This window comes from Cryptomeria japonica, chromosome 3 (assembly GCF_030272615.1).
Source record: "Cryptomeria japonica chromosome 3, Sugi_1.0, whole genome shotgun sequence".
Taxonomy (NCBI): domain Eukaryota; kingdom Viridiplantae; phylum Streptophyta; class Pinopsida; order Cupressales; family Cupressaceae; genus Cryptomeria; species Cryptomeria japonica.
In genome coordinates, this window is record NC_081407.1 from 175,690,552 (window position 1) to 175,978,909 (window position 288,358).

Genomic DNA, 288,358 nt, shown 5'->3' on the forward strand with positions numbered 1-288,358 from the left:
ATCACCATAACGTGAAGAAATGATGAGCTCGAGAAGCATTTTGTACTCCTTCCCAAAGAGTCAAACTCTGAGACATAAAAAATGTCAATGTAGTCAACAATAATCATTAGATATATCTATGTGCCTAGTGTCCTCTCTACCCTTCCACTGAACACCTCTGAACAACTCTGAACACCTCAAACACCTCTGAACACGCCTTGAAGTAATGTGTTGTATTGAACCCCAATTTTGACAATCCATCGTCTCTATATCTTCAATTTTAAGCTTGTGAAAATCCACTTTAAAAGTGTTATAACCATCCTAACATTATTTAAATTTATTGTCTCTTCTCCTAAAATCAAATCTCGTCGACTGCTAAATAAACGATTCACTAGTTTTTTGTTGTTATGGATGTAGTCCTAGTCATGCAATCATGTTACATTGCAACCCTTGGAAAACCCACTTAGTACCCACCCTTCCCAATGACTTTGATATCAAATATCTTTTGTTGAACAATAGTCCATCAACATAAGTTTTCTTCAACTATCCTCATCTGAGGAATTACCAACAATAGGTCCCAAATTATTTTCCACATGTCTCTTCCACAAAAATTATATTTTTTCCCATTGTTGACGAACAAAATTTTCATTGAACCTATTGCATGTTGGATGAACAACCACAACCAAACAAAGAATATTTTTATGTAAAGGGTTTGCAATAATAACACCTGCATAGTGGCCAATAACATTGTTCTTAAAAGAATTTTTTATGATATTATAGCCTACAACTCCCTCACCAACTATCACCAATAAATGTGATTAACATTTATGTTCTTCTTTATGACCACAAAAACCCACCAATGTATCACTTTTTGCTACCCACCTAACAATCTTTTTCACAATAATCTCATTTTCAACAAGGTACACAAGAATTGGGCCATCTATACAATGTTTAGTTTTATAAGAAGCATAAACTTTTCCTATTGCCTCAAAAATGTAGTTGTGCTCCCTCAAGATGTATGCCAATGACTTTCTAACTTCCCTCAAAGTTGTAGAAATTGAAGGACCATCTAGATTCAAGCTAATAAAGTTATGTAATCTAAGACCTCCCCATAACTTGATCATCTCATAAAGGGATTTAGTGAATGTACTATACCTTCTCCATGCCTTTAGATGCATCAGGTTGTGAAACATATCCTTGACAAAATCCCAAACTGCATCTTTACCTTGTAATTTTACTTGCTTATGTGTCTCACACACATCCATGCATAACCATAAAACATCCTTATTTTATGTCAATTAAAACAAATTCTCCTTTAGGGATCTCATTCTAATAGAGAGTATAGAAACCTTTGTCTTTTACCACCAGAGAGATCTCATTGTTGATCTTTGGCTAGCATTTGAAACCCTAGTAGCTATTCTAAGTTTATTTTGAGTCAAATAGTCTAGTCTTATCCCTCTCTATGTATCCCTCCCATGTCTTTTATTGGCACACCTTGATTCATGATATAAATGCATCCTAAAGTCATCACATTTTGGAATCATCTTGCAATAGTTGCATGCAAATGATTCAAATGGGATCCTTGTCTTAGAAGACTTCTTGCAATGAATATTCATATATGTGCCATCAATATGATATTCATTACCCTCATAACATAGCATCATCTCCGTATGCTTCTTTATGGCCCATAATTTTCCACCCCTCTGATCATCCATGAGGACCTTTGTGTCTAATCTCTCCCCATTTCTATGACTATGGGAATACCAATACCCCCAACATTGCAGCATCAATGGCCATGAATAGCCTTTAATAAGATGATAAAATAAATAATGTATGAATTACAACATATGATATTCAAAATAAATTTAAACTTGTGTAGTTAACACCTAAAGTAGAAGGATCAACACTTGTGAAACCCCTATGTAATACAGATGGTGATGATTGGACCAAGAACCTAGTCAAAATTTGTTGGGACATGTCATTGGTAGGCTTCTTGGGTCTCCCAACTATGCCACTTCTTGAAACAATTGTATCATGTGAAGCCTCATATGTAGTAGTGGTGTGCTTCTTCGATTTCATGTAGAGAACTAACAATATTACCACTTGTTGACACCAAAAAGAACCATTTATTACATCGTGTACATTCCACTCTTACTTTTTTCTTATCCTCATAGCCTGCAAGTGTTGCTTCCACCACCTTGAACAAATTAGGCTCTTGTGTCTTTATGAAATCATCTATAAGTTTAATTGCTTGATTAATCCCAAATCGATCTCTAACTACTGTTGTCTTCTTTTCTATGCTACTTGAATGATTTTCACCATTTCCCTCTATTAAAATGTAACATTGATGGGACATTGTTTTCATATGATTGTTTCTAAAGTTACAAACCATTCATGCTACCATGGAAAGTTCCCCTGTTCCATAATCAATGCCACAACTTTCACAATGGATCTTTATTTTTCGGTCCTCCCTTTTCTGAATATACTTTGAGAGTAAGTTTCTCCTTGACAAATTATTTCATTAAACTATTCACTTTCTGATTACAAGATTCCAATACATTAGGATCAAAAACTATGCTTTGTTCCATTGACTCAGACCCATCTCCAACTCTTGGTTATTTATGCATACCTTCCTCCACACACTCTCTATTGTTTTGAAGGTTTGGTGTACTTTCCACCATATTTCACTCCAACATATCAAGATCCACTATGTCATGTTTCCTCTTAATTCCTATAAGTGTTGTTGTAGATTTCCTTTTTTATTTTTTCTTTATATTTAAAGGATGCCCAAGCCCACTAATAAAATTGAAAGGATATGAACAATGAGTTCATCCACAATTTCATGGCAAATTTCAGCAAGTGTACAACCTTTTCGATAAATGATTGTGCCAACAACAAAATTTTCTTCACCAGTAACAATTACATTTTCCATATCCATCATTGGATCCATTTGCATTTCAATCCACATGTACCTATCAATTGGTTAAGTAATGGATAAGTTTATAATAAAAATTCAAAAGTCTAGTTATAATATTGCTATGAAATGATGTGTATGTTCATCTTGGTGCATCCATAAGTAAATGAAAAAAGAAAGTCAAATTTACACATGCAGGGGTTGATTTGGAAATAGAAAATTTAAGAGTCGATGAAGTTGTTTCTTTTCATTGGCAGTTGTCCCAAGGGATTGTTTTTTTCTTGTTATTCCAACTGGGGTTATCGAGGCATGATTTATGAGATCTTTTGGTTTGACATAAGTGGTAGATAAGTGTAAATCATCAGTTACCTGGAAAGGATGACATGGATTTGCAAGGAACTGCTATTGCATTCTGTAAGATTGTAAATCTACATTTTGGTAGCAAAGTCTACCATCCATGAGGCCACAAAAATGATAAGAAAAAAGACTAAAGTGGAGCTCGATGAGTTGATTTTCTGCCAGAACTGAAAATTAATTGATCGAATTCTCCAATTGTATCTATTTTTATAGTCAAAGGTACAAAATGCAAGTTTGAGCATAACAGGTGGTAGATCGATGAAAGGGTCTTATCCTTTCAAACAAAATTCCCACAATCTGCTTAAATAGACAGCAATAGACTAAAGATTTGAGTGCACATATTAGAAACAAATCCCAAAGAGATATGTTTTGAGATTCGTTTCCATTGTTTGGATACGAAGGCTATAAAGAAGTGATTCCTTCATCAATTTTGTGTACATAAAATGGTGAGCTCCTTTGGTGTTAAGTGTTTGTGTGTATGCATGAACAATCTCAGAGAATCTCTGAATGAGCAAATTGTCCGCCTATTCAATAAAGGGGAGAGGAGGAGAAGATGTTTGTGATAAACATTTTAGGGTTGAATATCTAGACTAATAGGCACATATATGATGAATTTTTTTATCAGAACTCACTCTCCCCCATTGTCCATATTTTGGGATATGTCACTAATGCCTATGGTATTGTGCATTGTACAGTGAAGGAGGAGAGTGTTGAAGGTGTCAGGACTACACTAGAGACCCTTAAGATTGTGTCACAATCTAAGATCATGATTGGTTTTTTTATCTTAATGCAAAAGACAGAAAGACCAAAATGGTTAAAGCATGGAAGTTATTCAAAGTTGGGGCAGGGTATAATTACAACTTGGATGAGTTTGAGACCTTCATGAGGGATAATGGAAATCTATTCTTCGAAGAAATTGCAGATAGGTTGAAAGTGATTGGAAAGAGGATTGGTTATCTATATCATCGATCCCCCTTCATATTATCTATGTACTTATTTTTTGTTTTTTAATATATGGGAGGTGCCCCCTTATGGCAGTATTTATGTAAAGAAAACCTTATAGTTTTCTAATATATTATGTTTTGTGACAGTAACTTTTCTCTATTTTAGGTCTCCATACTCACTCATGGGTTTTTTTTATTGGTATTGTAAACTATAATCAATCTTCAATATCTCTTGGTTACAAATTAGATGATGGTTCTTCATGTGTTATTCATCCTAGTTTACTGATTGTTTTGACAGACGAAATAGCGCTTTCCATGGTTGACATTACTAGGTAAAAATAGATGAATGAGAATAATAGTTCAATGAAGGGGATATATTTTTCTCAATACCTGTATAATTATTGTTCCTCGGTCCTCTTCAATTGTAAATATTGATAATGGCTTGAAGTTGCAGGTTTCCTTCGAGTTCGTTGCTTAGCCACTTCCCACCTTCTAAGTGAACACTATTTGCTTGGAGTGTATTTTATGAAAATCTAAATGAATATTATATAAATTCAAATATGCATTTATTGCATCCAACTTGTCCTCTGTGGTGCCAATCTGTGGCTATGATGAAATTGTTCTCAATTTTTGCCCCTACTTCTAAGTAAAATACACTCAACAAAAGGAATCTCATTGGTGAAATTTTGAGTTCTGGCAAAGTTCAAATCTCATCTTGTCGACTTGATGATGCATACATGGATGCACACATTAGAATGGATGATCGTCAACAAAATCTTGTGTTATAGCTAAAGCTTTTGAAATGCCTAAACGACCCAACGAGAAGGTTGCAAGTGACTTGGTTGTAGAAAGGGAAGCCCACGTAGATGTACACATGAAAAGAGTATATGGTTAAGATGATTCTCAAAATGTCAATGATGATTCTCACGCATTCTAACGACTCAATGATGGAGGAGGTTGTCCGACCATGACATACATGTAAAATCCATGTCACCAAACAATACAAACAAAAGAATGATGTTAGGGGATCGTTGGAAGATATTTTTGACTCTCACAATCCACCGATGATGACACATCTAAAAGTCATGTATCCAGCCCCTACTTCTAACATTTTTTAAATAGAAACTACCTCTTAAAATTTGTATTTCGATGTTAAATGTTGAAATAATGTAGCTTCGGTAAGATAAATGATTGAATGAGAGATAAATGAAGTCTCTCATTCAATCATCTATCCTATCAATAAATCTACATGCTAATGGTAGACATCATAATCATCTTTATAAGCATTTCTATCATCAATTGAGATATGATCATATTTTCGATGCAGTGATTTCATTTATATGTTGTGATTGTAATCGATTTTGTATATCTATTCTAGTTATCATATGACAACACTAATTAGTGTTGGCATATGATAACTACAATAGTTATCGTATTAACATATTTTTTCTCTTATGCCGATCCATAATCGGGTTGCATTTACCATCTATTACCATAAAATAGCATTAAGAATAAACCGATTAGTGATCGGTTAATGATAACTAAAATTGCATTGGAAACTAACTGATTCATTATCGGTTACAATGATAATCAAACCGCATTAAATCACAAACCGATTGGCATCGATTATCATTTGTTATGTATCGACATTTATATTAACCGATAGTTATCGGTTTGCATTATGAAGAGGCACCACCCTTGATCAAGACATGTCTTGATCGAACATGTCATGAGACATGTCCAGTCAAGGCATGCCTTGATCTTACAAGACAATGCCTATATATATGTGTTGTGAAGAATGCGAGAGAAATATCGAAATCAATAAATATTATCTACAGGCACTTGCAAACAAAAGAGTTTCAATTCATAATAAAAAATAACTAGAGAGCATACATTAATAGCACTGAATATTGTCTAAGGAATTAAAAGAAAGACAAAATCCTTAACATTCCACTTTTGAACATAAATTTGAATACTTTTACATGGTATCAGAGCAAGGTTGATTGAACCTAAGGAATTTAAATTTGAGAAGTTCAAATCGAGGATATAGACAACACATTTCCATGGCTAACACTATCAGATTTGAGGATAGACTTGAAGGAGGCGACAATTTCTCAGCATGGAAATTCAGAATTAAGATGATTCTAAAAGAGAATTAAGTTGAATCATTTGTAAGATTTGAATCTAAAGAACCTGAGAATGAACCTGACAAATCGACATGGATCGAGGGAAATTAAAAATCCATGAAGATCATAGTTGATGGAGTGAGAAATCACATTATGCCAATAATAACAAAGCATGAGACTGCCTACCATATGTTCAAAGCACTCAAAAGTGCATTCGAGATAAACAACGCAAGTAGAACTCTGGCTCTAAAAAGGGAAATAAATCATATAAGTATGAACAAAGGAGATTCAATCAATGCATACTTTACGCGGATATCAGCCCTAAGGGATGAACTGGCAATGCTTGGATATGAGATCCAGAGAAAAGAGCTAACGCTCATTGCTCTCGATGGGTTGCCTAGTACATGGGAAACATTCATCCAAGGCATTAGTGCAAGGGCTAAATATCCAAAATTTGATAGGCTAAGAGCAGATTGTCTTCAAAAGGAGTCAAGGTTAAATAAGAAGGGGATCAAGCAAAAGAACATAGATGAAGATCTCCATTTTCTAAATACCAACTCCAACAAGAAAAGCAAGAAGAAAATTTCAAGAAGAGAAAGAACCGACATGAGAAAATTTCATCTAATAAAGACAACTCTCACATTCAATGCTCTAGGTGTGATCAATATGGACACTATGCAACAAGATGTCCAGATAAAATCAAACAACAAGCTACATTTGCAAAAGTGAAAAGGGAAGAATATGACTCTGAGAAGTATGTATTCTACTCTGCCCTCTCTAGCCAAGTATCCAATAAATCTAACACCTGGATCATTGACAATGGGTATTCAAGACACATCACTGGGTATAGAGAATTATTGGATTCCATGTTAGAAGAAACTGATGAAGAAGTAACCATTGGTGATGACTCTGCACATCCAGTGAAAGGTGTCAGTACCTGCACCATTAAGCTGAAGACAGGCATGTCTCTCCAGCTCACTCGATTCCTATTCACTCATGGCATCAAGAGGAACTTAATCTCCATATTTGTACTTGAAGATGATGGGTACAAAATAACCTTCATGAATGGTAAAGTTCTAGTATGGCCACAAAACTCTTCTATCAAGAAGGCTATAACCCTAGGACATAGAAAAGGCTATTTGTATGAGGTATGTACTAAATCTAACCTAGCCCTACTTCATGAGATTGCATATTCTAATGAAATGTAGCATAGAATATTAGGTCATTTAAACTTTCATGCTTTATGTTCAATGGAAAAATTATTAATTGGTTTGCCTAAGATAAAACAATACCATTCTGGTACATGTAAGGGGTATGCCCTAGGCAAAAATACTAAGAGTTCCTTTCATAATAGTTCTAGGAAAACAAGCAATGTTTTGGAACTAGTTCATTCTGACCTATGTGGGCCAATGTCTATACCATAATTAGGAGGGTTCCTTTATTATGTAATATTCATTGATGACTTCTCCAAGAAGACCTAGATCTAATTCCTTAAACGTAAAGAATTTGAAGAGATTCTCAAGAGATTTAAGGAATTCAAATCCCTCTCTGAAAACTCTTCTGGAAAGAAAATCAAAGTCCTAAGAACTGATAATGGGAGGGAATATACCTCAGACATCTTTAGGAAATTTTGTAAAGAATTTGGGATTAAGAGGGAGTTCACTGTTCCTTACAACCCCTAACAAAATGGGGTTGTTGAAAGGAAAAATAGAACCATTGTAGAAGCAGCCAAAACCATGCTCCTTGATTAGAACTTAGAAACTCACCTTTGGGAAGAAGCCTCCAACACTGTTGTTTACATACAAAATAGATGTCCTCATTCCCACATTGAAGACAAGACCCCTAAAAAAGTCTTCACTGGGATAAAGTCAGATATCACCCACGTTAGAATATTTGGCTGCCCTGTTTACTTTCACATACCTAAAGAGAAAAGGACAAAACTAGAACCCTCTGGAAGAAAAAGAATCTTTGTTGGATATAGTGAAACCTCTAAAGATTACAAAATTTTTGTACCTATACATAGCAATATTGAACTTAGTAGATATGTTATATTTGAAGAAGACACAGCCTTCAAAAGGGCTAAATACTCTATTGAGTCTGAAACCTATGCTCCATCTTCAAACCTAGAAGAGGATCCCACTCCTGAGATTCAGAGGGAGTATTCAGAAGAAAATGAAGTACAAATTCCTCCCCAAGAAATCCTTAAGAAAAGACCTCTACGGGCTCACAAAACAATGGAGGATGCAAGGGACTTTGCAGCTCCTTCTGGGACTTTTAGAGAAAGTAAGAGGCCCCGAAGATTTTCTAGCTATGTAGCCCTTATGAATGATCTCTCCAAATCAGAACCCTTTAGTGTACCAGAAGCTCTTAAACATCATGTTTGGAAAGATGCAATGTCTAAAGAATATACATCCATACTTAACAATGATGTGTGGGAAATTGTTCCTAGGCGAAAAGGGAAATCTGTTTTCATCCAAGTGGTTGTTCAAAATCAAACATGTCGCAAATGGTAGCATAGAGAAACACAAAGCCAGATTTGTTGCCCAAGGATTCTCACAGAAAGAAGGGATAAACTATGATGAGACATTTTCTCCAATTGCTAGGTACACCTTAGTCAAAGTAGTACTGGCCATTGCAATAGCCAAAGGTTGGAAAGTCCATCAGATGGATGTGAAAACTGCTTTCTTGAATGGTAAAATTGAGGAGGAAGTCTACTTAGAACAACCAAAAGGGTTTGAGATCCACAATGCATAGACACATGTGTGCAGATTAAAGAAAGCCCTCTATGGTTTAAAACGGGCTCCCAAGGCCTGGTATGAAAAAATTGACAGCTATCTTCTGGGATTGAGATTTTGAAAGAATGATGCAGATCCCAATCTATACTTCAAGAAAGTCAAAGGTGATATGTTGATATTGATCTTATATGTTGATGATCTTCTGATTACAGGAGAAGATCACCTTATTAGACAATGTAAAAAAGACCTTGAAAAGGAGTTTGATATGAAGGATTTAGGCCTTCTAGATTACTTTCTTAGATTGGAAGTTTGGAAAAAATCTGACAGTATTGTGCTTAATCAAGGAAAATACACCTTAGACATATTGAAGAGATTTGGTATGATGAACTATAGACCTATGTCTTCTCCTATGGAGACTAATCTTCACAAACTGAAGGAGGCAGCAACAAATTCCCCATTGGTAGATCCCACTATCTACAGACAGATGATTGGATCATTAATGTACTTGGTCAATACTAGACCTGATAGCTGTTATCCAGTAAATGCCTTGAGCCAGTTCATGTGTGAACCTAAGGAGATACATCTTATGGTTGTGAAACATATTATGAGATACCTTCAAGGTACTCTTAACTATGGACTCAAGTATGAGAAATTTGATTTGGATCTTCATGGGCTCACTGATTCAGATTGGGCTTGAAGTGTGATTGACAGGAAAAGCACCTCAGGATGTTGCTTCAGTTTGGGTTCAGCCATGATATCTTTGATTAGCAGGAAATAGTCTTCAATAGCTTAGAGTTATATAGAGGTTGAATGTATTGCAGCTTTCATGGTTGCATGAGAAGCTATATGGCTTAGAAAACTACTTGTGGGATTATTCGGTGAGCCACTGAAGCCTACTATAATTCATTGTGATAACCAAATTTGTATAAAACTCTCTGTGAACCCTGTATTTCATGATAGATCCAAACACATAGGGATTCCTTACCACTATGTGAGAGATATGGTGGATAGGAATGTGATTCAGTTGCAGTTTATTAGTACAGGAGACCAAACAACAGACATACTTACCAAGCCTCTATCCAAAGTAAAAGTTGAACACTTTAGGAAAGGACTTGGTATGATTGAAATGTAATTTTCTTTATAATCTATACTAATATATAAGATGTTTAATGTGTAAACTTCTTTTTTCGTGTTATGACTTTATGGGCTTCTCCCCCTGTGTCCATTTCTAAGAGTTGACAATCTTTTAGATAATGAACACTTGTACTGAACATTACAAGGTGACGATCTTGTAATGTTGCTATCATGCTGACTTGATATCATCTTGACTCATGGATGTGTCATGATATGTTATGGTAGACATTATGTGACATAATGTCAGTGCACATATCATAACCTGGATATAAGAGAATTCAATATTCTCAAATTATTTTATATCCAAGGTATCACGTGTTATGCGATACTGCCATCACGTGCTATATGATATCTCTATATCACGAGATGATGTGATATATTTTTGTATCACATGTTATGTGATACATCATGTCACGAGCATATGTGACTTGATCTTTTGTATTACGAGGTCATGTAATACATTCTATTATGATAAATGTGATGCTATATTATTAGATGATTATTTCAATGTTTACATAGATCTCCATTTACCTTCCCTAGCTAAGAGGGAGTGTTGAAACAATGTAGCTTCAGTAAGATAAATGATTGAATGAGAGATAAATGAAGTCTCTCATTCAATCATCTATCATATCGATAAATCTACATGCTAATGGTAGACATCATAATCATCTTTATAAGCATTTCTATCATCGATCGAGATATGATCATATTTTCTATGCAGTGATTTCATTTATATGTTGTGATTGTAATCGGTTCTGCATATCTATTCTAGTTGTCATATGACAACACTAATTAGTGTTGTAATATGATAACTACAATAGTTATCGTATGAACATATTTTTTCTCTTATATCGATCCATAATCGGGTTGTATTTACCATCGATTATCATGAAATAGCATTAAGAATAAACCGATTAGTGATCGGTTAATGATAACTAAAATTGCATTAGAAACTAACCAATTCATTATCGGTTACAATGATAATCAAACCGCATTAAATCACAAACTGATTGGCATCGATTATCATTTGTTATGTATCGACATTTATATTAACCGATAGTTATTGGTTTTCATTATGAAGAGGCACCACCCTTGATCAAGACATGTCTTGATCGAACATGTCATGAGACATGTCCAGTCAAGGCATGCCTTGATCTTACAAGGCAATGCATATATATATGTGTCGTGAAGAATGCTAGAGAAATATCAAAATCAATAAATATTATCTATAGCCACCTACAAACAAAGAAGTTTCAGTTCATAATCAAAAATAAGTAGAGAGCATACATTAATAGCATTGAATATTGTCTAAGGAATTAAAAGAAAGACAAAATCCTTAACATTCCACTTTTGAACATAAATTTGAATACTTTTACAACAGTTATCATATTAACATATTTTTTCTCTTATACTGATCCATAATCAGATTGCATTTACCTTCAATTACCATGAAATAGCATTAAGAATAAACAGATTAGTGATCGGTTAATGATAACTAAAATTGCATTAGAAACTAATCGATTCATTATCGGTTACAATGATAATCAAACCGCATTAAATCACAAACCGATTGGCATCGATTATCATTTGTTATGTATCGGCATTTATATTAACCGATAGTTATCGGTTTGCAGTATGAAGATGCACCACCCTTGATCAAGACATGTCTTGATCGGACATGTCATGAGACATGTCCGGTCAAGGCGTGCCTTGATCTTACAAGGCAATGCCTATATATATGTGTCATGAAGAATTCTGGGGAAATGTCAAAATCAATAAATATTATCTACAACCAACTGCAAACAAAGAAGTTTCGGTTCATAATCAGAAATAACTAGAGAGCATACATTAATAGCATTGAATATTGTCTAAGGAATTAAAAGAAAGACAAAATCCTTAACATTCCACTTTTGAACATAAATTTGAATACTTTTACAATAGTTATCATATTAACATATTTTGCCTCTTATACCAATCCATAATCGGGTTGCATTTACCATCGATTACCATGAAATAGCATTAAGAATAAACCGATTAGTGATCGGTTTATGATAACTAAAATTTCATTACAAACTAATCGATTCATTATCGATTACAATGATAATCAAACCACATTAAATCACAAACTAATTGGCATCGATTATCATTTGTTATGTTTCGGCATTTATATTAACCGATAGTTATCCGTTTGCATTATGAAGAGGCACCACCCTTGATCAAGACATGTCTTGGTCAGACATGTCATGAGACATGTCCGTTCAAGGCATGCATTGATCTTACAAGGCAATGCATATATATGTGTCATGAAGAATGCTAGAGAAATATCAAAATTAATAAATATTATCTACAGCCACCTACAAACAAAGAAGTTTTAGTTCATAATCAGAAATAACTAGAGAGCATACATTAATAGCATTGAATATTGTCTAAGGAATTAAAAGAAAGAAAAAATCCTTAGCATTCCACTTTTGAACATAAATTTGAATACTTTTACAATAGTTATCATATTAACATATTTTTTCTCTTATACCGATCCATAATCGGATTGCATTTACCATCGATTACCATGAAATAGCATTAAGAATAAACTGATTAGTGATCGGTTAATGATAACTCAAATTGCATTAGAAACTAACCGATTCATTAACGGTTACATTGATAATCAAACCGCATTAAATCACAAACTGATTGGCATCGATTATCATTTGTTATGTATCGGCATTTATATTAACCGATAGTTATCGGTTTGAATTATGAAGATGCACCACCCTTGATCAAGACATGTCTTGATCGGACATGTCATGAGACATGTCCGATCAAGGCATGCCTTGATCTTACAAGGCAATGCCTATATATATATGTGTGTCGTGAAGAATGCTATAGAAATATCGAAATCAATAAATATTATCTACAACCAGTTGCAAACAAAGAAGTTTCAGTTCATAATCAGAAATAACTAGAGAGCATACATTAATAGAATTGAATATTGTCTAAGAAATTGAAAGAAAGACAAAATCCTTAACATTCCACTTTTGAACATAAATTTGAATAATTTTACATTAAATGTATAAAACCCCTACATCCTTAAATATATTTATAATATATTGTTTTCGATTTTGGGGATATTAAACTCCTTAATATGAACACATGTGTGATATAATATTGCCTAGTCAGTGAAGCCCCTGTGATCTATAGTCATTAGTAAAAGAGAAATAGCTCTTGCAAAATTAAGTTTACAAACAAACCTTTGAAAGGAATCACACCTACTTACCTTTTCAACTACATACTTGAGCAAAGATGGCCACCAAAAATCAACTCTAAAGGTTTTATGTGAATTTTTTTGGCTTTAAAATGGCCTCTATATATTCCCTAATAAAATTTATCAATCATTTGTATTATTCTTGGTTCAAAGACTTAAGTCATACTCTATTTTGGTCTCTACACATTAAGTTGTCATAGATCAACACATACATTTGGGAGAACATTATTATAATACTACTTATCATATGTCCATTAGATGATGCCTTTCAAGGCTCTATATAGATATGATGCTTTATCCTTTCTTGGTTTTGTGATCACTAATAGTGAGTACCTAGAGAAAAATGCATGATTAAGCAAATTCAATAAATTTTAGTATCACTCAAAGAAACTACAAAGATCACAAATTCAACCAAAAATTTATGTCAATAAACATTGAATGAAAATAATGTTCAAAGTAGTAGATATGGTCTCCTTAATGCTACAACCTTATAGATAATCCTCCTCAAAGAAAAGTGGAGCATGGAAATCAAAATCAAGGTTATATGGTCCTTATAGAATCAAATTTCAAGTTGGAAAAGTTACATATGAGTTGGATCTACTAGAAAATAGTAATTCATAATTAATTTAATGTATCTTTTAGAAAGAGTTTTAGGAAGTCAATTCATTCCTTCCTTGGAGCTTCCCCCACTAGATGACCAAGGAAAATTGATTTTGATTATTGAAGTTAATTTTTTTAACGAAGCCAAGGAATAAAACAATGTCAAAATATCTAATTCAATAAAAAGAGCTTCTAGAAGAAGATGCACCCTGGGAGAGTGAGGAATTCCTTTAGCATCCCAGTTTGTGATTACTTGAGTAAAAGCAATTTTGGAAAGGGAAAACAATAATACCCTCCCTAAAATTATGACAAAAATTGAAATCAACAAAGAATTAAAATTAACAAGTTCATAGTAAAATCACCTAGTTTCAAAGGTTGCTAGATGCATAATACAATTTATAAAGGGGCTAATAATTATATATAGGTCACACTAATTACAATAAACACTATGGATATAAGCCCAACTACAAGTCATTGAAGGTTATAAAGGAATCTCTTAAGCAAAAATAATGAATATTGATGCTCTGCAAAAAGGATTGTTAGGATATTGTTAAGACAAACACAAACACACAAGCAACGAACCAAGTGTTGGTGTTAGAAATCACAAATCAAATATTATCCTAAGCAAGCATATCAAGAGAGACACAAAACACAAAATATAAAGCTTAACAAATCTAAGAAATGCAATAAGACATCTCCAAATGCCCTCCACCATGTTTGTAGCTACTCCTCCCTTGTTCCTCTCCTCTCCAAGTTCCCAAATGAGTGTAGCTCTCAGTAGCTTTTTGCACTATTCTGGATGTCTTATGGAGGTTCAAGATTGTAGAATGAAAGCTTATGAGAATGAAAATGTGAACAAACTAAAATGAGATATTATCTAATTATCTAATGTCAATTTTAGCCAAAAAGACAAATGTAGATTATTATGCTAAATTCTCTCTAAATTTCACTATAAATTAGATGCATACAAGATTTCAAGATTATAGATGTGCTTGAAAATGCTTGAGGCTTGAGGATTTGAAAATGAGGAATGTGAGCTCTTATTTATAGGTAAAATAGAGCAATGGAGGGTTGATATTGAGTAATCTCATCAAGGGTCAAGATTGAGGGGTTTATGATCCATGTGAGGGCTTTCAATCCAATCTCAGGATGACAAATGTCAACAAGAGATGGGTTGAGAGGGGAGGGAATAAGCATTAAATGCTTGACATGACTTGAAGGTTAACTTGGGAGGTAAGGTTAATGTTGAGTTGAATGAATAAAGCCATTATCCAATAAATAATGTCTTTTTCCAATGGATAAAGTCTTGTGCAAGAGTTAGTGAGGATAACCATGGTCAAAGCAATAAATGCTTGAAGAGACCCATGAGTCAAATGAGGGTTGAGCTAGAGATAAAGTCTCTAACCATGTGGGTGAGTGGATTTAACCATAAATGGTAATGTAAGAGCCATTAATGGTCATGTAAGAGCCATTAGTGGTTTGGAAGACTTTTAGGGGCTAGCTTGTTGAACACATAAAACAATAAATATTTTTCAAAGAATTTGAAAGTTTTGAGAAGTGACTTAAAGTTGCTTAGGAATGTGACAATATTTAGGAAATAAGATTAGGCTAATTAGGAGTGATTATAAAGTGGTTAGAAGGGTCTAGAAGGGGATTTAGAATTGCAAGTGGGTTTGGTGGGTGAGGGAAAATAGGATTTTAATTAAAATAAAATTAATTTATTTCAATTGTGGTTGCAACTTGCATTTGTAGGAGAATGCAAGTGGGGGGGGGTAGTTTAGTGATTTAAATAAATATTTTAATTATTTATTTAAAAGAGGAAGGGGGCTTAAACTAAATAAATATGATCTATTCATTTAATTGACTTAGAGGTGTGGTTTAATGAATTAATTGAAAATAAATTGAATAATTTATTTAATTAATAGGAGAATGGTTGAGGATGAATTAATTAAATATTAATTTAATTAATTAATTATTGAAGGTTATTAATCAAATAAATAGTAAATATTATTTTAATTAAATGGACAGATTTATGTTACTACATTTGCCCATCTTTGAGACAGTGCAGTTTATCGTGTTGTTTCAAAGAAAGAAAAAAAATAGGCGTGAAGAAATATGCCCCATAAATGTTAATTTAATGGGTGGTATGCCCCCTCGAGAGATGGGCCGATTTTTTTTGAAAAATCGGGCAATCTCTCGAAAAAGAACAAAAAATGGAGGGGAGGTAGAATAGAAGAATTTAGAAATAATGGCGAAAGAATGGGGGTAGATAGGGTGAATACAGAGAAAGAGGGAGCCAGTGAGTACCCTTAGGTCAGGCAAGAGATACGGTGCAAAGGTAGTGTGTGCTTTGGATTGATGCTATACAATTGATCAAAATTGGTTGGACAATCTGGTGCAATTGGTTTAATTGCCTCGGTCGAGTCAAAGCATGACAGTTGATGTCAGATGTTTGCTTGGACAAGATAAAGTCTGAGTAAGTGAATCAAAGTGACCTGTTGGTGACTTAGACAATTGATGTAATTGCCCGATGAAGTCAAGGTATAGGAAGCAAAATACTTGTTGAGACTTAGACAATTGATGTAATTATCTGTTGTGATTGTGTTGGATTGATTGAGCAATTGATAGTGTGTGCATGGGATGGGTGGTTGTGGTGAATCATAGCAGCCCCATTGAGAGTAGGTCATTATGAGAAATGTTTGTTGTATTCTAGGTTTTCCATAATCGATTACCTGTTGATACCCGAGGATACTTGATTAGAGTATCTGTTGATAGTCTAGGTGTGCGTGAGTCAAGGTACCCGTGCAGATAGAGTAACTTGCTTGGCTTATAGGATGACTTAGAATGGGAAATACAACCCCTCTTGTTAAAGATGGATGGTGATGAACGTAGCTTGAGTGAGTTGATGGAAAACAATGAAGGGATTATGATGATGTTGATGATCAAGATAGGGAGGGTGAGGGGGGGATTCAATGTTAGATAGAAGATATGGAGGACCTAGGACTCATTCCTATGGAAGAAGATAAAAAAAAATAGAGTATGCATCTATTGTCATTAATATGTACGAATGATATGCAGCTATTATGAATGTATGGATGGATGGAATGCAACAGAATGCAATATATACATATGAGATGGAATGAAAATCCATAGTGCTTTATTTTTCATCATTGAGCATGGTAGTATCAATCTTGGATGAGGCAGTAGGAACCAAGTTTGGAGAATTGAACCTATAAGAAAGTAGTATAGATAAAGAATATGGACCCTCCATTCTAGTTCATGTGCAGATGGTCAAGGTATACGCTGTAGTCAGTAAGCCATAGTGATCCATGACTAGATTTTTGCATATGATCACGTAGCCTAGTGAACTTCCCACATAGATGTTGGCAAATGCACACTCCAATGAGAAATTGCAGGTGATTGAAGATATTGTCTTTGATGGAAACCTTACAATCATATGATACCGACAGGCACCAGTATCGGCAGACCCTACACCGGCATACAGTTCACCAGCACCGAAAATGAAGATTACTGGCACCCTGGTCGACAAGAATTTTGTATAAATGTATTTTGTATTTAATTGTAAAAACTTTTGTAAGCCAACTTGGAGGATTGTAATATGACTCATATAAGTATGAGATCATTGTAGATCATTTAGAAGAGGAATGGATAGAAGGATTAATGCAGACCTAATATGTGAATTGTAAGGCAGATATTGAATAAGGGTTTATGAATATTGCAGAGCTTAAACCGATACTGAATCTGGCATAGTAGATGCTGATTTGAAGTAGTACAAGACATTGGGTTTGTATAATCCAATTTTTGTAAGTCAATGTGACTTCTTTTGTAACTAAGTAGTGAGCTCTAGGCACTTGGCCTTCCTGCATGTGCAAGCCCCTATTGTAAACAGTAATATTTCCCTTATTGGCCAGTAAGCGAATATTGTGGGTCACAAATCCCACCGAGGTTTTTCTCACACTAGGTTTCCTCGTTAAAATATTGTGTTATGGTGTGTCTCTTATGTTGTGGTTGTTCTTATTTTCTGTATTATTTTTGGTTTACCGGTAGACAATTTTGAAGTGCTTTTCATGTTATAATTCAACTAAATTTTATTACCAGTTAGATATTGATTCACCCCCCCTCTTAGTATCTTTGGGAATCCTAACAATTGGTATCAGAGCCTGGTCCTCTATTTTTAAAAGCCTAACAACTTGAGGAAGATCTTGACACCAGTAAGATGGAAAACTTGAGAAAGCAATTGGAAACAACTCTTTCAGACTATGATGCAGAAAAGGTGAAGAATATCAAACTTGAAGATGATTTGAAGGCTGCATAAGATATTATTCAAGGACTTCAAGAAAATTTCACTATTGCAAGGAATAAGAGAAGAGAATTTTGTGAAAAGATGCAGAATGATGAAGATGAAAAAGAAACTCTTAATGATCTGGTAAACAAACTAAGACAAGAAAACAGTACAATGAAGAATGAGATGCAAGATATGACTATGAGATTTTGTAAAGAAACTAAAAATCGGAAGAAGAATGAAGAGGACTTGGTTAGAAGACTGAATGATGCTGAAAATGAAAATACAAGACTTAGTCATGAAAATGATATGTTGAAGATAGACTTGACGCATACACAAAATGACACAAATGAACTCATGAGACAGAAAGGAATCTTGGATAGTGAATTGCTTGCTACAAATCAACACAAGGAGAAATTCAAGAAAAGTTCATAAGAATTTGTTGACATGCTGAAGAATCAAAAACCTAATGGTGATACAAATGGCCTTGGCTTTGAAGTTGGTGAAAGCTCTGGTACTGCAAACAATCATGATCATAGTAAACCGCTAAGACAACCTAATGCTTACAAATTTAATGGGAAATGCTTTAACTATAACAAGTATGGTCATAAAGAAAATAAGTGTAGATTTAGAAACTATCAGAACACTAATATACCCACCGGTCAATGTTCCAAATGAGACAAAGTTGGTCAGAATTCAGAAAATTGCAGAATGAACGTAAGATGTTATGTTTGTGGAAGATTTGGACACTTATATAATCAATGCAGAACACAAACCAACATAGGATATGGGAAAGCTTTTCAAAAAAACAATGTGACTTGTTATGCTTGTAACAAGATTGGACATATTGCAAAATTTTGTAGAAGCAAGACATCACCGACAAATAACAAAGGACCCAGCTTGAAAGGTAAAGAAAAAGTTGAAGAGGTAAAGCAAGAATTCTCAAAGTAATGGATCAGAATGTTGATGGGAATACTCTTCCACCGGCAGAACAAAGTATCACTCCACCAGCAGGAGACTCTTCATTTAACTGCAAGAAAATCCTTTGGGGGTTTAGCAACAAATGGAAAAACATGCTAACATACCCTCGGTTGATGGTGAGAAGTTGAATTACTTCTTTACCGACATATGAGTTAAGTTGTGACTTAATCAACAAGCATTAAATGTGGTAGTTGGTGAAAATAACATTATAAAGTAAGTGTTTTGGCTCCTTTTTCATTCACCGAGCATTCAAATCTTCGAGAGCACGAAAATTCCCGAGCGAAGGCATCCTTAGTGAAATAGTGAAGCACTCATCCTTAAGGCAGATTGATGTATTTATAACTATGGCTTCCTCATCCACACCTAAATTTCTTTCAAACCCTACTGTGATTGAAGTTATCAAGCGCCCTAGACCTGTATTCAAACTTGTTCCCGAAATTGCGAAGGAGGATGATACCATAGGTGCATTTTCAAAAATACCTAAGGGAGTAGTTTATGCAAAGGATCCTAGGATATACATACATTGTCATATAGAGGAATTAGGAGATGAAGAAATCAAGAACATGTATAGGACTGTGATTTGTGATGTAAATGGCAATATCAAACCGAAACACAAGGTAGTAGAAACCCTAGGTTTTGTGGATATTCTTAGAATTCCTAATTTTCTGGAAGATGTGATAAGAATAGTCCTAAGAAGAGTCCATGTTGAATTCTTTTGGTTGGATTCCATCCATAAGATCACTAAAGAAGCAGTTAGGATAGTAGCAGGCTTACCTTCCACCAATAACAGGCCTGACAAGACTAAAAGGGTCTCAAATGACACTGTGATGGACCTAACCGGCACAACATTTGACAAGAGGTCTCTAAGAGTCAATGATGTAAAGGACATAAATGTTAGATTTGTCAGTATGATCCTTGGCTATAAGGCTACACATGCTAATAGGTTAAACTCGATATCTAGCCTATGTATTAAAAGTGCACATGACAAGGCGAACGACAATGCAAGAATAGATGTGTGTGAATGGCTTAAAGACGAATTGGTAGACAATCTAAAGAAAATCAAAGGTGATAAGAAAGGAACTTTCAGATTTGGAAATTTGCTTGTATGTTTGATGTTGTACATTACTAAGGAAGTACCCGGTATTGGTAGGAAAGACTTTGGCTTTGATATATCGGTAGGAAAGCAACTATTGGACACATTAAACAACATGGGAGAAAACAGAGAAAAAAATATAAAAGAACATTTTCAAGCACTGAAGGCTCGAATGAAGACAAGAATAAGGCTGTCTCAGGCAATTGTAGATAAATATCAAAAAGAAATATGTTTTGTAATTAAGAAAGATGAAATCTGGATGGAGGCAGTTGTCCCTAGGACTATCTGGGTAACTAAAATGGGATATGAAACAAATGATAACATAATTGAAACTTATGCAAAAGCCCTCCTTGAAGCACCAAAGGAACCATCTGAGAAAGTATTTGGCAATGCAGAAACAATTGAGAGTGGCATTCAGTCTAGGAAAATAGTTAAGAAAATTGAACAAACAGTGAGGAAGGGAACTAGACAAGCTAAAGAAATTAAGGAAGATATACTGAGAAAAACTGGTATCAAGGAAAGTGAGCTGGAAGGACTTCAACAGAAAGCTCATCTTTCACCGATTGCAACTTCTTCTGAAAGTGATATACCGACGGTATTCAAAAGGGTAGAAAGGAAAAAAAAACCCTCACCGGCACCCTCACCTACACCCAGGAGGACAAGACAAAAGCAACAAGTTGTTAGGCCTCCAGTTAAGAAGTTAACTCCAAAGAAGAAGAAGGTAAAACAAGTTATTTCTCCACTGGACAAACTTCTAAGTGAAATAACAGAGGATGGTAAACTGAAAAATATTAGCAAATTGTATAACACTTTCTAATGATGATAAAGAAAGCATAGAGAATAGTGTAATCTTACACTTGGACATATACAAGAAACTTTTGATGGAAATTGTTGATGATATACCCAATGATTTATATAGGATACTAGAAGCTAGAAGGGTAGCTATTGTTGAGCTAGACAAAAAGATAAAAATAGAAAACTACTTGTAGATCACCCAGTGAACTCCACTAAAGAGATAGATCAATTAATTAGTGAGGCCAACTGAACAGTATTTTCAACTGACCACCGACATGTAGCACTGATGGTAGGAAGAGTGAATGAAATTTCAGAAGAGACTGCGGATCAATGGGATATATTCTTTGTTGCAAAAGAGGAACAAGAAGAACTTAAAAGATCTAAGACTATCAAAGTTTACCAAAAGGACAAGGATAAAGGGAAAGGTAAGGTAGGTGGACCTCCAAACCTAAAAATAACTGATAACTTACCCCCACCTCCTTCTGATACTCCACTAGTAGAAACCGTTGACACACAACCGGCTACAGAGAGTATGGAGACTCCTCAAGAGGATACAAATCCTGAGTCTAAAATATTATATACTATGAATATAGACATCCAAGAGGTAAACATTGTGGTAGACAAAGAGACCACTGAGTATAAGAAGAAAGATGTGGCTACTGAGCCACTAGCTGCAGATGTTGAGATTAAGGTTAGCACAGAAAAACCTACTCAGATAGAGAAATCGGCAGAGGACACCATTGGGAAACCATCAGAAGCACCGGTAGATAAAACTGAGAAACAATCAGGAAAACCGGCAATGGTCAATGCAAAGGTGAATACAGAGAAGCGGACAGAGCATACTGAGACTACATCAAAAAAATCGGCAGTTGAGAGCACATAGAAACCCTCTGAGGCACAGGTTGAGAAAGAGGAACAGAAATAGGCTGAGGTATAGGTTCAAACCGAGACAGTGCCACCGAAAACAACTGAAAAGCCTAAACCTTTGCTAGTAGAAATGCATATTTGATATTGTTAAGACAAACACAAACACACAAGCAACGAACCAAGTGTTAGTGTTAGAAATCACAAGTCAAATATTATCCTAAACAAGCATATCAAGAGAGACACAAAACACAAAATAGAAAGCTTAACAAATCTAAGAAATGCAATAAGACATCTCCAAATGCCCTCCACCATGTTTGTAGCTACTCCTCCCTTGTTCCTCTCCTCTCCAAGTTCCCAAATGAGTGTAGCTCTCAGTAGCTTTTTGCACTATTCTGGATGTCTTATGGAGGTTCAAGATTGTAGAATGAAAGCTTATGAGAATGAAAATGTGAACAAACTAAAATGAGATATTATCTAATTATCTAATGTCAATTTTAGCCAAAAAGACAAATGTAGATTATTATGCTAAATGCTCTCTAAATTTCACTATAAATTAGATGCATACAAGATTTCAGGATTATAGATGTGCTTGAAAATGCTTGAGGCTTGAGGATTTAAAAATGAGGAATGTGAGCTCTTATTTATAGGTAAAATGGAGCAATGGAGGGTTGAGATTGAGTAATTTCATCAAGGGTTAGGATTGAGGGGTTTATGATCCATGTGAGGGCTTTCCAACCAATCCCAGGATGACAAATGTCAACAAGAGATGGGTTGGAATAAGCATTAAATGTTTGACATGACTTGAAGGTTAACTTGGGAGGTAAGGTTAATGTTGAGTTGAATGAATAAAGCCATTATCCAATAATAATGTCTTTATCCAATGGATAAACTCTTGTGCAAGAGTTAGTGAGGATAACCATGGTCAAATCAATAAATGCTTGAAGAGACCCATGAGTCAAATGAGGGTTGAGTTAGAGGTAAAGTCTCTAACCATGTGGGTGAGTGGATTTAACCATAAATGGATATGTAAGAGTCATTAATGATCATGTAAGAGCCATTAGTGGTTTGGAAAACTTTTAGGGGTTAGCTTGTTGAACACATAAAGCATTAAATGCTTTTCAAAGACTTTGAAGGCTTTGAGAAGTGACTTCAAGTTGCTTAGGAATGTGACAATATTTAGGAAATGGGATTAGGCTAATTAGGAATGATTAGAAAGTGGTTAGAAGGGTCTAGAAGGGGATTTAGGATTGCAAGTGGGTTTGGTGGGTGAGGGAAAATAGGATTTTAATTAAAATAAAATTTATTTATTTCAATTGTGTTTGCAACTTGCATTTGTAGGAGAATGCAAGTGGGGGGGGGGGGGGGGTAGTTTAGTGATTTAAATAAATATTTTAATTATTTATTTAAAAGATGAAAGGGGCTTAAATTAAATAAATATGATTTATTCATTTAATTGACTTAGAGGTGTGGTTTAATGAATTAATTGAAAAAAATTAAATAATTTATTTAATTAATAGGAAAATGGTTGAGGATGAATTAATTAAATATTAATTTAAGTAATTGATTATTGAAGGTTTAGTAATCAAATAAATAGTAAATATTCTTTTAATTAAATGGACAGATTTATGTGACTACAAATACTATAAGAAAACTAAAATTTAATATAATATAATTTTAATCAAAAGCCAAAAGGTATGTGAAAGAAGAATTATGTCCACTAAAGAAAATGTCTATATAAGGAAGATAAATCAAGGGGAAGGAAACATGAATTTTAAAGATATTGTATATTATTATAAGAACCTATATGTGTGTTCCTTAAGAGATCAAGATGAAGAGAATTGCATGGGAATTTTATCTTGTTTGGAAGTGGATAATTAAGCAATCTTTGGGCAAAAGATGCTCCTATAACCGAAGTCCGTAAAGGAGGCACCAAGGAATAACTCTAATGTTTAGGTTTCTTCCTATACTCGAATATTTCTTCCTCTTTAATATACTTCAACTTGAGGCTAAATTTACATAGGATAGTAATATCACTTTCTAATTAATATGTCCCTACTAGTTAGGTGTGATAGGTAGTAAAAGGAAATCAATTGTTATCAAGCCTATTTAATCTAAGGTTTGTGTGTTTGGTTTAGAAAAATATACTCCAACCATGGATTAAATTTTGTATTCAAAATCATCATGTTCTATCTTCATGCAAATGCATGACAATGCTTTGAATGAAATGTGAACTGAAAAAATACTATTTATGTGAGCAACATTATGGCCTTGTTTATTAGATTATTGACAAGTATACGAGACTATAGCTTATTCTCAAGAAAAAGTGAGGTATATTCTTTGGAAACAAGGGTATGATAAACTTGGCTATGACATAGCTACAGTGTTTAGAATTAAGGTCCCTCAACCTTAGCCATTCCAAGCATTGTATTTATTTATTTAATGCCTTAAATGTAATTTCTTGCTCATCATATTTTATCATCTAATGCGACATTGTACAGTGAGTAGTCTTCACATTGGGAGGTGACATGGAAGATGACAAGAATGTGTTTTGTCCTCATATAGGCAAGTAGGTGCCTCACTTTGGTAGATATATTTTTGCCATGTGTCAACATCTTAGAAACCTGTATAAGTCATTAATGTATGACAAATTCTTATGGCAATTTAGACAAGTGTTAGAAGGCATCTTAGGGTATGATGAGTTATAATAGAATTAGTTAATTATAGTCATTTATCACAAATTATCTTACAATTGTATTGTCATATATGATAGTCATAAGGTCCATAAGAGAATGCATCATACCTATTATTAGCAAAAAGAAAATGCCTGAGTTTGGAGGTATGTGAGAGGGGTGAGAAGATGATGTACAAGTGTCATTTTTAATCTTACAAGTGGTTGAAAAATGTGCTAGAAGGATTTGGATGGACCTCTCTTTTGGTTTTGTGAAGAAGCTACTTCAAACTTGTAAATCTTTATAAATTGTATGTCTTTTGAGAGAGGAGTGAGGAAACTATTTCTTTGCAAGGTTATGCTATCATATTTCCCCCAAAAGAGGAATATGTAGGCCCCATGTAAAGGCTATGAACTCCTGCAAGTGTATTCTAACAGTTTGTTGGAAATTAATGCATCGGTTTGATGCTTTAAAGCATGGGGTTTTTCTACCAGAAAGTGTTTTCCCCACAAATATTGGTGTTTCTTCTCTTCTATTTATCTTTCTCATATTCTTCTTCGTTTATATTCTTGAAGTATTGGTTTAAATGATGTTAAACTGTCAAAAATTATTTAGATATGTTAACTACATTATCTTTCATCTAAGGGTTAATGGATGGGAAATTAACTATGCATGTTTCTGCTTTAATGGCTTAGTATGTTGGAGTAAATTATTATTTTACTCACATGCTTAAGTTTACTTAGACAATTTATCTTTTCCTAGGTGATAGGTAAGCTTAATATTATTTTATTAGTTCCTACATCTAGTATTTTGTGTCGGGTGGTTGTACCTACTCTTGCATCTCATTGGTGCTTGCATCCTTTCTCTTTCCTTTATAAGGAGAGCTTATTGTACATTTTATTCATCTCAATATTAGTTATATTTTGGGTGAAATATCATTTCTCTCTATTGTGAAGGTTTATAGTTGTATGTGGTCTTGGAAATTTGATAATTTGTACATAGTAGTATGTGCTTGTATCTTGAGCTAATGAAATCGTATTTAAAGGAGCATACTAGTTTTCAAATGGCTTTATGGGTTCGCCATTCCCTTTCATATAGGTAAGTTAAGGAGACATGGCAACTTGTATCTAATGATGATTCAAAAGTAGGCTAATATGATCTATTAGTGTAAATAATGTTTACTCTTATTAAGTGTGGGTGATTTGGTAGCTCTAAAAATTTACATGATAGGTGATGATTTGGGATGAAGTTCCTTATGAACTCATTTTCCAATTTTTAGCAACTAACAATTGATCTGGTTACATATAATTAGGTACTTTACCTTTATATCATTTGGTAGATAAATGTATGATACAATTTTTTATTGCTACTATACAAAATATTACATACTTAGAAGTAGGATATTGTTTAATCTACAAGATTAAAATAAATCTAAAATACAATGTATGTGTTCAAATACTCCCTTTTTAGATAATTGATTCAATGGACCATATCACTTTATATGTTAGTATTGTTTTCGTATGTGTTGAGTATGGGCCAACTCATGTGGTTTCCATGTGTTAACTATATGTTAGTAATCTAACTTCAAGACCTATAGGACTCTCTATATAAGTTCATGGACCGCTTGATTGTGACACATACCCAAGTACTACACACTAGTATTTGTAAACCCTTGTGATATGTGGGTTACATGAATTCTCTTGTAAGATGGCCCACATTACATAATCAATTCTAAGTTGTGTGTAGATAGTTAGTTACATGTAGGAGGAAAATGTTAGGTGCTATTTTTCATACCTTAAGGATTTTTCAACTTTCACTAATAGCACATGATGCTCTGCAAAATGGAGGATTGTTATAAAAACCTATTTCATTGCTACACACACAAAGAGAAGCACAAGAAACAAGTGTTAGTCATTAGTGTTAGCAAATCAAAGCTTAAACACTATCCTAAGCAAACATATCAAGGAAGACACTACACAACAAATAAAAAGCTTAATGAATCTAAGAGATGCAACTAAACATCTCCAAATGCTCTCTACCATGTTGGTAACTTCTCCTTCATTGTTCCTCTCCTCTCCAAGTTCCAAATGAGTGTAGCTCTCAGCAGCTTTTTGCACTATGGAGGTTCAAGATTGAAAATGATTAACTATGCAAATGCCAATGTAAAACAAACTAATATTAGATGCTATGAAATGAAAATGATTTATTTTAGTCCAACATAACAATATATTAGTGATTTAGGGTAAATGCTCTCTCTAAAATTTTCTCTAAGGTAAATGCATACAAGTTTTTAGGATCTAGATTATGAAGAAATGAGCTCTATTTATAGGTAAAATAGAGCAATGGATGGTTGAGATTGAGTAATCTCAACAAGGGTCAGGATTGAATGGTTTGAGATCCATGTGAGGACTTTCAACCCAATCCCAGGATGATAAGTGTCAACATGAGAGGGGTTGAGGGGAGAGGGAAGAAGCATTAAATGCTTGACATGACCTGAGGGTTAACTTGGGAGGTGAGGTTAAGGTTGAGTTGAGTGAATAAATTCATTATCCATAGAATAATGCTTTTATCCAATGGATAAACTCTTGTGCAAGAGTTAGTAAGGATAACCATGGTCAAAGCAATAAATGCTTGAGAAGACACATGGGTTACATGAGGGTTGAGTTAGAGGTCAAAGTACCTAACCATGGGTGCAAGTGGATTTAACCATAAATGGTTATGTAAGAGCCATTAATGGTCATGTAAGAGCCATTAGTGGTTTGGAAGACTTTAGGGGTTAGCTTGTTGGGCACATAAAGGATTAAATGTTTTTCAAAGACTTTGGAGTCTTTGAGAAGTGACTCCAAGTTGCTTAGGAATGTGACAATATTTAGGAGATGGATTAGGCTAATTAGGAAGGGGTTAGAAAGTGGTTAGAAGGGTCTAGAAGGGGATTTAGGATTGCAAGTGGGTTTGGTGGGTGAGGGAAAATAGGATTTTTATTAAAATAAAATTCATTTATTTCAACAAATAGGTGCAACTTGCATTTTTAGGAGAATGCAAGTGGGGGGATTTAATGATTTAAATAAATGTTTTATTTAATTTATTTAAAAGAGGAAAAGGGGGTTAAAATGAAACAAATAAGATATATTCATTTAATTGATTGTGAATTTAGTTTAATGAATTAATTAAAATAAATTGAATAATTTATTTAATTAATAGGAGAATGTTTGAGGATGAATTAATTAAATGTTAATTTAATTAACTAATGGCTAGTGGGTTTTTAATCAAATAAATATCAAATATTCATTTAATTAAATTGGACAGATTTATGTGACTACATTTGCCCCTCTTTGAGACAGTGTGGTTTATCGCGTTGTTTCAAAGAAAGAAAAATAAGTGTGAAGAAATATGCCTTATAAAATGTTAATTTAATGGGTGGTATGCCCCCTCGAGAGATGAGTCGAAAAGTACAAAAAATCGGGCAATCTCTCGAAAAAGAACGAGAATTGGCGGGGAGGTAGAAGAGAAGAAATTAGCAGTACCGGTGAAAGAATGGAAGAAATTGGAGATAAACGGGAGAAATGGGAGGCGTTGGAAGTTCACGGGGACCACGGCGGTGAGCAGGGTAAAATTAGGTTTAAGGCAAAGGGTATATATGGGGGTGAAGGGGTAAAAACAGGTTCATTTGCATTCATCTCCATAGTGATTTTAGAGCTCTGATAGGGACCGTTTTGAAAGAGTGAGCAGCAGTTAGGATGTCGGTACCGATAGCAGATCATCGGCTAGAGTGAGTTCGTCGATTCTAGCGGCCAAACGATTATGGACCAGCGGTATGTAAATTTAAAATTTCACTTTTCACGCATTTTTGATGTCTTTTTTTAAGTGTCCAAGTTGAGTCAAAACAATAGCGCTAAAACTATGTTTTGGCGTTGTTGTCAACTAAACTAGCGCTATTGTGTTGGCAAATGCACACTCCAATGAGATATTGTAGGTGATTGAAGGTTTTGTCATTGATGGCAACCTTACAATCATATGACACCGACAAGACAATTTACCAACACCGGCAAGGTCAGACTCTACACCGGCACACAGACCACCGGCAGTAAAAGGAAGCATATCGACACAGAAGCCGACATGAATTTTGTTTATAATATATTTTGTAAATTATTGTAAAATCATTGTAAGCCAACTTGGCAAGTTATAAAATGACTCATATATAAGAGATCATTGTAGAACATTTTAGTAATAGATGGAAGGAAATATATAGGCGAAATAAGGCAGACCTATTATGCGAATTATAGGTTAAGGGTTTATGTATGAAGCAGAGCTATAAACCGGTACAAGATCTGGCATAGTAGATGTTATTTTGAAGCAGTACAAGACATTGGATTTATATAATCCATTTTGTAAGTCAGTGAGACTTCCCATTTTGTAATTAAGCAGTGAGCTCTAGGCACTTGGCCTTCCTACATGTGCAGGCCCCTCTTGTAGCAGTAATATTCTCTTATTGGCTAGTAAGTGAATATTGTGGGTCACAAATCCCACCGAGATTTTTCCCACACCGGGTTTCCTCGTTAAACTACTGTGTTATGGTGTGTTTTTCATGTGGTTGTTGTTATCTCTGTTTATTGCATTATTTCTTGTTTACCGGTATACAGTGTTGATATGTTGTACATACTTTAAGTTAAGAAAATCTTATAACCGGTTAGACACTGATTCACACCCCCCCCCCTCTCAGTAACTTTGGGAGTCCTAACAATTGGTATCAGAGCTTGGTCCTCTATTTTCAAAAGCCTAACAGCTTGAGGAAGATCTTGACACTGGTAGAGATGGACAACTTGATGAAGCAATTAGAAGCAACTCTCTCAGACTATGATGCAGAAAAGTTTAAAAAATATCAAACTTGCAGATGATCTAAAGGCTCCACGGGATATTATTCAAGCACTTCAATAAAATCTTACCATTGCAATGAACAAGAGAAGAGAACTTTGTGAAAAGATGCAAAATGAGAATGATGAAAAGGAAAATCTTAGTGATCTGATGAATAAGCTGAAACAAGAAAACATGACAACAAAGAATGAGATGCAGGATATGACTATGAGATTTTGTAAAGAAATTGAAGATAGAAAGAAGAATGAAGAAGACCTGACTAGAAGACTGAATGATGCTGCAAATGAAAACACAAGACTTAGCTATGAAAATGATATGTTGAAGACAGATCTGATGCATGCAAAAAATAACTCAAATGAACTCATGAGACAGAAAGGTATCTTGGAAAGAGAACTAGATACTGTAAATCAGCACAAAAAAAAATTCAAGAAAAGCTCAGAAGAACTTGGTGACTTGTTGAAGAATCAGAAAACTAATGGTGACACTAATGGTCTTGACTTTGAAGCTAGTGAAAGCTTTGGTACTGCAAACACACAGGATGAAGGCAAACCGGTAAGACAACCTACTGCTTATAAATTTAATGGCAAATACTTTAACTGTAACAAGTATGGTCATAGAGCAAATCAATGTAGGTCTAGAAATTATCTGAATACCAATACACCCACCGATCAATGTTCAAAATGCAACAAAGTTGGTCACAATTCAGAGAATTGCAAAATGAATGTAAGATGTTATGTTTGTGGAAGATTTGGACACTTATCTAATCAATGCATAACACAAACTGACATAGGTTATGTAAAAGCTATTCAGAAAAATAATGTGACTTGTTATGCCTATAAAAAGATTGGACATATTGCAAAATTTTGTAGAAGCAAGTCCTCACTGGTAAATAACAAAGGTTCTAGTTTGAAAGATAAAGAAAAGGTTGAAGAAGTAAAGCAAGAATTCTCAAAACAATGGATCAGGAAATCAAATCTAAATGGTGATAGGAACACTCCTCCACCCGCAGAACAGAGTAACACTCCACCGACAAAAGAGAGTAACACTCCACCGGCAGGAGACTCCTCATCTAACTGAAGAAAATTCCCTTGAGGGTTTGGCAATCAAATGTGAAACATGCTATTATTCCCTCGATTGATGGTGAGAAGTTGAAATTACTTCTATACTGGCAGATAAGTTAAGTCATTACTTAACTGACAAGCATTAAATGTGGTGGTTGGCAAAAATAATATTATAAAACAGTGTTTTGGCTCCATTTTATTTCACCGAGCATCCAAACCTTTGAAGAGTGTGAAAATTCCTAAGCAAAGGAATTCCGAGCAAAGAAGTGAAGCAATTCAACAAGCAATCATTCCTAAGGTAGATAAAGGTATCTATAATCATGGCTTCTTCATCTGTTTTTGAATTCATAGAAAACCCTATTGTTGTCAAAGTGATTAAATGCCCTAGACCCGCATTTCAGTTAGTTCCTGAAATTGCCAAGAAAGATGATAATGTTGGTGCTTTTTCTCAAATCCCCAAAGGAGTAGTTTTTGCTGAAGACCCTAGAATGTACATACATTGTCACATAGAAGAATTAGGTGATGAGGAAATCAAGAACATGTATAAATTAGTAATCTGTGATGATTCCAGTAATGTTAAAGTTGAACACAAGATAGTACAAACCCTAGGTTTCACTGAAATTCTCAGTATTCCAGATTTTCCTAAGGATGTTATAAGGATAGTTTTAAGCAGGGTACATGGTGCATTCTTTTGGCTGGAATCAATTCACAAAATCACTAAAGAGGCAGTAAAAGTTGTGATAGGGTTACCTTCCACCGGTAACAGGCCTGATAAAACAAAGAAGGTCTCAAATGACCTAGTGATTAACCTAATCGGTGCAACATCTGACAAGAGATCTTTAAGGGTAAATGATGTAACAGATATCAATGTCAGATTCATCAGTATGATCTTAGGCTACAAAACCACACATGCAAATAGGTTAAACTCAGTCTCTAGCCTATGCATAAAGAGTTCCTATGATATGATTAAAGATAATGCAAAAATAGATTTGTGTGAATGGCTTAAAGATGAGATAATTGACAATTTAGGAAAGATTAAGAAAGACAAAAAGGGGACATTCAGATTTGGAAATCTACTTGTCTGTCTAATGCTACACATAACCAAACAAGTACCCAGTATAGGTAGCAAAAATATTGGGTTTGACATACTGGTAGGCAAACAATTATTAGATTTACTAAACAACATGAGAGAGAACAGAGAAAAGAACATAGATGAGTATTTTCAGGCATTGAAGGCCCAGATGAAGACAAGAGTCAAACTATCACAAGAAATTGTAAATAAGTATAAGGATGAAATCTGTTTTGTTATTAAGAAGGATGAAATTTGGATGGAGGTAGTTATCCCAAGAACCATTTGGGTTACTGAAATGGGGTACTAATGACCACATAATAGAAACATATGCAAAAGCCCTCCTAGAAGCACCCAAAGAACCTAAAGAAGAGGTATTTGGCAATGCAGAGACTATTGAAAACCAAATTCAATCAAAGAAAAGGGTTAAGAGGGTTGAAGCAACAGTTAGAAGAGGATCCAGGCAAGCAAAAGCTATTAAGGATGATGTACTCAAACAAACTGGTATTATTGAAGATGAGTTAGAAACACTTCAACCGGAAACTCACCTTTCATTGGTTGCAACTTCTTCAGAAAGTGATATAACAGTTGAATTTAAAAGAGTTGTGAGAAAAAGGAAACCTTCACCGGTATCTACACCTTCTCCTAGAAGAACCAGACAGAAACAATAGGCAGTAAGGCCCCCAGCTAGGAAGTTAACTCCAAAGAAGAAGTTAACACCCAATAAGAAGACTCAACAAACCATTGCTCCAATTGACAAACTTCTAAATGAAATAACAGAGGATGGAAAGCTGAAAAACATAAATAAATTGTATGATTCATTATCAACTGATGACAAAGAAAAAGTTGAAAACAGTGTAATCCTACACTTGGACATTTACAAGAAATTTCTAATGCAAGTTGTGGATGAATTACCGGCAGAACTGTTCAAAAGACTTGAAGCTAGAAGGCAAGTTGTTGTAGAGCTTGATAAGAAAATAAAAATTGAAAAACTTCTTGATGTATATCCAGTCAACTCAGCAAATGAGATAGATAAACTGATCTCAGAGGCTAACCGGTCAGTATTTTCAACTGCACACCGGCATGTACCACTTATGGTTGGTAGAGTGAATGAGGTTGTAGAGGAAACAGGTAATGCATGGCACATATTCCTTGTAGAAAAGGAAAAGCGGGAAGAATATAGAAACCCTAAACCCATCAAAGTATATCAAAAGGATAAGGATAAGGGAAAAGAAAAGGCTGGTGAACCACCTAGCATAAAAATAACAGATAACTTATCCCCATCGCCTCTTGATACTCCACCGATAATTACCACAGACAATCAACCGACTAATGAGAGTATGGACACACCACAAGAGGACACAAATCCCAATTCTGTGGTGTTATATATAATGAACATTGACACACAGAAAGTCAATATTGTGGTAGATAAGGATTCAACAGGAAAAAAGATGTGGAAAATAAGCCACCGGTAACAAATAGCTCAGAAGTTAAACCGACAAGTGACAACATTGAGAAACAGGCAGAGCAACAAGCTCCTTCAAAAGAACAGGCTCATACAGAGACAGTGCCACCAGCATCAACTAAGCAATCCAAACCTTTGCTTAAAGAAATGGAAACACAAACTGACCTACCAGAGGTCACCACAAGCAAGGAAATTGCTCCCACTGGCGGAATATAGATTGTTGGTTCATCAAATGCAGAATTCAAACCAACTAATGTGACATAAGTTCTTCTCGATTCCATCAAGAAGATAACAGAGTGTAGCTCAAAATCATACAAGGCAATTGATGACACAATTCCAATTTTGAAAATGATAGCACCTAAGTGTAATATAGATAATAAAGATTCTTTAGGTCAACTTGACACTTTGTCTAAGTATATTACTGACAACACTGTGACAGTTGAACAAATAAACGAGGAAGCATTCAAGGAGAGACTAGAGAAAGAAAAACACAAATTCTTTGAGGAGGAAATAAAGAAGTGTACAACACAATTTGACACTCTTTTACCGGAACTGTGTAGTACACTGAAAGAATTTAAAACTTTGTACAGGGATACATGTAAAACTAACTTTTTGACAGTAGATATAGACAAGAAAATCAGCAAGGTACAGGAGGAAATAAATCAACTAGCTGATAACTTCATTAATTCGTCTGATTCATTATCAGTTTTTTAGCAGAAAATAACAGGTTTTGAGGAAGAACTACTAAAGTTGGAAAGAGAGAAGGAAAGAATAAAAGGAAAGTCTAAAGATCTAAAATGGAGACTTAGTCCAAAATTGGACTACCTCGCCTCCTTAAGAAAAGAAATGTCTGATGCCTTGATTCAAGGACAGAAAACACCAGTAGAGCAAATGCAACACCTCACCGATACAATTCAGAGGACTGAGGCCGTAATAAAAGATAGCAAAAAGTTCATTGAGAGCTTGAATCTGGTTTTGGCAAATCTTTTTCAGATTGTAACCAACCGGTTACAAGGATGAAACAGGAAACCACACTCATTGACACTTTGACAACCTTTGTCATTGATGCCAAAGGGGGAGTAGTGGAATGAGAAAAATAACCAGCAAATGACTCATCAGCTCAGGGTGAGCACATATTCTTTTAGTACACAAATTTTTGGTAAGACAATTCTGGAAGACTCTTTTGGATAACAATTTTTGGATTTTTCTCATGAGTGTTGCCATCAATGCCAAAGGGGGAGATTGTTGGCAAATGCGCACTCCAATGAGATATTGTAGGTGATTGAAGATTTTGTCATTGATGGCAACCTTACAATCATATGACACTGGCAAGACAATTTACCGGCACTGGCAAGGTCAGACTCTACACCAGCACACAAACCACCAACAGTAAAAGGAAGCATATCAGCACAGAAGCCGACATGAATTTTGTTTATAATATATTTTGTAAATTATTGTAAAATCATTGTAAGCTGACTTGGCAAGTTGTAAAATTACTCATATATATAAGAGATCATTGTAGAACATTTTAGTAATAGATGGAAGGAAATATATAAGAGAAATAAGGCAAACCTATTATGCGAATTATAGGTTAAGGGTTTATGTATGAAGCAGAGCTATAAACCGGTACTGGATCTGGCATAGTAGATGCTATTTTGAAGCAGTACAAGACATTGGATTTATATAATCCATTTTTTAAGTCAGTGAGACTTCCCATTTTGTAATTGAGCAGTGAGCTCTAGGCACTTGGCCTTCCTACATGTGCAGGCCCCTCTTGTAGCAATAATATTCTCTTATTGGCCAGTAAGTGAAAATTGTGGGTCACAAATCCCACCGAGGTTTTTCCCACACCGGGTTACCTCATTAAACTACTATGTTATGGTGTGTTTTTTATGTGGTTGTTGTTATCTCTATTTATTGCATTATTTCTTGTTTATCGGTATACAGTGTTGATATGCTCTACATGCTTTAAATTAAGAAAATCTTCTAACTGGTTAAATACTTATTCACCCCCCCCCCTCTCAATATCTTTGGGAATCCTAACATATTGTGTCGCTATAGCACTATCGCATAGTGGTTTTAGCGCTTTTGCAAGTGGTAGTGCAATTGAGTAGTTGTTTTAGCGCTAATGCAGTTTGAGCGCTATTGAGTCCTTGTAGCACTATTGTTTTAAAATGGCGCTTTTGTGTAGTTGTTCTAGCGCTATTGTTTGTTTAGCGCTAATGTGTAGTTGTTGTAGCGTGATTGTTAGTAGAATAGCACTATTGTGAGGAGAGTAGTGCTATTGTCTAGAAAAATAGATGCCCCAGTGTTTTTAGAAAAAGAATCTCCTAATGCCAAGGATGAATGGATGGAGAGGTTAGTTGTTTTGAACCATAGAAGATCTGTTGAGACTTAGGTCATTAGGATAAATTTTTGGTGTAGTCTAGGTGTGCCATGATTGCTTACCTATTGAGACCCGAAGATACTTGATCAAAGTATCTGTTGATAGTCTAGGTTTAAACTTAAGAAAGTTTGAAACAAAACAACTGATGATGATGGTTGATGTGCATATGTAGGAGGATCTTCACGTCTTACAAATGCGAGAGAGGCATCCAGCCACACAACAGCTGAAAGATCGACTAACAGAGGCTGAGGTTGATTGCAATGTAGCGACAGGCCTGTACGATGTGATGTATATGCCCTTGATTCGGACAAATCATGGTTTGATGATAGCATTGGCAGAGCGGTGGCACAGTGCGACTTGTACATTTCACCTAGCACAGGGGGAGATGACTGTGACACTGGAGGATGTATGGCGTATCCTACTCATCCCTATCCGAGGGGGTTTGGTGACATATGACTGGCTGGGGGACAGCAGCGGTGCAACGATTTTTTGATGAGGATGTGTTTATTCACGATGGGTCGATAGCATGGGAGGATATAGCTACGTTATATGAGCCACTACCTGCTATATTATCAGATACTGTTGGGGGCCTACTATGCCCGGATCAACGATCTCATGGATTGGCTGTGGGTTGGAGCTAGGTGATAGAGCAGATGATGACTAAGGGGAACTGCTTTACATGGGGACTGTGTGTGTTGTCTCACCTATATTGAAGCTGCATGAGGTAGTATACTGAGAGATGAGCTCACTGGGAGTGGGGATCACTCTTCTACATATCTGGGTATAGGTGTACTTACCTGTGACCCGATCGGTTAGTCCGAGATTTAGGGCAGTGGATCAGTCCTATGTGTATATGCATGGCAGTATGATGATTCAGCCCCACCTAGGGAAGTTAGAGTGGTGGTGGTGGGTGCTCGACGATTTGGACATAGTGATCTGGAGGCCCTATATTGAGTATGAGCCTTGGGAGGATGATGCAGAGGCCTTGTCATATGTATTTATGACACCGTACTTGATTGGTAGGACAACCTACAATGTGGAGAGATAGGTACCTGGTAGAGTGTTGAGATACTTCGAACGGAGGCAGGGATTGTCAAGTGGGTCTGGAGAGTATGCACGGGTGGTATGAGAAAGGTTGCAGTTGGGGCCAATATTACCCTATGATCAGGCTTTAGCAGAGTTTTGAACTCTACAGGCGAGACAATGGCAGATGAGGTCGGGGATTGTAGATGCAGGGGTGACAGATGAGTACACTCAATACATTGCAGCACATCATATTCCTTGCATATCAGATCCGTCAGAGTCGATTCCATTCTTCAAGGAGGATAGGAGACAGAGATGGAGGAGGAGAGGAGGTCGAGGAGTCATAATAGGGGGACGAGGGAGAGGTGACGAAGGAGGAGGGGATGGAGGAGGTGGTAATGGAGGAGGAGGAGGTAGAGGTGGTGGATTTGGAGGAGGTGGGGGATTTGGAAGTGGAGGTGGACGGTTATAGCGGAGAGGGAGAGGCGGGTAGCCATTATGACTGTCATAGGGGTCGTTGATGCAAGGAGGAGTTAGATTAGGTGGCAGGGATATGGGGGAGGGAGAGGCACCTATGGATACAGGCGAGGGAGCCACTGGAGGAGAGGGAGCTATAGGTGGAGGAGATGATCCGATAGGGAGGGGAGTAGGAGATCTGCGGGATCAGATGATATAAGTTTTGTAGAGTCAACCGGAGGATATGGAGGCAGAGGTTGCAACTAGAGATGTTCAGCTATTTGCACGAGAGTCAGAGTTGACTGTAGTGTTACAGGAGAGAGATGATGCAGTGGAGAGATTGACGGAGCTGTAGGAGAGAGTACGGGTTGGGGTAGGAGTACAGGGTCCTACTGGGGAGGTGATGAGGGAGATTCGGCGAGCACAGGCAGAGATAGAGTATTGGCGGGGTTTATATGAGCAGGTGGTGTCATCTAGTCAGTGAGCACTGAGCTATTCACAAATGCATTAGGCGAGATCAGAGCAGTCTCAGAGGATGCAGAGTAGTGGTGGTGTGATGGGTTCTCCACAATGAGGTAGTGCAGGTGGTGCAAGTGGTAGTGGGGGAGAAGGTGGTGATAGTGGTACAGATGGTGCAGGTGGTGATGGTGGTACAGGTGGTGATGGTGATGCAGCATTTGGCCAGAGTGGCATTTGAGAGAGTTTTTATGTATTTTATTACATTTGTCATTTTGGACTGTGACTTGGATGGCTCTTGGTAGCCGATATTTTTGACATCATTGTACTTTGATACATGTATGTTTTTGCGAGATGATATGATGTGATATATGAGGAGATCCCCTATTTTGTGACGATATGCATGTTGATGATATGTATGGATTTATGCAGGATGATGATCTATGATTTATGCTTAGATGGATACTTGTACTTTCTATATGTATGTTTTTATGAGATGATTCCTATATGCATGTTTTATAAATGTGATACTAACATGTGAATGCAGGTTTATATATGCATGATGTGTTGGTATAATGCTTTATGTATGTAATATCATGATGATGATGTATGCATAATGAAATGATGCTAATGATGAAATGATGATATGTAGTGATGTTTGATATTTTGAAATGCAATGAATTGAATGATTTATGTAAATGCATCTAGATGGTTAAAATGAATGCAATATGCATAAACAAATGTATAGTACTAATGTTTATGTGATGATGTCTCAATGAATGCATGTGTAAAATGTATAAACCAATGTTGAGACAAATGGCTTTGTTATGATTCTAAATGTTGATAAAATATGATTAAGTGAAGTGATAATGTGATGATAATGCAACTCATGGGTAATGAACAACTGCACCTTAATGCAATTTAAAAGGACAAGGAAGGCATATTAATGAATCCTAAATGAAATAGTTTGTAAGATGAAAATGAATGAGTATATTCTTATTCTAGATGGATAGATGAATGCACTTAACTAATGGATAGATAAATAAATGCATGCAACTAAGGAAATCTAAACAAATGCATGGTAATCAAGCTTAAATGATGGTGAATGATGATTTTAGATGAAACTAAATGAATACACAGTAATGGCTAATAATGCATAGTGATTGTAAATGATAATGAACTATATGTATGTAAATGCAACTAAATGATTTTAAATGCACTTTAATGAATATCTAAGAATGAAGTTAATAAACCTATATGCAGGTACATGATAATGAGCTATATGTATGCAAATGCAATTAAATGTAATGAAATGATGATGTGTTCATGATAGATGAATGCAAGGTCGATTAGACTTTCCATGATTGTACTGATGATGTATCGGAGAACTTTGTCATGATTGTATCTAGGACCAATATGTTTTTCAAATAACTTCACATATTTAAACGTGTTCACACTTGCATACAAAACCATGAATATGAATAATCAATGATCAAATGGATGGGTGATGTGCAACAGAATGCAATATAAATAGATGAGATGAAATGATGATCCATAGTGCTTTATTTTCATCATTGAGCAAGGGTGGTATCAATCTTGGACGAGGCATTAGGAACCAAGTTTGGAGCATTGTACCTGCAAAAAAGCAGCATAAATAAAAGAATATGGACCCTCCATATGTTGGCATTACAGTAAGTGTAAAGCGAAAAATCGCGATCGAACCCTAAGTGTTCCCCCCACCACTCCAAGGAGAGAGAAAGGAGGTCACTAGGGTTGACGGTTTTCACTTAGGGGAGACTTTACATTCAAAAGAGGGGTTGAAACCTACAAGATCCAATCCCACACAATGCAAGATTGGATTCTAAATGAGTTTCAAGGGTTGTGACAGCAAGGCTACCCTCTTTTGCAAAGAATGTAGATAGAAGGATTGAGCTAGGAATGCATGTAAAGTGAGAAAGATTCACTTATAAACAGATATAGGAATATAGGATGAAGCTGCAGACCTGGAATTAGCAGTAAAATGTCGAGACGATGCTGTCCTACAAATTTGAGCGAAAGTTGACGGGACGATGGCACCCGGCGTGCACACGGTCCTCCGAAAAATCCGCGAAACGAAGGGGGATCTGTTCGTCTCTGCACAAGGATTCTAGATCTTCAATTACAGCCACGTACCTACAACCTACACACAGAAAAGAGAGGATGATTGTGGGGTTAGGGATTAGGGGTTTGCCCTTAGGTCAAACCCCAATTTTGGAATTAACCAAGAAATGAGAATGCTGTAAACGTAAATAATTGTAATGTAATAAAGTACTAATACCTTGTTGTAAGAATGTTTGTGTTCTTACATGCGAAGGTGTAAATGTTGTTGTATGTTGTATGTTGTAAGTGATCTCCTCTTCAATGGTTGAATCCTTGTCTTGAATGCAACACTTAGCCTTGAATGGAGACTTAGAATGCTCAATTTCTTGAAGGAATGCTTGAATGTTCGAATATCGCTTCCGCGTCTTGTACACATATGTCCTTCCTTCTCAAAATGGGAGAGGAAATGTAGTTTATATACTTGCCAATTAGGGTTGAAAGACTGATTTTTCCGACCTTGGGCTGACATAGCAACCTTATATTCCAATTTGCAAACTTAAAGACCCGAAGCCCCATAAGAGACCGGGCCCAAAATAGGGCCAGGGACCAGGGCACTGGGTGCCATGGTCCCACCTCTAGGGACAGCAGGGTGCAAGGAGGATCAGGCCAGGGTGCTGAAAAATGCAGTTTTTGATGTCATGAACAAGTTTCGGGGTCTCCATTCAGGTTCAATGTTGCGTCGCCATCATGAAGACCCAAATGCAGTCGAAATTGCAAGTGTCGCAATTTTAGGATGCTACATTTAGCCCCCACTTTAGTGGGAGTATAAGCGTACGCCCATACTTCTGGTAAAGTACAAGGAAACAACATTGAAAGACTTTCACCACGTCAAGGAGGCAAGACACACCAAGCCCCCAGTGGACTAAGGATCTTACAACTTCGATTGACAAAGTAAAAGGGAAGATCACGAGGGAGAACCATGACTGTCAGTAGTAAGGTTCCCTCACTATGAGTCATGCAAGAGAAATACCAAAAATTTTCAAGGCAAAGCTAAGTTCGCCAATAAATTTTCAAGTATCCTGAAGGGATAGACGGCGTGTATGCCCCCCTACGTTAAAGTGATCGCACACGCCTCAACGGGGGTGATTGCTTTAAGGTAGTGATACACATAAGAAATGAGAAGGGAAAGGAGCATGTTATCACAAATATTTAGCCCCCAAGTGTGAGATAAAGCCAAGGATAATAGACACAAAACATGAATCACGAGGTGACTTCGCTTTCCTCAAGGTCAGTATGATGTATGATAATTCATGTATATCATATGTATGTATGCATAATTGTTCTTCCTTCCCCAATCAAGGAAGGTCACCTAGAAGAAGGGAACACATGTGTCTTTTGAGTCAACATGAGAGAGACCAAAAAAGATCTCAATGCTTTGCATCGTCCTCAAGTAGACAACACTAAGGACAACAAATAGAAGAATGAGAATAACACATAGAAGAAGTAACAAAAGAGAGGAGGAGAGAGTCTGCTATGCTAATGAAACTAGTCTATCATGTCATCCACCCCCTGATCTTGCTGATCAATATTTTGGGAAGGCAGGAAACACGCTAGAGGAGGAACATCCAACACAGCAGATGGAGCTATCACAAGATCCAAACAAGGGCTATGTTCATGTTCCAAGCCACGTTGTTCTTGTCTAGGAGCTAGGATAAGTGCTTTAGAAAATTCATTAGATAAATGGTTATCAACATCAACATATTCATATTCACTATCAGAATGAAAAGAAGTAACATTTTCATCATGAATAACATTTTCATCTATATCATCATCAAGATTTATAAAAATAGGATCTTTAACTCGCATAGGATCAAGACCATCATGCATCTTATGTTTAGGATATTTTGGCTCAATTTCTGGTTGAGGAGAAAATGGAATAATGCTTGCTGAAGTTGTTTTTAGAGATTGCAAAGTTTGAGAAGCAGCTGCCTGAGCTCTAAGATGATGCTTTCATCGGCGTTCACGTGCAGAATGATTTCGTCTAGTCTTAGTAGGAAGTGGAGAAGATTGAGGAGGAGGAATGTTCTCATCCTTATCACTTGGGTGTTTAGGTTGTGGTCTCTTAGGCTGGATAATAGGAGAAGAGGAAGGTCTCTTCTCTTTATAAAAGGAAAGAGGAGGAACTGCTCCATATAAAGGAGGAATATTTGGTTTAGGAAGGAGACCAAGTCCATCATGACGAGGAGGTATAGGCCTACTTTTAGAAAGTTTATTAGACATAGACATAGTCACATCCATAGGAATGGGTTGGGAATCTTCTTGAGGAAAGACATTAGTTTTATCTTTCAAAGGAAGAACTTCCTTCTCAAGAACGATAGGAATATCAAGTTTGGGTGTTCTAGGTTCACTTAGAGATAGGATCATATGTGTTTTCCACTTTTGATAAGATTTGAAACGATGATCACTTCACGGTAGAAGAGATTGGAATTGTTTAGGCCAAAAATAATCAATAGGAACGCTAGAAGTTCTTTCAGCTAGTTTAAAGAGACTATGATTGATAGTAACAACTTCACCATTATGGGGAAATTTCAAACACTTGTGAATAGGAGAAGCAATAGCTTTCATGGAAGATAGCCAAGGATAGCCTAGCTTCACACGAAATTGTTCAGATGAAGGAATAATAGCAAAGTTCAAATCAAGGGATTTGTTATGGACCTTAATAGGTAATGTAATAGAACCAATTGCAGGAGAAGAAAATGCATCAAATAATTTCACAATCACATCTGTTTTGTCATAGATCACTTGATTCAATTGCAAAGTAAAAAGAAATTCTTCAGTAATAACATTAACCATGCAAGCAGGATGAATAAGCACTCCACGACAAGGTGTATTCTTGACTTTTGCAACTATATATAAAGGACCATCAGGTGCCCTGATAGTTTCATTAGAATCAAATGTGATGGAAGGTTCTTTAGGGATTTTCTGCTGCTCTACAAAGTTAATCACATTCGGAGTCATAGACGCAAGACCATCAGATGAGAAAGAGGAATCATTAGTCTTAATCACATTAGAGGTATGAGAAGGTAATGGATCAGTAAAAATCTTAAGATTTTGGTTAGGAGGAGCTACAGATGTGTTGCCTTTATCATCCATACCAGAAACAGAGATAGTATTATTATCAATCAAATCTTGAATTTTACCCTTTAAAGCAAAACATTTTTCAATATCATGCCCAGGTTGACGATGAAATTGACAAAAAGATTTGTTATCAAAATAGGGTGAATTAATCTTTGTAGGATCGATTTGCTTTACAAGAGGGAGAGTAAGCACATTTTGTTCCAATAACTTATTCATAATACTATGCAATGATTCATTCAAAGGAGTAAACTTTCTTTCTTTCTTGAAAAACTTAGAAATAGGAGGCACACCTGATGCTGCATTCACATTGTTGTTGATGATGTTTTCATTAATGAACCCTCTGTTCGGTTTAAACTTCCCAAATGGTTGTTGACTACTATCACCCTTATCACTCAGAGCCATAGGATTTGCTTGTTCCATTTGACTCACAGTCAGTTGATAATTGTGAAGAGTTGCACACAACTGTTGGAAAGAAGTAAACTCAGAAAATAGAAGTTTTTCTCTAATATCTTTTTGTAAATTAGAAATAAAGATTCTTTGAATATCATTGTCAGGCACTGGAAAAGAGATTTGAGCATACAAATGCTTATATCTACCAATGAAATCAGTCACTTTTTCTTTAACACCTTGTTTAGAATGCATTAAATCAATCAAAGTAACTTTAGGACTTATATTGTTTTGAAATTGTTGAATGAAAGCATTTGCAAGTTGTTTGAAAGAAGTAATAGAATAAGAAGGCAACGAGCAATACCATTGTAGGGCCTTATCTCTTAATGTCCTAGTAAACAGTTTTGCAAGCAACCTTTGGTCATAAGCAAAATCGATACATATTGTTTGAAAAGTCTTAACATGTGTTAGAGGATCACCTTTACCATTATAAAGCTCCAAATGCGGGATTTCAACATGTTCAGGAGGAATAGCTCGAATAATGTCAAGAGAAAGTGGGCTCGTGACATCAAATGTGGGCACACTAAACTTAGATTGATTCATAGAGGCAATTTGTTGCTGTAAAGAAGAGACAGTTTGTGCAAGATTGTTAATGGTCGCTTCAGTTGAAGAATTCATATTAGATGTGTTAGATTGTGATGGAGGTATTATGTTATTGAAAGAAGGTATTGATTGAGAGCAAGGTGGCGGGACATTATGATAGTTAGTCATAGGAGATGATTGGAAAAGAGGAACACTACAAGGAGGAATGGAATGGTTAAATGAATTGCCCCCTTGTGTCATGTTCATTTGTGGAGATATAATAGGAACACTTATTGAAGGAATGAATGAAGAAGTTGGATTGAATGAAGGAAGAGGGTTAATTGAAGAGGAAGGATTGCCCCCATGACTGGTGATCATAGGCGGAATGTCTTGTATAGAAGTAGTCATTATGTTTGATGTAAAGGTAGGTATACTAGCAATAGAAGTTGTCAAAGGGATAGAATGATTGACTTGAGTAGGAGGTTGTGTATAACCCAAAGTTTCGGCACAACTCTTCATAGGCATCACATTCGAATCCACAATGTGTGCAATACCATGCAAAATATCAATTCCATTCTTATCACTTTGAACCATACGTTTTAGACCCTCAATTAATGAAAGAGCTTGACTATCGGGATACTCTTGAGACATCCATTGCTGAAAATCATCAAATTGGTTATCCAATTTTGAAAGTTGTTCTACAGAAACCTCATGGAAAACTTCTTCATCATTAGGAGGATTAGAGGAATTACCCGTTTCCTCGTTAAAAAGGCTATTCAAATTAGGTTCCATCTCCTCAGTAATTAAACCTTGGAAAGACTTAATTCTACGGCTTCGTCTAACGGGAATAGTGTAAGTAGGGTTTATTGTTGTAAAACTCATGCACTAGAGAGAGAGAGAGAAGATTTTGAATTTAGAGGTAGCAAATTTCAATAAAATCAGCCAATCTCCTAGATTTAAGCTGTTAAATGCAATCACGACAATCTCCTGAAATTTTGGAAAAAATGTCAGGGACCGTGGCGAACGGAGTGCACACGGTCCTCGCAACTTCTTTTGAAATTTTCAGAGATGAAAGTTATGATGATTTTAAAGCTAATCTGAAAAAATTGAGTGATTTTACGATCTGTAGATAGGCCAAATTAAAGTTGCAATCTCAAAATTGAATCCTACCAAGATTGTTGAAAAATGCAAAATTTGAATTTTGAAAAAGAGAGGGAAACTAAAATTTTGAATTTTATGATTTTAGAGGGAATACTAAGAGCAATGCAAGATTTGAAATTTAAAAGTTGACTCAATTTCACGCAGAATTCAATTTTGAAAGCGGAAATCAAAGTTGGTATAATTAAACACTTAATTTCAAAAGTCACAAATTGCAAGAATTTGAATAAAGCACTGAAATTTCGAATGAATGCCGACACACTTTTCAGATTTAGGACAGTAAGAACACAATTTTGCCACAAAATTTCAATTTCAACAATTTTTGAATGATTAGGAGCCTTAATCCAAGCAATCACTAGACCAACTTTGACTTTAATTTTGAAAGTGTTGTAATTGATAAAATCAGCAAAAATTCTGGATTTTAGCAAAAAAATACAGTAAGATCTAACTCCCGAAATTTCAGAAAAAATGTCGGGGACGATGGCGCTCAGGGTGCACACGGTCCTCGCAACTTTTTTCCAAATTTTCAGGGATGAAAGATATTATGATTTTGTTTCGGAATCCAAAGTTACAGCTGATTTGGAGATGTTTTGATCAGTGAAATCATCGGTCAAAGGTTGAATCAAGAGGGTTTTAAAAATTAGGGTTTTGACACTTAACCACTTAATTTTCATAATTAAAGCACAAATATGAATTGATAGTTTACAATAGAAGGGTAGATCTAAAACAAGCATTAACAATTAAACATTTCACAAGCTCAATTACTAAAAAGAAAATTTAGGGTTTTTATGCAATTAACCTCTAAAATTTGCAAAAGATCAAACATGGAAATGTAATCAAGGCATCCAATTTTCAGATATAACCATGAATAATCAACAAGGATGTTCACGTCGGGTTCACCAAAATGTAAAGCGGAAAATCGCGATCGAACCCTAAGTGTTCCCCCCACCACTCCAAGGAGAGAGAAAGGAGGTCACTAGGGTTGACGGTTTTCACTTAGGGGAGACTTTACATTCAAAAGAGGGGTTGAAACCCACAAGATCCAATCCCACACAATGAAAGATTGGATTCTAAATGAGTTTCAAGGGTTGTGACAGCAAGGCTACCCTCTTTTGCAAAGAATGTAGATAGAAGGATTGAGCTAGGAATGCATGTAAAGTGAGAAAGATTCACTTATAAACAGAGATAGGAATATAGGATGAAGTTGCGGACCTGGAATTAGCAGTAAAATGTCGAGACGATGCTATCCTGCAAATTTGAGCGAAAGTTGACGGGACGATGGTGCCCGGCGTGCACACGGTCCTCCAAAAAATCCGTGAAACGAAGGGGGATCTGTTCGTCTCTGCACAAGGATTCCAGATCTTCAATTACAGCCGCGTACCTACAACCTACACACAAAAAAGAGAGGACGATTGGGGGGTTAGGGATTAGGGGTTTGCCCTTAGGTCAAACCCCGGTTTTGGAATTAACCAAGAAATGAGAATGTTGTAAATGTAAATAATTGTAATGTAATAAAGTACTAATACCTTGTTGTAAGAATGTTTGTATTCTTACATGCGAAGGTGTAAATGTTGTTGTATGTTGTATGTTGTAAGTGATCTCCTCTTCAATGGTTGAATCCTTGTCTTGAATGCAACACTTAGCCTTGAATGGAGACTTAGAATGCTCAATTTCTTGAAGGAATGCTTGAATGCTTAAATGTTCGAATATCGCTTCCGCGTCTTGTACACATATGTCCTTCCTCCTCAAAATGGGAGAGGAAATGTAGTTATATACTTGCCAATTAGGGTTGAAAGACTGATTTTTCTGACCTTGGGCCGACATAGAAACCTTATTTTCCAATTTGCAAACTTAAAGACCCGAAGCCCCATAAGAGACCGGGCCCAAAATAGGGCTAGGGACCAGGGCGCTGGGCGCCATGGTCCCACCTCCAAGGATAGCAGGGTGCAAGGAGGATTAGGCCAAGGTGCTGAAAAATGTAGTTTTTGATGTCATGAACAAGTTTCGGGGTCTCCATTCAGGTTCAGTGTTGCGTCGCCATCGTGAAGACCCAAATACAGTCAAAATTGCAAGTGTCACAATTTTAAGACGCTACAGTAAGAAAGATTGTTTGCATTTCAATATCAGGAGATTGTTGATATTCAGTAAGGATATTGAGAAGGTTGTTGAAGATTATTGATATAACTGAAGAAGGATAATAACTATCTTTATAACATTATTTTGTCATTGATGTCAAGAGATTGATTATCTGATTCAGTATGATGTTGCCATATCTTGAGAAGATTGATTTGAAGAGAATTAAGATGTCAGTAAAAGACACAGAAAGAATGTGATGAATAAGAGGAGAAATAAGTTATTCAATGGGCAATTGTTACCGAGTTAGACAATGATGAGATCATGATGTTTAGATTGTTTTGATATCCTACATATGTTGTTGATTGTTAGGTTAATACTATACTATGTCACCGAGCAAAGAACCTAGTCGGTAAACCCTAAGGTTATCGATATCGGTTAATGAAGGCGAAATGTCTACCAAGTAAAGTTTAGTATTTACCGGGTTGCTACCGAGTTATGACAGTGCGCATGGGATGGATAAAAGCATTATTTAATGAAGGACAATGATTAGCTGGAGATGTATAAATGATTGGTATGTCATGCATGAAGTTTGTTATGGATCTATGGCAAAGGAAAATCGGCAGGAAGATCTACAGCGCAGATTGAACCACAATAACCTTGTGCAAGTTCCAAGAAAGGACTGCAAGTCCCAAGGCAAGGTAAAACGTTTTCAAATCGAAAGGATATATTGAACCTAGTCAAGTTTGAAGATTTGATGGCTAAGATTGATCATGGGAAATGTGATCAAGGAGATTAAGCGGTTAGCAATTGTTTATAAATAAGGAATTGTTGATAAACAATGGATGCGGGCAAGTGTATGCATAGGGATGCTACATAGTGATTACCGAGCACAGAAACTTGAAGACCTGTCTGAATAACAGAGTAGAAAGCCCAGTAGAGGGACAGATAAGTCTTATGACTAGATTGTTTTGAGCAAATAAGAATCTGCTTTAGCATTTTAGATGTGAAGTTGCAGATAGATTTATATTACTGTTATTTTGTAAGTGACAAAAAATCTCTTAACCGAGTGGACTTAACAGTCTTATATGTAAACCCTCTAGCAAGGTAACATTCTAGATGAGTGTTTGAAATCCTTTAACAAGGTCACTTCTAACAAAGTGAAGATCCTAACAGATCTGAGGGAAATCCCTTAACCGGGTCACATCTAGCAATGTGTTTGTAATCTTTAACAGGATTTGCTTTTAACCGAGCATACTCTAGAAGGGTATATTTCTTAGTGGATCTAAAATCCCACAGTGGTTTTTCCCTATTTGGGTTTCCACGTTAAATCTGGTGTTATGAGTGTTATGATGATTATATGCTTATGAGTTTGCATGTTTAGCAGTTTTGGTTATACTGCTGAAGTATAAGTTACCGAGGTTGAATCTGTTGTTTTTATGGAAGATTAAGTTTGTATGATTCACCCCCCCTCTCATCTTGTTAGCTATTGGCATCTGTACTTACATTAAGTATCAGAACTATCACCATAATGGTTCATGCTCATATGGTTGAGGTATACATTGTAGTCAGCAAGCCATAGTGATCCATGACTGTATTTTGCATAAGATCATGTAGCTTAGTGAACTTCCCACATAGACACCATCAGTACATGCCCCAGAACTTCATTGGAATAATTCACAGAAGACATACAAACAATTCTTAGGAACCATCATGGCCACTCTAATCACTTGTGGATATCTCGGAGTAGCGTAGGAACCTGATATAAATGAATAAATAAATAACAAACCGACCAAGTACTTGATAGCTTAAACAAAATTTTCTTGTCAAAGAAAATGTTATCATGTCTTTGGTTTGGGTAAGGAAGGATGTATCCTTGTTTAAGACAGTTGTGTGTCGATGTTGATTGTTTGGTCGATGTTTGAGTATTTCAAAATGTTTGTTTGGTATCTGCTTGGACACGTATATACAAAGTGTTGCCATGTTTTTGATTGATTTTTTATGTTTTATGATGTTTTTTGGATTTTGTGAGTGTTTTGGAATGTTTTTGGTATTTTGTGAGACAGTTTTGAATGTTTTTGGCATTTTGTGAGATATTTTTGAATGAAGAACACAATAAATCACAAGTAATGCAGAATCCACTTCCATCAAATAGGTTAAGGGCATTGCCCCCAGTTTAGACATGACTATGAAAAAGCGGGATGCAAGACGAATGAAGTACTATCCTTGATTGCAGATCAATAACAAGCCATGATTTTGACTGATGGATGTGTGGATGCAATGAATGTGATCGTAACAAGTCTTAAAGACAATGGAGCTATAGCTTTTATGAGTAGCCCCTATTTGCCAGGTTTTCACCATCGCACTTACCCAAGGTGCCACCGGAGTGGTTGTTCACTATTTGGATGCATGAATTTTTCTTGACTATTTTGATATTTTTTGTGTTTTCTTCAGGACATTTATCTGAATTTTTTTGGTGTTTTTCTAATATGTATGGGAGTCTGATGCTCTGTACAGCTTATGTATAAAACCGTTTGAGGTGCATGTTGTTGATTGGATCTGCTAGCAGTTCTCCTTCTGGGGTAGCCAATTGATATGCCCCAGACCCAAATACAATAGTGATTACATATGGACCCAGCCAGTTTGATTCAAACTTTCCCTAATGTTCTCTATTTGGTTGGTTATGAGGATTCTCTTGAAGAACAAGATCACCTACCTCAAATGCACGAGGTCTAACTCAATGATTATAGCTTCTGCTCATTCTTTGTTGATAGGCTTTGAGGTGATTATATGCAGCTTGTCATTTCTCATCAAGTAGTTCCAAGTCTGGAAGACATGATACTCTGTATGCTTCATCATTTATGAGATTATGCAAGGAAACTCGTACAGATGGTATCTCGACCTCAATAGGTAAGATAGCTTCTGCTCCATAGACTAGTGAGTAGGGAGTTGTGTCTGTAGGGGTTCGAATGCTAGTTCAATACGCCCATAGTGTTGGATTTAATTGAACATGCCAATCACGGCCGACATCATTGACTGTCTTCTTTAGAATTCTCAATATGTTTTTGTTTGATGCTTTGGTCTGACCATTGCCTTGTGGGTAGTAGGGAGTGGGAAAGTGGTGTTGGATGTGAAACTTCTCACAGAGGTCATAGACATCCTGATTTTTGAAAGGAAGTCTATTATCTATGATGATGGACATGGGTACACCATACCGGAAGATGATGTAATTAAGGATGAATGAGGCGATATGCTTGTTGGTGACTTGGGTAAGTGGAACAGCTTCAATCCACTTTGTGAAGTATTCGGTGGCAATAATAATGAATTTGTGGCCATTGGATGAAGATGGATGGATTTTACCCACAAGGTCAAGTCCCCATTGACAAAAAGGCCATGGTGTTGTGATTGGTTGCAATTCCTGTGTTGGTGCATGTATCAAGTCCCCATGAATTTGGCATTTCTTGCATTTTCTGACAAAATAATAGGAGTCCTTTTCCATGGATGGCCAATAGTATCCAGTGTGCAAGACCTTCTTTGCTAAGGAAGGATTGCTTGCGTGAGTCCCACAAATTCCTTCATGTACCTCTTCCAAGGCCTTTGTTATCTCATCCTCTTCCAAACATCAAAGGAGGGTACCATCAAGACTGCGTCGGTATAGGGTTTCAACAATTATTGTATATCGAGCGGTTTGGCGAATGAAAGTTTTACGTTGGTTATTCGATTGGTTAGGAGGAATTGTGTGATCGCGGAGGTAGGTTTAAAACTCACCATACCATGGGGATTCAGAACCAACAAGGTGACATATCATCTCAGATTCGAGGATATCATAAGTGGGAATTCAAAGTTGTTCTACCAAGTACTCATAGCGTGTCGAATTCTGTGGAAGATCTAGGAGAGATGCAATGGTAGCCATAGCGTCAGCGGCTCGATTTTGATCTCTAGGAATCTACTCAAAGGTGATAGTAGTAAATGATGTTTTTAACTGTCCACCATTTGCTTGTACGGCAAGATTTTATCATCCTTGGTCTGATATTCATCGGTTACTTGTCGAATGACCAGTTGGGAGTCACCATATATCTGTAACTCTTTCAATTTTCATTGTATGGCTAGTCTGAGTCCTGTGATCAAGGCCTCATATTCGACTATGTTGTTTGTACATGGAAATGTGAGCCTGTAAGACTTTGGGATGTTGTCACCTTGAGGTGTGATAAACAGAATGCATGCCCCCAAGCCATGCCTAGTGTATGAACCATCAAAGTATAGTTTCCATGGTTGTGTTGTTGTGATCACAAATATCTCTTCTTCTGGAAAATTGGAAATGAGAGGATGATCGCCTATAAGAGGTGCATCGGCCAACTGATCCGCAATAACTTGACCCTTGATAGCCTTACGGTCCACATACTCGATGTCAAATTCACTTAGAATCATCACCCATTTGGCTAAGCGGGCTGCCAATGTTTCTTTGTTGAGTAAGTACTTTAGTGGATCTATCCTTGCAATGAGTTGTACTTTATGTGTTAGCAGATAATGCCTCAGTTTAGTGGTTGCCAAGATTACTGCTAGGCAAGCTCATTCAATAGGTGTGTAATTGAGTTCATAGCCAACTAGTGTGTGAGAGATGTAGTAAACAACACACTCTTTCCCTTCTACATTGTGTTGAGCCAATAGCACTCCCAATGTTGTATTTGTTGCTGAAAAATAGAGCAAGAGAGGTCTACTTGGATCTAGTGGGATCGGCAATGGTGTATTCATGAGATAGTCCTTAAGCATCTGGAATGCTTGTTGGCATCTGGCATCCCATTGAAAGCAAATGTTTTTGTCTAACAGGTGTGTAAAGGGGTGACACTTATCTACTAGTTGTGCATTGAATCTTCGAATGGATTGTAACCGCCCTTGTAATGTCCTTAGCTAACTGATGTTTCATAGAGGTGGAATGTCCATGATTGCTTTGACCTTTGCAGGATCAACCTTAATGCCTTTTCTTGAGACAATGTATCCTAGAAGCTTCCCTGAGGTTACTCCAAAGACACATTTCTTTCGGTTGATTCGAACATGATATTGTTCTAGTCTGTCAAAGATTTTCTCTAATGTTAATAGATGACCTTATATTGTTAATGATTTTGACAATAAATCATCAACATAATATTCCATTATGGTATGCATCATATCATGAAAGATGGTGGTCATTGCTCTTTGATAGGTCACCCCTGCATTCTTTAGACCAAAAGGTATTATATTCCAACAGTATGTTCCCCATGGACATGTGAAGGCAGTTTTATGTTGATCCTTCGGAGCTATCTTTATCTAGTTGTACCCTAAAAAGCCATCCATGAGAGAAAGCATGGCATGTCCTATTGTTAGGTCCACGATCATGTCAATGTTTGGTAGAGGGAAGTCATCTTTACGACATGCCTTGTTTAGATCACTGAAGTCACTACAGATACGGATGCCCCCTTTTGGTTTGCCAACAGGTACAATATTGGATATCCAATCTACATGATCAATTGGTCTAATAAAACCAACATCTAGGAGTTTCTTGAGTTTTGCTTTGACGAGTACCGCAATCTGAGGGTGCATCTTGCAAAGCTTTTGTTTGATAAACTTAGCTCCTTCTGCTACGGTGAGGTGATGCATGACTAAATCAGGATCAAGACCAAGCATGTCAGCATATGACCATGCAAAGTTTATCTGACACTTCTGAAAGAATTCGACAAACTTAGGTTGTTCTTCTAGAGTTAAAAGAGATGCCAGATGTATGTGGTGAGGAGTTTCAAGGGTCCCCATGTTGAATTCTTTTGTCTCCTTGATGAGGATTGTTGATTGTTCCTGATTTGCATTGGAAGGGAGAATGTCAAACCTTTCATCCTCAAGTGCCTCAGAGAGGTTTTCACCATTGGATATGCTCTTTCTTTTTACTTTTGTGGGATCAAACAGTGCCACAATGTAGTTTTCACTGGAAGATCCATGTTTTATTGTTATATTTTTGCAACTAAAAGGTTTGGCATTCACCCCAAAGTATGTTGCGATATTAAGTTCAATGGCGAATCCAACTTTGTGATCCCCGCTTGGTATGTTATCCCGTAGTTCCAAAAAGTCAATGATCGCCTCATCATTTTGGAAATGGTCAAGACATGGGGGATTAGGTTGGTTCCATTCTATGAGTTCAAGATGGATAATGGGCATTACCTCATTGATTAGGTAAAGTTCATAAGATGTATTAGTGAGGGTTAAGATGTTGTGGTGAAAGTCATTGATGGTACTCTCCCTGTCAAAATCAGGCGTAGCATGTGACATAGGGTCTGTGGAAGGTGTTTCCAGTTCAGGAACCCAAGAGGTTTTAATCTGTGCTTCTCCGTAAACAGGGATTTCTTTGTGAGGTGGAGGGGGTGATGTGTCTTCCTCATATGAAGTATTGAGCTAGACGGAATCAAATTCCCACTCATGTGAGTCGGTCTCTGAGTTGCTTTCCAATATCTGATTACTATACCAAACTGGGATATCCTTTGAGTTAAACATTGCAAGTGTAATCGACCTATGTACCTTTGGAGATGGAATGATTGGTGCTGCAGGAAGGATTATGGGGATCAGTGAATCTAATACGAGGAGTATCGACGTTGTTGAATCTACTGCTTCTGATGAAATTGTCGGTGTTGTCGATACTACTGGGGTTTCTGATACTGATAATGGTGCTATTGATGCAGTTGTTGTTGTTGATGGGGTCGTTGGTTTGATTGGTGGGATGATTGGTGTTGTGGATGATATTGCTGGGATTTTTTGCCTCAGTGGGGCAGTTGGTATGGTGCTTGGTGTTGTTGATATAATCAAAGGTGGCCTCTTTAGAGTTTTAGGCTGATATAGAGGTTTGTTGGGTTTTCCTTTGAATCGAAGCTTAGGAAGAGTCTCCTTTTGAAAGCCTAATCCAGTGTTATCTTTAGGCTTTAATTCCGGCTATAGCGGCTCATGTTGTCCTTGCTTGCAAGGTCCCAAAGAACTCTGACCATCATAGCCCATTCTTTGCATAATGAGAAGGCCTTTCCCATATTGATCTATGGGAAGCTTAGCTTGTGGGATGTACGTGGTGATAGGGTCTTTATAGATCCATTTTGCTAAGTCCTCATCTCTGGTCTCTTCTTCTTGACTCTTTCCAAGGATAAAAGGCGTCAAAGTGCATGCTAGTTTGACTAGTGGTGTTTTAAGTAACCTTTGTAGTTTACCATGAGTTCTAGATGAAGTTGGAAGTTGCCTAACACAAAAGAGTTGGTTGAGATTGTACTCCCTAGGACCTTCCTCTACCATTTTAATTTGTAGCTTCTCTTGCTTGGGTATAGTGGTGTTTGAACTAGAAAGAGAGGCTAGATTTACATATAATGTGGATGAGATAGCTTCTCTGTTGTTGGGAACGGTAATCTCTGGTTGATGATTTATATTATTACAATATGCGAATGGATTTGCATCACCCAGGATTGTAATTTCTACACCATTATACGGGAACTTGATACACTGGTGATAGGTGGATGGAACGGCTTGCATGGTGTGTATCTAAGGTCTTCCTAACAACAAATTATACGGTAGAGGAAGGTCCAAAACTTGACATATGATGTGCTTCACCACTGGGCCTACTCGGATTGGTAACACAACTGCTCCTTTTGATGAACGCTTTGCATCATCATAAACTTTTATTGTTATTTTTTTGTGGGGATCCACTTATTCAACTACATATCCCAATGTTGTGACCAATTGTAGTGTATAGATATTTAGGCCTGCTCCATTATCAATCAAGACTTGCTTGATCCTGTGTTGGTTGATAAAGCCTTCAATATGGAGTGAGGCATTATGAGGTTTCTAGAAGGATGTATTGTCACTTTCCGAGAAAGTGAGACATGGTGATGACCTCAGACTACCAACCATAGCTTGAAATTGATCTATGTTTAGATTGGCAGGGACTACCACCTCTTGAAGAGATTGATCCAAGATTATTTTATGAGATGGGGATAGGCGCAACAACTCTAAGATGGATATAAGTGCAGGTGTTTTATCTAATTGTTCCACAAGGTTGTACTACTTTGGGATGGAGGTGGTGCCTTGTGGAGCTTCTTTAATGGTGATCTTGCTACGACACGTAACAACATTGCAAGTAGAGCTTGGTTTTTTTATGGTAATGGTTGCAATTTGTTCATTGGCATCATATAGGTGATTCACAGTGTAATTATAAGCAACTCGTGTATAATCATTGGTATCTGTGTTTCATCCCGACGTGGAAGGACCCCTTTGATCTTCTGGTGGAAGTGGTTTTTTAAACATAAGATGATCATTATTTGTGGTTTTTGGGTCATATCCTTCAATTTCAATCTCTCCTTGGTCAATAAGATCCTAAACAAGATTTTTCAATCTATGACAATTACTTGTTCTATTCCCTTTCCCTTGATGGAATTCGCAATGTTCATTATCCCTCCACCATGGAGGTTTGACCTGAGGTTCGTAATTAGATGTTTTGGGTAAGGTCACTAGATTTGACGTTTTGGTTTATAATTTTGTTGTCTTTGCCTTAGGTGTATGTACGTTTTGGTTTATAATTTTGTTGTCTTTGCCTTAGTTCTTCTTGCTGGACATTGCATCCTTAATTTGGTGGGGGAGGAACCGTGTTGGTCTTAGGAGGGGGGTTTTGCCCCACAAATCGGACCACAGGTTGTGCACTCTTGATAGTCCTTGCATCTACAACCCCATCATTGACAATGTTTTTGTTTTTATTCCAAAAGTTAGGTTTATCATTGTTAAAGCGCGAGCGAGGGGCATCTTTTGGTTCATTGTATATTTTGATAAGCCCCTTTTTCATGAGGGCCCTTTCACATTTTAAACCATGTGTGATCATGTCATTAAAAGACTTTGTGCCTTTCATGTCTAAATAAAATTCCATTTCTTCATTCAAGTTGGAAATAAATATTTCCACTAGCTCTCTTTCAGGTAGCTGAAGGGAACGCCTGCTAGACATTTGTCGCCATCATTGCAGGAAACCAGAAAATAGCTCCCCTTGTTTTTGCTTGGTGTTACACAGGTTTGCCATGGTGACATCATGCTCTATGTTGTGGGAATAATGTGCAATGAGTTTTTGGACCAGTTCTTCGAACGTCCTAATGCTGCCTGTGAGTCAGGAAACCCATTGTGTGGTTGTCCCTACCAAACTCTAAGGAAAGAGACGTATTAGGTATGTGTCTTCATATGCCTCTTCTAGGCAAGCAAAATGAAATTCTCTAACATGATCCCGAGGGTCTCCTTTTCCTCGATACTTTTCGAACTTAGGTGTTTCAAACCCTTGTGGAAAAGGTGGCATATGTGGATTCCTATCAAAGGGATAGGGACAAATATCATTAAGTGAAAACTGGTTTGTTTTCACACCACTGTGGAGTTGTTGGGCGAGATTCTCGACTTGTTACCGCAACATGTCAATGTCATTTGGAGGTGGAGGAGGTGGGGGATTTCCTTGATGAAGGTTGCATTTGATGTGATCTCGGCCTCTTCCATCCTCATTACGACTCTGGTGTTCTGATGCTTGTCGTAATTGTGTTGTATCAAAATCAGAGGGTAGTTTGGCTCCCTCTTAGGCAAGTCTTAAAAAGTGAGCATCTGCATTGTTTCTGAGGATCTCATCAAAAAGTCAATTGAAGAGGGGGTTGTGTTGTGCCCTTTCGATTGCTTTAAGAGTGCGAGTATGAGGATTTTCATCATTTGTGTTTCCTCCAAGAGCTTCTTGGAATTCATTGAGATTTTCCTCTTCTTCCTCTTCAATTTCTTGTTGTCTAGTCTTTGATCTGGTTTGAGCCATTTTGTTTGAAACTTTTTGTTTGAAGTTTGATGAAAATGATGATGAGTTGATGATGAAATGAGAGATAAATTTTTGGTGAAGTGTTTAGCATATGGATCTCTAGCACTAAAGGTTTGATGTTACCAAAGTCCTTTTATGAATTGCTTGTTGTGTTTGTTTGACAATGTTTGATATGATAAGGTTTACAGAGGCCTAAGATGTGTTATAGACCCAACTACCTAGTAATGAGAGGATGCACTCATAGACTAGTTTTAACCTGTGTAGAAATGCCTCTTAGGATGAGTTTATCCTAGATGTAGAGACACTCTAAAAGTGATGTGTTTGTTTGTTATTCAAGCAATTACTAAAAAGAACTTAGGACAAGACCTTCTTATGTTTCAAGAGTTGGAATGGCTTGATGATGTGTGAATGTGAGAATGGATGAAATGTTAATTTCAATAAAAACTTTGTGTTACAAATGGGATAAATTCTTCCTCTTCTCTTTCGAGGGTTGATGGTTCTTCCCTAGCTGAGTTATATGTGATGCAAATGTCTGGAAAGAAAGCAGGATTGATTTTGCCTCCTTTTTTTTAATGATAACTCAAAGCTCTATATTGAGTAAAAGCTTTGCGGTTTAAAGACTCTTGATCAAACTCATTAGATTTTCCTTGAAGACATAGACGTATGTGATGTAAGAAAGTTCTATGTGAGACAAAGATTTATCTATTGAGATAGAAAAATCTTCTTCTTTTGATGAAAGCCTTTGAGCTCAATGGTCTTTTCTTCAAATTAATATGTTGATGAAGATTCTTCCGTCTCAAAATGTGAAGGATGGTCATATAGTTTTGATACCTCTGTTTGTTTCTTTGGTTTTTTGTTTGTTTGCCAAAGGTTGTTGTTTTGAAAATTTTGTGTTGGATGAATACTTGTTTTTGGAATTGGTTTTTCTTTTGATTTTTATTTGACAAGAAAGCAAAGCAAGCACACAAACACAAGAGTGTTGCCTCAAAATGCACAAATAAGTGTGGGTCTAAATCAACCCAATCTTTGAACTTTTTGACCCCTTTTTCCAAATGTTTTTGAGTATGTTTTCCAAAAAAAAGCCTGAAGTCGGCTCAGTTTATCACTGGTCTTGACACAAAACGAAGACACTTCAAACACACTTTATCCCTAAGGTCAAATGGCCAGTTGCGGTAATTTCAGCCCACATCTTGATATTTCTTCAACTTTGGTACTACATACCTTATGAATCCCGTCGTGGGAAGTAAGGATGTGATATACTAAGTCTTGCGCAAGCATAACAAATAGATGATCCCTACGATGAGGGAATCACCACTTTTATCAAGCTACAAGTAGCCTTTCAAAAAGCTATGTTTCTACTCAAGAAAGTATGTATGGTGAGTATCTTGGGAGCAAAACCATCTATGCTGTTGCACTGAACTTCTCACAAATATCCTCAATCAATAGAACGGGTGAGCTTCTACATAAAGGTGTTTAGTAACTTTCAATGTTTTCAAACATAAGGTCATCCTGCAGTGACTCACTTAAAAGCCTTGTAGCTTGTGGTTGGGCCCATTTGTCCTTTCGGCAAGTTACACTATAGGAACAGCTATACCCAAGGCTACAGCTTTCGCTCACACCTGATTTCTATAGCAGCTCAAAGGATTTACCGCGCGAGGTCGTTCCCAAGAGTGATGTGTCTCTTGGCATGCCTCTCTTAAAAAGATAAACTTTGAGTGTTGCTAACACTTTTCTCTTGCACCTAGGACCACGAAAACTAAGGGAGAGGATAGTGTGTGGTAGAAGTAGGACCACTCGACAAACTTTGCACAAGTGTGCCAATCACAAAAATAACTTGTTCTTTTTAACCATTTTTCATCGCAATGTGATCTAACTATTTGGAGATGTTGCTCCAACAATCATGGTGTTGTTTTTAACTTCAAAGGCAAAATGTTTGGTAAACTAGGAATTTAAAATCCCGGTCAACTGAATTTGAAACACGTTTGCTTGAAGTAAATCACTTTTGGAAACAAAAAAACTTTTGACAAGTTGATTGTTCTTTTTACCTTTACAAAAAAGGAAGTGTTGATTGTGGATTTTAACTTTGATGCAAGAAATAAAGTTTGTGTTATCTTGTTTTAAAACCCAAAATACAAATGAATCCTAACTTGCAAAGAAAGCAAATTTGTGGGTTTTGAGTTTGTTGTTCTTTTTATTTTTGCACAATGAGGTTCTTTTTAAGCCCAATCTGAAAAGTGTGATTAATTTTAGAACCCATAATGAAGTGTGAAGTTCAATTTTTAAGCCAAAAAGAAAGTGAATTTAATTTATCCAACTTTGAAAAAAAACAAAGTTAAAGAAATAAACTCAAATGCTTTCTAATCTAACTCCTTCAATCCAGCACAAACAACCAAATATGTGGTCAAAAAATAAAAAAATAAAATGAGGTACCGGTGGGCTTCCACAAGCCTAAGTTATGATTTGCGGTTACAAAGTAAAAAAAATTATAACTTTCTGTTACAATAGTGCCACTCTGTGGAAACACAGAAGTGCTATTTAACCCGAAAGCACTAATTCCCTGACAGATGCGCTAAAATCATTACAAATGCATTAAACTATGGTCAATAGTGCTACAAGAGTCTATCAGACAGAAATAAATTCTATCAAACAGGGAGCACAAATGTGCTAAACTAATGACAAAAACGCTACTCTAAATGCAAAAGCGCTAAACTGCGATCAATAGTGCCATTTTCCAAACAATAGCGCTATTCTGGTGAACAAAAGTGCTAACTAAGGAAGTTTCGCAAGCGCTAAAACGCATTCAAAAGAACTAAAGCGCAACCTGTGTGGCAATTTAAACAAAAAAGTTGATAGTTTTGGAAATCTTGGTGTTGGATTCACGTCGGGTTCACCAAATGATGCTCTGCAAAATGAAGGATTGTTAGGAAAAACATGTTTGATTGCACAAGAAACAAGTGTTAGTCATTAGTGTTAGTAAATCAAAGATTAAACACTATCCTAAGCGAGCATATCAAGGAAGACACTACACAACAAATAAAAAGCTTAATGAATCTAAGAGATGCAACTAAACATCTCCAAATGCTCTCTACCATGTTGGTAGCTTCTCCTTCCTTGTTCCTCTCCTCTCCAAGTTCCAAATGAGTGTAGCTCTCAGCAGCTTTTTGCACTATGGAGGTTCAAGATTGAAAATGATTAACTATGCAAATGCCAATGCCAATGTAAAACAAACTAATATTAGATGTTGTGAAATGAAAATGATTTATTTTAGTCCAACATAACAATATATTAGTGATTTAGGGTAAATGCTCTCTCTAAAATTTGCTATAAGGTAAATGCATACAAGTTTTCAGGATCTAGATTATGAAGAAATGAGCTTTATTTATAGGTAAAATAGAGCAATGGATGGTTGAGATTGAGTAATCTCAACAAGGGTCAGGATTGAATGGTTTGAGATCCATGTGAGGACTTTCAACCCAATCCCAGGATGACAAGTGTCTGCATGAGAGGGGTTGAGGGGAGAGGGAAGAAGCATTAAATGCTTGACATGACCTGAGGGTTAACTTGGGAGGTAAGGTTAAGGTTGAGTTGAGTAAATAAATTCATTATCCAAAGAATAATGCTTTTATCCAATGGAGAAACTCTTGTGCAAGAGTTAGTAAGGATAACCATGGTCAAAGCAATAAATGTTTGAGGAGACACATGGGTTACATGAGGGTTGAGTTAGGGGTCAAAGTCCCTAACCATGGGTGTAAGTGGATTTAACCATAAATGGTTATGTAAGAGCCATTAATGATCATGTAAGAACCATTAGTGGTTTGGAAGACTTTAGGGATTAGCTTGTTGGGCACATATAGCATTAAATGCTTTTCAAAGACTTTGGAGTCTTTGAGAAGTGACTCCAAGTTGCTTAGGAATGTGACAATATTTAGGAGATGGTCTAGGCTAATTAGGAAGGGGTTAGAAAGTGGTTAGAAGGGTCTAGAAGGGGATTTAGGATTGCAAGTGGGTTTGGTGGGTGAGGGAAAATAGGATTTTTATTAAAATAAAATTCATTTATTTCAACAAATAGGTGCAACTTGCATTTTTAGGAGAATGCAAGTGGGGGGATTTAATGATTTAAATAAATGTTTTATTTAATTTATTTAAAAGAGGAAAGGGGGGTTAAAATGAAATAAATAAGATTTATTCATTTAATTGATTGTGAATTTAGTTTAATGAATCAATTAAAATAAATTAAATAATTTATTTAATTAATAGAAGAATGTTTGAGGATGAATTAATTAAATGTTAATTTAATTAACCGATGGCTGGTGGGTTTTTAATCAAATAAATATCAAATATTCATTTAATTAAATTGGACAGATTTATGTGACTATAACACATATTTGAAGATTCCTAGAGCTATACATGTTATCATATAGGATCATGTAGTGAATTGTCAAAGTACTATGCAAGTGACAAACGATAGAGCTAATCACTATATCTTAGGGTCTCATTATTTGTTGCTAGTAGTACAAAGGTAATGAATACAAGGATCACCGATATGATGAAGGGGTTAGTCAAATTTTTGTCAAGGTGACATAGTGATACATATCATGTATTGCCTTCTTCTAGGTTTGATACACTTATATGTAGCCTCCTTGAGGCAACAAATGTTTCAATCTATTAACTTGATAGTTCATAGGACTATGATAATATAATAATAACCTTATGTGATGTCTTTTCTTGCACCTACACTTTATCTAGTGATGATCAAAAGTAGTATATGATGTTTACCTATTATCATGATAAGTGTACAAAATCCAAGAAAAGGATAGCACCCATAATGTAGTTGTAGAGGGGAAAAGGTGAACCACTTTGACAGGCGGGTGACCACCTATCATGGACTCACTAATCAACATCTCCACTTGGGATGTGGTACATATTCTAGGATTGTCAAATCCCCTTAGATGACATTGAACATGTCACCAAGGATCTCTAACGTAACCTAGTGACACTCTATCTGAGGAAGCATGTGTGTCTCATAAGATGAAAGCCCAACGTGTTGGCATCCTATTTATGGACAAAGTCACAAAGTCCATACAAAAAACGTAATATGATGGAACATGCCCAAATAATAAAACTACATGAAATAACAGTACAAAAAGTAAGTACAACTAACTATCAAATAACAAAAAAGGAAAAGGGAAGAGGTATGATCTCACAGTCGGTCCACGCTTGAAGTCTCCAGCTAGCTCCCCAAATTTTCCCAACAACCTACACACAATGTGAATGAAGATGAAAAGGGTGTGGTTGTGTTTTAGAGGCTTGCCACAGTCAGACCCCCATTTTGGTATTTTCGCCTCCACAGAAAACTAAGATAAATCAATGAAATGATAGATATAAGATGCAACAAAAATATCTCAACGAATATGTTATGGAGATAATGAAAGATAGAGGAAGAAGAAGACTCCCCTTCCACACGCAGAGCAAGAAGCTTGTCGGATAAAGAAGAAAAATAAGTCGGTCTTCTTCAAAGCATAGTAACAATGCTAGAAGTACCTGAGAGCCAAGAGCACAACAAGAGAGCTTCAAAGTGAGTGGATGAACAAGCGTGTGAGTGAGTAGAAATAACAAAGATCGAATACAATTCCAAGGAGAGAGCTAGAGGCAAAAATGAGGCCAAAAGGGGAGGATAAACATGTTGGGATGAAAATGGGCATTAGTGATCATGGAGAAGCATTACAAGCATCTTGCAAGCACGAGTATAACATTGAAACGAACACCTTCAAACTATCAAATTCGCGGGGCGCTAGGGCAATGCACGGACATCTTTGCGGTGCGCTAGTGCCTACAAGTCAAACAATCAACATGGTCAGGAAAAGGAAAATGTGGAGGCTAACAAGGCAAGCAAGATGGGTAAAAAGAAAAAGCAGTCAAGAAGTCCAATCGGCGTAATGCAGAGGTGCTTATGTAATAAATAATTACACGAGGTGCAATTTATGACACTACAATAGCATGTGATGCATTGACATTTCTTTATCTAGCTAGGATACACTAAAAGGGTAGGTGTTAATGAGCTAAGTAATGGGAAGATGCATGCAATAATGTTGCATCCACTTCTTATTGATGGTTGATCATTATGTATGTGTTAGTCAATCATTATGTGTTTATGTAAACTACCTTAAGTATTATGTGTGTTGCTATACTTATGCCTTGCCAATAGTGACAAGTAGCATTGGATGCTTCATTATCATCATAGATGATAGTAGACTGAAAATAAGATGGGATCCATGGTGTAATATGGAATGTACTATAATTCATTTTTTAGATGGGATCCAAGTTTGGGCTTATGTGTTAGTGAACTACTAATGGGATGGTACATAGAGTAGGTCATATTCACTTCTACTTTTCTAGTTGATATTTATTTGAACATTTGATGTTTGAGTTATTTATAATGTGTATGTGATGGGTGCAATAGTTAGTCACACTATATATATGTTGCATATACAAGTTATCATATTTTTTATATGTGATTAATGTGTGAATCATTCACACTACATATATATGGCATATACTAATGTTAGTCATTATTTGTCAACGTGATGTGTATGAGCTAGTCACCTTATGTATAAGTGTATACTTGAGTCTATCACTATCTAAACATGGGATGTTGGAATTATATGATCTCCACGTGGCTTTGTGTGTTCATGTACACTAATGATTTGTATGACAAATTGGAAGGTGTTCATTATCATTCTATTGTAATTGAACTAATTTGAAAGCATAAGCTTAAAGAGTAAATTATGATTTTAAAATGAGATCAAATATATCATATTAAGAGATGATGAATTCTCTCTATCATTGATTTACGAATAGTGAATCCCCTAATTCCCATAAGGTATAAGAAGGTAGGGTCATCACATATGAACCATTGACAATTAGGTCTAAGTCTAGGAATGAACCTAATATTGGGAGCTTACCACTTTTTATTATAAGCATATAAGTGGTGGCATGGATTTGTCACCATGAATGTGGTTAGAAAAATTATGAAGATGCTTGGTCAATTAGTTAGTAGTTCTTGTGAATTGAATCAAGAAAAAACGTATCTAAGGGATATTTGTTAAAGTAGGTGATTTTCATAGTAACTTTCCTACTAGCCTATTAAAGTAAGCCTTTGTTGTAATCATGTTTGTCTAAGGACTTATTACCAACTTAGGAATAAGGAGTATAAATAATCAAGTAGATGAGTTTTGGCATTTCACAAACATAAAAGGTTATAATATAAAATAAAACAGGATACATATGTGTTTTGAATGATTAATTTCAAGGGAAGTTGAAAAAGAATTGTCTAAAAATTTTGGAGAACAAAGATTTCAACATTTAAATCATAAAAAATAATAGTTATTAAAAGGTTGAAGTTTAATTTTAAAATTATATGAAAAATATATATTAATTTATATTAAATTTAAAATATATATAAATTTATATTGAATTTGAATTAGTTAAGTTAGGTGAATAGTAGACTTTAAAGAGAATTAGGATAAAGCATTCATGGAAACTTTTGTTTAACAAATTTACATGCAAACTAAAAATAAAAGATCATGTTTTAGGATCTTGTTGAATAATTTTTAATTAATTAAATCTAAAACTAATATTAAATTTTGAAATTAAATTAGAAAAAAAGAGATTCAAATTTTAGTTAGAAGAATTTAAATTCTAAAATAAGAAATCGGATTACTTTGAACTTCTTGTTTTTTAGCTCAATAAGTAAAAAACAGTCGCATCTTCTCCATCAAATATAATAGTTCCTATCTAGTAGTCGGATAAACCCTTTGGCAAACCCATACTAAACATACTGTGCAGATAACCCCAGACCAAAACAACGAAACAGCTAAACCATACGTCTTACATACCCAAAAAGTGGACAAGCTACGAAAACTCAGGACATAATAGCTTTTTCTTTATCATTCGGCGATGGCGCCCATTCAGCTGCAGCTACCAAGTCACCAGCTTCTTCACCTTGGGTCGACGTTTTGCCAATTTGTAATGTACGCTCCCACCTCTTCTTCATCAAACCCCTTCGTCTTCCTCTCTTTCGCTTCAAGGAACAGCCAGAGGATTTTGATGTTGTCTGCTTCTCATAGACCCCACTTCAACAATTCGTCCTAAATGGCCTACATTTCCGGAGATTTCAGAAAGGCCTTCGTCCCATGCATACTGATTCTTGCAGTGGCCCTTCTAACTTCTTAATTTTTGTTCGCTCTCCATAAGAAGTGAGGCCGCAGGTGAGGGGTGAACTCGCTCACATGTAGCCATTCACCACCTGGGCATACAAAGCCCTTGCCATCTCTTGACATCCCTAGGAAACTTTCCAACCCCCCACACCATTCTTCATACACGCAATTGGTGAAAATTCACATCACCACCTCTTTGGGTTCCAACTCCAGACACCATGCCAGGAATAGGGATGCTATATCTCCATCCGTTCCGTATTGAAAGCTTGTCCTCATGAACTCATCCCTAAAGACTATTTTCACCCACATAAGGAAAGTCTTCTCTGTAATTTTGAAAATGTCTGTTAAACGTTCATCTGACACAGGGCCCCAAAACGCCACCATCGGTCTGGTTGCACGCAATGAGAAATTGTCTTTCATTGTGCACTGCGAAAAGACGCCTTTCAATCTGTATTTTCTCCCTCCACACATTGTACAGACACCCAAAGCACGTCTTTTATAAATGCCCACAAAGGTGAGTTTAGAACCGCAAGACAATAACTCCAAGTTTAGTCTGTCTTGTTCCACAAGCCAAAAACCAGCGTGCTTCAAACTATCAAGTATTCGGACTCATTAATTATCCTGACACTTTGAAAGCTAGAAAACATTTCCTTACCACCTCAAGTATGTCCTGTACTAGTACAGAAGATGAAAATCCGTTGCTAACTCATCCAAACAACACTTCGCATAGGAAGTATTATGCGCTACACTCATCCTGGAAAGATTTGAATCTTTCAAATGTTGTTCACCTGCCTTCGGCATTAACTCACCTGATATGCATTCAACATTCACACGTGCGCCACTCCATTGATGCATCGGCTCCGCGTTGGCATATGAGGACGTCACCTCACCCACCACTACCAAAGGTCCAAGCTAACAGCTAGTGGAGATTCAAATTATGAAACACATATTGGTGGGTCACTGAACTAATTTCAAATCGATTTCACCTCCATCAAGATCAAAAGCCTGATTAGCACAACTATCTGCCTCTTGGTTGCCTTCTCTCCTGACATGAGAGATTTGTAATTCTCGTATGTTGACTAGATCATTCTTGATGTTTATGATATCCCTATCAAGCTTCTAGTTGTCTGCCTTACCCTCAAGGTGTAGTCTCTCCACCCTCAAGCTTTTTGCCAATTGCACTGCTAGGAGTGTCGCTTTCACTTCCGTCTCATTGTTAGAACCTACTCCAAGTCTTTGACATGTAGTGGCAATGGTTTTACCGCGACAATCTCTCGCAATGCAGCCTGCGTTAAGAGACCCGGAATCAGTAAGTTTTAAAGTTTAATTGATTTGGAGGATTAACCCTCGAAAGGCCATTAACGGGCTTGGGTTGAAGTCTTACCATTCAATTATTTGAAATTTATATTATTACAAAGTTTAAAAAAACTATAACAAAAAACAATTGATTCTTCTATTTTCTCGGAATTAATTGTAGTTTGTGTTTTAAATGCATTAAAAAAATTGTTTTATTGTTTCCTTTTTTGGTTGGTTCTATTTAATTTTGGGATTGAATAGGAACTTGTAGGAATCCTATTGTAATGCCCAAGTTTGACACTTTTTACCTTTGTAATATCTTTGATATTATATATTTTGCCCAACTCTAATACTAGCGTCTATTATAGTGTCCTTACCTAAAACTAGTGTTTTGTATTAAGCATCTTTGGATTGTGTATTGGTAATATTAACTTTTTTATTTGCTAGATTTGAAAAATGTATACTTTTAATCAAGTCTACCATAAAACAACTAATGCTTCTTTTATAAAATAAAATGTTTAAATAAATGAGACATAAGCTTAATTGATTATCAACCTTTCCCCAAACTCCTAATATGTTTTTCAGTTCTGAGTTTTAAGAAACTTATGATTTTGTACACCCCATGTGAGTGTATGAGTCCTACATAGGAAGGAAATCCTTGTGCGACAACCACATCTATTGTGTGTGGTTCAGTTGCCTCGTAAAAACTAAAAGGTCTTGTTACCCACACATACTAAGCTATGAGATTATTTATCCCTCTTGATACACCATGTCACATGAAGATATAATTGATAGAAAGTCATAGACATGTTTTTACATTATCACATTTTTTTTCACTCCCTCTCACAAATGCCTCCAAATTGTAAAATCTTGAGTCATTTGTTATGGAGTACATCTTAATGATCAATGTAAAGTCCTACTAGTATATTTTGTGTTATAATATTGTTGTACAATGAGAAGTATTCAAAGTGTTAATAAAAAATGCTCAATTTGATTATCCTATGAAATGGTGTGCTAGCAACTTAGAAGGTAAATTAATTCTGAAGTCTTATCTTTAAAAATGGATGATATTATAATTTAAGTTAATTCCTAGTATTTTGTGTTTTATGGTATTGTCTTGCATTCATATTATTTTGTAGTTGTGTGTATTATGTTGTTAATGTTTTCTTATCTTCTATTGATGTGAATGCATACATTGAATTTATGTGTATTCTTTGTTGTATATTTTAATTCTATATTTTGTGTATTTTTGTTGTATCTTTTTTTTTGTATGTATTTTGTGATTAGTATTTAATATTCATGTATAGTGGAATAGCATTGTATAGATAATATGAAATCATATCTTATTATTAAGAATTTGTCATACGGGATACATTATATTCTACCTTGAGCTCAATGAAATAATTAATATATATTATTGAAAAGTAAATACATTTGTACTATGTGATGTGTGCAATGTTTATTTAGTTGAAGTGTAGATTTAGTAATCTATGTTTCGTTGTCTACGATTGTAACATCCAAGTTAAATATAATTTAAGAGTTTCATAATATCTTTATTCTAATACTAATCCAAAAATGTCAACATATCTTAGAGGATGTAAATGGTATTGACAGATTTATCTCTTGATACAAAATGTTAGGCTTAAAAAAAATCTTAAATTTTTATAATATAAAATGTCTAGGCTTAAGAAAAATCTTTTATTTTTTAACACCTTTTTTTAGGACAAGAATTTATTTTTCATATATATGTTATCAAGATTCAAGATCTATAAATATTCAATATCTATAACCATATATTTATTTCCTTCCATCTGAAAATTTCTAGATCAAAAAAGAAATCAACGCATATTCAGATGCAAAAGTATATATAAAATTAATAGTATACCTGATTTTGGAATTTGCAATACTGGAAAATTTTGGCATTTGCCTTTGACTTATTGTGCTAGCTTGGTTATATTAGGATTCCACCTTGTATTGCTTTCTTTTAACTGGTTTTGGATCAATTTATTGACATAACTTAACATCCAAGAAATCTTTGTATTTGTTTTGTTTTCGTTTTTGTTTTTTTTCAAAAGGCCGAAGCCTGTAAGATTCCTTCAACTTGTAGGTAGAATTATATTCCTTGGCATTAGCATTAATAGCTTTCAACAAAATATATTTTTGTAATTTCTATGCTATCAAATATTTAAGTTTTTCAAATGTGCAATCTGAATTTGACGTCTGCTTTTCGGAAACAATGTATTCTTTTGCCCATTGACCCAACTGACAAAGTAAAGAATTCAAATAGAATCTCTTCATTGCTTCATTATTTTATAATCTTGCAGTAAATAGATATTTTCAGAAACCAAAACATACTTATGTAATAAACCTAAATTTTTTAACTTAAGACTATATACAAATTGTTTTTCCGGCTTTATTTTTTGTGGCTATATAAAATTCATCAATCATTTTGAATTTCAAACATTCAAATCTAGTTTGAACAATATCTTCCTTTTTCCCAAATCCAGATTCTTAACAGTTGCAGCTTTATCTTCATCTATTGCAATGGGTTTTCCATGTTCAGGTAGTCCTTCCACCAATCTCTTAGTTTCCCAAAAAATAATCTGACGATCTCGCTAACCTTTTGCCCATCGTTCCCATATGTTCTAGTATTATGAAAAATTTGTAACGCATCATACCATATACAAATTGCATCATATGAATCTATCAATTCATTTATATTTAGGATATAACCATTTGTAGCACTTGGTTTGGGTTGTTCTAGATGGACGTTATAAGATAATGGTCTTTGTTCAACTGTGCTCTCATCAAAACGTATTTTTGCATAATTTTTCTAGTTTTCTTCTTCATAACTTGAATTTCAAAAATAGATTCCATTGATTTTGTTTCTCATTTTCATGATTCAGAATTTTCCATTTCTGATTCTATTTTTGGAATAGATTCATTCTGAGTCTGGTTCTTTTCTGCAAAATGAAGCAGAACAACTTACTGAGTTTTCCCAAGACGAGTAAAGTTGCAGCAGATTGAATCTCAAACTTCAACTCAATTGCCAAATACTCAAAACTAAAGTCATTTGCAAGACTTCAAAACAAATTTTATTAACATTTGCCAGGAAGAACTAACACAAGTCTGCTACAGACATCATAATGTTGGGAACTTATTTCTTTTTGTACTTAGGTCTACTCTATATTTCCTTCACAAATGAAGAATTCATTTCTTTTCTGCACATACACCATTCAATTATACCTTTGTATTCTATTTCTACATTGAAGTTTGCTCAATTTTCTTTCTCCTACACACCACGATGGCATTGACTTCTTCCAGACTTTATAATAATAAAGGTTTCAAAAGCTTTTTGATGCTACCATACTCTCTCTTCACCTATTCCAATGCTGCTGATTGGTTTTCCAGCTTGTCACGCCTCCAATTTCTTAGTCCTCTACACAGTGACCTCCTCCTTTGTTCCTGCGCAACTTTGTTCCCACACTCCGTTCTGGTCTTCTTTCTTCACGTAACAGGTGTCTCTTCTCACCTTCTTCGCACTTCCTTCTCCTTTACCTGCTTTCCACTTTTCTTGCACAGGGTTGGGAGTCTTTTCCCCTTCCAACTACACATCTTTCCCCCTTCCAACTACACATCTTTCCCAAAAAAATTCACGCAGCAGTTTCAAAAGTTGAACGATATATTTTTTATTTTATTTCTTGTTTCCTTTCACATTTAATTCAGCCCACCCGTATAAGATTTATTTTATTTTGAACGTATGAATTTTTGATATCACCAATACCTCCTATGAAAATAAACGTTGGACAAAGTTTTAGTCCTAGCAACAAAACAACAACATCAGATTGAAAATAAAATCAAACCCAAACAACTGCAAAACAAAAACAAATTTATTTGGTTGATGCAGATTGTCAATTTACTCGGATGCTCCAGCATCACGCCATGGCTACGAAACTCATGAGCATAGCTCACAAAACGGAGTTGAGTGATAGAATCCCTCTTCCAAGTTCAAAATAAACTGTAGCGAACTCCACTGCTAGAAATATTTCCTCCTCTTCCAGCACTTGACAGGTGCAATTCCCCTCTTCTTCTGCCAAACCTTCTCTTGACGACTTCTTATTCTTGCAAGCCTATGCCCACCATTGATGGGTAGCCTCCTCCAAAATATATTAGCCCATTCTAATTTGTCTCTACATACAATCGACTTCATGAAAATTTAAGATTTTCATTTTCTCACCTGTATTCCAGTTTTTAACTCTCCAAACTTTTTTTCCTTTCACCATATCAATGAAATACAACTCATCATCAAATTCATTACAACATTCAAGAAAATTAGCATTCACCTCTTAACTATTTAGTCTTTACATTCACCTACTTTTCTTCTCCACATTGTTTTGCTCCCTCATTTTTAAAGTCTAAACATTAGCTCGTTCTCCTCCACTGCTATAACCTCTTTTTGTGTCACTACTGAAACGTCTTCACTACTGGTTGCTCTTGCCAATATATTCACGTCCTCCAAAGGGCTCTCAACCTCAATTACAGTTTCATGTCCTTATCCTTGATTATTTACACAATGTCATCTATAAATAATCTATTATGAGAAGAAAGATCTCTGCGTGGCTAGCCTACCAAAGAAAGATCTTAACTGCAGAAAAGTTTACAAAAATGGGGTATGAAGGACCTTCAAGGTGCATTATGTGTATAGCCCAGGCAGAGACAGTGGATCATCTCCTACTGAACTACCCCTTTGCATCCAAATGCTCGCGATGGCTCTGTGCTAAACTGGGGCTGATCACAGTCCTGCCAAATGACATTAAATCCCTTTTTCAAAGCTGGCCTTCTCCAACTAAGGAGAGCACCTTGAGCATAATTATGGAAGTGTCCCCATCATGTTTAGTCTGGGAAATTTGGAAGGAGAGGAACCGCAGGTTACTTGATGACAAATCCAGAAGGTTAGAATCAATCCTAAATTCAATTGAATCGGTAATAGTGGATACAGTCAATTGCAAAATAGCTTTTTCTTTGGAACCGCCTAAAGTTTTCTCCTCATGGGATGAAAGCATTAGGAATAATTGGCATGGAATCAAGATTCCTTCTTGTTTTGGGCAAAAAATCAACTCCAGGAAGGCTGCTACCTGGTCCCCTCCAAATCCTAGCTGGCTAAAACTAAATTTTGATGGTGCTTCTAGAGGCAATCCAAGCCGTTCTGGCATAGGATATGTAATCAGAGATCACTCAGGATCAATTATAGGGAAAATGGCAAAGCTGATTCCACCGGACACTAACAATATAGCAGAATTCAAAGCATTGCAGCTTGGATTGATAGACTACATAAAGCATGGTTTAAAAAACATTTCAGTGGAGGGTGATTCAGAGATAGCAATAAATGCAAACAAGAGGAAAAAAACTACAAATTGGAGATTGCAAGGAATTTTAGACAGCATAATAGAAAACTTGGATAGAATTGAGCACTATGAAGCTAAGCATATCTACAGAGAAACAAATTCAGAGGCAGATGCCCTTTCAAAAATTGCAGCCCAAGGAACCTTCATTTATTGGTGGGATCAGGGAACCCTGCCTCTTGGCTTAGCAGATCAGGTTAATCAGCAGGAAAATGCCTCTAAGGTCCTTCAAGCTTAAACGCAAGAGACAAATTTCAGATAGGCGAGAAAGTCAGTTAATAATGCTTCCCATCCCAAAGCAAACATTTAATGTCCTTCTTTGGCAGTCTAGTGAAAACGGCTAGTTCTCTTTTTAAAATTCAAACTTCACTTTCCTTTGGGTAGAAGTGGGCCCAGACCCAGTGATGTCATCTAAAACGCACCATTGAGCTAAGCCTTTCCTGAATTTGCTTCCCGAGACCTAGCTGGCAAAGTTGTCAAATCGAATTAAGGTTTGCGTAGCCCGAAAGGCAGATTTGGCATGTCGGGGACAAATATCCTCTACCACCTTAGCTGGCGAATTAAATGCAATTCTGCCCCTCATAATTTGGCGTTAAAGAGAGTGCACGATTATTTCTCCTTAGCGTATTCTGCAAGTCGTTATCATCCTTTTCTTGCCATATTCATTACAAAGCTCTGTTTGCCTCATTCCCTTTCTTGTCTGATAGCCCTTCAATTGCTAATCATGTCAACAGAGCCTCCATTCGAGTTTATTATGAATGTCTACCCAAGGCCCACCTTCTATTTTGGTGCAGACACTCCAATTTCCCTCTCGGCCTCGACGCGCCACGTTTCTTTCAAAAAGATAACAGACCTGAGACTGAAGCGCCTCCTTCTCCACTCGGAATTCCCTGTTATATTGGCAGTCAAAATGATTCTGGGTAGTGGGCACTTGAACAAGGAGGAATATCCCCAAGATAACACTAGCATTTCCTCCAAGTTCGTAGCTTCTCTGAAGGATTTAAAACTAGCTAAGCAAGTTGTATGGAGTCTTACAAAGAAGCTATTCCCAGAAGAGATTCTCCAGGAGTTCCAAGAAATTCTAAACAAGGCTCTCCATGATTCAGGGGCTCCTCGGCCAGGTGATAGAATTATGTTTAATGCCCATGGCGAGCCTATCAACTACTACTCTTTCTTGCTAGACCTGAAAGGGAAGGATTTGGATAGACACAGAGTGTTTGCTGGAGTAGGTCTCGGATACCTTAAATGGCGGTTCTTGGGGGAAAACTCGGAAGACCAGGGCAGGGAGGATGATCTTCTTCAATTTGCAAGACTTAACGGTCTCCTACCTATGAAAGCAGAAGATGAGAGGCCCTAGGTTGAGCAGGTTTGCAGGGGTGGTGCTAGAAGGGTTCGTCGTGGGTCTGGTCGTGGCCGTGGCCGTCCTCCGAGCAGAGGTCGTGGGATAGCGAGAAATGCTACTTCTCAACTTGAAATCTCCAATGATACTGCGAGCTAGGTTTCTAATTTAGCTCTATTTAAAGATACTTGCTGCTTTTTTAGACTCTCGTAAGATCAATTTTGGCTTTTATTTAGTAAAATCTCTGTTAATCTGGCAGTAGAGAATCTGCCACCCAGACTTTCTATAGTTTTTTAATGATCTTAGATTGCATAATTGATAGATTTTGGAAGCATACAATATGTTGTTTATGGTCTGCTTGTCTGGTTGCTCTCCTTCTCGAATTTTGAGAAAGGTTACAAAAGCACCCAACAAGCTTTTTGATAATTTATCAACTAGCTATATCAATACTGTAATTATGCATAACTAATATAAATTTGGCTCTGCCTTTCCTGATCAAAAAAAAAACTATTATGAGAAGAATAATGTGACTCAACATTACCCATTGTTGATCTTCATCGTCATTCTCTATCTAAACTATTGCAAGGTTTGGAATAAGTGTAAAGCATGCATCCTCCTACTCTAACTCCTTCATAAATGCCTTTCCGAAAACCAAACACCCTTCAAGTTATCTTCATTCTCTTCATCCCTATTCTTCAACGGATTCAAAGTGTATTCTTTACCATCTCTCTTCATTGTGTATGTGTTCAATTCACCATTATGAACAACTTGTTTCTTGAATTGTCATGGTCTTCCCAAAAGTAAATGACATGTATCAATCGTCATCACATCACACATAATCTCATCTTTGTAACTGCCAATCTGAAAACTTATCAAACATTGCTCATTCACCATCAAATGATGCTCTTTTTGCAACCATAAACTCGGTATGGCCTGGGGTGTTTGATTCTTTTCAATTTCAACTTATTTACCATCTCTTCTGATACTATGTTGTTGGTACTATCGATGTCCACAATGACTACACAATATTTCCCATTCACTTTACAACTTGTTTGGAATAGACTTCTTCCTTGGCTTGGTTCTAATTTCTTCTTATCCAGATTTAACCAAATTCTTCGCATCATATATGATTCTCCATCTTCAGGGTGTTCTCCATGCTTTGGTGAATTCTCCTTTTCATTTCCATCTTGTGCTATATGCACTCTTGCCTCTTTTCCTTCTCCTCCATCATATTGGATCTGTGGATATTCAGATGTCTAATGTCCCATTTCCCACATTGGAAACATGTACCGCTGAAACCTCTTCCCCTAACTCTTCCAAATGACTTCCTTCCACAAGAGAAGCGTCCCCTTCCTCTAGGGAAGTCTCCTCTTTATTTGCCTTTTAATGCACTTCTATGAGATGTGCCTTCTTTCTCTTGCTTGTATTGGTTACCTCTACCGCTACTTGCGTGTTCTCTTCCATGTGAAAATCTACCTCTAATTGGGAATTGTTTGGCTGTCTTCTATTCAAATTTTTTTTCCACCTTCAAATCATATTGATATGCTTCTTCTACACAATGCATATTGAAAATAGTCCTCAACATTACTCTCCTTTTGCTTCAAATTTTGGAATTCCCTGAACAAATTGATTTGATAGTTCGCTGACAAGAACTTTGATTTAATACCGATAAAAAAAAAGAACTTTCATTTCATTTTTCTCACCATTTGATCCCACGATCTGATTTTATCCTTTCCTCTCTGTTGCCTATCTGTTTGCAGGTGATCCCACCATAAGGATGTGTGCCCCTTCAAATTGGTGCATGCATATTTGACCTTTTGATCGTCTTCAGTGTTTTGATTGTATAACCAAATTCCAAATAGAATTTAATGTTATTTTGTAAGAAAAATAGCAGGAAAAATAAATCTCAAGTTATTGTTGATGCAATAAACTAGAACCTCAAGAAATTCAAATTCAGATGGAATAATTTTATAAGGTGCTTCTAATGTAAGGCACACCATTGTAAAGGTAGCATATATGACTTAAATTTGCTTTAGATATTAGATGGTAAGTAATCCTTCTGTTTCTTTTGATAAATGGAAAGAATTACTTCATTTCATTGTTTATACTCTATTTGACAAGCAGGTCCACTACAAGGACTAGAATAAAAGTGAAATCGCCATTTAACGGCGGCACTTTTTCAGATTAACCCAAGACTAGCAGTTCTTTGAAAAATGGAGTAAGAGTTTTAAATAAATTCCCTTTAAACACATTAAGGCTAAATGTTGACATTAAATCTTTCAGGATTTCTAGGAAGATAATTGTACAGCTAAAAGCCATGGAACAAAGAGGCAAATCTAATTAACTAAATTCAGAAACAACGGATAATGACCATGCAAAACATTTGTTTTCTCAATAACATACTAAACAAATAGATTATAATCCAATATAAATTCTGTTCACTCACAATTTACGATTTTATGTCAAGCTTGTAACTATTTGGGCAGAATGAATGTTATTGCAATAGACACTTCTTATTCATCATTAATCAATTGAAAGATGTTTATTCACTTTCATATGAAAATCAAGTCCTATGCACTATACAAACTGTATTGATCAGTTTGTACATGTACTAAAATAGATAACCTGACAATAAAATGAATCTTTTGGAGCCCTAACAATACAATGAATTCAAAAAATAATTAGCCTTCCTTAAGCCTCAGGGAAGCTTCTAATATTAAAATAGCACATTTTGAACTTGTAATCCAAAATTGACAATGTTAATAACTTAATGTCAATTGGGTTTTAAATATCTGAACTGGAGCAAAATCGACCCACCTTCCAGAAAGCGACAAAACAATCTCTCTTGTAAAAAGAATCCAGGCTCTTCTCAACCTATTATTCTCTTTGATTACGCAGAAGCCCAATTACTTTGTTCTAGTGATCACTTTTTTAGTGAGATCTACCAATGCTTTCCTGCATACTTTAACATTTTCTATATCAGATGCTGGGAAAGAATCAACTGCTGATGCTGCTCGATCTGCATGTTCAGCTGCCAGTTGCTTTGCTTTCCTTATTCCTTGACTTTTGCCAAGAATTTCAAGGGCCTGCAAAATTATCAGCCACTGTCAGTAATTACAAAAAGACTTGCTTTACAGAAACGCATCCCTTACAAGAACAGACTGACAAAGAAAACCCCTTAAAGATTAGGTTCAGATATATAATTAGAGCATGAACAAGACGTATAGATTTACAAAGGAACTTTTTTAAAATATATATAAAAATGAAAGCATTAATGGTCATAAAACTTCAAAAACTCCAGACTTCACGGCTTTAAAGGAAAATGCTTTGGAAGATTAGGAGCCCAAAAAGACAGAAGACTAGACACATTAAAAGTAACACAGTGAAACTAAAAAAGAGCTATTGGAATTTGGGGCATAAAGCATGGAATCATCAAATGTTATCTACTTTTACAATGTGAGAAGGATTGCACCATTTGTTAAACACGGATGTGTCCCACCCCTCAAACCCTGACCCCGTCCCCTGAGGTGTTTCAGGGATGGGGGCCATTAGAGGAACCCTTGTTCCCTAGCCATCCTCCCAATATGAGAAAATCCAGAAATGTCCCTGAACAAAAAATCGGGGATGGCAGGAAAAGTATATGGGATACCTGGCCATCCCCAAGGTGGTTGGGGACATTTAAGATGTTCCCTGACTGTCCCAGGGACGGCCAGGTGTCCCCTGCAGAATAGCAATTTTTTATGATGTCAAAAAAAAAAGTTCATAATATTTAAAAAACAGATTGTTAAATATATCATAACAGCATTATAACAGCAGTATAACATGACAGCATTTTTAACAGCAGCAATAAATATATCATTACAGCAGTGACAGCAACGACTGTAGTATAACAGCAATAAATTATAAATATATCATAATTCAAATTCATAGTTGACGATATATGTTATATAATAGTTAACACTAACAGCAATAATTTGAATTTCTGATTTCATTGTTCAAAAAAGTCACAAATATCAAAATTCTTAATATGGTATTACAGATGAATTTGCTATAGTCTGGTATAGTGCAGTATTATGTGTGTGCGCGTGTCCATATGCATGTGCGTGTGTGCAATGCCCCAGTGGAGTCAAGGGGCAGCACCAAAAGAAGCCCCTTAAAACCACATAGACTTCCATGGCGCACAACATTTTCATTATTTTTTTGTACATCTTAGATGGGCATAAACCAAACAAACATCGAACGGTTGTAAGTTTTTTCCTTTTTTTTCTAACTAACTAAAATGTGACTGCATACACTAGGGGACGGCTTGTGCGTGTGTGTGTGTATTTGGAGGCAACACCCCAGTTGAGTCAAGGGGCAGCACCAAATGAAGCCCCTTAAAACCACAAACTTCCATGGTGCACAACAATTTCATTAATTTTTGTACATCTTAGATGGGCATGTTATAAACCAAACAAACATTGAACAGTTGCAAGTTTTTTCCTTCTTTTTTTAAGTAACTAAAATATGCTTGCGTACACTAGAGGGCAACTAGTGCATGTGTTTGTATTTGAAGGCAATGCCCCAGTGAAGTCAAGGGGCAGCACCAAATGAAACCCCTTAAAACCACATAGATTTCCATGGCGCACAACATTTTCATTATTTTGTACATTTTAGATGGGCATGTTATCAACCAAACAAACATTGAACAGTTGTAAATTTTTTCCTTCTTTTTTAAGTAACTAAAATGTGCCTGTTTACACTAGGGGGTGGCTAGCCTGCAAATTTTTTAATATATTGGGGACGTTTCCGAAATTTGAGAAAAGAGGGGAGTGATGGGGACATTTCCAACCCATACCCACATCCATCAAACATCCCCTATAAGGGAGAGGATCATTTTGGGCAAGGACGCATCCCCAGGGAAGCATAGGTCATTGCAAGTGTAAAGCCAACTGGAGCATCGTTTTGCTGAACATTATTTCTTCTTCCTGGAGCAAATCTTCAAGGCCAAAGCGCATTAACAGCCAGCCCATTGTGGTCGTTTAGTTGGCATAAGGACCCCACATAAAGAACAACATGCTGGCTGTTTACTTTCAACCTTTCAAAGAGGCTGCACTTTCAAGTATTTGCATTTGCAATACCTCTCACCCCTTTTGCAGCTCTCGATGGTGATCAATTACTCCTAGGAATTATGACAATTATCATTTGGGTTTCAAGAGCAAGAAACTTTATGTGAAAAAAGATTTTAAAATTTCTGTAATGATGACACGGGAGCTGGTGTAATCTCTGGCCTAGTGTCAAATAGAAAAGGCACGTCCAAGGAAATCTCTTCAAAAAGGTCTTTCCAGAGCAATAAGGACTGTTTTAAATTTTGATCACTTCGACATTTAGTAGACTTGCCACAGTGTACAGAGTAAATAAGTGCATCATCCCCCTCGTCATTGAGCAATACCAAAAACCCATGAAACATTAAGCCTTGTCTGTTCACGATCATTCCCCTGGGGATTTTCCATCATATGTTGATGTGGCTGGTTGGAAGAATGACATAAATCTGCATCTTGCATATTTAGCTGTCGCCATCCAATCTTTGACCACTTAACAGCATTTAACCCTTGAGAATGACTCTTGGGGAAAACATCAAGCATTCAAAGCAGTGCCACTTGATTTTGAGATTAGACACTAAGTTTGAGCTATGAAACAAATCTATTACATCCTCTAACTGTTTGTTATTTAAAGCCATCAACTTTACAGGGTTTGCAAAATAGGATTGAACCATTATGAGTCCCATGCTTTCCATAAGTGTGTCTTGGGTGTTAAGCTCATGTTACAAAGTTGTGATAGTGTTGTGACCTTTTCACACATCGCCCCACTGCAAATGGGGACCCCCTCTTTTCCTACTTTCTATGTTGGTTAGTTTAGGGTTTTGGCAGCATAGTGGGCAATTTTTAGTTCTTGTGCCCGAGTCTCGGAATTTTGATCATGCCTAATTGTCATTTAAGGTTTTGAAGTTATAGGATCAAGTGCGTAAAAGTTTAGAGTTTAAATAATCCTAATTTTGTCTAAGTGTAGACCTTTTGAGCATAAGCGTGTTTTTGAACGCCCTCGTCGGTGATATTTAAGTGCCTAAGTGTTTTAAAACCTTTATGAGTTATTTTATCGCTCCTAGGAAGTTATTCAAGTTGATTTTGTACTTTATCCCCATAAGTTTCCTTGTGTTTCGCTCAAATTTTGGTAAAGTTGCCCAAGTCCTGATGCGTTTTATTGAAAATTCTAAGTGTCTAAATGATTTTGAGTGGTTGAATTGTTAAATTCCTGATGAAAATCCGTATTTTAAGGGTCAAAATGTCAAAATTCTTGATGGGAGGTGCCTTTCCCCCCACATTTCCGATGACCCATGACTTTCCCCCACTCAATCTTGATGGGAAAAGAATTTCCACTAGATTTCCAATGGACCTCTTTTTTCTCTGATTCAAATTCCTAATGCAAGGCGATTTTCCACCAGGAGGCAAAAATTTGACTAAGTGTTGGGAAATCCTCCTGATGACCCACGAATTCCCCCATGGGAATGCGGATGACTTTGGATGATGACTAGAGTGATGATTCTTGATGCCAATCAATTTTCCACTAGAGCTTTTCATGACAAGATTTTAAGAATTTTTATGCAAATAGTGATTCCAGACATGAGGTGAATTCCCACCAATGCAAGATTGATGATTTTGAGTCCAGATAACTATCCAGATAGGCTAAGTCACCTCATTCGGCGAATTTGATCCATGAGATTCGAAATTCAACGAACTTTAAAAAACCCTAAAAAATTCGTTTAAGTTCATCTTAAATTTGTACGGTAGATGGGTTAGGGTTTTTAATAAAAAATGTATTTTAAAAACCGTAAGCTTCCTTCACGGGTTTATTTATTCACAAACGTCCAATGTTGGAGAAGCTACAAGCACGAACAAAGGTGTCCAACACGACCAAGCAACGTCCTGCAAATCTGAACGGTTGCAAGTTCAACGCCCAACACGACCAAGCGACGCCTTGCAAGTTCGACGCTAAAAACCCGATGCCCTACAATTCCCACGTGAAAAACCGGATGCCCTTCAAGCTTGGCGTGACCCAACAAGTTCGATGTCGTCACAAGTCGCGTGAATAGAATTTCATTGTTTAAGTTTTTATTTAGGTTTTTATGTTCATTTAAAGTACTTATTCCTTTACGTTTTTCTTCTGTTGTTTTAATTCTATTAACATTTAAAAGATATGTTCTCACAACTTCTATATTTAATTTAAAAAGACTTGGATGTCAATAATATTATTTATGTTAAATTTTTATAAAAAAATTAATATTTAACTATAATAAATTTAAATTTAGCATCTTTCTTCTTTAAAAAATAATAGTTAAACTAATTTAATAGTTTATTGGATATATTATTTATATATAAAAAATTATATAAGCCGAATTTAATTTGAATTTTATAGATTTCAAATTTTTTCCTTGTTGAACTTCATTCAAATTTCAAAGGTGTCAAACTTCGAATTCGAATTCAAACCTAGTGACTTAGCAGATAGGGGTCGATTTTCCCCAGTGTGATTTTTTTTGAGCATAAGTGGCGATGTAAGTTGGATTTTTGACTCCAGACATGGATCGACTTTCCTCTGGAGGCTTTTTTCATGCATGAGGAAATTTTGTTGGGATTTTTATCCCAATAGGGGCGATTTTCCCCTAGAGGTCAATTTTGATCCAAATTTTGAAATATTTTAAATAAATTGACCCAAATTTAATTGTTTTTACATGTGTTGACAATTATTTAAACTTTAAAAACAATTATTTAATGACTTGCAATTAAAAAATAAAAAATAAAATATTCCCAGGCAAGTCGATTTTCCAACACAAGTGTAAAAGTGCAAATGTTTTATCCCACATTGCTTGTGTGGTGAAAACTCAAGGTGAAAACATGTTTAAAGAGGGGTGACCAGCATTAAAATATCATTATATTTGCTGAGTGTGATTGCTAAGTTGCTGATTTGGGCGATTTTCTCTAGCTGGGCGATTTTGGTGAACTGTCTCCTTGACACATTTGGAACTGAAAGTTAGTTTTGTTGTTCATCTTCTGCCTATTCCCAGCTGGGCGATATTTTTTTGGTGGCCATTGGAGCGAGTTTTGAAGAGAATTTTTCGATTTGGGTGATTTTGGAGGTGGCGCCACTTCTCCAAGTGGGGCGATTTTATTTGGGAGACCATTCTTCGCCATTTTTGGTGCATTTCCTCCATAGTTGTGGGCTGTCATAGTTGCTCCTTGCTCATATAATTTTCAGACCTGAGTTTTCCTCCATTGCTGAAGATTATTTGACCTACACGATTGACTGGGAGCACAATTTTCAGAATTATTCTTCATTGCCCAGCTCTTCCACACTTAGGCGATTTTGCTTGGAGGTGATTTTGTGAAGTTTTTGGAGCATTTTCAGACCTTATAGTCACTGTTGCAGGTCTGAGACATCATTGCTAAGGGCTGTCCTCAGAAAATTCTTCATTTCCAGCCACTTGCCAACTTGGAAAATTTCACTTGGAAGTCATTTATGTATCATTTTGTGGCCATTTTTTGAGTTTGCCACCATTGTTAGAGGTGCTGGTAAGTCTGAAACCTTCATTTTCAGGCTTGTCTTCAAACTGAAAAATTCATTTCCAGCACTATTTTTGTGCTCAGATTTGCCCATTTTTGCCTTGGGAAAATTGTTTTTATTCCACATTTGCATTTCACATGATTGCAACATGATTTAAGTGACTAATTTGTAGAGTTGCAAGTTGTCTTCAGATTTACTAGCAGTCATTGTTATCTTGGGAAAGGTGTTTTCAGACATTTTTTGAGTGAAAATCCTACTTTTCACACTTTTCCTAAGTCATTTCCAAATCCGGTATACTCCTTTGCACTCTAATTTTGATGAAATTTCTAAGTATAAAGAGGTGTCTTTAGACTTTGTTAAGTCTGAAAATTGATGATTTTAATGAATATCATGAGGGTTTCATACCCTAATCTTGTCATATTTTTGTTCTATTTTCAGAATTTGTTTAAAATATGTATAAAGTTCTTGATTTCCATCTCTAAAATTGTCTAAATCATTAGAAATCAGAACTTTTCCAATAATGCAATAGTTATCAGGAAGATTTTCTGAGGTTGTTAACTTCCAACTTTGTACAGGTGCAATGTCGAAGTCTGGAATTAGCATTCAAAAGGAACAACAAAAGATAGTTGAAAGTGGATTCTATCTAGAATCCAAGATGTCATCCAGATGGAAGGAGATTACAGACACGAATATGCATTTCCTAAACATGGGCCAGATGCGGCAGTGGATGTTCGGAATTCAAAACCAGATTCTTTCTCCTACTTATGCAAACATCATTAAGAGTGGTATCTACCAGGCTGCTGGATTTCCACAATCCATACAGTGCAGCGAGCTAGTCTTGGAGTGTGCAAGATGTTATGAACCCTGCTCTCAAATGATCAAGACTCCCAAAGGGGTCACCATTGCTTTCCTTGTTGAGGATGCGATTGCTGAGGTGTTCAGAATTCCACGTGGTGCAGACATGAAAGACAAGACAAAAGATGAGTATGAAGCAAAGTATAAATTGACAATGGATGCATGCAAAACTGTAGTAAACAAGGAATGGATGATCGAACCTAGGGCTCATCATTCCAAGGCTCCCAAGACACTCATGTGCACAGATTTGAAAGAGGAATATAGCGATTTGGTATTCCTACTTAATCGAGTGATGGGTATGTCGCAAGGTGCATTATATCATGGATGGATATTCTATTTTATCTAGGATTGTCTAAGAGGAACATTGATCAATTGGTCAAAAATCATAAGTGACGATCTGGATTTTCAATTGAGGAATGTGGAGAGATCCAAATCATTCGCCATGACTTCCTACCTCGTGTATACAATTGCACAATTTGTCACTTATAAAGGATTAATATGCAGAGGTGAAGTCGAGAATGGGCAAGGGCAGTACAAGAGTTATGAATGCTATCCACAATTGAACATGTATAGAATTGAAGACTACAAGAGAGTGAATGATGCATTCACTATGTATATCACACGGATGTTGCAGGGCGGAATCCACAAGAGGTTGTCTAAGGAGGCAACAGAGTTGATTGAGCAGTACGGATCATGGTACATACAATTTCCCAACTTCATATATCTAAGGATTCATGGATTTCAATCCGAACCTTACATGCTTCCTAGGTATCCTCAGACAAAATAATATTACTTGAGGTGGTGAGACAGCTTCTGGAATATGATTCCATCCAAAAGGACAAGCATCAAACCGGGATGACATTTCCTATTTCGGTAGGGAAGACATTGGAGGTTTGTCATTCTGCCACTACAGCTAACACAGTAATTGAGGAACTTGCATTCTACCAACTTGCGACATACAAGAAGAGAGCAAGGTTTGATCTGCATAAAAAAGTTGGAAGGATCAGGGAAGATAAGTTTGTACACAAGGTAGACGTAGAGGACTATTGGGCCAACCTAATGGATGAACAAGCCGTGAAAACAAGAATGTGGTACAAAATGTCTGTAGATTTCATGAGGAGGTGTGAACTTTTCCTCATTCTTGATCAGATATTGGATGACAAGGTTCATACACATCTACAATATGAGAATGAACTGAAGAAGGCGATTTTATTGCCTAATTAGTCAAAACAAGAAGTGACAGATTTAAATGTATTGATGAGAGAAGTCTTGAGTTTCTCCCGAGGATGGGTAGACAATCAGATGAACAAGTTAGTTGATATGGGTGTTACCTTCACATATGAAAAGATGAAACAAGAGGAATCCTCTTCCAAAGATGATCAAAGGACTATCAATGACGTAAGGATTCATGCGGATGAGGAGAGTCAAGCCTCCAAGTGAAGGAAGAACACACCAGGAGAAGTCAAGGGTAGAGGGAAGAAGATCGAGGTTAAGAAGAAGAAGCAAAAGTTTATCAATCCTTCGCCTATCATTCCTTCAACTCCCCTCAGTGTCTCATCAATCAAGGAAATTGAAATGCCAGAACAGAACAAGGAGTTTGAACAATGTTCCAACACAATGATATTACTAGAGAGTGTCCAGGACTTGTGTGCCACAGCTACATCTGCTCCACCTAATGAAGATAATGATCAACCGAGATCTCCTACTGTCTTTTTGGAGGTTAGTTTGGGGAAGAACGTATATGATTTGACTAAGGATAATCCTGATGATGATGATGATATTATCTCGACATTGAGGGAACTTGATCGAGAGATGTGTCTTGATGATGGTATGGAGATGGCCACTATTCCTGATTGGTTGATGAGGAGTATGGAGAAAAGTAGGAAGATGGTAGAGGTGCAGCCAATTGATGACATTGATGATTACTTAGCTAGGAGCAACAAGGAAAAAGAACCAAAGAAAGCTGAGATTTTGTCACGTATAACTAGAGATGAGAATAGCATGCAGATTGCATAGGTGGTCGTTCCTATTGGAGATGTGACGAAAGATGTTGCTACTCCCATGGATTTCCAAATTACTTCAATTGCCCTTGGTCGTTCTACAAAAGAACGGGATTTCTAAGAAGTTGGTGATACTCTCAAGGCAATCAATGCAAGGTTGGATACGGAGATAGAGAAGAAAGAGAAATATAAGGAAGAAAATATCAAACTTAGAGAGTACATTGCAGGGATAAGGCGTGAGAATCCCACCCTTATTTCCCCTATTGCAATTGATCGTGGACTACTACATGCAGATTATGAAGCAGCGAGAGATACACTCTCGAAATTGGAGAAATGGATTGAAGATACGAAGAAATGGGCGGATGATTTCCTTACTCACTTTGTCCAGGCTTTTGACAGGACAACCGTGCCCATATTCAGGATACAGTATCTAGAGGGAGTTTGGGAGAAATTCCGACCTATTCAGGAGAAGACTATTCCACGCCTTAAGAGTATTGAAGAGAATTCCTATGTCCATATTGATCAGGGAGAGTATTGTGCATAATGGAGACAGATATGATTTCCAGGTTGGTATTGTTCATTAGCCACGAAGAAATCTATTTATGAGCACGCACAAAAGGATTGTGCAGAGATGGAAGGATCAATTCATGAGATCCTGTCGAAGATCCTTGCCTCAATTGAGGAATTATTGGGAGTGGATGTCAACGAAGCCAGTGGTTTACACTTAGCAGAATTGAGAGACAAGATGAAGTTCATCTACTTCAATCAGTAGGACTCTTTGAAGAAGAATTAGATGGATGACTTAGTTTCTTTGTTGATCCATGTCCACAATCTGCAGAGGCTCATGCCAGATTGGGAGAACACCTTGGATGCTTGCCCGGATGCATTGAACGTGATTGATTTGCAACAGGATGCCTTACCCAGCATTTCCATGGAAGAATTAGATTTTGTATTAGCTAGATTCTTGGAATATGTTGTGAGAAAGAGATGCAAGACGGAATCTTCTAGAAGATTCCTTATTTGATGATTGGGTGTCTTTCTATTGGACCATATGTTGGTGGCTCCATTTTTTATGTAAACCCTAATTAGGGCAACTCTAGGGTTTTGTTGGCATGATCTTGGCTCTTGATTTTGGTTAGATCTTGGCCATTCATTTTGTTTGAGACTCTATATAAACCCCATTGCCTCTCATTTGTAAGAGAGAGATTTTTGAGAATTGTTGGTATATGCTACAAATTTGAATATAAATCATTGTTCAAATTGATGGTAATTTTGTTTAAGTGTTGTCTTGCATTCAAGGTTCTCAATTCCTCCAAGATAGATTAGAATTTTAGATTAGAATTTGCTTTCAAGTATTGTTAGATTGAATGAAGAGATTTGTTGAATGCATTTGTGTGGAATCCATTTAATCCATACCACTAGCTTCTTGCTGATTGTAAGTGTGCCTTGCGTGGTCAGCTAGAAATTTATATGAGCTTAACTTCAATTATTATACATCCATTGTTATGCATTAATTTGAATGGTATCAATGTTTGATAGTAAAAACTTGAACATCTTTGAGATATTCCTGAGATGATTGCACTGAGTTTGTGTCAAGTTGTTCGACTTGATGGTGAGACCTTGCCTAGTTTGATTCCACTGAATTTGTTCATCACTTCTTGCATTCTAGGCTTTAGAATAGAATTCCTTAACCCTATTCCTTTTGCCCCACATTATTAAATCCTAAGTTACCAGCACACCTATTCTATGTTCATGATAAGCAAAGTTGATATGAACAATTGCGTAAGTCCCCAAGTGAAAACAGCAATTCACATCGACCATTGAGTTACCCACTCGTCAAGACCTGACTGTAGAAACCTTGGAATCATTTTAGTTGATCTTAGGTGATTTTGTACAAGAGAGGGTAAAGTACTTTGGTATTTTATTCCGATGCTTGCATGTGCATAAAACACACATCAACAAATAGGCTGATATTATCATTACTTTCTAATGCTTCCCAATTTTTGATTTTTTAGTACCAGTATATTTAGGACAAAATAGTTGATGATTTTATGTGGAAAGAAGGAGATATACTTAAAATGCAAAAGCTTGAGATCCTTCTAAACTAACCCTTTTGACATTGGAAAGTGAGAAATGCCAACAGCTATGATGCTACATACTACATGGATGGTAACAACTTTGATGTCTATAAAAGGGGGTTCAACAAGTCTTTTCAGGAGTTAAGATTTCCAACTCGGAGAGGTCACAATGGAACAACACAAAGGAAAGGAAAATAATGAACTAAAATCAACAACAATAGATTAATGCTACTCTTGAAAGGAAAATGGCAATCTCTATATTAGAAAAACTGCTTATAATCTAACCCAAAAAGACTAGAGAAAACCTAGATCTCATTGATAAAATTTGTGAACTTTATTACAAAAAATTGTAAGTGGATACAATTTTTTGTGATATGAGCTGCTGCTCCAAGTACCTAGAATGACAACAAATTTCACGACGATAGTCTTCATGCTAGCTAGTATGAGAATAAGAAAGGTACAATGATGTTATTCTCAATATGCTTGAACATAGAAGTGATGCACCCACCTACTTCAGATTTTCCGCCATATTGTCCGATTTGGTTTCTACAAGTGATTCTAGCCCCAATTCAAATTGGGGCCTTAACCAATGAGTGTCTTGATTGTTTACAATATTCCTCTTTCAATCTTGACACTCCACCTCATCCAATTGCTTTAACTCTGATGTACGATCATGTTTATAGGACTTGCAAAAATTCACCTAGACTCAATAACCCTTGAAGCAAGCAACCCTTGGCAAATACCAAAGATCCAGACTCGATAAAGACTCAACTCTCTTTGCAACTGGTAAAAACCCTAAAAACTTCTCTTTCCTTCTATCTACAACTAGCCTAACAAATCACCATTCCCTCTACCCGCAACTAGAAATGATGCCCTTCCCATGTAAACATGCCAAACACTGTTGTAAAAAACACGACCATTAAAAATGAGTGCCAAGTTTGAGTCAAAAAGCAATCAAATGAGTCTATGTCAAGTTTGGGTCTTGAAAATATGTGTAGGACATTACCTGGTTCTTGTTTCCATAAAGGTGTCAATTTTTCAATGGTCACCTTTTACCTTTTTCTAGCCCCTTTATGGATGGAGAGATGGAAACTTAGGTGACCTTGACTTTGCACTTTGCCAATACTTATAAAGTTGGTATGTGAGAAGATCCCCATTAAGCATTTGGCTGGTTAGGATTGAATACGTGTGATTAAAACATGCAATAACTATCTTACGAATAATAAGATTATATCAGATTCCAGAATAATGTATTTAAAACAGAGAAGCAAAAGACAAGAAAAAATAGCAACTAATTGTGAATTGTCTGGCTCAAGATTTATTCCCCTTGAAAAATGCCTTTTTTGCAGAATCACAACGATTTTTACTGTTTGCTTGTCATGTAATTGCATGTAAATTGTGTGTGTGTATACAAACATACATATATATGTATATGTATATGTATACATACATACATACGCATACACATACATACATACATATGTGTGTGTGTGTCTGTGTGTGACCCCACACTTGAATCTAGCAAAATAAAGTGTCATATTGCATACCCAAACCTTGAACCCATACCCAAACCCAATACCTGAACTACCAACTCAGGTTTAAACTTCTACACTTTATTGTTTCATTTGGTTTGAACATATTTTTCCATGTCTACATTTGTTTGGAAATGGCAACTTCAAGTTTTATGTCATGTCCCTTCCTTGATCATTATATATAACCTAAATGAAGTAATTATTATTAATTAATTTAATAATTATCAACAAATGATTAATTGAAATCATTAAATATTTATTTATTTATTAAATATTAATTAATATTCTTGAAATATTTAAATAAAATAAATTAATATTATATTTGAAAATATTATAAATAAATGTGATATTTAAATGTTTGATCAATAACAGTGTGTAACTGTAATTGATCAATAATAAATATATAAGTAAACATTCATTCTCACAACAAAGTAATTAGAAACAACTATATTAATAATTAAATTCAGAAAACACATAAAAATTTATCAACTCACCAGATTCTTTGAGCTTGAGTACTGCTGCTATGTATAAGTGTTCAGCATATATTTGTGGCAGACCAGATCTGACGCATGTCAGAATGATCTCCCTTGCAACAAAATAAAGTCCTTCCAAACTCTTTAAAAATGAGATACGAACCACACCATGAGCCCTTTGAAAGAATGATTTTATTGACGTCCACGAGACTAAACAGCCTATGGGACCAAGAAAAACACCAACACTAAACCTCCTGAATATAATTTTCCATGTCTGATCTCTTGTTATGAATCTTGACCAGGAAGCTTGCCATTTGGTTGATCTTGTCCTCGTCAAATAATTGATGCATGTTGTCGGCCTTCAGAATGATCTCATACTGAGCCCGAATATCATCATACGTTGTGCATTCAGTAAGAAAGTGCCATTCCATCTCCACTGCTCCCATCCCACAAAACAAACAAGTTCTCTCTTCCCATATCTCCTTGGGCCTTTGCCACCTACCCATTTCACACCTGAGATGATGCAAACCAGTCCTCAATTGTGCCACAAGCAGCCTAGCTTTCCCTTTAATGACTGCCCCTAAATATGCTTTCTCACCATGTTCCCCAGTTGGGTTAAATTCTTTAATATAGTACGCCTTTTTGCGTCCAATGTGGTTATTCCACATGGTGGATTGAAACTTTTCAATGACAAACTTCTTTATTTCCTTGTTGGTATTATAGGATAATCGTGCAGTTATTCAACCACTTTGAAAATATGGAATAGAGAATCATTCAATTAAAGACAAGGTGTAAATAGCCTCGATCTATCTAAAGAAGGCACGATTAATATCTATAGTAGTAAAAAGATTCAAAACGACTTGAGGGGATAATTATGAAAAACCACATAAACCAACTATCTCGTTAACGAAAGAAAGAATGCGATTAAGTTAGATCTTTGTTATGAAGAGGAGTGGTTGGAAGGGATATGTCTCTTCCGTATCCAAAGGTTGCAAACCTTCCACTCAGCAAGATATAACTAGGCAAATCGTATACATCAGAAAGGGGATTTTATCTTACGTTCTTATTAGTAACCGTTACGGGGTCTTCAATGGGAATCGATAATAAGAAGGGAAGAGGAAATAAACAAGAGGAAAGTATTGTCAGCAAGAGCACATTGGAATTTTCTTCTACTCTACCAAGGACATGTAAGGAGTTACGTTCTTGGCCCAGCCAAGAACACAATAACTAACTTCAATCAGGATATTAATTATTGCTTTAGGAAACAATATTAAAATATTAAATATGAAATATTTATATATGTATTTATTAAATATGCTAGTTCTGATATATATTGTCTGTATTTATTTATGTATGTATTTATTAAATATTTATTTACTGTCTGTACATGACTGGGACAGCATGACTGATATATGTTACCGTTTATATATGACTGGGACAGCACGACTGATATATATTGCTATTTGTATATGACCGAGATAGCATGACTGTTATATGTACTGTAAATTCCAATTAAAATTATTGCTGTCTATCAATTAGTAATTAGAATACTGTTGCATGTAACTGGGTGAATATATGTGATAATTCATTTAGGTTACTGCTGCACATCAATTAATAGTTAGAGTATTGTTTTCAACTATATCTTGGAGAGAGCACTGGACATGGTAATCAGTAGCAACGAGGGGCTATTATGTGGTCAGAGACCCATGAAGTCAAGATGCCAGTTGCTATCTCCCTGCCAGTCTTTTCAAGACAGAGAGGTTATTTGTGTGACTGAAAGTATTATGGTTTAGAAGGAAAGCATAGGGAGACTACCCATCTAGCAAGGGGGTTAGAAGCAACCAGCCCTTGGATTTGGTAGACAAGCAGTCCCTTGCTCTCCTCTTTAACCTATGATACTTTCTTGCTATCTGCATGTTAGTGCTGATGGTTTGGGCTAATCAGTAATATGTATATGTTTGTAGATATTGTGTCTCTATCCTTGTGATTGCAGGGCTATCCCTAATCAAGCAATCGAGTGCAGGCTTAAGGCACTGTACCGGTAGGGGACATTACATTTTAACAACTATATTCCTTCAAACTTTAGCTCCTTCAGATTTCAAGTTCAAAATTTGTGCTTGTTATAGCAGGTTTCACCATAAACTTTGGATTAAATAGGCTGAATCAATTTTGGTTCCTAATTAAACCTAAATATACAAAAATGTGTAGAGTCTAACCAAATACTTTGCTCACAAAAGAAATCAATATTACCAGTTAACAACCTATAGGAGACTTTCAGAATTGATGTGAAATAAGATTTCCATTTCACACATCCTTACTAGTTAAAAAACAATCTTAACAGTTAATAAACTGGAGGGGACGCTCTGAACATTACCAGTTAATAAAGGGTAGTTTATAATATTACAATGTTGCCATCTTACACATCCCCATTTATGAACTCAAAATTCTTATTGCATATGCCACAATTCCAATGCAATGTTATGTTATCAGCAATATGAACATAAATGAGAAAATCTATATTCCACAATTCATGGACTAAAATCTCATTTTTATTCTCTCTATATCTGTATGCTATTTAAATGCCTTTAATTTTTTTAAAACAGCAGGTTTTTCTCTTTTTCTTTTTGTAGTTTTCTACTTATTTAAAAACTTGAATTTTTCCTAATTGTTTGAAAAAATCTTGTACTTTTTGCTTGCAGATTTTTTCTACTATGATTTAAATAATAGTAACTAATAAAAAATATTTTATAAGTTCAGTAGATTGATGATCTTAGGAAACTGTAAAAACCATCAAAATAGTTTGTCATGAAGATTATGTATGGAGTAGATTTAATATTAGTTCTCTTATTTGTACATATATGACCAAGTATATGTATGTCTTTGAAGAGTAATGGAGAGTTGTCTCCCCAAATTGTGTTTTATATGAGGAGATAATGTACATTAAATAAGATGTTGCAAGAAATCTTATATAGAAAAGTACAGATGCATCCATCGACCATGATAGGAATCTCCTAAATGTTTCCTATCACTTATCCAGATAGAGTGAAATATTTGATAGAAAATTCTAATAAGGCAGACACTGGACTTTACAGTCAAGCATTCCAATGTAACCATGGACCGACAAGCATTGAAAGAAATTTGCCTTCTCAATTGAACTTGACCACAATCTATAGAATAGCCAATCGACATTATTTAGCTTCATTACCAGAGATTATAACAAACCAGGGTTGCAAGATTCCATTGTTAAATCAGGGTGCACCATCCATGAACCCAATAATTTTCTGAAGTTGTTAATCAATGTGTAATTGCATCTAGCAAAATGTGCCTTTAGAACACACTTTTCTATAACTATAGGATGCAAACTAAAAACATATATTCATATACATTAGACAAGTACCAGCCAGGTTAATCAGGTAAGAATTTAAAAGAAAAGAAATAAATTTTTCCCATCATCTATAATTAATTTTCCTTTGAGACAGATAAGCATGGCACCCTCTTCTAGAATTAGAAATATATTAGACAACAGCAACAGAAAACATTAAAATATAAAAACAGACACATATCTTTTCTTAAATGTCCAAAAAGAAATAAGCAGGATGAATGAAACTCTTCAGACCGAGAAATGTAGAGAACTCACATAGTCAACATCTCCAGACTTCTTGAACCTTCGACCAATTACACCATGCAATTCTGGAAATTCCTCCAAAGCATACAGCATTGGAGCTGTCACAATTCCCTGATAATAAATGGAAGCATCCATGTGTGTTATAATATGAAATAAAGCAGTAAAATATTTTGATATATTTCCATGCATTGTGCAATTGTATACTGTTAGAAGGAATGCTAGCAAGATTCAAATATGGCATTTGCAATGTAAATCTTCAAAACAGATAGATCAGTATACAATTATGTCCACATGACCAACAAATGGGAAAGACTTAAAATCGTATCTAGAGTTTGGTTGACAGGTGCAACCTGACTTGGCCTGATGCTCAAGGTGCATATACTCGACAGAGAAGGCACAAATTGGAGATGAATGGAGTATGTACACCTCATTGAACGATATATAAGGTAAATGGAAAATCCCTTAAGATTCCAAAAGGAGGGTCTCATACAAAAATTGGTATCTTGCTTGGCAGTGACCTATAAACTATCTTTACCTTCACCTTCTCTAAACCTCTAGAACCAACATATTCTTGAAATTATTGCCATACATTATTTTATATTTATTGCACGCAAGGAAAAGTGTCAATTGATATTTGTGTGGGATGATTTCCCTTGTTACAAAAGTATTGCAGCAAGTTGTTATAACTTGCTACTATGATTATGTGGTTGTAATTATTATGCATGCACCTGTGCTCACAATGTACCTATGATGAGAGACTGGCATTCATATAAATAATTTGGCAATGGGATGACCACGTCTACTCAACTTTGTTAGGATATTTAGGGTAAGTGTGTTGTATGACTTGAAAGACTTCTAATATTTTAAATTGTTGTAATATTTGGCCTCTCATTAAATGAGTTGCCAACCAGGATTCTATGGGATTCCTTGTATAAAACAAAATACACTTCGAAGGTTGGATATGACATGGAGGCTACTTTGTAAGATCATGATGAAGGGAGTTACAAAAAAAGGGAGTTAATGAAAGTTGGAGATATGGAAGTTGAAGGTTCACAACTTGAGAATTCATTTTCAGACACTTGGGCATCTAGAATTAAAGCTCCTCCTCTATTTATTAAGAGCTCATTTTGGTTAAGAAAGTCAGAAGATTGTGCAGGGAGATATTGTCAAAACACTCTGCTAGAACTCCTTCATAATCTAGGTGTAGAACTTTCAGGTGCATAAATTAACATTTAATTTACTATTTACAATCTTTGGATTGAGCTAATATGGTGACACTGATTTTCTTGGTGAGATTTCAACTCAAAAGGATTTTTACCAGAATAAATACGTTGTTTTGTGTTGACACCAATTTCTGAGTTTCCTATTCATTGTTTTAATTTGGAGGCCTTGTGATCTTCCAAATTTATTCCAGACCATCTGACATTGCACTTTGATGATTTTGAAGGTGTTTTGATGATGTTCATAGTGATGTACCTACCGTGCCAGCTCGATGACACACCTGTACAGGTCTGATTTCAGTTATCAGATTGTTAAATGCTCTTTCCTGAATGATTTGGTTAAATTCAAGCATGTTTTGAAGAGGCTGTGTTGTGTGAGTGTTGGCAAGATTTTTTGGGTATCTTCCTTGCTGACCAGACTTGTTGCAGCGCATTCCAATGCATTATCACACCTGTACCAGCGCACTCTTCATCATTACTAAGGTATATTGTTGTTATTACTAGCTGGGTGGGTTTGTTCATCATTTTTGGCATCACTTGTGGTGTGTAACAGCAGCTTGTTTGCATAAGCATCTGATCCTCTTTATAATGCTTTATGATGCAAATGTACTAACATTCTAATGCTTCAGATGGTCATACCACCAAAAGCTATCTTTTCATGCATTCTATATTTTGAAAAACTGGATGGCATCACCACCAATGAGTTGCTCTTGTTATTTGCTGATGCTTACACCATTGAACAAGTGGTATTTCATCATCACTCTATCAGAGAACAGAACGAATATAATATATGCACACCATCTATTCAATACATTCTGCAAATATATAGGCAGAAATGCGGTGAACCATGTGCCTTAAAAATAGCACTCATGCTTCAACAAATAATGAACAATATCCTAAGTTGTTCTAACAAACAACATACGTTTACAAGAAAACTAAAACAAATAAAACAAACTTCTATGGGGAGTAAATGATGGAATACCCAACATTCCCCCCCTTATTACATCAGTTCTTCAAAGTACTAATAAGAGAATCTTGAAAACTTTCAAACTTCACGCATGCAAGAGGTTTGGTGAAGATATCAGCATGTTGTTCTAGTGTAGAGCAGAATTGAAGCTGAATGTTGTTCTGCTGAACATGTTCTTGTATGCCTATGCATACTTTTAGTTCTGAATACTGCTATCTGGATCTTGTTGCACATAATTATCTACATACAAGAACTTATCCTGCTTTCACTTCCAATGAACTTATCACCGGCCGACCATACTTCCAAGAAGTCTGACAGTTAGAGGATCTCTATAGTCAGCTGCTCTCCTATACAACTATTTACAATATCGATGATGTCCATATTCTCCACCTTAGCTCTTCCAACTACAATAAGCCAACTCTTTTGGATCATGATCTTGATTTAAACGAAAGGCACATCTCATCAACCTTTCATGGTTTTCACACAAGTTTACCACAAACCTAGACACGAACATGAACATACTCATATGTTCACCTCATATGGTTTTTTGGATCACCACAAACCTTTTCAAGATCTATGAACTGCATTACTCTACTGCTTTTGTTCATTGCAATGTTTTACACTAGGAGATTACAAAAGGAAATCACACACACAAGAATATAAATACCCATTGTTGTTGATCGTGCCACTGGATCTTCAACAACATAAAAAACTTATCACTGCCACATACTAGAAAATAAAATGCCACCAAAGCTGATGAGCGGCCCCGTCGTTGGTGACTGACAAGAGGACGTTGAATGTCCTCCAACCTCTTGTGCCTCCATCCTCCAATACATTTGCTACTAACTTAGCAAATTTGGCTTTTGAGGATCAGTTTTAAAATATCCCCCTCAATATGGATGTTGCGTACAAGCTATAATGCATCCATTTACAATTGGAACAATTTTATAATTTTGTCACTATTGAGGACTATTAAAGACTTGTGAAAATAGACCCTATTCACAACTTTGACTTTTAAACAACAAATAAAATATTTTTATAAGAACTAATACAAATTTTTGAAACACTCAATCTACAGGCATGGGCTTTAAGAGACCAAACAAAAGACAAAACATTTCCTCATATTAAGATATGAGAGAACTTGACTTTCTTGAACACAACAAGATGACCAAAACAACTTTAAATTCCACCACTAGCTCTTCATCAATACGCATTTGCTTCCAATGCTCACTCAACAATAAATCTAAACACATATACATTCCTCTTAACTTGTGCTGCTACATACTCTAATGTGCATCTCCAAAGGGCGCAATGTGAGCATCGAGAGGAGGAGAGTAGGATGACATTAAAAAAAGCATCTAGAAGATATTGGGCTGACCAATGGAGATGAATCGATATCAGATCCTCTCCTTGAAAACAGACTCACATACAAGTGATTTACCACAACACTCTATCCACTGGTTCAAAACATATGGGTACACCAAATCTCTTTATAACTACCTTTTCTGTGTGCTTTGTTTTTCCTCAATTGAACAGAGGTCAAGCCAAGGGCGATGTCTGGACAAATGCATAGAAATATGAGCAAGCAATTGCAAAATCGTAGCAAACAATTGTATCAGCAAACGTACAAGTATGATCTCCATTGTTTCTAAAATCAGACCCTCTTCTCCACAGAATTGTCACAGTAATGGAGCTCAATTATCAATAGCGCCTCTTCAAAGCCCTAGTCAAGAGGATGTTTATACAAAAAATTGATGTTGTATAAATTGAGGAAAACAACCGATGGCATAAATGCTGCCAATCACACAAGACAAAGAACACCGACTAGCGGATACATAGCAGGTAGATGCACTGGCTAGACAAAGAACCTCAGTCAAAAATCAGTATATGGGTCCTCTACAACAAATCACCAGTGCACTGCACAATACGCAATGCTCTCACATGAGTTATGAACTTACAAGCTTTGGCACGAGCTAACCAATTACAATATAGAACAGTGAGCCAAAGATAAAATCCACTGATCTAATATGGAATCTCTCGACAAATACAGATGGTATACAAGTCTACAGACAGAGGGAGACCCCAATTGGAGAAATGACCTCTCCAAACAAAGCTGACTTAACATTAAAACCCAACTTGCAAGCCTATGACAGTGAACCCAATCAAAGTATGGGTAAATCTTCTCGCCATTACAAAAGAGTTGATCCACGAGGCCTGCAATTAAGTTTGGCCAATCTAGCCAAGGATCTCAAATTGGCTCTGATACCATATAAACAATTTTGAGCAAAGATATAGAAGCATAGAACAATTTTGCACACAAAATAATAGGCTTCAATATCTCACATTCGTTCAATGGATTACATATTTATAGGAGTTTGGGTTCCTACATTATAGGAACGACTCACTAATTAATTGAGTTGTTTTAACAACTCAAACAAACATACAATTGTACAACAATATAATTCTACATATGATTAACAAGCCCAACAGCTAATTTAATATTACTAACAAACATAATTACTACGTGAGTTATTACTTTACCTCACACACTCTATCCCATGCGAATGCTAACATGAATTCCTAACACACTCACCATTGAATAAGCGGAAGAGTTGTTTATATTTGTACTCATTCACCACTGAATAGGTGGAAGTTGTGTTTTCAATTTCATTATTGCAAAAGCTTTCCCATTAAATAAGTGGAAGTGCCCCTATAATTCCTACTGAATAACTGGATGTTTACTTCTTTCAATAATGTGTATGCACCCCACTGAATAAGTGGTATTGGCTGGCTTACTGCCTGGTGCTTTCCTTTCAGTTGCTGCATTTCAGTTAATTGCAATCATGGACAGTATATGCTCTTATCTTGCCCATTCCGACATTTAGGTGATCAAAAACTGAGAGGAAGTCACTTGGATATCTATTTCAGTTGATAATATTTCCGAAAAAAATTAGGGGTGTATATTACAGTCAACAAGCACTTCATAAATGACATAGAGGTCCTTGAATGGCCAATCTGTCCTACTTCCTATTGTCTACTAAATTGCTTCATCTTCTTTTCATGTCAAGTCCTTAAATGGCAATCCATTCTTGTGGTGATTGAAGTTGAAAGACTTAACATTGGGCTGGCTTCAAGTGTAATTTCAAAAAAACCAAAAATCAGTTGTGAGAACTGGAGAAAGAAAACAATGAAATCAATTTCTTTGTTGTAATCAGCATTTTCCACACATCCCCTATCATGTACCTAAATACACACACAAGATTTGTGTTTGCAAAGTCCCAACTGAAGAACATGCAAGCAATACTGAGGGGGGGGTGAATCAGTATTGCAGATTTTTGAACTTTTTAAAACATGAGAAAGCAAACATCAAAACACATACACCAGATTTCTCGTGGAAAACCCTTTCGAGTAAAAATCCACGGCATCAAATAGCTTTCATTACCAGAAACGGGCACCAACCCAATGGACACCAACACAAATTACATATGTGAGCACCAACTCATAACAAGCACCAACACAGATCAGCTGAAGCACCAACTTCAGTAAAGAGCACCAACTCTTGGACAACAGAATCAATTAAATTTCTCAGAACTGATACAACAATGCATACATTGTAAATCTCTTTCATAAAATGTTCAATCATCAAACTTTTTCTTCAAGCAAACGATACAGCCACAAAAATTCACACAGCAATGAAGAGATTGTCCAACGTATCAATACAAAAGGCAAATCTCCAATACTGACATCTTCAAAAATTCAACTCAGGAACCGTAAGCATAAATGAAGAGAAATATTTTTGAGCCACCATCATCCAACAAATTTCAATACGGCCAAGATATCTGCTCTATACGAATTAACACTACAGGCTGCTACGCTCATAATCCATATCTCTCCAAAAATTTACGCCCAAATTTAAAGCTATGAACACTGCCACTAAAAAGAAGTCACACCCGATAATTCAACGAACAAAACTATCACGCTCCTTTTTCACTTCTTCACAATAACACAAGCGAATCTTTTGACTTAGCGTTTTTTTTTGTTTTGTTTTTTTAAAAAACATCACACAAACGCTCCACATCTTTTATTACCTAGCCCATTCTGCAGAAGAATTTATATGCCGTTAAAGAAAAACAACCTACATTGGTACACGTCCAGCTCCACGTATTCCATATCGGCACACCCCTTCCGCTCCAGCCTATATTCAACACACAAAAAGATGTGTTTGCAGAGTTCGTAAATTTTGTGTCAACATCCAACATCCACCAAGTCACGAAAATACGGATTTAAAAGAAACAGCTCCCAAAAGAAAAAAAGGTAATGTAAATCTCCAATCAAATATCAGCATGCTAAAAAATTTCAGGCAGACTCAGCTCATTCAAAACTGACACATCCACCTTTATCAATTATGGTTTTAACAAATCAATCATGGCATGACCACGTAGCTCCTCCACAAACAATTTAAATCCTCACATTTTCCATATTTATCGTTACGTTTGACCATCACATAACACTCCTCAAAAAGGTATGTACAGCCCAAATAAATAACAGCAGCCTTCAATTAAATTTGCTTGCATATTAAAAACTTGATTCTTTTGATTATTCAAGGCTGACAAGGCACATAAATCTGACATAGCTGCTGACTTGTTGACAAGTAAGCACACAGGCTGCTGATGTAGTTCCTGATGTAGACACTCAAGCACCTCAAGCACGTCAACCAGTTCAACCAAAATTGAAAAGATCTAATGAATAAACAGCAGCTCGAAAAGCACTTCAAACTCAACCCAATGTTACTTTGAGTAATCCTCTAGCTTGAATAGCACAAGCTTGAAAAAAACCACTTGACATCAATGACAAAATGTCTAACACCAATATCTATTCATATCCTTGTTTTTAGCTCCTTTGGGCTGTGTCACAAAAATGTCAACCAAACATCTTAAAGTTCTTCCAGTCTCACAGAGAATTATGCACAATAGCTCTTAAATGATGGACAAATATGACCTCAAATACAATTCTTGCAAAGAATTTCAACCCAATTAATTTCAAATTTGAGAAAGTAATTGTCCTCACATCAACATGCATGCATTCACATCTTTAAAAAAAGATGAAATCGGTTCGAAATGGATACCTATTGTCTTTGTTCATCAAAACAAATTCCTCATTTATATTAGATCTATTAAAATTATCATACTTTAGATATTTTTCTTACCCAAGGAATCAGCAGATTAGGGAAATTTTGGTGCAGAATTGATACCGAATTACCAATTCTTATTTTTGACTCTTGCATACAATACTAATTCATTGAGCATTGCTTACTATTGAAGAATATTGTTAATATGGACCACAGTATGGATAGAGATGTACTATACAATGTTGAACTTGAACAAAACAATAGAGATGCACATTCTCTATTAGAGGAATTTAGCATTCTATTGGCGGCATTATTGTACACGGGAATAACATTAGTTAATTATGTGTAATTGTTTTGGTTAGTTGGCAACCGAGGGGTGGAAGTTGCAGTGCGACGGTTGGCGCTCGCACCCCCTCGGTACCCTTCTATACTTCGGAATGTAACTTGTAAAATACACTTATTATGAATAGAACATCTGATATACTTTGTCTGATATTTACGGCATTATTCTGCATTATGTTCTTTATGCCTTAAGTTATTCACCCGAGAGGGCAAACATTTGGCGCCGTTGCCTAGACGTACTCGGGAACGGAAGACACGGATGGCACACAGACACAATGGACCTACCCGTTGGTGAAATAAACCCAGAGGCTGACGACGCACGGACAGAACTTTACACAGGAGAAGACACGGCAACGCGAGAATTTTCAATTTCGCTCCAAGTAGCCATTCAGACCTACATCCGACGAGAGGCGGCGGAGGCAGAAATCCCACCAAGTGCCGTGTGGACAGCGCTAGAGGTTAGCCCGACAGTAAACCGGTTAATGAACCACCTCCCCTGGCTGCTTGCACAGGCATCGCTGGCACAGCAGGCCCACCTAGAGGAGATTGCCCAGGAAGAGCGACGACAACAAATCCTGCAACGCTACGAAGAGAACAGCCGACAGGAAACGGAAAGACATGGCGCCAGGCCAAGAGGGAATTGAACCATGAACTTCTTATTTTCAAATAAAAGTGTCATTGACACGAGTTGTACTTGAGCAAATGAATTAATAAAGACATGTTTTGATTTATAGTTATGGAAATGTGCGACAATTAATGCCAAACCTATTGAATAAAGATAGAAATAAAAAACCAGAAACGAACGAGTGGGAGGCCGCGTAGAGGGCTTTGATTCTGGAGCAGCAAGCAGAACATAGACGGAGGCTGAGGCAACTTGCCGAAGGACGACCTGCCGAAGGGGGGCCCGAGGGGAACCAAGGAGGTGTCACGGAGGGTTCAGAGGCCAACGAAAATTTCTACGCGTCGCCAGATCATCGTAGGACGCGGAGCCATGAAGAATTTCTAGAAGAAACAAGGTTACGACGAAATCTAATTGAGGAGACTCGAGATCAGTTTAGAAACTTATCCCTTACGCCACGGAGTGAAGATCACCAACGGGAAGCAAGAGTAGGCGCGTGTGAGAGCGAAGGGGAGGGCAACAATACGGGTGTAGGTGCCACACACGACAAGCAAAACACCGTACCTCCAGGACACACCACCAACACCACCGGAGGAAGCAGCGCAGGGCCACAGACACAGACACAACTGCCCCCAAGAAGACGACCAGGGATGGCGAGTAAACAAAAATTGCCAAAGTTCACAGGGGACGGCAAGGAAGACCCCTTACGGCACTGCCGTACATGTGAAACCATTTGGTCTGCCAACGGAGTGACAGACCAAAATGACTGGGTACAGCAGTTCCCAGCCACGTTACATGGAGTTGCCATCGATTGGTACTCCGATGTAGATAAGCAAAAAGTGGCCACGTGGGCCAACCTACAGAAGGAATTCACGGAGGAGTTTCGGTTGCTCCGTGATGACAACGAAATTGTAACGGAGATATACAGTACCAAACAAGGTACCAAGGAGACAGTACGGGCATACAGTAGGACATTGAAGGAATTGTTGGGTAAAATGGAAAGCCAACCGGCTGAGGGCTTGAAAAAACGATGGTTCGTGGAAGGATTGAAATCCTCCCTAAGGAAAAAAATGAAGATTGTACCCCCGACGTCATATGATGACACCTATAACAAGGCGATGGATCTAGAAAGCGAATATAAAACATCAAGGAAGAAGAAAAGTAATAAATATTCATCTGACGATGATGAAGATTCTGACGGGGAGAGCAGTAGCGGTGGCGAATCGAGTAAAAAGGTACACGCGCTCCAAAAGGACATGGAACGAATGATGAAAGAATTCAAAGCCATGAAAGGGAGTACAAGTAAGACGGAAGAAAATGAAGTGTGGTGTATCGACTGTAGGAGTGACAGACACACCAAGGGGTCCTGTCCCAAGAAGGCTTTCTGCGACATTTGCTAGATTGTAGGACATTTGACAAAGGAATGTCCCTACAATATGAAAACCAGGAACCAACAAGTTCTCTTCACGCAAGAGCAGCCCGCCGCCGGAACGTCGCAAACCGCCAACAATAATGCATCATCTGGCGGATATCGGAACAATCGACGAGGGGGGAGGGCCAATAATAATAATAGGAGCCGAATCCAATATGATGCAAAGGGACGGTCAATGATCCAGTACCGAGCCTGCAATCAATGGGGCCACTTTGCTAGAGAATGCACCTCAGAAGAAACTCCACAAAAGTTATGCAAATGGTGTGGGCCTGGAAACCACGATGATGGAACGTGCCCAAAGTCTGGAGTAAACCTGCTCAACGTCAACAGGACGGAGGAACGGATATTGGCAATCACACGGTCGCAGGCAAAGAAGGCCACATACCCGGAACCTTGCACGAAGAAGCAGCGGGTGCTGGAGGCTAAGGCGGAAGTGGCGAAGGAAATGTTGGCACAAAGGAGCACCCAGGAAGCCGTAAGTACCTCCCAATTTGAGGCGGAGGAGAATATCCTGAAGCAAATGCTGCAGATGGAAGTGCCGGTGAAAATGAAGGACCTCCTGGAAACGATGCCGCAATTACGTACGGCACTCCTACGTACGGTCCAAGTAACCCCGCACAGTCAGGCAACCCGGAATACGGATGGTACCGGCAGAACACCTATAGACCCATTGGTCCTGACACTATACAGTGGCCGACACCCAGCGGTGGTAGAAATGGGAATACTGGGAACATTCTGACTGACACTATCATCGACGGCGGGTCCGGAGTGAATGTGCTTTCGGAAGAAACCTGGAAGCAGCTTGGCAAACCAACACTATGGCCGTCAACCTTTAACTTACTGGGAGCGGATCAACATGGTATCAAACCCCTTGGAACGCTCATGGCGCAACAAGTGACCATCGGGACACAACCATTTGTCCTCAACTTCGTGGTGATTCCGCTAGCCAAGAAAGGATACGACGCCATTCTGGGCAGAGGGTGGTTGGTGGCAGCCAGAGTAAATCACAACTGGAAGTGTAACACGTTGTCAATGGAAAAAGCCGGGAGAAAATTTATTATCAACCTGAAGACACAACTTGTGAGTGAAGAACTCGCGTTAGAGTCGGAATCAGACGGCGAAGGCGGAGTTGACGGAGGAAGGTACGGAAGGGAACCGAATGAGGAAGGCGTTCTCGAAATCCAAGGATGTTCTGAGGACGAGACCGATTCCCTTAATGGGCTTTTTCACTGGCAAATGGAGGACTATGAGTTGTTGTATGGGTGTAACATGTTGCAGGTAGACGAGAATCGGGACGAGAACGAATTTCTGCCGACATACAGGGAATACACCGAAGGGGATGCCCCAGTCAACGAAGTACCAACACACAGTTTCAACATGACAAAACCAATCCGGTACGAAAAATCGGTAAAACCTACAAACCTTGGCACGGAAGCAGAGCCAAGAAACATCCTGGTTGGCGACGATTGGAACCTAGTCCTAAAAGTCGCGGCGTTTAAAATATTCATGGAATACAAGGATGTATTCGCTTGGACGTATAAGGGCCTCAAAGGGGTACTGCCAGAACTGTGCGTACACAAAATTTCACTTGTACCTGGGGTCGTACCTGTACGGAAGAGGCCATACAGAATGAATAAAAACTATGCGGCAAGAGTGAATGATGAAATTGAACGTATGCTCGAAGCCGGGATTATTTTTAAAGTGCAGACCAGCGAGTGGGTATCGCCCATAGTGATATCCCTTAAAAAAGAGGCAAACCAGATACGAATCTGCGTGGATTTCAGATGCCTTAACACGGTCACCATAAAAGACCCATTTCCAATACCATTCACGGATAGCATCTTGGAAGAAGTGGCCGGTCATGAAATTTATTCATTCATGGATGGATTTTCTGGGTATAACCAAATATCCATCGCCGATGAAGACAAATTAAAAACTACCTTCATAGTGGAGGATGGCGTGTACACGTATAATCGAATGTCGTTCGGATTATGCAACGCACCAGCGACCTTTCAACGGATAATCCTTCACATATTTGAAAAGATGTCAGTAGGGAACTTCAGGGCATTCCTGGACAACTGGTCCATCTATAGCAACCAAAATACACATTTGGCCGCATTTGGCGAATGCATGTAGAGATGCAAGCGAGCTCGCCTAGCACTCAACCCCAAAAAATGCAAATTCATGGTGCCTCAAGGGAAGCTGTTAGGACACATAGTGTGTAAGGCTGGACTCAAGACTGACCCAGACAAGATTCGGGTGATAGTAGAAATGGAGGCACCCACAGATGTCACGGGAGTCAAATCCTTCCTAGGACATATAGGGTATTACAGGCGATTTATCAAAAATTTTGCTGGAGTATCCTGCCCTTTGGACAAGCTAACAAGGAAAGGTGAACGGTATATATGGGGGACGGCTCAGGAGGAGGCCTTCCAAGGACTGAAGTCACGGTTGGTGGGTGCGCCAATCCTAACATATCCTGACTGGGACAAAGAGTTCCACGTACACGTTGACACATCCAACTTTGCCATAGGGGCCACACTGGCGCAGGTTGGCGACCACGGGCTAGATCACCCGGTCTACTTTGCAAGCAGACTCCTGTTGAAGGCAGAGAAAAATTATAGCACCACAGAAAGGGAAGCCCTCGGGATGGTGTACTCCGTCCAGAAATTTCGACATTACTTGCTCACCACCCCATTCGCATTTTATGTGGACCACCAGGCTTTAATGTATCTGGTAAACAAGCCAATTATCCAAGGACGAATCAGCCGATGGCTGCTACTGCTACAGGAACTTACATTCAACATTATAGTAAGACCTGGGAAGAGCCACGTGATAGCCAACCAGCTGTCGAGAATTCAGTCAGGAGAACCAACCGAAGGAGTGAACAAAGATTTTCCAGACGCTCACTTATTTTGCATCGCGGTTCTCTCCGCTTGGTACGCAAGCGTGGGGGAATATTTGTCGACATCACATTTCCCGAGGGAGATGCCACCAGGAGAAAGAAGGAAACTAGTACTGAGGAGCAGGACATTCCAACTCATTAATGGCCTATTGTATAAAATGGGGCCCGATCAAATCCTACGGCGATGCGTCCTAGAAGAGGAAATTCCAGGCGTCTTGAAAGAAGCACATGAAGGGCCCGCAGGTGGACACATGGGGCCCGACACCACAGTGAGGAAAGTCCTGTTGGCAGGACTGTGGTGGCCGACACTACATAATGACGCCAAGGAGTGGATAACAAGCTGTGATACATGCCAACGGGCCGGGCGGCCATTAAAAAGGGATTTTATGCCCCTCAACCCATCGAATGCCCAGGAACTGTTTGAGAGATGGGGATTGGATTTCGTCGGACCATTAAAACCAAGTAGAGCTCGACGATGCAGATACATTGTAGTGGCAACAGAATACTTGACCAAGTGGGTGGAGGCACGGGCCTTACCCGCCAATTCGGCGGTCAACACAACAAAATTCATCTATGAACACATCATTACGCGGTATGGGATTCCAATCCAACTGACGAGTGACAGAGGAGGCCATTTTGTAAATCACATAATCCGACTGTTAACAACGGAGTTTAAAATCTTCCACTCCTTATCAAGCCCCTACTATCCACAGGCGAACGGACAGGCCGAGGCAACCAATAAAATAATAATGTCGGTGATATATAAGTCTTGCGGAGTGGAGAAGGATGACTGGGAGGAGCGCCTACCGTCGGTACTTTGGGCATACCGAACAACTTACAAGGTAACTACTAGACAGACTCCCTTCCAGCTAATGTATGGACAAGAAGCCATGGTGCCAGTTGAATTCATGGTGCCGAGTCTACGGATTGCCATCGATAATCGACTTGGCGACATGGAAAGCCTGAGGGAGAGACTGTACGCTTTGAACAAATTGGACGAACGAAGGATGATGGCTCAGTGGGCAACAGAAACAGCCCAACAAAGACGGAAGGTGTGGCACGACAAGCATCTCCGGCGAATGAAATTTACTCCCGGACAGCTGGTTTTGAAATTCAACGGGAAGAACAAAATTCAACTCGGAAAATTCAAAGTCCGATGGTTAGGGCCCTTCCGGATACGCGAGGTCAATACGAACGGGGCGATTAAGTTGTGGACGCTGGACGGGAAGGAGATACCAAACGCAGTCAACGGGTCAAAATTAAAGGTCTATCACGAACAGAGGGAACCAAGACCCTCCAGTCAGTCAGTCCGCTATAAATTAATTAATTAATTAATTAATTAAAAAAAAAAAATTAATTAAATTTAAAAAAACAACTGCAAAAAATTTTTTTAAAAAAAAAAAAGAGAAGAAGAAGAAAGAAAGAAAGAAAGAAAGTGGCCACCGTACGGTGAGACCACCAAAGGTGGCATCACCGTGCGGTGGAACCACTGACAGTGGGACCACCGTGCGGTGGTCACACCGACGGTGGGGCCACCGAAGGTGGAACCACCGTGCGGTGGTCACACCGACGGTGGGGCCACCGAAGGTGGTCACCGCAAGCAGCCCGCAGAAGATTAAAACACCGCCGGCGAACAATAAAACACCTCCCCGCCTTGGCAATAAAACCCCTCGAGCAACAAGAAGACGCCGCACACCGCACATCCGACCACCACGCGACACGAGGGAAGAAGAAGACGCCGCACACCGCACAGCCCGACCACCACGCGATGCGAGGGAAGAGGAAGACGCACACGCCGCACAGCGCCCCACGCCCGCACTCGCGTAACACTAAAACGCACAGCAAGGAAAAGGAAGCACGCCGCACAACAAGGGAAGAGAACACCACGCAGGCCACGCACAGGGGAAGAAGCAGCCCGCACAGGGGCAGCCATACACAAAAGAAGAGGGTCGTTACGAAGGTGTACGATTTTTATTTTTTTAACAGGCAATCAGTTATATAGAGATTGATGGATTCAGCAGGGAAAAGAAGTTGGAAGAAACAGCTACACGCTTCTTCCAGTAGCAGCCAGAGGGATAGGGATAGCAATATCAGGATTTTAGCATCAGGAGTACGTGTTGCAGGCAGCACCATGGATGCCAGCGCCCGACAAAAGCAAAAACAGAAGGCACCACAGGCTGCCATAAGTGCGAAAAACACAGTGACGCCACAGAATGTTACTTTTGAAGGCCTGAATGGATTGGAATGCCGGAAATGGTGGCAGGACACCCCCGATAATGACCTGATAAAGCAAAACCTCCGTAAGGCACAAGTAGAGTGGGTTGTTCGGATGCCCGTGTTCCCTATCCGAGAGTACGAGGGTGCCCTACGCTTCATGGTGGACACCTTCGACAGGCATACATGCACCAACACATTTGAATACCTCCGGAGGGATGTTACTATATCCTTCAAAGCAAGGGATTTCACGAGGGTATTCGGCATTCCGGGCAGCCAGGGCAAGAAAATAGACTTGAAGGCCAAAAAGATGACACAGGAGGAGCAGCAGTGGATTAAATTAGTCTCCCGGAACTTGACGACAGCAGAGTTGGACAGTGTCGCTAGAGCCACGAAGGGTCGCGGAATCCGTAAGACTTTTATTGCAGAGGGCCACTAGAGATGCATTATGGATGTCATCAATAGCAGATTGACAGGGTCGAGTAGGGCGTCGGACATTGCCCTCCCTCAAATTATGCTGATGAATGGGCTGATGAATGGCATCGTATATGACTGGGCCGCGTTACTGGCAGAGCGTATGTATGAGTTTTTGACGCTCCAGCATCGCACATTCTATATGTCTCACTACGCCATAGGGTTATTCCTGGAGGCCATGCGGGAAGCAGTGCCGGAGGACGAGTTGGAGGTACGGCCGCAGGGACCGTTGACAGCAGGAGAACCTCCAATAATGTATTGGAGGCACTTGGACATTGGGCACTCTTCTGCGAAGCGGAAACGGGCGGTAGATAGGGCCTCGGCCTCAGGGGAGCCTGATAGCGGGAGGGATTCCAGCAGCGCAGAGGATTCAGAGGCGGAAGATGAGGAGGACGATAGCAGCCAGGAGACGGAGGAGCCTGTACGAGTCCTATTTGTCCCACCCCTGTTATCGATGGGCATGCCTGTGCCATCATCTGGAGTGGGCGGCACCTATATTCCGGCCTTCAGGCAGAGCCATACGCCTGTTACACTTGGTCCCCTCCAGCACGAGCAACAGGGAGCATCATCGGGCCCAACCACGGCGGCACTTACCGAGGACATGGCAGAGTCAGGAACGAAGGAGTCACCGCATCGGGTAGTGGTTGCTGAGGAGCAGGGGCTGACGGAGGTGGAGGATACCGAGCCTCACGTACGGTTGGACGTCATGGGTAGTGATGCCGTGGTGACTGTTTCTGCTTCCTTGTTGGAGGAGCCGACGACAGCGAACCATCCCCCAGTCACGGAGATGCGTGCTGACCTCGAGGCTATGCAGAGCTGGCTCACACAGCAGTTTCAAATGACATTGGCACAGTCGGAGGGAGCGGTTGTATTCTCACCATGTCGAGAGACTAGAGCGGAGGTAGTCGACTTGGATGACTCGTCAGGGGAGGCACATGGACTCACAGTTGGGAACGAGGCAGGGGAGGTCGCCTCTGCTGAGCAGGCACCAGGAGATGGTGCACCTTCGGTGGCCGAGGCGGTACCTTCACAACAGGATACAGTCGTGGCCGTTCCACCAAGGACTTCACAGCCCTCGGTGCAGACGGGGGAGGATGTTGAGACCTATCTAGCTGACATGGCTGATATGGTAATGAGGGGTAGGCGGGTGGTGGCCGCTGCCCAGACGCAAGCATTGCAGCAGGTGGTGGTGGAGCTAGAGAAGGTCTTACAGTTTATGCGGGTGGGCTGCCCGGCAGCCTTTGCTACCTGCTTTGAGTCTCAGGGGTGGCCGACTACGGAGACAGAGGAGATGCTCCAGGCTTGGAGGCTGCATCAGCCCGTTGTGGAGAGTCGGGTGATGGCAGTTGTCCACGAGATCAAGCAGGTCTACCAGGATGCCTATTATACATTGAGGCATACACAGCAGGAGTCTGCAGTCAGGGAGGCTGCCCGAGTAGCGTTGGAGAAGGAGGTGGCCAGTCAGCAGGCCTCATGGGCAGCCAAGAGGGCGCAGTTGTTGGCACAGCTAGAGATGGCCCGCACAGAGACGACTGAGACCCGGGCAGCGAAGGCCGAGGTAGAGACTCGTCTGGCAGCCAAGCAGACTCGGTTGGTCTATGCGACGGAGGCAGTGGATACAAAAGAGAAGGAGTTGCTGGAAGCCGCACACATGGTGAAGACAGCTTTAGAGATAGTATTGGTGGCAGAACGGGATGTGGTTGCACGCACTTAGCAGGTGTATGAGCTCCGCGCCCGCTTGGCGGCCCAGACACCGACATCTCACCCTTCTGCTTCAGGGACACTTTCTCAGCCCCCTCCCTAGTCTTTCAGATATGTATATTGTATAGGTTGCATTATCTCCATTTTTGTAAGTCGCCTGGAGACGACTTTTCTTTTTGGGGGGATGATGTTGGCGGCATTATTGTACACGGGAATAACATTAGTTAATTATGTGTAATTGTTTTGGTTAGTTGGCAACCGAGGGGTGGAAGTTGCGGTGCGACAGTTGGCGCTCGCACCCCCTCGGTACTCTTTTATACTTCGGAATGTAACTTGTAAAATACACTTATTATGAATAGAACATCTGATATACTTTGTCTGATATTTACGGCATTATTCTGCATTATGTTCTTTATGCCTTAAGTTATTCACCCGAGAGGGCAAACACATTCTTTGCTTGACATGTAGGTAGTGCACTTTGAATTTATGATTCCATTCACTCCCAAGAATAAGTTTTCCAAAACTAGCCCACCCAAAGGATAGCAAACAAATGTTTTTCTAATGACCTGACCATAATTATTTTAGCAAAAGACTTAAAAATCACTATCACCAGTTTTTGTATCCCTACATAAACCAAACATTTTATGGCAAAAAAAATGAGAAATAATAATTTGATATGGCACTATTTTTTTCTCCTTAAATCAAACCAAACATTTTATGGAGAAAAATATGAAAAATAACGATTTGATACAGCCAGCAAATTCTGGGCTGCATTAAATAAATGACTTGAAAAGAAATTTTGTGAGAAATACTCAACTCTGCTCTATGATATTAGTCAACATCCTTAAATACAATTAAAAAATCATGGATTGAACTCAGTATTTTAAGTTTGAATAATTTCAGAATGACGCACTCCGGTCCTTAAAAGTTAAATTCATTAACACCGTCAAGACAAAAATCTTATGAGATACAAACAAATATTTTGCAAATGGAAGCAATAGTATTACAAAAGAGTTTATCATATATGCACTAACAAAGAGGAGAGAGCAACCTGCCGTATGTCAGATAGGGGCCCCTTGCCAAGGGAAGCAGTTGTGCCAGTGTAATCAAGAACATCATCAACCAACTGATATGCTAAACCCTGGAAAAGAATAGGACAATCCCCAAGGTCAAGCATGCAGGAAGTTACACAAATCGAAAACTAGAAAAACAAGAAGCTGAAAACACAGAAGATGCTTAACCAGCCAATACATATAAAGCACCATTTACAATTGTCAAAGGATTTTAACTAGCAAAGACAGTTGAAAACTATAATACCATTACCACATAGTAAATCACTTCCATAAAAGATATGAAAATGGCATAGACTGGGAAAAACGTTAGATGGTATCAAATATATGATGTTTTGAATCCATGTTTTCACTTAAGAGGCTGAATATTTAGAAATAACGAAAGATATAATCATGAGTAATCTACCTTTTTGCAACCTTGGATATAAGCTGCCACCAAAATAATTTTACTTGATAGTCATATGCCATTTAGAAATAACCTAAGATATAATCAATAGTAGTCTATTTTTTGCAAACTTGGATGTAAGCTGCAACCAAAAGAGTTCTACTTGGTAGTTATATGCTAAAGCCAAAAAATTTCCAAGCAGGCATACATTACAAAATAAACAGCTAAATGCTGGTATATATATAGCTGAATAAAAGGCATTTTACTCAAAAAAATGATATCAAAGTGCAAGAATTAGAAAACAGTATGGAAAATGCAAAAAACATAATTAAGTTTCAGTTATTCATTCAAAAGCATATATTATATCTTTCAAATGGGATGAGCTCAAATGGTAAATTATTGGAATTTTATGGACCAGCGTACAATCCCCAGCGATGTGTTACGATACACATTAAAAAATGTACAAATGATGAAATTTGAATTGCATATGTTTAATTCTGCATGTGGCATAACACAACAGAAGATACCAAATGCAACTCCTAGATGAGTTTGACATAAGAGACACCCCTTGAATGTAGCATTTAAGCCAAAAGGTCACCCCACAAGGAAACATATTAAGCCTATCACAAAAACATATACTATCTCTGATCATATATTCATCTAGACTTATGGACTGCAAGGATATCATAATTATCTAGTTTCATTTATTACAAAGTGCAGTGGCATAGAGAATCCCTAACATCCTATCATAATCATCACTAGTGTTAATAAATTCAAATTTCTTGCTGTCATCAACATTGATCGAATCTATTGAATTTCATCAATTAAGAAGCATTAACGCAATAAGAAAACTACATAGGCATCAATAAAAATCATACTTACACCATATTGGAGGTACACTGCAGGTACAAAGACTACAAAACTATTGAAATATAGGATGAAAACAACTTCACAAAAAATAAGAGTTACGTTTGTACATGCATAGACATAATTTTATCCACAGTTAACTCATACATTCAAAATTTATGCAAAACAGAAACTCAAATTTTTGAATACAAGAAAATACACATTAGAGATGATTCAAGTGAATAGGACGAATATTTTATCAAGTATAAAGATGTCGTATGCCTATCAGTTAATTTACAATTTATAATCAACGGTTGTTAAGACATTTCATCATACTTCATGGCTACAAATTTGACTGACCCATCTGTATAGTATGTAGCAGTAATGCCACTCAATATAATTGTAGAACATTTGGGCAACACATTTAAGACCATCCAAAAAATATGAGCTGCTACTATGTAAATGCTGATCATTGGAAAACTCAATGAGGAAAAATGATGATTAACAAAATGCAGAGAAATGCTGGTGAAATTTTGGGCATGAAATTTAATCAGAATGCAATAAAATGGACCTTCATGGCAAAGAACTCAAAGGGAAGTATAAGACGTATCATACAGAGATAAGGAATAAACCTAATAATCAGATATTAATCAGTAAAATTCAATCATATTTAGCCACATGGTCTGTCACTCTGTATGAACAGGGGGTTACTTCTGAAGACTTGTGTTTGATTATCATACACAATTATAACTCATACCATAACCTCATGCAATCTCTCCCAATGGATAGAGCTCTCTAATAGCTTTCTAACACTGCAAACAGAAGCAGAATGAAATTCATAGGATTGAATTAAGTTCTTGGGAGGTTTGCCACAATAATTCTGCCATAACATGTCACCTATACATCAGTGACGGATTTGGACCCAACTGAATATGACACTTATGTATAAGTGATAGGCATGGTCCAGAGTCAGCAAACCATAGTCATAGGACTCTCCTTAACTCATCAAGTCCTGAGCTAATTACATCCAAATGAGGCCAGCAGACTCATGAGCCAAGTACCTGGTGACTCTGGTCAGATTCACCAAGTCTGTAAAACTTGGCAATCTTTATATACCATAAAAATGTTGTTTCCTTCAACTCAAATTCACTTTTGTACTCATTTGATCAATGTGATCAAAGCAGCTTCTAATTCTAAGTGATAATTTTATTATGTCTTTGAAGTTGATATATTGAAGGAGTGCATGGTAAAAGCTTTAAATTCTTAAAAATTCTCTACGTTTCATGGTTTTTCAAATTGCAGAGTCTAGGTGCCTAAAAAGCAAAAATTATATTTAGTAGAGTGTATGGGCAGACAGATCTGTCATGGGCCAGATCTGGTCTGCCACTATATAAGAAGTTAAGAATGACTATCATACGTGTTGCAGTCTTGTTAAGTTCTGCATTCAAACATTAATAGACTTCCTACGTTAAGCATACGTGTTTCCTCCTTTCCTGTCGTGGCATTTCTTTTTCTTCCTATTTCCCCCACACGTATGCCCCCTTCAAATGATTATTGATGTCATTTATTATCAATGCTGAGATTGGAGGAGTGGTGACTCTACATCACACCCTTAATATAAAACTCTTCTTCGCACTCCTTATGGTTAACTATTCAATAATTTGTTAGACGTTGATCTTAGATCTCTCTTTGGCGGCGATATTGGTATTTGCTTAGTTGAGTTGATCGACTAAGACTTAACTAATGATTTAATCATTCTTTATAACATGATATGTAATATGCTTACTTGCTGATCGCCGTAACATTTACTTGTAGCGATTATGATTGTTTGTTGTCGATTGGTAAGTATATCACTGCAGACATTGAATCCACATCATGATATCGATAAGGTCATTTTTGCCACTAAGGATTACTTCTTGTAGTCTTTGACCATGAATTGCTGACAATAAATTTAAACAAATAATCGCATAAGTCACATGGGGGTGTCGATGTTCTGGTATGGGCCTCATAATATGATCGTTATTCCAGAATTGATTATTTAGAAAACATAATCCCTAAATTTTCTTTGATTACTGACTATGATAATTGCGTAGCTTGTTTATAGAATCAGTCCTACTTAGTAGACATTGACTTCTTCCAAATTAGTGCCACTGTGGTCATGGTTTAGTCATGAATATCTATCTTCAGAATATTATCATTAATAAATATTAAATAATAATATTAATAAACAAACAAGTATTTAATAATTTCAATTAATCTTTCATTAATAAATATTATATTAATTAGTAATTTAAGTTTTATATATATAATGATTAGGGAGGGGACATGACACTCTACATGCTTCGTTTTGTCATGAAATACTGGATTGACTGAAAGCTTCACACAGCTTTGGTTATCACAATGTATGGTAGTAGGCTCCAATGATTGTCCAAACAATCCTGCAAGGAGCTTACGAAGCCACACTGCTTCGCGAGTTGCCACACGCTGCAATGTATTCTGCCTCTGCAGTGCTCAGAGCTACTGAAGACTGCTTCCTGCTACACCAGGAAATCATAGCAGATCCCAAGCTAAAACAACAACCAGAGGTACTCTTCCGATCAGTAACACTTCCTGCCCAATCAGAATCAGGTCCACACTGGAAGAGTATTTCAAACCATATTCAACTGTGTCATGCAAGTATCTCAAGATATGCTTGGCTGCAACTAGATGTATCGTCTAGGTTCACTCATGAACTGGCTAAGCGCACTCACTGCATAGCAAATATCTGGTCTAGTGTTAACTAGATACATCAAGGACCTAATCAATTGCCTGTACATAGTAGGGTCCACAAGATCTGAACTAGCTGTAGCTTCCCTCAATTTCTTCAAGTTAGTTTCCATTGGTGTGGACATAGATTTAGAATCTCATTCCAAATCTCTTCAAGATATCGATGGTGTATTTTCCTTGACTTAGGATAATCCCATTGGGCCTCTGCCAAACTTCCAACCCTAGAAAGAAGTGCATGAGTCTTAAGAAGTCCATCTCGAATTCGGAAGTCAACTCCTCCTTACATCTATCAATGAGATGATCTTCTCCGGTAACAAATAGGTCATCAACATAAAGTACCAAGATCAACATATCACCATTGAATACCTTGAAGTAAAGGTTTCGATCAGCATCATTCTTGCAGAAACCCAAACCCACTAAGTATCTGTCAATTCTTTCATACCAAACCCGATGAGCCTGTTTACGACCATATAGGGCTTTCTTCAATCTACACACATGAGACTCTTTCCCATGAATCACAAACCCCTCAGGTTGCTCGATGTAGACTTCTTCAATCACACCATTGAGAAAGGTAGTCTTCACATCCATCTGATGCAACTTCCATCCCTTAGTTGCTGCAATAGCAATGATGGTTCTAATAAAAGTATAGCGAGCAACAGGAGCAAATGTTTCTTCGTAGTCTATTCCCTCTTGTTGGGAAAATCCACGAGCCACAAATCTAGCCTTGTACTTTTCAATGCTGCCATCAGCTGCATGTTTTATCTTGTACAACCACTTGGAAGATACAACAGACTTCCCTTTTGGTCTAGGCACAATATCCCACACATTGTTCTTGAGAATGGATTGATACTCCTCATCCATTGCATCTTTCCAAACTTGTTGCTTTGCAGCTTCCTCTACACTAGAAGGTTCAAACTCAATAAGATTACACATTAATGCAACATAACCAGAAAACCTTTGTGGTCTTTTGCTTTCTCTATTGTGCCTCTAGGAGCGGCAAACTGTTCTGCTTCCTGCATAGTGTTTCGCGCCCAAAGAGGTCTCTTTCGAGACACAACAATATCTCTAGGCCCATCAGTGGGATCCAAAGGTTCAATTGCATCATTACTCATATCAGGTTTTGTAGTCTCCCTCTGAATCTCAGGAGTATGATCAACATCCATGTCTTGAGGGGTCTCATCATCTATCTCCATGCACGAGCCCTTTGATTTCCTTGTGACATCCCTACTAACTTCTATTTGCTTCTGACCAGGAATGTAAATACAGTAGGCTTTGGAGGTTTCACTGTAGCCCACAAATATTCCTCTTGCCAGAAGGTTCCAACTTGGTTCTCTTGTCCTTGGGAATATGAACATACACAAGACAACCAAATATTCTCAGGTGGCTGATATCAGGCTTGATACCTGAAAAAGCTTCTTCAGGAGTCATATTTTGTAATATCCGGTGAGGACATCTATTCTGCACATACACTGTTGTTCTAGAGGCTTCTGCCCATAGAAAAATCTGAAGGTCTTGATCATGAATCATAGCTTTTGCAGCTTCAATAATAGATTTGTTCTTCCTTTCAGCAACCCCATTTTGATGAGGGTTGTAAGGAACACAGAACTCCCTCTTGATCTCTGCCTCATTACAGAAATCACGAAAGCTACCCGAGGTATACTCAGCTCCATTATCAGACCTTAAAATTTTAATTTTTTTTCCAAATAAATTTTCTACAAGAGCTTTAAACTCTTTAAACCTACCGAGGACTTCATCAGACTCTTTAGACCTTAAGAAATAAATCCAAGTCTTCCTAGAGTAGTCATCTATAAAAGTTACATAATACAAACATCTACTTAGGGATGGAATTGACATTGGACCACATAAATCTGAATGTATAAGATCTAGTATTTCTTTAGACCTACTTTCACTGCTATGAAAAGGACTTTTAGTATTTTTGCCCATAGCAAAACCTTTACAAGTACCATCATTTACATGAATAAGTTTAGGAATACCTTTTACCATCTTCTCCAATGATGGAAGAGCCCTAAAGTGAAGATGTCCAAGTCTTTTGTGCCAGAGTTCGCTAAAACTGGAAGAATCATGAATAAGAGCTTGAAGAGGGAGAGTTGAGAGTTTGTATAAACTCTCATGTCGATTTCCGATCACACGAACAATCTTGATGCTGGAGTTCTTAGGCCAAGCAAGTACTCTTCCTTCAGAAAATGCAATTTGATAGCCCTTATCCTCCAAGGCTGAAATAGATAGCCCTTATCCTCCAAGGCTGAAATAGACACAAGGTTTCTCTTGATCCCCGGCACGAACAATACATCACTTAGGTGTAGAGAAACTCCAAGTTCAAGTTTTAGAGATGTAGCACCAACTCCTTTTACAGCATAGCGTGCATCATCCCCAATAATAACTTGAAGATGTGACTCTTTCTCCACTAGATCAAAAAGGTGCTCCCGATGACCGGTGATATGTCGAGAGGCTCCACTATCAATTAACCATGTATCATTGTCCATAGGAACATTGCTTGATAATGCTGATATGAAAAGAAAACCATTGGGGTTATCTTCAACCTCTTTCTGAGATGAGACTTCATTGAGGTTTGCTCCTTGATGATTAGGTCTTGTCAAACAATCCTTTGCAAAGTGACCAAACTTGTCACACCTAAAACACTCGATGGGAGAGAGATCTTTCTTCCTCTTCCTAGAATCAGGTGCAGAATCTAATTTGAAATCTCTATTCTTTTTGAAGTTGCCCTTCTTCCAATACTTATGTTTCTTGGTAGATTGAGTAGCAAGAACATGAGTATCTTCATTTTGATTTCTTGGTAGATTGAGTAGCAAGAACATGAGTATCTTCATTTTGAGAACTCTTGATAATTCCTCTAGCGGTCAATCTTGATTCTTCTTGAATACAATCTGCACGGAGTCGATCAAACTTAGGTAATTTGGATCTTCCACTTATGCTTTGGATAAATGGCCCCCAAGAATGAGGTAGGTCATTCAAGGCTAGCATGACAAGGTCTTTATCAATCACTTGATCCCCAATTGCGCTTAGTTGATCTCTCAATTCTGAAATTTTCATGAAGTAGGTGATTACCGAATCTCCTTTTGCCATCTTCACTTGGTGGAGTTGCTGCCTCAGAGCAAGAGCCCTACTCACATTGTTAATCTCATATAAATCTTCCAAGGTTTTGAACATATCTCTTGCAGTTGTCATCTTGGATATGAGAGGCAACAAGTGTTCCCTCACGGAGACGATTAATATCTTCTTTGCTTTGATGGCATTTTTCTTGAATTGAAGCTTCTCCTCCTGATCTTCAGGTTCGGATGGATCCTTTTCCTCCACAAATTGAAGAACATTTTCTTCAAGTGCAATGAGCACTCTAAACTTCCATGAGGTGAAGTTAGATGCGCCTTCAAGCCTATCTTCGACTTTAAGACCCTTCACCATTTTTGAGACTTAGAGATGCTGCTTGACGGAGAGAGAGGAGAGAATACTTAGAAGTTGTAGGGAATCTGATCACGATCTTCTTTCACCCTGGCTCTGATACCATGTTAAATTTCTATGATCAGATTAATAGCAATTAGGCAGTGAACAATAAATACACCAAGATACCCTAGGAAAACCTTCCTCTTGAAGGTAAAAAACCCAGCAACAAAAATTTTGATTATATTTATCAAATCTGGATATGATATTACAAGATGGCTTCATTACTTGAAGCTATATGAACACATCAATTCACCATACACGGCTGTATGTGAAATCCAAACTGCACTAGGGTATACGAACTGTGCAATCTGCTGATGCAATGACCCGATCTGCTATAGAATGACTTCACTATGCTGAGATATAAATTTGCTCTTGCAGAAAGATGTTCGATCTACTTGTAGTAATTTGATTTGCCACAGAATGTATTCGGTCTGCCACAAATGATGGATTCAGTCTGTTATGTAAGGATGTCGATCTGCTTATTGTATATATATATATATATATTAAATTGTCATGTTGGAATGTGAGGCGAACTGAACTATATATCGATATCAAACAGCACGACTTCTTCAAAGTCGGCTCTTCCCAAACAACACATATTTCCTCAATGCTTAACCAGCACATCTTTTCATTAAGACGAGTTCGGTATAAGTTATATATATTAATAAACCACTTTATTAATCTGCCTGTATCAATCAAATGTCGGCATCATAGAATTCGAACTATGTATTAAATGCGTAAGGCCGATTAGGCCATTCACGCATTTGATGACAAGTCGGCCCTGTAGGATCCGACCGATGCTATACAACAACAGTATATTTATTTGCTGAATCAGGTATGTGTTAGGCTTCTATAGTTCTATGATTTTTTTATTTTTTGCAAGTGTATTGAAGATATTTTGTTAGTGTCAACCGTCAAGAAGCTTCACAATTTTTTATTTTTTTTTAAATGTTAATAACTGTCAAGAGCTGTAAAGAAAAAAAAAAATCTCCTGTTACTTTCCTTTTATCAAGCTTTATTTCTATTTTCCAAAAAAAACATGGCATTCCGAATCTCCAACTACAAATAGGAGTATTGCTAAGCCTAGGAAGCTTGTTGGAAACATGGGAAAGATGGTACAAAGAAAAGAATAATTATTTGCAACTATTGTACTAAAGATATGAGAAGGCATAAATTATTAAATTGTCTATAATATCACCTTGCACAGACCTATTGCCAAGACGTAGAGTCAAGTACAAAAGCAAATCTGGAGGTTGAGGATGGGCAAAAGCTCTCCTTTAAGTATTTGGACAAAAAAGAATGAAAGAAAGAAAGAAAGAGGGCAACAGAAGAAATGGGAGCCCAACCTCATTTCTCTGTTGGGTTTTTTCTTCCATTGAGGCATGGATACAAGGATTAGGCAATGTGGGCACCTACACTTTTAGTTCTCTTGTTGCTTGGAAACTCTTAGTGTGCAAACTTTATTGGAAGGTACTACGTGGATAGGAAATTGCATAATAAAGCAAATTTGGCATATGTCAAATTTTGGTACTACAACATTGTATTTAATGTTGCCTCAACTTCTCATTGGGAATAGTTGGTTAATAATTTGACTACGGCAAGGCAGGGGTTCATAGGGATATTGAAGAGAGTATTCTTATCTGGGAAGATTACATCCCCATTTTGGGAATAATAAAAGCTATCAGTGAAAATGAATTGCTTTGAGCAGCTATAGTGGATAAGGCAAATAAGGATATGCCTAGAGAATGGTTAAAGGCCATCACAATGATAGTCTACGCATTTAAAAAGTCAAAAGAAAAAAATATTGCAGAATCATGAGGTTGCAACCAAAGTTTTGAAGAGAATAGAGAAATTTATTGGAGCACTCAAAATAGAGTTCAAAGCCTTGAGCCATCATAACTTGAGTGGCTCAATATTACAAGATGAGGTCCAAAACACAAATAAGCTAGTAGAAGAGCAAAAACAGATATGGGAAAGGAAAGCCTGCAGCAATTCATCTAACAGGTGGATAGATGGTCAAAATGAGGCACTCATTAACTTTTAAGTGCCTTTAGGAGGATGATATGTCTTTCTGAAGTCGATGATTCTAATGAAATAAAAATGCTGAAAAATTTTGTAGTTTGTTCAATGAGGTGGTGATGAAGGTGGGAGTCAAAAATGTTATCTAGATAGAGATAACATTTTTATGCAGTAGCTAGTAGACTTCAAAAGGTAAGGAACCCTAGAAAGTTTTGGAGCCCTTGTGCTGCCCACTAACTTGACTATCTCCCTGAAAAAAAAAGGATACTAAGCTAAGTGAAGAAAATGGCAGAAGATGCAAGGAATGTCATTAAATACATCTGCAACCACACATGGATCCCATATCTCATGAGAGAGCACACTAATGGCAATCAGCTTGTGCATACAAAAGTCCATGCTTAGCCACTAATTTCCTCGCAATACAGAGTATAGCTCAGTATGCTCACAATATGCATGTTTAAGAATGTTTCATCGTGTGATACCAGATCATTTATATACCAACAAGAAACACAAATATATATAGTAACTTTTGAAAATCACACACTAAACAAAACATCAAAATCAACGAGCATCTAGAATAGACAAACATGCTCAAAGCATCCTCATGCACAATCATCTAGGTATAAAATGGCTAATTCTTCTAACCAAGGAGCATTTAGAAAGCAGAACTTTTTTTAAATATTTAAGTAATGAAGAAAGCGATATGTAAATCTAAACAGTGCACCCTGAGAAAGGTTCATATTTAATCTTTTATTAAGAAGATAACAAACTCACTCAAATAAACAAAATAGCCCACATCATAATCATAAAGAGTTCAGGTAACTAATATAGCAATAGCCCAGACCTTAATTATAAAGAGTTCAAGTAACTAACACAGCAATAGCCCAGAACTTATTGACATAATACAACTTAACAACATCCCTAAATAAGAAGTTAGAACTCTAAGTAAAGTGATGTTTCCATCATTAAGTAGAAAAGGTTTGAAAAGTAGAACAACAGATCAATAACAGCAGAAAGATATATGCTATATGCCTGTATCTCTAGAGCCAAGAGCAAGGAAATATACCAGATTCCGTCCATAATCATATGCCAGCATGGCAACTTCTCTTGGCTGACCTGCGAGAAGAGCAATAGCCTTGCAGCTATTTGCCATCAATGATGCTGTTTTGCAAAATGTTTTTTGCATGTAGTACTCCATGCTGCAGACAGCCATATATGAATCATTACAAAGAGTAAATTCTTTCTTTCTTTGCAAAGAATAAACATTTTAATATGAAATCGAATTACAAAAAAATTCCAACATAAAGTCATCTAGACTAAAAAAGCGAGAGTTAAAAAAGGCACTCGGCTTGAATTGTGGCTGCAAGCCCCTTCTTGACCTTGTACTGGTAAGCAGCTGTTCAATGGTCTTCATCATAGTCAGCAGGTTTTGTTGAATCTATTGCAGTAGACAGAAACATTTGGCCTGATGGGTGAGAAAGATTTGAATTGAATGTTGTTCTCTTTGAGATAGTGAATGTTGTGAAACAGCAGACTTAAGTTTCTGCTGAGAAATCCACTTTTGGGTTTTCCTTTGATAACATTTATGAGAACACATATGTGTGGATTTAAATATGCTAGAGCAATGAAAGGATGCTTTATTGAGTTTCACCTTTCCCTCAGTGGTCCAGATATTAGACTTGAAGACAGAATCACTTGGTCGTTTTGAGTTTGGGCTTTTCAGTGCTATCATTTCCCAGGTAAAGGTGAAAGACTGGAAGACTTGAAGCAAACAAGGTGAAGAAGTGTTACATCAAAGGGAAGAACATTGGAAGGAATGGACTTGATTCTAAGAGGGGAAATCAGTAAAGCGAGTATTTGCATTTCTGAAACACATGTCAGTAATACAATCGATTTAATGGGTTGATTGACATAGCTGGTCCAGTTTGGCTTGACAGGTGGAAAAAGCAGAGAGATAGAGTTATTGTATTTTGCATTTGGATTGCAATGAGCTACATCTTTTAAGATAGGAAAAGGGCAGGGATTGCTTTTACCCTGTATAGCAAAAGCAAGTCCTCCTAAGATAATGATTTGTTGGGCACCATTAGGTTTGAACCTCCATAGCAGTGTTGTTGGGTCTAGCCAAGGTTGTGAACCTCCATAGCAGTGCTGTTGGATCTAGCCATCTTACAGTAATATGATTTCAGAGGAAACCTACATAGTTGGATACATAAATATCTACAGTAACAAACAGTTCTTTTGTACATTGAGCTAAAAGGCAGGTACTATTTATCATGTTCATTGTTAATACAATTTGAGTAGCAAGAGATAGATAGTTGATTTGAAGTAACCTAGAGAAATTCTTGCATTTAATGCATGTTGCCTGATGCAAACAGTCCTGTTGTGTCAAATGAAGAGCAGAATCGATATCTCTGTGTTTATCCATAGCTACCAAATCTGGCTGGATCCAGATATTTTCGGCAGGCATGGAATTTTCAATTTTTATAATATTTTACTGATTTTTTTTATTTTGAAAATTCTGGATTCCTGAATTTTTTGACCTCCTGAACAAATCCATTTTCTCAAAACTGGTAACTATGCTTTTTTTTAACTGAAACAAGTCTGTCCATATAGGATCTAGGAAGACTACAACAAAATCATAGCCCTGATGGCAGTATGGAAATGACATTGTGAACGGTGTAAATAAGAACATCTTCATTTTCTGCCTTTGCTTATTCCCATGTTGCATTGACTGTAAGATGGGAATGGTCAAGGGGAATATTACGTGCAATGAGGGACTGACAATGTGACATATGCGCTTGCATGCCATGAATGTTTGCCCCAAGTCAAAAATATTCTTTTCCATCTAATGAACCTAATCTTGTCACTGCTGGTAATAATAATATTGTAGTCGGTTGCCACCTAAGGAAGGGTCATAAATGCCATTGCTTCTTTTTCATACATTTGTCTATCTATCTCCAGTTGTCTTCAGTTGTTGATAGTGTTAATAATATTGTCATACTCATATTATTTAAGGTAAGGGCACATGGATTTCCGATTTACCCATGTGGTTCACTGCCACGTCCTTGGCATTAAACTTGAAAAATAAATTGAATGAATGATTCAATAATTGGATGATTACATTGAACGATACACACACGTATATATAGAGGTTACAAAACGATGTTCTATAATTAGAACATAACGTTAAAGTAAAAGATTAAAGAGCTAAAAGCTAAATTAAGCTTAAAAGCTAATTAACTATAAAGAAAAAGCTAAATGCTAAATAAAGTTTAAAAGCTAATTAACTAAAAAGCTAAATGACCATTAAAAAAGGAACTAAATATAGGTGACTAAAATATAATTAAATATTCTAATGCCCTCCCTTAATGGTCATTCTATCTACTAACTACCCTATAGAAGACACTGCAGATCTTTTGATCACAAATGAAAAGAACACTCTACTGCAGTGGAGACCCTCCCTGGATCTGAAAAGTGTTAATGACCAAGAATACCAGAATCCATCCAGCCTAATGTTGGGTAACCAAACTAAAAACTAAAACTATGATTTTGAGGAAAATCGGCAAACCCTTTTGCAAAAGAGTATCAACTCCAAAACTGACTGCAAGATACCACGGTTGCAGATGTTTGCCCTGGCAGGTGCGACCCAAACTAACTGCAACAAAGCACGATTTTGAGGAAAAAACCGTCAAACCTTGAAACAGGAACCCTCGAAAAGAGAATTTACGATTTTGAGGAGAAAATCGAAAAACCAAGAAATCTGAGGTTACAAATCATCGTTTTTGTGGAAAAAAACGGTAAAACCCAGATAATTAAAATCTTACGCGAATATCGCAGATTAGAAGTGAGATAATTTTTAAGGGTAAATTATAAACCCTGCGAACAATTTTTGAGGAAAAAATCGTGAAAACCCTCCCATGATTTTTTGTGGAAAAAATCAGAAAACCGACAATTTTTCAGGAAAAAATCGTGAAAACCCTAGGACCTGTAAGACGAGGTCTGGCCTAAATCAATCTGATCAAGGCAACGATATTCAGATATCATGAAGATGCACTGTTTCTAGGTGTTGTGGCAGCTGTTGAACTTTTGTCTGTGTTCCAACATGATGTTGGTCAAAGATGCCATCATAGAAAGTGAGGTTGAATGTGGTCAACCTAGTGAAGGCACAAAAAATGAGACAGAAGATTCTGATTAAAAATCAAAATAGAAGCAGCTGCACAAAAAATCTGAAACCCTGGAGGGAAGAAACCCAGAAATTAAAAATTTTCTGCAAACTTAAAACCTGAAATTTTTCTTGAAAATAATCAGAAAAAATAATAATTTGCAGAAAATAAAAAAATACCCATGATTTTTTTTTTTTTGTAAAAAAAATAGAAAAATATTGACGATTTTTTTTCCAAAAAAAACGCAAAAAAATAGGGCAGAAACCCTAGGTCGTATGTACAGCATAAACAGCGCCCACAGAATTAGCAGAAATCGCTGACTATTTTTAAATGCCAAGACAAATTTGAGGCACGGAAAATGAGGCAACCAGAAAAATCTGAGATCAACTCAGAAAAGCTCTCGAAAAACCCACCAAGAATTTAAAATCAAAATACAAATCCGATGGCTCAAAAATCGAGGCATGGAAAACGATGCACCCAGAAAAATCTGACGACGACCCAGTTGAGGTCTCAAAAAACCCACCAAGAATCTGTAACCAGAATAAAATTTCGACTTGAACTGAATGGTTAAAACCCTAGTTGAAAATTGCAGAAACCCTAGGAAAATTTTCAATCTGCAAAAAAACCTCCAGGTTGCAGGCCCGAAAATCTCCAGAACTCTAAAAAAAACAAGAACTGCTGCCCAGCACAATGAAATTCGTCCACGAACCAGAAATCCTCGAAACCCTAGGAAAATTTTCAATCTGCAAAAAAACCTCCAGGTTGCAGGCCCGAAAATCTCCAGAACTCTAAAAAAAACAAGAACTGCTGCCCAGCACAATGAAATTCGTCCACGAACCAGAAATCCTCGAAACCCTCAAAAAGTCTTCAAAAAAGTAAAATCGTTTTTTTATAAAAAAACAATAAAAAAAAATCTGGAAAATATTCCAGAAAGAAGGCCATGAATTTTTATTAAAAAATTCGCTAGACTTTAAAGAATCCCATTGACCCGCTCTGATACCATGAAAAATAAATTGAATGAATGATTCAATAATCAGATGATTACATTGAACGATACACACACGTATATATAGAGGTTACAAGACGATGTTGTATAATTAGAACATAACATTAAAGTAAAAGATTAAAGAGCTAAAAGCTAAATTAAGCTTAAAAGCTAATTAACTAAAAAGCTAAATGACCATTAAACAAGGAACTAAATATAGGTGACTAAAATATAATTAAATATTCTAATAAAACTCATGGATTGGGAAGGTTCAAAAGTGCCCAAACTTTAGTTGTTTTAAATCAACAGTTTTTGTGTGAATGTCTTCTCTCTTTTTTCAGATTTTAAGAATTTGACTTGCTGACTGACAAGACCATTGGATGCAAAGCTGAGAAGATGTTTAGAGTCCCATGGTTATAAAACCAGCTTGAGACTCAGCCAGACTCACAAAGTCACATAAGAGGCATCCCCTGGCGAGTTTCTAAGGTCAACACAAAGAATTGCCAGGTTCTGGTGAGGAACTTAAAATCTAGACAGGTTAGGAAGAATGTCCCAAATCATAAGTCCCCCACCTAGGCTTGATTCCATCAATATGCCCAGAATCACAAGTCTCACACCTAGACTCCAAGATTCTACAAGACCACCAGCATTAACCAAAAAAACACTTAAAATCGTGAAAATATCACTCACTAGCTAAGCTGCCATTAACACACTAAAATCCTCTTTGACCATCGTAATTATATTTTGACTTCCTCATTTGCTTTCAGTCTTTTCCCCCTTGCTCTCCTTGTTTTTCCATTCTCTTCAAAGAGCTCTTTTCTTGTGCAGGGAGCTGATACAGTTGGATTGAAAGTTAATATGTTTAAACAGGGAGCTGATGTATGGAGTTGGAACGCATTTCAACTTTCAACTTAAGTGAGGAACTGATGCATTAAGATAAAAGTAAGTTGAAATGTGCAAACGAGGAGCTGATGCATTAAGTTAAAAGTAAATTGAAATTCTTTGTTCTTTATCTCATTCTTTTTCTCCTCCATTCTTCTTCATCTTTAATATTTGTAATTTAATTTTCATTCATTCTAAATTCAAAATCTAAACTTTTAATCTTTCTTCTTCTTTTCTCATTTTTCTCCTTGTATTTCTGTTAGCTTTTTATCTTGCATTTTTACTTTTGTCTTCAGAATTTACAATCTACATTCTTAATCATCCCTTCCATTTTTTTGGTCCATCCATGACAAAGGATTTGTATCTTAATATGTCATAACCACAAAGGAAAGACCTTTCCTAGTAGCATGGCACACTAGGTAGGAAGAAAAATTGTTTGCCTTACAATTATTGTTGTTTGGAATTTCTGGGAGGCATTATTGTCTCAAATACCACCTTACCTGCATATTTCGACATGATGTGTCATTCTGCAAAACTGTTGAGCCTGAGGATGTGAGGGAGATCATAGTGCAATTGAAAACCTTTCAAAAATGAAGGAAAAAGGGATAAAAGCAAAACCCACAGATAGTTAACACTTTGCTTCTTCAATGCTCAGAATAAGTTCTAATAGCGTTTGAACTAGAGTACATAATTGGAAGAATTGGTTTGTGCCATGCAGTGTTTACAGTTACCGACCATCATTGCAAAGCACAAGTAGAAATAAAACTAAGTTACTAGGACACCCTCTCGAGGTCCCCGTTTTTCTAGATCACCTTTGAATTCAGACTCCACAACAATCCCTTTTATTCTTCCTATGTATCCCAAAACAGTCTTTTTAATTTTCTCACCACCTTCCCAAATGGTGGAATCCTTTTCCTTTATTCTTTGCTTCCTAATTCCTATTCATGGCAGTGTTTTCCCTCTTTGGTTTCAAAAAGCCATCTCCACTCTTTTCCAACTTCTTAGTTACCTTCTGACTAGTTTGGCTTCTATGTTGCCAGACATTATCTAATAATATGGTCATATTCATAGCATTCTCTGCATCTGAAAGGAATACTCTCATAGTCTAGGGTCTGGATTCATTTGACTCAGTGAAACACAGGGACATGTTCCCGCCCCCAACCCCCATGTTTTCGGGACGGGGACGTCTCCAAGATGCAGGGACAGGGACAGGGTATCCCCCTGCCATCCCGCCACTGCCACCAAGATGTCCGGAGACACCGAGGACGTCTAGACGTATCCAGGATGTCTCAGGGATACCCAGGCATCCCTTTGGCCTGCACTAAGGACAGGGGTCATGGGAGCATTATGGAGAATGGAACTGGGGTAAGGGTTGTCAGGTGGTGTGGAAAAGCTAATTGAAAAGCCATTGCTTTCTGTTTCACACCTTACTTTCCGTACATGCACTGTCTGTGGAGTCAATCTGATTCCAAACACTTCGCTGTCCACCTGTGAGTGTGGGAAACAAATTAGTTTGTTTATTCCATCAAATTCCCGCCTCAATTGACGGGTAGACCCTGCCCAGGACTTTTGTTCACACAGCTGGGCATCCCTTGAGCGTCTTGGGGACAACTGGAAGTCTCCCGTTGTTGGGCTTGAGGAAAAGTCATTTTTTTTTTTTGTTTTATGCCCCCCTTCACTACATTTTGACATTTTGTACTTATTTTCATATCATGCTACTCATTGTAATCATCTTTATGATATTTTCATGCTACTCATTGTAATCATCTTTATGATATTTTTGGTATAATAGAAATCTCCAATTTGACAATATCATTTGTCAAATTTTATTTAGTATTCAAGTATTTAAAATAAAATAGAAATCTTAGTATTTAGTAATTGCAATTTTGCTATTTTACTAATTCGCCAAAGTTTCATTTGAAATGTAATTCTTATACATCTTTTCATAACAAGTTTTTCAAGTACTATATGTATATCAGCAAAGCCGTCGTCCCCAGACTTAGGCCCTTTGTCCCCCCGTCCCCGAAACCTGTCCCCCCATATCAAAACTCCATGGAACAAAGATTTGACTTCACCTCTTTGCAGAGCGAGGCTTTGGGAAGGCAGGAGAAGAGATCCAGCTCCTCATAGATCCTAGCATAAACTAGATGAACTTCGCCATTAAAAGGTCAAGACATATCAATTAACACCCCCAAAGATTTTGCTATCATTTTGAAACACAATGTGACCGAAATTCCTTGGGAGAGCATATAAACGAATCCAAACCAATGTCATTGAGGGTTTTCTACTGTAGTAAGGAAGAAAATGTATCAGTGCTTCACAAAAAGGCTCATATTTTTGAAGATATAGGGACCTCCATAAGTAACTCCATCACAGTTACATTCATTAGCAAAAGTTCCAGTGAAATATCCTTTAGCACCCAATGAAATCTCATTCTCTCCATTTGTTTTCAAATTTCTTCGAGTCTAGAAGTAGAGATCTTTAAGGGGGATCTAAGCCTCAAACTCCTTTTATGTAAGGATGAAACATTTCTCCTAAATTCCAGAACATCGAGATTAATGATTGGAGATTCCTCCAGGCTAGTGTACACAGATGTGATCCCTTTATCATCTAACCAATCTTCTTCTTCCCTCCTGCAACCATTAATCCATCAATTCCTTCTCTCAAGGGACAGGCCAGATCCTGCCAACAAATCTCTAAAAGAATCACCAAGAAGGGGCTGAAACCTCCCCCACCCATGGCCCATAACTGAAGAACCAGTAAATGAAAGGATTTCAAAGATCACAAACCACAGAAGAAACACCATCAGAACTAGCTTTCAAGAAACCCTAGCAGAGCTCATTTTTTTTCCTCTCAATAACTTAACTGTTGCATGTTAAATTGAAATTACATCGTTTAAAAAACAAGTAAATTAAGAATTTTAGATACACGGATTAAACAAATGGAGGTCTATTTTAGCGTGCATAATGTAAGTGGGATACAAAGACATTTTTTGCACGTCTCAAAATATCCAGTCATGCTCTTGTATGGTGGGAAAAATATTTAACGTATTTGACTGTTGTTTTAAGCAAAAAATATTACATGGTAGAGATAGACCAAAGTAGATAACATTGCTACTGATGAGAAAAAGTGAAGGCAAGATGTCTACTGCAATGCTTCAGAAATTCAGACTAAAGATCTATTTTATACGTTTGCCCTTGATACTTGTAAATAATATCTCCAACTTGCCTGGTGGTGAAGTGGCAAGGCATAGGGCAAAGTGAATCTACAGCTATAAGAAGTATCATAAAGACTGAAAACACAGGTAAAATTTAAGAACACTAAATTTTGAGAGGTGAGATAAGTTCAAACTTCAAACAATAATAGCAATGACCCCAGTATCTGAAAAAATGAAGTTCTCCTTGCACCAAAAGCCACAATTGTTTGTAAATATAATGTAAAGAAATCTCTTAATTCTACGGTGCCAGCCTGCCAGACATGGTCCATTTTCCTTTCCTTGCCAATATTACATGATATCTCAGGTCTAATATCAACTTTTTTATGTATTTGCTAAAAGTCATCATCCAAAAATCTACTCACCTTTACGGGGAAAATTATCTAATAGGCATTTGGTCCCTTCTTGAAAAGCATTGATATTGTATTAAAGTAATATTCGTATATTGCTATAATGGTCATTTAGCCTTTTAATTAGTTTAGTAAGTTTCTTTTTACTGCTTTAGTTCACGATTGTTTCTATTTTAGAAACATCATTTGTAATCTCTATTTAAGGAGTCTTTCGTCTCCATTGTTTAATCGAACATTTAATTATCATTTCATGGTATTAGAGCAGCGAAAGATTTTTTGGCAGAAAAATCGTGGTGTTGTTACTTAAAAGATTTTTTAGAAGTTTTGACGATTTTTTAAATAAAGTGGATTTTTTACATCTCAAAATCATGGATCTTTTAAGGTGAAAAATCAAGGGCATCCTTTGGTGGAAATGCAGGCTCCTCCGTTTTTGTTTTTTTCAGAAATTGCGGATTTTCACAAGGAAAAGTCGTGCGAGGGTTTCTGAGCTTCACGGATTGTTTTCCAAGGTTTTTTGGAATTTTTTTGTGCCACAGGCCACATCAGGTTTCTTTCTACTGCAAAGATTTCTTTCCTGAGATAGCGCAACGAGTTTGAAGGTCGGATTTCTTTTGAAGATTGCATGACGGGTCTGATTCTTCTCACACGACAACCTTTTCTCTCATGATGGCCCTGCAAGCTTGCGACTGGGATTTCCTGGTCACGCAAATAACTTCTTGCTGAGCTTTTGACGACTTATAAATCCAAAGCTAGGATTTTTTGGCCGTTTTCTAATCACAACGGGTTTGATGATTTTTCGTGTGATGGGTCTGGTGAAGGGTTTTCTTTATACCACATGAAGGCTTCTTTTTTTGCACGATTTTTCTGATAAAAAATCATGGGTTTTCTGTTTTCCACGGCTAGGGTTTTAGCACGCAAAGATTCCTTGTTTTTGATGATTTTTCACAAAAATCATGTGAGATTTCTGTTAGCACCTTTTTTTGCCTAATTTTTTACAAATCAAAGGATTTTCATTTTCTGAGCAGCACCTAGGGATTATGTCAAGTCTTATGTGGGGTAGTCGAATGACCATTAAGGGAGGGTAAAATAGTCATATTGTTATATTGCTATAATGGTCATTTAATATTTTAATTAGTTTAGTAAGTTTCTTTTTACTACTTTAGTTCACGACTGTTTCTGTTTTAGAAACATCGTTTGTAATATCTATTTAAGGACTCTTTCATCTCCTTTAATTGAACATTTAATTATCATTTTAATATGCAGTTTATATGCACATAGACATCCAACCTTTTTCCAAAAAACTTTGTGAAGGCATTACACATTATTTCTATCCTAGCAGATTTTATAAAGAAAAATGGACCAAGTACACACATGCACAAAAACACCCTTTATTGAAATACAAGAGGCAATACAACATACCTACAGCATTGTTCTGATGATGTTGTCATCTGCATTATCTCACCAGTGACAAGATGTTCCAGTACCTTTGACAATAGTTCAACAACCTACATGAAGTTATAAGTTAGAGATGGCAGTTCACATCAACAATTGTGCAAATTTAACTATCACCAATCTAGTTCCCCAATTGTTGAAAGTCAAAACAGTTTGTTTGATGTCAACTATTATCCAATATGTAAGCAGCTTCTGTATTGTTTGCTATATTGTAAGAAAGAAATCAAAACAAATGTGAAAATGAGACTTCCAAACAAAAGAATGTTTGCATATGTAACATCTTACTTCTCAACATTAAATGTAATGTCCCCTAATTGGATCACTCTTTATTTTGCCCTAAATTCAAATGGAACAAAGAATATGATATAGTTAGGAACTAGGGATACATTTCTTTACTTAAAATATTGAGATGGGTTAATTTCTGATTATAAAACCTGCAAGCATTTAAGTAATACTGTAGTCACAACTTATGAAATGAATTTATGACGAGAGCAAGAAATTATACATTCAACTAATCAACATTAAGTGTGAGTCTCAGACATAGAAGGATGGGCAAGGGAAGGCATGGCAGGATGCCCGAGGTCAGCTATTCTCCCTTCATGCACTGCTCTTCCCATCTTATATGGCTGAGGATGTCTAGTTGTTTAACCATAGTCCCTTAACGCAGGTGTTGGGGAAGGTCTTACATTAGGGTGCCCTTAGCAGTTCTCCCTCTCACAGTGCAGTGGTTGTGCCATCTTCGCAGTTCTGTCCACTTTTCACTGCAAAAGGGTGCCCTTGGCGGTTCTCCCTTAAATGCAAACTTCTCTCCCCACTCCTTAGTGACAGACTATGGTAGCTTGTATTCATGTTTTAATGTTTATTTACATTCAACAGAAATACACCATGTATTGATATATTAAACTAACATAATTAAGCAATACCACAGTATATGTATCGATACTAAGATATGTTAATGATATAGCATCCATAGAAATCCTACAGGCCGACTCAGCAAGATCAAATGTGTGAATGGCCTATTGGCCTTACACATTTGATGAATCTATCAACTTATATTAATCCTTTAATATCTTTATTAAGTCACATATGCATTATCAAGTTTAATGATTAAACATACATTATCGAGTTTGACTTATCGGATTTGTTTCAAAGCGGCCGACTTTTGGTTAAAGTCCGCCACCCCTCATTTGAAGGCATGTGATGCTTCATGAAGGTCGTGGTTCCTTGATGAGAGCCGACTCTTGGATATCTCCTTTCGATGGATATATATGGACGTGGTCTTCCCTCTTTGGAACAGAGATAAGACAGCAAGTTCGATCATAATCAGGCAGATTGAATTCATGTACAAGCAGATCAATTGATGGTGAGTAATTTATGTAGCGTGCTCGAGGGTGACGATAAGAGCTTATCGTCTATAGTTGGGAAGGCAACAGATCTGATGTTTGCCTGTGGTTAACGAGAACTACCTTAAAATCAACATGGTATCAAAGCAGGTTCCTTCTATAGAGCCTAATCGCTTGAAGGTAGATTCTGTGCTCTCAAGGGAAATTCAATCACAAACAATTGCAATTTAAGATCTCTTCCAGATCGAAAGGCGACTACAGAGGATAATGCAGCGATTACACTCGCTGACCTTCACCATTCACAATGGTGTCGGTCAGGCGTCTAAACAAATTAGGTAGCAATCAGGGGATCGAGCCTCCCCAAGCCTCGAGAACAAGTATGATGGCCCAAAATCCTTTGCGTCTGAAGTTCCGTGGGGAAACACAGACAACAACCTGTGCAAAAAGTTGCTTGTTGCCCAGTCACAGGATTTCGCCCAAGATTTCAAAGCTCGGCATTGTCAGTGTTGAAAGATGTCAGCTTATGACTCGAACTCGGGCTGCTGTGGCTGGAGAGGTTTTTGTGCTCGATACAAATTCTTTGAAGTAGAAGAAAGGGCTAGAGACGGAGCCCGCAGCCCTGTGGAATCGGTACTTGGATTGGCTTTATCAACACAAGGAGCTCGAATTGTATATCGATGTCAGCCAAATGGGGTTTACGAATGAATTCGTGGAGGCGATGGAACCCAAGTTTCAAAGCGCTTTTAAGGCCTTGGAAGAGCTTGAGGCTAGTTCGATTGCCAATCGAGACGAGGGCCGCATGGTCAGGCATTATTGGCTCAATAAGTCTAATATTGCTCCCAATCCTAATTTGCAGCAGCAGATTGATAGAACGCTTGACGCTATCTGCAAGTTTGCTGATGATGTAATCAACGTCAAGGACAACCTCTCTGCTCAGAGCATCGCCCGATTCTTGTTGTCAGCTTCCTTGTGTGAATTCACTTTGAATTTGGTTTTGGAAGAGTTGCAGAAGGATCCGTGGGCGGCGCAAACGGATGCAAGAGCTGCATGTTGCACTGGCACTGCTCTCAGCATGGTCGTGGGGCTGGTTGGGGCTTGTGTGCCTAGCACTACTGCCAAAATTATGCTTTTCATTAGCGGTCCCTCTACCCAAGGTTCAGGTACTAACGAATCTCTATTCAAGGAAGGAAGATTGCTTGCATTTCTTCGCAGAGGAAGAATCGACATTCAAAGGGACTCTAACATATTGTCAGAAGTAACCTTGGACGAAGAGGTCAGAAGGTTGATATTTGCTTCAGAGGGAGCTTGTTTTTCAGCTTCAAAGGGAGCTTGACATTTCAGCTTCAGAGGGAGCCACGTCATCATGAAGATTTGGTTAATGCATTTTTCTCTGTGATGGAGAAATTTGAGGTGAAAGCCCTTGTTAATGAGTTCTTCTTTGAGAGAGAAAAGTTTGAGGTGCAATCCCTTGTTAATGAGTTCTTCTCTGTGAGAGAGAAGTTCGAGGTGCAATCCCTTGTTAATGAGTTCTTCTCTGAGAGAGAGAAGTTCAAGGTGAAATCCCTTGTTAATGAGTTCTTTTCTGAGAGAAGTTTTAGGTGAAAGCCCTCGATCCACCCTCTGCGAGTAGGTATGGTGGATCCACCCTCTGCGAGTAGGCATGGTGGAGATGCATTCTTCTCTGTGAGAGAAGTTTGACGTATCAGCCCTTGTTGTGCATTCTTCTCTGTGAGAGAAGTTTGAGGTATCAGCCCTTGTTGTGCATTCTTCTCTGTGAGAGAAGTTTGAGGTTTCAGCCCTTGTTGTGCATTCTTCTCTGTGAGAGAAGTTTGAGGTTTCAGCCCTTGTTGTGCATTCTTCTTTGTGAGAGAAGTTTGAGGTATCAACCCTTGTTATGCATTCTTCTCTGTGAGAGAAGTTTGAGATTTCAGCCCTTGTTATGCATCCTTCTCTGTGAGAGAAGTTTGAGGTATCAACCCTTGTTGTGCATTCTTCTCTGTGAGAGATGTTTGAGGTATTGTTGTGACGTTTTCACACATCGCCCCATTGCAAATGGGGACCCATGTTTTTTTTTTGCTTTTTAGGGTTTGTTCTTTGGTTTTTTTTAGGGTTTTGCTAGTTAGCCTTTGCATTTTGAATGTCGCCCAGGGGATCAATAGGATAGCAATTCTGGCTAAGTCTGGAATGTCCTGATCCTGAAATTTGACTAAGTCTGGAAACTGAAAAAACCTCAAAAAAACTAGATTTTGCAATATAACTCCTGGAGGTCTGAAACCACTCTCAAACATCCTGAAAGTATATATGGAATATAACTTAAAGTTTTCTTCTTTCTTATACTTAAATGTTATATTCCATAAAATTTATCCTGATAGAGAGTTCGAAAAGTCAAATTTCGCTCGTGTCCTTCTCCAAGGGTCCAGAGCGAAAAGCGCTCCTGTCCCTCTCCAAGGGACCAAGGCGAATCGCTCGTGTCCCTCACCAAGGGACCAGAGCGAAAATGCTTAGTTGAGCCATTCCTGACCTTGTTTGGACGAATCGAGACATCAAAGGCATGGTGAAGGACGAAATGAGCATGATAGAGCATCCAGACTTGATCAAAAACAACGAAATGATGAAGTTTTTGCCTAGAGGGTCAAATTCGCTCCTGTCCCTCACTGAAGGACCAGAGCGAAATTCTTCATAAGGTACGATCTGGGCAAAGATCAAGTCAAGTTTATGTTTGAAGGCAAGGAAGGAGGTGAAATGAACTCATTGAAGATAAATTGAAGATTACCAAATGCCATCAAAGGACCAAAATGCTTAAGTTCGCTCCTGTCCCTCAGGAAGGGACCAGAGCGATTTTTGTTATAGATGATTTTCTTGCTAAATTGCAACCGGCCTAAAGGCATAGATGAATGGAATGGAACATGACGAATCCGTTGAATATAAATTTTGGAGATGACGAAGTGAAATAAGGCCTACAGAGCTAGAATCGCTCCTGTCCCTCTCCAAGGGACCAGGGCGATATGATGGTTATATTGCTTCTTATTCAAGTTCAAGGCATTCCAAGACGAGGAACAAGGTGGCAAAGGCGTTTAAAGGCATTTCAATCAAGCACGAAGTTACAAAGGTCGTCACGTTGAAGGAATTTGCACTCAAATCCCCAGTTCGCTCCTGTCCCTCAGGAAGGGACCAGAGCGAAATTTGTATAAGGCTCTAAATTTTGAAAGTTTATCAAACATCAAGTATCCAAGGGGATCAAAGGGACTTCATTCTACGCGATGAAAGTGATGGCAAGTTAGTGAACGCAAGCATAAGCTCAAAGTGTTGAAGTTCGCTCCTGTCCCTCTCCAAGGGACCAGAGCGATGTTTATTATATTGGCCAATTCATGCAAAAATCACGTGGGGTCAAGGTTTTGCAAGGTCGTAAGAGGTCTAAGGTGTCCTTCGAGGGTGATATACAAGGACTTCAAACGTAAAATGATCATCAAAGTGAACACAGAGGCTATATCGCTCCTGTCCCTCTCCAAGGGACCAGGGCGATTTGCTTAGGATCCTTCATTTTTCTTCAAATTCATGCCAAGTCAAGGTTTTTCGGGATTACACAAGGTCTAAGGTGTCCTTCGAAGGTGATATACCAAAGGCTTCAAACGTCAAACGATCACCAATTTGTATAAAGAGCCTATATCGCTCCTGTCCTTTGGACAAGGACCAAAGCGATTTTCATCAAAACACTCATGTCCCGTCAAAACCAAGACAAGGCAAGGATAGGCAAGGTCAAGGACGTCCTTTGGAAGGCAATGAACGAAGAACGAAGATCAAAAGTTTGCAAATTTGAGCCAGGACACTAGGATCGCTCCTGTCCCTCAGGAAGGGACCAGGGCGATATTTGCCAAAGCACTCACTTTCCTTCGGAGATCATGACAAAACAAACTTGCAAAGGGTTCAAAGCGTTGTTTGAAAGGTAATAAAGGAGAAGTTGATATCAAGGACGGAGAATTTCAAGTAAAAATTGATGGATCGCTCCTATCCCTCTCCAAGGGACCAGGGCGATAATAGTCATGAGATGCATTCATTCGCACAAACAAGTCAATTAAGCTCAAAGATCCTAGCAAAAATGTCTAATTCAACGTGGAAATAAATACTTTGGACGTCGAAATTGCAAGAATCAAGACCCAGTTGATGGATCGCTCCTGTCCCTCTCCAAGGGACCAGGGCGATGAGGTACGTATCTTTCCATCTTCAAAATATTTTGGCGCTCAAACACATTTTTGAATTTATTTAAATGCTAGAAAATTCGATAAGATTGAAAATTTAATTAAAAATAGCATTTAAATATTGCATTTAAATATTAATTAATTTTTGCCTTGTAAAAAAAAATCGAAGTTTATTAATTAAAAACGATGGCAAATTAATTAATTATTATAGAGCGCTTGGTATTTTTTTTATGAAGGTCGGCCTTTCTTATTTATTAAAAATCATTTATAATTGCTTTATTTTTACAAAAGTCGGCCTAAATAATGATGAGAGGTAAGCACTTATAAAGGAGGGTGGTGAAGATCATTATTTTCACATGTTATTTTATCATCTCAAGTGCGATTTAAGGAAGACAAAGAGGTGCGAATTATATTCAAAAGGGGTGCGAACTTGTCAAAGGCTTGAAGATCACGTCAAAAACTTGAAAGGTGGCGAAATTGCTATTTTGAAGGGAGATCACGTTGAAGACCATCTTATTTCAAATTTTGCCTAGGCGAATTCCTTTATTTTTAGAATTAAGCTCTCAAGTAAGGTATGGCAAGATCTCTTGTTTTAATTTCGAATTTTTGATCATCATTGCCTTAATTTTGAATTCATAGCTCAATAGTCGTTTTTAGGAAATGATTAATAAAGGACTTATCATTAAGTTTCCTAAAATTTGCTCTCTAATTTATGTTATGTATTGCAAAATCATGGTACTAATTTTGAAATGTTGTGTAGGCATCAAATGGAGATCTCTTCAAGGAAAATCAAGCCGGATCCAGGACGGTCTTCGCCAGGACGATCAAGTAAGGACAAGGGCGACCTCTTTCAATCCAGCGTTCCAAGGCGAGGTACATCATCTTCCTGCACATCAAGGACACAAGGAGTTAGAATAAAGGGCTCGTTGAAGAAGCAAATAATTCCAGATGAATTAATTAAAGCAAGCTTCTCAACAACATCAAGTTGAATATCTACCAAGTTACAAGTGTCAAATGAGGTGGCATCCTAGTCATCACGTCTCCAATCAGTGAGGTCCATCTCAGCATGTCCAGATTCAATGTACTTAACTCATGGAAGTTGGCACAAACTCCGATGTACCTACCCTGGCTATCCATTGGTCGATTTTTCTAGAAGGGACATGTGTCCAAGCAATACAATTTTATCATTGGTCAGGCATTAAATGTTATGTAATGGTTGTAACAAACCCTAATTAGGGTTTTCATTGTAAAATCTTGGCCATTGATCTTGAATTGATCTAAGCCATCAAATTGTATTGTGGGCACTATATAAGCCCAGGCATTTCATTTGTAAAGGCTAATTAGCAATAAGTTAGAGATAGTATGTAAATAGTTGGAAGAGTTAGAATATAGTTGATAGAATAGCAATTAGAGTAGAATAGGAGGACAAGGCAAAAAATTGTTGCCATTGATTGTAAACAAACTCCATTTTCATTGAAGTAATGGTGAAGTGTGTCGTTTCTTGCAATTTGCATGGTTTCTTGTTGAGTCTTCAATCCTAGATGGTAGATGATTAGATGAATGGAGGAAATGTGATTAATTGATGGTGGAATTCGTATATCCATACTACTAGCAGTTTGTTGATTGCAGACTTGCCTTGTGTAGTCAACTGGAATCGTTCAGCTTAAGCTCAATTTCAATTTGTTGCCTCTTCATTGATATGCATCAACTTGGATGGTATCTATGCCTGCGGTGATGATTTGAACATCATAAAGCTTCCCTTAGAAGATCGCACTAGCCTTGTGTAGATGTTCCATTGATGTCAAAACAAGATCTAGTTAGAGTTTCATCAAAAATCAAATCATTGCTCCTACATTCTTAGTATTAGGATTAGATCCTCTCTTCGCCCTTATCCTTTTTTCATTTTTTTTCAAATCCAAGTTAGTCAGAGCCTGTGTCCAGCAAAGCAGATCGGAAGTTCAAACATCAGATGTAAGTCCCCTTGTGATCCCAGCAAATCACATCACACCACGAAGAGCTTATCCACACGTAGAGACCCTACCAAAAGAACCTTGGAGTCTACCTAACTGATCCTTTGTGCAGATCTTCAGCAGTTAGAGACTATTTTCTCAAGAGAGGATAAGATGCCTATTGGTATTTTATTCTGTGTATGATTGTGTATAAAATACACGTCAACAGGTATCAACTCTTGTTGTGCATTCTTCTCTATGAGAGAAGTTTGAGGTTCCAACCCTTGTTCCACCCTCTGCAAGTAGGCATGGTGGATCCACCCTCTGCGAGTAGGTATGGTGGATGTCATGTGAGAGACTCCATGACTTACCATTTGTGTGTATTCACCCTCTGAGAGTAGCCATTGTGGTCAAACATCACGATTAGGTGATATTCTATTACAATGAGGTGATAAGCTTCTTTCATTCACATGAGTGTAGTCATTATGTTGGTCATCACGATGAGGTGATGTGACTTGTAGAGATTAAGAAGGATTCCTCCGTAGCTAAGAGAGAGTGTTGATGATATAGCGTCGGTAGAAATCCTACAGGCCGACTCAGCAAGATCAAATGTGTGAATGGCCTATTGGCCTTACACATTTGATGAGTCTATCAACTTATATTAATCCTTTAATATCTTTATAAGTCACATATGCATTATCAGGTTTAATGATTAAACATACATTATCGAGTTTGACTTATCGGATTTGTTTCAAAGGGGCCGACTTTTGGTTAAAGTCTGCCACCCCTCATTTGAAGGCATGTGATGCTTCATGAAGTTCGTGCCTCCTTGATGAGAGCCGACTCTTGGATATCTCCTTTCGACGGATATATATGGACGTGGTCTTCCCTCTTTGGAACAGAGATAAGACAGCAAGTTCGATCATAATCAGGCAGATCGAATTCATGTACAAGCAGATCAATTGATGGTGAGAAATTTATGTAGCGTGCTCGGGGGTGACGATAAGAGCTTATCGTCTATGGTTGGGAAGGCAACAGATCTGATGTTTGCCTGTGGTGAACGAGCACTACCTTAAAATCAACAAGATAAACTCAGATTTGTTGATTAACTGCAGACTTAAGTACTCAGAATTTATCACTTTGTTCTCAGGGTACTGGCAGATGGTTTTTTTATTTATTATTTGATGAAGTTTCTGATATTATATTCATTAATTAATTCTTTCTGGATGCCTTTCCCAGTGGTTTTTCCTTCCCTTTATATCCTCAAATGAGGAGAAGACACACCTTTTTATGGAGTCTATTGCCTTTGCAAGGGTTGCAACCCTTCATACTTAATCGCTGCCCTGCTGTGTTATTTCCTAACTAATCTTCTCATTCTTTATTAATCACTACCCATGCTGCATCTAATATGATTGTAATCGCTGCATACAAATGCCTTTGTTTTAGTTTATTATCTGATATGGATTGCTACCATTATGATTAAACCACTGACTTCAATGCTTTCTCTCCATATCGACCACCTTTGTATAGTTGGCTATTATATCTTAAACATAGAATTTAGCAGTCAGAATATCGAAAGTACTGGCTGTGTATTCGTTAGACTTGCACCCTTTTCACATGAGCAATTAATATGTATTTGTATCTATCTTATACTTACGCACCAAGGTAAGGCTAGCCAGAATTAATCTTCGTTAGTTATCATGCATAGTAAGAAGGGTGGTCAGTCAAGATAGGAGTAATTCATCTTCCCTTTAGATAAAGCAATGCTTTTCTTCTTTGTCTTATTGATCTCATAATCTTTGGCTTCCTACAGAAAATCAAAATCATGAATTCTTATAAATAAGACGATTATCTGGGCAATTATAATATATTTATATATATTCCTGAATTTTGTTTATTACTTTAACTTATTTCTGATTTCATGAACATGTAAATGAATATTATTATTATATTTATTTGACTAATTTCATTGTAACATGATCAGGGGCATCACATTAAAATAGCAAAATGTGACATGGAACATATGTTAGCAGAAGACAACACATGTCCCAACATCAAAAACTCTCAGACAAACATTGAATCATGAATTCTCCTCAAGCTTAGATAAAGTGAGTCCATGAAACAAATATGAATGAAAATATCAACTACTGTGTAATAAAACTGAATTTTTTCTTCACAACGCCATAGATAGACATGCAAACATTTAAATTTTTCTGTCCATATCACCAAGCAAACTAAAAGCAACTGACTACTAACATTAAGGCATGAACCCAAAAGACTCAATTAATATTGCATATCACACAGACATTCAAATCAACAGGTATAAATTTCAGGAAGCCTGCCTGAGATCTTCAAATAATAAATTCCAACTATAACTTGGCATTAGCTACCAGACATGTCACACATGAAATAAAGCAGAAAACATTAATTCTATAACTCAGAACAAAGGACTATTGTGAATTCTACATCTTAAATATGAATTGGTTTAGACAAAAATGCCTCAGGCATACATTAAAAAATATTAAAAAAAAAACAATTTAAAAACAATATAAATGCGCATACTCACAAGAAAGTGGCCAAGAAACATAAAGGAATGAACCCAACGGCCTTGCAGTATGTCTAGCCATATTTGTCACATTAGTAAATATAAGCAATTGCAATATGATCGTGAAATATTTGGTTGTTCTGGGTTGCATCCATGATTGAGGAATACACACATTTGAACCCAAAATATAATAGAGTTTCTAAACAAATCATATTGGTTGACTATTTGGAATTGATGTTAAATGTGATTTTATGATTGGTCACCTGATGAGTTTTTGACATAAGTGTGTATAATGGGTAGTATAGAGAAACTATTAGGATGATTCAAAGCACTGATAAAAAATGTTACCCTGCTTCAGGCTATAAGGGAACAATTCATAAAATAAAGGAGGGAATTACAACAAAACAAAGAATGAATGCCCTACACAGGATTTTGGCTGAATGATTTGAATTCCACTAGATAGAAAATTTGATACCACTGTAGATGCAGAACAAAATGGAATGGAAGCAAGAAATAACAGCTACTTAAAGACAACACAGCTCATTGAATTACTGCTCTATTTGATTATGATTCTTTTACTAGGAAAAATAGCTATTTTCTACACCCATTTAAAGCAATCACTAGTGCTGAGAGTATTGAGAAGTAATCATATTAATTCCTCCTCTGAAGGTTAACCATTCTTGAGGTGGTTCAGAAATGAAATATGGTAATTCTGACCCCAAGGTTAACCATTGTTGAGGTGGTTCAGAAATTAGATATGGGCATGGTTACCAGAAAACTGAAATAAACATCCCATCCCCATAGCTACATTTTTTTGGTGAATGATGTATACATGTGTTGATGTGTCTTTTGTACACGACCAAACACAAAATAAAATACCCAGAGGTATCTTATCCTCTCTTGAATAAAGCTCCCTGAATGCTGAAGATTTCGCAGAAGGATCAATCGGAGTAGCTCCAAGGTTGTAATTGGAGGTTCTCTACGTGTGGATAAGTTCTTGCAGTATGATGTGATTTTTCTAGAATCACAAGGGGACTTACTTTCGACGACCTGAACGTCTGATTTGCTTTGGATATTATTGGAATGTGGAATTTCACTGGCCCTTGATTTTGAAAAAAGGAAAAAAGGGTTAAGGGTTGGAACAGGATCTATTTCTAACGCTAAGAACGTAAGAGCAATGAATGACCTTTGATGAAATTCTAACTAAGTCTTGCTTTGACATCCTAGGATCATCTCCACAAGATTAGTGCGATCTTCTGAGGAAAGCTTTATGACGTTTAGATTACCGCTACAAGCATAGATACCGTCAGGTTGATGCATATCAATGAAGAAGCGATAATTGAAGTTAAGCTTAAGCTGAATGATTCCAGTTGACTACACAAGGCAAGTTTGCAATCGACAAACTGCTAGTAGTATGGATATACAAATTTCACCATCGATCATACACAATTCTTCCACTAATAACATGAAATCAAATTTGAGAAGTATAGAGACCATGCAAATTGTTGAATCGACACATAGAATTCACCATTCCTTCAATGAAGTTTACATGTCTTTTACAACAATGTCTTGGCAACAATCTTTGCCTACTCTTTCTACTCTACTCTAACTATTTCCTACTCTATTCACTATTAGCTAACTATTAACCTTTACAAATGAGGAGCCAAGGCTTTATATAGAGAGCCCTTTACAATTCAATGGCTCTGATTGATTTACAATCAATGGCTAGGATTAAAGGATAGAAACCCTAATTAGGGTTTGTTATAACAAACTTCCTTAGCCAATGAGAAAATTACATTCCAGGAGTGAGGACCAATAGGAAGGAGGGGTAGGTACACCGAAGTTTGTGCCATCCCCGATGAGTCAGGTACATTGAATCTGGACATGTTGAGGTGGACCAATCTGACTGGAGGAGCAGTGACCGGGATGCCACTTTGTCTGACGTCTGTGCCTTGGTTGATCTTCCTTCATCCTTGATGTACTTTGATGAAAAGCATACCTCCTTGACTCCCATATGCCTGATGAGGCTTCCTTATTGTCAAGTCTTCCTTCTCCAATAGCATATCTTGCCCTGAAGTGCTGGCAACTCCTTTCTTTGTCATCATGTGGTTCCTTAGTGTGGTGAAGTGAAGGTTTTGGCAACTTCTTGAACACTTGTAGTCTTCAAACGCTTTAGAACACCTTGAGTCCACCTTTATGCTTTTGGAATGCCCTTGATGAGGATGGATTGGAATAGGTCGTTTTTGTCCTGTTTGGTCTCCTCCCATCTGCAAAATAAACCAAAAGATGATTAAGGACACATGATATATTTATCCCGATCATAGCATTTCTTACCTTAAATCATCAACAAAAAGGCATTAGAATGAAATCCGCTCAAGATCCTCCCCAGGGACAGGCCCTATAAGAATTTCGCTCTGGACCCTTTGGAAGGTCAGGAGCGAAATTTGCATTTTAGGACAAAATCTTCACATTTTGTGACCACAACTTGCTCAAATGCATGTCTAAGGATGCCTTTAATCTCAATCAACACTAGGCTTGATGCGAAATTGGAGCAAAAAAGAGGTTTTAAGAATTTCGCTCTGGACCCTTTGGAAGGGTCAGGAGCGAAATTCACATTCTAGGACAAATTTTATCATTTCTCTACTCCAAAATGCCTTCCAAGGCAAGCATACACTAGTCTTCTCTCCACCAAGGCCTAGGAATCCATCTCTTGACCTTCATCATGAGCAAATTAGGTGAAATTGAGAATTTTGTTCTGGACCCTTTGGAAGGGTCAGGACCGAAATTCTTGACTTGCTTGTTTTCCTTCACCAAGGTCTATCCTTTTCACTCTCTATACTTGGACTCTCATCTTTGGATCCCTCTCCCATACATGCAACACTTGCTTGACCCTCAAAATGGCTAGAAAGGAGAATTTCGCTAAAAATCATGGCCAGGGACAGGACCTATTTAGGATTTTGCCCTGGACCCTTTGGAAGGGTCAGGAGCGAAATCCTTGTCCTAGCTCCAAATCTTGGCCATTGGTGGACACAATCCATTCCAAGGCATGCCTAGGGGTCCTTCCAAGATCAATCTACCTTGATCCACACTTAGCTTGACACAAAAATGAATGGAAATGGTGGATTTTAAGAATTTCGCTCTGGACCCTTTGGAAGGGTCAGGAGCAAAATTCTAGTTTTGAGCACATTTCTTCATTTTTCAACCCCAATCCACCTCAAAAGGCAAGGACACATCATCTCACTTCCATCCACGCCATAAAAACCAAGGATTTGACCTTCTCCAAGGGAAAAATAGGTGTTTGCAAGAATCTTGTTCTGGACCCTTTGGAAGGGTCAGGAGCAAAATTCAAGATTGAGGCTTGATTCTTCATTCCCTTCGCCCTCATTCACTTCCTAAGGCAAAACCATGTTGATTTACTTCCAAATATGCCCAAGGGACTAAGATCTTGATCCAAACAAGGAAGAAAGGGGTGTCTTCGTGGAATTTCGCTCTAGACCCTTTAGAAGGGTCAAGAGCGAAATTTGCATTTTAGGACAAATTCTATCATGTCTCTCACTTCAACTCACCTCAAAGGTCAAGGAAACGTTGCTCCATTCTTCCCTAAGCCATAAAAACCAAAATTTTGACTTGATTTGCAAGGGAAATAGGTGATCTTAGGAATTTCGCTCTAGACCCTTTGAAAGGGTTGAGCGAAATCCTAGTTTTTGCTCAATTCCTTCAAATTTATTGATCACTAGCAACTCAAAGTCACGCCTAAAGACATCTCCAATCCTAATTCATCCTAACCCGCACTTGACTTGGCACAAAATTGAGAGAAAAGAGTGGTTATGGGGATTTTCGCTCTGGACCCTTTGGAAGGGTCAGGAGCGAAATCTTCATTCTAGGCTTGACTCTTCATGTTTTCAACTCCAATCTTCTTTGCAAGGCAAAAATACATCACTCTTCGCCCAAGGAACAAGGTTTGTAGCCTAAGCAAGGAAGCAAATGAGGTTTATAAAGAATTTCGCTCTGAACCCTTTGGAAGGGTCAGGAGCGAAATTCATCCTTTAGGCAAAATCTTCATCTTTTAATGCCTTCAATCACCTCCCAAGGCAAGAACATACCAATTCACCTTCTCACATGCCTTAGAAACCAACACTTGGCCAAAACAAGGAAGAAAATGAGAGTTATGGAGATTTTCGCTCTGGACCCTTTAGAAGGGTCAGGAGCGAAATCCTCATTCTTGGCTTGATTTTCTACTTCATTCCTCCAATTCTTCCTCAAACGTAATCAATTCAACTTCCTTCCATCCCAATCAAGGAAATCCACCATCAAACTAGCTCCAAACATGGCCAACCTAGGGCTTAAGGCAAAAAAAAGGAGGTCAAATGGAGGATTTCGCTCTAGACCCTTTGGAAGGGTCAGGAGTGAAATTCTCCTTCCAGGTTGATTTCCATCATTTTATCACCTCGAACCTCCTTTCAAAGGCTAGAACACCTCAAGGTCACTCCAACCATGCCTTAGAAGTCCAAAACTTGGTCATAACAAGGAAGAAAATGAAGGTTATGTGAATTTCGCTCTGGACCCTTTGGAAGGGTCGAGAGCGAAATTCTTACTTGGGCTCATTTCTCACCTTTTTCCTCCCTTTCTCGGCTTGAATATAACTTCTTAGGCCTCCTCCTATCATCATCAAGTCAAATTGCTCTCAAAGTGGCATTTATTTCAAGGTCTTAGTGAGGAAATAAGGTCATTCAAGAATTTTGCTCTGGACCCTTTGGAAGGGTCAGGAGCGAAATTCCTGATTCTAGGCTTCATTCACTTTGGAATTAACTTGACTTTTCTCTAGACACAACCCTTGGTGCATATCCTTCCATATCCTTGCCAATTCGCTCAACCACTGTTTGACGTAGGTGAAATCTTGGGTCCTTGGTGAAATTTCGCTCTAGACCCTTTGGAAGGGTTAGGAGGGAAATTTAAGTCTAGCTCAAGCTTCTTGACCATTTCATCAAATCATCATGCCTAGACTTGGCCAAGGCGTCTCCAAAGGACAGATAGGTCAACTACTCATCAATCAACGCCCAAGATTTCATCACTCACCATTTTGACCTAACTCAGACCTTCAAAAATGATATTCACTCACCAAGCTTCATTGACCTCTTCAAAAACAAGACACAATTAGCAACCATAGCAAAACTTCGCCCTAAGGAAGACTTTCAAAGATGACCCTAACCCTGAGCATCCACTGACTCACCCTAGCTAAAACAGAGCTTTCTATCTTAACGATCCCCCTGACGACACTCAAAATGCAAAAGGCTAAAAGACAAGATCCTAAAAGACCTAGAAAACAAACCCTAGAAAGCAAAAAGGTAGGGGTCCCCATTTGCAATGGGGCGATGTGTGAATACGTCACAACAACATGATATAGCCATAACTTTAATCAATTACTCTTGTTTTCTAATCTTAATGGCATCCCCATCCCTATCATGCTACCTTCATCCACGTCTCCAGGTAACTATGGATATAAGACAACATTCACATTGGATTTAACCAACATCATATGTCGGGATCAACCTTCAGTACTTTCTTCACAAAGCAGATGAAATTGTGAATAGCATAGTTAAGGCAGTTCTAATGATAATGGCAGATAGAATTGTGCAAAATTCTGATTTAGTGTACACATTCAGGCTATTCAAGCTGTGTGAAATGCTTGGCAGGCATACATTCATCCTTGTAGTTGTAGGAAAGGTAATGACTTCAACCACAGTCTCAAATGGTCCAGAAGAGACGATTCATGCTAAGGTATGGCTTCATATTCCAGGAAAGCATACATACAAAGGTCAAAATGATTAAGTCAATTATATTTTTAAAATTGAAATGAAATTCAAAAGATTGGTAGGATGTTGGAAAACAGATACACCTGATGCATTGGTTGTTAGGACAGATAGCACAGGTTGTAGTAGATGAAAATAACGAGGATGAAGATCAGTATCAAAATCATGCATAATAAGTTTGAGGCTAATTATATACAGAGAAATCATCAGCAATGAAGAATCAATTCATATTCAAGCATCAATTCTTGGTTTCTAGAATAGCTTTGCTTATTGTAGTTTTTGTTCAGCATAATGCTTATTCGAAACTTTTCTTTTTACAGAGCTTATTATTAATGAGAATAAATTATTTACATTAGAATTTCAGTGTATCTAACAGTTTTATTTATCAAACTAGGTGTTTTCCCCCAGACTATCCTGGACTCCAGATCAAATATGAGTGTCTTAAGTAAAAGGATTAACATAACAGTAAATAATAAAACTGAAAGGATTATAAGACGCAATAAGTTTAGCCATCAATGTGCAATAACAACCCAAAATAGCCCTATACAAAAAAACATAAGAGAATAAAAGGATTAAAGATAACTCAATCTACTTTGAAAGCAATGAGTGAAAGAAACCTGTAACCCAATCTCAAAGGTAAAAAGAAAATCCACAATGGCAACCAAATAGGGGAATGGTTCCAACATTTTTATCTACGGCTATAGTCAAAATACTATGTTCTCAATAATAACATGATGGAAAATGCTAAAAGAATTAGGCATACAAGGCCAACCTACTCCAAGAAATTGTAGTTTGTTGACACCAAACCCCTTTTCAACAATTAGATCCTAACTTCCTATGCAAAAATCAGCTATGATATTGTTTTTGATTTAGTAAGCAGGTATTTTGAAAAGGCCCAGACACATTTACAAGCAAAAAGATTTAGCAATAAGAATGGCAAGACAGCAAAAGACAGCCAAGGAACAACAAACAAACTACACAAGACAGGTCACCACAAAACCTTTCAAAATACCAACCCAAGATCAGGGTGGTTTATAGAATTGTTCCAATGACTTTTGTTCAACCACAGTAAAAGGATCCTTCTCCTCTAAAATTATTTTCTTGGAACGAAAAAAATTCATAAGACCACAGGCAGAAAAAAGCAGGACTTTTGTTTGAGACATGAGAGGGCAAGCAAAGTTGTACCAAGCAAAGTGTTGGCAGGAAAAAGGCAGGACATGTACAGTCAAGGCAGACCATAAAGCGATTCACCACAAGGAGCTTGCAAAGCCCCTAATTGAAAAGACCTCATCTAGACTAGGACTAGTATAAATGGGTCACGTCCCATTAGATAAATATTTGTATAAGTAAAGATGTAATGTAACAGAGTATGGTATGTTGGGAGAAAAAAATATAGATAGATAGATAGAGATAAAGAATATAATGTGCAAGAAGATATAAGGATATCGTAAAGGCAAAGCCCTGCATATCATGTGTTATGGTTTGTGAGTACTCCATTTTCTCTATTTCGGTTAACTGATTAAGGTACAGTGCGGATTAACTCCTTGCTCCCTTTGTGTGTCTAAATCGGGTATAAATACAACATCCAAAAATTACTTGGGGCTCAACTTCGGTCTATGTTCCCCCTTTTTCTTGCTAACACAAAGTAAGGAGGATTCAACTGTTCTATGTTATGCCCTTAGTATTCATCTTCTGAAGGGTAATAAGGTTAAACATTGCTACTTCATAATTTATTGGTAATTTCGGTATCATTGTTCCACTTCTTATAATTTAATTTATAATTTTGATGTTATACACACACACACTCTCTCTCTCAAATCCTGTACCCGTACCCAAGGAAAAAATTTGTCCCGGCATTGTATCGAATTCTGGTACCCATACTCGAACCAGCAATTGAGCTTTCCACAGGATATTTCCCTTTATTGTCTTCCTCAAAGGAAGTAATAGACTCCTCAATAGTAGCAGGAGTATGATCCCTTTTCCTCGAAACAAAATGAATTTCCAGTTGTTCAAAGTTCAAACAACTCATAGTATAGCCCACTTTAAAATAGTTCTCTATGTAATAAATAAATGATGAGTTCCTTACATTTCCATTTATTAGTGTTGCACTTCTAGAAAACCGACACTTATATTGAAAGGGGGGGTGAATCAGTATACAAGAATTTTCACTTACTTAAACATTAGCAATCTCAAAGCATTAATCAAAAGCATCCGCACAAGTATATCTCACAGTAGTGAATACAAAATACACAGGATTTACGTGGAAACCCTTACAGGAGAAAACCATGGCAATATATTGCTTTTATATATATATCTTCTTGCAAGCTTCATAGGCACCAACACACAGGAGACACCAATCCCCTTATCACCGGACTCCAATACAATAAGAGACTCAAATCTCTTTCACAATAACAGTCCAACCTTTGATTACTTACAATAGAAGGCTCCAGCCTTTAAATAGAATATGAATGAGGGCAAGCTTCTTGATCAAATAAAGCTTCACAAATCTGCTCAAAATCTTCTTTAAATCTTCACAATCAATCTTACATAACTTGCATAAATTCGCCTTCAAGATGAGATTAAATTAACCTCATAAATCTCCTCACATAAATGATATATATCTGCTATAATTCTTCTTTATTCTGTCCTTACAGCTGAAAATCTGATTCACAATCTTGATCAAGCCCTCAAAATACCTCTCACAATAAAGCATAAGTTTGCCTTGAATATCTTCACAAAAATGAGATCAAAAGGATCTCATAAATCTGCTCAAACATATAACATATATCTGCTATAATAAGCCTTAATTTCTGCCCTTCATACACTTAAGATCTGCTTCTTATTCCTTTACATATATATCTGCATTATATTGCTTTAGATCTGCTCTTCCTAGAATTGATATATCACTGTATATTTTCATAAATTTGATGCAATTATTTTCATATATTTTTCTTCTCCAATTTCCATATACACCCCTTGACAAATCTGCTCATAATCCATCAATCTATTCTTAGACTATTCCTTAACCTCATTTACTCCTATCTGCTGTAATAAGCCTGCTCTGCTCAAAATCTGAATAATATTATTTTTCATTCGCACACCCTTTTCATATTCCACAAACTCTGCCTATATATACTTGGAGAGAGGCAACATATTTCAAATGACGCACCTTATCATGAAGGAGGCAATCATTATTTATAGAGGCACCTTTTCACAACCATTTAAGTGGGATTGCTGCCATGAAAGGGGTCGCCCTGCATTAGCAATATATTTTATTTGAAATCCCCTATAATGTGCAACTGCTCCAAGAGTTGACCAGGAAGAATATAATAAAGATATAAATTATAATACATACTTCTACAAGGCCGGCCATGAACAGAATATATTTAATTTAATTTATTTTAACTTCTGTAGTAGGCAACTACTCTCCAAGAAGTTGGCCACAAGATGATAATGATTATGAAATTTTTCTGTTTCAGCAAACTTTTAACAGTGAATAAGCCAGTCTAGATTCTCTTCATGCAATTCCTTTCTTTCAAAATCTACAACAGCAAGTATTGCTTTAACAGTAGTTTCATGTAAATGTTCAACTGAAATCTTTGATTTACCAGGCCTGCCAACATGTAACTGACATCATGCTCAAGACCTTGAGCAGTTATTTTGATTCCCTATGCAACCTTCAGCTCCTTATGATATCGATACACGCCGATATAGATAAATATAGGAATCAAATGTAAATGTCAACTCATTCACCTTGTCACCGAGTCTCAACCCATCTATTTCCCCTCACTAAGCAAATTTCATTTCCTCCTCTTCTCGCTTGTTAGTGTAACTTTTATCATCATGCCAATCCGTTTCCCAAAGGCTGAGTTGTGTTGTTTCTCCTTTGACATCAAAGACAGTTTTCAACGATCTTGTCTATTTACTTTGACATCAATGACAACTTCCAACAGCACTAGTAATTTTTACTATATCATATTTGTAAGAAAATTAAGAATATAAAGATAATATGAAGAGTTTGACAAGCAGCACTACCCCACAAAAAACCATTAGAACAAAGAAAATTGGGAAAATGAATTCACCTCTGTGTCTTTCAGTGAAGCAAGTGCTACAGATGCTCTGGAAAGAAGAAAATCCCCAGCTAATACAGCAAGCTGTATCACAGACAAATAAAGAATGTATCAAAAATAACAACTTGTCTGAAATAAATAGATAGTTCCAGGAAAACCTATCATATCATCAGCAGTCATAAGTTATTAGTCAAATCATCAGCATTTATAATTAGTTCAGTGGTAAAAAAAGGTTAAAAGAAAACCTGAGAAATCCACATAGAAAAAACCAACTAATTGGAAAAAAAATTGACACACACTTGCAGGAAAGTTCCAAAATGAAAACTTCCCTATCTTGGAAAAAAAATTAAAACAATTGCATAGTTAGAATATAGATTTACAGACTTCAACTACCCCAGAGAAAGCCATATTTGAAACAGCAAAGAAAAATATGCAGTCACATTTACATGTGGCAAATTAATTGTACATCCACTTCTCAGGTACATGAACAGTTATACATTAACAACCATTTTAGATGAAGCAAGTGCAAAACCCCACTAGTTTCTCCATGTCAATATCTGCTAATGAAATTTTCTTAAACAATGACCCATCAAATAACAAGTGGCATTAATCTGAGGAGGACTTCGCCCAAAGATGAATCCAAAATCCCAAATTGAAATGTAAATTATCACACTATGCCATAATCTGCACATATATATAACCAAATCTTTTTACCCAAGCTATCTGTGGCTAAATCCTTGAATTTCATAACCAGACGGTTTCCTCAAAGAAAAGCAAACCTACACTAAAAATTGTCCTTCAATGCATTATTTTTCCTAAATCACAGGCATTGCTTGTCATTTTTGGCTTGTCCATCCAGTCATTTATCACATACAGACAGAACTCCCAAAGCATATTTGGTATGCACATTTCCTATTACAATAATTTATAAAACCAATCAGTACAGATGAAAAACTATCTATAAACCAAATTAATAAAATTACCCCAAATCATATAACTTTAGTTAAAAATCTCTTACGACTATCAGGATTTCATTAATAAATAATGAACTGGAATGCAACTCTGCGTTGCCATAAATGAATCATGACCAATCACATTTTTGGAAAACAAGAAATTTTATTAATGTCAATGGTGTAAACTTTCCTCTAGTATATCCAGCTTACACAGGAAAAATCCTGCAGCACATTAGTTGTATGACAGCACGAAAGTCCAAAAAGCAAGAATTGCAACCTTACTAAACTGCAATTTTTAACACGAAGTGGAATCAAGAAGTGAAGAAAATGGCTAGATCAGCCTAGAGATGAAGGTCCACTAGAGAGAAACAATACTAGAATTGGTCCCGGAATAGATGATAAAGCGACAAGAAAACGTGGCTAAACAAGAAGCAACCCTTTCATAAAGAGCAGCCCAAGCATGATAAAGGCAAAGCAAGGTAAAAGATTTTGATCATTCTCTTTTCAAAGTTGAAATACATGTTAAAACAAATATTTTTGGAAGGCACGCAAACGCTCGATTGGTAGTTTATGATTGAAGCAAATGGAAGTGTACTTTAATGTGCATGCAGTTAGTGAGACATGAATGTAAGTCTACTAAACAGTTCTCACCAATTAAAACCAAAAGTTGTTATTATGGCAACTGTGGTTTGACTAAGAAGATAGAAGTTGTAATTTGTTGAAACCAAATATGTTATTTTGGCAGCTGTCGTTGATTAATAAAACTAGAATTCTTTTTCAAAAAAAAAGGTTTAACTACTAAAAAAGGAGTACCTTATTCCCCATCATAAAGTTCAATGAACTGATACCACGACGGGTCTCTGCATCATCCAATACATCATCGTGAAGAAGGCTTGCTACCTGCAAATAAAAGTACCACTGAACTTTGTCATACCAAAATCAAAAATTGGAACCCTTAAGTTTAAACCCATTACCAAGAAGCTTTAAATATCATATGTAATCAAAAAATCAAAATCAATAGAAATTGAAATCAACAACCATAAATATCATGATAGGCTATACCATAGGCATTATTAAAGATAAAGCTAATGCTGCAGAAAGGACAATGGCATTGTAGAAAAGAGACAAACATGGATCATCTCTGTAATCTCTGCAATGCGCTGTTGTCGCAATCGTAGCTCCTTTGCGAAGCCTTCATGCAAAGAGTTTGCTGCCATTTCAGGTACTGCCATAGTCAATGATGATGCCATCAGCAATAAGACCTGATAGCCATATTTCATTTAAAACATGCAAACATTAACTTTCCTGCACTCACTACGACAACCACTGTAAATCTACTAAAGGATGTGTAAAAGAAATGAAATTGTACTTGTAAATTTTTGACATAGAAATTGTGTTTTGCACAAAGTGACAAAACCAAAGAACAAAATCAATGTAAAATAATTGCCTAACAAACTATTGGAAGCCTATATGTATTATAAAATAAAATAGGATTTTAGCAAAACAGCAAGTTACAATTAAAAGAAGACATACTTTCTCTCCAAAACCATGCTGATTCCTACTCAATCAAAATGTATAAGTATATCCTAAAGAGTAGTTGTACACATTCAGACCAGAAGCATAATTTGCAAGATCTAAAATTAGAGAATTATTTTTTATAAATAAGGTCAATATAAATTACCTAAGAGAGAGTGTTAAAATGCACAAGCATACCCTAAATTGAATCGTTTGTCTTCTTGCCAAGCCCAGGTGTCAATTTTTACAAAAATCTCAGTCAGACCAACTATTTCACTTGCCACTCCAAAAAAGGTGCAAAAAACACAAAAAAATATGTGGGTAAGACACAGCATTTTTGTTGGGAAATGTATTGTTAATGTTAACATAATGTGAGTTGTGTAACTCACGTAGCTATTTACAGATGGGAGATTAATTATTTGTTGAGGTTTGTTTGCTTGTTGAGTTGTTAAAAGTAAAACAACTCATCAAAATAGATAATTTGTTATACGAGTTCCTCCTGTAAAGTAGGAGATGTACTCCTATATATTTGTACTATCTCATTGAAGAAAGCAATGAATAGAAGCAAAATGTTGGACGTATGTTAAATTTCATTATTCTCCCAAATCTCTGTCGTGGTATCAGAGCCTATATGCATATCTTGCGAAGTGGATTGTGCAGAAGAATGAAATATGGATGAGTTTGTCATCTCTATATTTCAACGACTCCATCCTCTCAATATTGCTACCAAAGTAAGTCATTGCTGTTGATTCATCACTGCTGGTGATGCGTCAGGAGTCAGTCAGTCACAGCCTGGGCCACAATATTAACCCTCGTAGTCGTAGCAGGAGTCAGAGTTGAATAAAAGAAGTGAGAAAAGATCTTTGAGCCCTATCGATAGTGGTTCCCCTGTACACCATAGTCAAATCTCCATTGCCGTAGCCATTGTGCGTCTCTTCAAATATGAATTCCTAAATCTTGATAGATAATTATTCTGTGACATAGAGATATTATTAGCACTGATCTTTGACACACGTTTTTGGTGTGTGGATAGGATGATATGGTGGGTGGATGAGATTATTGAAATTGCAGTTCCCTCTTGACTCTTCATGGTTTGCAGATCAGTCATTTTTGCAGTTGGCGTTTTGTGATTTTAACTTGCATTGAGGTTATATCTCTAAGCTGATCTAGAGTGATTCAACCTTTGGCTTGTGGATTTGCTTGTGAAGTATCAGTTCGTTTTGTTTTTGCACGTAGAAATCACATTTATTTGACATCCCTTGACTAATATAATATCGGTTTCCAAGGAGTTTTGATTGACCGGAAATTGGATGCACTGTGGTTGCATAACCTGTGGTTTTTTTCTTTGTTACAAGTGCAGTCATGTATAATAAGAAAGAGTATCCAGGAACTATAATTGTACAGCTGAAAAAACAGTTTCAGCATTATTTGTTCATTTATATCTCCTTTTTCAGTTTACGCCTGTTGCATGAATTCAGGGTTAGGTTTGGGATTTTTTGCCACTTTTGTGTCGTAATATCTGTTAAAGTTTTAACTGGAGAAAGACGAGATTCAGAAATCTGAAACTCAGAAAACTCACAAGTACACAATACACAAAAATTATCCTGGGAAAACCCTCCACCTGAGGGTGAAAAACCCAGCCACACCAAAATGAACCTTTCATTATGATCACAAATCTGATACAAAGATTATGTAAGCTCAGAACTAAACATGATTGTTATCATATAACAATCCACAGTATAATCTGAGACTGTTCAAGAGTGACTGAATCTACTACAAAACAAATAGCATAGAAATTACGAGAAACTCCTCGTATCAAAGACTGCAGATACAAAAGAACAAAATGTTCTCACTGAATAACTTTATGTCTTCAATCTAAAGACATTTGCAGCACTCCAAGAAATACCACAGAAAAAGACAGAAAATGATGTAAGATCGCAGCATAATATGATCTCCAACAAAAGATCGAACATCACACAGGATGATAGAACAAGCACCAAAAGAATCAACATGTTCACATACCCCGCAAACTGACAATACTTCCCGAGAAAATCAAACGCCGCGCATGAAGAAGAAGATCGGTTACACAACCGACACGGGAGGGAAGGACAACGGACATACTCCACAACGAAAAAGAAACGGCTGCCAACACAAAATAACTCCACATAAGCAAACGAAGCTTGCCAACGGCTGGAGACATGTGAAGATTCGCATGAAGAAATTGAGGCTTGAACGAAGCATGAAAAAATCTATCTCGAAGCTATAAAACTTCAACAATATCTAGTGCATTTGTTGCACTTTAATATAAGTTCAGAATGACATTTTAATATGGAAACATAATCTAAAAATGCATTTTAAAACCCTAAACTGACTTAAAGTCTCCATAAGCCCCTCATTTGATAAACACGACACAAAAACATCTATTACCATTCCAACTTCACATTTTTCATTGTTGAATCTTGCTGGTTTCTATTTATGGTGAAGGATTGAAAAGGCTTAAAGTGTGGTTGTTTAGTCCTATGGGAAACAAGCAACTTGCACAATGGAGATTTGTCAATCAAAAGTATGATTATTTTGAATCTTTTTAAATGAATCTTTTAAGTCTTTTTAGACTTTTTAAAATTTCTTCCAAGCTTGCTAGTTTTTTTTAGGAACACTTTGAATGTTGTTTTTAAACTGGTATTCCTTTTTATTACTTTTCAACTATGTTCCACAAAATGTCCATAGTGCGAATGGCAGACTCTTTTCTAGGATGGCAAGGAACAGGACCTTTTTAAGCAAATGGCAGGGGACAACAATTAGAAGAATAGGGAAAATTTTAATAGCATAGGAAGTTTCAATTATTCATATGTGAGGCATTCATCATATACATATAGAACCATATTGCATGACATTAGAGCTGAATTGAGAATCCACATGAGACTAGACAGACAATTTCAAAAATTCATTTTCATTGTCAATGTACATATATTCTATAAAAATTACTATAGAGGGAAGATACACAAAACAGGAAGTTAATCAAGTTGATCAATATGAGAATAGCCTTAATAAAAATGATAATCTTATCTTGAGTGAATAATATAAGTCTACAGTCCATCTAATTATGAAGAACAGAAATGTTCAAAATGTCTAAAATTGAAAATTGTTGAATATTTGGAACTTTTTATAGGAATGGTTGATTTATATTTATATTTTTATTACATGATAAGAACACTATATCATTATTACTGAGAAAGAGAATTACATACTGGCAGCAGTCCTGTAAACCTAATCACCTTCTAAATTTTAATCTGAGACAGCATTAGAATCACTGAAACGATACTAGTTGTCAATATAAAATGCTTATCACCATAGCTGATAACACATAGAACGCAATTTATCTCTCTATGATCATCTTCAATAAAATAAGCAAAAAAATGCTCAAGTGCTACAGACATCTGTAAGATCACAGTTTAATATTTATAGTGAGTCTCTATATATTCATTACAAAACTCTCAAAAGGCCACCACCACAAAAGATCCATATCCAAACCTCATGATTAAAGTTTGTTACAGTCCATTACCAATTCATATCATCCAAAATTCTTGTGATACTAGATACCTATTTAAGTTTAAGAAATTGGAGATTTCTTTATAATTTATATTCACTCTGCCAGTCTGCCTTAATAAATATAAAACTCAAAGAGATCCTCTCTTTTGATCAAGAGGTGTGCAACCTATCATCCTCTTTTTTATGGATCATGGACGAACCAAATGTTTTTTGTTGAGGAAATTATGATTGGTGTTGATTGAAAAGAAGAAATGGTGCCAAAATGCTTCTTACACTAACCTTTACAGGAAGCTGTGCAAAACAAAAAAAAACCTTACAGAAAAGAATACACAAAGAGAATTATACCATGGCAACATGATTTACTTGAAGAAAACCCTTACGAGAGAAATCACCATATTGAGCAATTTTATTATTCAGCAACTAAGCATTTACAATACAAATCTTCAGCTATGCTTTATAGGAGTATCACCAACATTCAGATTCTGGAGTAATTTTAGCAACTTAACATTACCTTCAAGTGAACTATACAACTCATACAATACTCCATCCTAAAACATCAACAAAAAAGCAAAATTAAAAATGCAAATGAAAAGTGGATTACTAAAAACATGAGTCAATATAATGAGCTAAAATGGTGTCGTAATTGGCCCAAATTCCAATGCCCAGGTTAGTCGAGATTTCCTCTACTAAAAATAGAAGATGCTCTTACAGCTGTCATAACTCATCACAATGTCTGCAATAGTTGACTCCTCAACTTGGGCACTCCACTTGGCATATTCAAACCCATTTAAAGATGTCTTATGATCCAAAAAAGATCAAGGACCACTTGGATGGCATTTGGATAATCAAATCTAGGAATTATCAAAAATCTGTTTTCTAAATCTCTGTAATCTGCATTATCAGTGTTGTTCGAAGTATTCTTGTGCTCAGATGGTACAAGAGGTGTGTCATTTTCAACTAATCTTCTTTGCACCTCTGCTTAGGTGTGGCATTTGGATAATTAAATCTAGGAATTATCAAAAATCTGTTTTCTAAATCTCTGTAATCTGCATTATCAGTGTGTTCAAAGTATTCTTGTGCTCAGATGGTACAAGAGGTGTATCATTTTCAACTAATCTTCTTTGCACCTCTGCTTAGGTTTTTCAAGTTCTTACTAACATATCCAACAACTTTGATTTAGGATAAACAGGCTAGGAATTATGAACCCACCAATTTGGGGTACCAAATATAGATATTTTTGTGATTTAAATTGAAAAATTTGAACATTAGTATGCAAAGTTGATATTTTTCCAACACTCTCCCACTTATTAAATTCATTGCCAAAGAGCAAAGGTGAACTCAAAGACTGCAATCTAACTACAAAGGGGCATGAGGCCCATAGACTCACTACACCACTTGGGCTTCTCCACGTTCATTGGCTTCATCAATGAATCTACAACATTCTCGAAGTATCAACCTTCTCCCCCATCACACTCCCATTGTCCACCATGTCACAAACAAAATGATATTGGATTTTTATGTGCTACCTAAAAAATAAATTGAATGAATGATTCAATAATCGGATGATTACATTGACCAATATACACACGTATATATAGAGGTTACAAGACGATGTTCTATAATTAAAACATAACGTTAAAGTAAAAGATTAAAGACTTAAACGCTAAATAAAGCTTAAAAGACAATTAACTAAAAAGAAAAAGCTAAATGCTAAATAAAGCTTAAAAGCTAATTAACTAAAAGGAAAAGCTAAAAGCTAAATAAAGCTTAAAAGCTAATTAACTAAAAAGCTAAATGACCATTAAACAAGGAACTAAATAAAGGTGACTAAAATATAATTAAATATTCTAATACCCTCCCTTAATGGTCATTCTATCTACTAACTACCCTACAGAAGACACTGCAGATCTTTTGATCACAAATGAAAATAACACTCTGCCGCAGTGGAGACCCTCCCTGAATCTGAAAAGTGTTAATGACCAAGAATACCAAAATCCATCCAACCTGACATTGGGCAACCAAACTGAAACCTGAAACCATGATTTTGAGGGAAATCGGCAAACCCTCTAAAACTGAAGATACAAATCATCATTTTTGTGGAAAAAATGGTAAAAAATCCTAAATCGATTTTTGCGGAAAAAATCGAACAAAACCCTGAAACTTCACATGGCAAAACCCTGATTTTTGAGGAAAAAATCAAGCAAAACCCTCCCATGATTTTTTATGGTGAAAAATCGGAAAACCCACGCAAGCTTTGCAGATGACAGATAATAATTTTTAAGGAAAAAATTCTAAACCCTGCGAACAATTTTTGAGGAAAAAAAATGTGAAAACCCTGGGACCTGTAGGATGAGGTATGGCCTAAATCAATCTGATCAAGGCAACGATATTCAGTTATCGTGAACATGCACTGTTTCCAGGGGTTGTGGCAGCTGTTGAACTTTTGATTGTGTTCCAACATGATGTTGGTCAAAGATGCCATCACAAAAATGGAGGTTGAACGAGGTCAACCTAGTGAAAGCATGAGACAGAAGAATCTGATTCAAAAATAAGAATAGAAGCAGCTGTACAAAAAATTTGAAACCCTGGAGGAGAATTCTAGCACGAATTCTAGGGCACGAATTTCGAGGTTTGGAAGAAACCCAGAAATTAAAATTTTCTGCACACTTAAAACAGCATAAATGATGCCCAAAAAACAGCAAAAATCCCAACATCCACAGAAATAGCAAAAATTGTGAACTGTTTTTAAATTCCAAGGCAAATTCGTTGGCACAAAATTTGAGGCATGGAAAACGAGGCACCCAGAAAAATATGAGACAAACCCAGAAAAGCTCTCAAAAAACCCACCAAGAATCTGAAATCAAAATGCAGATCTGACGGCTCACAAATCGAGGCACAAAAAACGATGCACCCAAAAAATCTAACGATGACCCAGTTGAGGTCTCCAAAAACCCACCAAGAATCTGCAACGAAAATAAAATTGACTTGAACTGAAGGGTTAAAACCCTAGTCGAAAATTGCAGAAACCCTAAGAAAATACTCCAGGTTGCAGGCCCGAAAATCTCCAGAACCCTAAAAAAAACATGAACTGCTGCCCAACACAAAAATTTGCCCACGAACAAGAAACCCTTGAAACCCACAAAAAGCCTTCAAAAAAGCAAAATTGTTTTATTTATAAAAAAACAATTAAAAAAAATCTGGAAAATATTCCAGAAAGAAGGCCATGATTTTTATTAAAAAATTCGCCAAACTTTAAAGAATCCCATCAACCCGCTCTGATACCATGAAAAATAAATTGAATGAATGATTCAATAATCGGATGATTACATTGAACGATATACACACATATATATAGAGGTTACGAGACGATGTTCTATAATTAGAACATAATGTTAAAGTAAAAGATTAAAGAGCTAAACACTAAATAAAGCTTAAAAGCTAATTAACTAAAAAGAAAAAGCTAAATGCTAAATAAAGCTTAAAAGCTAATTAACTAAAAGAAAAAGCTAAATGCTAAATAAAGCTTAAAAGCTAAATGACCATTAAACAAGGAACTAAATATAGGTGACTAAAATATAATTAAATATTCTAATACTACCTCCTCACATGAAAGGCCAATTTCATTTCTAGACATGTCACTTTGACCATTACAAATAAATCCAATAGCTCCCTAACTTGGCCGCACATCTAAACACAATCTCTTAAGCGACATAGCTTTCTTTATAGGCATGAGTCACTACCTTGTACTCAATCCCTATATTGGACAAAGCAAACATAGCATATTGCTTACTCATTCAATCAATAGTACCACAAGATAAATTGAAAACATAGCCACTATTGGATCTTCTATTGTCGACATCAACTAACCAATTTGAATCCACAAATATCCACTAAGAGTGGTCCCTCGTAGATTCACCATGACAACAAATAGGTTACTTTTAAATACCCCACAAAAAGACCCTCTTAACTCCATTCCAATGATCTCATCCGGATTAGCCATGAAATGGCTGGACCTCAAACTACTTAGGCAATGTCTAGTCATGTATAGACCATATAGCATACACCAAACTCTCAATCATACTTCAAAGAATTTGTGAGTACTTTGCAAGACTCGCCAAACCCCCGAGTATCTAAGAAGGCCAAGTCGATTCAACCAAATTCCTACATCAAGTCTAGCTAAATCTTTGAGAGTACTCAATCAAGTCTTGCTCCAAGACTTCCAAGGCTTAAGCTTAGACTCCCAAGTCCTGAGCCCGGACTCCTCTGATGCCTAAACATAACAAGCATAGTGACTAAAATTTCAAATTTTGAGACTTTGAGGATCATATGACACGTGTAATGTTTGAATTATCACAAATTGATAGTCAAAAATTAGACTTCCAAATTCCCTAAATGCATTGATTTCTTTGTGTAATTATGAGATTTTTTTTTTGCCAAGTCTATGTCAAATCCGAAGTTTGAGTCAAAACTTTGGGTTGCTAAGTCGAACCCGAGTCCAAGTTTTCGAACTATGCTCTCAAGCCATGTCCTCCAAAAAACTATGTAAAGATGAACAATGGTGTATAGACAACTTAATCCCCATAAAAATAGAAACACATAAAGGTATGCAAACCAACACTTCAAATCTCTCCAACATTGAGTTTACATCCTTTCTCTAGCCAACCAAATCTTTTTGTTCACTTCATCCCTTTTAACCTCCATGCCTAGAATGTAATTGGTTGCTCCCAAGTCTCTAATGTCAAATTGTGCTAAAAGATGAGGCTTTGAATCACACAAATCATTTCCTCACTATTACCAAAGAATAACATGTCATCCATGTACAATACGGTAACAAGAAAACAATCACCACCCATCTTATAACAAACATGGTGATCTGATCTGGATCCCCAAAACCCAATCCCAACACAAAAGAATTGAACTTTAGATACCACATCCTAGGAGATAGCTAGAGACTATACAAAGATTTTTCAATCTACAAACCAAAGTTTCTTTATCTCTCTCCACACAATGCTCTAGCTATATCATGTAGATCTCTTCCTCCAAATCAAAAGTTGTTACTATAGATAATAGGGAACTGCCAAATGTCATCGCAATCAACCTCGTAGTGTACTTTTCAATAACATCTTCAAACTGATCTTCCTTTTGATTAGCCAATTACATTTAGCAAGCTTTCTTCCTTCTAACAACAATACCAAGTTCAATGTGTCATTTATCCTCAATACAACAATCCCCTCATCCATGGTCGCTCTATAAGACTGCAAATCACTCATATCCACCACCTCCACAATTCTAGGCTCATCAATATTAGTAATCAAAGCAAAAATACATCTCCAATTATGAGTATATTTGTCTAATAGTTCTCTGCTGAGTGGACATCCTAAAGAGCAGAGGTGGAAGTTCTACCTCCTCTTCTAAACGTCTAAACTATCTGAGATCTCCCCCTCTTTTGGTCCTCCACAAGCTTTAGATTCAACCTTCTCAATCTTAGGGGGTAGCTAGACCTCATCATTTTTTTCCATCCTCTAATGGCTGCAATACCATTGAAGAAAGCTTAATTTCTTTCAAAATAATACTTTTTTTATATCCAAGGTAAACCAAAGCTTGTACCCTTTCACGCCTACACCATAGATGATGAAAATACAATTCACAGGCTTGTGTTCCACTTTTGACCACTTTTGTATAAACATGGTGCACGGACATTTTATTTCAATGAATTGTGTTGGCCTTCTTCCCAGGCTCACCTGGGTCCACTGCAGAGCAAACCTAGACAAATCTGGGACCATTTTGCAAAGCATTGGCTGGATTCATAAGAAACTTGAACCAGGATCCAAACTGGGTGTGTACTGGACCTAAGGACTTTGACCATACAGTTTCCAAGAATATTTGGAAGCGTGGCCCTGATCCTCAACTGCACCATGATACAACATAGGGTAATTGCAAGGAAGCATTGCCCCTTTTCCTATGATGGCAAGAAAGGTAGAACCATTTAACATTAGTTGATTATGCTCATGTGTCTCCAAATTGTATGAAATCATCAGTTAATCTCCCAGGCCACGCTGCCAAATGGACCAGTTTTTATAAAGATCATGACATCTACAACCAAGTTACTCGTGCAACTTTAGTTTTGTTAACCTAAGTATTTTTCCCAAATGTATCTAGTATAAATGAGATTCCAAGGTGCTGCTCTAGCAGTCAAAATAAAACAAATTCCTCAGAAGGAAAGGACCGTACAGGAGTGAATACATCTATGATTTACTCATTTGGATTTGTATGCTGCTATAGATTCATCCTTCTTGTGCCTTTAGTCCCCACCCTTTGAAAAACAAACAAATAAACGGGTTTGCTAGGTATAATACTTAGGGTGAGAAACCCATTATCTGGACATTGCAGATTTGGATTCGTATGCTGCTACAGATTCAACCTTCTTGTGCTTTTAGTCCCCACCCTTTGAAAAAAAAACAAATAAACAGGTTTGCTAGGTATAATACTTAGGGGTGAGAAACCCATTATCTGGACATTGCAGATGTCTCTGCAATGTATCTGAGCCCAAAAATGTCAAATCATCAGTTCACTTGGCAGAAAATGTTCCCCAAAAAAGGATGTACGTCTGGACAATCCTACCTCTCAAGGCCAAAAAAATCTAAAATAGAACTGGTACATGCAACTGTTTTCTTTCTAGTATTCCAGACTAAAACTTGTAATTCTGCCGAAAACTTCCAAGAATATGAAACCAAATCTTAGCACTGCTATCTATTTCTATTTAAAGCACAAAAATAAGTGATACTTTATAGCAGTACTTGCAAAATTATTACCATGGGACGAAACCGTTTACCCTCAACTCCCATCTTGAAGAAGTACTCAGCAGCTGTTGCCAGTTTAGGAATCTGCACATGATAGTCAAATTCAAAAACTATTAATGGTATTTAGAACAATGGTAAGTGTGTTCCTGTGCATAAATACTTGCAAATCGATTCACCACATCATTTACTCAAAAAGGATAAAATATCATTTGTAAAAATTTTCTCACAAAAGAAGCAAGGTGCTTTCTGAAATTGACTAAACTGAACTTTTCTTGTAACACTTGTTACTTGACAGTTATGATGATGGAATTCTCAATGTTACTATCACAAAAGTTATGTACAGCTAAAAGGAATAAAGTATAGAAAAAATAGGTAACACCATCATTATAAAATTCAAGCACATATAAAAATGCAGAAAATTGCCTTCAAGAAATCAACAAAAGCTCCGACTCTTCAAAAGCATGTCACTGCCATGAATATTTGGCCATAAACATTCAAGCACTGAAAGAATAAGGATAGGAAATAAAGAGCTATACTTTTAAGCTGACTACCACAGCTCCACGCAAATTCAACAGATTCGGGTTAATTTAAAATCTGAATGATCTCACCACTTCTACCACAGTTGGCAGACTGATTTTAGGCTTAACAGAACTAAACTTATAGTCTTCTTTATCATCTCATCAATCTCTTCATCATGCTAATCTGTCCCCAAGAAAAACTTGATGAGAACAAACTTGAAACTGAATCAGAGGCAATCTCAAACATAAGGTAGCCACAATGGAATAAGTCTCGGAGTCATGAATCTATCTTGCGAATAAAATGGAGGAGTGGGAGAGGGGCTTGGGCCTGATGGCATCCTTTCATCCAGTCCATGTCACTTCTAATTTCTGTGAAAGCTGCATATACAGCTTTACAGGTGTCATTGTTTATAGGCTCCTCTGGCAAAACAAAGAGGATTCATAGAAACCATAAGAGATATAAGACTTCCAACATTACGGTCAATATGGTAAAGTAACTTAATAACTTTTAGCAGTATGATGAAATTAATGTGTTTTGGCAGACAAGCTGTCCTGAGCAATAAATGGATATATGTTATAGACCTGATGAATCTGAGCTCTGCATAAGAATCTGTTAACAATATCAAATATAACTCAAATAAATTGTTGACAACATCCCATACTAGATCAGAAGGATGGTGAAATATACTAAATTAGTAAATGATCAACAATAATCATTATACATATTAATCAATAATCCCAAATGAAGAAATAGATGTTCAAAATCTTGTATTTGACCCCTTGTTCCATATAGGGTTTTGTGTAGACTTGACATATCGTAAGCAATTGTGTGCTATACCCTAATACATTCTTCAATGATATGATTGGTATTTGGAATGAACCTAGCATTTCATATTAATAACTTTTCAAATAATATTTGATATAATTCATGTGTTACACAGGGACGTGTCCACACCCCTTAAACCCCTGCCTGCGTTCCCTAAGGTATTTCGGGACAGCAGGATATTAGGGGGCATCTCCCTGCCCAAAACGGCTGGAAATGCCTCCCTAATTTCAGGTACAGCAAAAAATGAAAAGGGAATCGCCAAGTGTCCCTCACAGCATCCAAAGGCAATCACTCATTTTAATAAAAAATCATTAAAAAATTTAACATTTTATTAGGCTGTAAAGGGGCATGCGGGTCCCCCAAACTCTCCCATGCCCCTTATACACCCTAAATTTCCAACAAATAAAAAACATGATTCATCTGCATTTTATTGCTGCTCTTTCTGTGCCTGGCTGCTGGCACCATTGTTTTGCTAGTTCAAGCTCGATGTTGCAAGACTACAGAAGGGTCTCTGAGGAGTGATATTGAGGATGCCTCTCCATTAAATTTTGCAGAGCTTTAGGCCTGAATAACAGCTGCAAACTTGAAGCCCGAGTTCAAGCTTGACAGTGAGAATAGATAGCAGTCTCAAACTATGCTATTTTCTCTTTTTTTAAGTTATTTTAGCTTGATAGAAAGGGTATGTAAGTTTGTAAGTTATACCTAGTTTTTATTTTGAACTTTTTAAAATGTTTTGGTTTCAAACTTACAGTTTGTTATCACAAAGAAACACCACAAAATGAGCACCAGTGTGAACTAGAGAGATTCACAGGTAAAAATATTTCATACAGTAACTGAGGAAAAAATTACAATATATAGAAGTTATAAAACACTGTAGACATTAATTATGACACCTACTTCTATCTACCTGATATTGTAATCGCCTAATTACAGCATTGATCATTAACATTATAAAGAATTATTATTCTAACACCCTCCCTTAATGGTCAATCTATCAAAAACACCAAGTTGCCCCCCTGAATTTTACAAACTTATCCAAGCTCAAAGACTTGGTGAGAATATCCGCAGTCTAAACCGTTGTCGGAACATACTGCAACTGAACTGATTCGTCTTCTACCAGCTTGCGGATGTAGTGACAACGAAGTTCGACATGCTTGGTACGTTCATGGAAGACTGGATTTTTGGCCAATTTGAGCACCCCTTGATTATCAGTATACATGGGAGAATGACCTACTTGCGGCATCTGCTTGTCAAAAAGCATTCTTCAAAGCCAAACTGCCTCACATGCGGCCTTGACTGTTCCCCGGTATTCAGCTTCGGTCGAGGAAAGAGCCACTGCCTGTTGCTTCTTGCTGCTCCAAGTGACGACACCAGTACCCAAACTGAATACCTACCCAAAAGTGGATTTTCTGTCATCCTCTGATCCTGCCCAATCTGAGTCAGTATAACCAATCAGCTTTGGATCGTTGCACCTGCCATACAGAATGCCATAGTCTGAAGTGCCTTTCACATATCGCAGCACTCGCTTCGCTGCAATCCAATGATCAGCTTTTGGAGCTGTCAAGAAGCGAGAGATGTAGCTGACAACAAAACAGATGTCAGGTCTAGTGGTTGTGAGGTAGATGAGGTTGCCTACTAGTTGCCGGAATTTGGTTTCATCTACTGTAGGTGAATCAGATTTGGCTGATAACTTCAGCCCTTTCTCCATAGGTGTGGACGCAGGTTTACAGTCCTGCATTCGAAACTTGTCAAGCAAAGTGCGAGCATACTTGGACTGTGAAATAAAGATACTGTAACCAATCTGCCACACTTTGACACCTAAGCAATAATGGAGAAGCCCCAAATCTGTCATGTCAAAAGCATGGCACAAGTCCTATTTGATGGTTGTAATCAAATGTGTTGAATTGCCAATAATGATCAAGTCATCCACGTAGACAACAAGAAAAAGGATATCATCACCGGAGAGTTTGACATACATATTAGTGTCAGAGGGACTGCGCTGAAAACAATGTTCAACCAAATACTGATCAATCTTGAAATACCAAGCCCGGGGGGCTTGCTTCAAGCCATAGAGGGCTTTTACCAATCTGCAAACCTAATGTTCCTTACAAGGAACCTTGAAGCCAAGAGGTTGAGTCATATAAACTTCTTCTTGCAACTCACCGTTGAGAAATGCACTCTTAACGTCCATCTGGTGAAGTTTCCATCTATACTGAGCTGCAATGACGAGAAGAAGACGAATTGTGCTCATCTTGGCAGTAGGAGCAAAAGTCTCCTCGTAATCAATGTCCTCCCGCTATGTAAAACCCTGAGCAACCAATTTGGCCTTGTACTTATCCAAAGTACCATCTACACGATACTTGACTTTGTAAACCCATTTACAGCTGATAGGTTTCTTCCTAGGAGGCAAATCAGAAAGAACCCAAGTGTTATTCTTCAGAAGACAATGGTATTTTGTCTCCATAGCCTTTTCCCACTCAGGAATGCCTTTAGCCTCGGAATATGGCTGGGGCTCATGGATGTTGTGGATGTTGGCCATTAGTGCAAAGTTGACTGTATTTTGCTGCTTTCTCTTGCGGCAAACTGATCTATCCTCAAGAAGCTCATCATCACGAAGATCTCCTATGGTCTTGGCCCACCATTTAGGCCTGAGGGTAGAAGTACCAACATCTGGCATTGGAGGAACAACATCCGCTAGAGTTTCTAAAACAAAGTCATCTGGATGCAAATCTTGCGACAAATCAGCTGGTGTTGGATTGGTAGATTTCTCATCTACAGAGTCAAAATGCTCTGAAGCCCTCCCATCATGGGAACCAAGAGGAAGAAGAACACCAACATTAGAAGTCTTCATAGACGGAGTTGCAGGACTAGGAGTAGTAGAAGGCATAAATGGACCAGTAGTCTCGTCAACCACAACATCACGACTGAAAATGAGACGATCTGTCTCCACATCAATCAACCTGTAGGCATTGTGGTTGTCGCTGTAACCAATAAACATCAGTGTTTGGCTCTTTGAATCTAACTTAGCACGCTTGGCATCTCGAATCTAGACATGAGCGGTAGAACCGAAGACTTTCAAATGGCCCACTTTAGGCTTGCGTCCTGACCAAGCTTCTTCAGGAGTCATCTTCTTAATAGCATGTGTAGGTGACCGATTCAAGAGGTAGACTGCAGTGTAAACTGCTTCAGCCCAGTATTTCTTAAGAACATTTCTATGCTCTATCATAGAACGAGCCATTTCAGTAATGGTACGATTCCTACGTTCAACGACACCATTCTGCTAAGGGGTGTATGGTGTGGTGAGTTGGCGCTTAATGCCATGTGTAGCACAAAATGTAGAGAAGTCATTGGAACAAAACTCCCCCCCATTATCTGACCTTAGAGTGACAATTTGAGAACCGATTCTTTCTCAACTAAGGCCTTAAATTGCTGAAAGGTACTGAACACATCTGATTGATTTTTCAGAAAATACACCCACATTTTACAACTGAAATTGTCAACAAATAACAAGAAGTACCTGCAACCAGTAACAGACAAAGTGTTCACTGGCCCACATACATCAACGTGAACCAATTGAAGGACCTTGGAGGCTCGCCAAGAATCACCGTCCGAGAATGGTGTCCGATGCTGCTTCCCAACTTGACAGGCTCCACAAACTCCATGATTTTGAGGTTGTATCTCAAGTAAACCAGCAACCAAACCCTCCAGATATAACTGAGAGAGATAGTGAACATTTAAGTGCCCATAACGCTGATGCCAAAGTGTTTTGATGGATGTACTCCTAGCAACCAAAGCGTGCTCCTGAGAATCACCAGAATAACAAGTCTATACAAACCATGATCTTCAAGTCCCATAGCAATTGTAGTACAAGTCTCCCTATCAACAATGTTGTAGATGGACGAATTGAAGATAACATCTAGTTGAGGAGAATGCCTCATGATTTGACTGACGAAGAGGAGATTATATTCCATGCCTGGAACATAGTAGGTATCCAGAAAAATTAAATTTCTACCACCTGAGTGAATCTGGGTAGTGTCCTTACCAGCAACTGTTTACTCTTCTCCTCCTCCGAAGATTATTGAATCCGAGAATGGTTCAAAATTTGTGAACCAATCCCGACGATGAGTAAAGTGCCGCGAAGCCCCTGAATCGATATACCAAACAGAAGAGTGTATTAAATCTGTTGTTCTCTTGGCCATAAAAGCATAGAATGCAGATTCTTTCAGCTCAAAGTGCTCTGCGACATTTGCTTTCGGTTGAGACCCTCCTTGCTTCTTTTGTTCAGAAGCCAATCAAATTCGACACTCGGCCTTCATGTGACCAAACTTATGACAATAATTGCACTGAACGTTCTTCTTCTTGCTGTCCTAAGAAGAACCAAAGTCGTTCGACTGAGAAAATTGAACCTTCCCTCTGTTCTTAGCAGAAGATTTGGCAGAGAATGCTTACTCGATGGAGGTGGAACTGGTACTGTTTCCAAACTACTAGTGCCACCAATCTTGCTGTAAAAGCTTGTTACAAAGATCAAAAAACTTCAAATCAACGTCACTGGAAGTGATATTGAGCGTTTCGATAAAATGCTCATAAGATTTGGGCAAACTCTTCAGAGTGATGACGACCATGTCCTCTTCCTCCATTGTGCGACCAATCGCCTTAAGTTGGTCATGGATGTCCTTGATCTTTGTCAAGTGATCTTGTAGAGGTGTCCTCTCGTCCATCATAATCAAAAAAAGCATGTTCTTCAGAAAGAAAGCTCTGCTCTTGTCAAAGGTTTCATGGAGACTCTTCAAATGATCCCATGTCTCCTTTGCAGTTTTGCTAGACAATACCTGAGGTAGCTGCTCATTGGTGATAGAGAATTTAATGAGCATGACAGCTTCCCGGTTGTGCTCATCCCATTGTCTTGATCTTTTCTAACAGTGATTGGATGTTGAGACGTGCCCAAAACAACTGCATCAAGACATCGGTACTCAAAAATTGTCAACATATGTTGCTTCCAAGTGTTGTAGTTGTGGTCGTTGAACTTCTGGCTGCTTTCAAGCATTATATTCATTAGAGATGCCATCACATACCCCGAGGTCGAACTGGTCAAGGCACGAAAAATAGCAGATGAAAACAAGTTCTGCAAGTTGGAATCTGGGGCAAAAACTGGAACCATAGCATGGTTTTCAAGGCAAAAAAATTCTAGAAGACCCAAAAAATCGGACAACGACCCCAAAAAGCTCTCAAAAAACCCACCAAGAATCTACAATTAGTATAAAATTTCGCCTTGAAACAGAGGGTCAAAACCCTAGGCGAATGTGCAAAAACCCTAGGTCATTAAAAAACATGCAGATTTCTTAGAAAAATTGCCCAAGTCGCAAGAAAAAATTTGCTGAGAGTTATAAAAGAAAACACTAGGCAAAAAAATCTGTCGTCGCCCAGAAAACCCTAGCAAACCCAGAAATCCGCTAAAACGCAAAAAATTGCGACAGAGAATAAAAAAATTGCGGGACAGAGAGAAATCGCGGTGCCGCTCAGAAAAAGATCTATAGAAAAATCAGAGAATAACACAAAAAATCGTGTTAAAAATAATTGCGGGATAGAGAGAAATCGCGGCGCCGCCCAGAAAAAGATCTATAGAAAAATCGCAATTTTTCAAGTCGCAAAAATCGCAAAAGAAACAAACGTGAAAATAAATCGTGTGCAGACAAAACATCTCACAGAATGACGCCGAAATTCACAAAATCGCGTCACAAATAACGTATAAAAAAAATGCGCGCAGGGCAAAAACGGACGGAGACCCAGAAAAAAAAACGCGAGAAAACCTCCAGAAAAAAGACATGAAAAATCGCGTCGAATCAAAAACCCTAGTCGTCGATCTGAAGATAAACGGCACTGGCAGAAGGGTTTTATGGTGGCTCTAGCCCAAAACGTGGTTTTCTGAAGAAAAAAAAACAAGTTTCATGCCCTAGCTCTGATACCATGTGAATTAGAGAGATTCACAAGTAAAAATATTTCATACATTAACTGAGGAAAAAATTACAATATATAGAAGTTATAAAATATTGTAGAAATTAATTTTGTCACCTACTTCTATCTACCTGATACTATAGACACCTAATTACAGTATTGACCATTAACATTATAAAGAATTATTATTCTAACAACCAGCAACAACGCTAATGATGACAATATGAATGAGGGCGGTGAAGACAAAGAAGTAAAAAAAATATCAATAGACCCTTTTCCTCATTATAAAAATCCAAACACGAGTTCTATTGGAACTCCACAAGACCGCTTTGCATGCCCTTCATCTCCTCTTCAAAATACAAAAGGCCCTTTCAATCCCAAAAAAACATTGCTTCAATTTGACACCAATTTTATCATAAATAAATGTCAAAATACAGGAGGCAGCAGGCATTGGTTGTGTCATATTTATAAAACTGATTACGTGGGAGCTATATTTGAGCAAAGTCATCATCACGTCGGGAGCTTGGAAATGTTGAGTATCAAGAGATATGCCTCATTAAACTACAACCTGTGATGAGTTACAAAGATCAAACAAGCTGAAGTGGCGCCCAATCATCACTCATCCAAATTCAATGTTCCTAACTCATCCATCAAAGAAGATAACTACCATACATAGGCACAAAGTTTGATGCACTTACCTTCACCATTTATCGGTCAAATTTTGAAGGATGTGTGTCCCGACTTCCATCAATTGTAATTTTATCATTGGTCAAGCATTAAATGCTTTGTAATGGGTATAAAAAACCCTAATTAGGGTTTCTATCTTTCAATCTTGGCCATTGTTTATGAATCAATCTGAGCCACTCAATGTAATGAGAGCACTATATAAGGCTCTACTCTTTCATTTGTAAAAGGATAATAGATAGTAGTTGATCAAGTCAAACAGATAGCAAATAGTTAGAGTAGGAAGGGAAGGCAAAGATTGTTGCCAAAACATTGTTGCAAGAAGCATGTAAACTTCATTGAATATATGGTAAAATTGATATGTTGATTCAATATTTTGCATGGTCTTTACTTTTCATTTGATTTTCATGTTGTCTAGATGAATGGAAGAACATTGTGTATGATCAATGGTGAAATTCTTACATCCATACTACTAACACCTTGCCGATGGTAAAGTGCCTTGCATAGTCAACTGGATCCATCTTACCCAAACTTAACTTCAATTATCTCTTCTTCATTGATATGCATCAACTTGATGGTGTCTATTGCTTGTGGTGATAATTTGAAAATCATAAAGCTATCCTTAGAAGATCACACTAGCCTTGTGGAGATGTTCGCTTCATGTCAAAGCAAAGCTTAGTTGGGTTTCATCAAAGATTGTCCATTGCTCTTGCATTCTTAGGAGTAGATTAGATCTCTCTCAAACCTTATCCTTTTTTCCTTTTTTGTTTAAATCAAGTGAAATTCTATGTTCCAGTGATATTCAAAGCATTCAAGCATTCAATGTAAGTCCACCTTGTGATCCTAGCAATATCACATCATACACAACTGAGTCTATCCAAGAGCACGTCAAGACCTAACATTCGAGAACCTTGGAGTCATCCCACTTGATCACACAACTTAACATTTGGGAGTCTTTGTTCAAGAGAGAATAGAATACTTAGTATTTTATTTTGTGTTGTATAGTGCATAAAAACACCATCAACAAGAACATAGGAATATAAATTACTTGCAACACTTCCAGAAGATATAGTTTTATTATCAATTGTCAGATATGCAATAAGTACAGAATATCACGAGAGCAGTTCCCAACTATGAACAAAAAATGACCTTATATAGTAGACTGATGTTGGTTAAGGCTACCAACCGACAACTAAAAACTGGTCGAGGACTAACACTATAAACACAAAACATAAATATTTATTACATAGCCAACTATAACATAATCTATTCTTTGCCGACTACAACAAGGGGACGCAGGGACACAAGAATGAGTTTTGGGGGCAAGGGGACCAAGGAACTAAATTTGGGGAAAGCAACGGGACAGTGGAGGGACAATGGCAGAGCGGCAATGGGGGACAGCACTAATATACAAGTTGATGTGAAATGAAAATCTTCAAGGCAAAATCTGCAATATAACATCTATGTGAGTGTCCTATGAAAGGCAAACTAGTTTTCACAAAGTTAAAAGTTGCAATATGTAATTGCGTGTGCCATATAGTAAGCGACTCAACAACATCCTTGGCAGAGATGGCGAAGGTGGCGGGGTTCTGGGGGGATGTTTCCCCGAGTCCCTGCATCCAAAAACATCCCATCCCGACGACACGTGGTTTTTTGAGGAGGGGCATGTCCTCGTGGAACACTGACAAACATTATTCAAAGATGAATATGTTGATGGAGTGGAGGAAAGGAAAGGAAAGGGTCTTTTATAGTCCACAATGCCAGCCATCTATGTATGGGTCTACAAATGGGTTAGAGCCCTATGGGACTACCTCGTACTCCTTGCGAGAGGTACCTAACTGCACTACAAACAAGGCATACATACCTTACCCCCTTGTGGGATTTGAACTTGTGACCTCTCTTTTAAGAGCACGAGTTCTCCACCACTAGGCCAACTCAAGTTGTACATGGATGAGACAAACATGGATTAGGACTAATGGTTCCATTGTGTCATGGATGGGTGGATTGATATTCGACATCAAAACTCAATACTATTGTTACATGCCCTACTGATTCATACTTTCTTAGAGCTATTGATTGTTATGGGAAATATAAGGATGTTGATTACCAATTTGTCATTTTGAAGGAGGCCACAGAAGAATTGGGTCTTCTAATGTTGTGCAAGTTGTGACAGATTCATCTTGTGTTTGTAAGTTAGCCAGTTTGATGGTTAAGAGCGCTTAGAAACATATTTTTTGGACTCCATGTTGTGTACATGCTTTGAATAATGCTTCGAAAGGCATTGGCAAAGCAAATTGGGTGAAGGTAGTCAAGGCCGAAGATAGAGACATACAAATGTTTGCATGTCTCCATTAGCACTATTTTGATTTTATTCAAAGAAAGAATTCCTCAAACCAATTGAGACTAGATATGCTAGCTACTTTTTTTTATGGAGAAGATGTTGGAGGTGTAGGAGGATGCTCTACAATCCACGGTGGTTTGTGGAGAGTGAAAATAGTGGCCTCAATCAAAGAGAAAAGAAGGGAAGTTGATGAGAGAAAGGGTCCTTAATTACATTTAATGATCCAATATCAAGTAAGAAAAATTGTTTGAGTTTGTACTTTGTTTCACTTTTTATTTTAAAATTTTAATTTTCGTTATTAATAGTGTTAAAATTTTAAATGTTGCTTGAAGATATATTTGCTCTATCATATCACCTCATGTGGGGGTAATCAAGTGTGCAAATACAAATCAGATGACCATCAGATGAGAAAGAAGAATCATTAGTCTCAATCGCATTAGAGGTATGAGAAGGTAATGGATTAGTAAAAATCTTAAGATTTTGGTTAGGAGGAGCTACAGATGTATTGCCTTTATCATTCACTCCAGAAACAGAGAGTATTATTATCAATCAAATCTTGAATTTTACCCTTTAAAGCAAAACATTTTTCAGTATCATGCCCAGGTTGACGATGAAATTGACAAAAAGATTTGTTATCAAAATAGGGTGAATTAATCTTTGTAGGATCGATTTGCTTTACAGGAGGGAGAGTAAGCACATTTTGTTCCAATAACTTATTCATAATACTATGCAATGATTCATTCAAAGGAGTAAACTTTCTTTTTTTCTTGAAAAACTTAGAAATAGGAGGCACACCTGATGCTGCATTCACATTGTTGTTGATGATGTTTTCATTGAATTTAATGGACTCTCTGTTCGGTTTAAACTTCCCAAATGGTTGTTGACTACTATCACCCTTATCACTCGGAGCCATAGGATTTGCTTGTTCCATTTGACTCACAGTCAGTTGATAATTGTGAAGAGTTGCACACAACTGTTGGAAAGAAGTAAACTCAGAAAACAGAAGTTTGTCTCGAATATCTTTTTGTAAATTAGAAACAAAGATTCTTTGAATATCATTGTCAGGCACTGGAAAAGAGATTTGAGCATACAAATGCTTATATCTACCAATGAAATCAGTCACTTTTTCTTTAACACCTTGTTTACAATGCATTAAATCAATCAAAGTAACTTTAGGACTTATATTGTTTTGAAATTGTTGAATAAAAGCATTTGCAAGTTGTTCGAAAGAAGTAATAGAATAAGAAGGCAACAAGCAATACCATTGTAGGGCTTTATCTCTTAATGTTCTAGTAAACAATTTTGCAAGCAACCTTTGGTCATAAGCAAAATCAGTACATATTGTTTGAAAAGTCTTAACATGTGTTAGAGGATCACCTTTACCATTATAAAGCTCCAAATGCGGGATTTCAACATGTTTAGGGGGAATAGCTCGAACAATGTCAAGAGAAAGTGGACTCGCAACATCAAATGTGGGCACACTAAAGTTAGATTGATTCATCGAAGCAATTTGTTGCTGTAAAGAAGAGACAGTTTGTGCAAGATTGTTAATGGTCGCTTCAGTCGAGGAGTTCATATTAGATGTGTTAGATTGAGATGGAGGTATTATGTTATTGAAAGAAGGTATTGATTGAGAGTAAGGTGGTGGGACACTATGATAGTTAGTCATAGGAGATGATTGGAAAGGAGGAACACTACAAGGAGGAATGGAATGGTTAAATGAATTGCCCCCTTGTGTCATATTCATTTGTGGAGATGTAATAGGAACACTCATTGAAGAAATGAATGAAGAAGTCGGATTAAATGAAGGAAGAGGGTTAATTGAAGAGGAAGGATTGCCCCCATGACTGGTGATCATAGGCGGAATGTCTTGTATAGAAGTAGTCATTATGTTTGATGTAAAGGTAGGTATGCTAGCAATAGAAGTTGTCAACGGAATAGAATGATTGACTTGAGTGGGAGGTTGTGTATAACCTAAAGTTTCGGCACAACTCTTCATAGTCATCACATTCGAATCCACAATGTGTGCAATACCACGCAAAATATCAATTCCATTCTTATCACTTTGAACCATACGTTTTAGACCCTCAATTAATGAAAGAGCTTGACTATCGGAATACTCTTGAGACATCCATTGCTGAAAATCATCAAATTGGTTATCCAATTTTGAAAGTTGTTCTACAGAAACCTCATGGAGAGCTTCTTCATCATTAGGAGGATTAGAGGAATTACCCATGTCCTCGTTAAAAAGGCTATTCAAATTAGGTTCCATCTCCTCAATAATTAAACCTTGGAAAGACTTAATTCTAAGGCTTCGTCTAACGGGAATAGTGTAAGTAGGGCTTATTGTTGTAAAACTCGTGCACTAGAGAGGGAGAGAAGATTTTGAATTTAGAGGTAGCAAATTTCAATAAAATCAACCAATCTCTTAGATTTAGGCTGTTAAATGCAATCACGACAATCTCCCGAATTTTCGGAAAAAAAGTCAGGGACCGTGGCGAACGGAGCGCACACGGTCCTCGCAACTTCTTTCGAAATTTTCAGGGATGAAAGTTATGATGATTTTAAAGCTAATCTGAAAAAATTGAGTGATTTTACGATCTGTAGATAGGCCAAATTAAAGTTGCAATCTCAAAATTGAACCCTACCAAGATTGTTGAAAAATGCAAAATTTGAATTTTGAAAAAGAGAGGGAAACTGAAACTTTGAATTTTATGATTTTAGAGGGAATACCAAAAGCAATGCAAGTTTTGAATTTTAAAAGTTGACTCAATTTCACGCAAAATTTGATTTTGAGAGCGGAAATCAAAGTTGTTGCAATTAAACACTTAATTTCAAAAGTCACAAATTGCAAAAATTTGAATAAAGCACTGAAATTTCGAATGAACGCCAACACACTTTTCAGATTTAGGATAGTGTTGACGTGTATTTTGTACACAGCCTAACACAGAATAAAATACCCAAGGGTACCTTATCCTCTCTTGAATAAAGTTTCCGAATGCTGAAGATATCGCGAAAAGGATCAATCGGAGAAACTTCAAGGTTCTTGTATGTAGGATCTCTACGTGTGGATAAGCTCTCTGTGGTATGATGTGATTTGCTGGAATCACAAGGGGACTTACATTTGATGATTGAACTTCTGATTTGCCTTTGAATATTGCTGGAACACAAGATCTTACTGCCTTAGATTTGAAAAATGAAAAAAAGATGAGGGCGAAGATAGGATCTAATCCTAATACTAAGAATGTAGGAGCAATGATTGATCTTTGATGAAACTCTAACTAAGTCTTGTTTTGACATCACAGGAACATCTCCACAAGGTTAGTGCGATCTTCGAAGGAAAGCTTTATGATGTTCAAATCATCACTGCAGGCATAGACACCATCAGGTTGATGCATATCAATGAAGAAGCGACAATTGAAGTTAAGCTTAAGCTGAACGATTCCAGTTGACTACACAAGGCAAGTCTGCAATCAACAAACTGCTAGTAGTATGGATATGCGAATTTCACCATCAATCAAGCATATTTCTTCCACTCATCTAATAACATGAAATCAAATATGAGAAGTATAAAGACCATGCAAATTGTCGAATCGACCCATAAATTTCACCATTTCTTCAATGAAGTTACAAGTCTTTTACAACAACATCTTGGCAACAATCTTTGCCTTCTCTCTCTACTCTACTCTAATTACTATTCTATCAACTAGGTAACTACTCTCTATTTGTCTTCTAACTGCTTCCTATATCCTTCTTAACTGCCTTTACAAAATGAAATGCCAGGGCTTATATAGTGCCCTCAATACAATTCGATGGCTTAGATCAATTCGAGATCAATGGCCAAGATTCAACAATGAAAACCCTAATTAGGGTTTGTTACAACCATTACATAACATTTAATGCTTGACCAATGATAAAATTGTATTGCTTGGACACATGTCCTTTCTAGAAAAATCGACCAATGGATAGCCGGGGTAGGTACATCGGAGTTTGTGCCACCTTCCATGAGTTAGGTACATTGAATCTGGACATGCTGAGGTGGACCACACTGACTGGAGAAGTGATGACTAGGATGCCACCTCGTCTGACACTTGTAACTTGGTAAATATTCAACTTGATGTTGTTGAGAAGCTAGCTTTAATTAATTCTTCTGGAACTATCTGCTTTTTCAACGAACCCTTGCTCTGACTTCTTGTGTCCTTGATTTGTAGGATGATTGATGTACCTCGCCTTGGAATACTGGATTGGAGAAGTCGCCCTTGATGATGTTAGTCCAAAGAAGGTCGTCCTTGTCGATGCTAGGCTGGAGCGAAGAAGGTCGTCCTTGTCCTTGCTTGATCGTTCTTGATCTGGCTTGATTTTCCTTGAGGAGAGTCTTCCAACTTGTAGATCTTTCAAGCTTGGAGTCGCCATCTTGATACCTACACAACATTTCAAAATTAGTAATATATCTTGAAATCTAAAAATTAAACTTTAAAAGGAAGATTCAAGATTTTAATTAGGAAACTTCATGATAAATCTTGAGTTATCATTTCCTAATTTAGGACTTTTAAAGCAAAATTTAAATCTTCAAAAATGGTGCCAAGGTGATTACGCCATACCTCCACTTGGGAATTAATTCTAAAAAATGATGCAAAAATAGGAGAATTCGCTAGGCAAAATGTAGATCAAGACTCCCTTTAGCAAAATGCGCCCCCTTTAGCTTGGAAAAGAACTCCATCTTCCACTAGCTTCTTCAAGATCTGGAAATTCGCCTTCAAATGTCTTCAAAAATCTGGAAATTATCCTCCAATCTAGCAAGAAATTCACCTCTCCAATAGCCTTCAAGATGAATTTCGTCCTCCACTCCTCTGGATTTCACTCCTCAAATTGCTCTTCCCAATCGGACTTGAAATGATGAGTGAATGATTTGAATAATGAAAACATGCCTCAAATATATAGAGCGCTCACCATTTCACCTCCCCATAGGCCGACTTTGACAGAATAGGCCAAAAATAAGTAAAAACTAATAAAAGATGAAGGCCGACTTGCAAAAAAACATTAAAAAGATACCTTAGGCGCTCTCTTTTTTTATTTTAAATTAATAATAATTAATTTCAAATGCCTTTATAATTAAAAATTTCGATTTTAAGGCTCAAAATTAATTATTAAATGCCATGTGCCATCATTAAATGTCAATTTAATTTCAAAATATTTCAAGGTTTTATCGGATTTGGTATTTAATGCAATTTGAAGGATATTGGCGCCCAAGCATGGGAAAATAATAGATACCAACAAGATCACCCTGGTCCCTTGGAGAGGGACAGGAGCGATTTTTGCACTTGAGCCTAGGATTGTCAATTTTTGGAAGCAATTCTTTGTTCATTATTTGAAAAAAGGTATATCTCATCTTGCACCACCTTGCCTTGGCGTGATTTTGGAGGAAAATTTGTTGATTTTATAAGAATCGCCCTAGTCCCTTGGAGAGGGACAGGAGCGATTTTGCAAATTGTCATTAAAATTTGTGGTTCTTGCAACTCCATCCCACCTCAAGGCATTTTAAACATCATTTCAAAACTTGCCTTGGCCTAGGTTCGTCCCAATTTGGCGAGAAGGACTGGATATTAAGTTTTTCGCCCTGGTCCCTTGGAGAGGGACAGGAGCTATTTTGCAAATCCAAGCTTATCCGTCCTTTGTTAGCCTTCCAAATTATATTCAATGGATAAATCATGTTTTCCTTGGTCTCTTCAAATCATAAAATTGTCTTGATCCTGCAAGAACAGTGCAAATTTGAAATTCAAGCTCTGGTCCTTCAGTGAGGGACGGGAGCACTTTTGCAATTACAAACCAATTCGTCCTTTGCTAGCTTCGAAAATTATCTTCAACGGATCGATTGTGTCTTCCTTCACCCACCTCAAGCGCGAAACTTGCCTTCCTTTTGCCAAAAACTTGTCTTGAGGGAAAATCGCTCTGGTCCCTTGGAGAGGGACAGGAGCGCCCTTTGAAAATAGCCCTGGTCCCTGGGTGAGGGACAGGAGCGATTTTGTTACTTAGGTCGATTTTCTTCATTGTGGCGTACTTAAGTTATATTCAACGGGCAAAACATCCTTCCCTTGACCTCCTCAAATCGCGAAACCACTTAAATCTTTCAAGGATAATGCGAAATTGGAATTCAAGCTCCGGTCCTTCAGGGAGGGACAGGAGCGAATTTTGCTCTCTAGGCCAAATCGTTACAATTTTCATCAAAAAATGTCTTGGCTAAGGAAGATATCATCTTACTTCATGCTATGAATAAAAGTTAATGTCCAAAAAAGGTCTAAAATTGTGCATATAAAGAAAAGCGCTTTGATCCTTCAGTGAGGGACAGGAGCGAATTTGACCTTCTAGGCAAAAAACTTCATCATTTCATTGTTTTTGATCAAGTCTGGATGCTCTATCATGCTCATTTCGTCCTTCACCATGCTTTTGATGTCTCAATTTAACCAAACAAGGCCAGGGATGGCTCAAATAAGTATTTTCGCCCTGGTCCCTTGGTGAGGGACAGGAGCGCTTTGCCTTGGTCCCTTGGGGAGGGACAGGTGCGAAATTCGCTCTGGATCCTCAGTGAAGGACAGGAGCGAAATTTGACTTTTTGAACTCTCTATCACGATAATTTTTATGGAATATAACATTTTCTTATACTTTAAGTTATATTCCATATATACTTTCAGGATGTTTGAGAGTGGTTTCAGACCTCCAAGAGTTATATTGCAAAATCTAGTTTTTTGAGGTTTTTCAGTTTCCAGACTTAGTCAAATTTCAGGATCAGGACATTCCAGACTTAGCCAAATTTCAGGATCAGGACCTCACTCAAGCCGGACTTGCTTATCCATGTGATCCCCCGGGCGACACTCAAAATGCAAAGGCTAACTGACAAAACCCTAAAAAACCTAAAAAGACAAACCCTAAAAAGCAAAAAAGCAAGGGTCCCCATTTGCAATGGGGCGATGTGTGAAAACGTCACAACAGACAGTAAGAACACAATTTTGACACAAAATTTCAATTTTAACGATTTTTGAATGATTAGAAGCCTTAATCCAAGCAATCACTAAACCAACTTTGACTTTAATTTTGAAAGTGTTGTAATTGATAAAATCAGCCAAAATTCTGGATTTTAGCAGAAAAATACAGTAAGATCTAGCTCCCGAAATTTCGGAAAAAATGTCGGGGACGATGGCGCTCGGGGTGCACACGGTCCTCGCAACTTTTTTCCAAATTTTCAGGGATGAAAGATATTGTGATTTTATTGCGGAATCCAAAGTTACAGCTGATTTGGAAATGTTTTGATCAGTGAAATTGCCGGTCAAAGGTTGAATCAAGAGGATTTTAACAATTAGGGTTTTGACACTTAACCACTTAATTTTCATAATTAAAGCACAAATATGAATTGACAATTTGTAATAGAAGGGTAGATCTGAAACAAGCATTAACAATTAGACACTACACAAGCTCAATTACTAAAAAGAAAATTTAGGGTTTTTATGCAGTTAACCTCTAAAATTTGCAAAAGATCAAACATGGAAATGTAATCGAGGAAGCCAATTTTTCAGATCTAACCATGAATAATCAGAAAGGATGTTCACGTCGGGTTCACCAAAATGTAAAGCGGAAAATCGCGAGCAAACCCTAAGTGTTTCCCCCACCACTCCGAGGAGAGGGGAAGGAGGTCACTAGGGTTGACGATTTTCACTTAGGGGAGACTTTACATTCAAAAGAGGGGTTGAAACCCACAAGATCCAATCCCACACAATGCAAGATTGGATTCTAAATGAGTTTCAAGGGTTAAGACAGCAAGGCTACCCTCTTTTGTAAAGAATGTAGATAGAAGGATTAAGCTAGGAATGCATGAAAAGTGAGAAAGATTCGCTTATAAACAGAGATAGGGATATAGGATGAAGCTGCGGACCTGGAATTAGCAGTAAAATGTCGAGACAACGCTGTCTTGCAAATTTAAGCGAAAGTTGACAGGATGATGGCGCCCGGCGTGCACACGGTCCTCCGAAAAATCCGCGAAACGAAGGGGGATCTGTTCGTCTCTGCACAAGGATTCCAGATCTTCAATTACAGCTGCACACTTGCAACCTACACACAGAAAAGCGAAGACGATTGGGGGGTTAGGGATTAGGGGTTTGCCCTTAAGTCAGACCCTGGTTTTGGAATTAACCAAGAAATGAGAAATGCTGTAAATGTAAATGATTGTAATGTAAAACAAGTACTAGTACCTTGTTGTAAGAATGTTTGTATTCTTACATGCGAAGGTGTAATTGTTGTTGTATGTTGTATGTTGTATGTGATCTCCTCTTCAATGGTTGAATCTTTGTCTTGAATGCAACACTTAGCCTTGAATGGAGACTTAGAATGATCAATTGCTTGAAGGAATGCTTGAATGCTTGAATGCTTGAATGTTTGAATGTCACTTCTGCCTTTTTTCCATCTACTTAACATCTACCCTTTCTGAGAGGGGAAATGTAGTTTATATACTTGTCAATTAGGGTTAAAAGACTGATTTTTCCGACCTTGGGCCGACTAGGAAACATTATTTTCCAATTTGCAAACTAGAAGACCTGAAGCCCCATAAGAGACTGGGCCCAAAATAGGGCCAGGGACCAGGGCGCTGGGCGCCATGGTCCCACCTCCAGGGACAACAGAGTGCAAGGAGGATCAGGCCAGGGTGCTGAAAAATGCAGTTTTTGGTGTCATAAACAAGTTTCGGGGTCTCCATTCAGGTTCAGTGTTGCGTCGCCATCATGAAGACCCAAATGCAGTCGAAATTGCAAGTGTCACAATTTTAGGACGCTACAGGTCCACCTATGGCTTCATCCACTTAATTAAGAGTAACAAGCTTACCTCAAAACAAGCAGAAAAACTAGTTGCAGTTAATACTTCATAGTGCCTTGAAACTTCAAGATTGGCAAACTACTGAGTATCAACAAACTCCAGCAACATGTTGGGATGTTAATCCTAAAGATGTTAGGTAGATTGACAAGGAGGAAAGCACCCAAGAATGGTCAGGCTTCCATTGGATGATCCACTTCAAGTAGAGACTAACAGTGACACAGATAGTTTTTTTGATATTGATAGCACAAATGAGGCATAATCCCATAGATTGTTGTATTTTGAAGTTTGAGATTTTGAGTTACTTTAGCTTTAATTTTAAAATTTGAACAACAAAATGCTTTAATACTTCTGTCATGAATCTCATGATTAATTTTGTTGCTGTTATACTATTATCATATTGCTGTTATACTACTTTATTGAAGTTTATACTGCTGTGATGATTTATTTACATATTGATATTGTTGTTATCAATCGTTGACATAAATATTTCTCTCTCTATATATATAATATATTTTGAAAAATTCATTCTTTTTTGTGTGTGAATTTTGAAAAATTCACATATATATAAAGGGCCCTCGGACTGCCGTCCCCAAAAAGCATCCCCTATTGTCCCCCCATAATGCCGTGGAGCACAATATAATTTTAAATACATGAGACTGATGTGGAGTGATGTGATAAGAAAATGCATGGTAGCACTTCTTCTGCAAGCAATGGTTCACATGTTTGAGAGGTTAATGTCTCCATTGCCCAAGACAATATCCAAAAAAGAGATCTAGTCCAATTATTTATCAGTGAGACTATCCTTCTTACTTGATGCCTCCACAGAAAGATATTTATTGAGCATCACCACCATATAGGCTAGCACCTTGACCTAAACTATATGCATCATATGTTATTACTGTGTAAGCAAACTCCTTAGACAAATTTTATTTGGTACATTTGATACCTAATAAATTAGTCATCTGTCCCATTTAACATTGTTAATTATAAGGAGTAGCAAAATTATTTAAGTATTCAGATTTCAACTAAGCACTAGATGTGTAGAAGTCCAAAACAAACACTTATAAGCAATCCATGATGTAGAGCATTTGACTATTGAAGTTTTCTGGTTATTTGGTTTTTCCATGGTAATCTCCTGTGTCTCTTTCTGGCATTCAAATTTCCAGATATATACATCCTTTATATTCACTTCCTTGCGTGTGCACTCACTAAATAAATGCATTTTTTAGTATAGAGAGGTACAAACCATTAGCAGTTAGTATGTTCATATATTTCCGCACTAGCATCCATGTTGATGAACTATAATTGTGTGATTACAGATCACCATACACCATTGACTACTTACAAATGAAAAAATAAACCAACGAATTGATTTTAAAGACTTTTTAAGCATTCACCCAATAGATATTCTAAATCAATCAATCAGAAAGCAAATGATAAATCTTTAACTTGGGATTATATTTATATTTAAACAGAAATTACAACTACTTGTATTTAAAAACTTGATGCAACCAAAATTGATGAATTTCATTTATCAATGTAATACTTCAGAACAGCTCATTGATGAGATACTGAAAACAGGAAATAATTGAATATTGTAACAAAATTTCACATCTACTTTTCCTATAAATACATATAACCAAAGAAACAAAGTTAGTAAATCAACAGGAAGAAAATGAACTTCCTTACCTCAGTTACAACCATCGTACGCAACCTATTAGCCATAAGTGCCAGTTCATCAGCCACAAGAGTAAAGGGATCAACTTGCTCCTATCACCAGGAACATAAATTGTATATTATTTTCAATTCTTAGAAGAAAGAGTTGTTATAGCTTTATTGATTATTCCTAACAATAATTTGTAATAACAAAATTCTCATAATACACAAGCTTGAATAGAATTTACTTATTTCTAGCTACCAAAAGGAGAACCTGTATAACTAACCAATATGTGAAAAAAATGTATTTGTATCAATCTACCATTCATTTTTAATTACCTATAATAAACAATGAACTGACCTCATTTGTAATGCTTCTCTCACGATCTACTTGAAATCCAAAATCATGGAAGGCATTCTTTTCCAACCAATATTTTCCATTATACCCCAAAACCTACTGAATCCACATCAACAAAAGCACATTATTATTAAAATAAGCCTTTAGTGCAATCAAGATTCCTTAAATCTACCTCAACAAGAGCAATACTTTGCTTGCACACCGAATTCATTTTTTCCCAGTTATTGGCAACGTTCACAAAAAAAAAAAAAAAAAATTTTAAGATTCATCAAAAGTTCAAAACTAAAGAACAATGGATTCCTAATGCTAGATGACAATGATATTGAATCGATAATTCTTCATTTAAATTTTCTTTAGCACCCATGTTTTGCATTTAGGTCTTCAGAATGCAATAATAGGTAAATACAAATGTGCTTGAAAATTTGAAGAACATATCCCACACCTACGCATATTATAGGCTTCACTTTAAACATGGATATTAAGGTAGTCTCTTCTTGTTCCTCGCCTAAAAGTTAAACATGATTGCAAACTTGAACCTAACATAACATGTTGGAGCCATCACCCGAGGCAATGAATGAAGCCCAACACTCAACCACATTGCAAGCCAAAAATTTTGTGGATCTAGAAACACGACCTGTAAACAAATGTAAAACCCAAACATTTTGTAGTTCCTTTTTGCAGAAAATTCCCAAATGATCACACTGCCTACTTTTTGCTCTCATCAACCACAATTCTAAAAGTAGGAATGAAGAAACGTGTTTCAAGAATGTATCGAGACCACCTCAACTCACTGACTCCAACATCTTACATGCATTGTTATAGGCCCATCCACCTGTCCATTATTAACATCAATTTGAAAGTAACTAATTATCATTAGTGTAGTTGCATATAGTGTCATAAGCAATATAACACAAATTGAAATAAGAGTTTCTGATGCACTCCTTATTTTTAAGGTATAGAAATGCCCCACGTTGAAAATGAAAGAATAACTATAAACATAAGCCTCATGCAGTCTCGGCAATAAAATGTACTTAAACTAAAAGAAAAAAATTTAACAAGGCCACAGATTTATCACTATTAAAATATATTTCCAAATATCACATATGCTATGACACTAGATGTCCATCATAACCAACTGTAACACACAATAAATGCATTCAAATCCTCAGGATTCCCATAATTCAGAAGCTACACAAGCATTGGACCCAATCTCTCAAACACTTGGAGTTCTCTACATGTGTGTGTGCCCATAGGCCCATACACATTTCTATATCATAGACGTAAGTCTAAAAAAGAAACTTCATAAAATGAAACTCATGCAGGAGATTGTGAACACCAGGCAAATTGACAAAATTTTAAATTTGTCCACCATACTTTGATAGATAATGGGGTCAGTGATTCCATTGTTTGAAACATGAAGAATTGATATAAAGAATTGATAATGGGGTCAGTGATTCCATTGTTTGAAACATGAAGAATTGATATAAAGAGCATCTAGGGTTTTCAAGTTGTTCTCTCAATCATTCTGTATGTTCTTTTATGTTCTTAATTTGAAATATCATCAGTTCTGAATTTGCACCCTGCTTATATCTTCTGTAATGTGTAACTGTGTAACAGACATGAGATGATAACTGATGAAGGATATATCTTTTTAAATTTCTAGCTGCATTAGTTTTCTAGCAAAAACTTGGAAGCAGAGCCTGGACTCTGCATCAGTAATGGCCTCTCCATCTTCAAAGCAACATTCATGTGTCACCTGTCAAGTTTATGTGTAATAGAATAACACATGTTTGGAGAAGACGTGGCAGACTGTAAGTGTGGGTCAATTATTTGTATTTACAATGGGAAAAACTAGGCACTCTTTATTATATTGGAGAAAAAAAATTAAATTAAAATGTCTTTTTCACTCTTTTCTTGTTCTTCTCCATGTAAATCATCTTTTTTCATGACTCGTGCATAACTCACATCTTATTGAAAAGCCCATGTATTTTTTTATTTTAAATGCCCTTGACTGTATGATTGACAAGTTGGACCATCATTCTGTTCCACTTGTCAGAATGGCAGCAGAACCCAGGCGCATACATTTAAAATGCATGTTTTGTGTTTAAAATGTGTGCCCTGTTACCATGAGTTGAAATGTTAGCATCTTCATTCACCTATAAATGGTGCCCAAATCATATTATTGATTTATATAAACTATTTAGTCAATGATCTACAAGTCAATATGAACAAGACCATACATGTAAATTATTCAATTTTCCTTCGAAGGATTTCCTTTGAGTGCCTACAAGTAGACTATGTACCTCCATAATCATCTAACTTCTGTTTGAAATGTGTCTGGCAGAATAGTTTGCTTGTGACCTCTACAAAGTGCATGTGTGATGACAAGACTATCAGGTATGTGATTTGGATTGGTTGTCAAACGATTAGTGGAAACCAAAGATTTTACTACAATTCCAGCATTCAGTGATCTAAGTGGTAAAAGGAAACTACAATGGCTGTCAGCAATGGAGCAACCCAAGTGTCTGACTAGCCAGAAACACTTCACTGAGTCAGACGCCACTCCTGGCTTGCACCCAAACACTACATTATGCCAACAACTAATCCTTCAAATGCCAACAACTAATCCTTCAAATCACCAACCCTGCAGTTACACACATCAGCAATTGGCCATAAAACTTGCAAGTCAAAGTGATGGAATACAAAGAGTTCAACTTCTAGTAGCATGTTGTTTTTGTCTTCTTTGATGTAATCATGTACAAATATGTATCATACGAATCCAGGAAGGTTCAAACTTCATCCCACTAATTGTACAACTCACATTTGCATTCATTGTCACCAATTTGTATATAACTAGTCCAATATACAATTCTGCCATCCTTATTCTATCCATCTAAACTATGTTCCAAGTTTGTGGAATCATTTGTAACATCTTCTTTGCTAATGCACTACAATTATTGTCTAGACAAGTTATCTTTTGTCCTCATAAACTATTTAATCCCTTCCATGACAATAGTGATTAGAATGTTAGATGATAGATACCATATTCCATTACCATTCCATAAAACTCACTTCATACACATAAACATGCAACTTAGAGAGGGAAGAACACAAGATATGGCAGGTACAGGCATAGCAGCAAATATCGTTTGGGGAAAAAATCAGCAAACCAAAAGTATAAGATTTTTTTAAAAATTGGCAAAAATCGGGGAAAAATCAGATTTAAAAAAAATATATATATTGTAGAAGAGACAAAAACTATTTTTTTAAAATAATTAAGGGCATTTCCATAGCATAGAGATACAGAGAGAAAATAAAATAGAGTTTTACCCATGAATTGTAGAAAATATTTTTTTGTTGTTTATATTCATATTGCTGATTACATAGGCAAATATTCAGTTAACTTTTTAAGAGAGCAGTCACCAAATACACCAAATAGTTGTCTAAGTCTGAGATCAAATATTAGCCAAGTCTATGAAGTAACTGAGATCAAAACTTCACAGACAACAATCCAGCTAGTTAGGAATTTAGTAAAAGTGGAAACCATTTTGAAGTAATCCAAGAATTTCATTGTGATTGAGGCAAGGAGTTTTGTAGGGTTAATTCAATATTTTAGAAAGCTTATCAAATCATATTCCACAATTGCGATGCTTTATATCATATGGATTTTAAAAAAATCGTAAAAAATGGATTTTTGGGACAGTATATTTTCTCAGGGTCTTCTTTTTTCAGGGCAGTTTCTCTTCTCAGGCACCAGCTTCTCCTTGGTTTTGGTTCATGAGGTTGCCGAGCGCAGTGCAGTTGCAAAGCTTCAGCAGATGGTTGCAGGAATTTTAAACAGCTTCTAGTTCACTCTGTTTAAGTTGGTGGCTTTCGTTCAAATGGGAAGTGAGAAGTATCATTGCTTCTCTTCCCTTTTTTGTCAGTTGAACCAAAGCATTTTTGTCTATGGCTAGACCAATGTAGGCTTAAGGAGTTTTTCTTTTGACTTTAGCTTATGTTCAGACTTTTAGGTCCTTTTATTCTGGAACCAGTTTCCTAGGTATATACTTTGTATCTATGCGGGTATATAGAGGGGATGATTTTAACCCTCAGACTTTCGTATTGTAATATCTATATTTAAATATTTAATATATTATAGGCCTTGGCCTTTTGTCAAAAAAAAAATTGTAGAAAATTAGACGCAAACTACTTTTTCTTTTTAACTTAAGGGCATTTCCATAGCATAGAGATATAGAGAGTAAATAAAATAGAGTTTAACCCATGAATTGTAGAAAATAGATTTTTGTTGTTTATATTCATATTGTTGATTACATAGGCAAATATTCAGTTCACTTTTTAAAAGGGCAGTCACCAAATACACCAAAGATTAGCTAAGTATATGAAGTAGCTGTAAATGATGTTCAATTTTCCATTCAATATGCAAGTTATATTCTAGTTGATATTATCTTGTTCTATGTATTATCTATTTATATTATAAATCTGACTATCTTCTTTTGTATGGCAGGTGAGAGGGGCATTTATTGATTTCGATGTCCTTTCTCACAAATGCCATTTGATATATATATGCAAGCTGGGTACGATCAAGCAATGCCTTGACCGGTCATGTCTTTTAGACATGACCGATCAAGACATTACTTGATCGTGCCCCTTTGTTAATCGCAGTAATAACAAACGGTGTATGTTTAACAACCGATACCAATCAGTGTATGTTTATCTTAACAACCGATACCAATCGGTGTATGCTTAACTTCACAGCCCGATACCAATCGGTGCGTATTTACCTTGCCACCCGATATTAATCGGTGCATACATAACCCGATATCAATCGGTGCAAGCTTATATTGACACCCGATACTAATCGGTGTTTGGTTGATCCGATAATCATTTGTTTACTATTAAATATGTTAACCGATATAAATCGGATTGCATTGGTTAGCTCGATTTAATAATCGGTGAACACAAATAATGTAACCGATATTAAATTGGGATTCTATGCTATAGGATGATTATCGATAGTTAAGCATTTAATCGAACTAAGTAGATTGATCATATAAAAATGAAGAATGGTTATCAAATGAAGGATTAATAGCTTGAAGTTTTTCATCATAATTATCGATAGGATAAATGATTGAATGAGAGACTTCATTTATCTCTCATTCAATCATTTATCTTACCGAAGCTATCATGCATTAACACTCCCTCTTAGCTAGGTAAGATAAATGCAAACAATATATCAAGCATCACAATCCAAATGATAGTTAGCATTCTTTACACAATCTGACTCTCTAGAAAATCATATCACCTAATCACATGATATGAAGTATCACCTAAACACGTGATACAAATGTCCATCACGTCAATCTTGTGATGACAGGATATCACCTAAGCATGTGATATCAGTATTGCCTAAACACGCAATACTTAAGGATAATCATATGAGAAAGATTAAATTCTCATCTTATCCAAGTTGTGATATGTGCACTAACACCTTATACAAATGTTTTACCACAACACAATCATGGCACATCCATGACACACCAGAAATCCAACATGATAACTGGTTTGGACATCATAAGATCATCACCTTATAATGTCTTCATACAAGTGTTCATTATCTTGAGAGATCGTCACCTCTTAGATATCACCTAGGGGATAAAATCCAAAATGTCCTATCATGACAAAGAAGTTTACACAATAAACATCTTATTGATATGCAAATACCGATTTACAAAGCAAATTACCTTTCTATCATACCTAAACCTTTTCTGAAGTGATCAACCTTCACTCTGGAAAGAGGTTTGGTCAGAATATCTGCAATTTGATCTCCTATACAAACATATTCTAATTGGATCACATTCCTGTTTACCATTTCTCGCACATAGTGGTATGGAATCTCAATATGCTTGGATCTATAATGGAACACTAGATTTACTGAAAGTTTTATGCAGCTTTGATTGTCACAATGTATAACAGTAGATTTCATAGGCTCTCCAAACAACCCCACAAGCAGCTTCCTAAGCCATACTGCTTCTTGGGCAGCCATAGAAGCTGCAATGTATTCGACCTCGGTGGAGCTTTGAGCTACAGAAGACTGCTTCTTGCTGATCCAAGATATCATAGCTGAACCTAGACTGAAGCAACACCCTGAAGTGTTTTTTCTGTCAGTCACACTTCCAGCCCAATCTGAATCTGTAAATCCATGTAGGTCTGTATCAACTTTCTCATATTTGAGACCAAGGTTTAGGGTACCTTGTAGGTATCTCATAATGTGTTTTACTGCAACCAGGTGTATCTCCTTAGGTTCACACATAAACTGACTTGGAGCATTAACTGCATAACAGATATCTGGCCTTGTATTTACTAGGTACATCAGGGATCCAATCATCTGTTTGTATTGAGTAGGGTCAGTGGGTTGTGACTCTACTGCTGCTTCTTTAAGTTTATGTAAATTGATTTCCATAGGAGAGGTTATAGGCCTGTAGTTTAGCATTCTGAATCTCTTCAAAATGTCCAAGGTATACTTTCCTTGGTTGAGTATGATGTTGTCAGAATTCTGCCATACTTCCAATCCTAGGAAGTAATGAAGGAGTCCCAAGTCCTTCATATCAAATTCTTTGGATAGATCTTTCTTGCATTGATCTATAAGGTGATCATTTCCTGTGATTAATAAGTCATCAACATATAAAATCAATATTAGTATATCACCTTTATTTCTTTTGTAGTAGAGATTAGGATCTGCATCATTCTTAGAGAAGCCTACTCCTGAGAGATAGGTGTCAATTCTTTCATACCATGCCCTGGGAGCCTGTTTAAGCCCATAAAGAGCTTTCTTGAGTCTACACACATGAGACTCAGCATCATAAATTTCAAGCCCTTCAGGTTAATCTAGGTAGACTTCTTCTGAGATCTCACCATTTAGAAATGTTGTCTTAACATCCATCTGGTGTACCTTCCACCCATTTGCTGCTGCAATGGCTAATACAGCTCTTACTGATGTATACCTGGCAACAGGTGCAAAAGTTTCTTCATAATCTATTCCTTCCCTTTGTGAGAACCCTCTAGCTACAAATCTGGCCTTGTGTTTTTCAATACTGCCATTTGCAGCATGTTTGATCTTGAACAGCCATTTAGATGAAACAACTGATTTTTTAGTTGGCCTAGGAACAATCTCCCAAACATCATTTTTCATAATGGACTGATACTCTTCAAACATGGCATCCTTCCATACTTGATGTTCAAGTGCATCTGTTACATTGTTTGGTTCGGCTTTAGAGAGATCATTCATAAGGGCAACATAGCTAGTGAATTTATTAGGCCTTTTGCTTTCCCTGAAGGTTCCTAAAGAAGCAACAAACTTCTGAGCTTCTGCTACAGTCTTGGTGGCCCATAGTGGTCTTTTCTTGAGGTTTTCTCTAGGTGGATTTTGAGTTTCACCTATAGTTTCCTCAGGATTCTCCCTCTGAAGCTAAGGAGTAGGATCTTCATCTATGCTAGGGGTAGGGATATAGACTTCATGCTCTAGTGAGCTTTGGGCTCTTTTGAAGGCCAAGTCTTCTTCAAAGATCACATCCTTACTTAGTTCAATATTCTTTTGACCAGGTATATAGATCATGTAGGCTTTGGAGGTTTCACTATATCCTACAAGAATTCCCCTTTTTCCAGAAGGCTCTAATTTTAATCTTTTCTCCCTAGGTACATGAATATAGACAGGGCATCCAAATATCCTAAAATGGTTGATATCTAGTTTTGATTTAGTAAAGACTTCCTCAAGGGTCTTATCTTCAAGATGGGAGTGAGGGGACATCTGTTTTGAATATATACAGCAGTGCTAGTTGCTTCTGCCCAAAGATTGACATTCAGATTCTGATCAAGAATCATAGCTTTGGCAGCTTCAACGATTGTCCTATTTTTCCTCTCAGCTACCCCATTTTGTTGAGGATTATAAGGTATTGTTAACTCCCTCTTAATCCCTGAATTTTTACAAAAATCTTTAAATAATTCTGATGTGTATTCCCCCCCATTATCAGTTCTTAGGGTTTTAATTTTATTTCCAAAATAGTTCTCTGTTAGTGATTTGAATTCTTTAAACCTATTAAGGATCTCTTCTGATTCTTTACATTTCAGAAAGTAGATCCAAGTTTTCCTAGAGTAGTCATCAACAAATATTACATAATACAAAAATCCCCCAAAAGAAGGTACAGACATGGGTCCACATACATCAGAATGAACTAGCTCTAAAATTTTACTTGTTTTCCTAGTACTATTTTGAAAGGCACCCTTAGTATTTTTACCTAGGGCACATCCTTTGCACGCCCCTGAATGATATTGCTTTAACTTAGGTAGACCTGTGACAAGGTCTCCCATTGATGATAAAGCTCTAAAATTTAGGTGGACTAGTCTTCTATGCCAAGCTTCATTAGCATCTGTAGTCTCATGAATTAGGGCTAAGTTGGGCTCTATGCATAGCTCATAAAAGTAGCCTTGTCTTTGACCAATAGTTTTAGCTTTCTTGATGGATGAATTCTTTGGCCAAGCCAACACTCCGTTGTCCATGAAGGTCACTCTGTATCCATTGTCCTCCAGTGCTGATATTGAGACTAGGTTTCTCTTGATGCCTGGAACATATAGTACTCCCTTAAGTTGTAATGATACCCCTGACATTAGTTTGATGGTGCAGGTTCCAACTCCTTTGACTAAATGTGTGGAGTCATCTCCGATAGTTACTTCTTCATCATTCTCCTCTTTCATGGAGTCTAGCACTTCTCTGAATCCTGTAATGTGTCTGGATGAGCCACTGTCGATCACCTAGGAGTTAACTTTGTTTGATGCTTGGTTTGTAAGTACTGAATAGAGTACATACTTCTCGGGGTCCTCTTCCCTTTTAGATTTTCCTATTTTGGCAAATGTGGCTTGTTGCTTAGCTCTTTCTGGACATTTGGCAACATAGTACCCAAATTTGTCGCATCTGTAACATTGAATCTGAGAAAGGTCCTTCTTGAAGATGTTCTTTCCATGACGACCCTTCCTCTTTCTAAATTGTTTCTGCTTGCTTTTCTTGTTTGAGTTTGTATTTAGAACTTGGAGATCTTCATCTATATTCTTTTGCTTGATCCCTTTCTTATTTTGCCTTGATTCCTCTTGGAGACAGTCAGCCTTTAGCCTATCGAATTTTGGAAATTCATCCCTTGCACTGATGCCTTGGACAAATGTTTCCCATATGCTAGGCAACCCATCTAGAGCAATGAGTGTTAATTTTTTGCTTTGGATCTCATATCCAAGGTTTGCCAGTTCATCCCTTAGGGCTGATATTCGCATGAAGTAGGCATACTGATTCTCCTTTGATCATGGCTATGCGATTTATTTCTCTTTTTAAAGCCAAGGTTCTACTGGCATTAGATATCTCAAATGCATCTTCAAGTGCTTTGAACATGTTGTAGGCTGTTTCATGTTTCCTTATGATGGGCATAATATTATTTCTCACCCCATCAACTATGATTTTGATGGCCTTTTCATTTCCTTCTCTCCAAGCTGTTTTGTCAGGTTTAGTCTCAGGTTCTGCAGTTTCAGTTTTTACAAATGATTTTATTTTATTTTCTTTTAGAATCATCTGAATTCTGAACTTCCATGCTGAGAAGTCATCACCTCCTCCGAGTCTATCTTCAAATCTGATAGCACTAGCCATTAGAAGAATTGTGATGTTGAATATATGCTTTGCTTTGAATTTTTCACAAAATTGAACAGCCTCAAGTTCGATTTAACTATAGCTCTGATACCATGTAAATGATGTTCAATTTTCCATTCAATATGCAAGTTATATTCTAGTTGATATTATCTTGTTCTATGTATTATCTATTTATATTATAAATCTGACTATCTTCTTTTGTATGACAGGTGAGAGGAACATTTATTGATTTTGATGTCCTTTCTCACAAATGCCATTTGATATATATATGCAAGTTGGGTACGATCAAGCAATGCCTTGACCGGTCATGTCTTTTTAGACATGACCGATCAAGACATTACTTGATCATGCCCCTTTGCTAATCGCAGTAATAACAAACAGTGTATGTTTAACAACCGATACCAATCGGTGTATGTTTATCTTAACAACCGATACCAATCGGTGTATGCTTAACTTCACAGCCCGATACCAATCGATGCGTATTTACCTTGCCACCCAATATCAATCGGTGCATACATAACCCGATATCAATCGGTGCAAGCTTATATTGACACCTGATACTAATCGGTGTTTGGTTGATCCAATAATCATTTGTTTACTATTAAATATGTTAACCGATATAAATCGGATTGCATTGGTTAGCCCGATTTAATAATCGGTGAACACAAATAATGTAACCGATATTAAATCGGGATTCTATGCTATAGGATGATTATCGATAGTTAAGCATTTAATCGAACTAAGTCGATTGATCATATAAAATGAAGAATGGTTATCAAATGAAGGATTAATAGCTTGAGGTTTTTCATCATAATTATCGATAGGATAAATGATTGAATGAGAGACTTCATTTATCTCTCATTCAATCATTTATCTTACTGAAGCTATCATGCATTAACAGTCGCTAAGATCAAAATTTATCAGACAGCAATCCAGCTATTGTTAGGAATTTAGTAAAAGTGCAAGCCATTATGAAGTGATCCAAAACTTTCATTGTGATTGAGGCAAGGAGGTTGCTAGGGGGTTCAATATTTGAGAGAGCTTATGAAATCATATTCCACATTTGCAATGCTTTATATTCCTTGATGGAAATTGGTAAGTCTTTTGTATGGAATAGAATTCAACAAAAGGCATTTGTTTAGCTGAAGTAAAAGATTAGCAAGCCACTAATTTTGGCAATACCTAGCTTGCACCTACTATTTTAGGTAGGGACAAATTTTAATGATTATGTGTTGGAGGTTGTTTTAGTATGTAAGCTTATTTGTTGTCATTCAGATTTATTTCATGGAGCACTTTGAATATATTGCTCACGTGATTAATTGTATGTCATTGTTTGAGCAAAAATTAACTATGTCAATTATAAATTAAAAATCATATATCTATATCTATATATATTATATACGTCTTTAGACGTTTAGTGTCATGGTAGAAACACTCCATTGGTGAGGCAGCCACCAAGGTTCAAACCCCTATTGGGTCATTGAGCTTGTAGGCATTCTGCCTTCACTGGGTCATTGAGCTCGCAGGTTTGAACAAGTGAAGCGTGGGGAATGATGACCCCTCTGAAATGGCCTCATGGGAAGAGATGCTCTGTAAGTGGTCTCTCTAAGACCAGACCAAGTTAAAAACCCAAGTTTCCGCAGACCCCTCTGAAATGGCCTCATGGGAAGAGATGCTTTGTAAGTGGTCTCTCTAAGACCAGACCAAGCTAAAAACCCACATTTCCGCAGTTCGACGATCTATGTTTGGTCATCCAACCATGGGTGAGAGGCATTTATAAAGGAGGGGACCCAGTTCAACAATGGATAATAAGGAGGGCGAGAAGGATAGGCTTGGAGAAGGATATTCAAAGGACACAAAAACTGGGTTTGATCATCATTTACATTATAACCATGCGTAAATTAGTTTTGGCTGGTACAACCACTCGCGCTCATTCACCATGATGAATTGGAGCCTTCCTATTCGCACCGATTCCCCTTTATCTATAGGTAGGAGGGGTTGTTTGGTTTGAAGCCCTACTATCAACCTCTTGGGGCCCTACCCCCTACGGGCTTGGTGGTGGGATTTCCAGCAATTGAGTGAGTATCCCAACGGAAGAAGGGACTTCCCACAGAGCCAGGAGACCTGTTCGACCATGAGTTCAATTAGCTGCCTTTCGAACCTACCTTTCAGTCGAGTAGATTGGCCCAGGTACTGGTAATTGATTTCTTCCCATCCCAGTCTCTAGCAAACTACTTCTATTTCTATATATATATATATTAAAAATTAAATATGTACATTATAAATTTAACATTATTTTTCATTTACATTTTTTATATAACTATTAATATATATTCATTGTCTATAATAGTTTAAATTTTAAAACTACTTTATAGTATTAATTATAAACTACAGGGGTTTGCTCCTTCCCTGTCAAAGTGCCATCTATAATAGTGCATAATATTATTAATTTTAAAGCTAGTGTACAATATTAATTATATACTTGTTCGCATCAAAATCAATGGGGCGGGGTGTGCAAAGAACTTTAGTCATATCGAAGCCACGATTTAGAGCAGATTTGCCAGTTGCTTTGACACTATCTCATATGACCCCCATGATTTAGGATGATTGAGGCCCTTTCAAATTTGGTTGATGACAGTCATTGCTCCTCCCAATCCTTTATTTAAGGGTTTTCATGGGTCGGAAAGAAAACTACGAGACAAAATAACAAACTGTTTCAACATTGATTCCACATTGACTCTAATTCCGTCTCGAAACGGCCCTATTTCTGAGCAATTCAATAATTTCATGTGATGTTCCCATATTGTCAAATAATAGTAATCTATATTTGAATATGATTATGCATCAATTATTAAACTATGAATTTATTGTTCATTTCAATTTAATATTATTATATTTGAATGCACCTCTTAATAATAAACAGATTATTATATTATATATTTCATTAAATAACATCTTTTAAAATTCTTATTAATATTTCAAGATCATTAATTGACAAATCCCAAAAAAGAAATGATTATCACAGAAACCATAAATAAATATTAAGGAAACAAATGAATAATCATTCAGCATATTCAAATAATGGCAGACCAGATCTGACATATCTGACACATGTCAGATCTGTCTACCCTTTGCATCAATTAAATCATTAACACCAATTAAATCATTAAAAGGCAGCGATCATATTAACATTTGTTAAATTATATTCTGAGTCAGACGTTTACAGGCTGCAATTTGATTAAGGGAATATAATAGTTTGTTGAGCGCAACAAATAACTAATAGAGATTAGTAAACAGACACGTCTTTTTCCAATGGGTATAACCACCGGTTAGAGACACGATTTTTCAGCGATTAAGGAGGGTATAAGAGACTCATTGCCATGCATCTAAGGAGGCATGGAATGCGGAAGGAGAAAGGCAGTTCGGTCAATTAAGATTACAACAGCAGTCACCAATCTTTATTGGTAAGAAAGATTCATGATTTAATATTGATTGAACATCATTGATCAGATCAGATCAGAACTATTATTAAGTTACAGGCAGTAACATCCTTATTCTTGGTGGAATGCATGGGGATGTGCTTAAAATGTATACTTAATATATGCAGCCTGATAATATTCTTATCCAGAATTTAATAGTAATATTAATATAGACTGCAATAGGTATGAGAGTCATAATTAAATATGCATTCATATTACATAAAAGATTTATATAGATTTATATAGTACAAAATAAGGATAATAGAGTTATATATGATAATGATGTTAGCAAGATTTATAATAGTTTGATATACATATATATATACTTGAAATAATATTGATAAGATTATATATATATATATATATATATATTATGGATATAATGAATAAGTTACTTGATTATATTTCCTTCGATTATTTATATATGTGTGTATGTCTTATCTCGTAATCAATCAAAGGAATGAATGGAGAAAGTACGTTAGGGAATTGCAGTTTACTGGTTCTCCCAAGCTAGGTAGGTGTTGATGTGTTTTTTATGCACATGCAAACAAAGAATAAAATACCAAAATATGTTATCCTCTCTTGAACAAAGTTTCCCCGAATGCTGAAGATTTCGCCGAAGGATCAATCAAGGCAACTCCAAGGTTCTTGTATGTAGGTTCTCTACTTGTGGATAAGCGCTTGCGGTATGATGTGATTTTGCTGGAATCACAAAGGGGACTTACATTCAATGACCTGAGCGTCTGATTTGCTTTGGATATCACTGGTACGTGGGTCTTTACTAATCCTTGATTTTTAAAAAAGGGAAAAGGATAAAGGTTGGAGAAGGATCTAATTCTAACACTAAGAATGTAGGAGCAATGGATGAACTTTGATGAAACTTTAACTAAGTCTTGCTTTGACATGCTAGGATCATCTCCACAAGGTTAGTGCGATCTTCTAAGGAAAGCTTTATGATGTTCAGATCACCGCTACAAGCATAGACACCGTGAGGTTGATGCATATCAATGAAGAAGCGATAATTAAAGTTAAGCTTAAGCTGAATGATTCTAGTTGACTACGCAAGGCCAGTTTGCAATCAACAAACCGCTAGTAGTATGGATATACAAATTTCACCATTGATCATACAAATTTCTTCCATTCATCTAATAACATGAAATTAAATTTGAGAAGTATAGAGACCATGCAAATTGTAGAATCAACACATAGAATTCACCATTCCTTCAATGAAGTTTACATGTCTTTTGCAACAATGTCTTGACAACAATCTTTGCCTTCTCTTTCTACTCTACTCTAAAATGCTATCTACTATTGAGCTACTAATTATTGACTAACTCTCTTTTGCTAACTCCTAACTATTCTCTGACTATTAACCTTTACAAATGAAGAGCCGGGGCTTTATACAGGGAGCCCCTTTACAAATTGATGGCTCTGATTGACTTAGAATCAATGGCTAGGATTACAATATAGAAACCCTAATTAGGGTTTGTTATAACAAACTTCCTTAGCCAATGAGAAAATTACATTCAATGAGTGTGGACCAATAGGAAGTAGGGGTAGGTACACCGGAGTTTGTACCATCCCTGATAAATTAGGTACATTGAATCTGGACATGTTGAGGTGGACCAATCCGACTGGAGGAAAAGTGACTAGGATGCCACCTTGTTTGACATCTATGTCTTGGTTGATCTCTTTTCTATCCTTGATGCGATGAATGATGCACTCCTTGATTCTTTATGTGCTTGATGAGGCCTCCTTACTGTCAAGTTCTTCTTTCTCGGGTAGCATACCTCGCCTTGAAGTGTTGGTAAGGTCATTCTTCTCCGTCATCATGTGGTCTTTTGTGTGGTAGAATGGAGTCTTTTGAGGATAGCCTGGAACTCCTTGACCACTTGTAGCCTTCCAATGCTTTAGAAGCATCTTGAGTCCTCCTCCATGCCTTTGGAACATCCTTGATGATGATGGGCTTAGAATAGGTCGTCCTTGTCCTGGCCTGATTTTCTTCCACCTGCAAAACAAACCAAAAGATGATTAAGTACACATGATATATTTATCTCACATACCATTTTCTACCTTAAATCATCAACAAAAAGGCACTAGAATGAAATTCGCTCAAGATCCTCCCTAGGGATAGGCCCTATAAGAATTTCGCTCTAGACCCTTTGGAAGGGTCAGGAGCGAAATTTGCAAAGTTGCTCGATTAGACCTCATTTTCAACATTACCTTACCAAGATCAAGTCATTCACCTCCAAAATTGCCAAGGAATAGGTTTTGCTCAAAGATCTAGGCAAAATATTAGACCTCCTAGGAATTTCGCTCTGGACCCTTTGGAAGGGTCAGGAGCGAAATTTGCATTTTCGCTCAAATCACATTCCTTTAGCCTTGCACTTCACTTGACCTTTGAATCACTTTCTCCTGAAGACATCATTGATTTGACCCCAAAAAGACCAAAAAAGAGGATTTCGCTTTGGACCTTGGCCAAGGACGGGAACTATAAGGAATTTCGCTCTGGACCCTTTGGAAGGGTCAAGAGCAAAATTTGCATTTTAGGACAAAATCTTCACATTTTGTGACCACAACTTGATCAAATGCATGCCTAAGGATGCCTCTAATCTCAATCAACACTAGGTTTGATGCAAAATTGGGAGCAAAATAGAGGTTATAAGGATTTTGCTCTGGACCCTTTGGAAGGGTCAGGAGCGAAATTCAAGATTTGCTTGTTTTCCTTCACCTAGATTCATTCTTCATACCTTGCTTTCCTTTGACTTTCAACTTTGGATCCCTCTCTCATAAAAGCGACATTTGTTTGACCCCTAAGAAGGCCTGAAAGGAGAAATTCGCTCCAAATCATGGCCAAGGACAGGACCTTTAGAGAATTTCGCTCTGGACCCTTTGGAAGGGTCAGGAGCAAAATTCAAGTTTTAGCTCAATTCCTTCATATTTGATGGTCACAAGCTATTCAAAGGTATGCTTAAGGACATCTTCAATCTTAATTCACCCTAGTCCACACTTGCTTGACACAAAATTGAGAGAAAAAGGAGATTTTGGGAATTTCGCTCTGGACCCTTTGGAAGGGTCAGGAGCGAAATTCATGTCTTGAGCTCAATTCTTCATTTTTTCAACTCCAATCCACCTCAAAAGGCAAGGACACATCACTTCACTTCCATCCACGCCATAAGAATCAAGGTTTTGACCTCATCTAAGGGGGAAATAGGTTTTTTCAAGAATTTTGCTATGGACCCTTTGGAAGGGTCAAGAGCGAAATTGGACATTTTAGCCTCTCCGTCAGGATTCATATATGGAATATAACATTTAAGTATATACTTTTAAGTTATATTCCATATATATTGTCAGGATGTTTGAGAGTGGTTTCGGACCTCCAGGAGTTATAATGCAAAATCTAGTTTTTGGAGAATTCTTCAATTTTCCAGACAGTAAAATATCAGGATCAGGATGACATTCCAGACTTCTCAAGGCGAATTCGCTCTGCCCTTGATGCAAGGGATGGGACCTAGGAGGACATTATGCATTCAACCAAGGTTTGATTTAGCAACTTGAAGTGCAACTAGGTAGTAGACAAAAAACACCCTAGGAATGATCTAAATTATCCCTAATCACTCAATTGACCTGACCTCTTGAGTAGATCCACCTGACTCAAGCAGAGCCTACTATCCTAATGAGCCCCCTGGCGACCCTTCAAATGCAAAAGGTCAATAGACAAGAACCTAAAAGACCAATAAAACAAACCCTAGAAAGCAAAAAGTAGGGGTCCCCATTTGCAATGGAGCGATGTGTGAATACGTCACAACAATAGGCCACCCCAAGGGATGGAATTGTCATAGTGGGACGTTCCTGCCTCTTGTGGGCCAAGAGGTGACTTGTCATAGTAGGACACTGCATGCTCTTGGGCTTAGTTGGGTTGAGCAGTTTATAGGCACCCTCACAAGGCTTTCCTACCAAACTAAACTATGATTGAATATGGGTAGAAAGACATGTTTATCATTCTATGTAATATATTTGCTATTAATCCATATATTTATTTGTCTAATCCTAAATTTATTGAACGACTATATGAAGTTACTCTTATATATTGGAAAAAATGATAAACTATATTGTGGAATTACTAATTTGGGGCAAAATTCAGGTAATCTCAAGTTGGGGACATTACATTTCATGAGTTTTTCTAGCGTTTTGCAAGTTTTTACAACAATTTTTTCACTTTTATAGCCATTTTGGGGGGTTTTTAACATGATTTAATGCAATTTAAATGCAAAAAATCATTGAAAACTAGGTCAACAATTTTTTTCGTGAATCAAGATTTTTTGGGGGAATAAATTGGCCAATTCCAGGATTCAGAATTAATCGGGTATAATCGCAATTTTTTGGCTTCATTGGGTACAGAGAATATATGAATTATCACTTTCGCTAGATTAATGAATGACAAATACTGCAATATCTATATTTTTTTATAACATGTGATTTCCTGAACCATGTGTGATTATTCATGTCAGGATCAAATAATAGAAAGAAATACCTCCATTGAATATACCCCACAATAAGGTCCCTATAAATTATTGATCCCAAGGTACACAAAGCTTGTAGAAATACAACCCAATGGAGATGACACATTGATGCATCATGGAATTGATAAAACTAAAGCTCAAAGCATCTCAATAATCACCTGCAATCCATGACCAAGCATCCCAACCAGCAAGATTACCGAACATGTAATTTATGCACAAACAATTGCTATATAGAAGTAATAGTAAAATACTCTCTGCCCATAATACACTAGATTTCATAGTATGTGTTTTGTCCCTTCAATTGTTACTTGATATGGATCATAGTATAAAAGCACTCATCTACTTTTTCCAATCGTTATTAGAACAAGGTTAGGCCATAAAATGTTGGGCCTTGAAAATAGTTACCTTCAAACTATTGTATGATTTCAAATGATTCTAGTAGCCAGCCAATGTTCCACAGGGACACATCTCTAAAAAAAGCCCAACCTCCACGACAAAAGGGTGGAGAAATGTCCCCTCGTTGCCCCCCTTTCCCCACCTCTCCCTTTAAAAAATTGAATGGGTGTCTCCAAACATCCACTAGGGCTTTAGCTACATTTTCCCCTACATTTGAGGACATGCAGATGCCCCTAGGTTATTTGACAACATCATCGGCGTGCAAGATATGTCTCAAGACTTGGACTCTTAAGGACATCATGAAAACCTTGCTATGTCATCTGGATGTTGGAAAATCCCTCAAACATCTTAAGCGCATCTACACATCCCCAATAACAAGGACTTTTTTTTTTTAAGATTTAAATTCCAAAACTACTAAACCCTAAAAATAGGCCCCCACCCTAATACAACCCCAAAACCTTAATGTTGTTACTTTTTGGAAAAGAGAAGAGAGAGACCTAGAGCTTGCTAGGGAGATATATGGCTCCCACTATTGGGTTTGCTGCTAAATGCAATTAGCATTTCATTTTGTCATGTTGATCTTCAATGTTTCATTTATAACTACAAATTTGTAGCTAATTATGATATAAAATTATGAAGTATCAATAATCATATTGTGGTTCTAATTTTGATTCCGAAAGTTCAATGTCATGAATGGTGATTGGCACTAGAATTTCTCCCTTTACAATGACATTGTGTGTCTATGTGTTCATATTAGTTGTCCCAAAAATTCACATAATTTTAGTTGTCCCCAAAAACTCATCTCTTCATCCAAGAAACTTGGGGAAACAAAGGAGTGTAGAGTCAAAAAGTACATACTTCACACTCTTCACTCTGGGTCACGCGCACATTTTGGCGTCAATTCACTTAGACATATCCAAGGACTCATTAAGCATATTTATAAGCCCTAAACCCCTCAACAAAGTTCCATGCAAACCAACCTATAGCCCCTTAATTGTTTTCTACCCATTCCTATCAATTTGCAAAACTTATGTCCACTCAAACACTAGTGCACTAGTGTTAGTGATCTTAGACACTAGCACAATTGCACTAGTGACCTCTAACTTAGCACAATCACACAAGTAACCTTAGACGCTAGTATAACCAAACTATTGGCCCCTGCCAAAATTCGAATCTAAACAGCCAAAAGTAGTGCTTTACGACCTTATAAGTTTTTAAATGGCTAGCTCACTGATTGATCTTTGTAGAAATCTAATAAGGCCTTTGCTACCTCTCTCTTGCTCTCTCAGGTCTCCTAGAATCCTTTGGCTTCTTACTTTCAATCTCTCTTGATTATCTCTATTATTCATCTACAAACTCTTGACATTATCCCATTATGTAACCTTTGTGAAATTACTCCTCAATAGACAAACATTGCCAAATCCCTACAAATTCTTTCCTTTCCACTGCCATGGCACCTTATCAAATAAATTTCCTGTCTTTCTCCATTTACACAAATCACAATACATACATTGGCTATCCTTTGTAGGATTTCTCCCTACATCTTATTGAGAGCCTACCACCAAAACACAGTCAACACCATAGAGATTCACACACTCCCAACTTAGTATTTACTTCAAGGTCAATACAAGCCATCTACAAGACTAAGGCATTCTCCCAAAACCATAAAACCTATCCTTTCTTCTTCCTCACAAGTTTAGTCATGAACATATCAACACACAAAAATTGGATCTCGAATCTACAAGCACTACAAGAACCCAAAAAAATCAAGTAAACAACCTAATCAAGTTTTGACTCCATACAACACAAGGTCCATTTTTTTCAAGGTAAAAATCATGATTTTTTGGTGAAAGACTATAACTCGAAGTAAACATTTTTTCCACATTAAAATCTGGAAAAAACATGTCAAAACGGGAAAATTGAACCTTGCCAAAAATGAAACCCTAAAATACCCATGAAAACTTTGTTAAATACACAATTGTGCGATGTTTTGCAAGCACGACTACAAATGTGATCGTGCTAGTATGCCAAATGTGTTAAAATCCTAGAAAAATCAAGGAAAAAAATTGGGAGTTTAATCATTTTCACGCTAACTCTATATCTACCCCAATCCCTCTTGACCAAACATCTTGGAACTGAACCAACCATTGGAGTTACTTCACAAGGCATAATTGAACCAACCATTGGACTTACTTCACAAGGCATAGAGGGAAGTGGAAGGATATAAATCCGTTATGTCGGGTCAAGCAAAAGAAACATTAGAGGTGAGTCGAGGCTACAGGAACGGGCAACTTCGCTAAATACTTATTCCTCCACCAAATACAAGGATCATGGACTCTACTTCAATGCGAGAAGGCACACATATCAAGGCATCGACCCTATCTACCTCACCCTTCACAAGGTTAAATTTTTATTTTTTGTTTTTTGACTTCAACATTTTTTCATGAATTTTTAAATTTATATTCATACTATGATATGATATGATATAATAATATATATTATAATTATAATATGAGCATATTAAATTTTTTTATAATTATATTATTATTAATAATATAGTACACCTCAATTGTCATTCGAGCAATTATTTTCAAATCATGCCCCAGGTTGGAAGTTCAAAATGTGGATCACTTGCATTTGTACCCTGCTGGAGGGGATTAACGACAATTCATTTAAGCATATCTATAGAGAAGCGAATGTGGCTGTTGATTTTCTATCCAAATGTGCAATTGACTAGTTTGCCCCCTCTGTTGTTTCGGGCAATTGCCTTTCATATGAACTGAATAGAAATTGACATCTTGCAGATATATTCTAATTTTGGTTGGGTAAGATGGGAAGGCTGAAAGAACAACACATCTATGTTGTGACACTATGATGGCAATACCCATGCAGTTGATACCATCTCTATGATCCCATTCCAAACCAATGAGACTAAAGGCACTCAGGCCTCAACTAATGCACACTGGCAGTGAGAGACTAGCACTATATTTCACACTCAGACTCTTTGTTTTTCAATTTGGAAAAGGTCATGGCAAGCGCATCAGCAACTTCCAGTTACAAGGAAGAAGAATATATCATCATACAGAAGTGTGAGTGTAAATGCAATCAACAATCAACGACAGATCCATTTTTGTCTTGAGGTCTGTGATGCCGTGTCGAGTCGCCCGTGGGCTAGGGTTCCCGCTTCCCCTGGTCATGCGGCCGGAAGCTAGGCGACAGTGGTGAAAGGAGGGAGGTCTCAAACCTGACTGGGTGTGGAGGAGACTGGCGTTTCTGCAGCGGCACGAAACCAACACCATTTTGATGCTCGGGTTGATGGCTTGCGTCAAGGTTTTGGTTTACAAACCCACTCTTGGCCCATTTCCGAGAATGACAGGTGAGAAGGGGGAAGCGTTGGGAGGGAGTTGATCCAGCGGGTTTCCCGTCTTCCACCGGGAGGTGTGTCCCATGGAATGAGTAAACCGGCCCTTGCTGCTACGACTTTGGTCCCTACGGCCAAATCCACTTCTATTTTTCTGTCGGAGGAGGTTAAGAAGGAAGTTGAACACAATGAAGATGTTTTTTCAGAGTTAGGGCTTATTGGGCGCTTCAATGGCAAAAGGCCGAGGTGATTTACACAAATGGATCTCAGTTAATTGGGAACCCTTGGTAGAGGATTATGTTCAAATTTACCCACATGCTCCTGGATTTTTCGTTGTGGTTTTCCAAAGTGTGGCTGACAGAAACAAAGTCCTTGGCGGTGGTCATTGGAGTTGGGAGGACAAACACGTGTTGATGCTGACACCGTGGCATCCGGCTTTCAACCCTAAATCGAAGTCCTTCGATCGAACTCCTCTTTGGATCAGACTTCCAAACCTTCCAATGCAGTATTGGTTTGACGCCTATTTCGAAGCTGTCAGGAACTCCTTAGGTACGTTTTTAATGGCGGATGAAGAATCTTTAAATCTATTGCATACTACTTTCGCTCGTCTTTTGGTTGTGGTGGATGTTGCCAAGGGCCTCCCTTCTGAAATTTCCATTACATCCTCCAAAGGGAGTTGGCTTCAGACTGTAGATTATAAAGGGATTCCTTTCAGATGTAGGCGATGTTTTAAGACGGGACATACTGTTGATTCTTGCACTAGGCTTAGGGTGAAGCGTTCAGCATCTTGGTGGAAAGAAGTTGCTCCACATTTTTATACGGTGGATAAGGGGGTCGGCAATCCATCCCCCCCCCCCCAAATCATGGGGGATCTTTCCAGTGAAAAGAGTTTGGGCCCAACAATTAATATGCAAACGGTAGTCAGTGGTTTGCGGTGTGCAAATAATGGAGGTTCTCTTTTGGTTGGCAGCTCTACACAGGTTGGTTGTGCATCTGAGCAGAAGATGGAGGGGGAAGTCGTGGCTATTCAGAAGTTGGAGAATGGGTTTGGTTCTCTAAGAGATTGTTTGTTAGGTTCTAGGTGTTAATTTCAGATTAGATGAAACTCAGAAAATCAGAATTTGTTTCTAACTAGGTTAATTAGATTTATTGGTTTTCAGATTTAAGCATAGTAAGAAATGAATGCAAAAGAGACAAGACAAAGTTACCCTGGGAAAACCTCCTAGGAGGAAAAACCCAGCCAGAAAAGATCCTCAGATCTGATTATGGTTTTAGATTCAATTGACAATTACACACTTATCTGGAGTATAGAAGTTGCAGTCACAAGGAAGATGATATAGAAGACTACACAGCTAGTTTGTTGACAGTGATCATGATTTACAGTCCTTCTAACTTGTCTTGCTGTGCATGCACCTTTCAACTAGTTCACAGTCCTTTGCTTGAGCCTTCAATGGAGATCCCTATCTTTGATGATAACTTGTGATCACCAATTAGATATGGAGTTCGCTGTGTTCACCAATTAGATCTGCACATACATGGAGTTCGCTGTGATCACCAATTAGATCTGCACATACATGGAGTTCGTTGTGACCTAACTGATAATCTGCTACCTATGAATGAAGTTCGTTGTGATCTGTTGCTTGCAAAGGAGTTCGCTACCCAAGAAGGATATATTTCGCATTTACTTGAAAATTGCATTGATTATATTATGAGAGGTATATGTCTTATTTATAGGAGAGCAACCACTCCTAATCAAGTTGGCTTATGATGAATTAATAACCTTTAATTTATTTGCATCACTTTAACCGAAACCCTTTATTAGATAGGGTCGGCCCTATTCATGTAAGCATGTTATCTTGCACATAGCGTGGAATTGAGGAGTAGCGTGGTGTTAAGGAGTGCGTGATGTATAGGGCTCAGCCCTAAGAGTAGCATGTGAGAGGAGAAAGGCCCAGCCCTTGGCGGATTCCAATGTTGCCTTAAGGCAATTGGAATCCGCATTCTACCTAGTTACAATCAACACTCCCTCTTAACTAGGGAGAAAGATAATCTTACAACCTGGTTACAAGATTAGGGCCTATCCCTAAGTAATACATACAATGTTTAAATTGTAATTTGAACTTAGCTGTCAACTTCAAATATCCCTGAGAGAATATCACAAGAAGTAGCCACAAATAGTAGCCCATAGTATCCATCGTGTACTGCGTGTGGAGAGTGGATGCACACTTGCAAGTCATGAATACATACACAATTATTCATGCACACCATGGAGTCTTTCCATGCCATCAATCGCGTATATCCATCATACATTGTCTTTACCTCAGTCTTCTCCCAAAGAAGAATGTAACATCATAATCTTCCATCTTGCACCCAAGCATAGAGTGGAGATACATAATCATTGCTCTCCATAAGCATGGAATGAAAACATAATCCTCCATCTTGCACACAAGCAAAGAATGGAATAAACATAATCGAAATATTTTAGTCTTCCATCTTGCACACAAGCATAGAATGGAACTACATAACATAATCTTTCAGCTCGCACACAAGCATAGACTGGATCCACCTTACATTGCCCGCAGAGGGTGGAGAGGATCTTTTCTACCATCTTACATTGCCCACAGAGGATGGTTAACAATTATACTTCTCCCTGAGAAGATTACAATACCATCTTACATTGCCCGCAGAGGATGGTTACCAATTACACTTCTCCCTGAGAAGATTGCAATACCATCTTACATTGCCCGCAAAGGATGGTTTAACATTTACAATACCATCTTACATTGCAAGCAGAGGATGGTTACTAATTACACTTCTCCCCCCTAAGAAGTTTACAATACCACCTTACATTGCCCGCAGAGCGTGGTTGATACAACACAATGTATCACAGAGGTTGAGACTCCCTCTCAACCAAGGCGGTGTTCTCCATAGCTCCAAGTCTATCTCAAGTTTCCAGAGACGTGGTGAGAACATCTGCAACACAGGATTGTCCTGCCATAAAACACTGAATTGTCAGGTATCACTATACAATTCTGATAATAAATCAAAATAGCATAACAAGAATTTTGAGAAACCACACTGCTTCTCTTGATGCAACACTTGCAACAATGCATTTAGCTACAGTAATACTTAATGCAACTGAGGACTATCCATGTAGGTCCAAGAGATCGCAATGGGTGAATGCTTGAAGTGTTTTCCTTGTCCGTAACACTTCTTGACCAGTCTGAACCTAAGCAGCTTCAGCCCATAATCAATTGTGTCTTGCAAACATCAAAATATGCTTGTCTGCAACAATATGCTTAGCTGAAGCACTTGCCAATCAACCTGCCTCTATTCAGATGAATCTGCAAGATCATAGTTGGCTTTTATGAATTGGACCCATGGTGCAATTATGATCAGGACATATCCTCAAACTTCTTCTAATTGAGTGAGAAGATCCTTATGCCTTACTTCAAAGCTCCCTCTGAAGTCACATCAATCCAAGCTTATAGATTTCTGATGTCAGTAAGGCCTTGCTCCTCGACATACATCACCTACTATATGAGGTTATATAAAAATGACCTTGGGTGAGGATCACAACATTCATGATAAGTTAGATGCGTTCTTTTAACAGTATAACCAATGATCCATGGAATGCTGAGACAATACTTTATATGACACAAATTAAAAGAGCCAGCCTGTAACATATAACCTTGAAAACAAGTACATCACCATACTTCACACTTCATGATAGTAAATACTCAACTAAAAAGTCAGTTTTATGTAACTATTATAGAATCATTCAATTGATAGTCAAAAACTCAATCAGATCATAGGTGAGGAAGTACTGATAGAATGTTTACAAGAAGTATACTTACCAATGAAGATACTAACCAAGCAACGATAGTGAGAGCCTATACTTCCATGAATCAATAGTAATTAGTAAGCTACAGTATATAATAAAATAATTCTGATAAATGATTTCAAATCAACCTCTAGATATCCAACAGCAAATACAAGCATTGAACAATAAATTCCTAACTCACTTACTTATGGCATTAATGAATACTTCATTTACTCAATTAGCAGCGATACTTATGTAACTGGCTTATTTTCCCTTACGCACGTAGATAAAGGCACACACAAATTAAACGAAGTTCAAAACAGAGAGGAAATATTCAAGTTCGCAATGTCTTTACAAATATATGAAGTTCAAGTTTTCTTCTTTGTTTTGATCTCACTCATTGGAACAATTAAGCACTAGATATTTAATGTGGGCATACTTCCATATTTAATTGATCAGGTCACAGACAGGCACGTACACAAAATTTCCCCTACTAGGTTTAGGTCTATTTTAACCATAATTTAATCTATTTCAAAATACTTATGACTTCAATTAATTTATCAATTATTGATAAGTAAATTGTTCATTTACCATACTAGAGAACTAATTATATCATACTAGATAATTAATTCTATCATCCATAATTCTTAATGCAAGTGTCAACCTACGTTACTACTTCAGTTCTAAGGAAGAAGGGGATGGCTATGTTACCAAAGCGCTCAGAGACCAAGATACAATAGGCTCCCTCAAGGTTTATAGTTCCAAGCCCTTACCCTATCTTGGGACCATACCCTCAAAGTTTACGGAACGCTGATCCTTACCCTATCTTGGGAATCATCCTATTGATTGGATTTAGACTGCCCCCTCTTTGGAAACAACTTCATTCTCAACTTTCTTAAATACTGACACTAGAACAAGTATTAGGCTATAAGTATACTAACTTGTCATGTATTATGAATATATATGAAATTAAGTATAACTGTCATACATATTGCAGTCCATATTAATATTATTATTAAATTCTGCATAAGATCATTATTAGGTATCATATATTAAGCATGCACTAAGCACATCCCCATGCATACCACCTAGGACAAAGATGTTACTACCTGTAACTTAAAAACAGTAATGATCCGATCCGATCCGAGGTGATATCACTGGATGCTTTGATTTCTTTCCTTTATGTCTCTCAATATGAGGGAGAGGTCACACCTCATCATGTATGTTCTTTGGCAAGAGACACACCCTTTCACAATCAGATCTGCAACTCTTATTTAAATCAGATCTTAACCACTACATAAAGTTGCAACCAAAAATAATAAGCCCTTAACAACAATCTTAATTAACCAAGCATCCTCTTATAATATTCGGTTTAAAAAGGACTAAAATAGAAGATTCGTTCATTTAACATTTAATGTTTTCATTGTTATCAAAGTCATCTTATTGATAGATCCTTATATTTACAAACATGTCACCAAAGAAGGAAAGGACAAGAGACTGAAATTACATGATTAAATCTGATCGCTGGTTAGTACAAACCTATCTCTGATATTTCCATCAAGTCTATCTTCAACTTCCAGCCCCATTAACCTGACCTATGAATGAGACAACAATCTGGAAATAAAGGAGTACTAATTCTGAAAATTGAAAGTTGATCTAGCCTATAGCTCTGATACCATGTTAATTTTAGTACTTTCAGATTAGATGAAACTCAGAAAATCAGAATTTGTTTCTAACTAGGTTAATTAGATTTATTGGTTTTCAGATTTAAGCATAGTAAGAAATGAATGCAAAAGGGACAAGACAAAGTTACCCTGGGAAAACCTCCTAGGAGGAAAAACCCAGCCAGAAAAGATCCTCAGATCTAATTATGGTTTTAGATTCAATTGACAATTACACACTTATCTGGAGTATAGAAGTTGCAATCACAAGGAAGATGATATAGAAGACTACACAGCTAGTTTGTTGACAGTGATCATGATTTACAGCCCTTCTAACTTGTCTTGCTGTGCATGCACCTTTCAACTAGTTCACAGTCCTTTGCTTGAGCCTTCAATGGAGATCCCTGTCTTTGATGATAACTTGTGATCACCAATTAGATATGGAGTTCGATGTGTTCACCAATTAGATCTGCACATACATGGAGTTCGCTGTGATCACCAATTAGATCTGCACATACATGGAGTTCGCTGTGACCTAACTGATAATCTGCTGCCTATGAATGAAGTTCACTGTGATTCGCTGCTTGCAAAGGAGTTCGCTACCCAAGAAGGATATATTTCGCATTTACTTGAAAATTGCATTGATTATATTATGAGAGGTATATGTCTTATTTATAGGAGAGCAACCACTCCTAATCAAGTCGGCTTATGATGAATTAATAACCTTTAATTTATTTGCATCACTTTAACCGAAACCCTTTATTAGATAGGGTCGGCCCTATTCATGTAAGCATGTTATCTTGCACGTAGCATGGAATTGAGGAGTAGCGTGGTGTTAAGGAGTGCGTGATGTATAGGGGCCAGCCCTAAGAGTAGCGTGTGGGATGAGAAGGGCCCAGCCCTAAGAGTAGCATGTGAGAGAAGGGACCAGCCCTTGGCGGATTCCAATGTTGCCTTAAGGCAATTGGAATCCGCATTCTACCTAGTTACAATCAACACTAGGGAGGGGCACCATGCTATTCAGAAAGTGGATTGTGCTGGGATACAAACTCTGAAGTTGCTGGAGAATGCTCAAGCGGATGGTTGGATTGAGGTGAAACGGAAAAAAGGTAAGCAGGGTTTGGTTGGGAGTGACTGTATTGCCCCTCCGTTGGTGGGGGGAGATGTTCTTGGGGAGGTGGCTCCCTAATTGTAGCCATCACTGGTTCGGGCCAGTTTCAATCCCGGTTCTATTAATAAAATAATCTTATTACCGACCAAAAAAAAAACAATCAGCGGCAGATCAGCTAAAAGAAGTGTTCTTGATCAAGGGTGATGACGAGGAAGGAATTGTAAGGTGGATCATTGGAGATCATATCCTGGCGAGAGTACACAATCACAACGCCAAACTTCTAGAAAGGTTTGTATACAATGTTGTTTGCACCTCTAGAAATTTTGAATGGACGAAAAGAGCTATAAACATAATGGTCATTCCTACATTTTGGGCACCAACGATATTTGCTCTCGAAAGCCTCAAGCGGAAGTTGTCAATCGGTCAAGTGGGTGATGCCATCCATGTGGCCAAAGCTTTGAAAAATGATGTATGGTCGAGGCCATGGCCCTATTGCATGATGGCTTCTCTAGGAATAACATGGTGACATATGCATATTTTGTAAACTTAAATGAAAACCTTCTTTCTCCAGCTCAAAATGAGCAAACCTTGGAAGTCATTGAGGGCATTAATATTAGAATATTTAATTATATTTTAGTCACCTATATTTAGTTCCTTGTTTAATGGTCATTTAGCTTTTTAGTTAATTAGCTTTTAAGCTTTATTTAGCATTTAGCTTTTTCTTTTTAGTTAATTAGCTTTTAAGCTTTATTTAGCGTTTAGCTTTTTAGTAGTTCACTTTAAACGACTTGTTCTTAATTTAGAACGCTGTCCTTGTAATCTCTTTATATAAGCTTGTATATTGTTGAATAGATTATCCGATTATTGAATCATTCATTCAATTTATTTTTCAATTAAAACCCTGGTCTTCTCTCTTTGCAGCTAGGAACTCAAACTCTTTGTAACTGTTTCTTTTTTACACATAATGGGAGCTACCCCTAGTAGCAATTTGCCCAATAAAATAAAAATATAATATAATAAAATAATATATTATATTATTGTATTATATAATTTAAAAAATATTTTAAATATAATGAAATAATTATATTATTATAATTATAATATGATAAGAAAAAATAATATTAATTTTTTTAGTCCAATTTTTTCCCGATTAAATCCTGATTTTTTCAAAAAAAATTATCCTTTTGAATTGTTGATTTTTTCCACAAACAATTATTGCTGCTATGAGATATACTAATGTTTATAAGTCTGATATAAAGTTCTGCTTATAAAATAAGACCGCTGCAATATCAAAATGAGGCCAAATAACATTGATAATTCAAAATAACTATGTACTAACTGATGAAGAATACCTCATAAGAATGATGCAAGAGACTAACATAGGCCTGATACCACTTTGTTCTGCTGCTCAGAACACTGCTGTCACAAAAAATCAGATTGATGCACTGCTGATAGCTCACTAGAAACACCATCCAATCAACTGAGAATACACTCCAAAAATCCACAAAACACACCCAAACACAAAAAACTAATTGAAAATCAGACTTCCAGATTAATTACAGGTCTGAAACTGAGTATTTTAACTGCTTGTACAGCAGGTACAAATGTACTTAAAACTCACCCAAACACATAATTTCCAATCACATAAAAGTCTGAAAATAGACCTGGTACAGCAAGTTCCAAAGCATACAGCTCCTATAAATCATTATCAAACCTCCAAATGCCTGATAGAAAGTACACAACCTAAAAACCTAGGCTGGTAGAAAAATATAACAGCAAGATAAAAAACCTTTTTTTGCCCAAAATAAGATTTTTGCAGCAGTGGCCCTCTCAGGAGGGTATAGCCAGCAAAAGAATGAAACATCCTGCTAAAGTTAACTCCTAAAATTTGCTTCTACACCAAATTTTTCAAAACGCTTAAAAAATCTCCATTAAAACACAACTGAAAAAATGACTTAACCATGCAGCACAAACTAATAAATCTTCACTTTCAGCACCATGGCAATCTCTGAATGAAATTGCTCAAATGGATAATGAAGGTTTTTAAGCCCAAAACCCAGTATCTTCAACACACTAGTGATCTCTAGACGAAATCAATCAATCCGGCTAGGAGGGTTTTCATCCCCAAACTGATACTCCAAGAGGGTTTTAGTCTTCAAGAAATATGAGAGCTCAAGTTTTTACTTATAGAGCAAATGCAAATACAATATTCATTCTAGCCTTTCTTCTCTATGCAATTCCTTCTTCAATAAGCACTTTTAGGGCAACTTTAGGGCAACCAAATAACTTCCCTTTCAAAAAGTCACTTTTTCCCTCAACAATAAAATAAAATAACTTTTCAAGAATGTCACTTTTAAATAATAACCATTTAAGTCACATGTACCCCGTGCTTAGAGCTAACAATTTTTGGCCCTATTTTAAAAACACTTTATAATGTAGGCCACCCTTCTTTAAAATACATAAATAAACATAAGTTGCATTTTAAAAATAAAAACACCTTAAGACAGCTTAAATTATTGATTTAATTACTTTTATCCACACATCCCAAGGTCTTCGAAAAGTTGGAGCCTCCAAAGATGTTGGAAATCTCAAAAAAATTGTGGAATGAACCCACAATATTGTAACTACACCCAGAAAGAACCATCGGACTCCCCTTGGTCTCCTGAACTCAATATCATTGTCAAAATTCCTTTCTAAAAAGTTAGCATTCTCCAATACTCTTGGAACTTTCCAAGAATGTTGGAATGGACCGAAAAAGGGATATTGCATGTACTCAACAAGACTCAAAATTGTTCAGTTTTTCATGGGCCAACTAGAACTCAAACCTAGGACCTTCCATTTACTATTGGAGTGCTCTACCGCTAAGCTACTAGCCCCTCTAAGACCAATCTTTGGTTAGAATGTGACTTACTTATGTGACTTGCTTCCAACACCCCCCTTAAGCCACTTTAAGTGATTGGGGCTCCTAGCCTGGGCTGGCTTTAATACCATGTTGAGTTGTTCATGGACCAACTAGGACTCAAACCTAGGACCTTCAATTTGCTACTAGACTGCTCTACCACTGAGCTACTGTCCCCTATACGACCAGCCCATCTTCAGTTCATATGTGGCTTATTTCCAACAAAAATGTAGCTAGCGCCTAATCCTCAACCATACAGTGGTGACAATAGAAATCAAAATGATTAATCTCATCATATGTACTCAACAAGACTCAAAATGTCACTAGTGCCTAATCCTCAACCATACATCATTGGGCGGTTTAAGAAAGTGATATACACACTGCACCATAGTGATGCCTTATATAGGCAATCAAACATTGAGAGATGAATTTGTTTCTAATGTTGCTCCATTAGACATGATATTATACTTGGCATCCTTTCATTTGGTAATATTGTGGTGTATATGAACCCAACATAGTCATCATCAATATTTGAGATTGGCGTTACTAAACTCCAAAGATAATTCTGACTAATAGAGTTTCTGTAATCAGCACCAAGCACTGGCATCAATTTATAAGTCAAAGTACAAAGTTATTTTTTCTTAACTTGTACCATTGCTCAACCAAGAAAGAAAAAGCAAATGGACCAAATGCTAGCAGAGTGCAACGACACATTCAAACAATTAGAATTTTGTTTCATTGTTAGGTGAAGTGTTCTACTATCCTCATTCCAAGCTTCCCACTGCCTAACACTCCTTTGTAACCTTTTTTTGTACTAGAGAATGATGAGAGATCTAACATCGAAACAAGAAATGGCATGGAAAGGACACATGAGGCCTAGCACTTCATCCTATGCCAGCCAAATCATGGTATCATCAAAGAACAATGGTGCACAGCTTCTCTATATTGATTCCAAACTTTCAAAACTGATAAGAGACTTGCAGCAGTACATCACCAATTCATATCATCCAAAATTCTTGTGATGCTACATACCTATTAAAGTTGAAGGAAATCGAAATTGTTATTCTTTATCTTCATTGTGCCTTAATAGATACAAATCTCAAAGAGATCGTCTCTCTTATGATCTAGTGCCTTGCGGCCCTTTCTTTGTGGATCATGCAAAAACCAGTTTCTTTTATTTAGTAAAGGATTATTACTCGTGATTGACAACCAATTGCCGTCTAAAAGAAAAGAAAGCCCGACATGTTTTTTCATCTTTGCATGAATTCTTCCCATAAAATTAGGTAAATAAAGGTCATTCCCTCCAAAATTAGATATGATTTCACTCAAATAGACCTATTGTAATACATACTTGATCTACTTCTTTCCTTCCACCCAAAAGAAAGGGAAGCTTGTTATGTCTTTTCCCCTTTGCAAGCATTCTTCCCATAAACCTGAAGACTTTTCCCAGATAGACCTATTGCAATACCTACAATATCTGTTTCATTTGCTTTGACACTCAATAAAGAATATAAGAAAATGGGGATGGAACCTATACTTTAGCTACCGATGGGTGAAGAATGTGCCTTTAGTTGATTGGAGTGACACACACAGTGATTCCAATTCCACTCTTTGCCTCAAATTAATAATTCGATAACCACATGTATAGGTTCCACTTAAGTTAACTACATGTATGCATCAAAGCCAAATTTTTGTCCCCACTTACAAAGTACCCTGGTTTTCACACCATATTATAAAAGATATAAACATGTGTAAACATGTGTATATACATATATGATATGTGAAATGCGAGTTGAGGGATAACATATATTAAGAGTAAGGAAGTATACAAATGAGGCTGTTCCTATGTATGTGTATGTTACACCCTTTATATATAAGGAACTAGCTTTGATACATGCATGTGTGCTTATACATGTATATGTGTGATTGAGATGTTTGCGTACACACACACTAAGACCTACATCCATATGGACTGCTTGAATTAGTCAGAGGAGTGGAAAAGGACATTTGTGGCATGTTTATAAGTCATCTCAACATGGCATAATATGAACAGTGAACTTTGGGTATGGCATAGGTATGTCCTGAAACAGCAAGTAATATATTACTACAATAGGAATATTATCTTGCAGTGGATAAGTCAGAGACAAAGCACATGAACACCATGAACTATACTCGTGAAGTATGGTCTTAAGCAATGCAGAAATTAAACATATTGCAAAAAAATAATATGATTGACCTTGGACCCTATACCCCACAATGATGATTCACTAGGAATGCTGATGCATGGTAAACTTTTCTCTCTGAGTGAGAACAAGCTGAGAAAGCAACCCCCTCTGTAATGATGCAATGCTGTGCTTTGATTTTGATTTCTGTTTTTTGGTCTACAGTCACCCATGGTATAAAAGTGTAATCTTTAGCTATCTTGCTTTCTAGTTACTATTAGTATAGCATTCATTAGATCCACCTAAGTATTATACAGCTGAATTCATAAACTCATCTTACAAATTCGCACTGCAGCAAAACCTAAGCACTACAAGTACAACCTGTACTTGATGCACTCAAACTTTTAGGCATGATTAACACAACACACATTTCAGAAAACACGACCTATGCACTACACACAATCCTTACCAGTTGCAATCGAACTCTTGTTCATGGGTAACTTCACTCGTATTTCTAAAACTAGTATACTTATATTCTAAAAAAAATATACGTAAAATAATATTGAGAGATATCACATAATTGTCTTGCATGTTTATTAGTTGTCAAGGAGGACATGGAGCTGAATAATTTTGCACTCTTTCACTCTCATTAAAGATGTAACAGTTTCATATACTTAGAGACAAGTGGCAATGATTCTATTTTATTTAGAGTGATAAAATAATACTTATAGAGAAACTGAAACATGCATGCATTTACCTATCATCTACACGTCAAATTTATTCAAAACCAATTTTTTGTTTACGGATATTTGTAGATGCCTCTAGGCATAATCAAGCCTGTAGTAATTTGTCCTGGTTTTTTTTATTTTTTGTTTACCCGTAATACCCTTACCAATCAATCTACATATTAATGCCCTACGGCATTCAATAAGCACGATAAAACTATTCACTAGGTAAAGAAAATCGCTACTCTCGTTGATACTGAGGCATTCCCATACACCCTAATAATACTGAAACTCACCGTGAAAAATACACTAAGTAAAATTTCAAGCGAATGACCCATACGTTAGGTAAATGACAGGATATATCTAATTTAATTTGCTACTCGTGTTTTTATAATTAGACTAGTTATATAATTCCCATTGTTATTATATACTCGAATCATTTTCCAAAAATTGAAACTGCACAACATTTTAACAAAACAAAACAAAAAAATTACCTTGCAGGGAGCACGGGATGTCCAAGAGTTGCGATATAAGTGTGAATGTCTGACGACACTTGCACGCGTTGCGGTAGATAAAAAACGATTCCGTTGAAAGACTGATTTTTCATATATTTTTCTCACTACACTCCTCAATGACATCTTGCCTTCTGCAACAAAAATAATGTAATTCATATTATCATACAGGACTATACATCTACAGTAAATCGTGACAAATAATATATGAATTACAGCTGACAAGGAAAAATATTGGAGTTACGTGGAAATAATAAGACTAAGTAGATAGTCTGGAATTCCCGTTTTCGAACCCGCCGATATTGGAAAAAAGGCACGGTCAAAGAATTCCCATTTTTGGGCCCGACGATGTTGGAAAAAAGGCACAGTCAAAGAATTCCCATTTTTTAGCCCGCCGATATTGGGAAAAAGGCCGAAATTAAGAATTCCCGTTTTCCAGCCTTATGTATGGGGATTATAACTTTTAAAAGGAAGGCAGCCCGGATTATTAATTTTTCAGTGCACTGTTATTCTGTCCAAATTGCTCTACTCTGCGCACTGTTATTTTGCGCTGATGATGGGAAACAGTACGCTCTCCTGTTCAAACTGCTGTTCTGCAACAGTTAGTGAACTCAATACTCTTAGTCGGCCCTTGTATGCAGCAACATTTGGCCCTAAATACAGATACAGTTTCTATTGATCTTGAATCATATTCCTTCGAGACGAATTAAACGATTGAACACGAAGGTTTTGCACAATGGCGAAAGTGGTTTTTCAAAGCTTTTACCGACCGTGAACAGGGTTTTGCCGGCCGTGTGCAATCAGCAGGGTAGTGAATACATGCGGCGTTCACTGCAGTTGCGCATGTTTCGAAATGTGACAGGTGCAGATTCAATCAGAGAGCTTCGAATGCATTGCCTAGAGCTCGGAGTGCATGTACACCGTTCCTAATCCTAACAATGTTTCTGATAGGAAATCTTGCATCTTAGGTTTGAAATGGTGTACCTAGAAGTCGGTTTATTATTTTGGCAATGTCCAACGAGCATTCAGAATGCACATTTGACCCTATTAATTATTTATTAATATGAATATCACCTAATTAATTAAAAAATAATACGATTAAATGTGCATTCAGAATGCTGGATCAGAATGCTGGATATACGGCGAAGAGTTTTTTTTAAAGCTGTGTATTAAATCTTCACGGGCTTTTTTGGAGAGTGTGTAAAATGCCTGCAGCTAATAAAATAAAAAAAATGGGTAGGCAGGGTTATTATCATGTGATTTTTTAGAGTAATTAAATTTTAGATATTTGGAGAAATATTTAAAGGTGTTAATAAAAGATATGTATAAGCATTTTTTTTTAAAATGATGATATAAAAGTTTGAATATTTGTGTTTATCTATTTTTTATAAAATTGTAATGTGTTATCTAATATAATGTCATGTAGAGTATTTGTCTTTGCAATATTGTAATAAAGACATGTATTCTAATAAAATTATTAGAAGAAGAAGAAGAAGAAAACAATTTTAATGTCCATGAGACTAAGGGTAGCATATGGGACAGCTTGTCCAATCAAAACCAACTTTTGTAGATCGGTTCTTTACCTATGCAAATTGATGATGAGTGTTCTCAGCTTCTCAATATGCTCCTCACTAAATAAATTAAACTATGAGCTAGTGGTTAAGATATTAATAAACTTATCCCTAATATCTTTGCGGGCATCACATTCTAAGATAAAATGCTTTTTGATTTCCACTTTGAAGAGGTGCAAAAAGTGCAAACCCTTTCTTTCCAAACCTCTTTTGGCATTTTCCACCACTTGGTCTCGCAATGGAGTTGATGAGAGTTTAATTATAAGTTGAGCAATAAGAATTTTAGTTGTCCATGGGAAATTAGCCCCTATGTAAACTTTTTTAAGATGATCACACGTGGGATTGAACCGATTGATATAGTATTGTTTCTTTCTTCCTAGCCCAATACCTAATATTCTCTTGTAGACTTATCCATAACGAATGTCTTTATCTCTTTGTTATTTGTGGGGCACCTATTCAAATAAATGTTCCATTTACTCATCCATTTGATGTTTTGTTGCATCCAAGTTTTCTTTCTTTTGCACAATGTGTCATTAAAGACAACCTTAGGTCATCTATCTTCTCCCATTTGCTTGGTTTTTTTTAAATAGCTAATGAGGCGCACCATAAAATATGAATTTATGAATTTATATCTAAATCAAGAAATTATAATAAAATATAATATGATATAAATACTATTGTGAAATTATACGATTTTTAAATCATAATTCTAGTTTAATCAAAATGAGTGTATAACTAGCTTATATATATTTAATTTTGTAATATATATAAAATACGCTGAGAAATGTCCTTCTCGACGTGCCTATTTTTAAATATTTTTCACCCTAAACTCTAATAGATGCCTTGAGAAGGATATCTCTTGGCAAAGTTAGGGTTTGATTATGGTTAGGGTTTAATTATGGTTAGATTGGGGTTCAAGTTGGAGGTAGGGTTAGGTTATGGTTAGGTTTCAATTATGGTAAGATTAGGTTCATGCTTAAGGTTGGGATACAATTAGGATTATTCTTCAACAATAATGCTTGGGGTAAGGGTTGAGATTCAATTAGAATTAGTGTTAGGGCTAGGGTCAAGGTTCAATAAGGATTCTAGGATTAGTATTACAATTAAATTAGGGTTTAATTATGGTTCAAATTAGTCTTAGGATTCAGAATGGGTTTGGGTTTAAGGATAAAGCATGGTGTTAGAGTTAGGAATCTGTAATAAAGCTTGGTTTCAAGGTTAGGATTAAGGTTAAATTAGGCTTGTGGGTTACATTAGCATAAAGATTCAATTATGATTGAGGTTTTATTAGGTTTGGATTGGGGATAAGGTCAAGGTTAGGATGGGTTTAGGGTTAATATTTATTTAGGGTTAGTGTTTAGGTTCAAGATGGGGTTTAATTATGGTTAGAGCTAATTTTAGGGCTAGGTAATCATAAGGGTTCAATTATAATTAGGGATAGAGTTCAATTAGGGTTGGAATTAGGGTCATGATTCAATTATATTAGGGCTAGAGTTAAATTAGTATGAAATTTTACTTACGATTAAGGTTTGGGCTAGATTACGGTTAGGATTAGAATTCAATCAGGAATGGATCTCAATTACAATTAGGGTTAAGTTTAGGGTTCGGGTTGAATTAGAGTTACAACTCAATTAGGGTTAGGGTTAAGCTTAGGGAAAGAGTTCAATTTTGGTTAGATTAGGGTTCAAGTTAAAGGTAGGGTTTAATTATAGGGTTAGAATTAAGTTTAGGGTTGGGTTATGGTTAAGTTTCAATTATGGTATGATTAGGTTTAGGATTACGATTATGCTGCAATTAGGGTTGTTATTCTAGGATAATGGTTGGGGCTAAGTTAGAATTAGTGTTAGGGTTAGGGATAGGGTTCAATGAGGAGCGTGGTTAGTATTGCAATTCATTTAGGGCTTAATTAGGGTTAAAGTTAGTGTTAGGATTCATATTAGGGTTAGGGTTTAGTTAGGGTTGGATTAAAGTTCATGTTGTAGGTACAATTTAATTCTATGGCTAGAGTTAAGTTTAGGTTTAGGTTAGGTTTGGCATTCAATTGGAGGGATTAGGGTTAAGGGTTAAGGTTATAGTTAATTAGATTTAGGGTTCAATTATGGTTAAAGGTTTGATTATGGTAAGGGTTTAATTATAGTTAGTGTTAGGATTAGAGTTCAATTAGGGTTGTAATTTAATTACTTTAGGGTTAGGGTTAAATTAGGATTAAAGTTCAATTAGGATCAAGGTTTGGGGTATATTAGGGTTAATGTTAGATTAGTATCAGAGTTCAATTAAGATTAGAGTTCAATTAGGGTTGGCATTAAGTTTAGGGCTAGGGTTTAATTATGGTTAGATTAGGATTCAAGTTATAATTTGGGCTTACTTATATGATTATATCCAAGTTTGGGGTTAGGTTATGATTAGGTGACAATTATGGTAAGATTAGGCTTATAGTTAGAGTTAAATTAGGTATCGATAAGGGATATTCTCAAGGTTAGGGTTTGGTTATGATAAGGGTTAATTATAGTTAGGGTTAGTATTAGATATCAATTAGGGTTATGCTTCAATTACATTAGGGTTATGGTTAAAATATTTATCTTTATAGTATTGTAATAAAGATAAGGAGGTAGGCATGAGTTTTTCTAGGTGGTTTTGTTGTCTATTGTTGGGTGATATCATTGTGGTATTAATCCTCACAATCTATATATTGGGGCCTTAAGTTAGAGTCATTCATCTAGTCTTGTTCAGTTTGTAGGATAATGGGGTGTTGTTGGATTATATTGAGGCTCACAAATAAGTGTGTTGTTGTTGTAATATTCACTGGATTAGTAATATACTTGTCTCTCTTTTTATGGTGGAGCTTTTTACAAAATGATTTCTCCATGTGAATTTGGTATTTCATGTGTTATGGTCTTCTTCATCTTCTTTTGAATCTGTAATTAATTTATTAAGGGTTGATCTTTGGTTTTATATTTGCAATATAACTTTCATTTTTTGTTCATATTGAAAGCTTTCTTCACCTTGTTATACAATACTTCTCAATAGGCATGTAATCCAAGGTGATAATACCATCTTGAATCATTTGTCAAATGAAGTGCATTTGGATCTCAATATGCTTAGTCTATTGATGCTCCATTGGGTTACAAGAAATGTGAATAGCACTCTAATTGTCACACCAAAGAATAGTGAGATCATCAAGAGGAAAACCAATCTTTGTCAATAATTGACAAAGCCATAAAACCTCTTGGCTAGCAAGATTGCTTGATACTCAACTTCTTGCAAGACCATATGAATCGAAGTTAGTGAAGCCACAACCAAGACAAAACACAAAGCTAGAAATAGGATTTCAATCATTAACTTCACCAACCCAATATGAGTTAGTGAAGCCAACAATCCTAGAGTCTCCTAATGAATATATTGAATTTCATAATGAGACGTGCCTTGAATATACCTCAAGATACATTTGGCAACCTTCTAGTTACTCTCATGTGGATCATAAGAGAAATAAGAGACGAGACCAACTACAAAGGAAAGATCAAGATGAGTGTGTGTTAGGTACAAAAGACCATAAATAAACTGCATTTATAATGTAGCATCAATTGTAGGAGAAGAAGAATTGGAAGAGAACACAACACTTGACTAGAATGGTGTGGGGGTAAGCTTGTAATCAAGCATGCTAAATATATAAACCATGTCAAGAGCATACTTCTAGTGCTAAACAAAAATCCCATATTAAGACCAAATAACCTAAAAACCAAGAAAACAATACAAAAGGCCTCCTAAATATAGAATGCACTAACACAAACTGCTTAAGCGACCTATTTTAATTTTTATATTTCTCAAAATAAAATGCAAAAACGTAACAAAACTATTTTAGCGAACTATTTTCAAATTACTTTAAAGACTATTTAAAATTGTTTAATCTATTTTACAGACCCCATTTCATATTTTTCTAGCTTTTATAAAGATGTATTTTAGATTTTTGTAACTCGGATAGTTTAAGATGAGTAAAGTTTTACGATATGTTCCAAGGATACCTATAAAAAAAAGATGCATTTTGAGAAAAAATAATGCAAAGTATTAAGAGAAATGGTAAATTTCACAAGCTCAAGCTATCTTTTTTTTTGGATCGGTAAAGTTTATGATTGTATTAATATTTCAAATGAAATTACATATATCCATATCCAAAATGGGGATTTAACCCCTGAAAGTCCATACTATATAGTCCCTACCTCCGACATGGAAATTTGACCTAAATGCATAAACATACTAATTAAATGCTAAATAAATCGAAAGAGGATTAACCCCAGTACCAATAGAAAACAAATACATACAAAACCAACTACCCCAACTACCCAAAGATTATCATGGACAAATGTTCCCTTGATTTACGGCATGTCCACACCCTTGCAGAGAAACTATAACAAAAATTTATAAAAACTAAGACAATAAAGCTCATTGAAAATAAATTTCACAACTTCATTTTTTTCTTGCTCGAGCGATTGATCCAATAATATTTTGGTTAGAAATTTGTCCTCTTGGCCACTTCTTTCTTGGATTCCCTAGCCCTACGTAGCTCCATGTCCTTATCCTAGATGTAGTCCTTTAGGTTCTCTCAGTCGATTCAGACTTCTTCAGTTCACGCCTCTTGATTCACACTATCCTTCCACAACATAAAGGGTTTAAATTCAACATTGATGCCATCATGAACAAGCATAATCCCTTCACCAAAGGGTCACCTAAGTCCACGACCCACCACAACCCAATCCATTAAAGACGTAAGTCCGCATAAAGAGTGATCAAACACATGCCTTTGCAACCCACACAACTTCCTCCTTTGATCCAAATTGTAAGCCCCGCGCCACCAACATGGAAATGATATTCATGTTGGTGTAGTATCAAAACTTTGAGAGTAGGTATTCTTCTCCCAGCAACATTTCAATGATTTGTAGAGACAGGTTGTCATCAAACTTAAAAATACCACCCAACCTCTTCTCTGAAACCTCCCCAATGAAGGCCAGATGTTGCTTAATCAAATAAAGCGAGAAATTCACTCCCATGGGTGCCCTCTATCAAGTGTAGCTTCTAACCTCTGTCACCTTCCAAAAAGTGCTTCTCAAAATTTTTTAGATGAATTCCATCCTTGCATCCGCTAAAAAGGCCACAACTAAAAGTTCTAACACAATTACTATAATTTTGTCCTTATTTTGAGGACATTTGTCTCAGTTCTCATAAAAAAACCATAAAATCCTTGTATGTGCCAACCCCATCACATTCCTTCATATGCCTCCACATAATTATACAAGTTGAAAATGGTAGCATACTATCATCGGGTGCATTAATCGCACATTAGGAATCTAACCATGCAATGTGGTGCAGGAGCATCTAGTGAAGCTAATGGAGCACTTCATCAAATTTTGGTTTGAAATGGCCTATGTTGGTCACAATTGAATAATGGACTTTTTGTATGTCCAAAGGGTGTGTTTAGTGTGTTTAAGTGTCCTTTTTGTCTTAGTTTTGTTGTTTGTTGAGTTTTTGGTCTATTTTTGACCTTTTATGCTTTGTAAGCCTAGAATGGGCAAAATGTGGAAGATATGGTCAAAACTCATTATAAAACCTTTTTAGGCATTGGAATATGTTTGTGTGGTTCTAGGAAACCATTTCACATGGTTGAGTTAAGTATATTTGTCTCACAAGTCAAAAATGCTCATTGTACCAAAAAGTGTCAATGTTGTCAAGCAACATTTTGACAATATTTGGACAAATTTGTAAAACAATGCAAAAGGTGATTATTGGTCCGTACCTGGGCATGATTCGGGTGGTGAGTGACTATTTAAAGCCTCCCACAACTTTGTATCTAGTTGGCATTCAAAGAAAAGAAGAACTCAATACAAAAACTCAGAATTTTGTCCTTTTTCTTGCACTTTTTTGCTCCATATGGTATAGCAGTCTGTACTTCATGTGCATTTGGCTGTACTATTTTCATTTGGGAAGTTGTGCCATATTGTATTGAAGCTATTTCACTTGGATTTGTGTGTTGGTTGGACTTTTAGTATTGTAGCAAAATTATTTTGCTTTCACCCTGTTCTCGGTTGAGTAAGGGTTTGGCTTCAACAATGGAAGCAACTTGATTTTTTTTGGCTCTTTCTCCATGGCCTCTGAAAGTCAAGTTTTTGTATATAGAATTTTTGTACATACAAGTTTTTTTTTGGTTGGTAATGACAAAGAAAGTGGTTTTTGTTGCTAACTAAGCGAGCTCCTATAGCCCGGCTAGTGAACCTTCATGGTGAAAAACAAAGTTTCTCTACAAATCCTCACCAAGTGAACCTTATTTTGGTTTACCAAGGTGGATTGAAGTTTGGAAAGAGATTTTAAACCATTTTAAAGGGTGTTTCAATGAATAATTAGTTGGGAAATGTGTTTTTGACCAATAAAAGTATAGTAAGACAATGGTTTTTGAGCATTTTTCCTCTTGAAACTTGGTTGCACATCAAGTGTTTGACTTTATGCTTGTAGTACAGGAATTTGGAAGGCTTCATAATGATTTTACAAACCTTCTCAAGAGATTTGGTGGTTTGAAGAAGTGTTTGGAATGGTGTTAAGGTTTTAGAAGACTTAAAATCCTTGAAAACACTTGTTTTTAGGCACCTACATAGGATAGTGATTGTAGGGCCCTATCAGACCTCCTCATAGAAAAAAAATTGAAATTTATCCATAAAGGGTATCTAGAAATGCAAAGGTTTTATGGGGTGTTTTGGCAGTTTGTGGAGTTATAAGCATTCTTGCAGTTTCAGAGGGCTAATTGGGGCTCTCTTCTTGTAGCCTATTTTTGAGATTTTCTTCAAATCGAGAAAGAAGACAATTGGGAAAACCACCAAACCAAATTGAAATAATCCTAAGAGGATGTTAGTTAATTTCCTAGACTTCCTGCAACTCTTGGTGAGTGATCTTGGTGGTTGGAACTTAAGTAGCGAAGTCTCATCTTTGTGAGACTTAAGAGCAAGTTTGAATGAAAACAAGAACTATCATGGTAGGAAGATCTCAGGGTTGGTATGAAGCATTGAGAGGGAAAAAAATCAACGAAACATTACCTAAACAAGTGACAAAACCTTCAACAATTACCCTTGAGGGAACTTGCAAACTAAATTGATTACAAACCCACAATTTGAGCCAATTTTTGAGTATCTCCCTATCACAATGTCCAAGGAGTGAAAAGAAACATGTTGTTGCAATCAAAACAAAATGTTTAAAAATATTCTTCAAAACTTAAAAATCACCTTCCATGTGGTCCCCGTCGTCCCCCAACCACTTCACCATCTGATTTTCCAACTCACACCCCATATTGGATAAAACATCTGCCTCCAAATTTCCTCCTTGTCAAATATGTGAGATTTTGAATTCTTGCAAATTATTTTTTTTTCCCCAATAATTTGAAATATTTTATTTATTCTCCAACAATGAAAATCCCCCATAGCGATTGCATGAGTTACAATTTTTGAATCACCCTCCAAATGTAATTTTGTGACCAAGAGTTTCGCTACCAATCTGATTGCTAAAAGTGTAGCTTGTGCCTCAACTTCGTTGTTGGTTCCCTCTAGTAAGCGTTAGGCTCCTTTGGCCATAATTCACCCATTCTCATTTCTTGCAATATATTTTTCTCCCAAAACCCCTAGGTTACCTCTTGACATCCCATCAAATTTATCTTTATCCACCCTGCCTCTAGTTTACTCCACTCTGCACTTTGTTGTTTGGCATAACTAGGATTTACCCTACCAAGCCCATTAATAGACCTGAATTTCAAAAGTGGCCATCTATATTGTAACAATTTTTCCTCCATATTAGAAGGGAACTTCTAATAATTATGATTTGTTGTTGTCACATTCACTACTTATGAAATCACATATTCAACTGTACTCCACAATCTCTCACAAGACTCCTATTTCACCTAGAAGATGCGTTTATTCCTTTCTTTCCAAATCTCCCAAATCACAATTGAAGAAGCAATATCCTAGATGTCTAAATACACAAACTCGTGGATGTCCACTTTCCAGCTTTGAAAAAGTTCAATTAATTTTGATGGGAAAGGTAATGCCCAATTTAGTGTTTGTACTAAAACCTTCCAACAATATTGAGCGAACTCACAAATGAGTAATAAGTGATTTACATTTTCTACATCTTTTTTACACAAAATATACCAAAAATGGCCATGAAACCCTAGCCAACAAAGTCTCTCTCCTATGAGAATTCACTCTTTTAGAGAAAACCAAGCAAAAGTGTCTGCCTTTGGCAAGTAGCAGCCTTTCCAACATAAATTGTAGGGCCATGAGGCATCCTCCATCTCCCTTTCCAAAAGCTTCTGTCCCACTTTTGACTAAATACTACACCATTTTTGTGTCACGCCACTTAATGTCATCCTTTGCATTCGAAAGGAGGTGGTTTTTGGGTTGTAATGCATTTTTTTGTAAAGATCCACTCGTTGTTAATAAAAATGAAGATCCTAAAAATCTCTCCATTTCAATACATCAATCCCATTCTCACTTGTCATTTCCACATAATTTTGTACTTGTGTTCCCCATCTCTCCTCTATGACTAATTTTATCTCCTCCAAGCCCACCACAACACCCATAATGGGAAATCCTTCCCATGAGTCCTTCCATAAATCAACTTTATCTCCTTTCGCTAATTGCCAAGTTATGTGATTCATAATAAGACTTCTGCAAGACAACAAGAAGTTCCATATTGTTGAGCCCCTTGGTGGATTCTGAACAGAGAAAATGTGCACCTTGTCTCGAGAGTCCATATATTTAGCTTCCAATATCTTGGCCCATTTTTTATTGGGGTTTACATACATACTCCAAATTAATTTAGCACCCATCGCCTCATGGAGTAGGCTCTAATTTCTCAAACCCACACCCCTAGCCGTTTTTGGTTTACAAACTTTATCCCATGCCAACAAAGGGAATTTGTCTTGCTCATTTTGTCCATTCCAGAAAAACTTTCTCATTCATTAATTAATTTAATGAATTATTTTCTCAAGGATCTTGAAACACATCATTGAGAAAATTGATATAGTAGAAACCACAATGTTAAACATCAAAAGTCGGTCAACAGATGTGATCCATTAACTCTTCCAACCTTCAAGTTTTCCCACACAACAATGTACCATTTTTTTCCAGACTTTAGCTCTACAAGTTCCAGCAAAAAGGGAGGTTCCAAGAAGTCATCCAAGAAGATATCCTAGTTTAATATTCAGGATTCTCACAATCTCCCTTTGTTTTACTCAAGGCGTATTAAAAAATAAGAATTTAAACTTTAACCAATTACCTATTGCCCCACAACATCGCAATAATTGTTCAGGGCCTTCTTTAGGCATCTAGCTTCCCTTAATGAAGATTCCCCAAATAAGATCGTATCATCAGTAAATTGTTGATGAGTAGTAGCCTCCAAACCCGCAACAATTTTCACACCTTTACAGTTTCCTTCCATTCTCAAATTTTGAATTAATCTTACCAAAACTTCAACCAAAATGATGAAGAGGAAAGGTGATAGAGGATCGCCTTGCTTGAGGCCCCTAGACATTTGAAAAAAACCCTGTGGACTACCATTAACCAAAATTAAAAACCACTTGGAGTTAATACATCTTCTAACCCAATCAATCCACTTGGAGAAAAAACCAAATTTCTCCATGACCTACAAAAGAATTTGTTTGTCCACCATGTCATAAGCTTTTTTTATATCTAATTGTGTGAATTGCCTCGTGGGCAATAATTATGTCTTCAATGATTAAGTGGTTTGGAATAAAACTACTTTGTTCTTCAGAAATCAGAAATGATAAAATCATTTTCAATCTTTGCACCATTACTTTTGCAATGACTTTGTACACCATGTTACAGAGGGAATAGGACCAAAATCACCAAAGGATTTCACATTTTCCCTTTTTGGAATCAAAGCCACTAAGGTACAGTTTAACTCTTTGAGCACCATAGATTCTGCCCTAGATTCTTCAACCACTTCTCTTAGATCTTGCCCCACCAAATCCCCAAAAATTTGAAAAAAGAAAGTCGGGAAACCATTCGGCCCTGGGGCCTTATCTCCCATCATAAAAAAAACTACCTTTTTGACTTCCTCTAAAGATACCGGTTTACATAGGAGTACATTTTGTCTATCGGAATTGGGAATGTGTTGTAGGAGTTCCATTCTATGGTTTACATTGTTGTCCCCTTGACCTGACAATAATTATTTGAAATAATCCACGGCTTCCTTATTTATTTCATCTTGAGTTGAAAACGCATTATCATTCATGTCCTTTATTTCTATAATTTTATTCCATGATCTCTTGGCCTTCATTGAATTATGGAAAAAAATTGTATTACAATCACCCTCCTTCAACCATCATTCCTTAGATTTTTGCCTCTAATATACTTCTTCACAAGATAGAACTTCAATATACTTTGATTTTATATCCTTTTCTCTATGATATGTCTCCTTAGACATCCCTAGAGTCGTGATATTGTCTTGCACACTATAGAGGTCTTCCTCAATATGCTTCTTTTCCTCAAAAATATTACCAAAGTTGATTCGGTTCCATTCTTTAAGCTTACCTTTAATGTATTGAATTATTTTGAAGAAGATAAAGGCCTTCTTACCAAAAACTATGGGAGCTTCATTTCACCAATGTACTATCAGCTCTCTAATCTTGTTATCTCTCGGCCACATTTTTTCAAACTTAAAAGGGCAATGAACCAGGATTCCATGCAACATAATTATAAGTTCCAATGGTAAATGATTTGATGGAGGCCTCAAAGGTGATGGGTTTGGTCACCCAACTTCCCCTCACAAAAAACCTATCCAACTTCTCTGCAACGTGTCCTGCACCGCACCTCCTAATGGACCATGTGAATGTGCCCCTATTTGTTTTAATTTTCCACAGACCATTAAATTCCGAAAGGCTCTTTAGTAACCACCTAAATCCATCCTCCCACTTCCTTTGTCTGCCAATTCTAGGGTAGCATTAAAATACTCCCTAGGATAACCAAAGCATCATTTAGATCTTTTAAAACCTCTTAAATATGTCCCCAAACCTCATTCTTCTTCCTATTTAGAGACATTCCATAAGCATTCATCACAAAAAAATCATAATTTAGACTGACAAAGTGAACCTTAACCGATTTTCAATTTTTGGCTGAAAGACAATCTTCTAATGTCATGGTAACCGAGTTCCATAAAAAACCAAGTCCCCTAATAGTTCCAATTGCTTCCACAAAGGATCATCTCCAACCTCTCTAGTATCTGAGTAAATTCTCAACATTTGAGCTCCCCATTTTTGTTTCTTGAATCAAAACTAGATCGGGTCATGTTTGATCAAGACCTCTCTTGATCAAAGGCCTCTTATCAGGGGCGTTACATCCCTTGACATTCCAACTTAAAATTTTTGTTGTTGTTTAGGAAGGGGAACCCCCTTCCCTACTATTAATTTGCTTTGTCCCTTAGTACAACCAGCTAATTTATGTATCACCCTGTTTGATTTTCTCCCTCTCAATTTTTTCCTCCAAAATTGACTTTACCGGACTTTTCCTTTATTTTATTAATGGTTATGTTTTCCACTATGTCTTCCTCATCCACCAGACCCCATTCTTCCTCTTTTTCTGAAGACTCCCATTCCCCCCTTCCCTTGTCAGATTCAATCATTTTCCTTGCAACTGTTTGAGTCCATTCCTGCATTTCCAAGGAGGGGATGCCCTTTTTGACAAAAGTCATTTCTAACCCCACTCGAAACTCCCATTCCAATCGCTTCCATTACTTTTTATACTATTGCTATCGCCTCTCCCACCACCAAGACCATTTCTTCATTTCCACTAATCAGGTGATTAGGAATCTCAACTAATATTTGAAGCTCCTTTTGAGAAGTACCATCACTAGTCTTCATTCTTTGACCCTCAATATAAACATTATTTATCTGGGTTGTGGGATCAAATACCACATTCTCCATATTCACCATATGATGACCTTGGCCTGCATCCATATTTTCCTATAAGTTATTACTCAATATTGTATCTATATTTGTCTACATATTTACAACATGCTAAGGGCATTCTTCAACTCATGGGTCTAACCCTAGATCTTCTTCATTATGTTTTCCTTGCTCCCCATTGCCCTCTGACATCTTTAAGAGTTTATCTATCAATCGGTTTACTTCTAAAGATTTTCCTTTGCATCCCATTGTGCAGAGATCAATCTTATGCTCTTCTTTCTTACACCTTTTACATTATTCAATTTTTCCTCCACTTCTATCTATTGTCACCAACAACCCACATTTCTTCTGATCTCCACAACTTTTGGCAGGCATGCCTGGGGTTTCCAACTAATGCATATTTAGGCATACATGTTGAAATATTTCTTCTCTATTGCTTCATCTGCCATGATGTAGAAACCCAGTTTATTACCAATCAGTTTAAAGGTGTCTTCATTCAAATACTCTCCTGGGAGATTATGCAACCTATTCCATATTGGAATCTCTTCCATGTTTGTATTGAGTGGGTCAAAATTTGGCTCCCAATCCATGAAATATATCCCTTTTCATCCCATAAAGAAAGGCATGCTCTTTAGGACCCTTTTCTTGTTAGAACCATTTTTTGTGATTGCCAAAAGAACCCATTTGGCATTGTTTTTAAATCTAGTTTAAATTTCCAGTTTTCTTCACAACATTTTTTAATCCTACTGAAAGTATGCCAATTACCTCCCCATTTAAAAAAAAAATCTCTTTCTTTTAACAAGGAAATAGACTATTTCCATTCTTGACAATCTAGGAAAAAAGAAACCACTTTTTCATCGGCGATAGTAGGGTTTACCTTGGGATTTTTGTTAATCTTTTGCATCTTTTTGGTATACCATTCCTTTATTTTGATTAACTCCCATTTTCCATCTTGATCCTTTGACAGACATTAATGTCCTTTGAAAGCTTTGGTGGGTCTTCTATGGCCCCATATCTGCAGCGGCCCTCTAAAATTATTTATGCTCTACACTTCTTCTAAATCAAAATTTTTGTTTTAATCCTCCCAAGCCCAATTTGGTCATTTCCATGTAGAAGAGAGTTTTTTTCTCTAGTTCCAATCATCTTTTCTTTGCTTGAAACCTTTAAACTTCCTTGCTTCCAATCCTAGTCGTCGACGCATTGCCATTTTTTTTGGCTTAGTTACAAGCTCAAGCTATCTACAAGCATGCAATTGTTCACTAATTTATATTTTAAAGTGTCAAAGTAGAGTTTATATTGTACATGATTTATATAGTATACAAGACAAAAAAAGGTGGTTACTCGATTACAATTGTTTGGACAATGGCCTAAAATTGAATACTTGTGTACATGTTAAAATCTAGCTTGGGTCTATGTTGGGTAGTATTATTGTAGCATCAGGTAAATTATACTCCCTCACAATTTATCCCACATTTTGGTCCTCCTCTTAGCGTTCATGTCCCAAAGTCAGGCTAGGACCTAATCTGCTCATACCATTCAAATATAGCCTCATTTCCACTTCATACATCATATGGCCCTTTTGTTTTGACCCTAAAATGGGGTAGGACCAAGGCATGGTGCCATGGTCCTCGTTGGAACCATGGCATGGTGTCTTGGTCCTCTTAATTAGGACCCCAATTTGACCCCTCTTAACGGTCACAATGAGCTATCGAGATTGTGATCTCCATGTTGGCCCATGTTAAAAAATTAAGGTTTTTTTCAATGGGCGGGTATATAAGAAGGTACATGCCTCTCATTTGAGATATACAAGAGAATCATAAGGCATCAAATCAAATCTGTATCCAAGTAATCTATCATTCAATCATTGAAGCATTTATCATTAAGCATCTTTAGAGGTCTTCAAGGCTGCATATTCTTCATTCATCAAGTGTAGAGCAACATTACATCATTCATATATGCAAGCATGTGTGTGTGTGATTAGTATTTTGTCATGTTCATGCCATTTTGTACAACAGATGTGGTTGCATTCAAGCAACAATGCATCATTATTAGTCACTACAAATTTGAGGTATATCTTTCCATCATTTATTTCAGTATTTGCAATATTTCATTCAAGGTTGATTCCTAAAATGGGGTTTGACTAAGACAAGCCCCTATTCCCAACCTATTTCCCCTTCTTTATTTGTGTAAGAAATAGGTACAAAGCCACTATCTTTAGAATAAGCATTATTTACAGTGACGAATCGATCCCCCATTGGCATGCGAAAAGTTCAGAGGACTAGGGTGATGGGCACCATGGTCCCAACATTATAGGATCTCTTTTTAGGAACAAGTCTAAATCTACTTACATTTATCAGCTCCAAGTTTGTGGCTCAATCTCATAACTGTAGCTTACTCTTTATGCATTTTTACTTCAATTTACGACACTTTTACCCTAATTTCAATAATTCAACTTACAAAAGAGGGTTTATCAAGTCTCCCCCCCCAACCAATCAGATTCTCAGTATTAATCCTTGTTCCAGTTTGTGACTAGATCTATTGGGTTGGACCCTCTTTTGAATGTAATGGTCTCCAATTAAAAATTAGTGGTTTCTTCATTATATAATGGCAAACCTAATTTTTCACCATTACAACTACTAATAGGTTTTGATGGTAACAACTATAGTTGTACAACTAACAAAAGCATTCATAACACTTTCAATTGTGTATAAAGTTTCAATTACATAGTCTATAATTTAAAAAATTAAGCTTTCCCAAACTATTCTAGAGACCATACTAGATTGTAGAATCATTACGTTCTTGACTAAAGCTTTGACATGCACTCCAAGCAACCAAATAAAAAATACTATGGAAGAAAATCGATATAAAAATACTTATTGGTGTGAAAAAAAATCATGTATAACAACCTCACTCATATAGAGGTTTAAACATTGTTTGACACAGAAAGCTTGTTTAAAGCAATCCACATATCTCATTAATAACTGTAGACACTCAAAATTGTCATGTCTAATTAAATAAATATTTTATTTATTTAATTATCTAAGCCTAATTCTTCTATTAATTAAATAAATCTTTATTTATTTAATTAATTCATTTATCCTCTTCTAGCCTTATTTCTCATTTAAATAAATACATTTATTTATTTAAATTATCCTTTTCCTAAAATTAAATATATATTTTATTTATTTAATTATCCCATTTCCTCTATTAATTAAATAAATCTTTATTTATTTAATTAATTCATTAACCTTTTCTACCCATGACACATGCCATTCATCTCTTAATTCCTACACTACCTACCCCTTTCATTATTTTATTATTTCTTTTACCTACCCTCTAATCATAGTCAACCTCCTTTTTCCACCTCTCAATCTTATCCCTCCATTTCATATTGTGTCTTCTATATAAGGAGATGCTTCCTTCATTATCAAACCCTAATCATTCATGCTAACGATCTTTTATGCAATTGAATATACTACGATCCTACTTGCAACCACATTCCGTTCTTTGTTGAGCTCTTGTGCACATAAAATCTGAGAGCAAATATATCAAGCAAGATCAATGGAGATAGGAAGAATGGAGATCAAAACCCTATTGGACATGTGATGGTATAATCTTTGTGATTTCATTTGATTTGCATTGTCTTAGGTAATCTTCATATGTTATGGTGGATCTTTGTTGTTGTTAGGCTAGGGTTTGGTGGTTGAATTCATTTAGCCTTTCAATATTGTTATTATTGTTATCCATTTTCACCATAAACATTTTGGCACGCCTGGTGGGACTCTTGTCCCTTTGCATTTAACCTCCTTGTTGCAGATTTTGCATTTTTGAAGTTGCAAATCGGACATTTTCGACAGCATTTTAGGTTTTCCCGCGTCTGCGCACTTTCGGATCGCGTTTTTGATTTTCTGGCACGTCTGCGGAATTTGGAATCGCGTCTGTGATCTCAACAAATTTTATTTTGCAGGTTTCAGAAAAAAGCGTCTGTGTTGCAGAAACGCGTCTGTGTTATTTCTATCCGTGTCTGTGTCGGGAAGGAGCGTCTGTGATTTTTAACCGCGTCTGTGCATCACAGAACCGCGTTTGTGTATCTTCTGTTTCAAAATTTTGAAGTTTTCATTGATTTAGTTTTTCGGATTTTGCACTTAGGGTTTCAGATCTGGTATATTTTGCACTAACACTCTCAGATCTAGCTAACAAAATGGGTGCAGCTTGTCTTGGAAGCAAAACGTTTTGTTGAAGGCCCCTATTTCACAAAGTCTTTTGGGTTTTTAAAATTTACCTAGCTTGTGTGTTTGCAGGAAGGGGTGATTATGTCAAACAACCCAAACTACTAACAACTTTTGTTGCAGGTCCTTGGCTAGGGTTTTGAATTTTTGTTCTGTGCCTTGTTTTCATAGATTAGCAAACACTTCCATTGGTGCACTAAAATTGAATCATTGTCTTTTGTGTCTTGAGTAATAGGCTCTTTTTGTTTAATCTTTAGAGGGCCTGTCTTCCCGTGTGGTCATTAGGACTACTAGTGAGAAGAGAACGACCCAAGTGGTAGCGAGGAAAACCCACCTCTTCCGAACCACTATAATCAAATGTATTCATGGTGAAAACTATGAATAATGTGTGCTGATTAGTTCATACCGACACTATGTCTCCCCATAAACCCATTTGATCAAATTTATTTGATCATTTGTAGGGCATAACCCCTACCGGCTGGGAGCCTTCTGTATTTACAGAGCTGAAAGTGCCGTATGTATGGCCACACAAGCGGATGCCCTTACTAGCACCTTTTTGTTTTAGAAGCCCAAATCCTTCTAGTTGTTGGGGTAGGAGGTCGGACCTCTGGTAGCGGCCCACACACATACGGTTCTTAGTAGAGATACAAAGTTCGCCATGGGGAGTTTTCATGGGGACTGATGCTTGGCTGACCCGAGAAGTGAGTGCCGAGGGTGGAGCCAGTGAGGTCAAGCATCTAAGTATCCACTTTGAATAGCGTAGCCTCGGGGGTAAAACCCTATGTGGGATCAACAACTATTGTCTTGGCCAGCCATAAGAATTGTGCTTGACTTATGTTAAACATTCAAACAATCAAGACCAAACAACAAAACATTGTGTCTTTTGTGTCTTCAAGTGTATGCAAAACATTTTTACATCAAACAACACACTTTTCTTGGAGTCATTTTGAGTCTAGACACTTGCAAACATTGAGTCCTCATCAACATTGTGTCCTCTTGTCATGAAAAATAGTGAAACAATCAGATTTGGTCACAACAAAACGACTTCACAGATTGGAAAAATTGCACAAAGTTTGCAGAAACGCGTCTGTGTCTGTTTTAACCGCGTCTGAGTCATCTAAACGCATCTGTGAAGGGCATAATCGCGTCTGTGTGTCTAGCAGTGTCTGTGCCAAACAGAGACACGTATGTGTCGGATAACCGCGTCTGTGAAGTATACAGGTGCGTCTGTGTCCAGAATTGAAAAGAAAATTTCACAGTCCAGCAAACAAAAGAAATCAGTTTCGGAATACTTGAGCCTCCTAGGTTGTTTCTTCAAGTTTCATCTAGCATTCAACCTGTCTTTGGGTCTCACATAGTCCATCATTGCTTCACATCTCATTTTACATTCATACTTGTCTAAACTTGAGTCAAAAGGTCACTTGCTTGTCCTCATCATACTTTGTCAACACACTACATACAACAACACTTTGCTAAGTGGTCCCTCATCAAGGTTTCTTACCTTTGGGTCTCATTTGGTCTTACTTGGAGTCAAGGTCAGCTTACCTCATCAAGAGAAACTATCCTCTCTTTGGAAGTCACACCTACTCTACTACATACATACTTGGTCTTACACTTTGGACATTGCAAGTACACCTCAGATTCATTTAGACTCCATCCAACTCTTGGTCTTCCATACTCTTTTTCCATTTTCATCTAGTCTTACACATCTTGGTCAATACCTAGTTCATGGTTGAAACCCGTCTTCAAAAATCTAGGAGAGAAACTAAAGAGGCTCAAGAGTCTGCAAACATGATTTCTTATGAGTATGACAATGATTTATTTTTCAATCCTGAGCACACTACATTGCCTGACATGGATGTCTATAGAAACATTCCAAATGTGGAAAACGCAGACACTATAAACAACAATGCTACACACAATGACAATGTGGACAACTTTTCAATACATTTAGCAGATGTGGAAGAATCCATTATGAATCCCCATTTCAATAGATTGGTTGAGGAAATAATGAGGAGGGATAGACAATACTTCTTACACATGATGACACAAAGTGGAGCCAAGATACCTCATGATTTTGACATGTCTCAAATAATGGAAAACCGACCTTTGCAACAAACTCACTCCAACATAGATCAAAGGAGACCTAATAGTGGAGGAAATAGAGGACCACATATGGTACCTGAATCACCATCAGCTTTGCTTCAAAAACCAGAGGTCCCACATACACATGGTCAAGCATATGATACTTACCTTCGTAGACCATTATGGAAGTCTTATGCAGATAGATATGCTCAAGCTATGGATCAACCAAAACAATTGGATATTCAAAGGCATGCTCAAAATTTGGACACAAGGAAACCCCATGTCAAATTTGGGGGCAACACAATAGAACATGACATGCCTGTAGAGTATGGTATACATGCGCAAAATAGAAATGGGGTTCCTCAACATGAATCTATACCAAGTGCTCCATATATGCCGCATCAATATAGACCTCCTCCATATGAACATGTGTATGATCAATATCATCCATATATGCAATATGTTCCTCCTCCAATTGGTGCCTCAAACATGGGGTATGCTTCAAGAAGTCGATCTCCACCTAAGAGCAATTTGGAGCAACAAATCAGGGACCTACAAAAGAAAACGGAGGACATAAATATACCAAAGCCAACATACACAATGAGAGACATATGTCCTTATCCATTCGACAAGAGCATTCCAATGCCTCCATTTCCTACACACTTTGTGATGCCTAAATTTGATAAGTATAGAGGAAAAGGGGATCCTAAGGCACACATAAGACAGTTTTTCACAACTTGCATTGAAATAGCTTCAGAAGAGACACATTTGATGAGATTATTCCCACAAAGCTTAGGCGATCAAGCTATGGAATGGTTCTCCCAACTCCCACCTGGTATTAAGTCATGGGGTGACTTAGCAGAGGCATTTATTCAACATTTCTCCTACAACATAGAGACATACATATCAGTCACTACTTTATGCAACACCAAGCAAAAAGAGGGAGATTCCTTTGCATCATTTTTACAAAGATGGAGAAATCTAGCTAGCAGATGCTCTTGTGAAATTTCACAAAAACAAATGGTAGAAATGTTCACCTAGAACGTTAACAAAGACATTGGCTATGATCTAAGGAAACCCTGTTTGTCCACCTTCAAGGATGTCATTGAAAAGGGCTTAGCAACAGAAAAGGTCCTAATTGAACAAGGAGTCATTAAGATATTCAAGGAGAACAAAGATGACTTTAAAGGAAAAGACAAGCTGAGATTTTGGAATAAAAACAAGAACACAGTCAATGATGGTGTTGTTGATGCCAATACGGTGCGACCCAAATTCATCTTTTCGGGATCGAGTTCTACAAACAATCAAGTGAATACTCAAACAACTGCTAGATCACAAAGGAAGTACACTCCATTGGGAGAACCACTTGAATCAGTCTTCAAAAAGCTTGTGGCAAACAAGGTAATCACAGTTCCAGATTTTCTTCCATATGAACCAAAGGTCAAACCAAATTGGTGGAATGATGATGAGTATTGTGAATTTCATAAGAGCAAGGGTCATAAGATAGGAAATTGTCATCGACTGAAGAATATTGTGCAAGATCTCATTGATAGAGGTGACATTGAGATTGAGGGACACTCATCTAATCAAGAACATGAGATTGTGTAGGGGAAAAAGCGAGACTAGGTTAACATACCCTAATCCTACCTTTTGACACACATTACGGAATACGAAAGAGCCTAGAGATATCGCACAATTGGCTACTTCTTTTTGTGAAAGAGAGAGCCACGGGATATCTATTAGGATTTCTATTCCCTTGTTGAAATTGTAAGATCAAATGATGCAAGTTCAAACCCTAATCCCAAAATGCAAGTATGAACTAATAACAAGATTGCAGAATCGAGATTAAACAATGAACAACTGTAAATACAAGAATGAGATAAGAATGCAGATGTGTACCCGGAGTCAAAATCGGACTGAAAATGTTCGGGACGGGGGCGCGGGCGCCACTGTCCTGAAAACTGCACCGGAAACTGTTGTTCTGCACTCTGAAACACTGTCGGGAAGCTGTCTGAAAGCTGTCTGTCCAGAGGACCAGGGCGCCCAGCGCCCCTGTCCCAGTCTTCTGCTTTGCAACTTGACACAGAGTGCTATCTCGACCTTCTCTCTCCGGATATGTATCCCGCGGCGTCGTCCGAATCCCAAAACCTACAATGATATCTGAAAAAGGGTGGATGGGCAGCTATATAGGGTTTTGCCTTAGTCAAACCCCCGCTTCGATGATTTCCACCTCCACGAATAGCCAAGTTGTTTTGTAAAATGTATTGTGTGTGCAGACCTAGTGTGTGTGCAAGGTCCTAAAATGCAAGAAAGCAAACTAGAGCAACCTAGAAAGTAAACCCTAATCGCTTGCAAATGATAATGTAAATGCTCTAAATCAAGATGCAATGTGATCTAAAGCATGAATGAATGATGTATTGAAGCTTATGCAAAGACATGAAAACAACATGAAATCATACCCAACCCTCAAGGGAGGAGTACAAGCCAATCTTCAGTCGGTAATCTCCTATTGTTCTTCAATGTCTTCCAAGCCCTAAGTGAAGGAATGGAATTGATAGATGCTTGATAGAAGGATGTTGAATGTTGTTGAAGTCTTCAAAGATCTACTCTTTCGCTGCATATGAAGTTCCTGAAAACCAAAATCCCCTCTCTTCAAATGAAGAAAGAGAGCTCTTATGTAGGAAACCCTAGATCGTAAATTCATCTTTTGGCCGACCTAGAGATTGAATATCCTGCCAATTTCTTGGGGTTAAGCTTTATTTTATGATTGGATCGTGCTCCCAAAATTTCGGGAAAAATGTTCGGGACCATGTGCACTCCGGGTGCCACGATCCCGACAACTTTTCACCAAATTTTCAGGGCCGTCGGATATGATGATTTTAGAGAGAATCCCAAAGTTACAGGTGATTTCGAGATGTTTTGACCCCGAAACCAAGCCCCCAAGTTCGAAATAGGACTTAATTAGGGTTTTTGATTGAGTGGTGTATTGGAGGAATAAAATGCGAAGGGCGCGCTTTAGTGAAAGGGCCCAACTTTATGATGTAGAGAATGATGAAATAGGACCTTAGACCTAATTAATTTGATTAATTAAGTGCTAAAGGAGAAATGCAATGCAAAATGCAAAATGCACTAAGGCGGGTGCTAAACTAGGTGTGAAATTGTACCACCCTACGAGTGCGTACAATTTACGACGCTACATTTAGCCCCCACTTTAGCGGTCATATGAGTACTACGTGCATATGCAAGCTAAAGTACAGAAAAGTAAACATCATTTGAAAAAGGATATATCCATAAGTTGTCGGACGAAACCCCCAGCGGTATCTGCAGTACACAGTTAGGAACCGCACCCTACAAAACACACGTTAGATCACAAAACCACCTAATGCTTACTAAGGAAAGTGATGAAATTTGTGAGTAGCTATATGCCCCCCCTGTTTCGACTTGCTTATTAGGGAGGTGAAACAGGGTAGCATGTTTACTTGCGACAAATTGTGTAATAGAGTATTGATGAGGGGTGTTCGCTAAATAAGCTTCATCAGAGCACTTTTTGGAACATCCCAAGAGTAGGAGAAGGAAAATACGATTCCAATGCAACAAACGGCTCGAAAATCGCATCTCCCAAACTCAAGTTATGATAAAATGAATGATAGAGGAAAATTAGGGTTTCAAAAAGTAAGAATAAACAAATGAGAGTATATACTTCGAAAGCGACACTTGTATTCGTCACTTTGTTGATTTCAGAATACTATTCAGCGCAGCGGAGCCCACATAGCCATCATCATGCCTTCACGACGACCGGAGCGTCCCACGAGGATTGAGATCCTGCGCCAGGCCGTGATCGACGACAAGCCACTGGATGAGGTGAGTTGACTGAACGTTTGACTTTTGATTTTTCGCATGTTTGACTTTTTTGTGATCGTATGCGGGCTTTGAAGGCTGACCGGGGCCCACCTAGGGCGCCATGGTCCCTTCAGGGCGCCATGGTCCCCAATCAGGGCCTGGCGAGGGTCTACAAGGCTAGCATACGATGTTCGACAATTTGCATTAGCGATTTCGATGATCGAGTACTGATTACGGTCATGTTTTCGTGTTGCAGGGTCTCCCGTACATGAGAGAGCATACAGCGGGACATATTCTTCACAGTTTGCGAGATCAGATTCCGCGGCTGACTCAGTCAGAGAGAGACACACTATCAATTGTGGGATTGTGGTATGTGATCCTCATGCCAGCCATTCGGTTCCATCCTGCGATGCTGATGGCATTGATGGAGCGATGGGATCCTGACACATGCACTTTTCACCTTCCAGTAGGAGAGCTGATGGTCACACTCGAGGATGTGTACCGTATACCTCGCCTTCCTATCAGAGGAGCGACAGTTACATATGCGACCGATCGGTCAGCGGAGGATCATCAGAGAGAGCAGATGTATTGCATAGGGAGAGTCATGCCGAGCGAGACGAGAGGTTGCATCATGGTCAGCTGGCTCTTACATCCTACAGGGGAGGTACCACTTCTGAGACGCCTTATGATAGCCATCATAGCACTAGCCGTCTGCCTTAATGGGCGAGGGACACACATGCATGGGGGCCTCACATGGTGTATCAGAGCGATGGAGAGACACAGGAGAGTGTATGCTTGGGGTCGGAGTATGCTTGCACATCTCTATCACGACCTTGAGGAGTATGTATTCGGACAGGCTTGCAGTTTGATGACATGCACACTTCTGCAGGTGTGGATTTTAGAGCACTTCACATGCACCAGGCTCGTCGGCTTTCCACTGAGTACAGCGAGCGAGCGACCTAGGGTGTTCGCTTATCCACTTACCAGCGAGTGGAGGTTTGGAGATTTGTTATATTGGAGAGTGATTTTTAACAGACTGACAGCCGAGGTGACAGTGTGGAGACCTTACCTACGGATGCACAGATGGGATGGTATGGAGAGATAGTTAGCATGCTTACAGAGGAACCGCCTACTGCGGGGATGATATTCACACATCATAGTCCCATTCTACTTTGACCGAGTACGGAGGCAGTTCGGGCTAGAGCAGTGTGTTCCAGCCGATGTGCCCATCTATAATCGACACTCACGGGTCCTTCCCAGACCTAGAGCAGTAGCGAGACCGACGGTAGATGACATTGAGACGACAGACTTAGAGGGATCTGATCAGGATGTAGTCACTGATTAATCTGCAGAGCCTGGAGCACAGCGGAGGTACGTCTCATGGTTTATGAGATCATATCCAGGTCCTATCTTTCCACCAGATCATCCGACAGGCTATCCAGGCCCATGGAGACATGGAGACCGAGACGAGGACGAGGGATCCAGGTCAGAGGAGCCAGAGGAGGGAGAGGGTCATGAGGAGGCGAGAGATCCTGATCCACCTACAGGCGATCAGCCCAGTGCCGAGGAGGAGGAGGAGGAGGATACAGATAGAGAGGAGGACGAGGAGGATGCAGGTGATGATGCGGATGAGGACGAGGATGAGGATGACGAGGAGGACGACGAAGAGGAGCATAGAGATGATGAGGAGGAATTGGATGCAGCTCCCCACCATTTAGGAGATGATACCATAGCACTAGATCCACCTCTTATTCCCCAACAGGGGGAACATGAGGTGATACGGAGACCTGTCCCTAGTACCGTCCAGCCTACACCCATCGTGGATAGATTATTCGAGCGAGGGGAGCCTAGCGGTTCCCAATCACAGATGCTACCATATCATGATCCCTACTGGCGTGAGGGAGATCCAGGTATAGTAGGTTTATATTGATTAATTAATGTTTTGAGGATATAGAATGGTACTAACAAAAATTTGTTCTACTGCCACAGCTAATGTGCAGGAATGGCATTCCCTGATTCAGCAGGCAATGACAGACATTTCCATGATAGCACAGATCCCCAGTTCCTCACAGATTGCCTATAGGCCTCAAGGGAACGCGGGTCGGCATGAGGATTTGTTTTTCCCATTTCGAGTACAGGTAGATATATGGAGGGAGAGAGAGAGTGTCCTATCAGAGGACCTCCAGCAGGCGCGACAGAGAGAGAGAATCCTATCAGAGGACCTCCAGCAGGCGCGGCGAGATCTAGCAGCGGCTCAGACCGAGGCTACCACCTATCGCGCGATCCTTATGGATAGGGATCGTAGGAGTTCCTCTCGGAGTCATTCACGATCTGTATCACGCTACACACCCATGGGTCCACCTTCACGGCCAGACCAGGAGGGAGCATCCATTCGACACTCTCCAGCCACTAGCCCTAGGGATAGGAGATGATTTTATGATGTAAAAGAGAGGTCACATTTTGGATATATAGTGACCTATATTTGTATACGATCCACACATATATATATGTATATATACATGCTTCTCTTTTGTCTCAAATGTGTTATCTTTAATGCTTAAAACAATGTATATTTTGTTTTGATTAAATCTAATACATTTGGTAAATGTACATGTATGTTCAGAATTTAATTTCCATGTGATTGATTTCTCAATGCTCCATGATTAAATTGATACATGTGTGACTTAATTAAACATTTAATCAAGTGCTACATTGATGATAAGGAAGAAATATGCATTAAGTCTAAGAATCATATAACTAATGTGATTTAATTTTTGAACTTAAACACAACATGATACGATTCTACTTAACACATAAAGACACTGTATAATATGCTAGCATAATGGAAATGTAAATCTTTTACAATTTACGTAAATGAATTCAAGACAAACTATAAAGTAAGAAGGCACGCTTGTCAGGAACGAAGCAATATAGATTAAACATCATAACATTTAATTCTATTTTGCTTTAATTAAGGAATACTAACATATTATCCAATGTTGAAGAATTGAAAAGAAGATAGATAAGAAATGACGAATTAAGCATAATATCTACGCAAGTGCATAGCATTGATAGGTTCTTTAAGAGGCGTACCGTCTACATCTGCTATTTTGTAAGCACCTGATCCATAATCCTCAATAACGATATATGGTCCAAGCCAATTAGGACTAAATTTTCCCTTTTCTGCAGGTAAGGCATTCACATTGCGCTGATTCTCATAAAGGACTAAGTCACCTACTGAGAAGGAACGTTGAATAACCTTATCATTATAGCTTCGTTGTAGAGTTTTGTGATACGCTTGAATATGCTCAAGAGCATTTATACGCTGTTCATCAAGCATCTCAAGTTGTTGAAGTCGTTGTTCTCTATAAGAGTCATCATCTACTATACCTTTAAGAGAAACCCTAAGTGATGGAATCTCTAATTCTAAGGGCATAATAGCGTCAGCACCATAAACAAGATTATAAGGAGTAGTTCCCTTAGCAATTCGTACACTCGTTCGGTAGGCCCAAAGAGCATAGATTAGCTGGTTACTCCAATCCTTACCATGCTTATTCACGGTTTTATGAAGAATTTGTTCAATTATCTTATTGGATGATTCGGCTTGGCCATTTGACTGAGGATAGTATGGTGTAGAAAATCGATGTTTGATATGGTACTTCTCGAGGAATTTCTTCACGCCCTTGTTTTTAAACGATGTCCCATTATCTGAGATAATAGTGGAAGGTATCCCGAATCGAGAAATGATGTTTTCTAGAAGAAATTGACAAATCACTTCAGCAGTAGTAGAGCGAAGGGGAATAGCTTCTACCCACTTCGTAAAGTAATCTGTTGCGGTTATAATGAAGGTGTGTCCTTGAGATGAAGGAGGAGAGATTTTTCCAATAAGATCCAAACCCCATGCAGAGAAAGGCCAAGAAGCTACTTGAGAACGAAGTTCTTGAGCAGGAGCATGAATCAGATTATTGTGTTGTTGACATTGATGACATTTCTTAACAAATGAAAAGGAATCCTTCTGCATAGTTTGCCAATAGTATCCCATACGAAGCAATCTATGAACTAAGGATTTGCCCCCAAAATGCCCCCCACAAGCACCTGAATGTGCTTCTTCAAGAGCAACAGGGATTTCCGACTTGTTAAGACAACGAAGGAGAAGACCATCATAACCCCTTCGGTAAAGGACATTAGAAAGGATGATATATCTAGCAGACAACTTGCGGATTCTAGCCCTAGTGTTCCTATTAGCAGAATCAGGAAAGGTACCATCGGTCAAATATCTTACGATATGCGAGAACCATTCATCTGAATCTACAAAGTTACAACATGTTACCAAGCTAGAATCGTCTTCAATAGCTGGAGAAATAAGATTGTGAATAACGAATTTAAGATCGACCATAGGGTCCTCTAAAGATACTAGAGAAGCCACACATGCCATTGCGTCCGCATGTCGATTATCTTTTCGAGGAACAGGTTCCATGGTATAAGAATCTAATTTTTGTAATAAAGAGATAGCAAGATCTTTATATTGTGATAATTTGTCTTGTTTTGCTTGATACATTCCTGTTACTTGTCTTATAATCAATTGTGAATCTCCATAGATATGTATGTGTTTTATATTCAGAGCTAAGGCTGCTTTTATTCCCGCTATAAGAGCCTCATACTCAGCAATGTTATTGGTACACAGGAAATTTAGACGATATGATAAGGGAATAGGTTTCTTTGTAGGAGAAACCAGAACAACACCTGCCCCCTATCCCGTACGACACTTAGAGCCATCAAAGTATAACTCCCAAGTTTCATCTTTCTCTATAGAAAGAATGAAGTCATCAGGAAAGGACTCAGGGTTAGGGAAGGAGAAAGGTGAAGGGGCCTCAACTAAGTGATCGGTCAACGCTTGTCCTTTAATTGCTCTTTGTGAAACAAATTTAAGGTCAAATTCAGTTAACATCATAACCCACTTAGCTAGACGTCCTGATAAATCAGTTTTAGAGTAAAGATGCTTCAAAGGATCAAACTTAACCATGACGTGGACTTCTGAATTTAAAAGATAATGTCTCAATTTCTGAGTCGCAAACACCACGGCCAAGCATTGTCTTTCTATCGCAAAATATCGGGTCTCATAATCGAGTAAGGTACGACTTATGTAATAAACCGGACATTCTTTACCATCTTTATCATGTTGTGCTAACAATGCTGCGAGAGCATGAGAAGAAGCAGCTGTATACAGAAGGAAGGGTTTAGAAGGTTCGGCAGGTTGAAGAATAGGAGGACTAGCCAAATACACTTTTAAATCTTCAAATGCTTGCTGACAATCCTCATTCCATTGAAAAGTGATATCCTTTTTAAGAAGTTGAGTAAAAGGAAAGGTACGATCCGCAAGTTGAGACACGAACCTACGAATGGCTTGAATCTTTCCTTGTAAGCTTTTCAGTTGAGACACATTTCTAGGAGGTGGCATGTTGGCAATGGCATCTATTTTCTTAGTGTCCACCTCAATCCCACGATGCGAAACTATGAACCCTAATAGTTTTCCACTATCCACACCAAAAACACATTTTCGGGGATTCAAGCGCATGTGATACTTACGAATTCTTTCAAAGATTTGACGAAGGATTTTAACATGATCCATGCGAAGAAAGGATTTAGCTAAAATATCATCAACATAATCCTCTAAAATCTTATGCATATAATCATGAAAGATAAGGGTCATCGCTCGTTGATAAGTTGCACCGGCGTTTTTAAGTCCAAAAGGCATCATTATCCAACAAAACGTACCCTAAGGAGTGGTGAAAGCAGTTTTGAATTGATCTTGAGGGTTTATGAAAATTTGATTGTAGCCTGAAAAACCATCCATGAAGGATAACAAGGCATGTCCTGCCGTAGAATCAACTATCATGTCAATGTTTGGAAGAGGGAAATCATCTTTTAAAGAAGCCTTATTTAGATCCCGAAAATCAGTACACATTCTTATTTTGTTGTCTGGTTTAGCCACAACGACAATATTTGAAATCCATGGGGAATAGTCAATAGGGCGGATAAATCCAGCCTCCAATAATTTTTCAATCTCAGCCTTAACAAGCAAAGTCACCTTAGGATTCATTTTTCGAATCTTTTGTTTCACGGGCTTAGCATCGGGAACTAAGACAATATTATGAGTAACAATCTTAGGATCTATACCAGGCATGTCAGAATATGTCCAAGCAAAGATCTCAGGGAATTCATGCAATAGTTCTTCATATTGTTTCTGTTCCTCTTCATCCAAACATTTTCCAATTTTAATAACTTTCTCTTTGTTGCAAGGATCCATCTTAACATCAGTGGTGTCACTTATGAGAAGATTACTTTGTTGAGGAGTATCCTTTAACTGAGGGAATTCTTTCACAATCTTATCGTTATCAATCTCTTTTCCAAAATAGGCTTCAGTGTTCAAACAATAAGGGAGTCCCCTATTGTGATGATAACGAGGAAGAGTGTCATAGGCTCCCAAGAACTCAACTAAAGCATCGTCGGTAGGGAAGATATCCAAAGCACAATCACCCGAAGGATCCCCATCAATATACTTGGGGTGTTGTATTGATAAAGATGTAGATATAGCATTAACACTAATGCATGGTCTTTTAGAAGCTTTAGTACGTCTGCAGGGATTATAGCCAAGTCCAAAGGCATAATGTTGAAAATTAGTCTCTAGAGGAACTCTTATCCCTTGTTCATTAGCACCACAACCTTTTCCATGATACCCATGCTTAGCAAAAATGCGAAAACCACGACCATAACGATCAGCCATTTCAGGAAGAGAAGGTGGTTTTTCATAAGACAAAGAATCAAACTCTTCATAATTATAGATGTGAGGAGAAGAAGTTTGAGAAGCGGCCACAAAATTATTACTCATAGATTCAGGTAAGGTTGATTGATTTTTAGTTTCTTCTTTCTTTTCAACTTTGTGATTTTCAACTTCTTCCTTCTTTTCAACTTTAATTTCTCTAGAAGGAACCTTATATTCACCTACAAAGGTAGGGTTAAAATCAAGAGATCCCCAATCATCCTCTGTGAGAACCTTCTCAGGATCAAAATCCTTTTTATGTGTAGTTTCAAGTCGAGAAGGATCTTCCTCAGGAGTTCCCGACTCATCCAAAGGATTTTGATCATTGGGGAGCGGGGATTCATCGATAGGTTTCTTGTTTAAAGAGTCATCACTAGACGAGGATGGCTTAGAAGAATCTCCTTTGGAATTAGATGTTTGTAGACAAGCTTGAAAATTAGTATCACCTATCAAAGTATATGTCTTATTGTTATAAATGAATTTAACTTGTCTATGCAATGTAGAGGGGACAGTTTGCATGCTGTGAATCCAAGGCCTCCCTAATAACAAGTTGTATGTTAAATTTCCCGGCATAACATGGATAGGAGTAGGCAAAGTAACAGGTCCCACTATGAGAGGTAAGGTGATGATACCCAATGAAGTCTTAGCCACATTGTCAAAGCCACGAATGGGACGAGAGTCAAGTTCAATAAGAGATGTATCCACATTCATCTTATGCAATAGATTAATGCTACACACATTAAGGCCATAGCCATTATCTACTAGTGTTCATCTTATAGTAGTATCTTTCATGACAACCACAATCATCAAGGGATCATATTGTTGTTGAATTTCACTAGTAGGCAACTCATCTTGGGTAAACACAATTTGAGCTTTAGGATTCATCACAGAGTTAACAAAAGATGCTATATTACTAGATGTATTCGGTGGAGGAACATTCAAATCTTTCAAGGCATCTTGTAACATTCCATGATGAGCGGAAGAAGTTTGAATCAAATCCCAAAGGGATATCTTAGCAGGGGTAGCTTTAAGTTGTTCTAGGAGATCATATTCCTTACCCATAACTTGCGAGATACGGGGAGCTTGAGGAAGAATTGGTTGAGGATTAGGAAGAGAAACTGGAATAACAGGAGGAGGATTAGGTTGCCTATTATTTCTGGTATGATAAGTATGGGCAACCGCATGATAACTCTCTCTAGTTATTTGCTTAGCATAATTGTAAGGACTTATAGGTTTTCTTCTTTGCACAGTGATGATTGGTTTATTCGGGGTACGAAAGGAATCGTGATCATACCTTCCTTGGACAGTAAGGAGAGGTGATTTAGGAATTTGAAAGGTGGGAGAATAATAAGCACCTTGGACTTCAAAGAGAGGCTTATTATGTTCATTCAAGTTTATCATGTTAACCAATTTAGAGGTCTTGTTTTTCTTTAAAGATTTCGACAAAGCCACAAAGTCATCAAGAGCATCATCCAACAAAGCATGATCATATCGGTTAAAAGGTTTGTCTTTTGATTCAAAAGGAGACATCTCCTCATAGAGGGGATTATTGAAAACAACCATGTTACTAGATTCAGGGGAAGAGTGGATAGGAATGTATCCTTGAGAGGAATCATTCGACTTATCTTTCTCATCACACCTAAATGGCATAGTAACAAGGTTTATGAGTTTTTGGTAAAATGAAGGTTTAGCATCCTTAGGGTTTAAGAACTCATCTAAAGCTTCATCTAATTCATCTTGGCTATACTCATAATAATCATCAAAAGCATGAACATTTTGCAAATAAAAATCTGACATTTTGAAAAGATTGCATAAAATTTAAACACACAATGCAAAGAAACACACTTTTTTTTTTCTTTTTTCTTTTTTTTAATGAAAATGAAATGAAAACACACTAAATGTAGATTTAGATCTAACAAATGCAATGCAAGAGGAAGCAATGATAGATTCACGTCGGGTTCACCAAAATGTGTAGGGGAAAAAGCGAGACTAGGTTAACATACCCTAATCCTACCTTTTGACACACATTACGGAATACGAAAGAGCCTAGAGATATCGCACAATTGGCTACTTCTTTTTGTGAAGGAGAGAGCCACGGGATATCTATTAGGATTTCTATTCCCTTGTTGAAATTGTAAGATCAAATGATGCAAGTTCAAACCCTAATCCCAAAATGCAAGTATGAACTAATAACAAGATTGCAGAATCGAGATTAAACAATGAACAACTGTAAATACAAGGATGAGATAAGAATGCAGATGTGTACCCAGAGTCAAAATCGGACTGAAAATGTTCGGGATGGGGGTGCGGGCGCCACTGTCCTGAAAACTGCACCGGAAACTGTTGTTCTGCACTCTGAAACACTGTCGGGAAGCTGTCTGTCCGGAGGACCAGGGCGCCCAGCGCCTCTGTCCCAGGGACCAGGGCGCCCAACGCCCCTGTCCTGGAAGGACCAGGGCGCCCAGCGCCCCTGTCCCAGTCTTCTACTCTGCAACTTGACACAGAGTGCTGTCTCGACCTTCTCTCTCCAGATCTGTATCCCGCGGCGTCGTCCGAATCCCGAAACCTGCAATGATATCTGAAAAAGGGTGGATGGGCGGCTATATAGGGTTTTGCCTTAGTCAAACCCCCGCTTCAGTGATTTCCACATCCACGAATAGCCAAGTTGTTATGTAAAATGTATTGTGTGTGCAGACCTAGTGTGTGTGCAAGGTCCTAAAATGCAAGAAAGCAAACTAGAGCAACCTAGAAAGTAAACCCTAATCGCTTGCAAATGATAATGTAAATGCTCTAAATCAAGATGCAATGTGATCTAAAGCATGAATGAATGATGTATTGAAGCTTATGCAAAGACATGAAAACAACATGAAATCATACCCAACCCTCAAGGGAGGAGTACAAGCCAATCTTCAGTCGGTAATCTCCTATTGTTCTTCAATGTCTTCCAAGCCCTAAGTGAAGGAATGAAATTGATAGATGCTTGATAGAAGGATGTTGAATGTTGTTGAAGTCTTCAAAGATCTGCTCTTTCGCTGCATATGAAGTTCCTGAAAACCAAAATCCCCTCCCTTCAAATGAAGAAAGAGAGCTCTTATGTAGGAAACCCTAGATCGTAAATTCATCTTTTGGCCGACCTAGAGATTGAATATCCTGCCAATTTCTTGGGGTTAAGCTTTATTTTATGATTAGATCGTGCTCCCAAAATTTCGGGAAAAATGTTCGGGACCATGTGCACTCCGGGTGCCACGATCCTGACAACTTTTCACCAAATTTTCAGGGCCGTCGGATATGATGATTTTAGAGAGAATCCCGAAGTTATAGGTGATTTTGAGATGTTTTGACCCCGAAACCAAGCCCCCAAGTTCGAAATAGGACTTAATTAGGGTTTTTGATTGAGTGGTGTATTGGAGGAATAAAATGCGAAGGGCGCGCTTTAGTGAAAGGGCCCAACTTTATGATGTAGAGAATGATGAAATAGGACCTTAGACCTAATTAATTTGATTAATTAAGTGCTAAAGGAGAAATGCACTGCAAAATGCAAAATGCACTAAGGCAGGTGCTAAACTAGGTGTGAAATTGTACCACCCTAGCAAGTGCGTACAATTTACGACGCTACAGAGATGTTTAAGGAACCATTCCCAAAGCATGACAAGGGAAAAGCCAAAGTCACAGAGGATCAAGCCAACTATACTAGAGCACCTTACAACTATGATTCAACTATCAATCATATCTCGATGGACAATCATATCTCTACTATTACCATCAAGAACAAAAACCCTGAGAATCTTCCTCAGAGACCCAAGATTGTCCTAAGAGGTGTTGGATCTTCTTCTGAATCTACCTCTGAATGTCATGTTATAACTCATCGAGGTAAAATTACGTTGCCAGGTGCCTCCACTAAAAATACCACTTCTTCATCAACCAAACCTGAGTATGACCTTGTAGAACAGTTAGGGAAGACACCCGCGCTCATCTCCATACTTGAGCTCTTACGCATATCCCCCGCTCATAAAGCTATTCTTGACGAAATCTTGAGAGACACTACCATTCCTACTGATCTGAACATGGACCAGTTTCAAGCCATGGTGGGATACCTTTCCATTCCAAATTCCCTTACATTCACAGAAGCCGATGACGCCTCCGCAAGTCAGCCACATAATGCACCATTACATATTGAAGCCTTCATACACAAACATCAAATAAAGCGAGTCCTGATAGATGGAGGAGCTGGTCTAAACATTTGTACATTGAGCACCATTAAACAATTGGGATATTCCGATAAAGCTGTGAATTCAAAAAATCAAATCACCATCAAGGCATATGATGATGAAGAGCGCTCATCCAAAGGCACAGTCACCTTACCTCTAAGAATTGGGCCAGTCACAAAGGATGTGATGTGTCAAGTCCTGGATCTAGATCTCACTTATAATATATTGCTAGGACATCCTTGGATTCATGAAATGAGGGCAGTCCCATCGACATATCACCAATGCATTAAGTTTCCTCACAATGGAGTCGAGGTAATAGTTAACGGTGATCCTAATCCATTCATATATTTCAATAACTTGAGATCACATACTGAGACCATCATTCCTAGTAATCGTGAAGCTGTTCCTTCTTCGACATACATCGACCCTGAGTCATTGAAACCTTCGACATCAAAACAAGGTGAACTTAAAGGCAAATTTCAGGACAAAGGCATGGGAGAATACACTTTAAATTAGACCATGTATTTACGACAAGTCATGAGCTCTCCAAAAGAATATGGAAGGCCACATCCTAACAAGCAAATATCCATCATGGTATTCAAATGAGATCCTACTACCTTTCAAAGATGGGGCGAACTGGAAGAGGAAGGTTTATACAAAATGCTATACAAAGACATTGAAGATGACACACAAGATCAGATCAATATACCCTGTGAGAAATATGGCAAAGGCTTCAAGATTCTACAAAAATTTGGGTATGATGGAAAAAGCCCTCTAGGGTTGCAAAAAGAAGGCGTTATGGAGCCCTTACAACTTGAATTGACTGTAAAAAGGGAACGCTCGAAGGGACTTGGTTTTCTGACTTCCAAGATCCACACTAAAAGGACAAAAAAGACATCACAAATCAAAGTTGTCAAAGTTCAACAAAAGGATCGCTATTCCACAGATTCCAACGAATGGGAATGGGGTTCAGACAAATCCTCCAGTGACTATGAGCTCACCGAGACATTCAGAGAGCCAGATGAACCCACAGAAGAAGAAGAATTTTATAAAAAGTTTAGAGTTGGTCAAGAAACAACCCATGAGAATTCCGCACAGTCTTCGTCTCAAGGTTCTAGGTCGAAATCACATAGGATGAGAACACCTATCCTGGAATGTGCTACTAGTGATGACAATTTGGATTCGCTCACGATCGAAACTGATGAGGAGAGTGCCATCGATAACCTCGACAATTGCCTTGATATACCTGAATATAACCACATCTTCACTCTTAACCCCACAAACTCTGAAAACATTAAAGGCCTTCCCCTTGTTCACCACCAACCCATTGACTGGGATTATGAAGGACCAGCACAGTTTGACACATTCTAAAATGACAAAGCTCTTATTGACTATCTTGGCATTCGAGATGATCTTCCCCCTGGGGACCATAAAGTAGGATACACTATAGAACTCAACAACATGGCATATTTTGGTGAGGGTGTCGGACCTTCTAGTCGCAAAAATGTGAAAATAAGAACAAATCAAGGGTCTTATGGCGAAAACCACACTGTGGCGCTATCTGATCCCAAAAAAGTAAAAAGAAAGGACGTATCTGAGGGCAAAAACCTCTCTGAGGCACCTGAAGATGGAAGGCTCGACATTCTCCCAGCCTCATATGAGGAAAAGTCACCCATGCTGGTAGAGGAGACTATCAAAACAAACATTGGTACGGAAGAGGTTCCACACAACATATTCCTGGCTAAATCATTGACAGAGTCCAAAAGGTCACAGTTCATAAGTTTCTTCAAGGAACGACAAATCAACTTTGCATGGTCATACGCTGATATGCCTGGACTGGATCCGGATTTGGTAATGCATCATTTGACAGTCAAACCGGGGGCAAAGCCAGTGAAACAAAAATTAAGAAAAATGCATCCACAAGTGGCATTACTAGTCAAAGTAGAGCTTGAGAAATTATTGGATGTCGGATTCATACGCCCAATTGATTATCCTGAATGGATCTCCAATTTAGTACCTGTCAGTAAACCGGATCGCAGCATCAGAATATGTACAGATTTCAGAGACATCAACAAAGCTTGTCCAAAAGACGACTTCCCATTACCAAATATTGACTTAATCGTTGATCTCACAGCAGGTCACGAAATGTTATCCTTAATGGATGGATTTTCTGGCTATAATCAAATCAGGATTGCCCCTGAGGATCAACACAAAACATCATTCACTTGTCCTTGGGGAACTTTCTATTGGAATGTCATGCCCTTTGGGCTAAAAAATGTAGGTGCTACATATCAAAGAGCAATGACCACTATCTTTCATGATCTCATGCACATAACTGTGGAAGACTATGTTGATGATCTCTTGGGTAAATCGGTAGACAGAAATACACATTTGGACATACTTTCAGTCATCTTTGATCGGTTGGAAAAATACAAAGTAAGATTAAACCCCAAGAAATGTGTCTTTGGAGTAACCTCCGGGAAGCTCCTAGGATTCATTGTGTCCAAAAGAGGAATCGAAGTCGATCCAGCAAAAGTCAAGGCTATCTTGGACATGCCACCACCTAGAAATATCAGTCAACTTTGATCCTTACAAGGGAGACTCCAGTCTATACGAAGATTCATAGCACAACTTGCAGATAAGTGTAATCCTTTCCAGCACCTGCTACATAAAAATATCAAGTTCAAATGGGATGATAACTGTCAACAAGCTTTTCAGACGCTCAAAGATTATCTCTTGAATCCGCTAGTTTTGATGCCACTAGTTCCAGATCATCTTTTGCTACTATACATATCAGCTACTCCAACGGCACTGGGGGTACTCCTAGCACAACAAATTGCTGACGGCAAGGAAAAGGCCGTATACTATATCAGTCGCACATTGGTGGGATATGAGCTAAACTACACACCAATCGAGCGTGCATGTCTCGCCATGGTCTTTGCTTCACAAAAATTACGACATTACATGCTCACTCAGAAGACTAAGTTGATTGCAAGGATAGATCCGTTGAAATACCTCCTCAATAAAGCAACACTTACTGGGCAGCTGGCCAAATGGGTAATGATCCTTAGTGAATTCGACATCGAGTATGTGGATAGAAAAGCAATAAAAGGACAAGCCATCGCAGATCAATTAGCAAATGCCCCCATGATTGATGATGTTCCTCTAAATTCATAATTTCCAGATGAATCCATTTTAACAATATCACATGCAAGGCCATGGCAACTGTACTTTGACAGCTCATACACACAGCATGGGGCAGGAGATGGTATTCTCTTTATAACTCCTCAAGGAGATTCTATACCAAAATCATACCGTTTATCATTTCCTTGCACTAACAATATAGCGGAATATGAGGCATTAACAACTGGATTACGAATTGCAGTTCAGTGGAAGATCCAGGAACTTCGTGTTTTTGGGGATTCCCAACTTGTCATCCGTCAAGCAACTGATGATTACCAAACAAAAGATGAAAAATTAATGCCTTACAAGCAAATGGTGGATGATTTGAAACAACATTCCACAAAGATAGATTTTGAGCAGATACCAAGAGAGCAGAATTGCGCTGCAGATGCCATGGCTACAATTGCTTCATTGATTGATCTACCTCAAAATGAGACCTGCTATGAGTTCTTGGTGGACAACCTGTTCGTTCCTTCATATAAGATCACTCCTACTGAAATGATATGCGTTGTTGGTCCCGAATCCCAGTTATATGGTTCCATCTTCACATACCTTCACGACAATACCCTACCTCCTGATCTATCAAATAACCAACGCCGCACCTTCATTCGCCAATCCTCTCGATATATCATTTTAGCTGATATCCTATACCGGCGAGGTCTAGATGGCACTCTTCTTAGATGTTTAGAAAGCGACGAAGCTCAGATTGCATTACATGAAGTGCATGAAGGGATATGTGGTCCACATGCTAGTGGTCCTACCTTGGCCAAGAAACTTATTAGGACTGGATATTACTGGCCCAATATGGAAAAAGACTCATATCAGTTTGTCAAGAAATGTAAGCAATGTCAAACTCATGGAGACCTCATACATGCGCCAGCACAAGAACTACAACCACTTGCGTCTCCTTGGCCCTTTTGTTAGTGGGACTCGATCTCATAGGCAAGATTCACCCTCCTTCCTTCAATGGTCATAAATTCATTATCACTGCCACAGAGTATTTCACAAAATGGATTGAAGTCATGCCTCTCACACAAGTCACTGGAAAATAGATTGCTACCTTCATCCTTAACTATATCATATGCCGATATGGTATTCCTATTTCCATTATTACTGATAACGGGCATCCCTTCAAAAATCAGGATGTTCATGAACTCTGTGACCGCTTCCATATTTCCCATCGTTTCTCCACACCATATTACCCCCAAGGTAATGGCCAAGCTAAGGCATCTAATAAAACAATCCTTAAAATCTTTAAGAAGACAGTTGACAACGCTGGCCGTAATTGGCATATCCAACTCAATCCTGCACTTTGGGCCTACCGCACAAGTGTCAGTACACCTACAGGAGCTACACACTACTCACTTGTGCTGAAGCCATCTTGCCTATTGAGGTCGAGTTACCCTCTTTACGGGTCTCTTTGCAAAACATCATCACTAATGAAGATTACAGGGTCTCTCGCTTACAAGAACTAGAACTGCTGGATGAACGGAGACAAACTGCTTTTAATCATCTCAAGGCTTACCAACAACGAATGAGTCGCAGCTACAATCACAAGGTCAAGCCTCGCACATTTGAGGTAGGTGACTTGGTTCTCAGAGAAAACCCCAAGAATCAGCAAGACAGAGAGAAGAAGGGCAAGTTCGAACCAAATTGGCTTGGTCCTTACATCGTTACAGCAGCATATGGATCTGGGGCATATCAGCTCTCAACTACAGAAGGTGAACCTTTGGAAGATCCTATCAACAACATGCACCTTCGCAGGTTCTACACATAGCTCATTGGAATATCCTAATTCAAAAATACAAAAAAATACAAAAAAAATACAAAAAAAAATTATAAAAACAAAAAAATCGTTACTTGGTGAAAACCTGGCAAACAGGTGCCTTGTGACACAAAAACATTGAAAAATAAAAAAAGTAAAGAGAAATAATTTCGTCCAACAGTGAAAACCACTTTGGTGGTGCCCTGGGCAAGTACCATGGTGAAAACTGGGTCACCAGCGCCATGCGTAGAGACATTGCTCCTCCCTCCTTCAGGATTCACTTTCATCCTTTCACTTTGCACACACTCACGACCAATTCATCCATAGTAAACTTACCCATTCCCATCATGGCTTGTTATTGATCTACCCAAGATTGGTTAGCCATTCATAATAAACCTCCTTTTTCACCTCCCTTTCTATCCATAATAAATCAAATCCTATCTGTGGCTAAGGCAAATCCTATGTCTAGTGATGGGTGTGGAACTGAGAATATCACGTGTTTCGAGGAGTATAGTTTCTTCCAGCTTCCTTTAGTCTATTCGCGCACAATCCACAATAAAGAAACATCTGCATCACAGATCCGCAATAAAGTTTTATCTTCTTCGCAATAAAGTATCAGCTTCATGGATTCAGTCAGTTTTAGATGAGACACAGTAGCAACAATGAGTTTCAACAAATCAAATCTTTCAACAGACTCAAACAACATAAAGTTTAGTGCTATCATCCTTTTTGTGAAAGCAAACATTGTGACCACAATCAAATAAGACTTATACAAGTGACAAGAGACACTAAACTTGAGGATTACAGTGGATGGTGGTGTCGAGTCTTGGTTTTCTTTTGATTTTATCTTTTTGGTGACATGTCTTTTAGCTTTTTCAGGATGTCTCTGACTAGAGATTCTATCTCCAGGATGTCTTTGACTAGAAAGGCGAGGATGGGGTATCGTCACCTATTTGCATTTGCTGTCTGTAGATTGTCTTTTAGTAATGCTATGACTTGTCCAAGGATATGAGGACACTGAGAGTCTAGTGTGAACCGGGGCATTCCTTGTTTGTGACTGTCTTATCTCCATGCAAACAGGTACAATGACTTTCTGGGTCAAACATATGCCTCGATTGTCATAACCTACTTGCCATAATAAAGCTCAATGATTATAACGCACAAGAAGCTCTTTCACTTTCATATCTTCTGTCTTTCATCCCCCTTTCTTGATTGACTTCCATCGTCTTTCTTGAGTCTGCGTAGCCTGCTATCACATGACTGAGTATAATGACACACCAAAAACATTTGCATTTCATGTAGTTGCACCTGCATTATCACATATAAGTATTTCATACATACATATAGATATCACAACTGCATCACATCCTGCACACAACACATGTTAGCACAATTTACATTTACATTGTTACATTCATCTGCATTACATACATTTACATTTGCATCATGCATACACATATTAAACATAAAAGAACAAAAATATTGCATTGCATCATATACATATTTGCATCCATATCATAAACATACATCATGAAACATCTCATCACATAGGTACACATGCATATAGCTGCCGCAAAAATGAATCATCTCATTTATATAATCAAAAGTGTCATGATACAATGATGTCAAAAAATCATATGGCTACAAAATCACCCGTAGGTGTCTACATCATCATACAAAAATGGTACAATACTGATACATAGGGAGCCCTCTATGGCTATGATGAACTCCCTCCTTCGGAGCCGCCTGTCCTCGATGGAATCTGAGCCCTAGACGGACCTGCCCTAGGATCATCCCTCCTGTCCCCTCTATCTGGTGGTGGTGGAGGACCCATAACCCCACCACTCGATGCCTGTCTCCTCCAACTCCCTCCCGTAGCTGTCGTTGTCCGCGATGATCTATGGAAGCTCCTCACCCGCGGATCTGCTGGCACTGCACCATAATAGAGGTCCCGCCAGTAGGCAATCTCTTCTCCTGCCCGCATGACATATGCATGGCCTGCCCCTGTGTCCTCCACCGCCTGTCTCCCTGCCCTCAACGCTGTCTCAGCCTCTGTGTAGCGCTGAATCGCCTGATCTCTCTCCCGCTCAGTATCCCTGAGCCTCATCTTGAGCCGGTCTCTCTCCCTCTCCATATCCTGTATCTCATCTACCTGGCCCTGGCAGATCTCCCTGAGCTCAATCAGCTCATCCTCCTTTGGATCCCCCCCCTTTGCCTCCACCTGTGGCTCTCCCTCTGCGGGTGCCTACCCCTGTACCTGTACCCGTACTAGTGCTTGTACGGGTACCTGTCTCTGTACATGCCTCGGTCCCTGTACCTATCTCCGTCCCTGCTCTTGTGCCTGTACTGGCACCTGTCCCTGTACCTGTCGCTGTCTCTGTCCCTGTGCTCTGGGACCCTGTGCTGCTGGTAACTGTAGGGGCAATCCACCGCGACCCCTCACCACCTGAGCCTGTCCCTCCTGTCCACCCTCTCTCCGAGGTGCAACTCTCCTCTCCCCAACTACTCCTCTCCACCTCCGTCGGCCTCTGCCCCCATCACCTCCACCATCATCATCATCGTCCCCACCTCCATCTCCCTCCAGTAGCTCTCCTGGATCTGTCAATCGGGGGAATGGATGTTCTGCCCAATATGCTGCATACTCTGCATCCATCCCGATGTCCTTGATCTCCGGCCACATATCCCAGGGTAGGGGCACCATCTCGTCCAGCTGTGTAAGTGCCTGATCATATGACAGTAGCGGTCCAAACTGCGCCTGATCCCTAACTGTGCGGGCATACATGCCCGAGCCTCGTGACATCCTCTGGATCCTGCCATACTGCCTGCACACCATGTCCACCAGCTGTCTCTCTAAAACATAGGGCGTCCGCCCAATCAGGTACCTGCTCCGGAAGGTGTAGGGCAGCTCCACTGCATCATCCTCCCACTCCTCGCATCCCAGATATGGTCTCCAAATGACCACATCAATGTCATCTATCACTCGCCGCCAATGCTCCAACTTGCCAATCCGCGGCTGCGATGTAATCATGTCATATAGATGAACAAAGCTGTGTCCATGACCTCTACCTCTGAAGTGTATCGGTCGGGTAATCGGCAGATGCTCATCGGCCCAAACCTGCAATAGTGTCACTCCACAGCCCAATCCCACTAACCCATGGTATACAAACTGGTGAAGCTCGTAATATAAATGGGCCAGCACACATGGTCCCCAAGCATATCTGGTGTGCTGCGTCACCAGTGTCTCCAGTGCTCCTCCCCAGCCCACAGCCAATCCTCATGTCGCCCTGTCTGGACACAGGAACCCACTGATAGCTCCTTCGATCGCGGCTGGCAATGCTAATCCTGTGGCGGTCATGGTGTCCCATGCCACATGCCCTGCCCTCATCTCTAATCCGAGATCCTGGAACACCCGTCTCAATGCCTCCCTGTCTCCATCATGATCATATGGAATCAAATCTCCATCAATCGGTATCCGCAATATCCTATAGACATCCTCTAGGGTGACTGTCATCTCACCCATCGGCAAATGAAAAGTGCACGTCTCAGAGTGCCATCTCTCGGCAAGCGCAGTCAGCAAACCCATGTTTGCCCGAAACTCAGGCACATATAATACATGTCTCAAGCCCATCTCCTCGATGGCAGCTCGCTCCTCAGCTGTCAGCTCAGGTCGCAATCTCTGAGTCGACGGGAATCTCTCCCGTGACTCCAACATAGGCAAATACTCCTGCAGTCAAGCAAATCAATCATGTCAGTCATGGTGGCATTCACTGTTTATCACAAAATGCTACTCGCTATTTAAATGCATATGGCCATCTACTCCTAGTGACACTCACTATTCATCACAAAGTGTTACTATTTATCCTAGTAGTACTCCCTGTTCATCACAAAGTACTACGTGCGTGACACTCACTGTTCATCACAAAGTGTTACTCACATTTGCACTCCCTGTTCATCACAAAGTACTGCTCATACTTTGAGTACTCCCTGTTCATCACAAAGTACTCTATCCTAGTACTCATTGTTCATCACAAAGTGCCTTGATCTATTCTAGTCTTCCCTAGAGGACCTGCTTGAGTGTATCCTCTCAGCAGCTTATCCAATCGACAGCGTATGTTCATCACAGAACTGTCGATTTGACCTAGAAGACAAAACTTGCATTTTTTGGGACATAAACGCGCTTTAAACTCACAAACGCGCCTACAAACTGCACAAGCGCGCCTTAACAACACAGACGCGCCTGTATGACATAAACGTGCCTATGCTATGCATAAACGCGACTTGGTGACACAAACGCCCCTACCTGACGTAAACGCGCCCGCATTTGACGCAGACGCGGTTAAAAACGTAGACGTGCCTGGCACCTGCACAGACGCGCCTGGCGGACATAGACGCGCCTGGCACCGACACAGACGTGTTTCAACGGTTTTTGACATTTTTTAGCCCTACTTCTAAGCACATTTATTGCTCTAACTAGCATGCATTAATGACAACAATAAATGCATCAAAGTACAAGGAGGTTTGGTGGTACTTACCGGCTCTCCTGCCTCTGCTAGCCTTTGAAATCGGCGAACACGGTCGAATCTGTGCACGAAAGCCATCACTGCTGACTGCTCCTGCTCTTTTCTCGCTCTGCACTTTGATTTCGTGAAGGTGTAGATGACAATGAGGATGTCTTTTGCCCGTGGTCTATCTTATAGCCTACCTTAGCCTTAGCCTTCATTTCTCGAGTCAGTCTTCTTCATCCTGTGACTTTGTCACTTTATCCAGTCAGTCCACTCTATCCCGTCTTTCTTATCGAGAGATTGTCTGCAATCTTTTCAGACATTTTCATCCAATCTCTCGAGGGGGCATATCATTCCCATTCTGGGGCAACTCTGTATCAGTTCAACTTATCTTCTTTGAAACAACGTGACAAGCTGCATTGTCTCAAAGAGGGGCAAAATGTAGACATTCAAAATTGTCATGTCTAATTAAATACATATTTTATTTATTTAATTATCTAAGCCTAATTCTTCTATTAATTAAATAAATCTTTATTTATTTAATTAATTCATTTATCCTCTTCTAGCCTTATTTCTCATTTAAATAAATACATTTATTTATTTAAATTATCCTTTTCCTAAAATTAAATATATATTTTATTTATTTAATTATCCCATTTCCTCTATTAATTAAATAAATCTTTATTTATTTAATTAATTCATTAACCTTTTCTACCCATGACACATGTCATTCATCTCTTAATTCCTACACTACCTACCCCTTTCATTATTTAATTATTTCTTTTACCTACCCTCTAATCATAGTCGACCTCCTTTTTACACCTCTCAATCTTATCCCTCCATTTCATATTGTGTCTTCTATATAAGGAGATGCTTCCTTCATTATCAAACCCTAATCATTCATGCTAATGATATTTTATGCAATTGAATATACTACGATCCTACTTGCAACCACATTCCGTTCTTTGTTGAGCTCTTGTGCACATAAAATCTGAGAGCAAATATATCAAGCAAGATCAATGGAGATAGGAAGAATGGAGATCAAAACCCTATTGGACATGTGATGGTATAATCTTTGTGATTTCATTTGATTTGCATTGTCTTAGGTAATCTTCATATGTTATGGTGGATCTTTGTTGTTGTTAGGCTAGGGTTTGGTGGTTGAATTCATTTAGCCTTTCAATATTGTTATTATTGTTATCCATTTTCACCATAAACAATAACACTTGAAGAAAACAACAAAATGTTCTTCCATGGTAGTGTTGTAACAAACATCTGAAGTATAACCATGTTCCAATCTTGAAACAATGATAGAATGTATTCTATAAAATAAGAAAACAATGCTATAAAATTAATTACAATGATCAATTACTTATTACATACATGTGGTTATGCTACATGATCAAAACACCACATACTAGGAATGTACAAGTCAATTGAATATCAAGCTATCATTGTGTTATAGAAAGACTGATTAGATGGCTCTAATGGGCTATATAATCACCATGTTACTAAGCTAACCATCATAAAACTCTCTAAGCCCTGCATATGTAACTGAAATCTTGTATATTTTCAATATACAAGAGAGCAAGTTATTTTATGGAGTTGATCGACCAATTCACAATGATTCGCAAAAAGTATAAAGAATAATATACATTTGGTTTGATTTGTGTTTCAACTATTTCTTACAATTTTTTAACCAAAAATAGATGAGAGAAAAGGCTACAATCATACCAAGTGATAAATAGTTGTCATTGTTTAAGAAAATTGCAATGTCATTAGTTAAATATTATAAAAGACAAGCAATATGTTTACAAAGTAGGCTAGGACAACACAGTTACCTAATGAAGCAATATTAATAATTATCATGAAATGTACAAAGTAGAAGGAGAAAGTTTTGGAGGTGAAAACAAGGTTGCAATATGCTAAAATTATATAAACCTTTAAAAAAAAGCAGTTTATATTATTTCAAAAAAGCAAGAAATTTAATATATACATTGTATGAAAGTAAAAAACAATCAAGTTAACGTTGAAAATGTTGAGTAGAAGTGTACTAGTTAAACACACATTTTTTTGCAACTAGTTAAAAACAAACTAATTAGGACTGATTAGATAGTCTTGAAAGAAAACACAACAACTTTATGATGTAGATAGAATATTTTGATACATATGTTGGAAACATATATTGTTTGATGGAGATGGAGTTATTGTTGAGTAACCTCCAAAGAAAGGAAAAATTATAAAAACAAAATTCAATAGAGAAAATAAACAATAATTTGAATTGAGAAATAGAAATAGGAAACATATAGTATACTTGATATGGAGATTCCTGTAGAGGTATATGATTCTCTTGCAAATTGATTATTACATCATTCTAATCTAGCACATAGTTCCCTTTCACTTGCAGACCATGAACAATAAATATTATTTTTATCTTTTATCATATGTAGTCTTCACAAGTGATTTTATTGAGTTGTGGAAATAAACAATTAAACATATCCTTTTCAAGAGTTCATTCCAAATTTTTGTTGTTGTTGGTTGCTAAAATGCATTTTAGAAAACTCGTATATGTGTATATGGTATCTTGATTGCACTTGTGACAACATCATTTTTAAGTGCACCAAAGCTAAATGTGGTTCAATTACATTTTGCACAAGTAGGTTGGAAAAGTGCAGAGAAAGGATTTGCAACTCTCAAAACTCAATATAGCTATGAAAATAATGTGAATACATTAAAACTACATATTAGATAAGTTAGATTCTATTTTATCAAACATAAATGATAATCAAATAAGGTAAATTTTATTAAATGAAAAAGGATTCAAACTTTCCATATCTATAATAGTAGAGAAGTTGAGAGATTTAAAAAAAAAACTCACTTCATATGTCAAATGGAACAACTTTTGAAGAGGGTCAATGGTTTATTTGTTTGTGAGTAGTGCAATATAAGTGGACTAACACGTGCAAAATGTACAAGATTTTGTATAAATTTGTTTAACAATATTTTGAGAAGGATAAGAGGATAATCTTTGATTTGGACACCTTATTTTCTTCCTATAAAATATTGCAAAAGGTTTGGATGGATGTATATCTATTAAAAGGAAGAAGTATTCTTTGTCTATATGAATTGAAAATTAAAAGATGGTAGTTATAAAATATGTATTATATAACTTAATTAGAAGAGCGCAATTATTATTCATTTGTGCATGATCTTATTCACTATCTCTTATACCTAACATGTATTGGAAAGGTGCCATTTTTCATGCAATGACAATTCCACCAATTATTCCAACTGTATATTGATACATTCTTTGGAGAAAAAGCCTAATTGTATGATTGGTAGGAAGAAATGCTAAACATAGATTTGAGATATGTTTTCCATAATATTGGCCTTAGTAAGTAACGAAATGCAATTAGAATCTCTATGGTTATAACTAGTTTTAGAAGGAATTTGGAAATTAGTAATACGAATGCTTGAGCCTAGGAATACTTTTTTGTTCAAACTTTTGAACAAAATTTCCTATGAGACTGAGGATTATTGTCATTTCTCTCTTTTTTTTATCAATCAGTTCAACACAAAACACTTAAATTGCAATTTTGGTTTTATCAAGGTGAGTGTTGTATGCTATAATGACATCACCTTCAAAAATGTCAGTATTTTTGTGTATGTTAATTTTCTCAATTGATACTATACGTGCAATGTCTTTTTTTGCCTAAAAAGAAATGAAAAGTTGTATTCATAGTTTTTTAATTGAAAATTTCAATGAACTATTGACATGAAATAATACTAGTCGATTTTCTAAAACTACTAAAATCATAGAATACTTACATTTTCACTTGTTTCGGTTCAATGATATATATTTTTTTGTTACTCTTCATTTCGTGTACAAAGGAATAGAAAATATATGTAAGTGCAAAAGTAGAACACAAAATATAACGAATAACTATAATTTTAAAAAAAAAAAGAAAAAAAAAGAGTAGAAAAAGAATCTAGGTGTTTATTGTTAGTGTAACTTCTTTTTACATTCGCAATCAAGAATTAGACAAATGGTATCATGATCACTCTAATATGTCTATCATAGAGAGCGTGTAATTTACTTTGTTCGTGTTTGACCAAGCATGGCCAATAAGTGATATTTGTAAAGGATTTTTTTGTTAAGTAAAAAGCATATATCTTTATTGTTGAGAAATGTTTTCAATTTGTTTGTGTTTGTATTGCTCTATTCCATATTGATATTGAAATCACCAAGGATTAGTACATTTTAATTCAATTCAATATTAGGTAATACTTCAAAAAAAAAAAAATTATTGAAGAAATTTTTATATTTGGTGGTGAATGCAAGTTAATTATTGTTACTGGAAAGCTATGGATACCTAAGCTTGTTTGCAAAGCTCTGATATTATTTGAGATGTATTGTTGTGAATTTGTAATAAGTATATGTTCTTTAACCGAAGTCATAAGTCCACGAACATGATACATAGAAATATGATGAAATATTTTAAGTTTATCAAGATAAGGTATGTGAGATTTGTGTGTTTCTCGGAAATGTATTATATCCGATTGTAAGAAGTCATAACCATTGATAATATCATTGATATGTGATTTAAGGCTTCTTTTGTTCAATAATAGAATTGTTATGCTGATGTTTTATTCAATTTCAGGCTTGTTATATGTTAGTTTACATTCCGCATATGTATTTAAGCAATGCATCTCATTTATTATCTTGTCTTTGACTTTGAAATTTTGTTTTATAAGTGGATTTAACAAGTATAGTGAATGCATATATCAAATTGTGATAGCAATGTATATACTAATCCATGATGATTGATTCCTTTTTGGATCAAATGCAAATTCATCTAGTGTAAGACCTTGTGATCTATGAATTTTTCATGCACGTGCTAATTCTATTGGAAATTATTTATGTACTTTAATATGTGAAGGTTTTTTTTGTGATATAGGTTTCGCTATTCATATAATAAGTACCCATTGTTTCTAAATATTTTTTGCTTATAGAGGTTCTAATTATTTTAGTTTGTTTTATTTTATATTTAAGTAGTAGAATTGAATCCAATTTGGATCTATTTTGTCTGTGATTATGTATGCTTTAAAAATTAAATCAACATGATTTACTAATCCATATTTCATGTTATAGTTTCTTGCATATAATTCAACCAACATGTTGTGTTTCAATAACTATTTGTTTTTATCGCATAGTAGTTTCCAATTCAAAGCATTTTATCATATCTATACAAAAATTGTACAACATTATTTTCTTATTCATGATAGTATATTAAAAAACAAATTTATCTTGTATTGATTGTGCTTGATAGAAGTCCCCACAAAATATTATGTCGACCTCCAAAATACATTATTGGGTAATGCTTAGAATCTATGATTCTTTTGTCAATTAAATATAAAAATCAACTAACTATCAGTGAAGTCTCATCTATTAGCAACACTTGAAATTGTTCATAATGTTTTTCCAAAGAATCTATTTTTTCGTTGCTAAGTAGGGTGAAAGTAGATTTGTTAAAAGGCATTCATAATGTAAGATGTATTATTGTTATAGCTTCATTAAATGTTGCTTTTTATTTTTTTATAGAAGTTGTGACTAGTTCCTTTGGCTTCAGCGAGTTAGAATCATGACTTGAATTGTATATGCATAGGAACATTTGGAAAATTGTTCTTTTTTTTAAAGGTTTTACTTGTTTTTGCATCCCTAGTTAAGAAAGGTATAATAGTTTTTTTCATCTATTTTTTTAAATTGCAATGTCTTTTTATATTTTATTATTGTTCTTCATTTAGCATTTGTCTTAGTTTATAATATTGTATATTTTCAAGAAGGTTTGGGTTTTGTGCAATTTGAAAATCATATCAAATTAGTTTTTTTTGTCTTGTTGTAAATATTATAAATTTGAAGTCAGATCATACATTTCAACTTTATTGGTACTTGTCTTTTCTTTTATAATTTGATTTTCACTTAAAATTTTATTTGGCTCAACTTTTTCAAATGCATCGTCTAAATGTCCTCACATTGAATTGAAATTGTATGTATGTTTAGCTTTATTTTCTTTGAATTATTTCATAATCAATGTAGGGATCTTGAATTGTTTTGAATCCTTCTGTTATTGTATTTTCATTATTTTAAAATGGAACATATAATAACATTTTTTCTCTATAATAGTTTTCATAATCACTATGCTTGTTATATTTAACAAATATGGTGATACTATATCATTTTTGCTTTATTATTTTTTAGTTACTAATCTTGTACTCTAAAACAAATTGAGCTTGAGACAATTACCTTTCAACTTGTTTGGACAAATCATGTAGTGATCTATAATTGATTTATACATTATTTGATTTGAATAATTAGGTTCCATGTTCAATAGTGAGTTAAACTTTAGAATAAATGTGTGTTCTTGTTGTGGAGATGTGTTTATGAACACGAATTTAAAGGTAGCATAATTACTATGTGTATTGAAAGTTGAGTAGAATTTTTTTGTAGGTTGAGCAACGTATTTTTGAAGGTATGATCATTTGTATAGCATCATTTATTTTGTTTCATGTAAAATAGGTTTTTAAGGGGCCCTAAAACCCTTTGCAAAAGAGCATAATGGGTTGAGATCAAAGAAAGACAACTGATAAGAAATATTATAACATGAATAATCAACAACAAAACAACAACCTACCATCATGCAAGCATCAATAATGAAGGGAAAACAAGCCCACCCCAAAGCATAGGTCAAACTACTAGCAACAAAAAGATACTAAACAATTTGAAAGCTATAATAGGGTTTTGAAAATGGCTCCCATTAACTTCATCCAAATAGAATGCCTTACATTGAAGGCCCAAAATGAAATATCTATTTGTAATCCTTCACAAACAATAAACATGAGAAGATTTGAAACACTACTTTTGAAGATGGTTTTTAATATTTTCTTCCATAATTTGAAAGCCAAACCAACCTTGAAAGAGGCAAACATACCTCTACCATCAAAACAAAAGCACATAAACTACAACACTTACAATGGTTGCCAAAATGAATAGAAGGAAACTTCACATAAACCTTGCCAACACAAACCTAAGAAAAATAGAATTGTCATGTGAGCATACCTAGGGGACGAATACAAGCAAGAGGAGAACCATCCAATAGTGGAAACCTTCTCTATGTTATCTTGTAAATATTCCTCACAATCACTAGATTATCAATAACGACACCTCTCACAATCTACAACATGCCCTCCCCATCAAAGGAACACTTAAGGGGAGAACATATAACGATTTGGGCATAAACCTAAAAACAAGGAGAAGAGCAAAGGCAGAAGAAAGACCAAGCCGTAGGAACAACCTTATCTATGTCATTCACAATAAGACCAACAAAGGTAACCTCCTCTATGAAACCCTCTGGAGAAGCTTCACTTACACTAGCAAAACCCTAAGCATCAAAATGAACACAACCCATAATTTGAAGTAAAGCACACTGAATAAAGAATATAATCTAGGTAGCAACAAGACAATGCCAATATTGAATCCAATAGTGCAAAAACAAACTCCAAGAGGACTACCACACAACCTCCCCATTCAATATATTTTCCTCTTTAAGTCAGGGTTCTAAAAGCACCAAATAGAGCCTGAAAACCAAAAAAAGGGCTAGGAAAGGTATGGGAGGAAAAATCCTCCACTAAAGAAGAATACAACAAAAAAATCCCAAGGAGAATATACCTTAATAGGAGCCAAAGAAAGGTTGGCTGATACAAACATAGGGATGCCCAAGAGAGGGTACCCAAGAAACTTACCGATAATACCAACCCCCTCTAGAAGGAACAAAGGGATACCACACTACCAGGAAAACACTAAACAAAGTAGCCAATGAAAAAAATAGCTAGGAGACCAAGAAAAAACACATAGATGAAAGAAAAAGGTGTCTAAAATAATGTCATCCAACCTAGCTATCATGCCCTCAATAACAATGGAAACTTCAACCACAACATTACATGTCTCCTCCACACTCTCATGAAGCACCTTATCAACAAAATCCAAACCCTTCCAAAGCGGCACCATAGTAGAAGCACCTAAAAGAAGGCTCACAACAACATAACTTGTGGTGGCTATAGTAGAAACACTGGTACCATAGCCATCAAGGTCAATAGAACCCATACTAAAATATCACAAAAAGGCCCACACAACAACAACACCAATCATCCATACCTCACCAAGATCAACATTTTTAGGCACCCACACCAGAAACAAACCTAGAAACTTATCCATAAGAAAGACCAAGAATAAGGTTGCATCAATATCCTCATCCTCATCCCCTTTCAAATCAATTTCGCATGCAATTCCTACTTTTTCTCTCCATTTTAAATCATGGATCATTATCTGATTCACATAATGTAAGTATTTTTAACCAAAATTATTATTACAAATACGTGTTGGATTTCTTTTTAGGAAAATTTTTGGTTTTGTTAACAGTGATTCTATTGCTTTTATGTGGTTGTCTTCATTTTTGTTAATTTCATTTAAGAAATTTTGAAATGTCATCAATTTGTCATAGGTTTTTTATTCTAGAAATTTGCATATATTAATATCATTATTTGTTATAGTTTGATTAATTTATCTAACTAGTTCAAGTATTAATGTGCTTCTCATAGGTGGTAGGAGAAAATATTATTTGCACTGTTTCTATAATATTTTTACATCTTCTTGTGTGGTATTGTTGATGAAGTGTATCAAGTCTTTCATTTAGGGTTTTTGTGTTGCATGTAATATACTTTTCAATTAATTGTTCAAATTAAAAAAAATTGATTTTTCATATATAGGAGCATCTCTAACCCATATTCAAGCATAATCATGTTCGTTTCCTCTATTTTGGAATTCTATGACAAAGAATAAATCATTGATATGTCCTAAAATTATGTCATCGTTAAGCATTAAATTTTTTAAAGACAACTAATTCTATAGTAATAATAATGAGTAGAAGTATCAGGACCTTTTTCAATAAGCGCTCAATTCAATATCAGATTCATGTTCTTGTTCACATTTTTTTCTTTGTTTGTCGATTTTTCAACGACTTAGTTAATGTTGATAATAATGATGGCCATGCATGCTCTGCACTTGAGAAGGTCAACAAGAAAGTTGGAGGACCTAGTTGTCTTATCATTGCAAATATGTTTATTATGTTTGATGTAGATAATCTTAAGATACATGAATATGCTTGAAATCCATATATCTAATGTCTTATTCTAAAATTTTGTCTAAATTTGGCTTGTGTTTAGCATTTTTTGTAAGTGGGATTCTTCCTTTCAATTGAACTTTTCTAATTATTATTGATATACTTGAAATGATTTTTTCTATGATGATACACATTACTTTGAAAAATAGATTAGTTGTATGACTTGCAAAATTTCCAGTTAAGTGTAAAATCTCCGATTGCATGCAATTTTTTTATACTTTTTTTTTTTTATTATGTCTCCATCTTGTGGGTCAGAAAAGCAAAGAGTTGGGAAGTTCATTTCTTTTGCATATATATCATTAAAAACTCCAAGGGGTTGGTTTTATGCACTAGGTGTTGTTTCAGTTATTTTAGCATACAAGTCATATATAGATCGAGAGTTTGTAAATCCATGTACGAGTGTATCAAAATGCGTTTCTAATTCATTACTATTGTCCATTTCTTCACTATTTGAATCGGTGCCACCATATTAGTTTTTAATTTAGAATTTCTACTGTTTGTTTTTGAAAAGTTCTTTGCCAAGTATTATCTATTAATTTTTTTAATATATATAATTATCTTTCGCATAAAAGTTATAAAGCTTTCATTATTAATTTAGTATAAAAAATTCGAAATTGTAATGGATTTTTGTATTCTATTTTTCGTTTTTAATACAACAAAAATTATTTTTGTCTCATTTATTGATCGTAGAATCAATGTTTGTATAATGGTTATATTTGTTGGCACATTGATAAGGGAGCTAGTTAGTCCAATTTGAGACTTTTTATGTTCTCATTACCTAAACTGTACAAAAGCAAGACATGACGATATAAGTTTTTCTTCAAAATCCAATACAAATGACAAAAGATGAATACGTTTATTTCATGTTACCAATTATCATGTAGCAAAGAGTGTAAACTTACCATCTTGCAACATTTATTTAAAATATTTGCAAACATTTAGCATGGAATGTACAATTCTTAGGCCTAAAAACATTTGGTAGATTTCTTGTTCTTTTTAAGTGAATGTTTTTATGTTATGATGCAATTAGAATATTTGACAAATATAGCATTCATGTTGAGGAGTATCTTGAATTTCTTTCAAATATGTTTGTGTTGGATTTTTTCTTTTTGCCACTTTTGAAACAATGTTGTTGTTCACTTGTTTCATTATTATGCATTTTTTGTTTCAATTGATAGAGTGGTATTGTTTTCTCTTCATGCATTGTGTTATTATTTGAACTAGAAAAGGCTAAAGTTTTTTTTTAATTTAACTTGTATTTAATAACTTGAACAATTTGTTTGAAATATTACTAGTTCAACATATCATGAATGATTAACATCAAACATAAAGAATTAAATTAACTAAACATAAAAACATAATGATACTTATCTTATATGATCAAACATGTAGCTCTTCCTTGACCTCCTCCTCTCCAAGATCTTGTTGCTATGAATGCTACTCTCAGTTTGAGCACAAACACAAGGATGGAAAATGAAGATTGAGAGATGGTTGATTATGTGAAATTTGTGGTTGAGTATGCAAGGGCTTGTTGAATGTCCATAGTAACACCATAGACAATGGTAGTACTGTGGCAATGGAATGCAAAATCCCTTGAGATATGCAAAGCCGAACTCAATATACGTGTAGGCCAACCTCCATATACTTGCTAGCCAACCTCCCTTTACAATGGAAATGGGAGCTCCCTTTTATAGGAAAAATGGGCTAATCGATGGTCAAGATTAAATGTCTTAAGAAGGGCTAGGATTGCTTGGGGATTCTATGATCCTCAATACATGTGCTCTTCCTCAAGCAATCACATGTTGACAAGTGTCAACAAGGGAAGACTTGAGATGGAAATGGACAAAGCCTTAAAGGCTTGAGAAGACATGAAGGAAGCCATTAATGGTTGAGTTGATGGATTTGGGCTTAACCCGGGGTTGGAGGAATGTGCAAGAGTTAAATGGGGGTTAGAATGATCAAAGCCCATGTGGGTTTGCTTGTCGAAGGGAGAAGGATTTAAAGGCTTTGTAAGAGCCTTAGTGGTTGAGAAGTGACCCTTCCCTAATCCCATGGTTTAGGACTGTGCAAACAATTAGGGGGTGATTAGGCTAATTAAAAGGGGTTTAGAAATGATTAAGGGGAGCGTTAATGTGCAACTCGCATTTTCTAGAAAATGCGAGTGGATGAGAGGATTTAAATTAAATAAGATAATTATTTAATTAAATTCTATGTGTGCGAGTATAAAGGGATTTAAATAAATATTGTAGTCACACAAATCTATCTAGCTTAATTAAATAAATAAACACTATTTATTTGATTAAAAACCCACTAGCCATCAGTTAATTAAATTAATATTTAATTAATTCATCTCCAAACATTCTTCTATTAATTAAATAAATTATTCAATTTATTTTAATTAATTCATTAAATCAAATTCCAATCAATTAAATAAATAAAATCTATTTATTTAATTAAATCCCCTTTTTCCTCTTTTAAATAAATTAAATAAAACATTTATTTAAATCATTATCCCCCCCCCGACTTGCATTTTCCTACAAATGCAACTTGCACACATTTATTGAAATAAATGAATTTTTATTTTAATAAAATCCTATTTTCCCTCACCCACCAAATCCACTTGCAAAATCTAATCCCCTTCTAAATTCTTCTAACCCCTTCCTAATTAGCCTAATCCATCCCCTAATTATTGTCACATTCCTAAGCAAAATGGAGTCACTTCTCAAAGACTCCAAAGTCTTTGAAAAGCATTTAATGCTTTGTGTGTTCAACAAATTAACCCCCAAAGTCTTCCAAGACCACTAATGGCTCTTACATGACCATTTATGGCTCTTACATAACCATTTATGGTTATTTCAAACTTGTCTCCCCAAACATTTATTGTTTTGACCATATTCATCCATTTCACATTTGCACAAGAGTTTATCCATTGGATAAAAGCTTTATTCTTTGAATAAAGAGTTTATTCATTCAACCAACCTTGACTTTAACTTCCAAAGTCATATCAGACATTTAATGCTTATTCCCTCCCCTCTCAACCTATCTCACCTTGACACTTGTCATCCTGGGATTGGGTTGAAAGCCCCCACATGGATTTGAAATCATTCAATCCTGACCCTTGTTGAGATTGTTCAATCTCAACCATCCATTGCTCCATTTTCCCTATAAATAGAGCCCATTTCTTCATAATCCAGATCCTGAAAACTTGTATGCATTTAAGCTATAGGCATTTTTAGAGAGAATTTTAGCATAATTATCTAATATCTTGTCTTTTTGATAAAATAAATCATTTTAGCATCAATAGCATAATATTAGCTTTTCATTTCACATTTGAAGCACAATACTACAATCTCAATCCTCCATAAGCATCCATAGTGCAAAAAGCTGCTGAGAGCTACACTATTTTGGAACTTGGAGAGGAGAGGAACAAGGGAGAAAGAAACTAAGAGCATGTTAGGAAGTATTTGGAGATGCCTCATCATGTTTGTTTTGATAGTTAAATATGTTTGCATATTTTTAGTGTCTCTCTTGGTATGCCTTTTTAGATTAGTTTTTGATTGACTAACACTAACGATTTTGTGTCTTTTGTGTTGTTTATCATTTGCTAACCTTGTGCCATTTAGGAAGGCATCATTTGGTGAACCCGACGTGAATCCAACCACCAAAAACATATCATTTTTTTTAACTAACATGTCTGATTGTTGAAATTGTCACACAGGTTGCACTTTGGCGCTATTGAACACGTTCCAGCACTACCGTCATTTATGTTTTTAGCGCTATTGTTCTTACAATAGATCTATTGACCAAAGTTCCGCGCTTTTGCAACTGTTTTAGTGCTTTGGTAGTTCTTCTAGCACTATTGACAAACTTCTAGCGCTTTTGCCTCTCTGTCTCTCCCCTTCTTTAAGCGCTTTTGTGTTAAGTAGCGCCTCTGCTTAAACACAGACTAGCGCTATTATAACAGAGTGTCGTCGAAATCGCCTTGTAACCACAAAAATGGAAATTCTTAGGCTTGTGGAAGCCCCCCTTGAACATCAATTTTACTAACACATTTTTGTTTGTGCAGGTTAAAAACTCACCATAAAAACCACAAACTTGTCTTTTGGTGCTTAAAAACTTGACAAACACAAAATTGTATTGCTTTCTAGTTAGGATAAATTGTCTTTTGGTGCTTAAAATCAACAAACAAATTTGCTTTCCTTGCATCAAACTTTTAAAAAATCACAAGCCACACTGCAATTTTGGGCGAATAAAAAGAACAATCCACTTGTTTAGATTTTTGCAAAACAAATTTTACTTCAAGCAAACGTGTTTTTCATTAAGTTGACCAGGATTTTTGAATTCTAGATTACAAAACACATTGCCTTTGAAAGTTAAAAAGAACACCATGGCTATTGGAGCAACATCTCCAAATAGTTAGACCACATTTTGAAATGATGGATTAAAAAGAACAAGTGTTTTACATGTTTGGCACGCTTGTGCACAAAGGTTAGTCGAGTGGTCCTACCTCTAACATACACTATCCTCTCCCTTGGCTCTTGTGGTCCTAGGTGCAAGAGAAAAGTGTTAGTAACACTCAAAATTTTATCTTTTTAAGAGAGGCCTGCCAAGGGATCGATACTCTTGGGAACGACCTCGAGCGGTAAATCCTTCGAGCTGCTATAGAAATCAGGTGAGAGCGAAAGCTGTAGCCTTGCGTATAGCTGTTCCTACAGTGTAACTGGCCGAAAGGACAAATGGGCCCCACCACCAGTTACAAGGCTCTTAAGTGAGTCACCGCAGAATGAACTTATGTCCAAAAACATCGAACATGACTAAACACCTTTAAGTAGTAGCCCACCCATTCTATTGATTGAGGATATTTGCGATATAATTTAGTGCAAGAGCATAGATGGTTTTGCTCCCAAGATACTCACCATACATATTTCCTTGAGTAGAAACATAGCTTTTTGAAAAGTCACTTGTGGCTTGATAAAAGTGGTGACTCCCCCATCATAGGGATCATCTATTTGTTATGCTCGTGCAAGACTTAGTATATCACATCCTTACCTGCCATGGCGGGATTCATAAGGTATGTAGTACCAAAGTTGAAGAAATATCAAGATGTGGGCTAAATTTATCACAACTAGCCATTTGACCTCAGGGATAAAAAGTGTTTGAAGTGTGTTCGTTTTAAAGACCAAGTGCAAATTGAGCCGACTTCAGGCTTTGGAAATACACCATAAAATACATCTAAAGGAAGGGTCATATACAAGTCCAAGGATTGGGTTGATTTAGACCCATACTCATTTGTGCCTTTTAGGCAACATTTTGGTGTTTGTGTGCTTGCTTTGTTTTCTTGTCAAAGAAAAATCAGAAAGTCAATCCCAAAAACAAAGTATTCATCCAACATTTCTCAAAAACAACCAAACACATAAAAAACAAAGTGCAAACAAAGAGTCAAAAACTTTATGACCATTCTTCACATCTTGCGAAAGAAGAAGTGTCATCAGAATATCAACTTAAAAAGAAGACCATTAAGCTCAAAGGCTTTGATCAAAAGAAGGAGGTTCTTCTATATCAATAGACAAATCTTTGTCTCACATAGAGTCTTTTTGTGTCACATGTGTCTCTACCTTTAAGGCAAAACAAACGAATTTGATTCAGAATCATTGAACCGCAGAGCTTTTATGCAATATAGAGCTCTGAGTTATCACAAAAACCAAGGAGGTAAGATTAATCCCAACTTCTTCCCAAACGTCTGCATCACCTATAACACAGCTCGAGAAATACCTCCAACACCTGAAAGGGAAGAGGTAGAGTTTATCCCATTTGTAACACAAAGTTTTTATTGAAGTTGAAAACATTTTCATCCATCATCTCACTCATACATCATCACTTCATCATCAATCCGTCCCAACTCTTAAAAAATTGAGAGGTTCTTGTCCCAAGTTCTCTTTTAGATATTGCTTGAATCAAACGCATCACGTCACTTTTTAGATTGTTTCTACATCTAGGATAAGCTCATCCTAAGAGACACATCTACGTAGGTTAAAACTAGTTCATGAGTGAATCCTCTCATTACTAGGTAGTTAAATCTGTAACACAACTCATATTTCTCTACACCTTATCACATCCAACCTTATCAAAACAAACAAGCAATTCAAAGAAGGAATTTCGGTTACATCTACCTTAAAAGTGCCAGAAATCCACATACCACACAATCCACCAATCATCAAATTCTCATTTCATCAAAAACTTATCATCATTTTCATGCAATTTCAACAAAGACTCATAAACAAAATGGCTCAAACCCGATCACAATATCGGCAACAAGAAATAGAAATAGAAGAAGAAGAAGAGGAAAATCTCAATGAATTCCAAGAAGCACTTGGAGGAAATGCGAATGACGAAAACCCAAGTACTCCTACTCCTGCAACAATAGAAAGAGCTCAGCATAACCCTCTCTTTAACAGATTGTTTGACGAAATATTCAGGAGCAATGCGGATGCTCACTTCTTAAAGCTCGCTCAAGAAGGAGCCAAACTCCCCTCAGACTTTGATCTTGCCCAATTAAGACAAGCATCAGAAAGACAAAGTCACCATGAAGAAGAAAGAGGTAGAGATCCCATCAGATATAACATTCCTCGAGGTAACCCACAACCTCCTCCTCCAAATGAAATGGAGATGTTGCGGCAACAAGTCAAGAATCTCGCCCAACAACTTCATAGTGGTGTCAAGATTAACCAATTCTCATTCAATGACATCTGTCCCTATCCTTTTGATAGGAATCTTTACATGCCACCCTTTCCATGAGGATTCGAAACACCCAAATTTGAAAAATATAGAGGAAAGGGGGATCCCCATGATCATGTCCGAGAATTTCATTCCGCTTGTCTTGAAGTGGCATATGAAGACACCTACCTAATGCGCCTTTTTCCCCAAAGCTTGGGAGGAACAACCATATCATGGTTTTCCCGACTACCACGTGGCATTAGAACATTTGAGGAACTCATCCAGAAGTTCCTAGCTCATTACTCTCATAACATTGAACGCGACATTACCATGGCTGATCTGTGCAACACCAAACAAAAACCAGGTGAACTATTCTTAGTATTCTTGCAACGATGGCGCCAAATGTCTAGCAGACGTTCTCTTCAGTTACCTAAACGAGAACTAGTGGAAATATTCATTTCCAACTTAAACGAAGAAATGGAATTTCACCTGGATGTCAAAGACACAGACTCTTTTAATGATATGATCACCAAGGGTTTAAAATGTGAACGGGCACTCATCAAGAAAGGACTCATCAAAATCTTTAATGAACCAAAAGATGGTCCTCGCCCGCGCTTCAATAGCGATAAACCAAACTTTTGGAATAAAAACAAGAATATCGTCAACGATGGGGTTGTGGATGCCCAGACTATCCAAAATGCACAACCTGTGGTTCGGTTTGCAGGACAAAATCCTCCACCTCAGAATAACACAAATGTTCCTTCCAATCAAGGTCGCATCACATCTCATGATGAACCTAGACCTCGTCAGCAAAAATAGAAATGCACATACACTCCCTTAGGGGAACCCATTGAAACGGTATTGCGACAACTCATTTCTCAAAATTTGGTCACTCTACCTAAACTATCAAACTATGAGCCTCAGGTCAAACCAACATGGTGGAGAGATACTGAACACTGTGAATTCCATCAAGGAAGAGGGCACAAGACAAGTAATTGTCATCGATTAAAAGATCTCATTCAGGATCTTATTGATCGAGGAGAAATTGAAATTGAAGGACATGACCCAAAAACAACAAATAATGATCATCTGATGTTCAAAAATCCACTTCCATCACAAGATCAAAGGGGTCCTTCCACTTCCAGGTGAGGCACTGATACTACTGATTATACATAGGCTGCATATAATTACACTGTAAATCATCTGTATGATGCCAATGAACAAGTTGCAACTATAACCTTCAAAAATCCCAACTCAAATTGCAATGTTGTTATGCGTCGCGACAAAGTTACCATAAAGGCAGCTCCACAAGGCACCACCTCCATCCCAAAGCAGTACAATCTTGTGGAACAATTAGACAAAACCCCTGCGTTTATATCCATTTTAGAGCTATTGCGTCTATCGCCCTCTCATAAAACTATCTTGGATCAAGCACTCCAAGAGGCGTCAGTCCCTGCAAATCTAAATACAGACCAATTTCAAGCTATGGTTGGAAGTCTAAAGTCATCACCTTGTCTCACTTTTTCTGAAAGTGACAACTCTTCCTTCCAGCAACCGCATAACGCCTCACTCCACATCGAAGGATTTATTAACCAGCATCGGATCAAGCGAATCTTGATCGATAATGGAGCAGGCCTAAATATTTGTACACTGCAGTTGGTCACAACATTAGGATATGCAGTAGAATCAGTGGATCCTCGTCAGAAGATCACAATCAAAGCCTATGATGATGCAGAGCGTTCATCCAAAGGAGCTGTGGTACTACCAATCTGAGTGGGCCCCGTGGTAAAACACATCATTTATGAGGTTATGGACCTTCCTCTACCATACAATCTATTATTAGGGAGACCTTGGATACATGCCATGCAAGCCGTTCCATCTACCTACCATCAATGTATCAAGTTCCCACATAACAGTGTAGAGATCACAATCTTGGGCGATGCAAATCCCTTTGCGTTTTGCCATAATATCAGCCATCAACCCGAGATTACCGTTCCTAATAATAGAGAAGACATTTCCTCCACATCATATATAAGTCCAGCCTCTCTTGCCAGTTCAAACACCACTATACCGAAGCAAGAAAAGCTTAAGATGAAAGTAGCAGAGGAAGGTCCTGGGGAATACAACTTGAGTCAACTCTTTTGTGTGGGACAAATGCCCACTTCTCCTCGAACACATGGTAAACCACAGCAGTTACTCCAGCAACCACTAAACATGCCTGCATGTGCTTTGACCCCTTTCATCCTTGGAAAGAGTCAAGAAGAAGAAACCCAAGATGAGGACTTGGCAAAATGGATCTATAAAGATCCCATCACCACTGATCTACCACAAGTTAAACTTCCTACGGATCAGTATGGCAAAGGCCTCCTCATTATGCAAAGGATGGGATATGATGGTTGGAGTGCTTTGGGATATTGCAAACAAGGACGACATGAACCGCTGCTCCCAGAATTAAAGCCCAAAGGTAACACAGGCCTAGGCTTTGAAAAAGAGATCTTTCCTAAGCTCAGATTCAAAGGCAAACCCAACAAACCATTTTGCCCACCTACTGCAAAGAGGACACCTTTCATAATCAAAGCACCATCAAGCACCATCCCAACTGCCCCATCGAGGCTCCAAACCCCAACACAACTATCACCAATGCCACTCATCCCAAAAACGAACTCGTAATCCCATCAGTAGCACCATTAGTAGCAACAACTGTATCAGAACCCGCAGCAGCAGCTATGGCACCAGCAATACCAACAAAAGCCACTGAGTCAACATTACCGATACTCCCTATACCAAATCCTTTAATCCCCATCAATCTTCCTGCAGCACCGATCACTGCAAAGGTACATCAACCAATCACACTTGCAGTATTTAACTCAAAAGACATGCCAATATGGTATAGTAATCTGATGCTGGAAAGTGACTCAGAGATCGACTCACATGAATGGGAATTTGATTCGATACAGCTTAATACTTCAGATGAGGAAGACACATCACCACCTCTGCCACGTAAAGACATCCCTGTTTACGGAGAAGCATAGATAAAGACCACTTGGGTTCTTGAACTGGAAACATCTTCCACAGACCCTACGTCTCATCCTATGCCTGATTCTGACAGGGAGAGTACCATTAACGACCTTCACCATAACATCTTAACCCTCACTGATACATCTAACAAACTTAACCTAATCGATGAAGTAATGCCCATTATCCACCCTAAACTCATCAAATGGAACCAACCAAATTCCCCATGCCTTGACTTCTTCCAAAATGATGAGGCCATCATTGACTTTTTGGAATTAAGGGATAACCTACCAAGCGGGGATCACAAAGCTGGATTCGCTATTGAACTTAATAGCGTCGGATACTTCAGGGCGGATGCCAAACCTTTCAGCTGCAAAAATATAACAACAAAACATGGATCTTCTAGTGAAAACCACACTGTGGCACTGTTTGATCCAACAAAAGTAAAAAGAAAGAGCGTATCCAATGGTGAAAACCTCTCTGAGGCGCCTGAGGATGAAGGGTTTGACATTCTCCCTGATAGTACACAACAGGAACGATCAATGATTCTCATAGAGGAAACCAAAGAATACAATGTGGGGACTCCTCACCTCATACATCTGGCATCTCTTCTCATTCCAGAGGAATAGCCTAAATTTATAGAGTTCTTTCAATAGCGTCAGATCAACTTTGCATGGTCATATGCAGACATGCCTGGGCTTGATCCTGATTTAGTCATGCATCACCTTACTGTAGCAGAAGGAGCCAAACTTGTCAAGTAGAAGCTTCGTAAGATGCATCCTCAGATTGCAGTGCTAGTCAAAACAAAACTCAAGAAACTCCTAGATGTTGGTTTCATTAGACCAATTGATTATGCAGAATGGATCTCCAATATTGTGCCTGTCGGCAAACCAAAAGGGGGCATCCGCATTTGTACTGACTTTAGAGATCTGAATAAGGCATGTCCTAAGGATGACTTCCCCCTACCAAATATCGACATCATAGTAGATTTGACAGCGGGACATGCCATGCTTTCAGTCATGGATGGCTTTTCAGGATACAATCAGATAAAGATCGCACCAGAAGATCAACATAAGACTGCCTTCACATGTCCATGGGGCACATATTGCTGGAATGTAATGCCCTTCGGTCTCAAAAATGCAGGAGCAACCTATCAAAGAGAAATGACCACCATCTTCCATGACATGATGCATACTATGATGGAAGATTATGTGGATGACTTACTAGAAAAATCACTCACTAGAGAAGGGCATCTCCACATCTTAGATAAAATCTTTGATAGACTAGAACAATACCATGTTCAACTCAACCCAAAGAAATCTGTCTTTGGAGTAACCTCCGGGAAACTTCTAGGATACATTGTCTCAAGCAAAGGTATTGAGGTCGATCCAGCAAAGGTTAAGGCAATCATGGATATGCCACCACCAAAGAATATCAGTCAACTAAGGACATTACAAGGACGACTTCAATCCATCCGAAGATTCATTGCACAATTGGCTGATAAGTGTCACCCATTTACACATCTGCTACACAAGAACATCCGCTTTCAGTGGGATGCCCGATGCCAGCAAGCATTTCAGACACTTAAAGACTATCTCATGAATCCACCATTGTTGATGCCACCAGATCCAAGTAGACCGTTGTTACTCTATATCTCAACAACAAGTACATCATTGGGTGTATTACTGGCACAACATAATGCAGAAGGCAAAGAGTGTGCTATATACTACATCTCTCACACACTGGTTGGCTATGAACTCAATTACACACCTATTGAGCGAGCTTGCCTAGCAGTAATCTTAGCAGCCACAAAATTGCGGCACTATCTGTTGACACACAAGGTACAACTCATTGCAAAGATTGATCCACTCAAGTATTTACTCAGCAAAGCAGCATTGACAGGTCGCTTGGCCAAATGGGTGATGATTCTAAGTGAATTTGACATTGAGTACGTGGACCGTAAAGCTATCAAAGGTCAAGTTATTGCAGATCAGTTGGCCGATGCACCACTCATAGGTGATCATCCTCTCATTTCCAATTTTCCAGATGAAGAGATATTCATGATCACAACAGCACAACCATGGAAACTATATTTTGATGGTTCGTACACTAAGCATGGCTCGGGGGCAGGCATTCTGTTTATCACACCTTAAGGTGATAGTATCCCGAAGTCTTACAGGCTCACATTTCCATGCACTAACAACATAGCAGAGTATGAGGCCTTGATCACAGGACTCAGGCTAGCCGTACAATGGAAATTACAAGAACTACAAGTATATGGCGACTCGCAACTGGTCATTCGACAAGCAATTGATGAATATCAGACCAAAGATGATAAACTCATGCCATATAAACACATGGTGGACACTCTAAAGACATCATTTACTACTATCACTTTTGAGCAGATACTAAGAAATCAGAATCGAGCTGCTGACGCTATGGCTACCATCGCATCTCTCCTAGATCTTCCACAGAATTCACCACGGTATGAGTTCTTGGTCGAACAGCTTTGGATCCCCGCTTATAATATCCCTGAATCCGAGATGATATGTTACCTTGTCGGTTCTTAATCCCCATGGTACGGTGAGTTCTACACCTATCTTCGCGATCACACCCTTCCTCCCAACCAATCAAATAACCAACGTAAAACCTTCATTCGCCAAACTGCTCGATATACCATTATTGCCGAAACCCTATACCAACGCGGTCTTGATGGTACTCTCCTTCGATGTCTGGAACAAGATGAGATAACAAAGGCTTTGGAAGAAGTCCATGAAGGCATTTGCGGGACTCATTCAAGTGGTCCATCACTCGCCAAGAAACTCTTGCGCAATGGATACTATTGGCCATCTATGGAAAAAGATTCCTACTACTTTGTCAGAAAATGCAAGAAATGTCAAGTTCATGGCGACCTGATACATGCACCAGCCCAGGAACTACAACCAATCACAACACCATGGCCTTTTTGTCAATGGGGCCTTGACCTTGTGGGTAAGATTCATCCATCTTCATCCAATGGCCATAAATTCATTATCACCGCCACCGAATATTTCACCAAGTGGATCAAAGCTGTTCCACTTACCCAAGTCACTAGCAAGCAGATCGCTTCATTCATCCTCAACTACATCATCTGCCGGTATGGTGTACCCATGTCTATCATCACAGATAACGGTCTGCCTTTCAAAAATCAGGATGTCCGTGAATTTTGTGAGAAATTTCATATCCAACACCGCTTTTCCACTTCCTACTACCCACAAGGCAATGGTCAGGCTGAAGCATTCAATAAAAACATATTAAGAATCCTCAAGAAGACAGTCAATGATGCCGGCTGTGATTGGCATGTTCAATTGAATCCAGCACTATGGGCATATCGCACTAGCATTCAAACCCCTACAGGTGCAACTCCTTATTCATTGGTCTATGGTGCAGAAGCTATCTTGCCTATTGAGGTTGAGATACCATCACTGCGAGTTTCCTTGCACACTCTCATTGATGATGAAGCATATAGAGTATCCCGTCTTCAGGACTTAGAGTTACTTGATGAGAAGCAACAAGCTGCATACAATCACCTCAAAGCTTATCAGCAGCGCATGAGCAGAAGCTCTAATCACCGAGTTAGACCTCGTACATTTGAGGTAGGTGATCTTGTTTTACGAGAGAATCCTCACAACCAACCAAACCGAGAACATCAGGGCAAGTTTGAATCAAACTGGCTAGGCCCATATGTTGTTGCTGCTGTGTTCAGGTCTGGGGCATATCAGTTGGCTACATCAGAAGGAGAACCGCTTGCCGATCCAATCAACAACATGCACCTCAAACGGTTTTATACCTAAGCTGTACAGAGCATCAGGCTCCCCTGTATACCAGAAAATACCAAAAACATTCAGAAAAATGTCCTGAAGAAAATACAAAAACATTCAAAAAAAAAAAAAGTAAAGAAAAATCATGCATCCAAACGGTGAACAACCACTCCGGTGGCACCTTGGGTAAGTACGGTGGTGAAAACCTGGCAAACGGGCGCCACTCGTAAAGGCTATGGCTCCATTGTCTTTCAGACTTGTTGCGATCACATCTACTTCATACATACATCCATCCATCCGAAAACCATGGCTTGTTATTTCTCTGCAATTATGATAATACTTCATGCATCTAAGCATCCCGCTTTTTCATAAGTCATGTCTAAAACTGGGGGCAATGCCCTTAACCTATTGATGGAAGTGGATTCTACATTGTATTATGATTCAATAAAAATCTTCATTCAAGCAATCATCAAAATACCAAAAACTTTCACAAATGTCTCAACACAAAATCCAAAAACATTCAAAACAATTCAAAATCCAAAAACATCAGAAAACATTGAAAAATCACACAAAAACATGGCAACACCTTGTACATACTCATCCATGCAGATACCAAAACAAACATTGACAAAATACTCACAAACTGACCATTTACCAATCAAACCACACAATCAACATCAACACTCAAAATTGTCTTCAACAAGGATGCATCCTTCCTTACCAAAACAAAGACAAAAGTGACGTTTTCTTTGACAAGAAAATTATGTTAAGCTATCAAAATACTTGGTTGATTTGTGAGTACAATCATTCATTTATCTGTATCGGGATCTTTCAGCATTGTTTTGTATCGTTTGTGCATTATTTCCGATGAAGTTTTGGGGCGTGTACTAATGGTGTCTACGTGGGAAGTTCACCAAGCTACGTGATCTTATGCCAAATGCAGTCATAGATCACTACGGCTTGCTGACTACAGCATATACCTCGACCATATGGGCATGAACCATTACCAAGGATCCATATTCTTTATTCTTTATGTATATACTGTTTGTTTGTAGGTACAATGCTCTTTCTTTGGTTCCTCCTACCTCATCCAAACTGGATAAAGGTTTTTATCTCTTAGTACGATATGCACTTGTCTCAGGATATGATCAGTCTAAGATCAAGGAGGACGATCCAAGTCATGCATGAAAGGAGATAATCCTTGTCTGTTCTGCAAGCAATACTCTGGTCGACTTGGCCCTCATATCAAGTCGTTTTGTATTAACTTGCTATATAAAATCCATGAAAGGAATACGCAGGTCATCTCGAATCATTATGTCAAGATGCTTGTATTCTCTTCCAACATTTTAAAGCTCAATGATGAAAATAGAGCACTATGGATCGTCATTTCATCTCATCTGTTTATATCTTGCATTCCGTTGCATATCACCCATTCATTCATTCATATGTAGGTTTTATATGCAAAAGTGACCATTAAAAACTGGTCTTGGATACAATCACGACCGAGTACTCTAATACATCATCAAATGCATCATGCAAAGTCTTAAAAACCTTGCATTCCTCATGGTCATATCATCATCGCATTTAGTTGCATCTCGCATTAAGAACATTCATGTCATTTTTTTTAACTAAACATTGCATATAGTTCATTTTTGACATTAGTTTTTCATTAAATCATTTTGATTCATTGCATCAATCATAAATAATTAGATTCATTCATGGGATCAAATTGTCTTTATTAAGTCTTTTACTAGGCATTCATATAGTGTCGATTATCCATCATCATTTTATTATCCTTTATCATTTGAAATATTGCATACATTTATTTATAGTGAAAAAGTGCATTCATTTATTAAAATTTTTAGGATTCATTTCACATTGCATTCATTTATCCTCTTTTTAATTGCATTAAGGTGCAGTTATTCAAACATTAGTTATCGTATTATCACATTATCATTTATACTTAAAAACATATTTAAGTATTTAGAATCATAAATCCCTTTGTTTACACAACGTTGGTTTTTAACATTTCATATCCATTTTACATACGCATTCATTTAGGCATTATCATATAAACATTTGTATTTTACATTTTGTTTATCCATATTGCATTCATTTAACAAACATCTAGATGCATATTCACCCACAAACATCATTCATTCAACCATGGCATTAACATCATCACATAAATCCTCTCATCATTATATCAAAATAGGAAACACCAAAATCCTGTTCATATATTATCATAAGCATACATCATCATCATGGCATTACATACATACAACATTACATTAAAAATCAAACAAATCATACATAAACCTGCATTCATATGTTAGTATCCAACATCATAAATCATCATAAAAACATGCATAT

General features: G+C 37.3%; 1 protein-coding gene across 2 annotated transcripts; it reads right to left on the reverse strand.

The window, feature by feature from the left end:
• Positions 1–75,522: 75,522 nt before the first annotated feature.
• LOC131029235 (solanesyl-diphosphate synthase 1, mitochondrial) lies at positions 75,523–220,075 on the reverse strand. Of its 2 annotated transcripts, XM_057959656.2 has the most exons (13): positions 219,309–220,075; positions 219,047–219,198; positions 184,731–184,823; positions 184,403–184,483; positions 163,549–163,620; positions 152,803–152,934; positions 152,486–152,572; positions 150,732–150,803; positions 130,774–130,859; positions 120,827–120,959; positions 110,246–110,335; positions 92,205–92,303; positions 75,523–76,120 (listed from the first exon to the last, which is right to left on the reverse strand). In XM_057959656.2, the coding sequence occupies exons 2-13, from the start codon at positions 219,188–219,190 to the stop codon at positions 75,941–75,943; spliced, it is 1,269 nt and encodes a 422-aa protein (XP_057815639.1). In that variant the 5' UTR covers positions 219,191–219,198; positions 219,309–220,075; the 3' UTR covers positions 75,523–75,940. The 2 variants fall into 2 exon arrangements, with proteins under 2 accessions (XP_057815639.1, XP_057815640.1); XM_057959657.2 differs by lacking the exon at positions 219,309–220,075 and having other exon boundaries at positions 184,731–184,826; positions 219,047–219,184.
• Positions 220,076–288,358: the final 68,283 nt, after the last annotated feature.

Excerpts from the sequence above, each read along its gene's own strand:
- LOC131029235 (XM_057959656.2), bottom strand. The coding sequence starts at position 219,190 with ATGTCATTGAGGAGTGTAGTGAGAAAAATATATGAAAAATCAGTCTTT. Across the intron at positions 152,935-163,548 it reads GTAAACGGTTTCGTCCCATG|GTCTTATTGCTGATGGCATC; the intron begins GTAATAATTTTG and ends TATGGCTATCAG. Across the intron at positions 120,960-130,773 it reads TCATCAGAACAATGCTGTAG|CATGGAGTACTACATGCAAA; the intron begins GTATGTTGTATT and ends GGCTGTCTGCAG.